The following is a 288358-nucleotide window of genomic DNA, read 5'->3' on the forward strand; positions in this document are numbered from 1 at the left end:
ATTTTACTGACTGGACCTTCAACGTACTCAGTTAGCATTTGTAATCACTAAATGTAATAAAAATTAGCAAATGCGAATCCCTCAAAGGTAATACAAAAATAAAGATGACCAACATTTTCATTCTTCAGTATTCAACAGTCATGCACACTAACCTTCTTTGTATTCAGGGTCGATTTGTTTCTTAATTTCCCCTTTCCATTTTGTCAGTTTGCTGGATGTGACAAAAAATGTTAACAAAGTTGCAAAAAAGCTGGTGTTGGCCATAGTCAGAATGAAGCCGACCAGCATTGCTGCAGAAAGAAAGATTAATTCAGTTATAATGACTATATAGTCAAATAATGAGCAGTACATTTACATTTATGCATTTGGCAGACGCTTTTATCCAAAGCGACTTACATTGCATTATCCTATACATTTATACATAGGTATGTGAACCCACAACCTTGCGTTGTTAACTACAGTAGTGAGTTGAGTTGAAAGACCGCAAAATATGCTTCTCACCTCCAACAGCACCACTATGATCCAGACTCTTCTTTTTAAAGGCTTGGAAGGTGATCATAAGAGGGATGAGCACTGAAAACAGCCATCGCCATGGTGAAACTGGTTGCAATGTACCTGCAAAATAGTGTTTAATAAAAAAATTAATGAAAACTGCTGTAACAGCTATACGTTTATCAGACACATTTCTACAAAAGATCTTACAAAAAGGGAATATCTGTCAGCTTTTTTGTTTTGGGGAACCTACAATGCAGTTATATCATATTATTTCTCTTAATCACTCAACCACTGGTTCATTAAGCAATGCCAGTTATTTGGCTAATAAATCACTCTAGCACCTTAAAAATGCACAATATGCTTGCATAATCACCATTTGCCGTAACAAAACTAAATAACACGAGCTGTTAGAAATGTCTCACCATAGTATGTGCTTGCAGTTATGGACAGAATCCAGAATGACAGTGAAATGGCCAGTGTAAAACACAGAACAATCATGTATGCCATTATCCGAATGTAATCTTTAATGAGTATTCCATCCTCAAAATGCATTATCCCTGGATGCAAATCTAAAAGAAAAAAACAGAAATCAAAATGTTCAAATCTTAACACTGCTCCCATCCCTTACAAATACTTACCGTGATAACGGTCCTTTTTCACAAGCCTGTGATGACACGTTAAATGGTCATCAGCATCGTAAATCTTTCAAAGGTTTTGTATATATATATGAATATATATATATTTTTTTTAAGTATGTACGTTTATAACACTATGCTTTGGATTATATTACCTTGCATCAGATTACAGAAAATAGTAATGCAGTTGATGTCGAAATGTTAAAATGAAGAACTATTGCTGAATATGACTATCGACGATGGTCACTGCATGCGAGAAACCCGGGAATGTTATTGCGTTTTTCTGAGTAGCCAGCATATTTCTATTTTAACACGTGAAAACAGGTTTCTGTTGATTTTTGATAGATATCTGTTTATTTTGCGCATGTAACCCAGTCAACACGATGATGTCACAGCAATCCCACAGTGATGTCACCATGAGTTTACAGAAAGCTTACGATGAGATCAAAATGTAGCTCTTGACTCTACATTGTTGGACTTCTTTTCCGCTGGTTGGTGTAACTGAGAGTTCACTATGGTAGAGCACATTTGTTATATCGAGTTATACCAAAGGAGTCTTGGATGATAATATAATAATTGGTAAATGTTGATGAGAAAACTGTCTGATATGTGTGTTTGTAGAGAGTGAGATTCTGCTGGTTTGAAATGATCAGATATTTCAAAGGTCTTTATGTGAGTAATTAGTTTAGAAGATCTTTATAATATATGCTTGTCTCAAAACAGCGGAATCTCACATTCCACAACACTTTGCTCTTCAACATTTACTATCATCAAAGACTCCTTTGGCATAAGTCAACATAACAAATGTTCACCATAAAGTTAACACACAGCTACAGCAGCCAGAGGAAATGAGGTCAAACACTTATGAGTCAAGATCTAAACTAAAGCAAACACTCATCAACATAATGGTGACAAAATGACAAACCAGTCACATCTTGACCTCTAAAATCACAGTTTGAGCACACAGTGAGTTTGCTGTGAGGTTACATTTTGACCTCATCATGAGCTTTCTATAAACTCATGGTGACATCACTGTGAGATTGCTGTGACATCATCGTGTTGACTGTGAAACGCACTCATTGTTTAAAGGGATCAGTGTTGTTCAATCTGAGGCTGATTGAATAATGACAGAATTGTAATTTTTGGGTAAACTATCCCTTTAAATACTGATGCAATATTATTTAATTTCTTCACAATTGTAAAAATATTTAGACAGTACTATGCGGTGACATGACGATTTTTTATATTTATAAGCTCCAAACAGCATTTTTGACAATGAAATACTAGCCTGAACAATGCTTGTTTTATTACAAATTAAATTGATCTTCGAAAATCTCATCAACAATAAATCATTTTTTTTCTTTCTATCTGAAAGAATTTAACTTAAATTTCAAATGACTTAATTTTGTATACTACACTTGTGTACCCTTTTCCTCTTCGTTCTAGTGGCATTTTGTGTTTTTTATACAACATTTTATGTTATACATGTGTTAAATCTGTTTTGTTTTATAGTATTAATAATTAAATATAAAAAAATCACCTGAAAGGATCTTCGCAAAAATGCTTGTCCCCCACATTTTCCATGTTTACTTAGCTTCAGCCACTTTAACAGTTTAGAACTTTAATAATAACGCAACCAGCTCACTACAGTTTCATCTACGGGTCAGCTTTACAACACTTCCTGTAATTCGACTGAGTCAGCGCAGCAGAGCTAGCCTATCAGGATGCTAAGCAAACACAGGACACTACAGCGACTGGATGAGGGTAACGCCATACTTTACCGTGATTGGTGGATATCTGCTGCTGCAAAGGAGTGATTGGTTTCTGTGCTGTCAGTCAAATTGAATGGAATGGATCTGCCCGTATCGTTGTTCTTCTCTGATTCAATGGCGCTGCTACAATGCGACTAGTGCCACCTAATGTGCTCTCGGGAACAGGGCTTATAGTTACTAAAACAACTCGCTGGAAAAAATAAGTAGTAAAGTTTCTTCAAGTAAAGTAGTAACTTACCGTAATTTTAAATACATAAAATACATAATATAATTACTCAATATTTGATACTCTTACATTTTACATACACTTATCTAGGCTATTAAAGAAACCGTTAAAATATTTTATTAACATTATTTGTTGTTGCTGTTATTATTACTTCTGTTTTGGTTTTATAAGGCTACTATTATCTTGTTCTACGTGAATGTGTCTCGATACTATGTTTTATATGACAATAACAAAACAACAATAACAACATCTTGTTAGAAAGGCAATCAGTTAGAAATAAACACCTACCCAAACAGACGAACACATTTATGACTGGTAGCCTACTGCAGTTGTATCAATGTGATAAAGCCTGTTAAACAGTAAAAAGCATCACATGCTATTTTTAAGGTCCCGGTTCTCTAAAATGCATTTAACGGCTAATTTTCACAGCTGCCATACATGTCTAAAGCTCAATGACTACATTCATCAGCACAACCAATCAGAGAATGTCTGAGAAGGAGAAGATCATAAAGTGTACAGAGAAACTCAAAAGAAAATCAAATACATACACATAAAAACACATTCTTATATATTTATGTTATACATATATGTCTTGTGCGCATTGTCCATTATTATTGTTGTCTGTCAAGTTTTTCAGTAGTATTGGTGCAAGTCTTTCAAAAGATACGCAAGTAACAACACTATATGCTGTGTTTAACATATTTTTTATAATCTATGCCTTTTTAGTATTTTGTAATGACAAAAGTTTGATGTATTTATTATAAAAATTAGACTATCCTTTTAAATAACACAACTTGTTGTCCCTTACTTTGACCTAGTTTAACCAGCTAACAAAAGTCACCATCATGGTGATCGGTATTTTTCTTGATTTGCGCTCTTGACCCTTGGCTTTTGTTTGTTGGTTGTGTTGTGACTGGGTTCTTTGAAAGTATATTTAATATGGCAACGCAATTGAGAACACATTCAAATAGTGTTGGTTGATGGATGTTGGAATTGTCATCACGTTTATACGTGATCTGCTGGTAACAATTGCACTACAACGATGTATTTATTTAGACAGTGAAAATGAAGTATAATGTAACAGTATATTCTAATAATGGTGAAATAACGTTTTGCGAAGCATTGAGGCTATACCCTCCAGTTACAATGGCGTCATCTTTTGGTCAAAGAGTGGAAAAGCTTTGATTGTGATTTTAAATATTTCATGTAATACGACATGACTTCGCATCATTAAAAATAACCTGTTTTACTTGTGTTAATGTATCACTTAGGCCTAAACTATACATATTGTATGAATAATTGAGTGTATGACTGAATTTAAAAAGAAGTGTATTAAATAGAAACCATTTGGGGTTCTTCACATCGCCACACTGGCGGAACCCTCAGATGAACTCAATGTACCATTTCACTACAACATCATTTATATTTGAAAAAACTGATATATATTTTTTCTTTGGACAGACTTCAAGAATCAGCGTATGAATCTCAACAATAGTTCAATTCAATTTTCAATTCAAATTTATATATATAGCGCTTTTCACAATTGTCATTGTTCCAAAGCAGCTTTACATACATCATAATAAGAAATTTAATAAAAATAATACTAGGGGGAAAACGAAAGAGAATATACGGCATTAAGATACATGGTATTATTGCAAAATTTTCTATATCCAATGTACACTTATGTCAGTGGATTGTCAGAAACTATACATTATTTAATCAAAGTATATTTAATTTAGTTATATTATCAAAATATTGTTTTCAGGACTGGGAGCCTAAAATTTCAATATACCAGAACAATTTCCAATAATACCAAAGCATATGCGGAAATAATGTATTTGTTAAAACATTTTAACATCCATCTGTGTTGTTAAATGCAAGTTGTTTATATTTATGGATAAGACTACATCAGCAGTCTCCCAGTGAGTAACAGTGGCAAGGAGCCAAAACTCCACAATAGATGTGTATATGTGAATAAGAGTGGAGAAAAAAACTTTTGGAGAGGCCAGACAATGCTTTTCTGGACCAGCAACAACAATATCAAGACATTTCCCTGCATACTGTAACTCACTTGCATATTTAAGCACACACTACAACACCTCTACCTATGATTCTTCCATAATTCACACACAAACATGCCGGATTCACAAAACTGTTCTTAAGAGAAAATATAAGAACGTTCTTATAACAAATTATAGGACGTTTTTAAGAATCATCTTAAATGTAATTCTCAAATATTTTTTTAAAAACATTCATTTTCAACGTTCATTTTTCTAAGAATAAAAGGGCAGACTTTGTCAATGATTATGCTTTAAGAGTAATTTATCCATTTGTTAAAACTTAATTTGTTTGACAAGAACCTTGTGACTCATGTTCTTATGTGTGTAATGTTAAATGGCAAGATTGTAACATTTAGTAATGTATGAAATAACACTCTAGATTTAATAATATCAAAACACTGTTTTGTTCTCATTTCATTCAGGAGTCATATATACACTGGTGTATATATGAGTCCCTACCTACAGGTGTACAAATGTACACTGAAGCAAAGACTTTCTGGTGTGAAATGTCAATTTATTCATGCAGCTAAATAATTAATTGAGTTCACATTACAAGTGATGAATGATTATTAATGATGAACACCTGCTGTTAACAAACACAATCTCTGAAGAAAACATGAAAAAGAGAAGTAGATTTTGAGGTCACCATTATGGAGAACAATGACTCCTTGCCTTTGACTATAGATATATGTTAATTTTAATTATTTCAGTGTTATTGTCTTATTAACACTGATAAGTTGTTAAAAACAAAGTTTAGCTAAAGTTATACATGAGGCAAAATATGTATGTGGTTGATTGTGCAATATATCTGGAACTTTTGTGTTCTTTTCAGTTTGACTCTATTAATATAAAATGCTTTATATAACACATAAATAACCCTGCTGCTGTAGAAATATCACTTAAATCATTCTGGAGAAACAAGTAACGTTGATACATCTAGACATCAACACTCTTCATTCAAACCTCAATGATGGTGACAAGCTACAGAATTGTCACCATCATTGAGATGCATTCATAGATTCTTGAAGTCTGTGTTTAAAGGGTCATAAAAACTTAATATCATCAAAATCTTTAAAGTATAATGTTTTGGTTCTGTATCATACACCAAAATTACCACGTGGCCTTCTTGAACTTTGCTTTCACTGAAATAGAGACACAAATTAATGAGAATGTTACAACTGAAGAATTTTTTTATCATGGACAAACAAGGATCAAGAGACCAACTTAAGGAAACACTAAACACTATCAGGGTGACTTCTTATTGTTGATGTTTTCTTCAGTGATTGTGTTTGTTAACAGTACACAGCAAATTCAGCAGAGTTATAATTATGGTGTTGATGGAAAGTTTAAGAATTTAGAGTTAATTTAACACTATTTAAAGTTAACCCAACACTGTAAGTAGTTGAATCAAATGAAGAGTTGGTGTCTTTACAGATAGTGAAACTTAAAAAAAAAAAAATTCTACAGTGCTCCGTGACTGGCAGTTGTAAACTCTTAGAGCGTTAAATAAATCGGATTCACAGGCAGAAAGCCACGTTCAGACGTTGATGATATGTTTAAGTCGGAGATCATCTCAATAATATTTTAGCAATATAACTTGCCAGTCATGTTATGGTTGAGTTCAGCGTTAAGGTAAGCGTTTATTCGATCGCTATGACGGGTTGTTTTAAATTGCAGTCATAGTATCGATTTTACCGTTAACGTATAAGCATTGTCAGTTTCTTTAATGTCAGGTGACTTTACACCGATTAATTTAAGCGGTAATATAAATTTAATACAAATTTGTAAATAACTGTTATGTTTATAATTTGTGGGATTTTCTACTGTCTGATGATTATGTTGATGATGAAAAAAATGTATTATAGCTTTTTTAAAGAAACCCCGCACACAAGTGCTTAGCAAGAGGCATTGATTTAGTGCTGTTCTTTAAGAATATATGTTTTCTCTATAATACGTAACAGTTAAGTTGACGTTGATCAAGAATGTTTTTTGATCAACGACATTCAGTCGCTATGAGGTGTTGTTTTATATTGCAGTCAGTATCGTCTTTATGGTTAATGTTAGCGAATGAATGTTCCGTTGACTCCAGGTGTAAGTTAATTAATTGCAGCATAAACAATACATCTACGAATTTACTTCATACAGATTCGCAATGTAATACTTACTATGTGAGATACGGTAGTGTTTTGTGATTGTGCTATTGATCAAGTTTGTTTTATACCAATTCCTGCTTTGTGAAAGTTTTTTTTGAACCTGCTTTTGTCAACTCTTAGAGCGTTAAATAAGGAACCCCTCCCCCACCTCACTCGCAGGCATCCGCGTTGAGACACTAACGTTACTCATCAGGCCGAATATTCTCTTTCTCAGTAAAAGGTAACGTTAATGTTTTATTAATTACGTTTCTTGATCAATAACATTCAGTCGCTATGAGGGGTTGTTTTATATTGCAGTCAGTATCGTCTTTATCGTTAATGTTAGCGTATGAATGTTCCGTTACCTCCAGGTGTAAGTTAATTATTTGCAGCATAAACAATAACTCGAAGAATTTACTTCATAAAGATTCGCAATATACTGTAATACTTATATTATGTGAAATTACGAAAGTGTTTTGTGATTGTGCTATTGGTCACTTTTGTTTAATACCAACTCCTGCTTTGTGAAAGCATTTTTTTAACCTGCTGTTGTCAACTCTTAGAGCGTTAACTGAGGACCCCTCCACCACCTCTCTCACAGGGGGCTCTACAGATCAAGCCGAAGCTTCTCTTCTCGGACAGTCAGTTTCGACTTTACCGTTAAGGTAAGCTTTGTGTAACGTAATGTAAGCAGCGTTTCAATAAACAAAGTTAATGTAGCCTTGATACAATACTATGATAAGACTTTGCTTAAAGCATGTGTGTATAATGCATTATGGAGAGTTTTTAAAGGGTAAAATGCTTTATAATTCTTCATAATGTGTGTTGTAATGCATTTTATGTTGTTATAAAGTATTAAACAATATAAAATGTTTAGTGTAACAATGAATTGCCAAGTGTTATAAATAATTGTTTCTCCATTTAATACATTATGAGACACAAATGGATTAAAAGGTGCATTACAAAGCTTTAAAAATACTTTTAAAATGCATTATACATGCATGCCAAAAGGAAAGTGTTATCATACTTTCATTTTAGTATTTTTTTGTAAATATCATGGACATTTTAATTTCAGGATCCTTTTAATGCTAAAATTTGTTATTGTCTGTATATCAGTGCACAATGTGAGCCTAATTGAAATGTTAGTTAGACATTTGCCTCTATTCAGAGCTGTTGTTTTTGTCTTGGTTTAAAAAATACTTAAATGCATGCAGGAGGAGATGCTTGCTAAAGTGGAGTTCAGAGGAGTACACAAATATATAACAATACCTCAGACTGAGGAAAGGTTTGACTTCGACAGATTTCATCAAGAAAGTAAGTATTTTATGCAAAATGTTTTAGTAATTAAATGCACATATTTTCATTCTATTCTGTTTAGATTAATACTTTCTACATTTAAGTTTGTTTTTATTCAATGTGATATGCAGGGCATTCATGCTTTACAATTGATAAACGTGGGGGTCAAACCTATGACCTTTGCAGTGTACGAAGGGTTTTTGTGGTGGTATACTTGGATTGAAGTAGTTATTTAATGGAGCATTTTTTTGTGTTAGTAACAGAGAAATTTTGATTTTCACCTGAAAATCAGACTGAGGGTCATTTCACCTTAACTGATGAATCCGGAACAGAAGTAGATGGGGATGTTTTTGATGATCTTGTAAAGTCAGGTGTCCTGATCTTCAAGGTCTTGATTGGACACCCAGTAATAGGTAAGTATAATTGGGATTGATTGTTTTTCTATATTTTAAACATTCTGGAGTTGTTGTTGCTTTTGTTATCACCATATACCTTAAATTTTAATTTATAACAGGAAGACAGTCGTCACACCAAAGCTGTGATATGTATATTTCAAATATTTAAACCAGGTCCAACAGGAATATTTTTTTTAGCCTTAATTTAAAAATGAATAATGTTTTGGCAGTTAACAATAACAGCAAAGTGCCTATGATTTGCGGACATTGTCGTGTATTCCAGTCTTTGAACATATACTCTTTGTAGATACTATTGGATTGATTGTTGTATGTTACGCCCATTCAAAAACATACAACTAAATGCAATCTGCTCTGTTTTGTAGGCCTACACGTTGAACTGGTCACTGATGAATCTTCTTCATCGGTTGTGCCCAACATTTCGTCTCCACCGCTTGCACAATGTTCTTCTTCATGGCTTGTGCCCAACATTTTGTGAGGGTGAAAACTGTTTGCAATATAGAAGGTGGTGAAATTCTTCAACGAACTCTAAAGTTGGACTCATTTTCAGAAGTGTCAACTACCAGCTGGGTCAAAAGCTATGGTACAGAATACCAGATAAATCTGTTTGTCTGTACTGGAATGTGTAATGAGCTTCCTATTTTTAAAAAGATCTGTACTATTGTCATTCATGGACAGAGTGCTTTTTTTATTGCATGTGATGTGTGCACGCTGTACTTTGATGAACACCTAAATGCATACTACATTGAGGAGTGTACCCACTTTTCTGTCATAAATATGGATCAACTTAAATATTTTAAGCCCTTTGATAGTGTTTTACTATGGGGATGACCGAGAATTCTTGGTGCCTTACTGTTACATTTAAAAAAATGTTGTCTGAAAATTTAGCTATTTCTCCATTTTGTAATTTTCTTACTGAAAAAATGTTACATGTTTTTACATACTTAAAACTGTTGGCTGAAATTAGCACAATTAAAAAATATTTGCCCAAAGTAAAATATTATTGTCTTTGTTTACCATATTTAACACCACATGAAACACCGCAGGAGTTAAAAATTACACTGGGGTGAGCTTATTTGTAACAACCTACATCAATTATTTTACACTGGTTAGAGTTGGCTGTAGTTAGAGTTTTAACTCTATGCGGAGTACGTTTTTAACTATTTTAGAGTGTCAATGTGCCAACACTTTTAAAAGTGTTAAAATAACTCTATTGGGAGTGGACCCCATGGGACACTTTCGAAGTGTTAAAATTAACTCCTACAGACTTATTTTGACTTTCCATATTTTGCTGTGTAGGTGTTCATCATTATTGATCAATCATCACTTGTAATGTGAACTCAATTGATTAATTAACTGCATGAATAAATTAACATTTTACACCAGAAAGACTCTGCTTCAGTGTAAAAATGTACACCCATAGGTATGGACTCATATATACACCAGGGTGTACATTTAACACCAGGGAGTTTGCTGTGCATGCTTCCGACCGTAGCTGTATCCCTTCTAGCCACACAACATCTCTCGCTCAAGCACAAAGAGCATCTTGTCTTAAAAGTGTCAGGTCCCGGGGCTGATCATCTGCTTGTTTTGTCAGTATCTTCTCTGTGTTTAGATTTTGTCGAGAACATATGGCGTTGTATGAGCACAGACCTGCTTGTTATCCTCTCATCACCACACATCGGTTTCCACTCTGCTATCATCTGTCTCGCTATTTAACTCCCTGGGTTTTTCTGTCCTGTGTCAAACCATTAGTATTCTTTGCTAAGCCTGACTGCCTTGTCTAGATTTCAAATAATAAGTTTTACCTAGTATTTACTCTTGTCCTGTTTAGACTCCAGAGCTGTTAGTTTGTGCTAGCACTTTACGGGCACCCTGAAGGCTGTTACCGCAGGTTCCATGAGAATTTTCTCACAGGCAAAACTTTGGCCACTTAGCGCTGGCCCCACCTGGTCAGCCTTCACCTCATCCCCCAATGTTGATTTGTTGAAATGTTAGAAATGGTGATCACTTTTACACCTGCTATTTATGTTGAAATAGATTATTAATGATAATCTTAAACCTATAATTTACCTTAAGTTTATTTTCATTTTACTTTATTTAAAAGCCATGGGAGGGGCTGCTTTTTTTTACTTAATTTACTTTTTTCTTACTAATATTACATTTAGGAATTTATAGTCTGTTTACTATTTGAACAGTGTTTCTCTCACCCTTTTCTTAAACGGTGCTTAAAATGTTTTGGTTGTGGTCAATATGTTTTATGTACAGCTGCTTTGTAACAATGAAAATTGAAAAAAGCACTGTATAAACAAAGTTGATTTGACTTGCGATGTAGCATGAAGAGGGGTGCACGGTGGCTGAGTGGTTAGCACTTTCGCCTCACACCTCCAGCGTTGGGGGTTCGATTCCTGCTTCCGACTTGTGTGTGTGGAGTTTGCATGTTCTCCCCGTGCCTCGGGGCTTTCCTCCCCTGGTCCAAAGACATGCATGGTAGGTTGATTGGCATCTCTGGAAAAATTGTCTGTAGGGTGTGAGTGAATGAGTGAATGAGTGAGTGTGTGTGTGTGTTTGCCCTGCGATGGGTTGGCACTCCTTCCAGGGTGTATCCTGCCCGATGACTCCTGAGATAGGCGCAGGCTCCCCGTGACCCGAGGTAGTTCGGATAAGCGGTAGAAAATGGATGGATGGATGTAGCATGAAGCTTTATTTTGTTGGTTGTCACCATTGTTGAGATTCAGACACCAATTCTTCATGTCTAACTGATTCAGAAACGTAACTTAAGTTCTCCATAGCACTGCTTTAATCTTTTAAAATTATGTCATAACTCTGCACACATTAATAACATATCACAATCAAAAGTAATTTAAGGAATATAATTGTGATGATAGTTCTTTTTGCCACAACATATATGTTTTGGACACATGGAAAGCTAAAGAAAAATTAAGAGTCAGGAGCACAACTTAATCAAACACTGATCAAAATAATGGTTGTTTGATGAAGTGTCAACATTAATATCAAATGCAAAAGAGATCAACATTTCAACAAATCAAAAGTGGAGGATAAGTGAGAGCTAATCGTGCAGGGCCATCCAGGGGTATGTTTACCATTTTGGGGGCCCTAAGCAAAATCAAGACCTGATGCCTAAATAGCATGAACACAACTCAAAGTAAATATTATAGAAATTAATTTTATTAAAGAACCCTCAAGATTGCAGTGCTTGCTTTCTAGACTATGGTGAACTCACATTCAACTTATATTTAAACATTTTCAAGAAATATTTTAGTGTCAAATGTATTTTCCTCCTTAAAAAATAATACATTTAATTTAAGAAAATAGCTCTCAAAATGCAGTGTACGCAAAGCATGCTGGGAAATATAAGTCCTCTGCCCTATTATAACTATTTTATGTTAACACAACACAACTCCTTTATGTTGTCCCAACATGAATGGATTCAGTTAAATGACTAAACATAAAACAATCATGTTGTAACCATATTTTCCAAAAGTTGTGTTGCTTTAACTTAAGCAAGTTAAGTAAATTGAACAGACAGCAAACATTTTTTTTTTGAGTGAACTTAAGCAAAATGCATTAAAGACATACCTCATTAATAAACACTATGTACTGTATAGCAAGTAGATCAGAAACTATTATAAAGGCTGAACTTAAAGGAACAGTTTACCCCCAAAACGAAACTTCTGCCTATTTACCCTACCTTGAGTAACCTATGGTAGTCAATGGTGGCCAAATGTTTGGTTACAAGCATTCTTCCGAATATCTTTCTCTGTGTTCACTCTGAACAAAGGAATTTATACAGAATTTGAACAACCTGAGGGTGAACGAAGAAAGAATTTTCATTTTTGGGTGAACTGCTCTTTCAAGTGCATTATTCATTTCAGCGTTTTCCTGCAACAGAAAAACCTTTTACATTTACATTTATGCATTTGGCAGACGCTTTTATCCAAAGCGACGTACATTGCAGTATCCTATACATTTATACTTAGGCATATGCAATCCCCTGGGATCGAACCCAAAACCTTGCGTTATTAACGCAATGCTCATAAGTAGTAGATATGATACACCGTGTGTCAAAAATTGTGATTTATTACCCAAATTTATGGCCCCCTGCTGTGTTTTTATGATTATGACCTCGTTTGACCCCCTAATTTATGGCCCCCTGCTGTGTTTTATGATTATGACCCCCTTTGATCGTGCAACGTGTGTACATTTATGACCTTTGTTGATGATCATAAAAGATGTTTGTAATGTCCAGACCTCGCTGTCACACACCCCCCATTCACAGGATGTCATTGACCAAACATTGAACTCCTGTGAATGAGGGCAATAAAGAGTTAAGGATAACAAGCACTGATGTTGATATTTTCCAGATCTAGTTGTTTCACCTACCACCCCCTGATCATACTAGGGTATTTAAACAATGTTGAGAAAAGTTGTATTTTTTAAAGTCCCCACTCTACTGGTACAATGGCTGTTCCAAAGGCTCCTAAAACAGTCCGAAGGGTTATGTGTATTTCGCCGACAAGAGGATCTGTGGAAATGGATGAAAAGCTTACTTATGCATCTAAGAAAAGACAGAGAGTTAGTCTGACAAACTTTCTCCATGAAGACTATGATTTTGTAAAGCGTGATTTTTCTATGTCAGGCAATCGCGTGGGTCGGTATCTATTTGACAAGAAATCGCGCTGCGTCGAGCTCTATACAGGTGATATTGGAGGTGATTTCACATCACAGGACCCCTGTCTGATTTTTCCTGCCAAAGACTGGTCTATATTTTTTAATTTTGTTTGGAGAGATTTGAACGACTGCGGCGACCACCCTTTGTACACCGCTGAGTGGGATGGTGTTATTCCTGAAACAAGGTATCGAGTGGTCGGCGATCATAGTAAAAAGCTACCGGATGACAGTGTCTATATTTTTCGATGCAACAACAAGACAAAACTACGTGAATATGTCTATCCGATTACACAGTCTGAGCATCACATGCATTATGACTTGATATTTTTGTTTCAGTGGAAAGATCTCTGTATGCTTGACAACATTTTCTCATGCATTGATAAAATGTTTAAATGGTGTGATCACTATGAACGATACACTTCCGTTAAAGTTAAATTGTTCCAACCAGAGAGGTGTGTCGCCAACTCTAAGGACCGCCTCTTAACCCCACCCACTTACTACAGCCATTAATAGGGTTCCAGTTTGGTTCACTCGCTACAAACGGCTAACATGTCTCAAGAAACTCTGTCAACCACCATTCATGCCGTCAACCCCTGGACTGCTGCTCTCTCATTGCCTGACGACAATGCAACACCAATGGACAACGATTTGCCAGCTGACAACAGTTGGTTGGATAAATTTCGTACGGATCTGGGGTATCACAACCTGACTTTCATCACAACACCGTACGGCAACGCTGGTGCATTAGCAGGAGCCGCAGCTTTTGCGGGTATCGACGACACAGATGGATGTATTCGAGCTGATGGATTCAAGATTATAAAGGCAACTGTCGTGGTACTTCTGGAACATCTTATCAACAAAAAGATGAAAGAACTTTGCATCGGTTGCGAAGTCGACCATCCTAGCCAAATTAGACACAGCTGTCTGTTTGAACCTGATGCCTATTTTTTTGACACTAACTTTGAGGAGCTGTCACGTGGTATGATTAAACCAGAGCTTAAACATATCATAGCTCAAGCGCTTGCTCATTGTGGTTTAAGGATCCATCCCCTGAGGATTCAGGGGTCAGTTGACACAATTTTGCACGAACTGCGTGACGAGGCCTACATTTTGGAAAAGCTTCACCAAGTCAGAGAAAAACTTGTGGATACCAACAGTGAAAAGATTGTCTATGACGCTGTGGACAGTTGGAAAGGTTTTGTCCAAATTGACAGAGACTAACATCGTTATGGGGAATTCATGCTATGCAACGGGGATGGCTAAATGTCTACTTAAACGACGTTTAAGATGTGAAATGACCAACTTATTGTGTAAGATTGTTGATGACGGTGCTGGTTCATCTGTTATTGTTGTAAACAGATGTGGTGTTGATGTTAAACGATTTACAAAACTTAAGAATCTAATGTCTGTTGTACGAAGTGTGTCAAATGAGTGGACCGAATTGATGCATATATGCATTAATGCGGGTGAAACAATTGCTGTAACTATCAGAAAAATCTTTGATCTGATGACTGAATTTGGAAATTCTATTAGAATTATAGACTTGTTATGTATGTGTACGTATGTAACTGATTTATGTGTAATTACAAAATCAAGAAATTATCAGACTGATGTGTGTGAGATTATTGAATCACTTGTTGATTACATTCTTGAGAAAAACATTGTGGTGTGTATAAATTTCCTACACAGTCTGGATGACGTATGATGTATCTTCTTTTACTGTTTTCAAATAAAAACCATCAACACTAAAACTATCTCTGTTATTCTTTTGCTGATACTGGTGTGGCAATATGTCTGAAGAACAAATGAAAAACATTTATTACACACCTTCAAACCCCGGTTCTTTAGGTGGTAAAAAACGTTTAAAAGATGCTGTTTTTAAAGAAACGGGTGTTCGTTTAACTGATAAAGAGGTATCAGAATGGCTTTCCGAGCAGGATACTTACACACTGCACAAAACTGCTCCTCTAAAATACAAAAGGAATAGGGTTTTTGTCTACGGTATCGACATGCAGTTCCAGGCTGATCTAGTGGACATGGCGGCATATGCAAAAGAAAATGACAACAACCACTTTCTGTTGACATGCATAGATCTTTTTAGTAAATATGCTTGGACTCGTGTGTTAAAAAACAAAACTGGTGTAGAAGTTGCTAAAGCCTTTGAATCCATACTGCAAGAACGAATTCCAGTTAGGTTACAGACCGATAGGGGGAAGGAGTTCTTTAACAAACACTTTCAAAAACTCACAAAAAAGTATAACATTACACATTTCGCAACAGCCTCTGAATTAAAGTCATGTGTTATTGAGCGGTTTAACAGAACCTTAAAAGGTAGGATGTGGAGGTATTTAACAGCGACAAATTCAAAACGCTATATTGACATACTTCGAGACATAACGCAGGGGTACAACGCCTCCTATCATAGGAGTATCAAGATGAGGCCGATTGATGTAAACAAAGAAAATGAATCTGTGGTGCTACAAAATCTATATGGCGATAGCGGATCTAGCCGTGTCAAACCCTTATTTAAGTATAAAGTCGGCGATATTGTGAGAATTTCTAAAGTAAGAGGTCCATTTACCAAAGGCTATGAGGAAAACTACACGCAAGAGTTTTTCACCATAACCACATGTATACCAAGAGAGCCGCCTGTCTACAGATTGAGTGATTACGATGGAGATGTTATTGAGGGTGCTTTTTATGAAAAAGAAATACAAAAAATTCTTGTAGGTAAAAACAGGAAATTTAAAGTGGAAAAAATTTTAGACAAGAAGAAGAGAGGTAAAAAGACATTATTGCTGGTACAATGGCTCGGGTGGCCTGCAAAATTTGCCTCATGGATTGATCAAAAAGAATTGGGGGATGTACAGACACCATAAGACAGAGTCACCTGTCTAGAATGTATACATTTGTGTAAAACCTGCCATGGCTGAGGCTGGCTTTTATGTTACACTCCCCTGTAATGCATCTTCATCTGTTTATCCGGAGAATAAAATATCTAATTTTACAGCCCTCTTAGCGAGAGCTATAAACCTAAAAGGAGAATGGGAAGTAGGGTTGATAGAATTTGAATATCCTACGTTGTGGTATACCTTTAATGAGGACGACGCTGCTTTCATTCTGGACCATTTGGGGACCAGGACAATATATAGCGATAACCCTCCTAAAGACAAAGAAATTGAGATTTTCATCAACAGAGATCCAAAGATATCAAACAAACTTTGCAGAATAAAGTATGGATATTATGACGACGTTGTTTTTTTGATCAGGGAGATCAATACACACCTGCCAGTGGGTGTGAGTATTGGATTCGACCATGTTAAAAATAAAGTGTTTCTGAAGGGGCCTCCGAATACTTCATTGACATTTTACGGCAAGCTGTCTATTATTTTAGGATTAAACCATGGGGTTGCTATAGAAACCGGAGACCAGACTGTTACGTATGCACCACATCAAGCAGACATAAATGGTGGTTTCTATACAATGTATATATACACCGATATAATAGAATATCAATCAGTTGGCGATTATCATGTCCCCCTATTAAGGTGTGTACATATAGAAGGTGAGAGTAACAAGGCTTGCTGTGTTAGATACGACCGACCTCATTACGTGTCGATTAATAAATCTACCATCACCGAGATAAGCATACAAGTAAAAGACGATCAAAATCAAGACATGCGTTTCAGTTACGGAAAGGTCTGCGCTAAATTACACTTTAGACCCGTAAAACACTACGTTTTTTAGGAAAATAAACTTGGAGAATGGTGTACTACAACAATCACAATGTAGACCCCATGCGTTACGTGGCATATTACCAGAATCAGGCAGGCAATGGCATCCCTGGCTATGCCGGGGGAGGGGTTATGTATGGAGCCGGTCTGGGTGGACTTTTTCGTGGTCTGTTACGTATGGCGGTACCCCTGCTAAGACGTGGATTTAACATAGCAAAGCCGCATCTCAAATCAGCAGCAAAAAACATACTAAGCGATGTTGTTAGCAGTACGGTATCGCACTCTTTTAATAACAACAACAACAGTCAAGATGGTTCGGGGTTGATGGTAATGACTCGCAAAAGAATGACTAGACCTCCAGGGACCCGGAGGAGTGGTCATACGCAGAAGAAAAGAAAACGACAGCCTAAGAAAACATCAGTTGTCAAACGTAAGCGCAAGGCTACAACAAGGAGTGCTGCTGCAAAAAGAGCAAAGAAATCTGTTAAAACAATATTTTAGATCATGGCATTACTACACAGCATGTCAGAAGAGTGTTTAAAAACCGAACTGGACCTGTTTACAGTACCGCTGACTCAAACCGCTATTGAGAAAAATACATATATTGAAGTACCCCCTTTATCTGCTATATCGGACTCAACACCTTTGGAATTTTTTATTGCAGGAACTGGTGAGGACTACGTGGATCTGAACAACACAATGTTGTTTTTACGCCTCAAAATCACAAATCCTGATGGCACAGATATTGCAGACGGAGCTCCCGTGGGGCTTATTAACTATCCAGGAGCAACAATATTTTCACAAGTTGATGTGTCGCTAGGGGATCGTCTCATATCACAGAGTTCAAGTACACATCCTTATCGTTGTATAATAGAACTGCTCACAAATTATGGCAAGGGTGCCCTGGAAACACTATTCTCTGCGGGGCTCTTTTACAAAGACACGGCTGGACATATGGATACTACCGACCCTGCAGGGGGTAATCATGGTCTGACAAAAAGAGCTGCCTTTACCAACGCCAGCAATGTGGTCCAGCTTCTTACACCCATACATAGCGATATATTCTTTCAAGAAAAACTGATGCTTAATGGAGTGGACATTAAAATAAGGATGACCAGAGGTAAAGACGAATTTTGCTTGATGAGGAGTGACAATATAGCCTATAAACTAAACATCCTCTCAGCATCGTTATTTGTGAAAAAAGTGTCAGTATCACCAGCTGTAAGGTTGGGCCATGCGCAGGCCCTGCTCTCAACCACCGCTAAATACCCAATGGACCGAGTATGTCTGAAATTTTTTTCCATACCAGTAGGTTCCAGGGTGAGCACTCAAGAAAACCTATTCTTAGGAACTCTACCAAAATCTATTGTACTAGCCATGGTTGATAATGATTCATTTGTAGGTTCATATGATAAAAACCCCTTCGCGTTTAAAAATTATGATTTAGAATTCTTAGCCATCTATGTTGATGGGCAACAACACCCTGCGAAGCCGCTACAGCCTGAATATGAAAATGGGTCTGCAATGAGGGAATTTTACCAGTTAGCATTGGCTTCTGGAAGACACCTTAAAAATCAGTCCCTATCTATTGACCGAGAAGAATTCTTATTTGGATACACAATTTATATGTTCAACCTAACACCAGATTCTGAATGCTCTCAGCATATATCACTAATCAAGAGTGGTAATATTAGACTGGAAGCACGTTTTAGACAACCTCTACCCCGCACAATAAATCTGCTACTTTATGCTACATTTGACAGTGTTCTTGAGGTTTCAAATCGTCGTCAGATACTGGTTGATTACTATTAATACACCAAAATGAATACTATACAGCTTACGGCCGTGATGGATAAGGTCTCCTGCAATATCAATTTTCTCGGTGTGCTACCGTACGACTATCTACCCAAAAATCAAATAAAAAAACTCCCCTTGATGGTTATATTGAACACACATCCTTCTGGAATGCCGGGACAACACTGGTTAGCCATTTACGTAAATGAGGATGGTGTAGGATGTTTTTTTGACAGTTTTGGTAATAAACCAGATTACCAAGGATTTCCACAAAATATCAAAAAAACATCCTACACCATCCTCATTTACGTAAATGGCTAACCAGTGTTGTCCCGGCATTCCAGAAGGATGTGTGTTCAATATAACCATCAAGGGGAGTTTTTTTATTTGATTTTTGGGTAGATAGTCGTACGGTAGCACACCGAGAAAATTGATATTGCAGGAGACCTTATCCATCACGGCCGTAAGCTGTATAGTATTCATTTTGGTGTATTAATAGTAATCAACCAGTATCTGACGACGATTTGAAACCTCAAGAACACTGTCAAATGTAGCATAAAGTAGCAGATTTATTGTGCGGGGTAGAGGTTGTCTAAAACGTGCTTCCAGTCTAATATTACCACTCTTGATTAGTGATATATGCTGAGAGCATTCAGAATCTGGTGTTAGGTTGAACATATAAATTGTGTATCCAAATAAGAATTCTTCTCGGTCAATAGATAGGGACTGATTTTTAAGGTGTCTTCCAGAAGCCAATGCTAACTTGTAAAATTCCCTCATTGCAGACCCATTTTCATATTCAGGCTGTAGCGGCTTCGCAGGGTGTTGTTGCCCATCAACATAGATGGCTAAGAATTCTAAATCATAATTTTTAAACGCGAAGGGGTTTTTATCATATGAACCTACAAATGAATCATTATCAACCATGGCTAGTACAATAGATTTTGGTAGAGTTCCTAAGAATAGGTTTTCTTGAGTGCTCACCCTGGAACCTACTGGTATGGAAAAAAATTTCAGACATACTCGGTCCATTGGGTATTTAGCGGTGGTTGAGAGCAGGGCCTGCGCATGGCCCAACCTTACAGCTGGTGATACTGACACTTTTTTCACAAATAACGATGCTGAGAGGATGTTTAGTTTATAGGCTATATTGTCACTCCTCATCAAGCAAAATTCGTCTTTACCTCTGGTCATCCTTATTTTAATGTCCACTCCATTAAGCATCAGTTTTTCTTGAAAGAATATATCGCTATGTATGGGTGTAAGAAGCTGGACCACATTGCTGGCGTTGGTAAAGGCAGCTCTTTTTGTCAGACCATGATTACCCCCTGCAGGGTCGGTAGTATCCATATGCCCAGCCGTGTCTTTGTAAAAGAGCCCCGCAGAGAATAGTGTTTCCAGGGCACCCTTGCCATAATTTGTGAGCAGTTCTATTATACAACGATAAGGATGTGTACTTGAACTCTGTGATATGAGACGATCCCCTAGCGACACATCAACTTGTGAAAATATTGTTGCTCCTGGATAGTTAATAAGCCCCACGGGAGCTCCGTCTGCAATATCTGTGCCATCAGGATTTGTGATTTTGAGGCGTAAAAACAACATTGTGTTGTTCAGATCCACGTAGTCCTCAACAGTTCCCGCAATAAAAAATTCCAAAGGTGTTGAGTCCGATATAGCAGATAAAGGGGGTACTTCAATATATGTATTTTTCTCAATAGCGGTTTGAGTCAGCGGTACTGTAAACAGGTCCAGTTCGGTTTTTAAACACTCTTCTGACATGCTGTGTAGTAATGCCATGATCTAAAATATTGTTTTAACAGATTTCTTTGCTCTTTTTGCAGCAGCACTCCTTGTTGTAGCCTTGCGCTTACGTTTGACAACTGATGTTTTCTTAGGCTGTCGTTTTCTTTTCTTCTGCGTATGACCACTCCTCCGGGTCCCTGGAGGTCTAGTCATTCTTTTGCGAGTCATTACCATCAACCCCGAACCATCTTGACTGTTGTTGTTGTTATTAAAAGAGTGCGATACCGTACTGCTAACAACATCGCTTAGTATGTTTTTTGCTGCTGATTTGAGATGCGGCTTTGCTATGTTAAATCCACGTCTTAGCAGGGGTACCGCCATACGTAACAGACCACGAAAAAGTCCACCCAGACCGGCTCCATACATAACCCCTCCCCCGGCATAGCCAGGGATGCCATTGCCTGCCTGATTCTGGTAATATGCCACGTAACGCATGGGGTCTACATTGTGATTGTTGTAGTACACCATTCTCCAAGTTTATTTTCCTAAAAAACGTAGTGTTTTACGGGTCTAAAGTGTAATTTAGCGCAGACCTTTCCGTAACTGAAACGCACGTCTTGATTTTGATCGTCTTTTACTTGTATGCTTATCTCGGTGATGGTAGATTTATTAATCGACACGTAATGAGGTCGGTCGTATCTAACACAGCAAGCCTTGTTACTCTCACCTTCTATATGTACACACCTTAATAGGGGGACATGATAATCGCCAACTGATTGATATTCTATTATATCGGTGTATATATACATTGTATAGAAACCACCATTTATGTCTGCTTGATGTGGTGCATACGTAACAGTCTGGTCTCCGGTTTCTATAGCAACCCCATGGTTTAATCCTAAAATAATAGACAGCTTGCCGTAAAATGTCAATGAAGTATTCGGAGGCCCCTTCAGAAACACTTTATTTTTAACATGGTCGAATCCAATACTCACACCCACTGGCAGGTGTGTATTGATCTCCCTTATCAAGAAAACAACGTCGTCATAATATCCATACTTTATTCTGCAAAGTTTGTTTGATATCTTTGGATCTCTGTTGATGAAAATCTCAATTTCTTTGTCTTTAGGAGGGTTATCGCTATATATTGTCCTGGTCCCCAAATGGTCCAGAATGAAAGCAGCGTCGTCCTCATTAAAGGTATACCACGACGTAGGATATTCAAATTCTATCAACCCTACTTCCCATTCTCCTTTTAGGTTTATAGCTCTCGCTAAGAGGGCTGTAAAATTAGATATTTTATTCTCCGGATAAACAGATGAAGATGCATTACAGGGGAGTGTAACATAAAAGCCAGCCTCAGCCATGGCAGGTTTTACACAAATGTATACATTCTAGACAGGTGACTCTGTCTTATGGTGTCTGTACATCCCCCAATTCTTTTTGATCAATCCATGAGGCAAATTTTGCAGGCCACCCGAGCCATTGTACCAGCAATAATGTCTTTTTACCTCTCTTCTTCTTGTCTAAAATTTTTTCCACTTTAAATTTCCTGTTTTTACCTACAAGAATTTTTTGTATTTCTTTTTCATAAAAAGCACCCTCAATAACATCTCCATCGTAATCACTCAATCTGTAGACAGGCGGCTCTCTTGGTATACATGTGGTTATGGTGAAAAACTCTTGCGTGTAGTTTTCCTCATAGCCTTTGGTAAATGGACCTCTTACTTTAGAAATTCTCACAATATCGCCGACTTTATACTTAAATAAGGGTTTGACACGGCTAGATCCGCTATCGCCATATAGATTTTGTAGCACCACAGATTCATTTTCTTTGTTTACATCAATCGGCCTCATCTTGATACTCCTATGATAGGAGGCGTTGTACCCCTGCGTTATGTCTCGAAGTATGTCAATATAGCGTTTTGAATTTGTCGCTGTTAAATACCTCCACATCCTACCTTTTAAGGTTCTGTTAAACCGCTCAATAACACATGACTTTAATTCAGAGGCTGTTGCGAAATGTGTAATGTTATACTTTTTTGTGAGTTTTTGAAAGTGTTTGTTAAAGAACTCCTTCCCCCTATCGGTCTGTAACCTAACTGGAATTCGTTCTTGCAGTATGGATTCAAAGGCTTTAGCAACTTCTACACCAGTTTTGTTTTTTAACACACGAGTCCAAGCATATTTACTAAAAAGATCTATGCATGTCAACAGAAAGTGGTTGTTGTCATTTTCTTTTGCATATGCCGCATGTCCACTAGATCAGCCTGGAACTGCATGTCGATACCGTAGACAAAAACCCTATTCCTTTTGTATTTTAGAGGAGCAGTTTTGTGCAGTGTGTAAGTATCCTGCTCGGAAAGCCATTCTGATACCTCTTTATCAGTTAAACGAACACCCGTTTCTTTAAAAACAGCATCTTTTAAACGTTTTTTACCACCTAAAGAACCGGGGTTTGAAGGTGTGTAATAAATGTTTTTCATTTGTTCTTCAGACATATTGCCACACCAGTATCAGCAAAAGAATAACAGAGATAGTTTTAGTGTTGATGGTTTTTATTTGAAAACAGTAAAAGAAGATACATCATACGTCATCCAGACTGTGTAGGAAATTTATACACACCACAATGTTTTTCTCAAGAATGTAATCAACAAGTGATTCAATAATCTCACACACATCAGTCTGATCATTTCTTGATTTTGTAATTACACATAAATCAGTTACATACGTACACATACATAACAAGTCTATAATTCTAATAGAATTTCCAAATTCAGTCATCAGATCAAAGATTTTTCTGATAGTTACAGCAATTGTTTCACCCGCATTAATGCATATATGCATCAATTCGGTCCACTCATTTGACACACTTCGTACAACAGACATTAGATTCTTAAGTTTTGTAAATCGTTTAACATCAACACCACATCTGTTTACAACAATAACAGATGAACCAGCACCGTCATCAACAATCTTACACAATAAGTTGGTCATTTCACATCTTAAACGTCGTTTAAGTAGACATTTAGCCATCCCCGTTGCATAGCATGAATTCCCCATAACGATGTTAGTCTCTGTCAATTTGGACAAAACCTTTCCAACTGTCCACAGCGTCATAGACAATCTTTTCACTGTTGGTATCCACAAGTTTTTCTCTGACTTGGTGAAGCTTTTCCAAAATGTAGGCCTCGTCACGCAGTTCGTGCAAAATTGTGTCAACTGACCCCTGAATCCTCAGGGGATGGATCCTTAAACCACAATGAGCAAGCGCTTGAGCTATGATATGTTTAAGCTCTGGTTTAATCATACCACGTGACAGCTCCTCAAAGTTAGTGTCAAAAAAATAGGCATCAGGTTCAAACAGACAGCTGTGTCTAATTTGGCTAGGATGGTCGACTTCGCAACCGATGCAAAGTTCTTTCATCTTTTTGTTGATAAGATGTTCCAGAAGTACCACGACAGTTGCCTTTATAATCTTGAATCCATCAGCTCGAATACATCCATCTGTGTCGTCGATACCCGCAAAAGCTGCGGCTCCTGCTAATGCACCAGCGTTGCCGTACGGTGTTGTGATGAAAGTCAGGTTGTGATACCCCAGATCCGTACAAAATTTATCCAACCAACTGTGGTCAGCTGGCAAATCGTTGTCCATTGGTGTTGCATTGTCGTCAGGCAATGAGAGAGCAGCAGTCCAGGGGTTGACGGCATGAATGGTGGTTGACAGAGTTTCTTGAGACATGTTAGCCGTTTGTAGCGAGTGAACCAAACTGGAACCCTATTAATGGCTGTAGTAAGTGGGTGGGGTTAAGAGGCGGTCCTTAGAGTTGGCGAAACACCTCTCTGGTTGGAACAATTTAACTTTAACGGAAGTGTATCGTTCATAGTGATCACACAATTTAAACATTTTATCAATGCATGAGAAAATGTTGTCAAGCATACGGAGATCTTTCCACTGAAACAAAAATATCAAGTCATAATGCATGTGATGCTCAGACTGTGTAATCGGATAGATATATTCACGTAGTTTTGTCTTGTTGTTGCATCGAAAAATATAGACACCGTCATCCGGTAGCTTTTTACTATGATCGCCGACCACTCGATACCTTGTTTCAGGAATAACACCATCCCACTCAGCGGTGTACAAAGGGTTGTCGCCGCAGTCGTTCAAATCTCTCCAAACAAAATTAAAAAATATAGACCAGTCTTTGGCAGGAAAAATCAGACAGGGGTCCTGTGATGTGAAATCATCTCCAATATCACCTGTATAGAGCTCGACGCAGCGCGATTTCTTGTCAAATAGATACCGACCCACGCGATTGCCTGACATAGAAAAATCACGCTTTACAAAATCATAGTCTTCATGGAGAAAGTTTGTCAGACTAACTCTCTGTCTTTTCTTAGATGCATAAGTAAGCTTTTCATCCATTTCCACAGATCCTCTTGTCGGCGAAATACACATAACCCTTCGGACTGTTTTAGGAGCCTTTGGAACAGCCATTGTACCAGTAGAGTGGGGACTTTAAAAAATACAACTTTTCTCAACATTGTTTAAATACCCTAGTATGATCAGGGGGTGGTAGGTGAAACAACTAGATCTGGAAAATATCAACATCAGTGCTTGTTATCCTTAACTCTTTATTGCCCTCATTCACAGGAGTTCAATGTTTGGTCAATGACATCCTGTGAAGGGGGGGTGTGTGACAGCGAGGTCTGGACATTACAAACATCTTTTATGATCATCAACAAAGGTCATAAATGTACACACGTTGCACGATCAAAGGGGGTCATAATCATAAAACACAGCAGGGGGCCATAAATTAGGGGGTCAAACGAGGTCATAATCATAAAAACACAGCAGGGGGCCATAAATTTGGGTAATAAATCACAATTTTTGACACACGGTGTATCATATCTACTACTCTCATACCACTAAGCTTCCATCATGGTACATAATTTGCAAACACCCATCTTTATGAAAAGAAACGTTAGCACAGAGCTTTTCGTCAGTAGCTATACTACTATTAATACAACTACTGATATACTAATATTAAAATTATTTCTACAACCCAGTCGCACAGAAGTTCATGACATAGGGACGAAATTTAAAATCTATTTATTTGTGTTCATAGACACGACTACCCCTTTTTCATGTCAGTCAGCACGACTTTCACTGTACAGACAGTGTGTGTATACATCAGGGAAAGTTGTGCATATTTTACGAGGTTGCAATGACAAAGGCCCCCTTAATCCTAACATCACAGTGGCAAAATTGCATTTTACGAAGGAGATGGAATGCACAACGCAAGTACATTTTTTATTACTTTTGCAACTGTAACCGGCTGGTACTTGTTGCTTATTACTACTCTGCGTTGTGTAACAGAATACGAAAAGAAACAACTGGAACTGTTGCTGATGGAGATTTTATTATGAGGCCTGGATGGATTAAAGAGAGTACAGTATGAATAGATGTTACGTCTGTAACTTTTCACCTAAACAGATTAAGAGCAGTTATTTTATCTGTTAGTCACAACATTCTGTTGACGCACACACACATACTCAAACCGCTGTACTCGGTAATAAAACCATTAATACAATCCATCCATTCACAAAACACTTTCTAATACATCCATAACACTGTGAACAACAATATTACTGCATGCCGTTGCCTTAATCAAACTTTTATAAACTTTTACAGACATGTGCTGAGAAAGCACCACTAATTGCTTACCTCTCCTCAGCATGCTCAAAGCGATCTGAGGACGCAGCGTGAGTTTACCCGAAATGACGTCATCACGCAAGGCAGATATAAAACCCTTTCCCAAAACAACAAAAATAAAATACAAAACTAAATTACAATGCTTTTTTGTGGACAAATTATTACAAAGTAAAAGAGTAAAAATTGAAAAGAAGGATTGTTAGTGAAATACATTAATATTAGTATATACAAGTATATACTCATTAACATCCGTCACATTTACCCCTCCTGAATTTCACTAATATCCTAACCATACAACAAAATCATTACAACAAGACCAGATTTTCAATGAATCTCATTCACAGTTCAACATAGTAAGCTACCCATTTTACAGGTTAAGAAAAATCCAAGATTGATCAAGTCTTCGACATTCTTAGAACAGTATGCTGCCTTGTACAGCACACCATAAACTAGTCTATTGTATACTTCAGGAAATTAACATATTGTAAACATTTCACTGTAAACACAATATTTTCATTCAATCAAAACCCCTTTTAAAATAAAGAAAGAAATGACCCCGATCTCCTTGCAACAGAAGACCCCACTCCCTGAACATAAAATGGTCTCTGTGCCATTGACTCAATTAAGCGACTAACCCTTTTAACAACCCTTCCTGCACGGGTCCTAACACCCTGTGTGTCAGTAGGAATTTGTACTTGTGTGTCAGGAATTCTGTTAGCATGAAAGTCATTCAAAGTTCCTATTTGTGGCTCAGAATTACTAGCGGAGGCTTCAATCTCTATGTTAGACACTTGATCAGTACCTCTAACAGCCTCGATTTCACTGGGATTTTGGTTACTGTCACTTCGACTGTAGAATGAACGATCAGATTCCAGAACATCATCCGCAAACTCTGCACCTTCAGTCTTTTCTTGACCATCAAGCAACCATGCCCTTGTTCTATCATCCGAACTCTGATCTTCCGATGAGTCCGCCAGTTCAGACACACAAGACTCACTCTCCATATTCTCAGCATCAAACTGCATGTCCTTGTCATCTTGAGATGATTCAACAGGTAGGAAACTGATGTCAAGAATCAAATTTCGATGCACCACTTTGGATTTGCCTTCCTCGTCAATCAGTTTGTATATGTTGGTCTGAAGGTTACAATCCTCTACAGTATAGACAGTTGGATCCCACTTATCAGCAAGCTTTTTCTTTCCTCTTTCACTCTTGTTTGCAAGAAGCACTCGGTCTCCGATGTTCAAACACGTGCCCTTTATCTTCCAAACATAAAACTTGGCTTGCTTTTCCTGTTGTATTTTAGCGTGTTTTTGAGCAATGTCCACTGCTTCGTGAAGGTAAGACATGAGTGTTTTCACATAGCTACCATGGTCAACAATCACAGGGTCATGCAACACTTGCTCAAACATGACATCAACGGGTAGTCTGGGAATGCGATCGAACATCAACTGAAATGGTGCGTAACCAGTAGTCTCATGTACTGTGGCATTATATGCAAATGTCAGCGTCTGTGTCTGCTCGGGCCATCTGCATTTCTCCTTGAGAGACAAAGAGCGAAGCATACCACCAAGAGTCCGAATAAACCGCTCTGTCCCACCATTTCCCATGGGGTGGTACGCTGTAGTGTGTGACTTTTCAACGCCTGCCAGCTTGAGCAGCTCTGCTATAAGAGTACTTTCAAAGTTGGCTCCTTGATCCGAATGATGCGTCTTGGGAAACCATAAACACAAAAGACATGATCCCACAACTTTTTTGCGATCTGCTTTGCTTTCTGGTTCACACACGGGAAGGCATGGGCCAACTTTGAGAAATGATCCGTCACAACTAGTACATCTACAGAACATTGCTTGCTATCCTCAGCACTCCAAAAATCCAGACACACTAACTCCATAGGGGCAGAAGTTTGAATGCTCTGAAGTGGGGCTCGTGCGGATGGCTCTGGTGTTTTGGCCAATATACATCTCTGGCAACATTTGACGTACTCCCTTATGTCACGTTCCATTCTAGGCCAGAAAAAGCACTGTCGGGATAACTGAAGTGTTCTTGGCTGTCCCTGATGTCCAGCAAGATTGTGCACACCAGTTAAGGCTTTAGTCTTGAGACTAGAAGGAAGTACAAGCTGGAACCTCTTGTGATGGCTTAAAGGATCCTTGGAGACACGGTAGACTACTCCATCCTGAATCTTCAGCCGATCCCATTGCTTAAGAAGAATTAAAGCCTTGGCATCCATTCCAGCCCTCTCTCGCCTTGATGGTCGCTTTTTCTGACTCAGATAGGGCATAATCTTTGAGATTGCAGGATCTGACTCTTGGCCTTGCTGGATCTCCTCAAGAGGAATGGCTGCAATGTTGTCACATCCAGGCATGACTGCATTCTGAATAGACTGAACTGCCTGTATGGCCCTTAGCTCAGTTACAGTCTCCCACTGATTATGGAGGTCCAACTGAGATCCGACTGCTGTGTGATCACAGGACAATGCAGAATTTAACTGTAACGACACATGAAGATTGTTGACTTGCAACCGGAAAGCATCTTGAATTCCATTTTCATTAACACCTTCAGCCTCCGTGAGTAAACTACCATACCGCTCTGTAATAAGCCTCTGACTGACTGTTTTTGTGAAAGGATCCCGGCTCAAAGCATCAGCTACAATGTTCTTCCTTCCAGCAATGTGCTTCAGATCAAAGGAGTAAGCAGCAAGCTTAGACACCCAGCGCTGTTCGCAAGCATCGAGCTTGGCCTTAGTTAGAATATAAGTGAGCGGGTTATTGTCTGTCCATACAGTAAACGTGTGACCCTTTAGCCAATGACTGAATTTCTCACACACACTCCACTTTAAGGCCAAAAACAAAACTTTAAGTTTGTGTGCTGGATACCGTTTCTGAGAGTTGCTTAAGGATTTGCTCGCAAACGCAATGGGACGAGCTTTCTCCTCGCCAGCTGGTATCTGCGACAACACAGCTCCAAGTCCATCCAAGGAAGCATCAATTGACAAAATTAGAGGGAGAGAAAAGTCCGGGTGCGCTAGCACCACACAATGCAGTAAGCTCTCTTTCAAGCTAGAAAGGGCATCATCACACTCCATAGTCCAGTCGGCTGGCTTGAGCTTCCTGTATGTGCCTGCCTTAGCCTCGGTTTTGACTTTAGCTCTTCTTTTCTGCCCAGCAGTCAGGGAAAAAAAGGGTTTGGCCACGGAAGAACAATTTGGAACGAAGTGCTGGTAATAGAGGATCATTCCCAGAACAGACTTAATCCTCCGTACAGACGGGGTACACCCATCTTCTTCCATGAGGTCAGTTTTTGACAGCCTGGATATGGCTTCAACCTTCGACGGATCAACAGAAACACCATTCCCATCAATGATATGTCCTAAAAACTTGACGGACGCCCGCATCAAATGGCACTTTTTGGGACTCAACTTGAGGTTGTGGTCCCTCAACCGTTGGAATACTACCTCTAACCGCTCCAGAGCCACATTTTCGTCAGGTGCAAAAACCAGTAGATCGTCTAGGTAACACAGCAGACTACTAAAATTCAGGTCTCCAAAGATACTCAACATCATACGCATAAAAGATGCTGGGCTATTGCACAACCCTTGAGGCATTCTGTTGTACTCATGGAGTCCTACTGGAGTCGTAAAAGCTGTGTACTTCTTATCCTCTTCAGCCATGGGGACATTATAGAAGCCTGATGTTAAATCCATAGTACTGAAGAGAGTGTTTCCACCCAAGGCCACCAGACAGTCAGATTGGTGTGGGAGCGGGTGTGCATCCTTAACAGTTCTGGCATTCAGCCACCTGAAGTCCGTACAAATCCTCAAGCCTCCATCTTTCTTCCATACTAGAACCAAGGGTGAAGCATACTCGCTCACTGATTTTCGAATTATTCCCTGCTCCTCCATGTCGGAGAGAACTTGACGCACTTCTGATAGTGAGCGGGTGGTATTCTTCGGTATGGCAGTCGGAACGGACGCTCATCAACTAAGCGGATGCGATGAACGAAACCCCTGACCTCCCCGCAATCCAGAGCATGTTTGGAGAAAACATCATTGTAGTTCTCGAGCAACTGGACCAGCTTTTCTTTGACTGTATCCTTGACAGAACATAAATCAATATTGATGTCGTTAAGGCCTGCGGCATTTAATCTCTCTTTAAGATCAGCTGCAGCACCTTCTTGAGAAGACCTCTCAGATGTCGTCGCTTGAACATGACTGAAACCTTGTAACAAATCAAAATCCTCAACAGCCAGGCACGGGGATACGTCTGCAAGCTTACGATTCCTCTTGAGGGTGACTGGTTTGTCCGAAAGGTTGGTAACTTTTAGAGGAACCCATCGATCTCCCCACAACGGTGTAACAAGACGACCAATGAGGATGTCCCGTGGCATGGATCTAGAACAAGTTGCCTCCACGATTACGGTACTTCCCGGTGACATGACAGCATTACTCGGTAGCCTTCCCCAGACAAGGTGCTCTTGTCTGGCCATAAGAGTAACTGACCGCTGAAGCTTAACAGTCCCAACTCTGTCGGGTGGGTCTCCTCCTCTCCAGCGACAAGTATTTGCCATCACATCCAAGAATTGTTCACACGGTGAACATGGCTCTGAGAAACTGTTAGACAGAATCCTCCAGTAATCGTCACTGATCTTCATCCTTTGCATGAGGAACTTAATCACATTGGTACCAATTATCAAATCATCCCTTTGTCCTGGTACAACTAGAACAGGTACCAAACATCTCTCGCCATATACCTTCAGCTCAACTTCGTACATGCATTTGGGTTTAGTTGCTTTACCTCCACATCCTATCAACATTATTTCCTGTGGCAATGGCGTGGGTTTTGGCAATGCATCTTCGCTCACCATCCTGCTCTCTACCGCTTCACTCAAAGTACATGCCATAGATCCTGAGACCAACATTCCCGTCATCTGAAATTTGTCATTGATACAGACAGGCGCATAAAACAATTCGGCAAACACTTCAAGAGTTTGTGTGTTCTGTGCAATCACTTTGACTTCTGCTGGAGCTTGTGCACATGCATTTTCATAAACATCCTTGATATCTGCATTTCCAAGGGTTTGTTCCACTTTACCCACACGTCCCCTCTCCAAGCGTGGGCCATCTAATTTAAAACTTAGAACTTTGAGGCATCTGTGTTGACTGATTGCCATTGCTGGGTCGGATTTTTGTACAATCTCTCTGTAAGTGACCAGGTTGGTAACAGGCAAGGCAGAGTCGATGGCGTCGGCAGTGTGCCAAAGTCGAATGCTCAAGGGAACGACACACCTTACATGCCCTCATAGGTGGTTGGCCCGACTGAGGGCGCCTCATCTCTGCCTGACTATTCTGAGAAAGAGAGCGGTCAAGCAGACCGATAAGCGCCTTCATGCAATTATCGTCATTTTGTGAATATGATGGGGTGCTAGGATTAGTATCATCAGATGGCACAGCAGGGAAAACACTGGTTGCGGCCTCACCTTCCATAGTTGACGGAGAGTGAGCTGCAGCATTACTCATAACAAAGTTACGCTTGGATTTTACCGCAAACTTTTCCTTTTGTTCAGTCTGATACCTGTCAAGATGCGCTTGTACCTCACTCGCTGTCCATTTATCAGGTGCTTTTAAGCGGAAAATGGCTGACAAGGCTGGATCCGGGCAATACTTGACAAACATCATGGCTGCCTCTTGGCATGGATTATCCATCTTTCGCCCCAGTCTAGTCAAAGCCTCCTCCGCAACATCGACAGATTTATTTAGACGGACCCAATAGTCAACTGGATTTTCTCCCGAGACAGGCACTGTGCCGTAGAAATCAGCTAACGCCATGTACGAATACCTGACCTCGCTGAAGTGCTGTTTCAGAATATCAAATATCGCTTTGGGGTTTTCAGAGGGTCTCAGGGAAGTGTTACTACGAACAGTAATTCAAACAATGTCCTTCGCTTTACCCATCAGTCTTGAAAGGATTTCGTTATGGTGCTCCACCACTGGTATGCCTCTTTTGCGTAGGTATGTATCCATCAAATCTTCCCACTCATGCACACTGAATTTATCTGTCCCATCTCCTCGGAAGACAGGAGGCTCTTTTACGTCGGACTGCATGACTAATTTAACTCCCGTCAAATTAAGAGAGGGTGTCTCTGAGAATGACTGACCTGCACCTGAACTTCGACTCTGTGCATTGCTAGATTCCCTTTCCCCATGCGCTCCCCCACTTTGAGCAGAAATTATAGTCTGTCCTACTTCCTGAGCAATGTGCGTTATAAGATCAACCCAAGCTGGATCACTTAAGTCTGGACAGGCTGATATCGGATTACATCGTAATTGACTAGGTGTTTGTTCAGTTACACGAGTGGAACAAAATTCAGGCGGAGTTTGTGCTACATTACCCCTCCCTGTAACTGGTGTAAAGGTACGGTCACTGAAAAGTCTACCTCTACCGAAACTTGAGTCCGACATTTTCCCTTCAGCATTAAAATTGTCCATATTGTAACCATGTGCCATCCCTTCTCATTAGCATACAATTCCCCAAACAATGGTTAACGTATATCTCAAATGACAAAAAAAAACTCTAAACTATAAACACACTAGAGAATACAAGTGGGGGGAAAGTAAAAGTAGTGGCACTAATCATGTAGTGAAATCTCTGGTTCAGTGAATATACATTACTTTATGTTAATGTCCATTGAAACCTTGACTGAAGTGCAGCGCCCACCGGCGACCAAACGACATTGATCCATGGACGAAGATCCGAAGTGAGCTGATCTTCATCCGGGTCACGGCACCACTGTAACCGGCTGGTACTTGTTGCTTATTACTACTCTGCGTTGTGTAACAGAATACGAAAAGAAACAACTGGAACTGTTGCTGATGGAGATTTTATTATGAGGCCTGGATGGATTAAAGAGAGTACAGTATGAATAGATGTTACGTCTGTAACTTTTCACCTCTCCTCAGCATGCTCAAAGCGATCTCAGTACACATCACAAGGATAAATCAAAACAAAATGCCAAAAACACATTACAAAGCGCGTAACGCGCACAATGAATTGTTTCAAACACTTATCTAAACATGCAATATAATCTCCTGCAGCTAGTTTTAAATCAATCACGAAAGTTTAACAATCGAAACAAAATGGATGTAATAAGAAACAAAACAGATTTAATCATACCTGGATGGATTAAAGAGAGTACAGTATGAATAGATGTTACGTCTGTAACTTTTCACCTAAACAGATTAAGAGCAGTTATTTTATCTGTTAGTCACAACATTCTGTTGACATTCTGTTACTCGGTAATAAAACCATTAATACAATATTACTGCATGCCGTTGCCTTAATCAAACTTTTATAAACTTTTACAGACATGTGCTGAGAAAGCACCGCTAATTGCTTACCTCTCCTCAGCATGCTCAAAGCGATCTGAGGACGCAGCGTGAGTTTACCCGAAATGACGTCATCACGCAAGGCAGATATAAAACCCTTTCCCAAAACAACAAAAATAAAATACAAAACTAAATTACAATGCTTTTTTGTGGACAAATTATTACAAAGTAAAAGAGTAAAAATTGAAAAGAAGGATGTTGGATGACGCTCTGATTGGTTTATTTCACGTTACGCCCAAACCACATCTATGAATAATGAAGCTACTTCAGACCAAATATGCATAAATCTAGCTTACAAATTATTCAGGCTAATTGTAGTAATTAAGGATCAGACCTGTTTGCCCAATAGTGGCAATAAGACATATATGTATATAAGGACATCTGACAAATTGGTTTGTCCGTCAAGAACCAGGAAAAAAAATCGACTGAAAAACTGAAAAAACTGAAAGACTGAAAAAAAAGACTGTGAAATCACCTTTACCATAATGTAAGTACATTAAAAACCTTAGTCTTCAACTTACCAGTTAAGTTGAGCGTGCTCATATTTTTGCGCCTGGTAAATACGCCATAATAATAGCAATCCATAATGGAACTTGCGCACCTGCTTTTAAAGGGTATGTTGGATGACGCTCTGATTGGTTTATTTCACGTTACGCCCAAACCACATCTATGAATAATGAAGCTACTTCAGACCAACCCATTTTAGATTTGCGCCGGGCGCAAGAGCCATTTATCCCGCCGGGAAAATAGCAACAGCGCCGAGACCCGCCCACAAAGTTACTTGCCCTTCGCGCTTTGACACTTGCGTTTCAGATCGTTAAAATAGGGTCCTTTATCTCATTGCGTCTTTCCTTTATGCTTTATTATAATGATGTAAAGAAAAAAATGGCTGACAGAAATGACACTGGTTTGAATGTTGTGAGCAGTATATGGATGAGCTTTCAGTGCGGATGGGCAGCACATGAAAAAAATGCTTAAAAACACTAGCGTGGACAAAGACTGACAAAAACTTTGGCTAAAATGTCTGGCTCACCAATAACGTTCTGGTTGTGGGAATATGCCTACGTGAATGCTGCAATCACAGGTAACTTCCTTCTAACGTAGAGAGCCACCGTGGATGCTTCATCTTTCACATGGTCTGTCAAGTGCCATAGACGACATTGGGGCAGCCATTAGTCTATCCATAGTGGAGAACATGCAAAGGAATTTTGGGTTATTTTAACCCATCATTGGGTCAAAAAAGGACAAAAAACAACCCAACATTTTGGGTTGAAACAAGTTCATTTGTAACCCTCAAATTGGGTTTGTCATTTTCACCCAACACTGGGTTGAAATAACCCAACATTTTTGAGTGTATTAAAATCACCAAGGCAACATATACACATGTTACAATTTGGTCAGTCCAAAAAAACCCAGAAAGATATAGTTACCAAAGTTTCAATAAATGCAGGCCAATATGTGATCCTGGACAACAAAACCAGTCATGTGGGTCAATTTTTTGAAACTGAGACTTATACATCACCCATTTATGCATGATTTGTTAGGATAGGACACTGGGTCTAATTCAATAAGCATGAGTACGCACAAGTTTGTGCGTGAAACCTTCGTACAAACGTTTTCAAGAACAAATCTTTATTCACAAAAACTGACGTACTGAAATGTATTCTAAACATATGAGAAAAGATAGGAACAGTTGAGAAAATGTGTAAAAATCTCTTTATTTCCTTCTCTCTCTCTCTCTCTCTCTCTCTCTCGAAGTATGAATGTATGTTTCATCTTAGGATAATAGTTATATTCTTTAAATACTTGTATTTAATAAATATTTATTTAATTACATCTAGATGTATACATATATTTATTTATTATTTTATAATATACAGTGAAAGAGTAAGAAAAGCTGCGTTAGACTAAAGCTCGAGCTGCAATGTTTCTGAGTAACAGTGCTTTTACAGCCGGCTAACGAGAACTCTTTAAACTGCGTGTCTATATAAAAAGTGTTTTAATGTGTATGAACTGACTTTGAGGACTGAGCACTTGGAATTACTTGCGAGAGTGCGTCTGTAGACTGCGTCACATGGGGTTGCCTGGAGTATCTTAAGTGAGGACAGGTGGTAAAGGAAAAGTAAGGCAGTAAGTCGTAATATGGAGATGGTCTGGGGGCATTTTATTCAAATGACTAAACTCGTGCATTCGGCTGCTCATTTAGAATACTCCAAACTCACTAACATTAGGACGAGGTTAAGAACAAATTCACGTGTTTACGCACGCGTGTTGTGAATTAGGCGAAAGGTGTGTGATGTTCAAATGTACATGTAACTAAGACACAATATTTGGCTGAGATACAACTATGAAAATCTGGAATCTGAGGTTGCAAAAAATGTTTAATATCGAGAAAACTGCATCAAAGTTGTCCATCACAGGCACTGTAGCAGTTTTGTTACTAAGAAGAACTAGGTTTGTTTTAAACTATCTGTTGGCTTACAGCTGTAATGAACGTGTGGTGAGTAGATGAACCCAAAAGCTAAAATTCTAAGCTTTACATAGATACTATAGATAAATATCTTGAATGGGTTATTTTCAAATAGCGGGCAGCAGTGAGTGAAGTTTGTTGGCATGTTTCCGGCCATTTTTATTAACGGTTTTGCTGGATTTTTTTTACGCTAGGAAATGTACAGAATATCTTCATGGAACATGATCTTTACTTAATATCCTAATAATTTTTTAGTATTGAAGAAAAATCAATAATTTTGATCCATACAATGTATTGTTGGCTATTGCTATAAATACTGTATACTTGTGCTGCCTTTCTGCGGTCCAGGGTCCCATATTTTGTTTCGTTTTCACCATACAGACAAATATTGTAATATTTTTTAGGACCTAATCCAGGCTCATATGTCATACAGACAAATATGGTCACAATTAACGGTCTACTGCGTGTGACAGTAATGTAAAAGACTATAAATCTATTTTCATTAAAATATAGCATACAAGTAAATACATTTAATTTAATTTCTTGGGGCAATTACATTTGATTTTCATTTATCTTATCAATATTTTTTTTGTTTTTGTTTTGTTCATTACAATGGAAAGAATATATTTTAGATAGTAGTTTATTTTAGCCTATATTACACATTGCATCATGGTGGTCTAGTGTAGTGCATTTCCAAATACCTAAAACAATAATAATACACAATAATTATTATTATAGGATGGAAGAGACAGATGAGGCCTCTTGAACCGACACAGTTTCCGTACTGTCTGTGTCGGCATTTACATGGCTGGGGTCTGCAGGCAAGTTCTCTGGCTTTCCCTCAATATCTTTAGTAGGCAGTTCTTCCTGAGGGAGATTTTCATTGGAGGGTTCCATAGTCTTCTCAGTTTGGGAAATGTCCTGAGGAGTCTTTGATGAAGGACTTGAAGTTTCTTCAGAAGCGGCCAATGCAAAACCTTCCTCCTTCACACCAGGAAACGTCCGGTTTGGATAGAGTAGTTTCAACTGTTCCTCAAAGAAACTCTCTAGATTAGTACCCACGCTGGCCATCTCAGTATCTTCCTGAAGAAAATGAATACACATCATCAGTATGACATTTTGACTACTTGAAACCAAGCGCTATGAAAAAGCCAAACGTCTATGAAAGCTGTTTCGCAGCTATTGTGTTGATAGATCGCCTGTGCAAAACATTACAAAGCAGTTTACAGTCAACTCTGTGCACTCATTAGCAAGGTTACAGGGAGTGATGGATGACATGACAGACAACTAGTTGTCCAATACAGTTTCTTTCACACGATAGGGCTTCTCTGTAAATGCAGTGATTGTGGTCGTTTGGTTGTAACATTGTAACATAAGCCATTATAAAAAGGCTCTACAAATAGTATAAGGATATGTTAAGAAAAAAATATACCATTTTGGTATATGTGGGTTTAATATGTGCCTTAATTTTATGTTCATCATTATCATTTCCTGGCAAGTTTTCTTGAGTTGAAATTTCATATTTTGTTTATTGATTATTTTGGGATAATTCATATTATTATACATATTCTACAGATATTAATTTGGTAGAAAGTAGATTACTTTTATTTAGAAAATGATTACACCTGAGTAGAGGAAGGCCTGTTGAGAAAATCTGAAGTGAGGTTAGGTGTAGATTTTTTCTTTTATTGCATATTTGTCACATTTACATGATTCAGATCACCAAACAAATTATACTATTAAACCAAGATAACCTGAATTTTACAATGATTATCTCATGTAATAAAGGAAAAAAGCTGTTCAAACCTACTTGGCCCTATGTGAAAAAGTTCTTGCCTTTCAAAAATATTGATAAGGGCTGGGAAAGTTAACGTATTATTATGGCGGTTTATTAACTCACTCCCCGCCAGCCTTTTTTTTAAAAGTTGCCAGCCTACGCCAGCTTTTTTTAACATATATGGATAAACAATATGTCACATGAAAGAACAGAGTCTCAGCTTTTAAACAAAAGAAACCGTATTCTTCTATCTTCATGTGTGCTTCTTTAATCACTCCGTACATGTTGGTAGGTTCTTAAAAAATGCATCACTTTGATTAAACATCTGAGATAATTAACGTTTTTGTCAAAAATTCCGCCTAGATTACACTCAGAACAATCCTTAAAAACCGACATGCTTACATCAACCAGGAACACCAGAACTCTGTCAGTTTAAATCTAGACTAAAGATGCATCTTTTTAATCTTGCATACACTACACTTCCATCATATAAATGCTCTCAGGGTTTAGGCTGCATTAGTTAGATCAACCAGAACCAGGAAGACTTCCAACAACAACTGATGTACTTGTTGCATCAAAGAGTGCAGAACAGTACTCTACTCTCAGCCAGTCATTGATTGCTTATATCTGATTTGCTTGTAGTCAATAGGTGTCACGAAACGTGTGGTGATAGAACCCAAATGCAGGCAGCGGTATGGGGTAACAAAAGATTTTAATAAACAAAACAAAAACCCACAATGGGGTAAAATACAGGGGATAAACAAAGACAGCCAAACAGGAACGTAAAACTCACGGAGGGAAAACCAACTGCAACAAAATCAACAAGGATCACAAAACAGGAACAGGACGCTGGAAATAAACGCTGGGACACAGCGTATGGATAACTCCTTGGAACCAGAGTTCAGACAGGCAAACGGACATCAAAGTTTACAAGTATGTACAAGAACAAACGAGCACAGGACAGAGAATACAAGGGCATTAAATAGGGAGACGAACAAAGGATACTTAACAATAGGCAGGTGTGGGTAATGAAACACTCAAGGGAAGCTAACGAGGAGACGAGAGGGGCGGGGCCATAGACGAGACACGAGAAGGAGCATGACAGCCAATATCTAAGCCATGCCATGTCCTTCTCACACAAAACCCTAGACTTAGTCATGACTCCGCTGCAAGAATAAGAATAAACATGACATGATAGCGGAATCATGACATAAGCCCCCCCTCAAATGAACACCTCCAGGTGTTCACCAAGGGGTAACTAACAAGACAAGACAGACTGGGTAACAGACAAAAACCAACAGAACATTGTAAACATGATTAAGGGCAGACAGGCAAATATGACTCTAGGGTTAGGATGGCATAATAAAAATAACAGACATGGGAGGGGTGGTGGGGCAAAACAAGAGTTCCCAGGGGGCAGTCCAACAGGGTATGGGTAGGGTGGGACAGTCTTAGGGGGAGTCACGGTCCGGGGTGGCGCTCTGGAGCGTGAAGCCCCAGGGGGATTGACTGGGGAAGTCCAGTGGGGAACAGGGGCAGGCTTGACTTCCGGGTGTAAGGCTGGCTGGGCGGGGGTTGACACCGGCTGGAAGACCGGCAGGAACACTGACTGGATTGCCGGCTGGGCAGCGCTCTCTGGCTGGAGAGGCCCGGGAGTGCCGGACGGGACCGGCTGGAGAGGCCCGGGAGTGCCGGACGGCACCGGCTGGAGAGGCCCGGGAGTGCCGGACGGGACCGGCTGGAGAGGCCCGGGAGTGCCGGACGGGACCGGCTGGAGAGGCCCGGGAGTGCCGGACGGGACCGGCTGGAGAGGCCCGGAAGTGCCGGACGGCACCGGCTGGAGAGGCCCGGGAGTGCCGGACGGCACCGGCTGGAGAGGCCCGGGAGTGCCGGACGGCACCGGCTGGAGAGGCCCGGGAGTGCCGGACGGCACCGGCTGGAGAGGCCCGGGAGTGCCGGACGGGACCGGCTGGAGAGGCCCGGGAGTGCCGGACGGGACCGGCTGGAGAGGCCCGGGAGTGCCGGACGGGACCGGCTGGAGAGGCCCGGGAGTGCCGGACGGGACCGGCTGGAGAGGCCCGGGAGTGCCGGACGGGACCGGCTGGAGAGGCCCGGACGGGACCGGCTGGAGAGGCCCGGGAGTGCCGGACGGGACCGGCTGGAGAGGCCCGGGAGTGCCGGACGGGACCGGCTGGAATGGCGGCTGGGCAGCGCTCTCCGGTGGCTGGGCAGCACTTGGTGCCGGCTGCTGGACCGGCTTGAAAGCCAGCCTCGGGAACACCGGATGCTGGGCAGTACTGAAACGATCTCCCCTCTTGGGCTTCCTCTTCCGGGAGCGGCCCACAGGGACTGCGGTCGACAGAAGAGAGGCGGTGGGAGGCACGGCTAGCTCCGTGCAGGAGGAGTCGGATGGGGATGTGTTCGTGGACTCCGCACGAGCCGCGGCGGCTAGCCACACGGCTTCGAAGTCCAACGGCCTCATCGCTCTCATCTCTGATCGGGAGAGTGGGTCTCTGAGACCGGTGTTGAACTGCACCGCCAGCTCCTCCTCCCCGAAGACGCCTTGCCCGGCGATGTCGAGGAACCTCTCCCCAAACTCATGCACCGTCTCCCTCCCCTGGCGAAGGCTGCAGAGGCGACGGGCAACACCACAACGGCCAGTGTTCATGGCTGCTTGCTGGGTTCAGTAATGGCTCGTTTGTTCTGTCACGAAACGTGTGGTGATAGAACCCAAATGCAGGCAGCGGTATGGGGTAACAAAAGATTTTAATAAACAAAACAAAAACCCACAATGGGGTAAAATACAGGGGATAAACAAAGACAGCCAAACAGGAACGTAAAACTCACGGAGGGAAAACCAACTGCATCAAAATCAACAAGGATCACAAAACAGGAACAGGACGCTGGAAATAAACGCTGGGACACAGCGTATGGATAACTCCTTGGAACCAGAGTTCAGACAGGCAAACGGACATCAAAGTTTACAAGTATGTACAAGAACAAACGAGCACAGGACAGAGAATACAAGGGCATTAAATAGGGAGACGAACAAAGGATACTTAACAATAGGCAGGTGTGGGTAATGAAACACTCAAGGGAAGCTAACGAGGAGACGAGAGGGGCGGGGCCATAGACGAGACACGAGAAGGAGCATGACAGCCAATATCTAAGCCATGCCATGTCCTTCTCACACAAAACCCTAGACTTAGTCATGACTCCGCTGCAAGAATAAGAATAAACATGACATGATAGCGGAATCATGACAATAGGTCTCATGTACAGCTGCTTTGTAACAATGAAAATTGTAAAAAGCGCTATATATATATATATATATATAAAGTTGAGTTGAGAACTGAATGGATAGGTACCGAACTCTTACATGGACATTTTGTTTTTAAATCTATTCCTAACAGTGGAGTTGATCTACTCCATTTCGTCTCCCATCCTTTAGCCATGTGCTTATCTGTGAATAGCCTGCAGAATACAAAAAACAGGGACGATAACAAATTTTGTTGCGTGTATTGTATGCAGTGTGAGGCTAATGCAGAAAACATGTTTAAACATGCGTGCCTATCTAGAGTCAGAGCTTGAACTACAAAACAGAGTTCTCTTTCATGTCTTCTTCCTCTGAAACCGACAAAGAAACACAAAAATACGTCAAAATTCTGTATAGAGCTCTCTTAAAGTGGAGTTGAACCATTCAATCAAAGGTACATTATTTAGTAAACTTATTTTCACTTAAATAAAAAAACATAACAGATGCGAAACATGTAACCTTTTAAGAAAAAACATGATGATTTGTTATGGCTTTTGGAGCAAGGGCGCCACCATCTTGCAGCACCACGGCATGTGACATCACCGGTTTGGTTGCGAAATTATCCCAAACAAACATTGATTTCATAACGTAAGACGAAACGTGATGTAAACGCTTCACACAATAAGAGTTTTCATACATATGTGCATTACATTGTGTTACTAGTTCATAGCTACGTAACATATTTTATATTATTGACCGGTGTTACATGATTTTTTTTTGTTACAATTTTTTTCAAGATGAGCATACTTGGGGGACAAAAGACTGGAGGCTGTTGTGTGACGGGTAACCTTTAACATATTCCTGATTACAGAATTGAAAATTTAAACTGGAATTCCTAGACCTGTAACAAACATGGAGTCTGATTTAATTTGACCAGTTTGCTAAAAGGCCCTGTTTTAATAAACATTGACTTTAAAAATTGCTCGTTCATGTATGTGGGCCGTCATTTGGGTATGGCAGGGGCTGGCGGATGTCTGGTCAATTTAAAGTAATATTTTACTGCAGTATTTACTGCGAAAAAGAACGAAAAATATGGGTGGCTCCTGCCTCACAAAAATAACATCGCTTTAGGAGCAGCTAATGTGGCTTAGTGCAATAGACTCACAACCAATGATTTTGACTCTGCCATGAAGTAGGTTCGTATCCGCCTTATTATGTAATGTTTTCATCAATAGATTATTTAAAGCGTGTTGTGCTTTGTAATTATATGTGATGATGGCTGCTGCAGTGGCAGAATGCATGATAGGGTCAGGAATTAATAAATATAATTGAGGCAATCATGTCCAGGCAGTATTAAGATTGGATGAGCTCACGAGAGTCTGCCATACATTGGCTTTAGGTTAATTGTATGATCTGTAGGATCTGGTCCTTTTCATGAACTTTTATGAGTTTTTGTAATGGCAACATTTTATTGCATGTCGTTAATATTTATCGAAGCATAAAATGCAAGAATTGATGTAATATACAGTGGTGTGAAAAAGTGTTTTCCCCTTCTTGATTTTGTATTTTTTTTTTTCATGTTTATTATAAAGGGAAAACAAAATCCAAAACTACAATGGACCTGTGTGAAAAAGTGTTTGCCCCCCATGTTAAAACATAACTTAACTGTGGTTTATCACACCCGAGTTCAATTTCTCTAGCCACCCGCAGACCTGATTACTGCCACACCTGTACGCAATCAAGAAATCCCTTAAATAGGTCCTATCTGACAAAGTGAAGGAGGCCAAAAGATCATCAAAAGCTTGACAATATTGAGATCTATCAGTCTGGAGAAGGTTATAAAGCCGTTTCTTAAGCTTTGGGACTCCAGCTAACCCCAGTGAGAGCCATTATCAACAAATGGTGAAAACATGGAAAAGGGGAGAACCTTCCCAGGAGTGGCCGACCGACCAAAATTACCCCAACAGCGCAGCGAAGACATCCAAGAGGTCACAAAAGAACCCACAACAGCATCCGAAGTACTACAGGCCTCACTTGCCTCAGTTAAGGTCAGTGTTCATGACTCCACCGTAAGAAAGAGACTGGGCAAAAATGGTCTGTATGGCAGTGTTCCGAGACGAAAATCGCTGCTGAGCCAAAAGAACATAAGGGCTCTTCTCAGTTTTGATGATTGATGATCCCCAAGACTTTTGGGAAAATACTCTGTGGACTGACGATACAAAAGTTGAACTTTTTGGAAGGTGTTGGTCCCATCAGGTCTGGTGTCAAAGTAATACCGCATTTCAGAAAAAGAACATCAAACCAACAGTAAAATATGGTGGTGGTAGTGTGATGGTCTGGGGCTCTCTTGCTGCTTCTGGACCTGAAAGACTTTCTGTGATAAATTGAACCATGAATTTAGCTGTCTACCCAAAAATCCTGAAGAAGAATGTTCGTGACCTCAAGCTGAAGCAAACTTGGGTTCTGCAGCAGGACAATGATCGAAAAACACACCAGCAAGTCCACCTCTGAATGGCTAAAGAAAAACAAAATGAAGACTTTGGATTGGCCTAGTCAAAGTCCTGACCTGAATCCTATCGAGATGCTGTGGCATGGCGTAAAAAGGGCGGTTCATGCTCGAAAACCCTCCAATGGTGCTGAATTACAACAAATCTGCAAAGATAAGTGGACCAAAATTCCTCCAGAGCGCTGTAACACACTCATTGCAAGTTATCGCAAACGTTTGATTGCAGTTGTTATTAGGTGTAGGGGGCAAACACTTTTTCACACCAGTCCATGAAGTTTAGGATTTAGTTTTACCTTAATAATAAAAAAACACTGCATGTTGTGTTTACTTTTGTGACATTTGTCTAATATTTAAATTTGTTTGATGATCTGAAACATTGAAGTGTGACAAATATGCAAAAGACTTAGAAATCTGGAAGGGGACATACACTTTTTCACACCACTGTAAATTTGTTATGTGAAATGAATTAGCTAACATTTGTCAATAAACACTTGCAAAACACATCTTAACAAGACAATGTTTCATAAACAGGACAGGGTAAGTTAACACATGCCTTTTCACACTTCACATCTGTATAAAATAAGCAGGCCTACATTTAATAATAACAAATAATCTAATTTAAATACATTAATAAAACAATGCAATTCATAATAATAAAACAATACATTTAAATGACATGACAAATTGATGTGTTTGCCACATATATTCTGAACGCATTGGCCTATCTCAGAATCCATGTAATGTTCAAATGTGGTAACAGGTCAAGAAAGAAGTGATCACTGACACAGAAAAATTAAATAGTTTCCAAAAGTTTTTTAGGCCATCAACACATGCGTCACGGTTATTTATGTTAGATCTTGATGATAATTAATCCAGGATAAAAGATTAACGTTACTGTTATAAAGCCTCCATGAATGAAAACGCAAAAGGGAAAGTTACAGAAAAGTACTTAAACTACGGCCAATATCTTATGTTTTCTCTTTCATATTATACGTTAGTTTACAAACTAAAAGCCTAAACGTTCAGTTATACAGCAAAATGCACTGACTAATCATTACAAACTAGAAAATGTAAATTATTTTGTTAACACTTGTGTTTATGCTTGTCTTTGTTAGTTAAAACTAATTAACTCTTTCCCCGCCAGCCGTTTTAAAAAGAGTTGCCAGCGCCAGTGTTTTTTTAACATTTTTACTAGATTTTGATGGCTCACGGTACATTTTCTGTAAATAATTCATGGACAAACAATATATCAAATGAAAGAACAGAGTCTCAGCTTTCAAACAAAAAAACTGTATTCCTCCATCTAAATTTGTTCTTTTTTTTATCACCCCTTAGATGTGGGTAGGTTTCTTAAAAAATGCATCAATTTGATTAAACAGTTGAGATCATTCAAAAAATTTGGTCAAAGACTCGACCCAGATTACACTCAGAACAATCATTAAAAACAGATTAAACATATACGTTCAAGATTCAGTTTCTGTACTTTTTCCAAAGGTGTGTAACAACTACCTGCTGTATAACAGTTCAAACACCGATTGCCGTAATAACTTGCTTTGGCAGAGAATGTTTTTTTTTAAATGACGAGATAACTCGTCAATGGCGGGGAAAGAGTTAACTTCTCGAAACAATCCATTAAATGTGCTGCACGTGCAGAAACTGAAGTCTGGCATTTTTTGTTACACGGTTCCCACGCATGCTCATGAAGCTCATGAATATTCATGATATTGAATATATTCACACCCAGTGAAACCGAAAATCTTAAAAAACTAAAATCTTGTAACACCAGCGATGACAGTTGCTTACCTGCTGATAATAGGGCCTTCCAGTGTTTCCGCTCAGACATCGTTATGAGATAGTATTGTCACGTCCAACACGTCCACCTCGAATCATAATATAGTAAATGTACGCATCATGGTGATGCAGAAATAGCCAAGCAGTGTACGGTCCAAATCAGCCTCCTGACAGCAGATAGACTCTAACACTGTAGGCATCGACACACACAATCCACCTGACACCAGGTAGTGTTTCCGACCCGCTCTTCACCTTATAATGTGCTCATCAGCTCGTTCTAGTTCGTCTCCATCCATTTTAAAACACGTGTGCATTCAAAAAGTAAAGAAATACTTGTATTTCTTCACTGCTCAATGTAGGGTATTGCAATCGGATAATATTGCAATGTCGCAAACCAACCCGGTGATGTCACGTGCCGTGGCTCTGCAAGATGGCGGCACACTTGCTCCAAAAGCCATAACAAAACATCAAGTTTCTTCTTAAATGGTTAAATTGTTATATGTTTTTTTATTTAAGTGAAAATAAGTTTACTAAATAATGTACATTTGATCGAATGGTTCATTTTCCGCATTAAAGATCTCTGTTTATAATGTTCATCATACAACAAAGGACGGGCCAAAAACAATCACTTATATTAAAGGAATTGTGTTCACCCTATATGAATTGTTAAGATAAAGAAAAAAGTAGCAAACAGTAATTTAGTTTAAAAAGGTGCTTTAAAAACAGTACACTTTCCACTTTATGTTGAAAGAGTGTTGAAAGAGAGTTTATGCATAAGCAAAATAATCAATAATCCTTATTACTTGTTTTCTATATCAAACTAGATAGAATGTTAATGCCCTTTCAGTAGCAGATAGCTTTGGTTTTAGATTTGATTTGATTACATTAATGTTTAAGTTGACAAGATATATTTTATGTTACAATTGATAATACTACTATGTAAAGGAAATGCTGTTTGCAAACCAAATCTTACTGTACTTTTGTTCAAATAGCAGTACTTTTAAAATAAAAGAGCACAATACACTAAGCGTAAAATTAAATATTGAATTCAAAAGTTATGTGATTTATGGCGATTAATCACAGAAAGTAATGCGATTATAATTTGTAATCTGTGCCCAGAACTAATATTATATATCCTTTTTTTGTTTAGATTGGTTTATGTATTAGATCATCACAAGAGCAGGCAAGTGATAGACTTAATCTTTCACAATTAGATTTTGTTGTTTTGAGACTGTGCGTACCTGTCATTTGTAATCCAGTCTTTCTGTTGTGAACATTTACATTTACTATTAGCAAACTGTTATTTTTAAAATATATGCAGGTTTTCATAAATCTAAATTGTGTTTACAAAACATTACTGTTTAAAATGAAAAGCTTATTGTCAGATTGCTGTCTAAATACTTTTCAGTTTTGCCCATTACTAATGGTAAAAAGGTAGTTTCTGAAATGAATGATAGCCCCAATGAGGCATAAAACAAAAAAAGAAACATTTCTTCAATGTTTATGAAACCTGTGGTTCCGGTAGGCTATCCACAGATCTCATCACGTCCTGTTTAATACCATGGCATATATTTCACAACATGCTTTCATATGGTAAACTGTATCAACGGTTTCATTTTTAATGTTTTGATATGTTTTGACAGACCACGCTTTCACAACAATACAATTCGTAAAAGGGGCTTGTCTCTGAACGCGCACTTGATGTGGCTGCCACATTTAAAAGAACTTTAAAAGCCTGACATTATGAAAAGCCGTGAGACATCGCTGAGACATTTCTTGATTTATGACAACATATCCCACATGTATGTGAATGTACCAATATGTATACGTGAATTTTTATAATTTATCCTGGGTTAACATCGATGAAACGCAGCTGTGTTTGCATTGGTATTATTGGGGATAGATGCTGGTAATCCAACGATATTATTGAGCACATTCGGTTTAAAGCTAAGGAAATAAAGCTAAATCATGTTAGAGTTGGGTTTTGCCATTTTTTATGAATGACGTTCATCGGAATACACGCGACCAAACACAGCACAGGCACTCTGATCTCACTCGCTGTATTTCTCAATTTGCACAATACACAGAGCGAATGCAAACATTAATAACTGAAAAGATCAACAACTGTATCTACACTTTTTATATATTGAAAATGAATCAAACCAAATAAATCATTGATTGAATGCATGGAGCAAATTTAAAATGTAAACCCTTGAAATTATGTATTTATGACTAGTATTAAATACAATTATTAGTGCCTGTGGATTTAAGTTCTTGTAACTTTGATTTTGTAGACAACGATTTGCCAATTTTTTTTAACAGCATTTCATAAAAAGAACATCAACCCAACAGTCTGGGGCTGGTCTGCATCTTAAGGACCAGGACAACGTGCCATAATTGTGGAACCATGAATACTGTGCGCTACCAGAAAATCCCTAAGGTTAATTTCCAGCTGTCAGTTTTTGACCACAAGCGCACTTGAGTTATGTAGCAGGACAATGATCTGAAACATGGCACCAAGTCCACCTCTGATTAGCAAAAAAAAAAGGTTTTGGAGTGGCCTCCTGAAAGTTGGGACATAAATTCAATTAGGACGCTGTGGCATGGCCCTAAACAGTTTGGTCATGATTTAAGGCCTTTCAATGTGGCTGAATTAAAAAGAATAAACCAACATTCTTCGAGAGCATTGTACAAAAAAATGACATTTCATTTGAAGACCTTTCAATGTGGTTGAATTAAAGCCTCATGGTCTATCTACAACTCATTGCCGGTTGTTGATTGCAGTTGTTGCCGCCATGAATATCACAACTAGTTATAAGGTTTGGGTGCAATTACTCTTTCACATGGGGCGAGGTAGGTTTGGATAGCTTTTTCTTATAATAAATGAAATCATCGTTTAAAATCTGCATGTTTTATTTACTCATGTTATCTTTGTCTATTATTAAAATGTGTTAGATGATCGGAAACATTTTAGTTTAATGAATATGCAAAAAAAAAGATCCAGAAGAGGCCAAATACTTAATCTCAGCACTGTATTCAAGGGACCCTCCCAGTCAATGATCTGATCTGTGCTCCAACCTACTCCCACAAATACGCAAATAGCATTGAAACGAACAATGGTGAGTTAATGAAACTCACACATTAGATGGCTGAATAGTTGTGTTTAATGTTGAGATAGTAAGAGCAGATAGCCTAGAGGGCAGTGCTCCGACATGTGGCGCAGTTACGCATCGGGCGACCCGAGTTCGATTCCAGTCTCGTGGTCCTTTCCCGAACCCACCTCCTTCTCTCTCCCACTTCGCTTCCTGTCCTCTCTTAAAACTGAGCTTTAAAATTAAAGGCAAAAAAAATAAAACGCACAAAAAAAATGTTGAAAAAGATGTTGTTTGCATAAGATTTTTTAAAATTAGTGAACAGTGTCGCTGAAAAATGGTATGATCATATTTGAGCAGGTAAGTGACAAAGTGTTTTTTTTAGACATACGCCTGATCCGTCTAGTAAGCCATACTTTTACTTACAATGCATTATAAAGTAGGTTAACAATATTTATAAGTGCATTGAATGTTGCCACAGGTTTGTATACCATTATACAGTGATCAAGTGGGAAATCCTTGAAGCTATTTTTCACTTATTACATATTTGCAATTTATATGTCAGTAGATCTGCACTTCCCCGTTACGGTTTTGAGTGTGGTTTTGAGTTCCTAAATAAAAGGAAAAAGTGCCTAAATGAATATTCTATGAAGTTTATATATGTTTTCTGTATTTATTTATATTTTATATATGTGCCTCATATTTTAAATATATGGCCATTTCCCCCCAAAACTTTATAGACCATTGACTTTTCATTATCAAAATGTTTGTTTTTCTTTCAAGTCACAAAAGTATTGTGATAACCTCCAATAACACACCAGGCTTGACATTTTCAATGTCTAAGTATTTCAATGTGTGCCCTATAAAGGGTTAAATCTGTTGTTAAATCACACCTTTTCTTGTGATAGTATTTTTTAGGTTTCATTTATTCTTGTAACCATATTCTGATCAATTTTACTATTTTCTCAAAATATTATTACGAGATTATGTAATGATGTTTTATAACTAAATGTTAGGACTTTATTCATAACAATATAAATAATTCATATTGGAATTTAACCTTCCACTAAAAGGTGTGTTTTATAAATGTAATACAGAAGGGAAATGTTAAATGTTTAGTCATCATACCTTGTGGAAAGTTGCACAGTTTTTAAAAATCAGCCTGACATCTGCAACAAAGTTATCTGTGCTCTTATAATGCATCTTCTCCAGTTGGCTTCTGATGACAGACAGGTCCATTGGTGTCTTTATGATCTCGCTGTACTCCGGCATTGACTACAATTTAAAGAGTAAGACAGGGTAAGTGCACAAGAGAGAAAACACCAATATTTTTAGACTGTCTGGCAGCAAAGGCAATTGCCAGTTAAGTTATTTTAAGAAAAACATCCCATAAAGACGTTTTCAATGGCAAACTGATAACTAACATTTTAAACATTTTCAAGCTTATATTTGGATTAAGAAGGTTGGTCAACACAAACAAACTTATAATACATAAAATATCATTTACAGAATAGAAAGCTTTTTGTGGAAAGTGACAGGTTCATGTTTAAAGAAAATATAAATAACAGAAACATTTTGTAATGCATATTTAGGGATTTTCTCCTGTGTGCTGATAATCTAATGTTTTAGAATTCTTTTCAGATGATGGGTTTTTTAAATTTGCAATTAATTCGCAAACATTTAGATATAATTGCAAGCTCTTTTTCTTGTGTTTCTCAATGGGAAGCAATATATTCTATTGATCTGCTGTGTGTGATGGATCGTCTTACTGATGGAGTAACTGGTTCCTGGAAGTCCATGCTGAGCTCATTGCAGTAAAGTCGCAGCAGCAATCGGTCACATTTCTACATCAACAAAGAAATGTATGAAAAAAACATCAACACTATTTAGCAAGAATTCCGCTAAAAATGAAACTTCTGCCATGACTTGGTCGTGTCAGTTCCATTGCTGAGTTGCGTTGCTGTCTATGGGCAGGAGTCAGAAAGCTCCCGAACTTCATCAAAATGATCATAATTTGCGTTCAGAAGATGAACAGAAGTCCAGGGCTTGTCGAACAATTTAAGGGTAATTCATGGCATAATTTTTATTTTTCGCTGGAGTTACCCTTCAACAAAGCTTTTCAAAACATTAAAAGTAAAGCAATCGTACTCGTCTATCCACAGGTGTAAATGCCTCTGAATCTGGATCCTGCTTTACATTGTCAGAGTCTCCACAGGCAGCAATGCTGTACTCCATTTCAGGCGAGTTTAGGTCACGGCAGAATGTGCAAAACCATTCACCACTGCAGGTAGAACAAACACAAGAGCACTGATATTGTGGGCGGTATGAACAAAAATATATCACGGTTAGGATAAACTTATTGCACTACAGTGATTTTTTTCAACTATATTCAGCTATTAGTTGTCTTATATTTTTAAACCTTGAAGTGATGACTATTTTTATATAATCCAGTAAATTAAAAAAATTCAACAATGAAATATTTTAATGTAAAAAAAAATTAAAAGCAGAATATGATTATTGATAACAAAGAAATTAGTTCATATATTAAAGCTGTAACCTGTAACCTTTGCCCCTTTATCAACATATTTGTTATAAAGTTATTTTTATATCAAGGACTACTGATATGAAAAAAGTATATATAGTTGGAGACAAAAAATATGAGCCCCTTTGTAAATATGAGCAAGGAATGCTGTGAAAATAAATCAACTTTATTTCAAATTTCAACTTTTGAGCTTTCATTATTGTTTTTTTTAAAATCCAATGTTTCGTTAAAATAAAACAATTGAAAGTGGGGGGAATCTTCATTATGATTTTATTTTTTTCTAATACACTTCGGCCACAATTATTAGAACCCCCTCCATTTGCAAGAAAAATAGAAGAGTCTGATCTTTTTATGTCTGATGAGGTTGAAGAATACATGACAAGTGATCTTAAGACTTTTCTCCAAATGTTGGTGCTCCCTCTTCAGTTCATCCCACTTATCATCTATAACGTTCAGGCCAGGGAACTGGCAATGCAGGACCTTGATTTTGTGCTCAGCGAGTCATTTTTTATGTGTGTTTTGAACCAATATGCTGATGGAGGAACTAATCACAACCTTATAATATTACTAGCAGAGCAAGTCAAGTTAAAAAAAAAATCTGTTGGTTTTGATATAATCCATGATGCCATGTACTTGAACAAGATGTCCAGAACCTCCAGCGGTATATTTAACTATGGGCCACTATGGGAAAACACTCTTTTTATTTCATATGGCCAAAGAACCCAGTACTGGGTGAAGTTTCAGTATGGTAAATGAATATGCTAAATGAAGACTTTGTTTTAGAATTAGAGCAAAAAAAAATTTCTTGAACAGTGTTCCAAACAACTTGTGGTGATGGAGGTGCAGATTTCCTTTATTATTTTAAAATGCTTTCTGACCTTCAATACAACCGATTCTGTGATACTTGAAGAGTATTTGGCCACTCAAATTATTCTCCTCACTGTGCATTAAGACAATATAGACACACATTCTTTTTCAGGCAGATTTGCATCATCTCCAGGCGATTAAAACTTATTGATCTTGCCCTGATGTTGGAATTGAGATTTTTATTGTTTTAACTATATAATAATTGAAACCAGAATGTATAAAAGAAAAAAGGTTTATGACAATGTTATATTTTCACCAACTTCCAGTTGCTTTTCTTCAATGTAACATTGAAAACACAAAATTTTTGTGTTAAAAAAAAATCAAAAGTAGAAAACTCATTTTCACAACATATTTTGCTCATATTTATCCATGGGGGCTAATATTTTTGTCCCCAATAGTACACAGGTTTAGAACTATGAACAGAAATTTCCGACAACTAATTTATGAAACTTCAGTTAAGTTTCATCAAATTACATACTATTGATAGTATAATGTATTATAATACCATGTATTGTGTCATCTTCGTATTACATAGTCATTTTTTATATATCTCTTTACTACAGAAACTACATAAATGTATGTAAAGCTACTTTGTGACAGTGCAAAACTCAGAAAAGTGCTATATAAATACAATTGAATTAAACTGAATTAATCTTGAGATTAGCTTCACAGAACATGCTGCCAGAACCACCCAGCCATCTAATTTTAAGCATCTGTTAAACTTTGTTGTGTTTCCTTCTATCAATGTTGATGACTTAATGCCCAGTCCATTCGAATCTGTAATTTTGAAAGTATGATTTATATTTTTTACCTTGGTGATGCAGTGAGGGTAGGGATATGACAGCTAAGATGGAAGACTTTAGGACATTTATCACAGCAGAGCAGCTCCCCTCCATTCTGGCATACAGCACACCAGTCATCATTGGGGTCTTCATCCATTTCTGGGGTCATCTCTGACTGCTGCTCACCCTGCTGTGGGGTCTGGGACTGAACGCCCGTGCTGTCTGGAAGACTGGCTTTAGCACTCGTCTTCACCTGAAATACACCAATGGACATACACATGCATGAATGCTTAATACTTTAATACTTTTCAAAACCTGAAGGTATAGATTATTTCCTTAAAGTACGACTTTGTTATTGTTTTATGTTTCAAAACTAATTCAAGATTTCTATCTGGCTTTATTACATTCACATTTGTGCATTTGGCAGATGCTTTTAACCAGATCGACTTACATTGCATTCTATTATACATTTGTTTCTGACTATTTGTAATCCCCTTGGATCGAACCCATGAACTTGGTTGGCATTGCTAGTACCATGCTCTAAACACTGAGCTTGAAGAAAAGTCTGAATATTCTCAGCATTTCACATGTAGGACTTACAGCTATACTATCCTATACTTTACGTTGACATTTCATTTCTGCTTCTTTCTCTTTCGGGAAAAAGAACTAAAAACATTAATGACATCATCTTGCACTCAAAGTTGGATGCAAATTTAAAGGAGTCAGTCTTTTGCTGTTTTTGAGGCTTTGATTATGTTTTTCGGGTGTTAAACAATGGATGTTCATGTTTCTTGTATTTAACATATTTTTCTGTCGTGATTTGTTCCCCGCTTAAGAGTGTGTGAAGATGTCCCACCCAAACCATAGCAACGAGCTTTCGCTTCACAGGCTGTTGTGATTGGTCGGTGCCCCTGCACGTGTATTCATTAACTTTTAGCAAATAAACAGTAACAATAGCCTCAACTTCACTTTATCAGTTAAAAACATGCGGATCGATCAAAGTTTAAAGGAGGTCTGCTAGTGCATTTACAAACGTTAATCTTTGTTAGAGATCACAAATTTCTTTCCTTCTGTGGCGAGGGAAATGACACCGGACCGAATGGCATCAGACCGGTTTTATTAATTAACACAAATAACAGAAGATTTAGTTTTGCCTTTTTATATTGGACCCAAGTTGAATAATAAATCAAGCAGATTGACTAGGAGACATTTGAAAGCAAGACTTCATAGAAGTGCTTTTACAGGTGAGCTAAGCGCACGCGCACGTGCACGCAAATGCTCAAACACACATACACAATATCAGTCTATTACACAGAACAGCTTTCACAGCCAATGTTAAAGTCATGGAAGCTGTTATTTTACCGACAGTTATCTTAGAATGTGTGTAGCGGAATTGTTATTACCAGCTGTAGCTATGTAGTGAAAGTGAAAGTTTAAAAAAATAATAAAAAAAAAATCTCTGTTAACCAAACACTTCTCCAGCGGCTCCTTCTCTTCTCTAAGGAAGGCCACGCCCCTCTTTGGTGTATTCCTTTGGGCAGAGGTTATTAATTACTCGGGTTATTACTTAGGTTATTATTACTCGGAATAGTGACATCATGTGCCAGGAAAGTTAAATTGTTTAGTCCGATTCCAGCCGTTCTCTGTAGTCATTGAAAAGCAAATTCTGTTAAAGACAATATCTTGCTTGACACTGAACTTTGAGCTTTATCTTTTTACAGGTATACAACATCAAATCACTTTTATCTTTACATCAGTACAGCACAAGTGCCTTGGTGAGTGAAATTCTTGAGAGCGTGCTCCAGAAAGTGCTGAAACAATTTACATATGGACAGTACTATTTACATACAGGGTTATACAGATGACAGTGTGTAATATACACATAAATATACTCAGTTCACACAGTGTACTATTAGACATATTTACAGTTATCAGTACACATTATATACCATATGTACACATTCTGCATTATGTACACATATATACACACAATAATACGCAAAGGTGAAACAAATTGTACAAAAACTGGATAGGTTAATGTCATGGATGTGCATTTGATGGTATCCAGCCGTAGCAGATAGATTGTTGTATTAGTGCAGTGTATTCATGTAGTCCAGTTTGAACTGTGTTAGAGTTAAGGTGCAGTGTGTGGCATACCGAAAAGTGGGAGTATCCTGTAGTATGCATTATTTATGACTTTTCATTAGGCTGATAGCCTGAGGGAAAAATCCCCGGCTAGTGTGGGATCGGATGCTGCCGAAACGTCTTCCTGAGGGTAGCAGAAAGAGCAGTCTGTTGGATGGGTTGCTGAAGTCACTGAAGATCCTCCGGGCTTTCCTAATACAACGCCTGGTGTAGATGTCCTGGAGTGAGGGAAGCGCACCTCCCACAATGTGGCGATCAGATCACACAATCCTTTGCAGAGCTTTGCGGTTGCCAGCGGTGCTGTTTCCAAACCAGGCGGTGATGCAGCTGGTCAGGATGCTCTCCACAGTGTAGGTGTAGAATGTTCTGAGGATGCTGTGGGTCATTCCAAACATCCCTAGCCGTCTCAGGAAGAAGAGGCGTTGATGTGTTTTCTTAAGCACTTCTTCTGTGTGAGCGGACCATGTGAGATCTTCAGTAATGTGAACGGAGAGGAACTTAGGGCTGTTTACCCTCTCCACGGGTGTCTTGTCGATGGTGATGGGTGTGTGTTCTCAGCTCTGTCTCCTGAAATCCGTCCACCAGCTCCTTGGTCTTATCGATGTTGAGTGAGAGGTGGTTCTCCTGACACCATTTAGTAAGGGTACTCGCCTCCTCCCTGTAGGCAATCTCATCATTGTCAGTGATCAGGCCTATCACCCTTGTTTTGTCAGGAAATTTGACAAGTTGTTGGAGCTGTGTTTGGCTGCACAGTCACACAGGGAGTACAGGAGTGGGCTAACAACGCAAGCCTGAGGAGCACCTGTGGTGAGGGTCAGTGGGGATGAAGTTTCGTTGCCCATTCTGACCACCTGACTTCTGCCTGTCAGGAAGTCCAGGATACAGCTGCGCAGAGATCTGTTTAGTCCCAGAGTCAGGAGCTTCGCAAACAGTGTGGCAGGCACGATGGTATTAAATGCGGAGCTGTAGTCCATAAACGGCATTCTCACATAAGTGTTCTTCTTTTCCAGGTGGGAGAGAGCAGTGTGGAGGGTGAAGGCAATAGCATCGTCTGTGGAATGGTTGCTGAGATATGCAAGTTGTAGCGGATCCAGTGAGGCAGGCAGGACAGACCAGATGTAGTCTCTGATGAGTTTCTCCAAACACTTGCTGAAGATGGGTGTTAGAGCAACGGGCCTCAAGTCATTCAACTGTGTTATTTAATTTTTCTTTGGTATGGGCACAATGCTGGATTTTTTTAATCGTGAGGGAACCTCAGACTGAGAAAGGGAGTGGTTGAAAATGTCTGTGTCAACCCCGGTTAGTTGGAATAAGCATGCTCGGAGCACACGTCCTGGGATGCCATCGGGACGCTCAGCCTTGCGTATATTTACCCGTCGAAAGGATCGGTTACATCCGCGACAGAAATGGAGAGTGCACTCACCTCTTCTGCAACAGCCACTGGAGCAATCTCTGTTTGGGTGGTGTTGTGAGCCTCGAAGCGATCATAAAACTTATTAAGCTCATACGTGGTTTCCTACTCACTTATATTCCCATACAGTTCCTTCAGTGCCTGGTCTGTGTTGGCTTGAGGGGGAATGTAAACAGCTGTGATTATGATCGCTGTGGATTCCCTCTGTAGCCAGAATGGTCGACACAGAAGCATATGAAATTCCAGATGAGGGGAGCAGAAGGATTTAATAGATTGTAGGTTCCTTTCATCACACCACGAATTGTTGATAAAGAAACAAAAGCCCCCACCTCTGCTTTTTCCAGTGAGCTCTTTCATTCTGTCCGAGCGGTGCACGGAGAACCCCGTAAGCTCAATGGCTGAGTCTGGAACCATTGCAGACATCCAGGTTTCTGTGCGGCAAATAATGCAGCAGTCCCTTGTTTCTCATTGGTATGAGATGCGCGCCCCCAGTTCACATAGTTTGTTGTCCAGTGACTGAACGTTAGCCAGTAAAATGGTTGGGAGAGGATGTCGGAGGGGACGGCATCTGAGTCTGACAAGGACGCCGGCTCTTTTCCCCCTTTTCACAAACAAATAAAACATACAATAAACTGATTTTTCTCAGAGCTCGCAACACGGCTGCCATTCTCGGCAGCATCTTGTTTATGCAACATTGTGCAACATAACAAACTTAAGGTTGAAAAATAAGATCACAGGGAATGGGATCTTATTCAATTTAATAAAATAGGGCTGGGCCTTCTTCCCAAAAAACAAAGCAAGATCTTCATAACAAAGAATCTCGAACCACCATCTGAATTGCACATAGCACTGGAGCTACAGAGGTTTAAAGTTATGTAGCACAGGCCAAACAGTTGTACAGGTTGCACAAGAACAAAACGTCTGTTATCATCTTTAAAAAAAAAAAAAATGCACAGATCATCACATAAATAGACTGGTTAACAACAAAGGAAATTAAAATTATATACAAATGGATCAATAAGGGACATATCATTTTTAGTTGACCCATTTCTAATTGTTCTGTGTTGTCCATTTTTTACCATACAATAGCAATATATTTATCCACATAAAATTCTGTAGTAGCCTATACTATAGAATTTACTAGGCCTAGAGTAAACTGCAGTATTATTCCTAGATAATATAGTGTGTTTGAACCTTACTATAGTAAAATTAAAGTATACTACTATTACTATAGTTGATCAATTTACAACAAGAATACCACAATTTTCTATATCAATACTTTACTGCCCTACAAAGGCAAAGTGCAGTAACTACACATTTGGTCAAAATTAATATAAGGTTTGAAATGGGCTTCGTAACATCTCCTGGTTCAATTTTCTCCCGTTTCAAAGAAACAAGAGTGTCAAAATTGCAGTAACTGGCTGCAATGACTGGCTGGTGTGAAAACTTCATAGGCTTTTTCTCAGTTTCAGAGTTTGTGTAGTTTCTATACTTTGCCTTTGTAGGGCAGTATAGAACACTACAGTATTTTTCATTTGAGCGTTTAGGATAACCTGTGTTTTATTTTGAAAGGTCTTCATGAAGACACTTCCACAATAGACACTTGAGTTTAGTGTGTGTAATTCAGTGATGATAGTTTTTCTCAAACAGTGATAACAGTTAAATGCACCTGAAATAAACTTTCAGGGCAACTCTGGACATGATTGTAGTAGAGTAGGCGGGGGGAGATCGAGGTTCGAGTCCGGTGAGTAATTGTGAATGAGCGCCAGCTGTGCGCACACCGGGCTCGAATCACGTAGGAGAAAGGGAGCATTTAAAAGGAATGAGCGACCGGACCATTGAGGAGAGAGGACCGGGCCAGAACTTGTGTTATGGTTGTATTTGTATTTATGTTTATGTTTTGTTCGCCGGCGGTCGTCCGTGAGGGGCCACCGGCTGTTATATTACTTTATTAAATGTTTAAAATGTCTTCCGGTTCCCGACTCCTTCCTTCCCTTTTATGGAGAATTATTACATTGGTGCCGAAACCCGGGAGGAAGGAGAGACATGCTGTCGGAGATTCCTCGCTGCCGACTGGCCTCGCGGTGCCGGAGGCAGTGCGGACGAAGGGCGTCCAGTGGCCAGTGCCTGCCCGAAGCGGTGGCTCTGGGGAAACGGAAGTGCACAGTGCCGCCACCGTCAAAGCTTCGGTGGAACGGCGACCTTTGCTGCCGCGCCCCTGGGTCGAGGTGTGGTGGCTTTCGTCCAAGCGGGAGCGTGGGAGTTGCCGCCGTCCGCCAGAGGCCGGAGCCTGCGTCCGTCCGCCCGAGGGGGAGGAAAAGGGGACTGGGAACCCGCCCCGACTCCCAGATAAAGGAGAAGCCACCGCCGGCCGTCAGGGGGCGGACGGTCGAGCCGTCCACTGAAGCCCCAGTGCCACCGCAAGGCACTGCGAAAGAGTACTCCGGCTGGTTGAGGAACGAGCGGCAGCATGTCAGGGAACCGGACTATCATTTTTTTTTTTCCTCTCTCCCCTCTCTCTTTCCGGTCGCTCCGAGGGCTCCCGTCTCCGTTGTCTCGTCTCGTCACTGCATACCGCGAGGCCACTCGGCAGCGAGGAATCTCCGACAGCATGCCCCCCGAGGGAGAGGGAGGGAGCTTGCACAGTCGCGGGGTACCCCCTGGCCTGTGAGGGGTGATGGGGGTATGTAGTAGAGTAGGCGGGGAGAGACCGTGGTTCGAGTCCGGTGAGTAATTGTGAATGAGCGCCAGCTGTGGGCACACCGGGCTCGAATCACGTAGGAGAAAGGGAGCATTTAAAAGGAACGAGCGACCTGACCATTGAGGAGAGAGGACCGGGCCTGACCGTGTGTTATGGTTGTATTTGTATTTATGTTTAAGTTCTGTTATATTACTTTATTAAATGTTTAAAATGTCTTCCGGTTCCCGACTCCTTCCCTTTTATGGAGAATTATTACAATGATGTTCATGTGTTTATGTCTATAAAGTGATGATTATACAGTGAGACACATACAAATCCATGAGCAGTTAAAGCACATGTGTCACAATCAGAACCACCAGAAGACAGATTTAAAGGATTCAGGATTCCATATCCGCACCACGGAAATCATGGGGCTCTAGATATAGGCTATATGAACTCAATGCAGCCGGGAAAAGAGTTTCAATCGCAAAATAGACTAAAACTTAGTGAATTAGCAGGGCGCCTTCGATTAACGTCACACACAAACAAGCCGCTCTGTCCAATCCACTTGCCAAACTGTATCACATGCGTGAGACCTCCAAGCATGGCGAGAGTGATCCGAAAGCATACTGAGCTCTCTGCTCTCGCGGTGCTTGCTTCAATGTCATAAGTTACCCCTATGCGTCTGTGCAGCGCTTAATAATGTCGAATACACCTCTTGTTTCAGAGGACAGACAAGATCTCGATCCTCACGATTCCATTGAAAAGTGGATTGAGGACGCCTTCAAGATCCCACCCCTATTTTAAAACTATATCGAAGAAATCACAGGCTATCAACACAGAAAAGAACGCCCGTTGCCAAACCATCTCCTGTGGCATTTAAGAATAATAGCTACTAGTGAGCAAATGAAGATAAAAAACAGCTTTGATGAGTTGTTAAGGTTAAATGAACTTACAAAACGAACTTCATCATCGTCCTCTGGTTCATCCTTGATGATGATAACCGGCCCTGGAGATGCCCTCCGCCTTCTCTTAGTGGTTTGTTTCGACAGGCCACTCTGAGGGTTCTCCACACGCTTCAAGGGGCAGGACCTTAAAGGGAAAAAATCTCATAAAGAAGAAAATGGACTAATACAGCATCATAAATGGGTCACACTTGGCCAGAAAATTATTTCAGATAAAATTTTCTGATTATTTACCTGGTCTTTGGTTCTGATGACGTAACAGGCACAAGAGAAAACTGTCTTCCTTGTGCTGAAAGTCAATTAAAGTATTGTAAACGTTCAGAAATGCCAGTTTTAACATTACTTCAAAATTTCTATAATAAAAAAAAGTTTATTGCATTGATCCACACAACAAATGAAAAAGGATTAACTGTGCTACTTCTTCTTATAATACATTTTATTATTTTCATCAAGAATTGTAAGTTTTAAACTCATCATAAGATAAAGTAATTTGTATAGTGAAATTTAACATAGGTCAAAACTTCAGGTAAAAACAAAGAATGAAGTGTTAGGTTATATTCATAAAACGTTGTATACCCGCTTGGCCTGGTGGTGTGGATAGTTGACTGGCTGGATAACTGTGCCTCTGAGCAGGCAGAAGCACATTAGGTTCACACCTCCTGTTCAGGTACGATGTTACTGGATTGTTTTGCTGAAAAAGTAAATAACATAGAAAAATGTTTGCATATCAAGGTTATTTTAGTTTAATAAAATTAAACCTTTTTGTTTAATAAAATATTGGCCTAAAAGTATTAGGAAAAAGTAAACTAACCAAAAGTTGAAAAGTTGCCTCAGAAATAAACTGAAATAAATTTAAAGCACTAAAACTAACTAATCTTATATAGCCACACAAAAACATAAACAAATCAATAAAAAGGACAAAAGCATATAACAAAGACTATAAAACTAAATAAGTACACAAACTTACAAAACAATTATTAGTTTATTAATAGTGAAATTCTGTAGTTCTCACAGGGAAAAATTGTTGTCCAAAAATTTCCGTGAACAGTTAACAGTGGAAGTCCATAGTTTTTATTACATAAAACCTGCTAGACATTGTAAAAATTGTCTGTGAAATGTAATAGTTTTTATTAAATAAAACCTGCCAGAAATTGTAAAAATTGTCTGTGAAATTAATCATAAAATATCCTAGTTTTTACGGAAAACGAACCCTACATATTGTAAAAACTGTTAGTCAAATTAATAGTAAAATCCATAGCTTTTAGAGAAGTTTTCTGGCAACAATTTGTTTTTGTAAAAACTCACTATTAAATAACACCACAAACACCATTACCAACATAACTTATCACGACACCATTTTCACTTTATTTCTCATGTATGTCTGCAAAGTTCTTATTGACAATTAACACAAGTGTACAATGCCGGTGCAGAAGAAGTTCCTGTTCGAGTTTCTTCACACTCCATACAGGTTTAAATAAAATACAACCAACAAAACATTCAAAAACAAAATCGAAATGTTAAAACAAATATTTTTAAGATTTAATTATATAAGCAGGACTAAGGGAAAAAAGCTTAAACCTGAAGTGCTTCTTGACCAGTGTTTACATATTGCAAAGTGTGATTCAATGAGACAAATGAGCAATGCACAGTAAAACATATTTCACACACAAAAAAACTGAATGTTGTTTTGGAATGGATATAAGTTGGAATCTCTGTTTTGTTCATTGGCCAATAAGGCACAGCTAAAGATGCCAATTTGGTGAATGGAAAGTTCTCCAAAATAATAACAATTATTTTATCACTTATTCACCCTCATGTCATTCTAAAGCTATGACCCTTGCTCTTCTGCTGAAAAGATATTTTGAAGGATTTGGGACATATTTGACTTCCATTGTATGAACATAAAATCAGACTTTTCTCAAAATATCTTCCACAGAAGAAAGAGACATGGGTAAGTAAATGAAATTATGTTTATTTATTTAATGCATTAGCATAATTTGAAAGAAAAACACATTGTGTACTTTCAACTCTTATTTTTCAAACTCTTATATAAATTTCAAGCCGATAATTAGCATTACATATGGATGCTTGAACCAATTTAACAGTATTCTCAGAGAAGTGGGAATATCAGTTACCCACACTTACCTGATGGAGCACATGCGGAGAGGAAAGCATACCTCCGCCGGAGTAGGCTGTGTTGTGCGGATAACGACCAGTTCTTGGCACACCCTCTAGTGGTTTAGGGGGGTAAATGGGGTTGTTCATCATGCCCCTCATGGTCTAAAAGCAAAAAAGAATTACACAATTGTTTCTTTATAGAAAACACCCATTTTTATACTATGTCCAAATGTGAATCTCTAATTGAATCACGCTGCACCTCGGTTAAGTTAATTCATCATAAAATATTTGGAAACACTTCCTGTAATACTGAACCACCTTCACCTGCGGAGGCATGATGGAGCTCTGGAGAACAGGCAGGGGGCTCCTCGCGTTATACCTCCGCCCGTGTTGAGGCATACCGGGTAAGGTCTGAGATGGTGACCCCCCCTGCATGGGTCTATTCGGGGTCGGCCCGGGTAAGCGCATGCCGTGGTACCACGGCCACTGATTGGGTGCTTGGTGGCGCGTGGTGTGCTGCGTGAGTTTCTCCACCTGCATCTGAAGCTGGGCCAGCGTGCTCTGCCTCTGCTGCTGAGGATGCGAGCTCGGGAACCCCGTATGAAGACCCTCTGGTCTGGGGCCTGGATTCATCGGCTGGAAAGACATCTGCTGTGGACCGTTTGGATGTGGACTGCTCGGATGACGGGCCGGAGATTTCTCCACAACTAGGGAACCTGAGACAGGAAAAATGTCAAAGTCAAACCAAACCATAAATTATTAAAGAGCCGATTCTGAAATGTCTTACCAAGATCCACATTCGAAGCCCAAAAAGAAGATCGGCACTGGAAGCGAACCGAGCTCTGAGGAACATACGTGATGTTGCACTTTGCCCGCATTAGGTACTGGATTTGACATGTGATCTGATTGAAAAGAGGAAGGTGAGAGACCCATCAGCACACCATTTAAATTTTTATAATTTCAGGTTGCTCAATGTGGCACAGGGTGTCTCCAACATGACGTTCAACATGCTTTAAGACCTCCCGGCTTCTTCAAAACACAAATAAAGATATTTTAGGTGACATCCTAGTGATTTCCAGGCCTAATCATAGACATCATGGTTAAACTGTCCAAAGTGACTACACATTTGGTCAAAATTAAAATAAGGTTTAAAATGGGCTTTGTAACGTCGGTTCTGTCTTTTGACCAGTCTCCTGGTTCAATTTTGTCCCGTTTCACAGAAACAAGAGTGTCAAAATTGCAGTAACTGGCTGCAATGACTGGATGGTGTGAAAACTTTGAAGGCATTTCTCAGTTTTAGTGATTGTGTAGTTACTGCACTTTGCCTTTGTAGGGCGGTATAGTTGTTGTCAAGGTCCAGAAAAGTACTAAAGACATCATTTAATTGGTTCATCCGCTCATAGTCCCTCAATTGTTTTTATATATTCTACTCTCTCTTGTCAGTCTATGGTGTGCGACCACGAGAGCACTTCGACGCATCTGCATTTGGTTGGTCAAAAAAGTGAAAACTCTATCGAAATATCGAAATCGTCAAAGATTTTGCAAAGACCAGCTTATATACATCGTGCGTCTGCTTGTAAACACAGAGTTCGGCTTGATGATATGATCCACCATGATATCTATGAGGAGGCCTGGAAATCTCTTGAATGTCACCTAAAATATCTTTATTTGTGTTCAGAAGATGCCGGGAGGGCTTAAAACATTAAAAATTTTGAGATAGTGTTTGTAGCCAATCAGAACACATCACAATTTTAACAAACAGCTATGTGGAGCAAGAATTAGAACACTGCTTCACCTGTCTTCACCACCTGATGCCCAAGGAGCACTTACCAGTCGCTTGCAGTACAGGAGAGCTGTGCCACTGTTACTGGCTGTGGCCCATTTTGTGAAGTTGATCACATGATCCAGATGTGTGGAGAGTGACATCACATCCTGCTGTTGCTTTTTAAGCAGCGTCTCGTGGTCTTTCGTGATAGCCTACAAAATAGTTTGTAACATTACAGTGTGCATAACAAAATATATGATGTCGAAGATGATAAAACAATAAACGGTACCTCAAGTTGATTCATTAATATCTTCCCTTTCCTGTTGATCTCCATTATGAGATTGCTAATGGATTTTTTTATTTCAGTAGCCACAGCATTGCGGTTTTCATCCACTTGCACAAGACTGAAAATAACAGACAGAAATATAATATGGGTATTGGCTTTAAATAACAAAAGAATAATGCGTATATATAACCGCATAATAATATTACAATATTCCTGAATCTTAACATTATTGCAATTTTATAGTATTTATAATATTCTTATAGTATAGATGGTATGCATTGACATCACTTTCCCACGTGATCATGTCGGGACACGCTCCCCTGGGTGGCAAAACACACATCAAAATGGCTGAGGAGAATAGGAGAAACAAAGAAACCATGACTAAAACACACAATTATTTGCTGAAATTACAATCAGCTGGACTCGACAGTGATCCCAATGACTTCTCTACAGCATACAAAGGAATCAGGTATTCCTGGGCACTGAAGTGTTTTGCCACCCAGGAGGTATTTTGCCAGCCGGCTTCGGCTTGCTCAAATGGTAAAGTGAGAGACGTCCATACTATTTATAGTATGTAAAGTAACTTTATATTATTTCTATTCATTATTATAGTTTTAAGAAATATTTTATTTTAAGCTTTAATTAGAGTTCATTTCCATACCTACCACCATTGAAAAATCCCTTTTTTAAACAGTCTTGCACCCCTACTTAAGATATTTACCCATTGTTAATAGTATTAGTCACGTCTTCAATCACTTTCTTCTTTTCTTGAAGCTGGCAAGTCATACTTTCCAAGTGTTCCTTATGGTTTTTATATGCATCTTCTAGAAACTGGTAACTGAAATGTAAAACCGTCTGTTAGATACATTTACATGATATTTAATAATTCTATGTAGAACATCAGCAGACATCAACATTATGTTAACATAAATTAACGCAATACACGTTGCCTGTGTCATCTATTAACATCATTAAAAACGGGATAAATGTCGGCCATACTTATGGTCTTTGTGTTTGAGGAGCTGGCAGTCTCTGCATGTGAGGCGATCACAGGTTTCACAGAAGAGCTTTAAAGGCTCCTGCTTATGTACATCGCAAAATACTGGCTTCTGTGTGGAAGCGCCCATTGCCTCTGTGAACAAAAATGAACTAATAAGTATCAAAATTACATATAAATCTATTTTATATAAATGAATATAATGATTTACAAATGTTTACCTGAAGACATTTCTGTAATTTGTCGGACTGTGTGGTCTCTGGTGAACTTCACACGCTGATGAGCATCGATGCAAGTGACACACAGAAACTCCACACACTCCACGCAGAAACCGCTCGCCTCTGTGTTATCATCGCAACTCATGCACAGCTGAAAGCAGAAGATGTTACATCAACCGACAGATTTTTTAAGAGACATCATGAAAGTATGGCTATTTTACAAACTTAGACATATATTTCCATAAGTGTAACTTAGGTTTTTTCTATTAACAAATGAAGAGAAATGAAAATTCTCAATGTCATTCCAAACCTGTTACTTTCTACTCCAGAACACAAAAGATGTTTAGAAGAACATTGGTAACCAAAGAACACTGGACTCCATTGACTTCCAATTTACAGACACAAAACCACTGAGGTATTTCTCAAAATATCTTTTGATGTCAAGTACAGGTTTTGAACAAGATGAGTGTGAATAAATGATGACAAAATGTTAACTGTTTTCATTAAATTTAACAAAACGTTTAGTACAAAGTAATATGTTATAACCAAAATGTATTTATGCCTTATTTTTTTTATTTGTCTTGGCTTTATTTGTTGGGCATTTGAAATTGAATAAAACAATAACCAACGTACAGTTTAGTGTTTGTTGTTCTGTGCAACTAGTAATAAAAAAACACTGAAATGTCTCGATTTAACCAGCTTTTCATTTCCAACTTGGGCTGGACAATAATTCAAATTAATTAATTTCGATTACAGTGATATGATTTTTGAACACATATTTCAAAAAACATCACACGACTCCGGGTCTGAGCCCTTGCAATGTAAATTTTGAGGACATAATGACAAATTTCATCCATTTTTTATAGCTCAGATAATAAAGCATAAGACACTGAAATTTATTTAAATGGTTATTTCTGTCAACAGAACAAATCTTGTTTAAAGTTTTGAAAAAAAAAATGGAAATAAAGTCATGCATAAACTTCAGTGGGCGTAAATAATTGAGATTACTAATTTATGATTACTGATGAATATGTCAAAACTGGCTTTTTAAGACAAAAGTGTCAAGTAATGGGAGGCCGGTGCCCCCGTAGAACTTTGAAGATGCTTTAAAGCACATTTTGAAGTTATGGAATTTTGAAGCACCCTTAGAGAAGTTATTCTGTCTTTTATTGGTAACATGATTCTATTATTTGCTACTTACACAAATTAAGGGCACAGTCCTACAAAAGTTTACACGCCCCTTGCAGAATCTGGAAAAAGCTTAAACTTTTGTAAAAATAAGAGGATTTTTTAAAATGAAGGTTTATTTTTTATTCAGTCCTGCCCAACTGTATACAAAAAGATTCTTATCATATGTAGCTTTGCACACTGCTGGCATCTAAAATGATTTTGATCAGCATTTTATTGTTCATATCAGAGAGCTCTCTCAACTTATATCTTACATTTTGCTTTTTGTAATATTGTTCATATCATTATAGGAATTATATCGTATCGTCCGAAATGAAGAAATATATTTCAATAACAATTTTGGCTATATCGTGCAGCCCTATTTCCGACCCTTTTAGACATTGATGCATAAAACAAACATGCACCTGACTGCTTTTCTCCATTGTGCTGCTCGGCACTTCCATGGAATCCTTGACGAAAAAGTTATCCAAGACCTCGACTTCCATACACTCCTGCTGACAAACTGGACAGCGGATCATGTTCACTGATGTACACAAGAAAAAAAGAACAACATTTGTGCATAAAACGAAAACAACACATGCAACTTGTCTCAGCTTATTTAAAAATAAAGATAATAAGTTTTTCAATTAGAATGTTAAGCAATGTAAAATACAAATATTTAGTTATCTCTCTGCCTATGAGTGTCAAACAAATCTGGGGCAAGTGTCAAACCACACAGAAAAAAATACCTAATACATGATGTTAGGTATATTGTTGTCAGCATTAGCATTTAAAGGGACCCTGAAAATTCTTCCAGGAATTATTCACCCACAAGTCGTTCGTCAACCCTTGGACCACCGTTTATCTTCAAAACGCAAATTACATTTACATTTAGTCATTTGACAGACGCTTTTATCCAAAGCAATTTACAGTGCACTTATTACAGGGACAATCCCCCTGGCGCAGCATGGAGTAAATAAAGTGTCTTGCTCAAGGACACACTGGTGGTGGCTGCTGGGATCGAACCAGCAACCTCCTTCATATACTGCAATGCAACCTAACTTCAAAGCGCTGAAAGACATTGTTGAAACAGTCCATGTCACTCCAGTGGTTCGGCTTCAATTATATAAAGCAACGAGGATACGTTTTGTGTGCAAACGAAAAAAAATACCCACTATTTTCAACAATTTCCTGCCTACCGTGCAAGTTTCCCACGAGCAATCACGAGAGAATCCAGGCTCAACACTACGTGACGCGTCCGCATGATGCATATCAGTTTATATGAGTTTAGTTCACAGACAGGCACCGGACTCACTGACATAGTTTATAAAGGCTAAAAAAAAAACTAACCATTCTAAAGGCTTATTAACCGTGTTTTCTGTCTTTTTCTGTAGGATTTATTGGTCTTCTGTTGGTTCCCATCCCCCAGATAACATCCACAAATAAGATTTTTTAAATTGTCATTAAAACAAATACTATTCTTATTAATCCATTGACATTTCTGTGATGGTTTCTATTATATATTTTATGTTTCAGCCACTCTCTGCTTAGGAGCAGATAATCATAAGGTGGTCACTATATTTGTATGGTTTGTATCGCTAGTGTCTTACTTTGTTTAGCAGGGTTTGCTGTGCTGACAGTCCTGTTGTGTGCAGGTAAGCATCTCTTGCAGAAGGAATGCAGGCAGGGCATCAACTTGGGTTCTCTGTTGGTAAAACTGAGCTTACACACGGGACACATGTCCATCAGACCCATCATCATCTTCACAGCGCTCCGATCCCCGACATCAGACTCCTGCACCGGCTTGCTCTCAGCTTCATTCTCCACGATGATCACCAGATCTTCCGACTCGACCTTTTCTGCGCTTTCATCCATCCTTCCCTAGCGTCCACTTAATGAAACGGAAAGAAATCCAGATACTATCGAGTATAACATCGTATATAATTCATTTTAACCCGATCCGATGCATAGCGCCTAATTATTTCATAACTCGCACATTAAGATGTTTTCCACCAAAATGCGACCTAAACAGGCAGCCTACATGTACCACGATAAACGGGTTAATGGCGTGTTATTAATTATAATAACGAGATGGTGTTTAATTGTGATATCCATCGGCCGGTTGTTCCAGACATATTTGTTGATGGTGGTCAGAGGCCCAGTTATGACGCGGTACTACGGAAGCTGTGAGAGGACAAACAAAACCAGTTGTGCGTTGGTTTTATTTAAAAGAGCGGGTAAGCTGAAACAAATATAAACTTTTATTAATTTTCCAAGTCATGGGCTGAATCCAAAATCACATACTGTCAACTATATAGTAAGCAAAAAACAGTAGGCGAACGAATAGTATGTCCAAAATCTCGGACTTCACAAAACAGTAGGAGAGAAATTCCCGGCTTGAGGCACTATTTCTCGCGAGATTTGGACGTGTGTATACTAATAGGCTCGTTTGAGAGGCAACTTGCCGAGGAGTAGGCGGCTGCAGTAAGGGGAGGAGTCAAAAAAGTGCATGCAAGCCGGACACTCCCCGAATCTCGTTTTTTTGTGTTACTGTAAACGTGAGGAATTGATAACATCAAATTATTCAAATTATTAAAAGTTGCTTTTAAGGCACAGTGGTCCCAATAACAAATGTTTGTCATTAGCTAGGAATGTCCTTAGAATTTGTCATTTTGTTGAAGTAATGGTCAATTTGTACAGTCCTTCTGGCTTTCAAAGTCATTTTAGACTTTCTAAAAGGCATGTGGAGGTATGTAGCTTACATGGTGTATGAAGCAAGCAACGCATCATGTTAAAATGCTGTACAGTTTAATATAATATAATCATATATGAGCATGTGGCATTTGTTTTGATGGACTGGCTTATTTATTTCATGGAATAATGTTATTGAATAAAAATGTACACCAACATAAAATACAACAAAGTAAAAAAGAAAACAAATAGGACTTAAACAAGTAAAAATTAAAAAGAATCAAATCAAATAAAGCACATGCCATAATTAGGCTGCTTATTGAAAACATTCCTTTATAGTATACGATTATACCTAGGTGTTTTCATTATCACATATTAAAAAATATATATATAAAAACCACTATAAATTGTGAACTTCTTAAAAACCAGCGGACATTCTTAGCCAATGAGCATTAAGCTGTGTCGTAAGGAAGTCGTTTCCCATCATGCTTTTGATCAGCGCAGTAGGTGAAGAGCAACTGCGCCCGACTGAAGAATCCGTTAGCCAGAGTTTTTTGACACACGTCACCTTGACATCAGAGCAAGCCGGACTGTCGCTACCCGATCCGTCCCGGAAACACGATTTGTTCCGCGCATGCGCGAAAGTGCGTCTACTTCCGGTAATTCCCATTTTCACGACAGTGTCGCTACCCGATCCGTCCCGGAAACACGATTTGTTCCGCGCATGCGTGAAAGTGCGTCTACTTCCGGTAATTCCCATTTTCACGACAGTCGACTCGATGCGTTCTAATTGGCGCCACTTCCTGTTATCTTAGATGTTTTACGACAGTCTGTTAGTGGCGATGTTGGAGAGTACAAAAATGGTTGACAGCGCTATGGATTCGTTTGTGTTTTATGAAAGACTTCAGAAATTTCTCTAGTCAGTCCTTCAGAGCGTCGTTAGGTTGACTGAGTGAGTGGGTGGGTGGGGTTTGGGTGGTTGTTTGGAATAACCAAATGTGTAAATAAATGTAATAAATACATAAATAACTTTTTCTGTGTGTTTCTTAAATGCAGACATTTGTTAAAATATTAGAAAAGTAAGGTCAATGCCCTGTTCCTTAATCAGCAATTTAAGTAAATGAATAGATGTTTGATTGTGTGACTGAGAGAGGCTGGGTGGGAGGTTGAGATTTAGTGAATGACTAAAGAAAATAAGGAACAAATGTAAAAATAAATTGGATGAATTCTGAAAATCCTGCTTGTCAAGGGCAACCATGTAAGGATTTCAATAATCTAATTAGGTTATCAATTTGTGCCACATATTAACCTTGACATATTTTGCCAAAAAAAGGTTTTAAGAGAATCACTAATAAACATATTCATTTTAAGTTTTATAGTTTTTCTATAAATAAAGCAGTATTTTTATATATAAAAATCAGTTTCTCACTCCTGACATTTAATATTTTGTCATATTGTATTTTCTTGGAATCAAAAAATATAATAAAAAGAAACATAAAGATTATTAGAGTAAAACTACTTTTCACTCTTTACAGGATTCCTTGTGTATCCCTCCGTACGTTTCACCAAACCATTATCATTTGTAATATGTTTGATGTCTTTTGATGTTAATTGCTCTTTTTTTATATAGAGTTTATTATAAAAAGGCCTGTCGCTACCCGATCCGTCCCGGAAACACGATTTGTTCCGCGCATGCGCGAAACAAATCCTGTCGCTACCCGATCCGTCCCGGAAACACGATTTGTTCCGCGCATGCGCGAAAGTGCGTCTACTTCCGGCCGAAATAATTTACGGCAAACACGATTTGTTCCGCGCATGCGTGAAACTCCGTCTACTTCTGTTCGAAACAATTTACGGCAGTTTTAATTAAAAAGTTGTTTGTCCATACCGGAAATATTTTTTATAATAAACTCTATATAAAAAAAGAGCAATTAACATCAAAAGACATCAAACATATTACAAATGATAATGGTTTGGTGAAACGTACGGAGGGATACACAAGGAATCCTGTAAAGAGTGAAAAGTAGTTTTACTCTAATAATCTTTATGTTTCTTTTTATTATATTTTTTGATTCCAAGAAAATACAATATGACAAAATATTAAATGTCAGGAGTGAGAAACTGATTTTTATATATAAAAATACTGCTTTATTTATAGAAAAACTATAAAACTTAAAATGAATATGTTTATTAGTGATTCTCTTAAAACCTTTTTTTGGCAAAATATGTCAAGGTTAATATGTGGCACAAATTGATAACCTAATTAGATTATTGAAATCCTTACATGGTTGCCCTTGACAAGCAGGATTTTCAGAATTCATCCAATTTATTTTTACATTTGTTCCTTATTTTCTTTAGTCATTCACTAAATCTCAACCTCCCACCCAGCCTCTCTCAGTCACACAATCAAACATCTATTCATTTACTTAAATTGCTGATTAAGGAACAGGGCATTGACCTTACTTTTCTAATATTTTAACAAATGTCTGCATTTAAGAAACACACAGAAAAAGTTATTTATGTATTTATTACATTTATTTACACATTTGGTTATTCCAAACAACCACCCAAACCCCACCCACCCACTCACTCAGTCAACCTAACGACGCTCTGAAGGACTGACTAGAGAAATTTCTGAAGTCTTTCATAAAACACAAACGAATCCATAGCGCTGTCAACCATTTTTGTACTCTCCAACATCGCCACTAACAGACTGTCGTAAAACATCTAAGATAACAGGAAGTGGCGCCAATTAGAACGCATCGAGTCGACTGTCGTGAAAATGGGAATTACCGGAAGTAGACGCACTTTCACGCATGCGCGGAACAAATCGTGTTTCCGGGACGGATCGGGTAGCGACACAGTCGACTCGATGCGTTCTAATTGGCGCCACTTCCTGTTATCTTAGATGTTTTACGACAGTCTGTTAGTGGCGATGTTGGAGAGTACAAAAATGGTTGACAGCGCTATGGATTCGTTTGTGTTTTATGAACGACTTCAGAAATTTCTCTAGTCAGTCCTTCAGAGCGTCGTTAGGTTGACTGAGTGGGTGGGGTTTGGGTGGTTGTTTGGAATAACCAAATGTGTAAATAAATGTAATAAATACATAAATAACTTTTTCTGTGTGTTTCTTAAATGCAGACATTTGTTAAAATATTAGAAAAGTAAGGTCAATGCCCTGTTCCTTAATCAGCAATTTAAGTAAATGAATAGATGTTTGATTGTGTGACTGAGAGAGGCTGGGTGGGAGGTTGAGATTTAGTGAATGACTAAAGAAAATAAGGAACAAATGTAAAAATAAATTGGATGAATTCTGAAAATCCTGCTTGTCAAGGGCAACCATGTAAGGATTTCAATAATCTAATTAGGTTATCAATTTGTGCCACATATTAACCTTGACATATTTTGCCAAAAAAAGGTTTTAAGAGAATCACTAATAAACATATTCATTTTAAGTTTTATAGTTTTTCTATAAATAAAGAAGTATTTTTATATATAAAAATCAGTTTCTCACTCCTGACATATAATATTTTGTCATATTGTATTTTCTTGGAATCAAAAAATATAATAAAAAGAAACATAAAGATTATTAGAGAAAAACTACTTTTCACTCTTTACAGGATTCCTTGTGTTTTTTTTTAAATAATTTTGTTACTTTTTTATTTTATTTTTTAATACTAATGACAGGAGTGTCAGGAGTGAGAATTTTTATTTATTTATAAAAATAAAGCTTGAGACTAGATGGTTAGTCTCATGAGTACGCTCAAATATTGTAAGCAGTACCTTAATGGAATGCAAGACTGGCATTACAGTCTTGATGGGGTCATTCACCTAAAAGTAACAAACAAAAAAAGTTCTAGGTTTGCGAGGACAATAAACTAAAAATAACTTCTAAATCAAGAAGGTACCTAACTACGGAGCCCGGGAGGGGACATGCGCGTTTCACTTAGTTTTGTCGTGGCCATGAGATATTAACTCGTGGGAACGTGATAATATGATGAGACCACGACATATTATCTCGAGGGAACGTGATATTATGTTGTCGCCACGACATCGGCTTGTTGAGGTAACGCCATCCTTATGTTGTGGCCACGCGATGTTAAGTCGTTCCCTCAAGATCCTATAATGTGGGAACGACATCCGTGTCTCGTGCCCACGACTTCTTATGTTGAGGGAACAACATCAGTATCTCGTGGCCACGACTTCGCATTTTGAGGGAACGACATTCTTAAATGTAAACCATGTATGACTGTTACCGCCTCACATACGGCACAGCAGTCATACAATGGATATGACAGATGAAATAACTTTTTTCTTCAATTTAGGAATGTCATATATGGACATAGTGCGGTCTCTGGCATTGGTACATGGGAAGGTTATAAGTGAGAGGACCCTAAAGCGCCTCCTAAAGAGTAATGGGCTGTGCCGTCGAAGATATGCTGACTTAAATGAAATAATCGGATTCATCATTGACCAGCTAAACGGACCCGGACGGCTCCACGGATACCGTTGGATGCATACAAAATGCCTGGAACATGGTATACGTGCGCGAAAAGAGGATGTTCGGATAATTTTAAAAGAGCTTGATCCAGAAAGTTCATTACTGCGTCGTCGACGACGACTTCATCGTCGGCGATATTTTTCTCAAGGACCTAATTATATTTGGCATGTAGATTCATATGATAAACTTAAACCATATGGAATCTGCATTAACGGATGCATAGATGGATTTTCCCGTAGAATTATCTGGCTCAAGGCAGCACACACTAACAGCAACCCCCAAGTCATCGCTGGTTATTTCGTTGAGAGTGTGATGAATTCTATGGGATGTCCACGAGTTATAAGATGTGACCTAGGAACAGAGAATGTGATCATGCGTGACATCCAGATGTTTTTCAGACGAAACAATGATGAACGCGCAGGTCCCCGCAGCTGCATCGTCGGTGTAAGTACAGCAAATCAAAGAATTGAAAGTTTGTGGGGGCAGATGCGCAAAGAAGGAATTGAATACTGGATACAGTTTTTTGGAGAGTTAAAAGACGAGGGACTGTTTGCTGGAGATTTTCTGGATAAGGCATTGTTCTAGCTGTGTTTTCGAAACATTATTCAGGTAAGCCAAATGTTATTTTGCCAACCTTCTGTAGAACCACATTTGCCACCCTCTTTAGGATAATTACAATAAATGACTATATTTAAAACTAATGTATTGTAAGAATCATGACTCTTCCCCTACGCTGCCTTTTGCAGTCTCAGCAGTGAGACTTTAGTGTCATGAACTCTGGTGTGAGACATGGCGTGAGAACCCAAGTGCAGGCAGACGACAAGGCGGATGAAGGGGTTATGTATTTATTTAACAAAGACAAAAAGGCAAAACAAAACCCACTATGGGGAAAACAAGACTGGGTAAACTAAAACAACACAAGAACACGGACTAACTCAACTAAGAAAACAAAGACTTGACACAATAAACTAACACTTACTAAGACACGTTGGAAACAGGAAACAGGAACAACAACTTGGCATAACATTAACAGGAACGAGTACAAGAACATGTACCTCAAACAATGCACGAGCAACGAGACAAAGAAACATGAGGACTCTTTATAGGGAAGGTAATTAACACAAACTAGGAAACAGGAGGGTTGGGCAATGACGCGACTTGAGGAGAGTATGGAAGACCGCAAGGGTCAAAAATATCTCTCCTCACATGAAACAGGGGATTCTGTATGATTCCACCTCTAAACCAAGAAATACCTGACAAGGAGAGGTGGAACCATGACAGAACCCCCGCCTTAAGGAGCAGCACCCTGATGCTCCTCAAAGGCACGAACAAGACAAGGCAGACTGGGACAAAGACAAGACCAAACAAAACATGGAGAACAAGACTAGGGGCAGACAGGCAAGAACAATCAGGGGATTAGGGTGACTCAGTAAAAATAACAGACATGGGAGGGGGGGGCGGGGGCAAACAAGAATACACAGGGGACTGTCCAGAAGGGGTAGGGCTGGGTGGGGAAGTTCCAGCCCTTGGGGACGCACCAGAGCGCGGAGCCCCAGGGGACTTGACATGGGAAGTCCTGGGGGGAACTGTTCTTGTCCCCTGCAGGACTGCTGGGCTGGACGGCGGCTTGAATGCCGGGCTTGACGGCGGCGGCGGCTGGGCAGCCGGGCTTGACGGCGGCGGCGGCTGGGCAGCCGGGCTTGACGGCGGCGGCGGCTTGGCAGACGGGCTTGACGGCGGCGGCGGCTGGGCAGCCGGGCTTGACGGCGGCGGCGGCTGGGCAGCCGGGCTTGACGGCGGCTGGGCAGCCGGGCTTGACGGCGGCTGGGCAGCCGGGCTTGACGGCGGCTGGGCAGCCGGGCTTGACGGCGGCTGGGCAGCCGGGCTTGACGGCGGCTGGGCAGCCGGGCTTGACGGCGGCTGGGCAGCCGGGCTTGAAGGCGGCGGCGGCTGGGCAGCCGGGCTTGACGGCGGCGGCGGCTGGGCAGCCGGGCTTGACGGCGGCGGCGGCTGGGCAGCCGGGCTTGACGGCGGCGGCGGCTGGGCAGCCGGGCTTGACGGCGGCTGGGCAGCCGGGCTTGAAGGCGGCGGCGGCTGGGCAGCCGGGCTTGACGGCGGCGGCGGCTGGGCAGCCGGGCTTGACGGCGGCGGCGGCTGGGCAGCCGGGCTTGACGGCGGCGGCGGCTGGGCAGCCGGGCTTGACGGCGGCGGCGGCTGGGCAGCCGGGCTTGGTTCCGGCTCCTGGACCGGGCTTGATTCCGGCTCCTGGACCGGGCTTGGTTCCGGCCCCTGGGAGGAATCTGCGGCCGGGCTGGACGCTCGGACCGTCACCTCCCCACGGCGCCTCTCCAAAAAAATGTGGGACTCAGGACCACCGGACTCGGGACCACCGGACTCAGGACCACCGGACTCAGGACCACCGGACTCGGAGCTGCCCTCCGTTGTCTCTTCTTCCTCAGCCGAGCCACCCGCCTGGTGGTTGGCTGAAGGAAGGAGGTGAAGGGCTCGACTGGTTCAGGGTTGGAGGCCTCCGAGGAAGACCCCGAAGAAGATCTCCTCCCCCACTTGCCACGGAGACCAGTCGGTGGTGGTGAAGAGACTGCAGAGGATGGGGAGAGGCCCATGACCCCGATTTCTAGGGAATGACCCTCGGGGATGGCGGCCAGCGGAGAAGGAGAGCAGGACTCAACTGAGACCCTGGGCTTCGGCCGATTCATGGCGTACCTGATCAGTTCGGTGAAGCCCAGCGGTCTCAGCATCTGCATCTCCTCCCGCATCAGAGGATGGTTGAGGCCGCCATTGAACAGGACCATCTGTTCCTGCTCATCATGGACCATCTCCCCTGCAGTCTCAAAGAAGCGATCCGCGAAGCCAAGCACGTCGCCGTATCCCTGACGAACAGTACACAGGCGACGTGCCTGACTTGTGCGTCTCGCCTCCATGCCTGCTGGGTTCAATCTTGGCTCGTGCATTCTGTCATGAACTCTGGTGTGAGACATGGCGTGAGAACCCAAGTGCAGGCAGACGACAAGGCGGATGAAGGGGTTATGTATTTATTTAACAAAGACAAAAAGGCAAAACAAAACCCACTATGGGGAAAACAAGACTGGGTAAACTAAAACAACACAAGAACACGGACTAACTCAACTAAGAAAACAAAGACTTGACACAATAAACTAACACTTACTAAGACACGTTGGAAACAGGAAACAGGAAACAGGAAACAGGAAACAGGAAACAGGAAACAGGAACAACAACTTGGCATAACATTAACAGGAACGAGTACAAGAACATGTACCTCAAACAATGCACGAGCAACGAGACAAAGAAACATGAGGACTCTTTATAGGGAAGGTAATTAACACAAACTAGGAAACAGGAGGGTTGGGCAATGACGCGACTTGAGGAGAGTATGGAAGACCGCAAGGGTCAAAAATATCTCTCCTCACATGAAACAGGGGATTCTGTATGATTCCACCTCTAAACCAAGAAATACCTGACAAGGAGAGGTGGAACCATGACATTTAGCCTACAATTACTTCGTTACAGTGGTGGTTTTTAGTAAGGTCTTGAGTAATTGAATGCTATTATTTAAGATTCCTTTTTTATTCGTTTATTGTACTTGCTTTTTTGTATTTTATTATTGCCAATTTTTATATGTTTTAATTTGAATCAAATAATGAATAAAAAGCAGCAAGTGATCCTAAACTTGTAGGCCCGGTTTCATAAACAAGGCTTAGCCTTAACCAGGACTATCCCTTAGTTAATTTAGGCTATAGTCGCTTTTATTAAAATGCCATAGAAAAAAACATTACGATTTGCATCCTGTGACAAAACAATGGCACTAACATATTGTAAGATACATCACGGCAAGTTATTTTTAGTTAGGAAAGCTCAATATTAAATTTAGTCTGGGAGTACTCATAAGCCTTGACTGTGAAAACGGAGCATATATATATTTTACACGGCATAAGAATTTCGTTAAGTCTATTTTTAGTTGATTTATTTTTTCGGAAGAAAACAGAACAGTGCAGTGCACATGGGTCCACATGGATTCGAAAAAATGAAATAGTCAAAACTAAAGGATCTAAGATTAAATTGACTATCGATTAAGCTTATCGATCTATTTTTTCACTCCACTGGTCACAATCAAAAGCCATATTACCATGTGTATCGGCAGGCAATGATATAGGCTATAGTAAATAAATGCGGTTTCCCAGTCGATGCATGTTTCCCGTTCGAAAAAATGCTTTTTTTTACTAAATATTTTTTTTTTTTATATTTTGCAAAAAGTATGTATGCTTCAATAATGCTATTGTTTACCTGCTTTAATATTCGTATACTTTTAATTGCAGGAGGAATTGGATGAGATCGCGTGTGTTTGGAATGCGCACCGGATTCGACCTTCAACGAACTGCAATGTTCCTTGCGGGATCCCAAACATCATGTTCATGGCACCTCAACTATGGGGAACCGAGGACTTTATTGTGCAGCAGGATAGTGATCATCTACAAATCGCGCAAGAGGCTTGCATGTTTCTGTCAGCAATACCTTGTGATGAGGAGGTGTTTGATCTATGTACAATTCTCATGGAGGAGCGGAATTTAAGATTCCCCAGTGACAGAAGAGAGGCATTTGAGCTATATGTAGAACTTCGGGATGCAATCTGTTCCCAGATTACAGAATAATATAAACTGACTGGACAGTTATTGCAGCGAGATTTCCAACAGTGTCATTAAACAGTGTTACATGACTTCTCTTTCAACAAAACTATATCTAGATCTGGATTTAAACTTTCATCAGTGGTTACAGGAAACTGTAATTAACATAAGTACTTCTATGTGTCAAAGCCAAAGAAGCTGTATGAGCTTAAATGCACAAATACCTTTGTGTAAATAATCTTAATCTCCACACATGTTGTTGGATTCTGCATATTTACAGTCAATTACTGACACAGCAATGTCTATTAATTTGATTAGAAAAAACTTCAAAATTTAAATATTTCACAATGTACATATGCCAGCATGTAAATGAAAAAGTCAATAAAAGACGTTTGAACTCTGAATACTTATTTATTGAACATTTAAAAGCAACAGATGGAACTCTGAAAGGATTTAAACATTTCTTATTAAACATATTTTCCACTTGTTCTAGGAAATTAAAGTGCCATGAGCTTTCTGAAATAGTTAACAAAAATGGACGAAGGTTTTGAGAAAACAATTAAATGAACACAAATTTACAAATTCTGTTTACAGGAAATGGCAAGATTATAAAGACATAATTTGCCAAGATTAGACCAACTTTAAATGACAAGAAACACATTAAACTCCCTCAATATAAAGAAAATGTTGCCAAACTTACAAAAACTCTGCGTTTTGAGAAAAAGGTTGACATGAACACTGTCAGTGATTTTTGTAGAAAAATTATGTTTACATGAAATGCCGAGATTCAACTGTAAAACTTTAAAACATATATTTTTTTGCTATTCAAAACCTCAGTAGGCCTATAATTTGGTTCTTAAATGCATTTTTTCCACAAGACACTAGGAGCAACAGCCCAACTGTTTGGTTTAAATTATCTGTGTTGTCTATTATAAGAGAGTTAACAAAAATATATTTTTCCAAGAATCACAACCCTGTAACTTCTCTAGTTTTCAGAATTATAAGAATACATTTTGACAAGATTAGACTGAATCTTTATAAAAAAAGAAAACATAAGAAACATGTTAAGCACATACAAATCCCTCTGTTCTCAGTTTAAGTACACCATGGTTTATGTGGACCATTCCAAAATTGCTGAGGCAATGACTTGGGACATTACTGCAAAACAAATCACCTGAAAAAGCAATAATTGATACACTGGTTAAAAAATGACCCAAAGTTTGTATTTACTTATATTTAACATGCATTGATATTGATATTTACTTTATCAATTCTTCATTTAATTAATATTTGAATTACTTAATTAAGATTTATTAGAATACTTACCAGTACAGTGCTTATACAATATCCATCACCCAAACTGAACTGTTAAGAACAGCATTGAAGTCGCTGCGAAGGTCTGGATAGTTCTGGTAGTTTAAAGGCAACATAAGATAGCAACCACATGTGTGAGCTTGTGGACGACACTGAAAATCACTTGTTTCAATGAAATTCACCGTGATGCGGTTACCAGTAAGCAAATCAGCCCCTGTGCAAAAGCGCAAGAAGTTTTTTAAGGTGGTGTCATCCAATTCCATAATGTATTTCTTCAAAAGTCTAGATACAAAACTCTGCTGGGCTGTCATCACTTCAGGAAAAACAAGAATTTCCCTCACACTCTTAGGTGTTGGTTTTTGCTCTTGCAAAATTTTTGCTAATTTCTGTGGGGGCAAAGTATTAGCAAGATCCTTAAGTATAGGTCTCCAGGACTCAATCACAAACATAGGGGTTTGGATGAGAGCTTTGTGGCCTAACTGAGCCAAAAGTTCTGGAAGATTTTCTTCTGTAGGCCTGTGATGACAATCATTCGAATCTAGAACATCAAGTAGCGACTCATGATCAACTGAGCTGAAGTTTGTCATTGCCTCTTCAAAAACATCACGCTCATGTTTTGCCACATAGTGCATAAAGGAATCTTAAACACTGCTATATGTAGTACCGTATAGAGCTTCTTCAAGAAATGGGAGGGAAAGACGTATAGGGAAATACTTGACAGCATCCCACCCTTTAGCCAATATTCTCCCAACAGCTTGCCATTCATTACTCTGAAATTCGTGTCTTAGAAATGGGACCTTGACATCGGTGCCCAAAGCACACCTAGAATAGAATTCATCCCAGAATTCAGACAAGCAGTCACGAAAAACACCTGGTCCAACACCTTCTTCAATCTGTCCATTAGGGAGTTTCATTCGAATACTGATCTCTTTGTCCATTAATGCTGGGTCACTGAAAGCTTGCATCAAATCACATAGAGCTTGTCCTCTTCGCACCAAAATAATTGTTTTTGGAGGATCCTCAAGTGGAATTGTATCCTCCAAATTCCCAACATCACTTAAACCTTCTCCAATTGTGACCACATTGTCAAATGAGTCCTCAAATGGCGACTCTTCCACATCAGTTGCAATCCTTACGTTCTGTGCTGGGGTATTGGTGTTGAAAGCCTCTTGACTCCATACTTCTTGCACTGTGTTCACATTTTCAGAAGTTTCCTGAATCAGTGCTGCCATTTGCTCTTGCATTATATCATCACTGTTTTCTGTCTCCATGTAATCGAACACCGTCTCAGTCTGCATGACTGATATTTGCTGGTCCATGATATAAAGTGGACTGTGTAACATAAAACTAGTCTCCTCTGACTCTTCTAAAGTTGTGAGGTCAATTGTTTCACATTCTTTGATGCCAGAGCTGCTAGATGATTGACCATCATCTTGGGCGCCCTCGGTGAACATGACATCTGCTTCAGGGTTCGTGTCAGAATTCTCTGCAGTACTTTCTCTATTGTTGGTTTTGGTAAAAAGATAAAGTCTGAGAATTTTTACCTTTGTTTCTTCATACAAATCTTCAATGGTAAATTCTGATTCAACCATTCTGTGGGAGAAATCTCGAATGCTGCAGTCAAGACTTTTCAGTTCTAGATGTTTGGATTTACCATTTGGAAAAAAGAGCCCCTCTGCTATTTTCTGTACATCTCTAACTGTTGACTTCACATCCATAGAAACATGCCTGGTTCCTCCACCTTTAGCAGACCGAACTTGTTTGAAGTCATTTTCTCTTGCACTGAAGTTCATCCAGCCCAGTTCCACACGCTTAGATTTCTTCTTGGCATTTGAGTTTCCAACATATCGTTTTGAAATATGTTGTCGATGTTCTTCTTTGGTACTTGTGGTGCATACTCGTTTCCTTAACCTCTCAAACAAGTTACTTTTTCTGTCTGTATTTGAAATGGAATCTTGCGTTTTTCGACAAAAGGCCACTACTGCCACTCTGTCCCCATAACAGGGAATGTACTTGGCTAGCTCTCTCTCTGACATCAATGGTATTACAGATACATCAATCTGTTGAATGAAACAAGTGATTACAATTATTGCTTAAAACTTGTGCATTTCTAATTCACTACATTCAGGGTGAAAATTATGAAATGTAATCAATAGCTCAATTTCTTTTGTTATAATTTAAAATCTGAACACAACAATTCACAACTGTACACTAAACAGATGTCCTCTATCTTAGTATCTTTAGATTTTGAAATAATGAAATGTTTGTTTTTATAAAATTTATGACTTAAACTTTTAATAATTGTTGTTTAATTGTATACGTTTCATGTTTTTAGACACGCTTTTCGCTTGACAAAAAATAATTAACCTCTTAAGAAGAATTCTGAATAGTTAAATAATTTCACGCCAGAATACACGCAGAGAAAAACGGAATCTGGAAATAAAACAGACGCCATATATGGTTCTGCTGGTATTGTTTCTTTAATCCGTGTTCATCAAATTCATGTGGCAAATAGTTTTAAACGATTCTTTTTATTATCATTTCAAAAAGTGAGAGGGCACAGTTTACTAAAGTGGCCGGGCCATGGCCAACACTGCATCTTAAGCTAAATATAAATTGTCAAACGAAAATAAAAGTAAAATACAACTTATATAGGCTAATATATTTAGTTAAAATTTAGCCAATATTTGTGCAGCGATAGCTACACACAACATACAAGTATTAGTAAATGGCATTTTTATTAATAAATTATTTGAACATATAGCTGATAATAGGGCTAAGCTATATTCACAACTAATTTACATGATATCCCGAGATTACTGGAGTTAAAGGGTGAAGAACAAAAGCATTTTTAGCACACGAACAAAAACAATAATAAAGCAGACTGCCCACAAAAAAAACCCCTAGAGAACATGCATAAACACTCGAGCTAGTTGGCGATTATCAGGTTAATATTGTTTCACGTGCTTTGTCGTGTAAAACCAGTCATCAGGCTGGCTGCAAAGCCTAGCCTTTTGTCCAAGAGGTTCCTAAGCGATTACGTTTATTAAAACGGTTTGTAATTTCGTGTTGATTTTTGGTTCAAAATAATTTTCCACTTCTAAGATGCATTTTTAGGCAGCTAGGCGACGCCATTCTCTCATCTCAGTTTAAGTATAGGTGTTCTATATGCATTAAATATGGAAAATACAATTACATTGCTAAATTAAATACATTGAATAATTTTTTACTTCTCGAAATTTGAAAGAAAGTACTCTTCACTCCTGTTTTCATTACCAATTTATTGAATCCTTATTGAGCATGCATTAAGTCTAAAACAAAAAGCGCATTTCGGTAAAAAAGATTTTGCGTAAAGAATTTTTTATTCAAGAATATTGTTCAAGATTAAATCAGTATGAAAACAGTTTAGGTGAGTGTAATATGTTCAGTGTATTTTGTTTGACTGAAAACACATTGGTTTAATATAAAGTATGTACGTTTGATTTGAATAACAAATACATTAGGCCGTATATAGCCAAGTTTGACTTAATCATATTAGTTCAGTGATTGTGATAGTTCCAACAAAAAAAGTTTGATTTCATCCAAAAACATTATTAGAAAAAATATCAATGCAACCATTTTATGTGGAAATTTGCCACATAATTGAATAACATTCAAATGATGAGGCATGTTTTGCGTGCAGATAGGCTACTGCCAAGCACTTTTAATGGTTGTGATAGCAGTTTTTGTATTATAGTGGACTCCTTAAGATTTATAGCCTCATTGTTTCCTCGATTTTGTAATTTACTTTGCAATGAAAGCGTCTGCTAAATTCCTTAATGTAAATGTTACGGACAAAACGAGGATATATAACGCCAATCACCGGTAGAAAGAAAATGTGCGTTCCCGAGAAAGAAGACAATCAAAAATACCTTGTTTGTATCCATTTGACAAACTTTATGAATTCAATTGAAATCAATGAGTCAATTCTGATAATTATTGCAGCCCAAAAAACATTTATAAATACGAGGAGAGCTTGCAATATAATCCTTTATTGCTAGATGTTCTGCCAGCTTCCACTTTTTCCGCCACGATGTGGCATGAGGGCATAAAAATAAAGCGCGGAATGTCACGGAAATTTGGGATTAAACACTTATTCTCCTCTAACTCATTTACAAATGCCAGTTCTGTGTAATGCATGGTTTCATTGCATATGAACGTAATATGCTTGTTCAACACAATTTTAGGGTAATTTGAACGAAGGTGGCTAGTTCGTATGAATTTTGCACGATCTTGTTTACGGGCATCATAAAGTGCGAACGAATTTCCTTAAAACACATACGTGTCTATCTACATGCCCAACGTCTCAACGCACTAGTTATTTTTCCATGTTATTTAAAGACTTTGTCCACACTAGCTGCAGCAGCAATACAGCACAAGCTGAATTCTTTATTTGAAAAGAATCGCGTGGCGTACATGTGGTGTGAACACGATATGACACACATAAACACATTTAAAAACTGGCCTCTTACATATTTATAAGCAAATAAATGTCCCATCACCTTGTCTTGTTCGATTTGGGCTATGTTTTCCTCCTCAATGTTGCGTTGCCTTAAAAAATCGTGCTGATCCATGTTGATTCTCTGTTGATCAACGTGCCATAAGAAGTCGTGGCCACGAGATACTGATGTTGTTCCCTCAACATAAGAAGTCGTGGGCACGAGATACGGATGTCGTTCCCACATTATAGGATCTTGAGGGAACGACTTAACATCGCGTGGCCACAACATAAGGATGGCGTTACCTCAACATGCTGATGTCGTGGCGACAACATAATATCACTTTCCCTCGAGATAATATGTCGTGGTCTCGTCATATTATCACGTTCCCACGAGTTAATATCTCGTGGCCACGACAAAACTAAGTGAAACGCGCATGTCCCCTCCCGGGCTCCGTACCTAACAAACTGAGGTGGCAAAAGTATAAGTTAAAAGTATAGAACAACCTCTAGGTGTACCCATTCTTTGAAGTTGTTGATTATTGTGGACCAACAGTAGCCAGCGATAACCCTGTTTCATGTTCCTCTGACACCCCTGTGATTGACAGGTCCAGGATTATTGTGGCACTCTGCAAGAACGGATGTTTTCTCTTCCTCTGACAGGACAACTAGCCGAATGTTCTGCCTGTTAGGGCCGGTGTAGAAGAGTCTGTCATCTGTTTCAAGAGGAAAGGTTGCACTATGATCACTAATGACATAGTATATGCCGGTTCGATTCTCAAAGCCGGCGGGTAATGACTGAGGTGCCCTTGAGCAATGCACCTTACCCAGTGTTGGGTAAGTTACTCTGAAAAAGTAATTAATTACTAGTTACTCATTACATATTCAATAGTGTAATTAGATTACTGTCCAAATTACTCTGTCCAAAAAGTATTTAGTTACTCATTACTAATTACTTTCTATATCCTACATCAACCTTGATTAGTTAAGTGATTCAAGGATAGACATGAAACGGCTTATTTAATTCATTCAAATAAATAATATTATTAAATGACCAAAGTATTACAAATGTGAGAATTATACATTAAAGCACAGATTTCAAAGTAAGACTTTGAATTTTGATGTCAATTACACTATTGCACACGCATATATTTCACAAAGTATTTAGTTTAATTACATCTAAAGTAACTGTAATTAAATTACAGAAAACATTTGTGTAATCCCTTACTTTACTTTTTCAAGGGAAAAGTAATTGGATTACAGTAACTAATTACTTAGTAACTAGTTACACCCAACACTGACCTTACCCCTACTTGCTCCCTGGGCTCTGCAGTGACAGCTACCCACTGCTCCGGGTGTCTGTGTGTTCACAACTTGACTTCACTTCACTAGTCTCTGGATGGGTTGAATGCAGAGGTCACATTTCGGGTATGGGTCACCATATCTGACAATTGGATCACTTTCACTTTACTTATATATGTTTTAATACCCTGCTGAACAAAATAAACAACCCCTATCTCATTTACACACATTTACAAGTCAGCACAAAGAAGCATTGACTGTGGCCACCATCTCTTCCAAAGCGGTAAGTGAAAAGTAAGTGCTTGAAAGAAAAAACTTACTCTGCATACAACAGTTTAAAATTAAATGCTGGATTTAACATATTAGTTATGTGTGAATAATTCCTGTTGTTTCTAATGATCATATATTTGTGTTTTATCAGAGGGACCAGCTGAGATAATGTTTCTCCAGGACCACAATTACTCAATGTTTAAGTGAATAGTTAACATTTGTTAGACACCATTTAGTAAAGTGTGGGTTTTATTTTTAGGTTATGCTGTACATATTTTAGAGTACTTTAACAAATGTCTGTATTTAAGAAACACAAAGAATTTTCTGAATTCATTCAATTTATTTATCTTATACATTTGCTCCTTCTCTTCTTAAGTCATCCATTCACTCACTACCTCACTCCATCCCTGCCTCCCTTAGTCACACACTCACTCATCTATTCATATACTTAAATTGCAGATTGATGAAAATGGCATTGACCTTTAGGCCTTGTTTATCAATACAGTATTAAACAAATTGCAATTTGTAATGGTGTGGAGAAATGTACTAAACAAGGGATAGGCTACACTACCCTTCTAAGAGCGTCTTTTTAAATTAATTTTGTTACTTTTTTATTTAATTTTTTATACAAATGAAATACATTTTAAAAAAATGATATGCATCAGGAGGAATGAGAAATATTTTTTTATTTATATAAAATATATATATATATATTGAAAACGAATATACAATACGTTTTCTTAGTGATTCTCATTTTTTGGCAAAATATGTCAGGTTAATGTGGCACAAATTGTTACCCCAATTGAATATATATATTTTTAAATCGAACATAATAGTTTACATTTGTTAGACACCATTTAGTAAAGTCTGTGTTTTATTTTTAATATTTTAGCGTACTTTAACAAATGTCTGTATTTAAAAACACACAGAATTTTCTAAATTCATTAAATTTATGTATTTTATACATTTGCTCCTTCTCTTCTTTAATCATTCATTCACTCACTACCTCCCTCCATCCCTGCCTCCCTTAGTCACTCACTCACTCACTGAACTCAATCATCTATTCACATACTTAAATTGCTCATTGATGAGAGTGGCATTGACCTTTAGGCCTTGTTTATCAATACAGTATGCCAAAAAATGTTTCCTTGTCTTCTTGATACTGAAATACCAACAAAAAGTATCCTTCGCCTTGGAGAATTGATCCCTGAGGATCTTTCAGAGGACATTTTGTTGATCGTCCCCGTGCATCCGCAAAAATACAGGCTCTGTCACCTCACCACGGAATAAGTCTCTGTGACTTTGTACTCAGTACCATGCTTAATGTAGGTTTCTGCAACACCTGGTAAAGTAAAGACACAAATTTGTATTCATTTATGTATATGTTAATGCATGAATGTAGGCACATATTCAGCATGCAAGCAACTGCTTCATATATGACCACATTTAGTCATTTAGCAGACGCTTTTATCCAAAGCGACTTACAGGTGGTTAGCAATGGAAGCAATTGGGACAGCATAAGGAACACAAAAAGCATAAGTGCAATCAAAAAAGACTTGTCTCATTTTACGTAACATAGTATACAGAGCAATGTTAGATTTTTTTTCTTTTCTTTTAACCATGTGTGATGGGGAAGCAACGACACGTACTCGTGGACAGGTTTTTTTAAGACCCCGAAGGGGTTCCTTTAATTCAACAGATGTCAATGAATAAAAGTAAGTCCAACCTAAATACGCCACGCATGTATATTCCAGCAGCGTGGGGGAGAAGGGCGTCCTTCCTGCTTTCCTGTCACAGGGGTTTTCGCCGTCTTGCTATCTGGGGTTTCTTCCAGTACTTCCGGGTTGTGGGTGAGCGGTCCTGTCGGTCGTTACTCGTCTGAGCCTGGGAAGAGGTAAGAAAACAGCCTTTAGGATAAGCATGTCCGAAGGAGATCTTGCTCACCTTGCGTTCTTAGGCAGACTCTTTTATAGCTGCAGAGTCGGTCTTAATTGGTAACGACCGGCAGGTGTGCCACTCTGATCCGCTTGGTTTCCATGGCGACACTGATTGCGCCAGGGGTGACTCGTCACACTCCCCCCCCCCAAAGTGTCGACCTGGTCCTGTGGAGAGACGAAAAAGAGTAATGGTAGGGAGGGGAAGTGTCACCTGACCGAGTTGTCCATCCTGACCAGATCGTAGACAGACCATCTGCGTTGCCATGGGAAACTCCGGCCCGATGTATCACCTTGAAGTGGTAGTCCTGGAGCGCTAGGAACCACCTCGTGACCCTGGTGTTGGAATTTTTTGCCTTGCTCATCCACTGTAGTGGCGCATGGTCCGTCACCAAGTCGAACTTACGTCCCAGAAGGTAATACCGCAGCTCCAGGACTGCCCACTTTATGGCCAGAGCCTCCCTCTCCACCGTGGCGTATCGGGTTTCCGCTGGGGTGAGCTTACGGCTTATGTACACTACCGGATGTTCTGATCCGTTCCTGTTCTGTGACAGTACAGCTCCCAGTCCAGTATCCGATGCGTCTGTCTGGAGTATGAAGGGGCAGCCAAAATCTGGAGCATGTAGGATCGGGGATGTTGTCAGTGCTTCCTTCAGCATCTGGAAGGCTCGTTCCGCCTCAGGGTTCCACTTTACCTTGTCCGGCTGCCCCTTCCTGGTCAGGTCGGTCAGGGGACTGGCTATGGACGAAAAGTTGGGGATAAAGCACCTATAATAACCCGCTAGCCCCAGGAAGGCACGTACCTGGGACTTGTTTTGAGGTTGGGGGGCGTTTCGTACGGCTTCTACTTTCTTCGGTTGGGGCTGGATCAAACCCCCACCTACCCTGTATCCCAGGTACTGGGCTTCGGCAAGTCCGAGATGACACTTCTTTGGGTTTGCCGTCAAGCCGGCCTTCCTGAGGTCCATGAGCACTCTCCGCAATCTGTCCAGATGGTCGTCCCAGGACCCCGAGTGGATGACAAGATCGTCGATGTATGCCGCGGCGTATGCCTGATGGGGTCGTAGAAGGATGTCCATCATTCGTTGGAAAGTAGCAGGTGCCCCATGTAGGCCGAACGGCAGCACTGTATACTGCCAGTGTCCTGACGGGCTACTGAACGCCGTCTTCTCTTTGGAGTCGGGAGCTAGGGGCACCTGCCAGTATCCCTTCGTTAGATCGAGCGTGGAAATAAACCGGGCTTTCCCTAACCGGTCCAGAAGTTCATCCACTCGGGGCATTGGATATCCGTCAAAGGTGGATACTTCATTCACTCGCCGGAAATCATTGCAGAAGCGGAGAGTGCCGTCTGGTTTGGGGACCATGACGATGGGACTGGACCATGGGCTGCGGGAGGGCTCTATCACTCCAAGTCTTTTCATCCGGCTGGTCTCCTCCTCTATAGCCAGTCGACGAGCCTCTGGAACCCGGTAGGGCCGTTGCCTTACGATAACTCCTGGAGACGTCCGGATCTCATGATGTGTTATCCTAGTCTGCCCGGTTTTCCGAAAATACATCCCGGAACTGACTGACCAGGGACTGGAGATCTTTCTTCTGGACGGGGGACAGCTGTTCCCCCATCTGAACCAATGTTGGTTCATCCGCGGCGAAGGCTGCCATCTGGGTTGGCGGGGGTATTCACTTCTTCAGTAGGTTTATGTGATACAGCTGAACCTCCCGTCGTCGACCCGGCTGGCGGAGACGGTAGTTGACCGGACCCACCCTCTCTACAACGGTGTATGGTCCTTTCCATGATGCTAGGAACTTCGACGTGGTGGTGGGGGTCAATACCAATACACGGTCACCTGGTTGGAACTCCCTGGGTTGGGCGGGCCGGTCATACCACTGTTGTTGGGCGCGCTGGGCCTCGACTAGATGTTCCTTTACCATAGGCATCACTCGGTCTATCCTGGCTCGTATCTGCTGTATGTGCTCGATTACACTGCGGTGCGGTGCTGGTTGTTGTACCCACGCATCTCTGGCGACATCCAGGAGTCCTCTGGGTTGACGGCCAAACAGCAGCTCGAATGGAGTGAAGCCTGTAGATGCCTGAGGAACTTCCCGGATCCAGAAGAGCACATAGGGTAATAGGAGGTCCCAGTCGCGCCCATCCTCTGCCACCACACGACGGAGCATCTGCTTCAGGGTTTGATTAAATCGCTCCACCAACCCATCCGTCTGAGGGTGATAAACTGACGTCCTGAGCTGTTTGACCTGGAGCAGGTGGCAGAGGTCCGCCATTAGCCGGGACATGAATGGAGTTCCCTGGTCAGTCAGGACTTCGGTGGGAATACCGACGCGGCTGAAGAACAAAAAGAATTCCTTGGCTATGGCCTTGGCTGTAGCCTTCCTCAGGGGTAGCGCCTCTGGGTACCTCGTCGCGTAGTCCACGATGACCAGGATGTATTCGTATCCCCGGGCAGACTTCGGCAACGGTCCTACCAGGTCCATCCCTATGCGCTCGAAGGGTACCTCAATCACTCGTAATGGAATCAGTGGGCTGGGGGGAGGACGCTGGGGAGACTTCTGTTGGCAGGTAGGGCAGCTTTGACAAAATCTCTTGGCCTCCCCTTCGAGGCCGGGCCAGTGGAACCGGTCCCTGACGCGCTGAATGGTGTTTGCCGCTGCCAGGTGTCCCGCCATTGGGTGGGTATGTGCCAACTCGAGTACCGCCTCCGTCTTGGTCTTCGGTACCACCAAAATAAGTTTTTCCTCCCCCCTTCTCGAGGCCGCATAGTACAACAGACCCTTGTTGATTACGAAGTGTGGGAGGGGGTGGGGACCCGGCACGCGGTCTTCCCCATCGACGATTCTGACCTGGCTCCAACAATTCTGTACACGGGGGTCCTCTCGTTGCTCCTTTCCAAAGGAGCCCCCTCCCGTCACCTGCTGAAAAAGGTCAGCATATACATTAGTATTGGGCCACTCACCCTCCCGTTCGGTGTCCGTAGCCACCAGGGCGGGTCGTGGTCTCCGGTCTCTTTGGGGCTTAGGCTTCCAAGGATGTCCCCCGTGGTTAGCCGACTGCACGGTGGCTGTTAACAGTTGCTCAAACCCGGGCCAATCTCGGCCCAATAACATTGATACCGGCAGATCTTCCACCACCCCGATCTCCAGTACCCACGATCCTGGGTCGGCCGATACGGTCACCCGTCGGGCCGGTACGCTTCGGGTATCTCCGTGGAAACAAGTGATCGGGATGGTGGCCTTACCTGCGGTGTAGGACCGGATTACCCCGGGCTGAACCAGAGTGATTGAGCTGCCGGAGTCCAAAGTGGCCGTCACTGGGCGCCCATTCACCCTTACGGCGCGCCGTGGAGCCCCGGAGGGCACCGCCTGATGTACCGTGCATCCCGCCAACCACGCAGGGGGCCCGGTGGAGCCTGGTTCGGTGGGCATCGGTTCATCCTGAGGAGGTAAGTTCTCGGGTCTGGCCTTGAGGTACCCTCCGCAGGTCGCCATCCAGTTGGTAGCCTCCGATGTACAATCGCCACTCTCTCTCCCACGTCCCGGGCTGCCGTGGCTTCGGCGAGCTCCACTGCTTCCACAACCTCGCGGATATTGGTGGGGCCCCTCATGCTCACCGTGGTCCGGAACCTGCGCGGGAGAGCCCGCAAAAGTCGGTCCACCACTACCCTTTCAGCTACTTGGAGGGCTGAAGGTTCCTCCGTCAGTAGCCACAGGTGTCCCAGTCGCGTCAATTGGGCAGCTTGTGGCCTGACCGGCTGCTGCTCGTCGTAGACCCACTGCTGGAATTGCTGGGCGGCGCTGACTGGCGAGAGACCGATCCGGGCAAGAATTTCCCTCTTGAGGAGGTCATAATTTTCACTGGCGGGGGTGGGTAAGGCATAATAGGCCCGTTGGGCTTCACCGGTAAGGAAAGGCGCCAGAATCTTCGCCCACTCGGCTCTATCCCATGACTCCCGTGACGCGATGACCTCAAATGTATGAAGGGTAAGCCTCTATGTCGTCTTGCGCGGTAAGCTTGGTTAAAAGTTGGTGGGCGGTGGTTCTCGCATCCGGCAGAAGGGATCGCGTAGCACCTGCTTCCCTTAGAAGTCCCAGGGCCGCTCTCATCCGCTTGGTTTCCATGCCGACACTGATTGCGCCAGGGGTGACTCGTCACACCATGATAGACTGACTTCACTCCACTTCCGTGTTGAAATCGAACTGGAAGGACCAATAGACATTTTTGGCATACTGTACACTTTAAAAAATGCCCGTGAAATTAACGGTGAAATTCTGTAGTTTTCATAGAGAAAACTGTTGTCAAAAAACGTCCGTAAAAATACGGAAAACACTGTCAATTCTCTCGGAAATGAACAGTGAAATTCCGTAGTTTTCAAATCCACAAACACTATTATCACTTTCACTTACAGACACCACTGTCACTTTATTTCTGTTGCACGTCTACAAAAGTTTTAACTGACAATTAACACAAGTTTACATGTTGATGGTTTGTTGAGTCACCATTATGGTGATGAGTGTTTGCTTTAGTTGGTATCTTGACCCTGTGCTTTCCCTAGTTTTAATATTTATTAGAGTTTAGGTAGTGATTTAAAGTGTTTTTTGTTATCCTCAATTATGATATTGTATTGAATTAAATTAAACAATATACTGAAGGTCTATAACAGCACATTAAAATGTTCTAGCAGACATCAAGAATAAAACAGTTTGTCTCAACAATGGTGACAACCAAAAAAACTTAAATTACAATTTAAACAACTTAGAAATTATTCAAATTAGAAATTAAACATCATCAGAGAAAAAGCTTGTAAAATAATCTTATCATATTTTCCTTAGATGTTATTTTCTACAAAATTATGTTTTATATAAAAAACTGTCACAGCCGTCCAAAGAAATTAAGGAATGAAGAATGAAAGAGCCCAACTAAAGCAAACACTGATCACAATAACGATGACTTTAAACAACAATAAAACATCAAGTCATGGATGTTATGCTGCAGTATTTGTGAAGCACAAGTGGTATTTTGACATATTTCCAAGATGAATAGTGGGTGTGGCTCATGCTTTCACTGTGATTTGATAGGATGAATAAAAACAGGATGTTCCTGTAATTTTACAGTAGTTTGTCTGTCAGTCATCTTTAATGACTGAGGTCATTCTACACGTTTCTTTGTTTAAAAGTGACTTTGATGTTTTTAATAATGAATTAACAAGGCCTAAAGGTCAATGTTATTCTCATCAATAAGCAATTTAAGTATATGAATAGATGAGTGAGTGAGTGACAGAGTGTGTGACTAAGGGAGGCAGGGATGGAGGGAGGTAATGACTTGTGAAGAGAAGGATTTTTTTTAATAAAATAAATAAATTGAATGAATTCAAAAGAATTGTGTGTGTTTCTTAAATACAGACATTTGTTAAAGTATGATAAAATATACAGAATAACTTAAAAATAAAACACACACTTTACTAAATGGTGTTATTAAGGTAATAATAACTTACCTATTAAGTTAGATTTTTTTGTATTTATTCAATTGGAGTAACAATTTGTGCCACATATTAACTGACATATTTTGCAAAAAAAAGAGAATAATAAAAATTATTGTATATTCGTTTTTTATATATAAAAAAGTATTTTATAAATAAAAAATATTTCTCATTCATGACACATCATTTTTTTAATTGTATTTCCATTGTTATTAAAAAATAAAATGAAAAAGTATCAAAAATAATAAAAAAGACCTTTAAAATGGTAGTGTAGCCTATGTACATTTCTCCAAACCATTACAAATTGTACTTTTTTAATGTCTTTTGATGTTAAGTGCAATTTTCAATAAAGAGTTTATGAAAAAAAGATTTCCGGTATAGAACGAGTTGTGTAAAACAAGTTTTTTTTTAAACTGCCGTAAATTGTTTCGGCCGGAAGTAGACGCACTTTCGCGCATGCGCGGAACAAATTGGTTTCCGGGACGGATCGGGTAGCGACATGACCCAACTCGGACATATTTCTTACCAGCATGCATCTCACGCTCACCGGTGATCGGTTCTGCGCAGAATTTGGCCATGTCAAACGAGCCTAATGTTGCGTCCATCTTTTTATAATACAATGTAAAAAATGTTCCGTAATTTTTACGGATACATACCGGCATCTGTGGTTGCCAGTAAAATTCTGTAAAAAATACAGGAAAAGAACGTAAACAGCTTTGTAGTTTAAAACTTCAGGGCTCAAACTTCAAGCTGTGTATGAACTTAATACATTTGAGTCTTTTATATTAACAGAATTTCTTTATATAAAATGAAAACTTAATTTATTTCTTTGTAATTCATTATTTAAAACTTCAAAGTCACTTTTAAACAAAGCAGAACGCAGCATGACATCAACATCTCATTGCCTGACCTTGACTTAAACACAGACTCCACTCTTCAGCATAGTGGTGACCCACAAAACATTTACTATCAGAAAAGAAAAGAGAAAATACAAATTCCGTAGTTTTTACAGAAAAATACCGGCAGCTGTGGTTGCCAGCAAACTACCATTAAATTACGGGAACATCCTGTTTTTATTCATCCAATCAATTCACAGTGAAAAACATGAGCGACACCCATTATTCATCTTGGAAATATGTCAGAATACTGAAGACGATCGCCACTTCTGCTTCACAGGGACTGCAGCATAACATCCATGACTTGATGTTTTATTGTTGTTTAAAGTCACCCCTATTGTGATCAGTGTTTGCTTTAGTTAGGCTCTTTCATCCTTCAGATGAAAAATCCAGTTTTCTTTGGGCTGTTATGACATTGTTTTATATAAAACAACATAAGAAAATGTCCAGAGACAACTACAAATTTACAATAAATCATGGCTTATTATCTTAAGTAAGATAATGCACCACATTCAAAGTTTTTATTTTTGAATAGCTGGCTTAAAAGAAATAAGCAATAATGTTAATAAGTAACTAATTAATATATACATATAGAATGAAAGACTGTGGTGTTCCCAGGCTGTTATTCAGCGAACACAGCCACTAGCACCATAAATACATTGCACAATGCACAGTGTTAATTTAGTTACACAACAGGCTTGCTCGGCCTCCAGTGTCGTGCAAAATGCACTTGAATGAAAACATGATCTTGGCACATTTTTTGGGCAGTCTGGTAAGCTTAAAGACAAAAGTTTAAAGCCATTGTAGCAGCTGAAGGGGAAGGGCCATCCCTGTCCATCAGGCCTTTATGCCCCACTAGGTGGTCAGTACGCTCACCTCCTATCTGTGCTGTTCTCAGCCAATATGGGATGGTTCTAAATGCACTATATGAGATGGCTGCAAGTAAGGCAGAATCTGCAAGCCGGGCGGAGGGCTTATGTGTTTGACCGTGAAAGGGTATATGGTGTACTGGGACTTCTACTTGCTTTAGATGTGATCAGTGAACTTGATATTCTCTCTATGCATCTCCACAGAAAAACACTCTGTTGACAGTGGAGGGCATGCTCTCTGCAGTCTCTCTTGTCCAAGACAGCTTGAAATCCAAAAGAAACACTGAACACTTTAAGGAATCTTTAAGGAGCCAGTAGACAGGTGTGACAATCTGTCTCTAGAGCCCATTGTGCCACCACGAACATATAAGATATATTCTGGGCAGGCTCCTGCATACACATCGGGATCAGCTGTGGATTTTTACAGACTAGAGTAATACAGTGTCCTTGACAAAGTAGATGCACAAATTAATGGGAGGTTTATGCAACCAGGCATTCAGGCTTTAAAAGAACAGGAAAACTCACTCTTGACTCCCATTCCACGCAGCAGCAAGAACATATCCTGAACTGAATGAGGAAGCAATGTTGAAAAACAAGTACAAGTTCAGCACAACTGCAGATGCTGTGCATGCTCTGAAAGAAATGCCCCCTGACAAGAAATTGCCCACCAGTATGTTCAGGGTAATGAAAGGAGAAGAGATGTTTTGGGTCCTTCTTTGAGTAAATTTGTGTGGATGCACTAGAGGGAATTTCTAATACTTAGTATACTTATTTTTATATATGTAAATATGTTGTTGAAGTTGAATTTTATTATTATTATTTATTTTTTTGCACATAGGATCTTTGCTTTTTTTGTTGATGAGACAATGTGTATGCTGAGATCAGCAGATGTTTAAATAAAACATATTTTGCAGAAGGCATGAAGTTTTGGTGGGTGATTGGCATGCTAGAAAAATAACAGTTTGATCATGCATTGAGTGTTGATGTAGGTCTTTGTTCATTGTTGTTTATCAATGATTTCAAATAAGAATCCTTCAATGTTTTTTTAGTGCACACCATTAGCACAAATGATGAAAGTAACAATTGAGGACTAGTTAAAGCACAAATTATCCAAAATAACTAACTTAGTTGAAATCATTTGCTGACAGCTTGGTCCACCAGCTAAAAACTCCCAGCTGTGCCCCTGCTAGAAATATCAGCCAACCTGCACAATTTTTACTTGAAATATACATATATGTACATTCATTTTGATAGAAGCGTTAGCTTAAGGGCACATTTATTTTGGTGCATTGTATTAAAAAGCGACTTGCAAAATAACTGGCTTTTTTTTTTAAGACGGACATAGCATAGATTTATTTTTTCCATAACACAAATCAAAAATAACCAATGATTATAGTAGACAAAGGGGAAGGGTAACTATAGACGTTTTTATTTAAAGGCACAGTAGGCTCACAGCTGCACCTCAGTGTTTACAGGTGATGTGTTGTGGAAACTATTAGTAGTTTAAAAAAACATCCAAATGTTCAGGGCTTGGGGAAAAACTATTAACATTCATTGTAAAAATGGCAGTTAAAAAAAACACAAATTCAGTAAATGTGTGTTTAACAGAGCATATATTCATTATACATTCATGCAAAATGAATATTGAACACTTTTTTTGACACGTGTTGCGCTGAAAGTACACATCATCTGAGTAATTTTTAATTTTGCAAGCAAACAAGATAAGATTTTTATTTCAAATCTTGACGGTAAATCAGCCTGTAAGATAAGACAAAATCTACAAGGAGGATGTTTTTTAGTTCTTCTTTAAAGATCGAAAGAGAACCTGAACAACAGAAAAAGGAGACGTAATGACACAAGCATATGGATAACTAGAAGAACAGAGGTCTTTGGAAGTGAAGATGTCTGATATAACTTGTAAATAAGTTATTAAATAATATTGTTCCATGGACGTAAAATATAATGAAGCCTTTAAAGATTCTACATGCACAACACAATGCCAAAAGAAAAGGAGCTAATGTATCGGACAGCTAGGGAAATCAGTTGGCCGTTTGGTACCTATTTATATTAATTTGAATATTAGTCATTATCATCAGTTTAGATCAATCTGGCATTTTACATCCTCAAACACTGGAGTGCCCTGGGAGCCAGTGGCGTTTTAATCAACCGTTTCGATAAAAGACAGTGTTAAAGAAATGATTTGATAGAGCTGTAGAGTAGTAGCAGATGGGTGTAGCTATGTGGAGCGGCAGTTATCACGCAAAATGGAGTTTTCAGTCCCGGTTATGGTGGAAGTGATTAGCCGGAAGAACAGCAGCCTCCAGCGGAAGTGGCGGTCTGGGGTTCGTCATCGACAATCTGTACGCCTCTTCGCGCTGTGCTTGTGTGGCTCGTGCCATTACCACGCGATCTCTCATCCGCTTGAGCGCTCTCCATCATGCCTACGGATGCCAATGAGGTAGACAAACACTTATATATACATAGGACAATTCAAAACAAACACTGGTTGCATGGGTAGCTCTATTTGTTTATTTGTATTATGCACTGTTACTTTTTGTTCAACCCTGTTGTGCTGTTATTATACACCTTGCTTTCAGACATCATATTTGAAGGAGTGACATCATGAAACGTCTTTACTATTTACAGTTTATTAGGAAATTCAGTTGATTTGGAAAATGATGTCAACAATTGAATGTGACATATATATAATGTTGTTTTCTCACCAGATCTAAACATTGATCATGTGTTGAATTTTATATTTGGTGTCTATAGCCTATGCCCGTACCCCATAACACATTGTCACATGACCCATCATGAGACACGTGCAGCGTTTCCCATACAATGCATTTACTTGGGTGGTCCACCCAGGTATATTTATGGCCACCCAAGTATATTTGGCGTCACATTTTTTTATCCATCTGTGCTAATGACTGTATCTGTGATCGAATAACGAGTTGACAAACAGCGCTTATTTCTCTCTCTCCTGACTTGTTTGGGATGAGTGAGAGCGTGTGAGCGGAGCATTAATATTTCTCTGCGAGTGGAGAGCGCCTTCTGAAAATTCCGCTCTGCTCGCTCAGCCCTCTTCGTGATATACTCTTTTCCTGCTGGATTATTGTCCTATGTACACGGCATGAGCCTGAAGCCTAAATAAAAGCACAACGGCATGCTTATCAACTACAAACGCCTCATCCATTTGCGGAGGTGCGCGGACGACAAGAGGTTGGAAACAGGCTCATTTCAATTTAAAAACATTATAAAATTTATATTTAATACTCTAAAGAAGACATTTTGTCACTTACCAATGTAACAGTTGCTTTTTTGAAATAAAACCTGAATAAACCTTGATGTCATATCTGGCCTATGCCGACAAATGTGCTCTACGCAGGAGGCATGCAGCCTTCAAAGATTTAGCTACTTTGTCCAAGTTTCTTAAAGTGCATTCTAAAATGCTGTAACGATAGACCTATTTCACAGCGTGACGTGTACAAACTGGAAGTAGGGTAAACACTTGTCTGGTCAATGCTCTGGCTCCGTTCACTACACAGAACAGTTGCGGAGACCAGAAAAAGTTAGGCATGTAGCGCTTATGCTGATTCGTCTAACATGTATCAGACCTTGATGAAAGAAAGAAAAAAGAATCACTCAAAAACAGTGTTTGTTTTCCCTATTTTTACATCTTGTAAACCATGAATAAATCGGACAACATAGCCATCATTCAGTGATTTTTGTGTGATGATGTTGTATTATAAATCAGGATTTTAGCAGCGGTTAAAGTGACTGCATCCCGTTGTAAAATACAGTATAATGTGACAGATAAGTGAGTATAAGAAAAACAGATAAGTGCTAACACGTGATGACGTCACAATGCTATGCTAAAATGCTATGATTATATGCATTTACCAGTTTTTTTATTAATACTAATGGTTTTATTTTGTCTGAAGTAGAACTATTTGATATGTACACAGTATACACACAGTATACATATAGTAGTATATGAAAAAATAGTATATAGTGTGACATTCAGTGCAAAGCCTTTGAAAGAGACCTCCTAGAGAAGGACTTGACTGTCTACTGTGGTATTATAGAAAGTTGAAAGTATATAAAAGGAACATACGTTTACACAGGTCCAGAAACAGCTCCTCTATTCCTTTGTTTAATTTGGCTGATGTGTGATAGTGTTTTGCACCAACAGACTCGGCATACCTAGAAAAGGCAAAAAAGAATGAAAAGTTTCAGAATCCTGCACCATGTTTTACATTTTGGATTGCTAAGATTTGTTGTACTGAAGGTGATTGAGAAAAGTGGGCAAAACATCTTCTTTATTATCTTATCTAGTATTTTTAATACAATAAGCAAGATGATATGTAATATTTCTAGTCATTCCTGCACTATTGTAACAATAGAAATTTCCAATCACAGCTTATATTTTGTCTTGAATGAACTATTGTTTAAAAAAGCTGTAAGGGCTACAACAATAATATGCACACATACTGTATATCTCGTGTGGATTGATGTTCACATGTGATTTGTCTATCATGTGACCAGCCCATCTATGCAACATGTGATCATCATTCTAGTCAATAATACACACACGATCACACACACAGATACTGAGCTGCTCACTGTGTTAAGAGATGTAAGGGTGTGAAAATTTCAGATCATGGTTATAGTGAACAACATTATGGGTGCGTTTATATTTGGCATTAAAGGCGGGGTGTCCGATTTCTGAATTAGGCTTGTTAAGACAAAGCCGGGCAGAGTACCAAAAAAACCTTGTAGCCAATCAGCAGTAAGGTGCATAGTGCACAGGACAAACATTAGTCGAGCGCTGACGAAAGAAACACACCCCTACCCCCAGGGCTCTAGAGCAGTGGTTCCCAAAGTGGGGGTCGCGTAGTGGGGGGCGGGGGGTCGCGAGATGATTTACAGAAACTTAATAAAAAATAAAAAATTGTATATGTTAAAAAAGGTAGTAATGATGCGAGTATAAATTTAGGATAATTAAAATAAACTGGAAATAAAACTTCCCGACCAATATGACTGGATAAGGTCACCATTTAATGTAACCACGGAAAATAATCTGGCGTCAGATATGGAAGATGCGCTGATAGAACTGTTCGAGTTCTGGGTTTCTGTTGCGCTGGAATATCCACAGTCGTCGGAAGCCGCGTTGGATGTACTCATGCAATTTGGCTCAACGTATTTATGCGAAAAGACATTCTCCGGGCTGACATTAAGAATAAACACAGTTCACGGTTTAACGTGGAATATGATCTGCGGGTGGCGATCTGCTTTGCTCCGCGCACAGCGCCCATCCATCACATTAGGCGTATTTTTCTGAATACAAAGTTATTGTTGTATGCGTGTTACAGGCAGCTTGTTCGTATTCTGTCTTTATTTCACAGTTATGGGATGTATTTGTTTTTGTCCGTAATTTGTTAATAAAATAGCCTGGCTTAGAGATTGTGTTCCTTTTTGTTTTAGCTCTGTCAGTATGTAACCAAATCGCAAATCCTTACAAGCTGTCGGAGGAAAACACAAAGATGAGAAAGGAGGGGGAGGAGGGGAGGGTCGCGGGTCGTCAGCAGTCTAATATTGGGGGTCGTGGTCTGAAAAATTTGGGAACCCCTGCTCTAGAGTGTGACCAATATGGTCGCAAATGCGACCTTATTTTTCCAATGGTGCGACCAGCCGTTCGAGGGAAAAAATGTCTCTGCATCCCTGTGATTCAACAAACAGACACACATTAGGCCCATATCGTGGTCTACTCTAAACCAATCAGAGATAGTGAAGAGTGACCCCCCTCTGATTGGACGTGGACCAGGAATTCCTGTACGTGTTAGTACCAGAGGTCCCGTTAACCGAAAAAAAATTCTAACAGTGACGGGAAAATCTGAAGGACATCCGTCAATTTGGTGGTTCATAATGAGGGCAATTTGTAATTTCCCGTTTCCCTTCAGCGTGATATGCTCGCAAAGCGACCTGAGTGTTTTCACCTGTAATGGTTACTGACTAGACATATGCGATGCGATCTGGGAAACCCGTCGGATGTCGCGCTGGGACACGGGAAAGACAGTTCACCTATCAAAGTAAACCACATAACATGAAGAATGAAGGAGTATCAATGCACATTTCCCGCCAGTCCTGTGTAAACTATGGCATGCAAAGTTTTTTTATACAATGTTTTCGTGAGATGACAGAGCTCCCAGTCTGCAGCGCCGGAGATATTACCGCTCCGCTGCTCATGCGAGCCGGACCGCGATCGCGAAACATACAAGGGATGATCAAAAGTCCAGACACTATGCACATGATAAACAACGTAAAGCTTGCTTCACTGCTTATTTGTTGTTGTCTGTAATGTTTGTTACTTTCCTTGTGTAGTCATAATGGCAGAGCTCTCGTTCTTTAAGTGTGCCCTGCACCATTTTCCCTACTTCCGTTTTATTCAAACGGTTTTGTACAGTATTTTCGGACGTCACAAACATACTAATTACCACCTAACGCCACCTTGCACCATAGTGACGGGTAATAATAGATTATGAGGGATTTTTTATGAGCCTGTCAGTCAAAAGTAGGGACAATAAAAAAAGTATAGCGCAACCTCTGGTGTGTACGTTTGAAAATGCGTGTGCTGCAGTCAGAAAGAGAGAGGTGAGGAGCCGTCAGATAAACAGAGTGGATGTAGCAGGGGACGATGAGGGAAGATGAAATGAACAATTGACAAATTTTTCCTGAATAATGTTAAATTAAGGCCCGATCCGTCTGAATATCATAAGCAATGCTCTGACACAGAGCCGTCAAGCCCTGGTCCATTTATCTTGAGATCTTTTAAGTCTAAATTTCAGTTCACTGAAGCACTTTAACCACCAACACTTTTTCAGTAAGTTACCTTTCTTGTAGATTTGTGCTTCAAATAAATGACTTATAAACTTTATGTTGATCAGATTGTTAGTTAATCATTTACAAGTAAATTTTGCCTATATGGACATTAAAAAAAAGTGAACTGGTAAAACCAGTTAAAATGTTAAATGTGTTAAATGCGATGCAGTCTAAAATTTGGGTGCACTTAACTTTTGTGCTGGTGCACCTAAGAAAAAGTTAGGCGCACCAGTGCGACCAGTGCAAAAGTCTAAACGTTAGTCTAGAGTCCTGCCCCCATCTTTTTGTTTTGGAGATTTGAACATCAACAATGGCTAAGAGAAATCGCGCCTTTAACATGCAACCTGTATCTGGATGTTGTCCACATACACATTGAAAAGCCAAGTGTAAACACACTTCTGATCGGAATGCTATCAGATAAGCGTGTCCTGATCAAGAGGTAGTCAAGGACGCATTGTGCTCGGATCTCAATGTAATGTAAACGCAATCCAGCCAGTTTTTCTACATTTACCTGCACAACTTCACAGAAAACCCCGCCCGCTATCATTAATCTCTCGTCTGACCGAAGCCTGTCAGACTGCGGAGCAGATGACAAATACAGCGGAAAGTTTACTCTTGCACAGTCGTTAATTTTCCCACAAAATCATTGTGGATACTTGATTATAGTGTATCATTATTTGCAACCTACAGAGGATGCATATCAAATCACACAACATGTTTTACTTGACCACTTCAGCTTCATCATCACATAGGCTATTTGTGACTGCCATGAACGGGTTTTACTCGCACACACAGCTCCAGTTGTGTAGGTGAAACGCATCATTTGTCTATTTTCATGTCACAGACAAGAATAGCAACACTATACCAGCTGTTTCCAACATAGGCTACTTTTGTGTGTGTGTATATTTAGGTCACAGCAAAAACCGTGGGTAACCTTATTGTTGCATCCCTAATATCAAAATATCCACAAATGTGCACATTTTTTGATTAAAGTCCTAATAAGTAAAGCACTCTCATCACAAACTCACAGGAGCAGATTTGAATAAATAGGTGTGTCTCGAGTTATTTTGTTCCGAATGTCAATACTCCAGATTTACTTACATTATATTCTTGATAACTTTGTTTGATGCTGGACAGGCTTTTTTTAAATATGATGCGATAATACTTCCTGTTAGATGGTATCATGGTAAACCATTAAGTCTGTGTTAAGAATTTATTTCACACTTATCACTCAACCAAGTTGTTGTTGAAAAACATCACATTCTATAAGAGATAAAAGATAAACATACCCCTCAGCTTCCTCTACTGAAACATGCCTTTCCTTTTCCAGGTCAATTTTATTTCCTATTTAGAAAAAAACAATGAACAAGAAATAAATATCAAGCTATAGTCATAATCAGATCAACACACAATCTTTCCAGCATTTTCAAGCCAACATAAATGGAAAAATGGATATCCAATGATATACTACACATTTAGGATTTTCTTTAGGATTTTATTAAAAGTGGTTATATTTTGTGTTGTTTACGTATTGAACTTTACCAAGGCTACAAAACACAATGGGCCTCATTCATGAAACATTCGTAAATATAGGAATAAATTCCGACTGATTTGCGTGTAAATAATAATACCTGGTGCTCTTCTGATTGGTTGCTGTTATTTAGAATATCCGAAAAAGTTAGCCTACTTGTGATTAGCAAGTTATTTTTACAGAATATTACTGAATATGAAGTGCAGTAATAATCTTCTCCACTTGTTTAAAAAGGACAGTGACGAGCTCTGCGTTTAACCAAAGTTAAAAAGTAAAAAATGATAAAAGACGGGCAAAATAACCTGTGAAATGTCCCTATGATACATAGTGCATCAAAATGCGGTATCATCAGTTTGTCTTAAATAATAAAGAACGTTACGTGCAGTCTTACACACTATTTTACACGTGGTATGGAGTACATCTTTTTCATATCAACTAACATTTTGAAAATACAAACATTTTCATGAATCCGAATATTTAAGACAAAAACGACTTAACAAACGATTTACACAAAAAAAATCTTTCTGCTCGTGCTTCATGAATGAGGCCTAATATATACAGGTCTAAGTATTTTTAGACCCATTTGTCAGGATTCTACACATTTTACGTCAAAATCCACACACAAATCTAGAAAAGTGTAAATGATCTTCAGATTGATTCCATTTGGGATACAAAAATATGATATAAAAACATGTTAATAAATGTTGAGTATAAATGTACTCACCTACTATACATAAACATATTTCATTCCCTAACATTTTTCTTAATTCTTTTACCCAGTTTTTCACCTGTAAAATAATGAGGTAGATTAATGGAGGCACAGAAAAGGAACCACATTAAACCAATATGACTTCAGGGGGTGATGTTGCATTCTATAAGACAATATAAAACATGAAAGTTGCTTTTACTCTGTCAACCTGAGATGAAAAAAATGTACCTTCTGAAACGAATCCTCATCTGTTACATCATAAACCAAAATGGCCCCATTGGAGTCTCTGTAGTAGATGGGGCCGAGTGCATGGAAACGCTCCTGACCAGCAGTATCCTGTGATCAAATAATAAAAAAAACGTTCACATAATGGGTATAGCTTTTTGAAGTTCTTGATTCTCAATATATTTTCGAGTCTGTGTACTGTACAAAATTATGAAGAAATACAATATCAAGCAGAACTTCAAATTAAGACTGTTTGTGTTCTAATGCAATTTATTATATAAAACATAATGTAAATATTGTGGTAGTGGAAGATACTTCATTTAAAACGCTTCTCTAAACACCAGTCTGCGTCTTTGTTTGTGTAAAGGTTGTTTGTAAAATAACATTGTAAAATATTGATAGAAAAATGTGACTCACCCATATGGCCAGATTGACTCTCTTTCCTGTGATGTTCAGCTTCTTTGTGAGAAATGAGGCCTGCAAATACAAAAACATACATATTACAGACAGGAAACAAAGCATAAAGCATAATCAGAGCCATTGAGAGTGAGAGTTCTTCCAACAGTAGTCCGAAACACTTGAGCGTCATGTGATTCATGCAACCTTCAGATAGTTCCAGGAAGTTATGTTTTCTCTTTAAATGCTTTATTTCATTAATTTTTCCAAATAAATGGCTTTCGTGTTTAAATGGGTTCGAAGTTTATCTCAGTTGGTCTGTTTAGACGCAGTTCTATGCGTTACAGGTAACTTCCGGGAACTTTTAAAACTGAGAAAAAACTGTTCCATTGGAGTCAACATAGAAGAAACGACTCTCCAGCTCAATGGCTCTGAGCATAACCTGTCTACACCAGATGCGATCGCAAAAATTGAGGCAATTTCTTGGCTGAGGTGTGATCATGATACACATTTTTGTTCTAAAACATGCAAAGAAACAGCGGAGAAAACCAATTTCATGACCACAACAAACCATAAAAAAGAGTGACTTGGAAAACATGGCTATAGTCAAAATCTTTAAGATCTTTAAGATGTTCATCAGATGTTTTCCAGATCTTTAGCAGATATCTTACAAATGTATCTATACTATCTGGAGAATAATTATGGATGCAACACTTACCAGTTTAATGGTTTACCGTGGTAATAACGTCCAACAGTTAGTATTACTGTGTCATATTTTAATATTTGAATTACTTTTATACCGTAACGTTACCAGTGTTACTGCTTGAAAAACCCGTTCACATTTTGCGTCTAAATCCGTGCGGAAAACGCGGAGCGCAGGCAGCACTCTAAAAAGTTTAACTATTTCCATCTTGATGCAGCGCCGATGCACCTACAAAAATGTGCACGCCGAACCGTTTTCGTGCCATGACTGCGTCGCTCCCTATTTGGGCGTGCCTACATTTAAAAAAAAAAGAATATGCACTTTTTTGACACATCCAGAACATCCTAAACCGCAATAATAATGATTACGCTGATAATTTTGATCACTATAAACATGATCTGAAATTTTCACACAGTTACATCTCTTTAGGTGATCTCCTTTATTATATACTTTTAAAAAGATGGCCTGTCTGTTCAATGTACTCATTTAGGTTGGATTAATTGTAAAAAAAATAAAAAATGAAATTCATGCAATTAATTGTGCCTCATGGCCCCTACATAAATTCTATAATATAAAAATATATTCTACTTTGAGACCAATATAGTTTGCTGTTAAACAATATTTATAAAACAGTTACAAAAACAGCACAGATATACATGTGATACAGCTGCAACAACAGATCAAGAAATATAGCCTAGATCATAACAAGTAACTTACACTGAAGACACGATATAGCCAATATTTTACATATTGTTGCTTTGCTTACAAAACAGTTAAAGAGGCAACTGCTGTGCAATATAGTGACTTGAATGACATTATCTTTAATATCTGTGACCGTGACAAACTAGGCTATGAGCAACCATGCTAATGGGTTAGTATGCAGAATGCAGGCAAACTTCTTATTAGGCACGAAGTGGCCTAAAAAGTTTCGAAGCCGGTAGATGTGCTTGGATGTCCCAGTCAGAACTGAACTGTTTACAATACAGCAACTGCTGGTAGTCTATGCTCAGCTGCAGATTTTGGTTGATCTTGCAAATTATTACGTTCAGTAACTTATTACTCTGATTCAAACTAAGAATTCCTACTGTTTTAGAGGCACATTAAATGCTTGGCTGCTTGTTAACATAAAGTCCAGTGAAAAGGGTTCACCCAAAAATGAAAAATAAATTATTTTGTTTACTCAATTCAATTCAGCCAAGTCATGCATTTCAAAACATTATTCTTCGAAACAGAGTTTGTTTTCTAATGAAAAAGCTTATGTTAGCACAATACTTATATCGTTAGATGTATAGGTTTGTAATAACATATGAAACAAATCAGTCAAATGACGTCAAACTTTCTGAACGGTATATAGACGGTTTCATTTTAACAACATAAACAAACGAGTGCCTGTAGATTATTTCTGATAGACCAGAAGAACCTTTACTTGTCTCTCCAATATTTGAGAGGGGGTTTTAACACTAGGTGGCATGGCATTTCACGCACTGAAGCCATTGGCACATGCCGTTAAGTTTAGTGTCACCTCCAGTGTCACATCCGGTTTTTAGTGGCATATGCCTATTCAAGGGCTCTGGCATGTGCCACTATTTAGTGACACCCCTTGTTTTTAGTGGTTATGGTGGACTATGAATAATTGTGTGAAGCGCAATAAAATGAATTATTGATGAAAGGGACATCAGGCCGTTCGCTTGGTACATTACCGCATACCCTAACCCTACCGGTGTTATGCTGAAAAATGCACCCCTGCCAGATTATGCACCCCCTCATCCCCACAATGGTTAGGGGTAGGCTTAGGTGTTAGGGGAGGGGTTAGGATTAGGTGTGGGGAGGGGAGTGGTTAGAATTAGCCAATCAGACAGCGTGTGTTTGAAGGGGGTGCTTAATCTGGCAGGGGTGCATTTTTCGGCACAACACCGGTCGCTTGGTACATCACCGCTTATCCATCCCCACCTGAACACATTGTGTCCGACATTTACGTCCGAATTTTACGCATGTTAAAAAATAAATACGACCTCGCGTTGTGTCAATCACATTTACACACTGCTTTCGATATTTTCGTCCGTCATAAAAAAGTTTGGACTGGGTTCGATTTTCAGATTTTTGCATCCATAGCAGGTTTTTTCAGAGGCGTTTTAAAAATTCAGAGACACTGTACAAACGAGCGCCAACTACAAAGAAATGCATACGAAAATTTCGGACTGTATGTGCAAAAGAACTTAACCCTAACATACCACTGAAAAAACCGGACATGCCACTAAACTGAGTGGCATATGGCTTCGACATTCAACAAATTGCTAATTTAATAAAATGAACATACAACAAAATTCAACAAATTTAATCAAAATAACTACAATTATTATACAGCAAAATAATAATACAAATTAATATAGTTCTATTATTAGCCACTAGCCAAACACAAACCGGGTAAAGACATCTTTTAAACGTATAACATTCATTTTTGCTCTGTAACCTAAAGTTATCGCTTTACATACAATTAACCTTATCACATCTGATATTCAAACCTCTAATCTGTGTTTCCTGTTGCTCTTAATGTGGAACACAGTAATATGACGAATGTGTAGGCGTGTCCAGGTAAATGTGTGTGAATGTGTTTATATTGGAAGTCGAGAACTTAGACCTCAAAGTTTTATATGACGGTTTACACAAAAGTTTAAATTAACCGTTTCTACTTATTTAATTATTTAAGTTTAAACGCATCGCACTGGACCAAAACTAAACACACCTTTAATACATTGCTAAGACGAATGACGTAAGGTTATTATATAAACAAACATAAAAACTCAACAAGCTAAACACCAACACGAGTTGTTTATTTTCACTATAAAGGCAACACTCCGAAACGCGTCGTTTTTTTACACATTATACACGAACTCAGACTAGATGCCTAAAGGTTGAGCAACCCATATAAGCACTGGAAGGTATCATTAAATCAACGTGTCTTATACATGCATGTGTTACCTGTAGAGTGGTGATGTGTTTGTCGTTGAATTTATTCTCGCAGTATCGCAGTACCAGCGATGTTTTGCCGACGCATCCCTCTCCAAGCAGCACCACCTTGAACGAGTACGTCTTCCCTCCGGCCGCAGCCGCCATGCTGACACAACAACAGAGCCTCAGGTCCGAGCCTCTACCCGATCACAGCGGCCATAGAGCCGCACGCGTGAATTAGATGCGCGGAAAGAACGGCCGAAACGCGTTTCCGAGCAACTTCACGCGCGGATTCCTCTGTTTAAAACCCAATTCACTTCCGATCAATCTCTGCGATCAGTCTAATGGCGTTTCGCTCTGTTACGTCACCGGACAACGATCATGTGATTTACGGGGAGAATGCTGCTGGCTGATCAGTGTCTAATATCGGACAAACTCTAGTTATTCCTGCAGGTGGCGCTCGGTGGCCCAACTCACAACTAGCTGAATAGCAATAAGTGACATTAACATATCATGAGGCAGTCTTTAATGCAAAGGAAATTTCTACAATGTTTATTGTTTTTAACTTATTCAGTAACCAGAAAAAACTCTGATTGGATAATTGTGAAAAGCGCTGAAAATGTAACGTACCACGTTAAGTGCCCAGCGAGCGATCTGCATAGTACATACTAAAAGTGATGGATTTTAATTTAAACGAATATAAAATGGTCAGTGATAGTCAAAACAGAATACTTATAAAAATAAAATTATGTAAATCAATTTGCCGGAATTTGGGGTCAATTTCCATAGAACCCAACATTTCCAATTTTCCTCTTGACCCTTCTACCAGATTATATTTCTGTTCAGTTCGTTCTGGTCACAAAATCATATGACTTTTTAAATCAGCAGACGCAATAAAATATGTCAAAACGTACATATTAAAATAAGGCATAAGGAATTTTTTTGGTGGACAAAATTTTTAAACAATCCAGCATCTTTGTCATTTTAATTTCCTATTGTGAATGAAGTTGAGACCCATCTTCACACACTAAGGACAATTGAGAGACTTATACACAACTACTACAAAAGATATGGACCTTCAGTGATGTATCCAACACAAAACATTAAGAGTGAAGTGTATGTAAAGTTTAAAAACAGTTATTATGGGGGCTTCCTACAGAAAATATATTTGTCTTGATAAACTCTGAACCCCAACTCAACTTTATTTATATAGCGCTTTTTATTAATTTCATTGTTACAAAGCAGCTGTACACGAACATTTTGAGTGTAGGCAAAACATTTAAAGTTATACAAGTAAAAACAAAAAAAGGTGAAAACACAGAAAACAGGCACACACACGAAGGTTCAAATAACCCCAAATACAAAACACGGACTCACAACTCCACTCACACAAAATACAGACGTACTAATAAACACAGACACACACACGGACAAACAAACACACACGGATGCGCAAACACACACATGCACAGACAAGACAGTATTCAAAAGGGGGCGAGCAACCCCAAAGTCCAATGGAGAGAAAAAAACTTGGGAGAACCCAGGCCCAACCATGGGTTTTCAGTTCCCCTCTGGCAAAGACTACAGCCTCTGCAGAAGCTCGACAGTGCTTGCACTACTAGGCTAAATAAAAATAAAAGAAACTAAGTAATAAAGTAGATTATAGCTTGAAGATCATCATTAATAATCTTGAAATTTTGAAGTGAACACCTGACAAGTCGCCGCTTTCTTCTTTATCCAGCTCTAATATCTCAGCTATCGCCACTTCCCATTCTGCGCTCTACCATCAGGTCTGGGCAAGAACTGCATCCTTCCTGCTGTGGTTACCTTGGAACAATGGGACAAGACTGGTTGGGAGTAAAGTACTGTTCTGCACTCTTTGATGCTACAAGTACATCAGTTGTTGTTGGAAGTGTTCCTGTACTTCTATTTTTATACTGACAGAGTTTGTCTGCCTCCCAAGTTTAGGCTCTAGACAGGAAGAGGATCTACCATCGGCACTTGACCGGACTGACACATTACAAACTGACCAGACCCCTGAGAGCATAGTGCATGTGAAGGATTGTAATACAAAAGGAGCTCACTCAGGAGCTAAACCATGAAGGGCTTTTTTGGTAATAAGCAAGGTTTTACATAATAGGGCCTGTTAATATATCTCTGTGTCAATGCATTAAAAATATATCAAAATATTGCTATTATCACAACTTAGTCAAAAACAACATGTACAACAACATCTCTCTCTCTCTCTCTCTCTCTCTCTCTCTCTCTCTCTCTCTCTCTCCCTCTCTCTCTCTCTCTCTCTCTCTCTCTCTCTCTCTCTCTCTCTCTCTCTCTCTCTCTTTCCATTATAAGCTATATATACAAATATCTATATATAAAAATATTTGACCAAAATAAGGTGACTGATAGCCCTAAATATCTCATCTATCAGCCAAATCATTTCGGCACTGATTCTTGTTTCTGCATGGCGAATGTCAGACATCAGGTTGCCATGGCAACAGCAGAGAGCTGCATGTTTGCCACAAGATGAAGCAGCAGTCTGACTTAGCACATTTTGTACTTCTCTCCCCGATATGACATAAGAATCTGACAAACATGAATGAAAAGTAATATGCTACAAAGAATTGGTTACATATTTTGCACACAGATAATTCTTATCTGTGTTCAAAATTAGCAGATGAACACCAAATCTGTTCAAATCTGAGCATCATGGCCATCAAAGAGAAGGTCTGGTGTGAATGATCATGCTGAAAAACATTATGAAGGTCAGTTAGACTATAAGCTTTGTATATTGAAAGTTTGATAATAGATTTGAAATTTAAAGGTTTCACAGACAAGAATTAAGACTAATCCCAGACTAAAATTAAGTTTGAGCTGTTTTATCTGAAAATCACTTCCCTGAGATATTTTGAAACATGTCAGTGTCATTGTTTTGTTTCAAGATGCCCATCAGTAATGTTTTTTTCTAGGGCATTTTAATAAAATGACTTCAATAGCCTAGATTAACTGAGGCATAGTCCTGGTTTAGTGTAAGCCTTGTCCATGAAACCGGGCCAAAGGGTTCGTAGACTTCTAGGTAGTGCCTAAAGGGTGTTTTAGTTGGTTTCTATAAACTGTGTTGCCAAATAGATTTGAACATTTTTAAACAGAGTAAAAAATAACAGAATATTGTATTGTAACTGTGTTTCTCTGATTGGCTGCAAAAGCTATTATACACAAAATATAACTTTTAATATATTTTAAAGTTATTTTAAAATATAAATTTGTACAATAACAATAAGGTGGCTTTAAGTCAGTAAGGTGATAACTGAGATTTGTAAATAGTTATGTAAGAATAGTGTTAGAATGATGGCTACAATATTTGAATGTTGTAGTATTGCCTAAAGCTTTATTTGTGTCTGCTCATGTTGACAAACAAGGGTTATTAATTTTTCATCTCATGTTTTCTCCTCCCACTCATTCTCTCTTCTGAGAACCAGTGATTCTTAGAATCAGCAAATAATTCTTTTGAACCTGAACTAATGATTCATTTGAAGTGGCTCGCAGGGGGTTGGTGAATCACTGTACTGTTTGTTATACAAGGAGACCACTGGGTGGGTCACATGTGTGATTCATAAACAAATCAGCACTATATGCTATAAGGAAGGAAACGTATAGTATACTAACTCTTTTTTATATTCTTATTTGTGAATGTTGTTAAAACAAAAAAATGCACTGAATGTGCTCCGGTTTGGACATTCGAGAAAAAAACTGAATCAGAAATGTTGACTCTGCAAACTGAAGCGAGTAATATGGACGATTCTGTTCTCTGAATTGAATCTTCTCAGCGCTACAGAGACATCAGGGTGTGTGATGCTAAGATCCTCAAAATTATTGAATTAACGCACACAGTGCTGCAGTGTCTCAACGGTAGACACATTATAGCCTTTGCTGATCTTCATAAAGCAATGCCACTTTAACACAAGACGGATCTTTTGAACATGTGGTGGAAAACGGCATTTGTCGTTTTTTCTTCATGGCTTGGCTTATCGTTACACGTCACAGGTGAGGGTGAAAAACAATCCATATACATATGCATGCAGCTTTGCGACCTTTCATATATACACACTTAAAAAATAATATTGTGTACATTAACAACGCGTGGCAGTTCTACACTATGTTATTGTCATGTGTGGACGTTTTATTGACGAATGCATGTTGTATTTATTTAACAATAAACATTGGATTGTTTAGTGTCAGGATTACACATATAAAAAATATTACACGAAGTGTTTATTTCAATAAGGCTTGTTTAGGAATATTTTTAATCTTATGCTGTAATGACTCATCCATACATGTCAAGGTAACTAATGGTGTTGTCTCATGTTTATGTGTATGCTCAAAAAGTATTGCTGTCATTTGTTTATGGTCTCTGGTTATCCTCTACAGTTTACTGTATAACAGGCTATACAGCACCCAAATGTGCATTCGATTATCAAAAATCTAAATGTGAAATTATTTAGCTGTAAATTAATTTGGTGTATTGTAAAAGCAGAGATGGATAGGTTGCACACCACAAACATTTTCTTCATGAAAACCTTGAGCAAATATAAGCAAGCCTTATACAGGTTATACAGGATATAAACCGCAAAAGTGAATCCTGTCTGTCCTTCTTTTAGGGGCAATCTCATCAGACAATGAAGTTGATCTAATACCCCAACAGCACATCTCTGCTGGGCTAACTGGTCCCCTGTACCAGCATGCGGGCATCCTTGATCAGGAAAAGTCTTCAGAATTGAATGCAGAAGTATTTCATGGCCAGTCCCGCACGAGAGTAGCCAAGGTGATGCCAAGCTTGTTTCTGGAGTCCCACTTTCCAAAAGTTCAGAAGAAGCTGTCAAAAATCTTCTTTCTACCGAGATACAGTCGTGTGGTGAACAAGCCCGTGTCTGCCCATCGTACGGTCACAATGGTGAGTGCCCTAATGATAATTGAAGCTTTGAAATAGATTACACACATATTAAAACAGATGTTTATAGATGTGTTTATAACAGTGAAACAATGTTCAACAAACAAGAGCGGAAATAAACAATGTCTACCTAAGCAGTATAATATGTAGCAGTTGCATCATCAGAATGAATTACTTCTTCTTTAAGGGACACTTCAGGCTTGAATCAAAATTTCCCCATGTTTTACTCAGCCTCAAGACATCCTTTGGAAGTAAAAGTTTACGTGCACTCAAAAAAATAATATGTTGGACTAACTTAACTTTTTTATGTCAACTGGTAACGTGCACGTAACTGGATTACATTGAAATTAAATAACATTTTTTATTTCAGTAAATGTAAGTTAATTGCTTAAGGTAAAAGCAATGTTGTTTAGTTGAATCAATTTAACAGGCTTTGTTTTGTTTTAAACTATTGAGTTAATTAACTTCACTTATCCTAAAATGTATATTTTTACGTTCAACCAAAACAAATTCTACAGTTTCATTCAGTTCCTGTTTATTCAATGAATTTATTCAATAATTTCAATAACTTTTACAACATTTTCCACCAAGAATAACTTGTGCAATCTCTAAAGACTACCTTTACTTTTTAATATCTAAGGCATGTACATTAAAACATTTTTCCAGCAAGAATAACTTGTACAAACTCTGTAATTTCTAAAGACTGCCACGCTAACCAAAGGCAACACTTTTCTGAACAAGGGTAACCACCAAACTCAAAAATATAACTAACTCTTTAAAACTTTTAAGATAAATGAACATTAAACACTAACAAGTGTTTATTTTTACTGAAAAATGCACGATATAAAACACTTATTTAAGAAAATAGCTCTCAAAATGCACTGTACACAAAGCATGCTGGGAAATATAAGTCCTCTGCCCTATTATAACTATTTTATGTTAACACAACACAACTCCTTTATGTTGTCCCAACATGAATGGATTCAGTTATATGACTTAACATAAAACAATCATGTTGTAACCATATTTTCTAAAAGTTGTGTTGCTTTAACTTAAGCAAGTTAAGTAAATTGAACAGACAGCAAACATATTTTTTTTGAGTGTGGTATTATAATTCTGATTGCATTATTCTTCAAGAATAAAGTCACATTAATTTAGGGTGCCTTGAGGGTAAGTAAAACATGGGGAAATTTTGATTCTAGCTTGAAGTCTCCCTTTAATTCTAATTCCTGGCCTCACTGGGATGCTAAGCCCCTCTGATAATATTTGGCAACATACATTTTTTACAACGCTTCATAGTCACTCGAGGAAGCATCATAATGACTGGAGCATTGTTGCCATATCTCCCCAACCATTTCCTCCATGGCATAATTCCACCTTGCTGCACTAATGCAATCATCTCTCAAGTTTTGTCATGTTTAAAAGCTGTGTACAGGAGAGCTGCTGTATTCCTGTTGCTAGTCTTTGAGTCAGGATTATGAAGCATTATGGTGTGGTATCGGTTGTGATATATAACACACTATACAGGACAAAACAGTCATGTCATGAATCCTGACACCTATTGTCAGGTGTCTACAGTTTATATTGACAAGTGGATTGTGCCAAAATCGAGTTGAATTTGTGTTATCTTTAATGGGCATAAATGGGAAGTGACCTCTAGTGGGCATAAAAATAAGTTACATTTTGAAATAATACAGGTTGTATTTTATGCAGTTAAAATGATGTTTGTGACTATTTTACACAAATTTTCGTCACAAAATGAAACATTGGCTTTCAAGTGTCGTAGAATTGTGGGGTGAATGTATTTTACGGTAGACTCCATTGAACTCTCTCTCCCTCAGAGCCAACAACACTAATGCACCTGATGCAAGACCTTCATTAACTTATCCGCTCGTACAAGGTGTCCAAAAAAAAAAATCATGGCACTTATATATCACTGCTTTGGCACAGCGCTGCCTGTGAGAGGTGTACATTTAAATATTTATTTGTGTTAATGCCAGCCAAGCTTAAATTGGGATGTGTTAAGTACACAAAGGTCATTGCATTTTGCCTGTCACAATTAATGCACCTTTGAGAGCTACTTTGGTGTAGGTAGTAATTTAAAGTAAAAATTAATCTTGTTTGCTTTTTCAGCACGTGTTCCTGGTCTTATCGTGTGTGATTCATCAGTCACAGGCAAATTGCAGGAAAAAAACTAAACATGCTGTTTTTGTACACTTGCAATGAAATTTCAGAGTTGAAAAAAATCATTACTTAACATGTTATCTTGAATTAACAAATTCAGAAACTTCAAGCTTTACAACAATAACTTGCCATCAAAATGGCTACACCAAAATGTATCTGTAATATGGGAATGGTTAGGTGTTGAGAAAACAGATACTAAACAAACATTAAAAAAGTTAAAAAAGCAAATGTTTTTTGAATATTTCCGGTTTCATGGTAAACCAAGTTACTGTGATACTGTTACAATTAAAGTTATCTTTAAGTGTACATGATAACAATGTACTTAAATTGTGAAAAAAATTGAAAACTTTGCTTTACGCTGCATTACACATCCCAGGCCAGTTGTTGGCGATGTCACTTTGTTAAAAAAAATGTATACGCACGACTCCAACACAATCTTACAGGAATTCGTAACTATATTACGAGGTGGCTAATTTGTATGAATTCATTGCCTATGAATTCTTTCAATGTTTTAGCACAATATTTGCTTATGCACCAGTGATGTCATGTTAAGGGGTGTTGTTAAGGGAGTGGCTTTAGAATCCGATTTTTTCTGATATTCATTCATTTTTGTACTATTTATATTGTGCAAATTTGTACAAATAAGCCACCTTGTAAAATCGTTTGGTATTAAGATCAGGTTGAACTCTGTTCGGCTTCCACTATCTTGCACCAACCAAAGTTAGCAACATTTACGCCTGACTCATATCATGCAACATGATTACACACAGTCAACAATCGGTAGTCATTAACATTTTGTTCCATATTAAATGTCTAGACTGAGTCACATACAAATCCGCTAAGATATTTGTATGCACAGAAATGTCCATATAATAATAAATTATCGTATTGTTCTACCAGTAGTTTTCAGTGTAAACACATTCGTTTAACCAAACTGAATTGCAGAAATATTGAATTGTTTGCCATTGTTCGAGCCAGAAGTTAAAATCTGCAACTTATTGCTTATTCATAATTTACTCTGTAGGGAGGAAGATATTTTAACATCCAGAAAATAACATATAGGCCTAGTAGAAGTTTAGGCAGTAAAGTTAAACTGAATATCTAAACATTCCAGTTAAAGTTGTTATATATTTTACTTTATTGTTTTCATTTTTTTGTTTTTTTATAATGTTGTACAGGTATTGTAATTGTGACATGTTATTTTTGTTAATATTTTTAGGAGGAAAAGAATGACATCGAGCTGTATGTGTCATCTGTAGGAGTCTCAGAACCCATGTCCAATAGTGAAATGATCCAACTGCTCAACATCAACTCTGTACTGTCTGGCACCACTGAAGCACCTACTGAGGTTTGCGTGTGTGTTTTTAATGTGAAACCAGTGGTGGAAAGTGGATTTGTAAGAAAATGTTTCGATTGTCAAGCCTATTGAACAGCCCTGTATTTAACTCTTTCCCGCCATTGACGAGTTCGTCATTTTAAAAAAAAGATTTCCCGTCAAAGGCGAGTTATTACGGCAATCAGTGTTTGTACTGTTATACATTAGGCGGCGCTGTTACACACCTTTGGATAACGTACAGAAGCTCTAAACCTTGAACGTATATGTTTTATCTGTTTTTAATGATTGTTCAGAGTGTAATCTGGGTGGATAATTTTTTATTATCTCAGCTGTTTAATCAAAGTGATGCATTTTTGAAGAAACCTACCCACATCTATGGGGTGATGAAGATAGAACAAAGAATAGACTTTATTTTGTTTGAAAGCTCTTTCATTTGATATATTGTTTGTCCATAAATTCATTACAGTAAATGTACTGTGAGCCATTAAAATTTTGTGAAAATGTTAAAAACGGTGGCGCTGGCTGGCAAGTTTTTAAAGGCTGACGGGAAAAGATTTAAGCATTACAGGCAGGATTATTTCCAGGGTAGCTGTGAAACATCAGTTGTAACTCAGACAAAACAGCACATAGTTTGTATTTCCTTCATTTCATGCTTCATTAGAAAGTCATTTGACCTTTCTTACATGGTTTAGATTTCTGCCCCTGTTTTACTGAGGTTAAGGGGAATTATTACGCAAGAATCACATGCATACTCACCTCATAGTGTATGTGAATGCATTCACTGTCTGTATTAAAGTGCTTCTAAGAGCAGAGAAGCAGTAATGTGTTTCTAATTTGATTTTCATTTTAACCTTCACTTGCATTTTAAAGGTAGATGTTCAATACAGTTGTTTAATTGTTTTAGAGATATTTGGGAGCTTGTATGTATGTGTGTGTTATATGATTTTATTATGATCACATCCTGTATAGCATTATATGACTGAAGTGCAATATAATATTCATAACTATGTATTCTGAAACGTGTAAAGATGGTAAATATGAATCGTTATGTTTCATTACCTTAAACAAAGCTATCTGTATCTACATACACCCTTACATACACTGAAAAACATCATTCTTGAGGGTTAGTAAAAACCACCCATGCAAATCGGTTACATTTTACTTAAAAATATATATATATTAGGTAACAAAGTAAACCATATGCAAACTTATTGAGAAGTATTGGTTAGACTCATAGCTGATAAATGTAGGTATACTGTATAGCACTGGTGATAATTACTCATTAAACTGTGGAAAATCAAATAAATCATATCAAAATACATTAAAAGCAACATCTCAGAGTAATCTCCATAAATTTATGGAAAAAGTAATTTTATTAAACTTTTCTGTCAATCTACACACTAATTTAAAATGTACATTATAATAACTAAGAAACTACTAATAATAACCAAATAGAGTAAGTGTGTTGTGTTTATTCTTAGACTGAAACCACCAAAATGTACATCTCTGTTATAACAGTGTTTATAGGATGCAGCAAAAATCAAATAGAACAAAAGATTTTGTTGTCAAGAATTGGCTTATGAATCTCAACTATGGTCGCAAAAGTAAAGTTGAGTTGTATCTTTACTTCCTGCAGCAATGCATGCTGGGAGTCATGGATGAGTTCTCTTCATTGCTGTTACCCAAAACAGATTGCAGCTCTAAGCTTCCTTTTGTTCAGTGTCACCACTGTTGAGTTTAATGAGATGATTCTTGGTGTGTGAGTTATTAATTTGTGTTTGTATTTATTGGTGAAAAAACAATTTCCATCATAAAATGTGATATCACATAGAGAGGCACAATATAGAGTCAGACAAAGAGAAAACACATCTACACTTATCTAAAAGTCCCCCACTGTGCCTATTACTACCATAAAAAGGACCGAACTATCCCGTCTTTTGTCAGGCTGTTATAAATGTGCTTCAGAATCACATTATTATCACTAACAAAATTCGAACCATAATAAGTCAAGGGGAAAAGCTCAACTAAAGGAAATTCTCAACACTATTATAGTCACTATTATTGGTGTTGTTTTCTTTTGTGATTGTGTTTGTTAACATCAGGTGTTCATCAATAATGACTCAATCTTCACTTCATTATCTCATTAACTTGTTCATGTGTTCCATTGGAAAACATCTAAAGTATTCTGTCAGGGGGTCCTGAGGACTGGAGTTGGGAACCACTTTTGTAGACATTGATGAGCTTGTTCATATTTGTTTGATTTGGGCTGGAGCTAAACAGTGTGGCTTTTGATATTGTCTTCTTTTCTGTTCTTCTTCATGTTTTCTTCAATGATTGTGTTTATGTTCATTAATTCATAATCTCGTTTACAGCAAGCAAACTGTAGATAAACAGCTTCATGCAAGAGCAGGTGCTGACAGTAGTTTACTGTAAAATTACAACAATGTAACCAATGTGCTGAGGACTACGACATGACATCAGCATCTCATTGCTGACCTTGAGTTTAACTCACACTCCACTCTTCAGCATAGTGGTGTCCCACAAAACATTTAATATCAGAAAAGAAAAGAGAAAATACAAATTCTGTAGTTTTTTACGGAAAAATACGGGCAGCTGTGGTTGCCAGCAAACTAGCGTAAAATTACGGGAACATCCTGTTTTTATTCATCCAATCAATTCACAGTAGAAAACATGAGCCACACCCACTAAATTGGAACCGTTAAAAAGCTTGCGTTTGGTCTTTGACTCATAAATCAAGAATCAGAATATGAATCTTAACAGTGGTGACTAACAAATGAAAAGCTTACAGACGCAATTCATGCTGGGAGTCAGTGATGAGTTTTGTGCTTTGATGATACCCAGAATGCATTGCGTTTGTCTTAAGTGTTTTTTTCTGTTGTGGAGACAAACTGTTATATTCTTGATGTCTGCTAGAACATTTCTCATGTATCAGATTTACCTTTGAAGATATTCAGTAAATTATTTTATCTCATAAAATATCATAGCTGTGGACAACAAATAACATTAAAGCACTACTTAAACTCTCAAATCAATCTAAAGAAGGTAATGCATTAGCTTTATCTGATCTTTTCACCCTGCTGTTTCGGTGTCTGTTTCCCCACACAGATATCAAAACTGGGCAAAGACTTCTTCTCGTGAAGAGCAAAGGGTCAAGACCACAACTAAAGCAAACACACATCACCATAATGGTGACTCAACAAAACCATCGACATGTAAACTTGTGTTAATTTTCAATTAGAACTTTTGTAGACGTGCAACAGAAATAAAGTGACAGTGGTGTCGTAAGTGAAAGTGATAATAGTGTTTGTGGAGTTGAAAAAAAACTCCTTGTGAAAACTTTGGAAGTTCACTGTTCATTTCCCAGAGAATTTGACAATGTTTTCAGTATTTTCTCTCTGAAAACTACAGAATTTCGGCATTCACGGCATTTTTTACAGGGTTTTTCCGTAAAAACAATGGAATTTTTGCTGTTAATTTTACAGACAATTTTACAGTTTTTCTCTGTATTTTATACGGACACTTTCTGATAACAGGTTTTTTGTGTGAAAACAACAGTATTTTACTGTTAATTTCACAGGCATTTTTTATAGTGGGCAAGTGTTTAAGGGTTTGTTGATCTATAGTTTTGGTTATAAAATAACTGTGTTGTTGTTGATCTAATGTTAATATATGGTAATATGTGTTATTGTAAGTTAATGATGCTTTTTGTGAAGCTTCAGCTTAAGTGGTGTTCTAAATGTTTAGTTTGTTGTTCAAGATGTATTTGCAGGTTCATTTTGTGTCTGAGAAACGTTTTAGTGGTATCAAATTAAAAACACTCACTAAACTAACACCAAATTTACATTAATTAATTTGGCAGACGCTTGTAAATGATAATACACATTAACATTTTAAAATTGAATGGAAACAAAAGGATCTTGAAATCACAGTTTCCAGTAATATACTTCAATTTAACAGGTACATGTTTAATACAGTATCACACTGTAATTCTAAATGAAGGAAAGAACTGTGGAAAAAAAATCCTATCAGGTGAAGCTGTTGCCTGTAAATAACTGCAAATTTACAGCGAAAAAGTTAAAGTCATCAATCTTCACTGTAAAATGTAATTAGTTGATCTTACTTAAAAAAGCATGAAAAAACGATTGCCTTAAAAACTAAGTAAAGTGAAATGGTATTGTTGAGTTCAAGTAACTAAAAAAATTAGTTCAGATGTACTCTTGACTTAGTGCGGAGTACTCAGAATTAACTATTATTACCAACTTAAGAATTTCCATTGGATTCATTGCACTGTAAACCCGGACAAGTTTGCAATACTTAATTTTGATTACTTTCAACTAAATTTAATTTTACTGCAGTTTAAATATTTAATTTAGCCATCATTGGAGTTTTAAGTTCACTAAATCAAATTCTTTATTTCACATAAATGTTATCCTAAAATGCATAAATCAAACACCTTGACTTGTGGAACACAAAATGAGCAAGAGAAGACGGATCTCAGAACTGTATGCACAGACTATGCACAACGGGAAAACCATACGAGCTTCGCAGACCAAAATCACATGCACCTATCTTCTAAACAGTGGTAACCACAAAACTGAAAAATATGTCAAACTCTTTGTAATATCTAAGATAAGTGAACATTAAACTCTATCAAGTCTTTAACTTTACTAAAAACATATAAATTATCATATTTTTAAAAATGTACTCTCCTAATGCAGTCTGGCGCAAAGCATGCTGGGAATCTTTTCGCCGTACATGAAGGATCTGCTCTCCACTGCCACTCGCTGGTGTAGTAAAGTAATTGCTTCGCTTGCCGCTACTTACATTTACATTTAGACATTTGGCAGACACTTTTATCCAAAGGGACTTACATTGCTTTATCCTATACATTTTACATAGGTATTTGAAATTCCCTGGGATCGAACCCACAACCTTGCATTGTTAACGCAATGCTCTTACCACTGAGCTACAGGAAAGCTAAGTTTACTTGCCTGATTTAAGTAAAATATACTAAAGGCGAAAAGTAAATGGTTTTATTTCCCCTGCAAGTAATAGTAACTTAATATAAACTAGTAAAATGTATACATTTTGACAACTGAGTAAACAAATAATTTGTAAGTAAGGACAACAATTAGATTTTACAGTGTTGTAGCAAAATAATATATAATAGGAATTATTACTTATTCTCAAAATATGTTGTATAGTGCCTTGTTACACATGATAACATGTATTTACTATAGTATTTACTATAAATTATGCATAGTTAAATGTGACGAAACCTTATTATTTAGTAATAATAATAACAATGTATAATTACACTGTAACACAGGCACTGTAAAACAAAGTGTAACCTTTTTTTATTACATAAAAAATCCGTAAAATAACAGGCATTTTCTGTTTGAAAGGGAAAATTCTGTAAAATAATACAGAGCATTATCTGTGAAATAAAAAAATATTCTAACAGTTGAATAAAATGTTTGCTTATGTGTGTGTATGTGTGTGTAAGGATGTTTAATTTTAGTGTGTGTGTGGGCAGGTTTTGAGGCGGAGTCTGTTCTGTAAAGCGCAATGTCAATGTCTTCCTTAAGATCGCACTTGTTGATCTTGTCTGACTTTAGCTCAACCACAACGGAAGCTTTGTGACGGGGCTCTCTTGAGATTTACATAGCACAACTATGAGCTTTTAATGATATTCTGCTCTGTCTGTGTCCGAACAGAAGAATATTTTTAAAGACCATCATGAGAAGAACAACGTGTGGGACAAAGAGGGCTTCTATGTGCTTGTCATCTGCCTCCCAATATTCATCATCATCTTTACCTGTTTAATGGTACGTATCTTATCTTATCTCTTCCATTCTAATAAAAAATATAATTCAATGTAAGTAATGTATAGGCTGTTGTGATATATGAGAGAGTTTGTGAATGAAATGTTGGACCTTCAGAGGGAAATTTGTATTCTAGTTTTTTATGTACTTCTCGGTTTTTCAATCATTATCATTCTTGGTGTTAGATGCTTCTCCTAAAATGTAAAGAGAAATGTAAATGGACACAAATTAGTCAGATGTTGTCATACCTTAAAAGCCTAATAAAAAATATATATATGTTCTGGCCCATTAAAGAATTCTTTGAAACTTTGTTGAGATGTCTTGTGGTTCTAGAGAACACATGTCTGACTTTTCTGGATTCTTTTTTCATGAGAAATATCTTAGAAACAATAGACTTTTATTTTATTTTATTTAATATCATTGTCGTTTAGGAGAAATACTTGGTATATTAAAACACATTTCCAATGGGTTTGCTTAAAAACACTGAATATTAGTTCTTATACTTCCTGTTTTCATCCGAAACACTTCATCTTAAACACTAACAATCATTAACATTAATACTTTAACTATTCAAACTGATACACATTGAAGACTTTCGTTTATAATGGAAATTTACGATAGAGCAACAAGGTGTTATATATTAAGAGAAAGAGAGACATTGCAAAACGGATGTACTGTAGCAGAGGAAATTGCATGGCTTCCTCTTGGTGGTTCAGCACTTTTAAGGGATCATCTTGGTCACGCCTGACTCTGCCCTTTGATTGGTTGATCTTGGCTCTTAACGTTTTAAGTCCGTCTTAAGCCTCTCGATGACATAATAGAGTGTACTCGAGCACCTGGCTCTCTGTCACCCTAACTGACTGAAGATCTTAAGGAATAATTACCCCTGTAAGCTGCAGCTGATCACACGGAAGCATTCATCAGGACTACTAATATCAATAGCACAAATAAAACAAACAAATAATATTGTATAATATATATTTAAAACTGTATAGTGTGACTTAAAAATATATACTGTATAAGGAAGCAAGATGGTGTAGAATTTAATAAATAAACATAAACACAATAATAAACACCATTACACATTTAAACTGGAAGTTATTCACACTGTTGTCAATGTCACAAAACCAGTCAAAGGGTATTTTTTGACATTTAACATTTATGCTTTCCATTGATGTATGGTTTGTTACTCAGTCAACACGATGATGTCACAGCAATCTCACAGAGATATCATCATGAGTTTACAAAATACTCACAATGAGGTCAAAATGTAACCTAACAGTAAACTCACTTTGTGCTCAAACTGTGATCTTACTGGTTTAGATGTGACTGGTTTGTCATTTGAAGTCACCATTATGTTGATGAGTGTTTGCTTTAGTTGATCTCTGTATATGGCTTCTCTTTGTCTGGCGCTGTTACTGTGTGTTGGTAAATGTTCTGTTGATAAGAAGTTTGTGTGATCATTGAGAGTGAGATTCTGCTGGTTTGAGATGATGAACGTATTATGCACACATTTTTTTTTTACTTATTAGAAGTCACATTTTGGTGATTTTGTGGGTAGAAAAGTGATATTGATTCAATTCCATTATCATTTAAGACTTGTAACTTGATTTGGACTCGCTTCTATTGCCTTGGGACTTGATTGGGACTTGAGATGACTTGAGGACATGAGACTTGAATGCGAAGACTTGAGAATTACTTGTGACTTGAAAACAATGACTTGGTCCCACCTCTGATCGCTAGTTATTTTGAGTAACTGTAAATCATAAATAAACATTAATTTAAATCAAAATATATATTTAGTGTTCATCTTAATTTAATGCAACTCAAAGTTTTGAGTACTGATAACTTTAATGAGTCTGCAACATTATTTAAGCAGCTGAAAAGTTAAAGTGAAGTGACGTCTGGCAATACCCAGATCGCAAGCATCCATTGAATCAATGTTGAAAATTTTTTGATTTGTCAATGTAAATTGCATTAAATCAATATCATTTCTGCACCCACAATTTATGTTGAAAAAACGTTGACCGTTCAATAAATCACCATTATTGTGATCAGTGTTTGCTTTAGTTGTGCTTTTTACTTTTGAGTTTTAATGTTATGTTTTCTTTACCTTTAGATGTGTGTTAAAACTAGTGGTGGGCCGTTAACGCTGTTAACGCCGTTAACGCAGTGAGACTTTTATCGCGCGATAAAAAAAATGTCGCCGTTAATCTATTCTCAAAGTTGGGTTGGGAGCTGGGTCTATACTACGCAAGCTATGATGACTTTCACCTTGATATTTTAGCGCGGATGTATACCAGCTTAACTGCACTGTACGGGGCGAGAACGAGATTTTTCAACTCGCGTGATTCGCGTCATTCGCGGAAGCAGAAGCCGCCTCATCATCTCATAACCAGGGCTTCATTCGCGCGATTCGCGCAGCAAGTAGGTCTGTTGGCTCTTTGCATTAACATATAAATCACTCGCGCTTGACACGCCATTCGCGTTTGGTCTGAACACAACATAACGTTACTGTGAAATTACCGCTTCAAACGTGACGTGCTAACATGGATGCAGCTATGAAGCCGCCGGGTTTGCTTCAGGGAATATTAATTTTTAAGAAGCTTCCCAATGGAAACATCGACAAGACTAAGGTTGTTTGCACCTTGTGCAATGCGGAATTGGTTTTAAAAAACACCTTCTCTCAACAGGTAGTGGTCTAGCTTTAGTTGAAACCAGTAACTTTGTATTGAGATCTAATGTATTATGGCTCCTGTATGACATTTCGCTTGTTGCTCCCTAACTCTTTGTAAGTCGCTTTGGATAAAAGCGTCTGCTAAATGACTAAATGTAAATGTACTGTAGGAGCTCTTCCAGTCTCAAGTACCACCTAAACCAAATCATCCCTTAGCTAATGCGGAAGTAAACACAAGTTCATCTTTCCATTCCATTCCATTTTCTACCGCTTATCCGAACTACCTCGGGTCACGGGGAGCCTGCGCCTATCTCAGGAGTCATCGGGCATCAAGGCAGGATACACCCTGGATGGAGTGCCAACCCATCGCAGGGCACACACACTCACTCATTCACTCACACACTCACACCCTACGGACAATTTTTCCAGAGATGCCAATCAACCTACCATGCATGTCTTTGGACCAGGGGAGGAAACCGGAGTACCCGGAGGAAACCCCTGAGGCACGGGGAGAACATGCAAACTCCACACACACAAGTCGGAAGCGGGAATCGAACCTCCAACCCTGGAGGTGTGAGGCGAACGTGCTAACCACTAAGCCACCGTGCCCCCCCAAGTTCATCTTATTGAACATAATTTAATTTTCATCACCAATTATCATAGTAGAACAGTTTTCTCAAGCAATTTGAGATGCATTTTGGAAACAGGAGATGAGCCCCTGGTCTAATGCGCCACCTGGCTTTAGACACCCGTTCTCAAAGACTTACTTTTAGTCATTATTTGGGTAGCACACATATTCTGAATGCCTTCGGCAGAATTCAAATGAGCCATTTTAATCTAGATTAATCTAGATTAATTCCAAGATTAATCTAGATTAATCTAGATTAAAAAAATTAATCTATGCCCACCACTAGTTAAAACCCATCGGTTGCGGCGAAGAGAATTATGAACCAGTGGGGGCAGAATAGTTAATTCATCACTATGCAGTTCTTTAAAGGAATTTTGAGAGTGAAGTGATATTAAGATGTAAATACATAGTAATGCTATAGTTTTATGAGATGAAAGCTGTGTTATGGTCAAATATTTTTGACAAACACAAATTGGAAACTGTAACATAAATATCGATAACGGTGTGCTCATGTGATCGAGATATCAAGGATCGATTTTTCTAAAGCGTCTAAATCGTTTTCAAACTTTTTCACAATTTATTGCACCTATCTCACGGAGTTATGTCATAAACATGGTAGTTTTTGCCTGAAGCATGCGTCAGAGTTGAGAAAGAAATGGGACGTAAATAAATGGAATAGCCTAATATTCCTGCTATTCTGTTTGGTTTAAAGGAATCAAACAAATGAAAAGAGAAGCACTCACTGCTGACTCCGTAACATTTGTAGCTTAAATAGGAATTTATATTGTTTTAGTTTCACAGTTTGTAGTATAAAATGTTCCAGTAGGAGTTTAAAAATTAATAATAAATCTGGCTCCGCTTATTATTATTAAAAATAAACAATCTCAAAACCACTTTCCCTTTTTTTATGCTAACCTGCTTTGACCAACTGTGATCGCATTACTATGTGTTGTTGATGTGACTTGTGCCATATCATCACCATTATTACCTGAAACCAATGATTAAATTACCACTACAGCACAAAATAGTTTAGTTGAGGACAAAATTCATCAGCTTTCAAAATGCCACCCTCAGGATGCCACCCATAGGACAAAAAAATGTTACTCTTATTTGGTATGTAAAGGTAAATTTTACATACCATAATTGCATAAAACTGGTTTTCTAAGTTATAATTATGCCCCACTTCTTACAAATCATTCTGTGATGCTAACACAGATGAAACAGCATCAAAGTTTAAGAAATGTCTGTCTGAGAAGTTCTAAAATGGCATGTTACTTGTTAGTTTTAATGGAAATAATGTATTTTTTTGTTAAACAAATAACCCTGCGTATGGGTCTACTCTCGCAACCCCGCAAAAAAAGTTCAGGCTCAGGATTTTTTTGCACCTGCCATTGTAATGAAACAGCTTAACGTACCAAAACAATGACCACGTAAACCACATTTCTATTAAACCTTAATTGTAAAGACTAGCTACAAAGCAAATTGGCCAGTGTCACATGAACACTGCTGGGTGTCTGTATGTGTCCACACTATAGGGTGTTAAAGTGACACTGAAGCAGTGTTGAAGATAACGAGATAAAATAATGAAGTGATTCATTAAGTGATGTTTGGTCATTATTGATGAACACCTGCTGTTAACCATACCTGCAAACTAGCACTTTTCGGAAAAAAACACAGTTTTGAATCAAAATTAGGTCATTTATGTGAATCGTGTAAATCCAAAGAGTTTTTATCTTTGGTGGGGGGATCTTAGGCATCTACTTTTGGTCCAGCACCTAGGTTCGTTTGGCCAACTAAAATCGAGATAACAGCTAATCGTGTTGTCTTTTGCGGTTCTTGGGCCAACCAGGATCATGTTCTAAACATCATGTTTGCGCCTGTGCTGAAAGGAACGACTGCGAAGTGTCTGTCAAAGAGAAAACAGCATTGATATTTATTATTCAGGTCACCCGTGTGATGGAAACAGCTATGTTATGAGCAGAGGTTGAAAGTCCAGGGGCCAAAGAGTAAAAGTCCTGCCATATTTTTTATTCCACCCATGATTTCCCCAGCGGAGGAACCAAGTCATTCCATTCAAGTCACAAACAAGTCTCAAGTCAAATCCCAAGTCTTTTAAGAGTTAAAGTTAATGAGGTAATTAAGTGACTAATTAAAAGATATTAGCATTAGTGATGGCCACCTGCTGTTATTGAGAATCACAGAAGATCAGATGTTAATGTTTTTTGGGTTAAAATGATGCCACCATCATGGAGATCAGTATTGGCTTTAGTTGGACTCTTGACCCTTGACATTCATATTATAATTTTCTCTGTGACAATGCATGTGCTGTTGTGAAGCAGAGAGATTAGTGTTGTGCAATAAGCAATTCTTCACTGTTTAACTATGATGAGATAAAACTGCGCAATCGATGGTTTCCCTGACTTCTTTTAGACATGATGTTAAAATATGAATGTGAAATATGAATAAGTAAAAAAATATGTTTGTATGTTGGGTGGTATAGTAGATTGGATTTATATATGTTTGGCTAAGACTGGCTGTTGGAAAGCAAATGTGATGTGCTTCCCGAGGCGTTATCTCTACATTCCAGGGACATCTTTGCCCTCTGAAAGGTTTTTTTTTAGCCGCGGGTCTAATTGTCAACAAGCTACAGACTGTCACCACAACACGTAAACATGCTACTTTATTTAATAAAAACTCCAAGCTTTGGATTGTGGTAGGCCTGCTATCTTCATTTGATGAAAAGATTTTCTGCTGGAAATAAACTATTTTCGTTTTGTCATAATTTGTTAATTATTTAAGTTTTTTTCTTGCCGGTTTATTTTATGCTTTGGATTTACATTATTTTAGTTTTTCTCCATTGTCGTTTATATGTCGTCAGGAGCCGCAGGGAGTGATCACTTTTGTATTGCTTGTTTCTGCTTTTTAACTTGCATCAATCAGGTCCTGCACTTTATCTCTCTTAATAACTCTCTTAACATCAGTCCTGCACTTTATTTTCTCAATCCTGCAAGTTTTAAAACCAAAACCCCAGACGCACAAACGCTTTGGTTCCAAAGGACACGCATCCAGTTTGTATGAGGAGAGGTGCACCTCTCAGAAAACATAAAGAAATGAAGATAATTTTAGATGTTTAATTATGACTTGGAACATTGGGATCGTGGGCAATGTACTTATCTTTTATGAAAATCTCAAATTCGAACAAATACATATTTTTCTTGTAGCTCAAAATGGTTTTCATGTGATTAGCTGCTTCTCCATTGGAGTCATGTTTTGCACTTAAAAAACTTGTGCAGGCTAAAAGCTTAAAGAAAATGAAAATACGAATGGCTGTTACCTTTTTCCGAGTTTGCAGGTATGTTAACAAGCAGAATCAATAAAGAAAACAAGAACAGTTTATTTTGAGTTGCTTCCTTAAAGGTAGCCTGTAAACTGTCACCCATTCCGTAAGACACCTAAGTTTGCGTCAATATTGTGCATGTAATTTCTAATCAAATCATTACAAACTATATATCATTGGAAAGGTCTGAGACGCTAGAATACAGATTTATAAGATATAATTTATGTAGGGTCTTAAGTTGTGGTCTAGTAGTTAGAGAGTTGGACTCGTAGCCAGAAGGTTGCTGGTTCAATTATCAGTGCCACCAGGAAACTGAAGTGAACTGACTGAAATGCCTTTGAGCAAGGCACCTTACCCCTGTTTGCTCTGCAGTGATAGCTGCCCACATAGGTGCCTACTTGTAAGTCTATTTGGAAAAAAGTGTCTGCCAAATGAATAAAAATGTAAAGATCATCAAAACTTCTTCAGGATAATGTTGCTGCTCTTTATCATTTACCAATATCACCATTTGGGTTCTTTTACTTTACTTTGCTTTCGCTGTAATAAAGACACCCATAAAGCACAATATTACAAATTTAGCCCAACTAAAGGAAACAATATCAGGGTGATAATGTTATTGTTACTTAATAACATGCTTTTATTCCAGGGATAAGCATTAGCTTGTTCTTCTTAGAAGTTCATTATAAAGAAACCATTATGTTGTTCAAGGCAGCGAGAAACTGAGAACAGGATAATAATAAGGATAACAGAAATTTGGGCTTACCTGGTCGTTGTTCAGGTAAACATAGGTACTTTGAGTTTGTGATAGTGAATTCCACTGTAGGAAATCACTTGCTGCCCTCCAGCTGCGCCTCGCACATCATAAACACTGTGTGATTGCAAACAACCTATTCTCAAAGAGCGAAGTTTGTAGGCCATTTTTGTTCACGATTTGATACATTTGATACATTTACAGCGAAAATTTACTAAATATGTTCACAGAACACAATCTTTACCTAAGTCCTTATGATTTTGGGGCAAAAATGAAAAACCCATCATTTTGACCCACACCATGTATTTTGGCTATTGCTAAATCAGCTGTTTTTGTAGTCCAAGGCCTGGTTGTATGAATCACCTTAAGTTTAATTTTCCCTTAGGTTTGCCCTAAAATATACCTTAACTTTTTTTACTAAAGTTATTCTCCTTTTGTCTTTGGTAAAGGGACACCACCTTTTACGTGTCACACTTAGGGGAAAAACCTAAGTTGCTTTATGCAACCTGACACAGGGTCACAAATATCATGAAATCCTTAAAAGTAGAGTGAGTTATTTTGTCAATAAACAAGACTGCCTTGCATTAAACATGTGTAATTCGGATTTGGTAAAGAAAGTATCCACTTTTACAAATCAATAAGAGTATGAAACTATAATTAAAATAATGTGAATATATGTATACATATATAAAAAAACGTATATACAAATATATATAAAATAAAAGTCATTGGCATCTCTGGAAAAATTGTCCGTAGGGTGTGAGTGCGTGAGTGAATGAGTGAGTGTGTGTGTGTGTGTGTGTGTGCCCTGCGATGGGTTGGCACTCCATCCAGGGTGTATCCTGCCTTGATGCCCGATGACTCCTGAGATAGGCGCAGGCTCCCCGTGACCCGAGGTAGTTCGGATAAGCGGTAGAAAATGGATGGATGGATAAAAGTCATTAAGGTTGAAGTAAGAACTTATAATGTGCATCACAAAATACAGTATCCCGTGTAGACAAAATTTAGATATCTGGTGGTAAACTTGGGAACTGCATGCACATTTTCTTTTGAGATAAGAGAGAATGTTTGCCTTATTGAAAAATGTATTAATGTAAATGTATTTAAGCATGTTAAAAAGTATTTTAAGTGTTTAAACAATACTTAAACACAATCTGGAGTGTAAGCTTTAGGTTTAAAATTATTTGTGTAAAATGTACGCTTCTTTCAGTTAAAATATGTCAAGTAGTGATTTTTGACTGTAAAATGTAAATTAACTTATGCAAATAATGCTTTGGTCTTACTTTTTTTTATTTATAGTTTTAGATGATATTTGAAATCAGGCCGGAATATTTGTGTCTGATTTGCCTTAAAATGATTGGATATACATTTTTTCTGTATAATGGTCTATTATAATATAATTATGTGGAGATGGTGGTCTAGTGGGTTAAACCACTGAACTTGTAAATCAAAAGGTTGCTGGTTCGATCCCAGCATCCACCACCAGTGTTGTCCTTGAGCAAGACACTTTACTCCATGTTGCTCCAGGGGGATTGCCCCTGTAATAAGTGCATTGTAAGTCGCTTTGGATAAAAGCGTCTGCAAAATGACTAAATGTAAATATTATAAAATCTTATTTCCTCAGCTGCTTTACAGACCAAAGGAGAAGGAATTCTTGGATCAGCAGGTTAAAGATCCGTCATCAGCCAACCGGGAACTGACACCAGTCCCTGTTCATGCTGCTCAGCCCCCTCTAATCCTCAAGAACAGTATGGTACAGGCCAACCAGACATCCACAACCAGTGCCACTTATACTACAAAGAGCAATAGCCGAAGTGCCCCATCCAACAACATCCATCAGACTCATTCCAGTCTGACCTCGGAGCCGCAGTGCCCACCTGCTCACACTGTCACTGAACTCAAGCCCTGTTGGTCTTCCACACATTCACCCTTTAGGATGAAACCTGTTGCAGGCCTCCAGGAACGGTATGAGCTTTTGTTGTTTTAGAGACTTTGATTATGTTTTTGGGGTTTTTGACAATGGATGTTTATGTTTTTAATAAAAAAAACACTTTATATTTCACATTTTTCAAGTCTATTGTTCATCGCTGTCCCACTTCTAACAAAACGACTGGATTTCTTCCGGTCTACTTCAGAATTGTCATGCGCGAACCAGTGGGCGGGGCTAGAGAAGTACTCTTTGATATTTTTCTGTGGAGGTGGTGTTCAACCTATCAATGTCATCATAGATAGGTGCATTCAAGAACCTGGCGTTCGCTGGGCCTGGTGTCAATAACAGATGTAATCTCAGTAACAAGGGCGTTTTCAGTTCTAACACTTACATGATGTTCGCGTATTTACGATTCCTTCTTATATAACAAAAGCTCGGGTTAAAATTGTGATTTTAATTCATCACTCCAGTCTCTGCCCCGTGCATACGGGTATAAATGGGATGGCGGCGCCCAATCATCTGGTTTTGCTGGGGAACCTAAGAGAGATCTCACGGTCACTGCAGCGGGCCGGCAAAGCGTTGTGGCCGGAAAACACAACCTCTCATTCCCTCCATCAGGGAACAAAGGTTACAGTCGAGACGGAGTCCTATACAACAATTGTTCTCAACTCCAGTCCTCAGGGCCCCCTGACAGAATACTTTAGATGTCTCCCTATTGAACACATGAACAAGTTAATGAGAAAATGACGTGATGATTGAGTCATTGATGATGAACACCTGATGTTTACAAACACAATCACTAAAGAAAACATCAACGATAAGAATAAAAACCATAATAGTGTTGAGTCCTTCCTTTAGTATGGCTCTTACCCTTGATTTATTATGTTACATTTTTTGCTAGCTGAAATAGTTTGTTTCTAAAGCATATTTATAAGAGAGACACGGTGGGACTCTAATTGCTAAATTCATGCTAAATTCTGTTTTGGAATAAAACGAAGACATTGCATCTGTGCTGACTTAGAATAATAATTAGATCAGACGCATTTGCGTGAGCACGCTTAAGTTACTAGTATCATTCTTAAACCCTTCATAGAGGAAACTGAGAACTTGGAAACCGACAACACTGCTCAAAGTGCCTCACTGGTTCTTCCGTGGAATTTGCCATACAACAAAAATGCCGTAGCTTGATGACGCTGTGAAGGAGCGTGGAATGATGGGATCTGTTGTCTTCAACTCCCCCGCTGATGGCCATCAATCAGACGGGAATGAGAAATCATGTTAGCAGATGAGGTCAAGTTTTATAATTGTTGCGAATAATTGTGGTCCTTAAATAAGTGACCACTCGTAACAAGTTAGTGGCTTGCTAGACGCTAGACACTACTTCCGCATTTGTCCATTACACTGTTGTCATGCGGTTTCTACATCAGTAAAGGCTGTAACAAGGCGGATATGAAGCCATTGACAGGCAATTGCACAGGCACGTGTCACTGTTTAGAATGGCGATTTTCTCACGATTTACAAGTTGGAAACATTTGAGATATTGTAAGTACTAAGCTGAACAAAATATATAACACTAGCCTAGTGGCTTTTGGATATTTTACTGCAAAATTGTTACAAACTGCACCTTTAACCACTGTACATCAGCCACAAAAGAACCATTGAAATTTGTGACACAGCTGAAAGAATTACAGTCAACAGACAGCACTTCACCACCTTTGGTTCACATTCTTTATAAAACATTAACCTTTCTGACCAAATCTGCAAAGTTTGAAAATGTTTGATTAAAGAGGGCGACAGGAGGTGATACAGGGAGTCAAGGAGATGATCAAAGATTTAAAGTTTGATACGCATGATGAGGATGTTAGAGATAGAATGAGAAGCTCAGTCACTCGGGAGGAGCTCAGAGTAGATCCGCTGCTCCTCCACATCGAGAGGGGCCAGTGAGGTGGCTCGGGCATCTTTTCCGGATGCCCCCTGGACGCCTTCCCGGTGAGGTGTTCCGGGCATGTCCCACCGGGAGAAGACCCCGGGGAAGACCTAGGACACGCTGGAGGGACTATGTCTCCCAGCTGGCCTGGGAACGCCTCGGTGTCCCCCCGGAAGAGCTGGAGGAAGTGGCTAGGGAGAGGGAAGTCTGGGCATCCCTGCTTAGACTGTTGCCCCCGCGACCCGGCCCCGGATAAGCGGTAGAAAATGGATGGATGGATGGATGAGGATGTTGAGCCAACACCTGCCAAAAGGCCTACTGTTCTCCGTACATTTTCATTGGGTGGATGATAAAGAATTATGTGGATCAAAATCCCTTGGTGTGCAGTTTCAGGAGTACAGGACCATGAAACTTGAACTATCAAGTCAACAATAAGTTTAGCAATGGGTGGGATGCACATCGTTCCCAGTTCCCTGACCTGAGCAACCTTGCAAGATATGTCCTCTGCATCCCGGCCAAGAGTGCACCTTCTGAGAGGGCACTCTGTCTTTGTGGCCGAATTGAAACCGTAAACATTCTTTTCTTGCATGGATATTTTAAATCATTTGGAAAATGGTGATTTTGCAAGTAAACGGTTTTGGTTCATTTCTTAATGGCTTAATTTGGGATGTCATTTAATTTATTATAAGTTATTATTGCTGTATTTATATAGGCATACTTTTATAGGAGAGACGTCGAAGTCGACAACGGGACATTATTTTGTTAAATTGTTAGGTTAAAAGGTGATTTTAATTTCCTATAGGGTTGACAGGTAAATGTTAAAAGCATCTTGACAAGACGAATATAAATAAAAAAAATTGTACAACCTACAGTTTGTTTGTCTTTCAGTAATGGAAATTGAAATGTGAGATTCTGGAAAAGATATTTAAATTTAGCGGGAATAGTGGGAACCGAAAGCCTAGCGGGCAGTGCTCATCCCAGATAGCAAATTTTTGCGGCCCAAATCTGGCCCACACCTTACTCCCCATACTTTACTCATCTGCCCCACATATGGCGTGGAATGATGGCACTTGTGCGGTCCGCTCCTGTTTGCCAGATTTGGGCCACAGGCATGCCAAAGCTATGCCACATGTCAAACATCAAAACAAATAAAGCAGAACTGAACCAAATATAAACAACAGTTCATTTCAATTCTGTCCCAGATTTATCCCAAAACCAACACCTTTCTCTGCTCCAGTTTGACAGAATTTGTATTGAGTTTCATTATTATTATTGTGATGATTGAGTTATTAGTGATGAACATCTGCTATTTAAAAGAAAAAAATATTTGCCCATAGGAATACAACAACTACAACCTGAAATACAACCCAGCTAACAAAAGTTTGTTATAAGAACGTTCCTTTTAAAATATTCAAAATGTCAGTTTCTTATGTTTTAAGATCATTTCCAGCTGACAAAAGTCACCATCATGTTGATCAGTGTTTCCTTGAGTTGGCCTCATGACCCTTGACATCTACTCTTGATCATAGAAGTACTTATAAAGTACATTTGTCAAAGAAATTGAAATGATGCTCTGAGCAATGGTATTGGTTGGTGGTCAGTGATATATCTACCATGTTTACATTTGAATAAATTACTGTCCTGCTGATCTTGCAGCTACATTAAAACATCTGGGAGTTTGATTACATTTTTTAGACTCCAAAGCTTTCTTGAGAAAAAAAATAATTCTGAATTTAGACACACAGACATGAAGAATCAGTTTATGAATCTCAACAATGGTGAGAATAAACAAAAGAAAACTTCATGCTGTGATGCATGCTGGGTAACATCATAGCACAAAACTAATTAATAATTCCCAGCATGCATTGCGTTTGATCCGCTTATGAAGTTAGTTGGTTGTTTCTCACCATTGCTGAGATTCATACATTGATTCTTGATATCTGTGTGATTCTAAAATGTTGTTTGATAAAAATACATCCGTTTTTCATAAATCTTTCTAGATATCTGAAAACAGTCAAATTTACTGATTTTACAATGTATTTTTAAGGTTCTTTAGCATAGCACTCAACCTAAATGAGTACTGAATCAAGCTATAACATCACAGAGGTTTCACCTATATCATTCGATTAGGTTCATATTTGCTCTGCCATGACAAGTGAATTTATTTATTAGCACCCAGTTTAAGCAGTTCAAACTTACCTTTGCTCAGGGGTCAAGAACCCAACCCAAGGAATCACTGATCACCATGATGGTAACATTCTTAAAACGCTTAAAACATTTTTTTACGTATTCAAACATGTGAAAAACCTCTAAGGAACGTTCTTATAACAAATTTTTGTTAGCTGGGTTGTATTTCAGGCTGTATATCAGGTTGTAGTTGTTATGTTTCTCTGGGTAAATACTTTTTTTGTAGTTTTTGTTGAACTTTTCTGCAGTGATGCTGTTTGTTAACAGCAGATGTTCATCACTAATAACTCAATCATCACAATAATAATAATGAAACTCAATACAAATTCTGTCAAACTGGAGCACAGAAAGGTGTTGGTTTTGGGATAAATCTGGGCCAGAATTGAAATGAACTGTTGTTTATATTTGGTTCAGTTCTGCTTTATTTGTTTTGATGTTTGACATGTGGCATAGCTTTGGCATGCCTGTGGCCCAAATCTGGCAAACAGGAGCGGACCGCACAAGTGCCATCATTCCACGGCATATGTGGGCCAGATGAGTAAAGTATGGGGAGTAAGGTGTGGGCCAGATTTGGGCCGCAAAAATTTGCTATCTGGGCAGACATGTGGCGTGGTTGCGCATCGGGCGACCGGAGTTCGATTCCCATCTCGTGGTCCTTTCCCGAACCCACTCTGTTCTCTCTCCCACTTAACATCCTGTCCAAAAAGATATATTTTTATTATTCTAAGCGGACAGCATGTAAACAAATAGTGGATACATAGCGGGTGCAGTATATAACATAACTGGAGCGGGACTAAAAAAATAGTCAAGCGCAGACCAGTTCCAGAGACACCCAATGACCTGAGAGTTGACTGGAGTTTGCGGTGGTTAACAGTGTCAGACGCAGCAGACAAATCCAGCAGGATCAGATCCTCAAAGACTGAGAGTAGGGCACGCTCAGTTGAGTGGCCGCTTTTGAAGCAAGACGATGTTGTCCGGCAGGTTGTTCTGTGTGAGAAAGGAGCGTTTGTTGAATAAGCTGCTAAATTGAGTCTTAAGTATATAAATAAATTAATCAATTGTGAATGAAAAAGATCATTTCAATACTCAATTTCATTCAAAACGTTCATGTTGTTATTTTTAAGATATAATGGATGGTAGAGAAGGGGATTAAATTGGATTTCGATTTTCGGATTATGAATATTTATGCAATTACACAGTAAAATTGTGGTGGTTTAAGATCTTAACAAACAAGAGTAGTGACAATTTCACTTCAAAAATGTTGATATGGTAAAGGTCAAATTTTTTGAGCTTCTTCTGTGTTTCTCTCTGTGTTTAATGCAGACGGGGTTCTAATGTCTCGCTGGTGCTTGACATGAGCTCCTTTGGTTCGGTGGAGCCTTTAAATTGTGGTGTCGTGACCCCGCGCGAGCGTGTTTCTCAGGAATACCTGCAGTCTGCGAGTCGTGCCCTCTCACGGCAACAGCTTCTTGAAGTCACACAGAACATCCAGATGTTGCATGCCGAGTTTGCTGTAAGTGACTTTTGTAGGAGCCATGATTTACTGTCAGTGTTTAAAGAATAGATTTAAGGTTGGATCAGCTATGAAGATAAACTATTTAGTAAATAATATACCATATATGTTTTACAATATTTGCATTGCGTTAATTGAAACTGACTTTCTCCCTACAGGAAATTCCCATGAATTTTGTGGATCAAAAGGAACTGGATATCCCAAATCATGGCTCAAAAAACAGATACAAGACCATTTTGCCAAGTTAGTACAGTTCCTGGCTACAATGTCACTGCATTTTTCAACTACACCACACTGTAAAAAATGTTCCGTAATTTTTACGGAAAAATACCGGCAGCTGTGGTTGCCAGTAAAATTCCGTAAAAAATACAGGAAAAGAACGTAAACAGCTTTGCAGTTTAAAACTTCAGGGCACAAACTTCAAACAGTGAATGAACTTAATACATTTGAGTCTTTTATATTAACAACATTTCTTTATATAAAATGAAAACTTGGTCCAAATGCATAAAAGTGATAACATTACATTTACTTAATTTATTTCTTTGTAATTCATTATTAAAGTCACTTTTAAACAAAGCAACATGCAAGCATGACATCAGAATATCTTTGCCTGACCGTGAGTTAAACACAGACTCAACTCTTCAGCTTAGTGGTGACCCACAAAACATTTAATATCAGAAAAGAAAAGAGAAAATACAAATTCCGTAGTTTTTACTGAAAAATACCGGCAGCTGTGGTTGCCAGCAAACTACCGTAAAATTACGGGAACATCCTGTTTTTATTCATCCAATCAATTCACAGTAGAAAACATGAGCCACACCCACTATTCATCTTGTAAATACGTCAGAATACTGAAGACGATCATCACTTCTGCTTCACAGGGACTGCAGCAAAACAGCCATGACTTGATGCTTTATTGGTTTATTTAAAGTCACCGTTTTTGTGATCAGTGTTTGCTTTAGTTGGCCTCTTTCAGCCGTCATAAATAAGTTTACAGTTTTCTTTGTGCTGTTATGACATTGTTTTATATAAAACATAGTTTTGTAGCAAATCACATCAATTGAAAGAGTGATTAGGTATTTACTCTTTATCTGGGATGTTGTTTAATTACTTATTGTATTTTTTGTCACAAACACCTCAATGAATCTACTTTTGAATTCACTTTTGAATGAATTCACTTTTCATGCAACAATCAATATAAAAAGTTTTTGAACAGTTAAAAAGTTTGCGTTTTGTCTTTGACTCAGACATCAAGAATCAGTGTATGAATCTCAACAGTGGTGACTAACAAATGAAAAGCTTACAGCCGCAATGCATGCTGGGAGTCATTGATGAGTTTTGTGCTTTGATGATACCCAGAATGCATTGCGTTTATCTTTAGAGGTTTTTTTCTGTTGTCACCATTGTTGAGACAAACTGTTATATTCTAGATATCTGCTAGAACATTTATCATGTGTTAAATGTGCTGTTAAAGACATTCAGTATATTATTTAATTTCATTCAACATCATAAATGAGGACAACAAGTAACTTTAAAGCACTACCTAAACTATCCAACATGTACTTACTCACCAACACAAATAATTTAATGCATTAGCTTTATCTGAGCTTTCCACCCACCTGAGTCAGTGTGTTTCAACTCATAGATGTCAATACTGGGGAAAGACTTCTGTACATGGAAAGCAATTGGTCAAGACCACAACTAAAGCAAACACTCTTCACCATAATGGTGACTCAACAAAACCATCACATTGTAATCTTGTGTTCATTTTCAATTAGAACTTTTGTAGACGTGCAAGAGAAATAAAGTGACAGTGGTGTCTGTAAGTGAAGGTTATAAAAGTGTTTGTGGAGTTGAAAAAAACTCCTTGTAAAAACTTTGGAATTTCACTGTTAATTTCCAAGAGAATTTGACAATGTTATCCGTATTTTATGGACGTTTTTTGACAACAGTTTTCTCTGTGAAAACTACAGAATTTCACTGTTAATTTCACAGAATTTTCTACAGGGTTTTTCCGTAAAAACTATGGATTTTTTGCTGTTAATTTTACAGACAATTTTAAAGTGTTTTTCTGTATTTTTTACGGACACTTTCTGATAACAGTTTTTTTGTGTGAAAAAAACAGGATTTTACCGTTAATTTCACAGGCATTTTTTACAGTGCAGTGACACAGAGGGACAACACAAAAAGCCTGTGAAATTAACAGTGAAATTCTGTTGTTTTCACTCCAAAAACCTTTAATCAGAAAGCGTCCATAAAAAATACGGAAAAACACTATTAAATTGTCTGTTCAAGTAACAGCAAAAATTCCATCGTTTTTACAGAAAAACCCTGTAAATTAACAGTTAAATTCCATAGTTTTCACAAGGAGTTCTTTTTTCCACTCCACAAACACTATTATCACCTTCACTTACAGACACCACTGTCACATTATTTCTGTTGCACGTATACAAAAGTTCTAATTGAGAATTAACGCAAGTTTACATGTTGATGGTTTTGTTTAGTCACCATTATGGTGATGAGTATTTACATTAGTTGGGATCCTGACCCTTTGCTACTTATGTTAAATCTTTCCCTGGTTTAAATATCTATATGTTGAAACAAACACTAAAACAGGTGGGAAAATAGCTCAGTTAAATTGCTCCAGTATCTTTTTTCGTTGGTAGTGTTAAAACATGTTTTAGAGTTTAGGTAGTGATTTCAACTTAATTGTTATCCTCATTTATTATATTGTAAGAATTAAATAATATATTGGAGAACTTTAAAAGCACGTTTGTCACATAAAAGTTTTCTAGCAGACATCAAGAATAAAACAGTTTGTCTCAACAATGGTGACAACCAAAAATCCTCTTAAGATAAACGCAATGCATTCTGGGTATCATCAAAGCACAAAACTCATCAATGACTCCCAGCATGCATTGCGACTGTAAGCTTTTCATTTGTTGGTCACCACTGTTGAGATTCATACACTGATTCTTGATGTCTGAGTCTATACCAATGCAGACCATTTAATGTATAAAAATCTATTTATATTGATAGTATCAGGAATTACAAATCTTAAATGTAAATTCACTCAGACTGTTGAAACAAAAACCCAATGAGAAATTAAACAACATCAAAGAAAGGCTTGTGAAACAATCTTATCAAATTGTCATTTGATGTTATTTGCTACAAAACTATGTTTTATATATAAAACACTGTCATAGCAGACCTAAGAAAACTTGAATTTTACATGAAAGAGCCCAACTAAAGCAAACCCTGACCACAGCTGCCGGTATTTTTTGGTAAAAATCACGGAACATTCTTTACAGTGAGCTCTAACCCAGAGTATCTTTAAGAATTTGCCTAAAGCACCTCAGTTTTGCTCAGGCTGAGTGCTTCAAGCTGTCACAATAAAAGATTAAAGATTATATAGCCCTGCTTGCACATGAATTGAAGGTACAGATAAAAAATCTTGCTTTCTTTTACCACATTTTACCCACCCATGAGTGCATTAGTGATAAATAAGAATAAATTCTGTTTCAGATCCACATTCCAGAGTTCTTTTAAAGGCCAAGAACAGGAACGACCCGCTCAGCAGTTACATCAATGCCAACTACATACGGGTGAGTGAATACTGACCTTTAATAATTCCAACTCATTGAATTTCTACTTTTGAGGTTATTTACTCTAACCTTGTATCATTAGCGTGATTGTAAATCCTGGTGGTGATTTTTGTTCAAGGGCTACCTTGGAGTTGAGAGGTCTTTCATTGCCACTCAGGGCCCAATGATCAACACGGTGAACGACTTCTGGCAGATGGCTTGGCAGGAGGACTGTCCCGTCATTATCATGATCACTAAACTAAAAGAGAAAAATGAAGTATATTTGTCATATTTATAATTCACCAAATATAAAATGATTTTGCTGTGAATGTGAGAACCAGTGACAGTGTTGTGTGGTTTCAGAAATGTGTGCTGTACTGGCCCGAGAAGCGAGGAATCTATGGGAAGGTGGAGGTTTTTATAAACAACGTGAAGGAGTGTGAGCAATATATAATTCGTACCCTTATACTGAAGGTATGTGCAATGCATTCTGTATTCTAATGGAATACATATTATACATTTTTGTGAATGATCTTTTTAACAGTAAGGATATATGGCTATAGGAACGCTAACTGATATGATTTTCATTTCGATAGTCTTAGTCACAAATCATCATTTACTTTCATTGCATCCTTTTCCATTCAATGCAGGTAAATGGTGACTGGGGCTAGTATTCAATCACATTTTGATAAACATCACCTTTTGTGCTCCACGGTAAAAGTACAAACGGTTTGGAATAATGTGCAGATGAAAACATGAAAGAGCTAACTTTAGGCTCTTGATCTTGAATGTATCTGATCTAATGCTTCTATCACCTCAGAATGGGGGTCAGACCCGCAAGGTGCAGCACTACTGGTTTACCTCATGGCCGGACCATAAGACCCCAGAGAGCGCCGGAACCTTGCTGCAGTTAGTGAATGATGTGGAGGAAGACAGAAGAGGTTCCTCATCGTCTGGACCAGTTATTGTACACTGCAGGTATAAGATCACAGAAATATGTTTTTATTGAAAAGGTGTAACATTAAATGCTGTAATATTTCAAAAACTGAGGCAATACATAAAGCATTGAGAATACTGATATTTCCTCGAGTTACATTTATATTACTATTGTAAATAATAATAGCTATTTGAGCCCACTTATGTAAATTAATGTGGTATCTATGTATATTATGTGCTGTATTTCTCCTTTAGATATCCCTTGCTAACAGTTGGTTAGAAAGTTACAATTATAATTGTAGACTTTCAGAGAATAATACTGTAGTGCAAAATAATGTTTTATCAAAAAATAGTACTCTACCGTTAAACTTACCTTGAAATTGTCTTTATTTTAAGTGCTGGAATCGGTCGAACAGGGTGTTTCATTGCCACAACAATCGGCTGCCGTCAGTTGCAGCTGGAGGGAACCGTGGATGTGCTGGGTATCGTGTGCCAACTCAGAATGGACAGGTATAATGAAAGTGCTTTGAATTTTTTGGAATCACAAAATACTTTTACAGATGAGATTTGTATAATCCATCCATTGTTTCTCATAGAAATAAATTAGATTAAATGGGTCAAATACTGACAATATTAGGCCGAAAGGATCCAAGAAAAATAACAAAACACTTCGTTTCCAGAACGTTCAGTTCCCAGAAGGATTTTTATGGTTTGTTTTCACTGAAATAAAACATATTTGTTTCTATAACGTTTGGGGAATGTTCTGTAAGGAAAACTTTTTTGGAAAAACAAACCTTAAAAAAAGAATGTTCCGTGAACCAAAAACTGGAAACAAAAAATTGTTAGCTTGGATAAATGTTTGCATGACTCTCATCTGTCCCAGAAATTAGAATATTTTTCTTATGGTTGAAAAAGCAGATATCTCCCATATATCTCCACTTAAATGTCTACATGTTGCAAAAAAAGTTTTCAATAAGTTACTCAATAACTTTCAACATTACTCATCAAGTTGTTCTAATTTAAATTAAACACAAAACAATGTAAAATGAGCTTTCTCTGAGCAATTAAGAAAAACATAACGTTTAAAACAAGTATACTATATGAGTTACTCATAATCTGCTTTTCACCATTTAAGCACATGATAAAGGATTATAATGAACCTTTCTATATAGTCAAGAGAAATAGAAACTAACATTCAACCAAATTATTAAAATGCTTTAAAAACATAGCAAACAGGAAATTGACAGAGAAACTGGAGCAAATCATTATTCATTTGCAACCTCTGGTGGTTGAAAGTATGAGTGACAGAGGGTTTCAGATCACTTTTTTCTTACTTTTTATTTAGGAACATCTGAACAAACCTGCACACTATCAATCTTGCAAAAGTATAATATTTAATATTATTCAAATCAAATTGATTACATACAACATTTCTGTCCATGACCTTCATTAGGTACCTTTAATAAATGTTGATGCGTTTGCAAGATTGATAATGTGCGGGTTTGTTCTGTTTATCCTGATTACCGAAATTTTTTGGTCTTTTTTCCGACGGACCTATTTGCTACAGGTGTGTGCGATTGATCACTGATTGATTGTTCTTACTTTTATTTAGAAATAACATTTTATATCAGTCAAATAAACGTATTGCAAACTTGCCTCTGATGTGGTGTTTCTCACAGGGGTGGTATGATCCAGACTGAAGAACAATATGAATTTGTGCATCATGCCTTGAGTCTCTATGAGAACCGCCTTGCCGAAGACCCTGTACAATGAGCTTTCAAGCCAGAGGGATTTCACATTTCTCACCAGGTTTACCTTGAAATAGTATTTCTCAAGGTTTCTGTTGTTGGCATGAGAGAAGAGAGCAAAATATTTTTTCTGATTTCAATCTTTATGGATTTGGGCAATGGCAATTTGGCATACGAATATAAAAGTTGTGAAAATCTCGCCTCTAATGCTGTTGTCTGAAGTCCGGTGTTGTCAGCAAATGGAACTGTTATCACATGTAATTCTTACCATTACCTTTCATTACCATTCTTTGTGAGTCATACTTTTTCTTGTCCTCAAATGGGTTTCAGCTTCACTAAGTATAGGTTTTTAATGCAGCATATACAGCATAGGGACCAATTGTGTATAAATGAGCTTTAATTCATTTAAACATTCATAGCATCAACTGGGCATTTCAAATACAAAATCAGGTATAAAGAAATTATAATAGTTAATTGGCCAGACAACAGACATTATACTAGTTCTTACTATAGCAGAATGATTTTTTATACTTTTTAGTTTTTGAACATGTGTACTGAATCTACAGCCCACGCTAAGAAAGTAAGTATTCATAAACCCATAAAAAAATATAAATATATTTTTTACTTTCTGGAATACTGCAGTGAGCTAATATCATTTTAGTAACTCAGAAATATGAAAATAATAATATGTTCCCCAATACGGTTGTAGTGAAATGTTTCATACAGTATAACTTGGGACCACACAGGTCTAGCTGCTAATTTTTCAACTATTTATGTTGTTGTATGAGGGTTAATATTTCTAGCACATTTGTTTTTCTATAGTATTTATTCTTATGATTATTTTTATTACTTGATACTTTTATAAACTATGGATATTGTCAGTGTGCACTGTTGTGCTATTATATATCTTCCACTATGTGGCTTTATGTTAGGCAGTCAGTGACTTGTTTTCGTATTTATGCTTAATGATTTTTCATGTGAATATTGTAAATAATAAACTGTTTCTCATGGCCACGTAAATAATATAATATTAGATAGAGATGGATGGATTCCAAAATCAGTTTAAAAAATACACTTTATGTAAAGATGGTAAGACCTGATAAATATAACCTCTAATAAGAATTCTGAAGGGGAAATAAAGAGTTTATAATATTGAGAGGGAGGTAGAAAAGGTATAACTTTCCTAATCTCAGCTATCCTTTGTAAATTCTTGTACTTACATTTAATAGACAGTGCTTATGACATTACTTGTTCTAATGTATAACAAATGTTAACCTACCCTAAGCCACAATATCATGTTAACATTTTTGGCCGTGCAAGTTCATCAATCTGCTTCTTCTGATATCGAAACCTGTCATGTGAAGTAGCGTGTTTTTAATAAAACATAATAATATGGGAAACTTTGCCCAGTTCACAAGGTACAGAAAAAAATGCTTGTGATATTTATGGTCATTACTGCCAATAAAGGAAGGAGTTCAAAAATAAAAGGTAAAGGTGTATTGATTATTGGTTATTTGAAGTGTGATACTGTGATACTCATCTGTACATTTTCAATCCCTTGACTGTCACAGCAAATATTACTGTGAGGGATGAAGTGGGAAATTTTCTAATTCAAAATGTTTTATTTTGTGGTTTATCTTTGTCCAGATAAGACCATCAATGATAAAGAAATTCAAATAATATTAAAGGTCATGGATTAATATTTACTATATAATCAATTAATTTCTAAAGAAAATTTTCACCATTTGAAGCATTTTCTGAATTTAAAGTCAAATGCCATTATCATCATTTTATTTTTATTGGAGATTGCTAGGTCTCTTAGTAGATTCTAATATAGGAATGATAACTCTCCAAAATTAGCTGCTTTATTTTACTAGATCCTCTATAAATAACTTAAGATCTCATGAACTGTGCTTGATTATTGTTTTACACTGTTGTATGTGGTCTAGTTATGACGTTCACGTGGTTTTTACATTCAAAAAGATCAAAATCAAAAAATATATCCTCCCTTGGTGAAAATATGTATATTTAATAGTTAAAATGAATCAAACATGTACTTTCAGAATTTGAAAAAGTCATCTTATCAAATTTAAATTTTCAGATGCAAAATACCTCAACTTTAAAAGCTACAGTATTTTCTAATATAATTTGTCCAAAGACTATCGCACAAAAGTTCTGCAGAAATTACAGGAGCTGGTTGAAAACCAACAGGACATTTTTGCAATGCAACGCACAACATTGGCTGCTCTGGCCCTAGTAACATTGCAGATGAGGACATCCTTGATGGACCCTGCAAAACATTTTAGGATTTCACACAGTTGGACAAAATGCTGGAAAACGGTGACAAAGGACAAAGATGGTAATAAAAACAGCATTAAATACATTTACTTTACAATTTGACAGCCTTCTAAATAAGTACAGTATTCTAAATATGTTCAGTATTGTAATATAAGATACATTGATTTCTGAGCAATGTAATCAATTCTACTGTTCAGTATTTTAAATAGTTATACTGTGCAAATTAATTATCACAGCATACAAGTCTGCCAAATGCACTGTAAAGTAAATGAACTGTAAATATATATGGCTTTTAAACAGTTGAAATTTGTTTACAATTACTTCATTAACGGATAGTCGTCATATTGAAATTATAAAGTCTGACATTTCCGTCACAATTGAGGTATTTACAAATTATTGGATTTTTATATAGCCCAAATTGTGTACATTTTGCGACTGTTAATCTTTTTTTTTTAAGAATATCTTTCTCGTAAGAAGACAATGACAAATGACATGGCCTACAAATTAGGCTAAGTGATCGAGAACTCCAGGGAATGGTAATTAAACATCAAAAATGTCCTCTATTTGTACTTTTTGTTGTGGTGCACCTTCCTAAATGTTTCCTAATTCAAAGGATACATGTCCAACAGAAGCAAAGGACTTTGTTTTTGGTTTCTCAAAAACTGATGCACCTGATTGGGAAGCGCTTCATTTTGACTGTTCAAATTCGTTAGTGGAGTTGTCAGCCACATTGAAGGTAATTGCTTTATAACTTTATTTTTACTTTCTTAACGTAAGTCTGTAGGATATTATTAGCCTGTCGATTTGAACAGTTTAACAAAAACTATGAGACGTAGTACCTGCTCGACTTACTTAAACAAATGTCACTTTTTTAAAAGATGATTAGATGATCAAAAAATGATTTAAAACTTGTCAACTTATTCTAGTCGACATAGTCAATGTGGCTGACAACTCCACTTACGTATTTGAACAGTCAAAATGAAGCGCATCCCAATCAGGTGCATCAGTTTTTGGGGTCCCCCGGAAACACTTTCGTTGTCGTTCGTGCAGCTTGCAGCGCGTTTCTGTGTTTGTTTGTGTTGCGAGAATTTGCAGCTTGTTTCTGTGTTGGTTTGTGTTGCGAGTATTTGCAGTGCAGGGCATGTGTCGCCAAACTAATGAAGATGCTTTCTGAATTTGCTTGTGTTTGCATGTGTTTGCATCTGTTTTCTTCTGTTGCAGTGCAGTGACACCTAACGGCCACCGTAGATAACGGTGGTGGCAGACATTCGATTTCCAGAGTTGACACCGACAAAGAGTTCAAGTTAATCCGAGGATCGTATTTATAGCTCTATAGTTAAATATACTAATGTTTTTGGCATGCAGTATTTTCGCACGTATTGATTAAATTATGTTGTTTATTTAGAATTAAATTATATAATATAGTGCATTATATTATATCATAAATGTGATATACCTCGTTTCTATAACTTCTGATTCTGTTTTAAGAAATACTATTGTCTTCCATTAAAGAATGTATTAAAAATGAGGGGTTACATAAGGTAACTTAGTTCTATGAATAAGGTCAACACGCCACAGTATGGGTCAGCCTAGCGAAGGATGAGCTGTCAGAAGATGGTATATCATGGTATACCCGCTTGCAACCCTGGCTATAAATACGGGTGTGAACCACCACCCATTCTCTTTTGCTGAGTAGCGAGAGTACTCCCCGAGTGACCACGCTGTGTGGCGTGTTGACAGTATTCATAGAACTAGGTTACCTTGTAACCTCTCATTCTATTTCATTTTAGTCAACATGCCACAGTCTGGGTCAACTGTATACCAGATAAGGTCAGGAGGGGAGAAAACCCAAGCAGGGCTATAACTCAAGGAAACATTCTAATGCTGAATAGAACATTATTAGTTAACTTGTTGTGTACACAGGTAAGCAGAGGGCGTCAGGACCTCGACAATTTTTACATGTACACAGTCAATCAGAGGGCGGTCAGCACCTCGACAAAATTTACATGTACACGGTTAAATTAGAGGGTGTTTAGCACCCAGATAGTATTTACATGTACACAGTGAAATCAGAGGGTGTTCTGCACCTGTACATCACTTAAACAAGTCCGATCAGGCAGTCCTGCCGTCTGCAGGACAATTGATGAGAGCGTCGTAGCCACTTCGAGACAATTAAATCTAGCAAATGTCAGCGAGGATGACCATTCTGCTCCTGTGCACACATCTTCCATAGGAGCCCCACTAAACAATGCCCAGGAGGCAGCCACTCCTCTTGTAGAGTGGGCCACTACTCCCTGAAGGGGGAGGCATCCCAGCGCTGTGATAGGCGAGCTCAACCTGACAATCCATTTCGACAGCCTCTCCTTGGACACTGCCTGCCCTTGTACCAAGTAACCATATCACACAAAAAGCTGATCTGTTGTGTGTGAGGAGGTGGATGGAATGGTTCTAGCACCAAAGGGATGGAACAAAAGAACAGCAGAACTTTCAGCAGAAATGAAGGGTTTTGAAGAAGTGACATGGATGAGCCTTCTCCCAATTCTCAAAAATCCAGAATGCAAAGATAAGGCATGAATTTCACTCACCCTCTTGACTAAAGAGATAGACAAGATATGCCGTCCTTAATGTCAGAAATTCCAACCATAGCTCATGTAGAGGTTCAAAAGGAGGTACTGCCAGAGCTTTTAAGACAACATCCATTAGGGAATTAGCCGAGTTTGAGATGGGCACAGTCTGCGAGCCCCCTGTCTGAAAAGACGTTGAGACTGTGCAACCTCCATAACCCTCATGACGGTCAGATTTAGCCACCACATAGCCCCTCAAGGTTGATTCCGTTAATCCAGTCTCCAGTACGAACTGGAGAAATGACAGGATAGAATCCACTTCTCATGACAATGGGTCTATCTACACTGAATGACACCATCTAGAATACAGCTCCCATCTAGGGGCATAAAAGCCGCCTTGTGGATGGGGCTTTGGCTGCCTGCAATGTGGAAAAAACTGCTGTTCCTAGAATACTGGCTGACTCCTGTATAGTGGTCAGACATGTAACCTGAACTTTCCTGGAGTCGTGTGGGAGATCTGACACTGGGTCTGGGACAGCATATCGTTTGTGATTGGGAGACACAAAGGTGTTTCTATCAACAATGTGATCAAATCGGCCATCCATGGCTGTTGAGGCCAATCCAGTGCCACCAGGAGGAGTCTGGGCTGCAGAGCTCTCACCTTGGCCAGGACGGCAGGCAGTAGTGGGAAAGGAGGAAATGCATACATGAGCACTGGGGTCAATCATTCGCCAGAGCATCCACCCCGGTGGAGGTCTCTGAGGCCCATCATCGAAAACCACAGGAGACAGTAGGTGTTTTCCTGTGTGGCGAAAAGGTCTATAAATTGGCCTTCCCGAAACGAAGCCAAATGGCCTCTATCACTGTGGTGTGAAGTTGCCATTCTCCTGGCTTGGGACCCCCCTTTGACATTGCCTCTCCAGCCTGTCTGTCAAGCATCTGTCATTATGGTCTCCCTTTGAATATAACGGGCCCTGCTTGAGTCGAGAGCCATCATTTGACCTATGTAAGACAATCCTGGTCTCTATGAATCAGTCGCCATCCATTCTGTATGGACTTACTTTACGAAGAAAAATGTTGCAATGGCCGCATATGAAGCAACCCCAACAACCCACCTGACTGGATGCTAGTCCAAGCCGTCTCTGACCAGTCTTCACAATAACTTGATTTGATGAACTCGGATAGGCGGTCCTTCATAAATGACTGTCTCTGTCTCTGTAGATTCAGAGATGCTCATCACCATCGAATTCAAACCCAGGAATGTCACAACTCTCCTGGGAGTGAGACAACTGTTCTTGGTGCTCAGAGTAAGCCCCAATTTCCGCAAGTGGACTAAGGCCATGCTTGTGTCACTCCTGGCCTGTACCTCTGTAGGGGAACAGATTATCCAATCGTCCATGTAATTGGCACAGAGACCTTGGCGACGAAATGGAGTGACATACACTTGGTGAAGGTGCGGGGGCCAATGAAAGACCGAAGGGGAGAACCCACAAGGTGGCTTTTGTTTCCAGAAACAAAGAGGCCTCTGTGACTGAATAGCTGTAGTCCTGAACAGGTCTCCACAACTCTGTAGCTTTCACCCTCACGGGAGAAGAGGCTCTTCTCTGGCAGTGTTAAACAAGCGACTGTGAAAACACAACTTATATTTTACCAAACGTAACAACACACAAAGACTAGCGGTAGCATTCCCCTTCATGGGAGAAGAGGCATCCCTCTGTCATTTATAATCAAGTGACCATGAAAAAGACAGTTTATGATTTACCAAACTTTAACACAAAGACTAGCGGTAGCATACAAGAGGCGCCAATAATCTCACAATATGTATGTTTACTAAACAAAACACGAGCGCAGGTGTGGTCGTTCAAATCTTTATAATCAAAGATATTCATGACTGTTAAATACCATGAAGAACAAGCAGAAAATCTTGCCATGAACAGCTTACCTCGATAGCTAGGAGGCAAAAAAGAGAATGGGTCGTGGTTTACACCCGTATTTATAGCCGGGGTTGCAAGCGGGGCGTGGCTAATTTGATATAGCGTCTCTTGACAGCTCATCCCTAACCAAAAACGAATGTTCGGGGAACGTTCTGGGAACCAAAAATTGTTAGCTGGGTAGCTCCACCGAATGTGTGTGACTATTTATTTTTGTCTGAACTTCAAAAAAAATTTGTGTACCTTATGTCTGTGTTTAGCTAATGCATATAACGCTTACGTTATTTCTAACGTTCAACAACTTTTAATAAAAAACTAAACTAACCACAAAACGAAAGTAAAATCCCGGCAGCTCCCGCACGGTCGATTGCCGGATGCGATACTCGTGCAACAATGAGTGTCAATGAGCTGACACTCATTATCATCACTCGCTCTCGTCCCACTTGCTCGTTTCAAACGCGTTTGACCAATCACAGCAGACTACACCATCTGACCAATCACATGACACTTGGCAAACAGATAGGAGGGGATTGGACGGATGAATCGCGGAACGAATCATTTGAGAGTCGGTCAAGAAGTAAGGTAAGAATAATTACCTATTATTACGACATAATAGTGTTTTTACACCTTCTATGTACATACAATTGTTGTTGGACAATTCATAAACCAAAGTAGGATCTTAAAATAAATATGCTACTTTCTCTTTAAGTATTTTGTATTTTAAATACATCCCCTGGTTCTAGATATGTTCCACAATCATCCACATATATATTTAGCCACATATATAATTATTAATTAGCAGCTTAAAAAACACTGCATGTGTGCAAGACATTATTCCCACTAGGTCCTTGCTTCAGGTTTCTGATGCTGTTGGGCAGAAGCCCAATGCTGAAGTATTTTTACTACAACTAAAGTGAACACTGCTCATAATAATGGTGACATCGAATGACTCTTGTGTTCGTTGTCAAAAAGGGGTCTTGTAAATGTTTATTATTTTTCAAAAAATGCAATTGATGCAATCTGTTGTTTCTGACCGTTATTAGTTCAATTCAAGCTTCTCTGAATAAGTCATATTTAGTGTTTAATTATTCAATATTTATCTTTCATAATAAGCAGATGAACTGTTGTCGGTTATATTAACTAATATTACTCCATTTTTAAAAGTAATTATTATTGAGAAATATTAGGTAGACTTTATCTAATTTCTTTTAGTGTGTCATGACCCTTGTCTGCACCTACAAACAAGCCAGATTTCTGGCTCTCACAGACCTGTAAATTCTACTTTAAGAGGCTCCTCTGACCTCCACTCGTTACCTGTATTAATGGCATCTGTTTGAACTCGTTATCAGTATAAAAGACACCTGTCCACAACCTCAAACAGTCACACTGCAAACTCCACTATGGCCAAGACCAAAGACCTGTCAAAGGATACAAGAAACAAAATTGTAGAACTGCACCAGGCTGGGAAGACTGAATCTGTAATAGGTAAGCAGCTTGGTGTGCAGAAATTGTAAATTGTGTAAAGAAACCTTACTCCCCATACTTTACTCATCTGGCCCACATATGGCGTGGAATGATGGCACTTGTGCGGTCCGCTCCTGTTTGCCAGATTTGGGCCACAGGCATAACAAAGCTATGCCACATGTCAAACATCAAAACAAATAAAGCAGAACTGAACCAAATATAAACAACAGTTCATTTCAATTCTGGCCCAGATTTATCCCAAAACCATCACCTTTCTGTGCTCCAGTTTGACAGAATTTGTAATGAGTTTCAATATTATTATAGTGATGATTGAGTTATTAGTGATGAACATCTGCTTTTTAAAAGAAAAAAATATTTGCCCAGAGGAATACAACAACTAAGATACAACCCAGCTAACAAAAGTTTGTTATAAGAACGTTCCTTTTGAAATTTTCAAAATGTCAGTTTTTTATGTTTTAAGATCATTCCCAGCTGACAAAAGTCACCATCATGGTGATCATGGTGAAAACGGATGTATTTTTATCAAACAACATTATAGAATCACACAGATATCAAGAATCAATGTATGAATCTCAACAATGGTGATAATAAACAAAAGAAAACTTCATGCTGTGATGCATGCTGGGTAACATCATAGCACAAATCTAATTAATAATTCCCAGCATACATTGCGGTTGATCCGCTTATGAAGTTAGTTGGTTGTTTCTCACCATTGCTGAGATTCATACATTGATTCTTGATATCTGTTTGATTCTAAAATGTTGTTTGATAAAAATACATCCGTTTGTCACAAATCTTTCTAGATATCTAAAAACAGTCAAATTTACAGATTTTACAATGTATTTTTAAGGTTCTTTAGCATAGCACTCACCCTAAATGAGTACTGAATCAAGCTTTAACATCACAGAGGTTTCACCTATATCATTCGGTTAGGTTCATATTTGCTCTGCCATGACAAGTGAACGTTATTAGCACCAGTTCAAACATACCTTTGCTCAGGGGTCAAGATCCCAACCCAAGGAAACACTGATCACCATGATGGTAACATTCTTAAAACGCTTAAAACATTTTTTTACGTATTTAAACATGTGAAAAACCTCTAAGGAACGTTCTTATAACAAATTTTTGTTAGCTGGGTTGTATTTCAGGCTGTATATCAGGTTGTAGTTGTTATGTTTCTCTGGGTAAATACTTTTTTTGTAGTTTTTGTTGAACTTTTCTGCAGTGATGCTGTTTGTTAACAGCAGATGTTCATCACTAATAACTCAATCATCACAATAATAATAATGAAACTCAATACACAGAAAGGTATTGGTTTTGGGATAAATCTGGGCCAGAATTGAAATGAACTGTTGTTTATATTTGGTTCAGTTCTGCTTTATTTGTTTTGATGTTTGACATGTGGCATAGCTTTGGCATGCCTGTGGCCCAAATCTGGCAAACAGGAGCGGACCGCACAAGTGTCATCATTCCACGCCATATGTGGGCCAGATGAGTAAAGTATGGGGAGTAAGGTGTGGGCCAGATTTGGGCCGCAAAAATTTGCTATCTGGGAATCTCCCTCGATCTAGGTCTCCACGCAAGATCTCACCCCGTGGGGTCAAAATGATCACAAGAACTGTGAGGAAAAATCCCAGAACCACATGGGGGGGCCTAGTGAATGACCTGCAGAGAGCTGGGACCAAAGTAACAAAGGCTACCATCAGTAACACACTGCGCCGCCAGGGACTCAAATCCTGCAGTGCCAGACGTGTCCCCCTGCTTCAGCCAGTACATATCCAGGCCCGTCTGAAGTTTGCTAGAGAGCATTTGGATGATCCAGAAGAGAATTGGGAGAATGTCATATGGTCAGATGAAACAAAAAATATAACTTTTTGGGAAAAACTCAACTTGTCGTGTTTGGGGGAGTAAGAATGCCGAGTTGCATCCAAAGAACACCATACCTACTGTGAAACATGGGGGTGGAAACATCCGTGTAAAGGATAGAATGGGGCCATATATTGTGACATTTTGAGTGAAAACCTCCTTCCATCAGCAAGGGCATTGAAGATGGAACATGGCTGGGTCTTTCAGCATGATCCCAAACATACCGCCTGGGCAACGAAGGAGTGGATTTGTAAGAAGCATTTCAAGGTCCTGGAGTGGCCTAGCCAGTCTCTAGATCTCAACCCCATAGAAAACCTTTGTAGGGAGTTGAAAGTCCGTGTTGCCCAGCGACAGCCCGAAAACATCGCTGCTATAGAGGACATCTACATGGAGGAATGGGCCAAAATACCAGCAACAGTGTGTGAAAACCTTGTGAAGTCTTACAGAAAACGTTTGACCTCTGCCATTGCCAACAAAGGGTATATTACAAAGAATTGAGATGAAATTTTATTTAATGACCAAAACTTATTTTCCACCATAATTTGCAAATAGATTGATTAAAAATTCTACAATGTGATTTTCTGTGTTTTTCTTATTTTGTCTCTCATAGTTGAGGTATATCTATGATGAAAATTACAGGCCTCTCTCATCTTTTTAAGTGGGAGAATTTGCACAATTGGTGATTGACTAAATACTTATTTGACCCACAGTAACTATATACATATATAAATACAACTACAAGCAACTGACCAAAGAATATATGACCAACAACCTCTCATTTAAAAGAACCAAAAGTGCTCTTTCTGCCCTCCTTACAAACAGCAAAGTCCAGATTGTAAATCTTTTCCTGCCTCTTTCTTTTCTGCATCTTAATGATACTGCGTGACAAAAAGACAGTAGTAAGCCTGATAGTGACATGGGTCTGACAGGACTGTGACTGAGGCTGCTAAATTTTGCTCACTTGCGCCTTGAAAATGGGAGATATAAAAAAAAGTCCACACAAAGCTTTTTCTGTGGTGCTATAAATAATGTAACAATTTACTGTTTCAAACATTAGAATAATACACACTTTTCTTTCATAGTTCTTCAACAGGTATGCAAACAATGACATAATTACTCACTTTTTTCTCCCCAACAAGTACAAACAAACATGACAGGTAAGTATCCACAAAAGTATTCACCTAATCAACAAACAGTGCTCAAAATATAAAAATCAATTGCACTGGCAATAAACCCATAAATACACTGCTTAACTACGACAATTTGTCCCTCCTCCTCGTCAATTTCCTGCCTTCTTCATCACAGTTACTTTATACATGGCATGCCACATACATAACCGAATTTAATTAGCTGCTGAACAATATCCCAATTAGCATTAGTCTAAAAAACGAAATATAATACAGAAAACACTCGACATGTCAACAAAACATAAACAGAACATCTTCCCAAACACATATCAAGCTTATTTAAAAACCTCGAAAGCATAAACAAAGTACATGGAAAGGGAGATGTAAATAACCATAACAATAAGCTCCCGCCTCCTCAGCATGAGCTGACTAATAAATTTGATACATACCAACAGAGGCGGGACATAAGGCAGAACAGCCAATCATCAGCCGGTCACACTCAAAGCCGGTGTCATGTTTGAGAGGGAGTGCAGACACAGAGCCTTCAGAGAAACGGAGGAGAGACTGCTGTAAAGCGTTTGTGCAAAACTGCGGAAAAACTGCAGAAAAAGTGCAGGTGTTGAACCCTCTCACCGGGAAAAGTGTGGGTGTTAAAACACTCACATCACCCATGGGTGCAACGCCCCTGCATGTCTGATAAATTTAGGTACTCTTTACATAAGAACAGAGAATAAAATCTACTCAATCTAATTGAGTGCAAATTGTTCCCTTAATTCCCTTTATTGAGTAGATTCATTAACTTTGCATATAGTTTACTTTGGTACCTAATATATGTGAGTAAAATCTAACTGATTTGCATGGGTAATATTTACTAACCCTCAAGAATCCTTTTTTTTCATTGCATGTACTGTTTTGAGTCATGATGTTTTGTCCTTTACATTCAATTTGTTTTTTCCAGATATTTCCTTGTGGCAATAAAATACAGTTTTCCGTGCACCCTTAAAGGTAACCCAGTCTACACGATAATGTCACAGCAATCTCACAGTGATGTCACCATGAGCTTGCAGAAAGCTCACAATGGGGTCAAAATGTAACCTCACAGCAAACTCACTGTGTGCTCAAACTGTGATCTTAGAGGTCAAGAGGTGTGTTTACTTTATGGTGCACATTTGTTATGTTGAATAATGCCAAAGGAGTCTTTGATAATTGTATAAACATGGGTAAATGTCAATGAGAACAATGTTGTGCTGCTGAATGTGTGTTAATAGAGAGTGAGATTTAGCTGTTTTGAGACAACCATATATTATAAAGGTCTTCTAAACGAACACACACAAATATTGCAACAATTTATAAATAAGACTCAAATACATCAAAACTCTGTGTATGAACCTCATCAATGGTACGCATAAACTGAGAAGCTTCATACTGCAATGCATGCTGGGAGTCATGAATAAGTTTTGAACTATGATGTTCCCCAGCATGCATTGTAGAGTGAAGTTTTCATTCTGCTGATGGTTACCATTGTTGAGTTTAATATGCTGATTCTTGATGTTCTTGTGTTGTAATTCTTTTGTTGCAAAATATGTGTGCTTAATACATTTAAAAGACCTTTGAAATATCTGGTCATCTCATAGCAGAATCTTGTTCTCTACTATCATTGAAACTGACAGTTTTCTCATCACCATTTACAACTTATTATATTATCATCAAAGACTCCTTTGGTATAACTTGATATATCAAATGTGCTCTATTTCCTGTTAGAGGAACTTTAATTCCTGTCAGTACGAAAAGCCCTTCAAAAATGCGTTGGTACTGCTGTCAGGCAACATTCTTTCAGAATGTAAGTAAAAAATCTGTTGAATTTTCGTTCCAAGTATTAAACGACAAATGAGAAATTAAAACATGTCTTACTTTGGAGAAACTATCGGTACTCCTGTTGGACGCAGCTCTGCTGGGCACGCGCTGTTCTAAACTTCAAAACGTTATTTTTCAAAATGGCTATTATCTTAATGTGAGACATGGAACGTTGTGGAAAGTGGGTTTTCTGTAAATCGAGGGGTTCAAAAGTTATAGCTATTTGAAAAGTGATTTTTTTTAACTGCTGGTGGCGCTATAGAGTGAGTGCTAGAGACTATAATTAGTCAGATGGTTATTGAGGGCCACCACTACGAGTGTTACTACGAACCCATTGGTTCAAAAGAAAAAGAAGAAGAATACCGACAGAAGCTTTGGGGCATGCCCCTTAATAACCAGCAACATTGTCTCCCTGAGAAATCTTGAAACAATGTTTCATTCTTTCTTGTAGGTGTTTTGTGGATAGGTTCAAGGGATATCTTCAATGAGTACAGTTATACATGCTTAAAACAACATAAAAGAAAACTTAAGTGTATAATTGATATTAAATGACTATATCTTACCATGTATATTTTAATTGTTTGGTCTGTTCAGTTTGATCACAGGATCGTTCAGCTTCATCATTGGCCACACAGGACTTTATGTGTGCTGTCAGAATGACTTACGTGTAAGTGATTCCATGTATTTCACAAAATGTAGCATTGTACCAGAAATAGGTGGTAATAAGTGGTGATAAGGAAAGTAGAATTTTTTGTCTAAAAAGTGCATAACCTTCTGTTTCTGTTAATTACATGATGATCTGCTCCTTCAGCTGTGCACACAGAAAATACAAAAATGCAAAACTTGAATGTAAGGTTCAGACTTCACCCTAGACATCACTATAAAGTATTATTTTTTCGTCAAAACATATTTAAACACATCCTTCTGTGGGAGCACTGAGCACACAGGAAGGAAAGAGGCTGGACTGCAGAGTGTTTGTGGAGAACAAAGTCACTGGCATATATTTTCCCAGTGAAAGTTCCAATTCACTTGCATTTATGACATATTGTACAGTATGTTGCAGGAAATATTTTTTCAACGTTTTAAATATTGGAGAAAATGTGGAGTTTAATAGATGACAACAAATGCTAGAAAGACTGTACTACATATCTGCGCCTGGCTACTGAAAACTTTTTAGCAGACCTTTTAATTAAGGATATCCTTTGGAGACACGAATGTTTTTCCTTCAAACGTTCCTGATTGCTGAAACTGATGAGTGAAAGTGAGGAGTTCCCACAGAGGTTCTCTCATACTTGATGTGGATTGTTCACCAAAGAAGGATCCACCTTTTGCAGCAAGATTTCAATGAACCTACCATTACCACCTAAAAGCCAAAAATAACCATGCTGACGAATAAAGCCATGCATGTAGCTGTGTGGGTAGCATGTGGAATCTTGGTAAGTTTTAACAAACATTTTAAAAAGTTTACTTCTGAAAAGTCAAACGTTTTCTAATGTTTTAACTATATTTTTGTAAAAAATATATTTAATTAATATGTTGTTAATGAAGAGAAATTGCTGTATTATTTATCCACATTATCAACTATAATAATATAAACTGAACTAAATAAAAAATATTAAAATTATTTAAAACAACAATTTAATTTGTCAGGGTGCATATCATATCTCAACTGCTGTACAACATCTGTACTTTTTTATGTCCAGATATAAATCTTTTATCTGTTTGCCAGCCAGTGAGGATTGTTTTCTTTTTTTTCTCAGAGTAACATGGTGGTATGTACACACCAATGTAACATCAAAGTTGTCAAGACTGTCTCCACCAGAAACTCTATAATCATCACATTAAATAACAAAGATGGTATATGCCAGTACAGTGTTTTTATCAGGGAACAACGCAAAGACTCAAACAAATGTCAACCGTCCCGGGAACATCTCTCACATGTTGAATGCAAAATTGAGAATTTGGATCCTGGAACCTGGTACCACCTGAACATCACATCAAGGATGGATGAAAAGCAACAAATGCAACAGACTCTGTCTCTGCCAACTAGTAAGGAATCCATGATCGATTTAAAAATTTTTTACTTTACTTTCTATTTAAAGGATATTATTAAGACAAATTTAAAAATGGCATTCAGTTGTTTAAAGGAAGTTTATTAAAAATGAAAGTCACCCTCATGATAATCATTTAAAGTGTTTTGGATAAATATTTATAATAAAGAAATAAAGAAATGAAAATAAACATTATATAATAGTTAATATTTTTATATAAACAATATTTTTTATTATTAAGCGCACTGAAAAAAATGATTCTTGAGGATTAGTAAATATTACCCATGCAAATCAGTTAAATTGTACTTTCATATACTATGTAGAAAAGTAAACTACATGCAAACTTCCTGAATCTACTCAATAAAATCAAGGCAATAATTTCAACTCAAAAGTAAAGAGTACCTAAATTTATCAGCTATGAGTCATGACACACTAAAATAAATTAGATAAATATGTTTCTTTATATTAATTACTTATAAAAATTTAGTTATATTAGTTTATATAAACAGCAACAGTTCATCTACTTGTGAATGATAAATATTGCATAATTAAACAATAAATATGACTTATTCAGAGAAGCTTGAACTGACCTACAAATGGTCAGAAACAGGAGATTACACCAATTGCATTCATCAATGAGATAACATGTAGAGATTATGCGTTTAGATTACATTTAGTAATCAACATTAATCATACACACCTCAACAATGGTGACAATCATCAAACTAATTTTTGAGTAATTTAGTGTATTATTTAATTTAATGTTTATACATTTGTTTACATTAAAATGTGTTAGAAGTACATTGCAATATTTACTGTAAGTACTAAAGTACACTCCTTGCATTGTGCACTTTAACTATTTATTTTCTGTATTTGGTCCTGTTGCTCCTGCTCATGCTAATGCCCAGACTTGAGTTTTGTTTGATGTTTGATACTCGAAGAAGAGCAGGAAAAATGTAAGTTTCAATTCATATATCTGACAGCTTGTATTTATTGACAAACATGTGAACTAGTAAAATGGAAATTTGAGACGTCAATGCATCGTCAATGCATCGTGATATCGAATTGATGACATGATAATCGTAATCGAACCGAACCGTGACACCAGTGTAGGTTCACACCTCTATGATTCAGCAGCTTTAAACTTCTCAAAATCACTTATAATTTATGTGGCAGGACTAAAGCTATTAAACAAATATAAAATCGACTCCACTCATGGTCATGGGCTCAATCCCAAGGGAGTGCACATACTCAGATACAATGCTTAGTATATATAGTGTGCTATGACTAATAGCTGATAAATATAGGTACTCTTTACTTAAAAACATCACAATGGAAATCCTTGCCTCAATTTTATTGAGTAGATTCAGGAAGTTTGCATGTAGTTTACTTTGCTACCTAGTATATGTAAGTAAAATTTAACTGATTTGCATGGGTAATATTTACTAACCCTCAAGAATCATTTTTCTTAGTGCAGGAACACAACCCTGATTCAAGAGAGACCAAAAACATTGGTCACACATTAACACACATTGAAAACTTTACAAATCTCATTGATTCTTTGTAACTCGCTGTACAGTGGCTCCATGTTTAGCACTGTTGCCTTACAGCAAGACGGTTCCTGGTTTAAGGGGAAAGGGAAACATTTTGCTTTTTGGAGAACAGAGTTTTCGTGTTCTCCCTGTGTCAGCTTGGGTTTACTCGGGGTGCTGGGGTTTCCTCTCACAGCACAAATACATTCAGGTGAGGTTGATTGTCCACCCCAATTTCTGTATTGAACAAACTGGTGACTGGATTGACTGGTTCTCACCATGAATATAGCCTATGGTGGTATGAAATTAAGAATGTTTTGTTACTAAATATTATGACATCTATATAGAAACATTCAAAACTACAAAATGCAAAAACATCAGGGATGGCATGAGGGTGAGAATATTATAGAATTTTTATGGGAAAGTTGTTACTCTTAAGAGGAAGGTATAGTTATTTTTGTTGTCTAAAAATTGTAATATATATATAAAAGACTGAATTAAACTTCCCTATCAGAACCACTCAGATCTTTATAACAATGACCTAGTAAGCACCCACAACACCCTATGCACAATGCACAGAAACATTCAAAACACTTAGAACTGCATAACAACAGATTATATAAAACCAGACTTGTATGGACTAGGCAATTGCAAATGGCTGAGAGTCATAATGTTAAATTAAATGTGAGGAAAGTTTGGTCTGTGCTGATAATGTGCTGTAAGTATATATACGTGTCTGGGCTGGAATCCAAACCAGAAGCTTGACTGTGGATCAGTCCTCCCCCTCCCTTCCTGCTCATTGTTCTTTTGTTCCAACATGTACAAAGACTTCTTACCCTCATTAGAGGGTCAATCTGATTATAGGGAGACTTATATAACATGTACAGTGGCACCCAAATATATTTGGATGGTTATAAATCACATTTGACATCTATTAAAAGGATCTCAGACAGCAAGCAACAATTGAATCAATGTAAAAAATGGCTGATTTCTCAATGTGAAGTGCATTGAATCAATATCACTTTTGCGCCCATAGTTGACGGTTTTTTTTTACTTCAACAATTCACAATTATTGTTATCAGTGTTTCATTTAGTTGGGCTGTTGACTCTGTAATGTTGCTGTTAGAGTATAAACAATATCTGCAAAATGAAGTTCAATGTTTAGTGAGATATTGTCTGTAACAGAGACAGCTCTTCACAGACAACAGCCCTCTACTTCTGGGGTAAATGATGTCACATTTTTCAAAATTTTGAAAAGCTTCTGCCCAAGGGAATAGACCAAAAAAGGGGCGAGGCCATCAGTAGAGAAGTGGACTATGGTGAAAGTGAAAATAATTAAACTGAGCTTAATCCCTTTCACTTACATCACAGTCCTACACCTGGTAATAAGAATTCAGATACACACATTCTAATGTAACCAACGGTCAGATAACAGCTTCCATGACTTTAACATCGGCTGTGAAAGCTGTCCTGCGTAATACCTCTCAAACACTTCTATGAAATGTCCTTTGAAGTCCGGCTTCAATTGTCTCCTACACTGTAAAAAATGTTCGGTAATTTTTACGGAAAAATACCGGCAGCTGTGGTTGCCAGTAAAATTCCGTAAAAAATACAGGAAAAGAATGCAAACAGCTTTGCTGTTTAAAACTTCAGGGCACAAACTTCAAGCTGTGAATGAACTTAATACATTTGAGTATTTTATATCGACAACATTTCTTTATAGAAAATGTAAACTTGGTCCAAATGCATAAAAGTGAAAACATAACATTTACTTAATTTATTTCTTTGTAATTCATTATTAAAGTCACTTTTAAACAAAGCAACATGCAAGCATGACATCAGAACATCTTTGCCTGACCTTGAGTTAAACACAGACTCCACTCTTCAGCATAGTGATGACCCACAAAACATTTAATATCAGAAAAGAAATGATGAAATACAAATTCCGTAGTTTTTACGGAAAAATACCGGCAGCTGTGGTTGCCAGCAAACTACCGTAAAATTACGGGAACATCCTGTTTTTATTCATCCAATCAATTCACAGTAGAAAACATGAGCCACACCCACTATTCATCTGTAAATACGTCAGAATACTGAAGACGATCATCACTTCTGGTTCACAGGGACTGCAGCATAACAGCAATGACTTGATGCTTTATTGGTGTATTCAAAGTCACCGTTTTTGTGATCAGGGTTTGCTTTAGTTGGCCTCATTCAGCCGTCATACATAAGTTTCCAGTTTTCTTTGTGCTGCTATGACATAGTTGTGTAGCAAATCAAATGAAAGTGTGATTAGGTATTTACTCTTTATCTGGGACGGTTTTTAATTACTTATTGTATTTTTTGTTACAAATGCCTCAATGAATCTACTTTTAAAATTCAAATTTCATGCAACAATCACCGTTAAAACCGTTAAAAAGCTTGCATTTTGTCTTTGACTCAGACATCAAGAATCAGTGTATGAATCTCAACAGTGTGGTGACTAACAAATGAAAAGCTTACAGCCTCAATGCATGCTGGGAGTCATTGAAGAGTTTTGTGCTTTGATGATACCCAGAATGCATTGCGTTTATCTTTAGAGGGTTTTTTCTGTTGTCACCATTGTTGAGACAAACTGTTATATTCTAGATATATGCTAGAACATTTATCTTGTGTTAGATGTGCTGTTAAAGACATTCAGTATATTAATTAATTTCATTCAATATCATAAATGACAACAATTAACTTTAAAACACTATATAGTGACAGTGGTGTTTGTAAGTGAAGGTGATAAAAGTGTTTGTGGAGTTGAAAAAAACTCCTTGTGAAAACTTTGGAATTTCACTGTTAATTTCCCAGAGAATTTGACAGTGGACGTTTTTTGACAACAGTTTTCTCTGTGAAAACTACAGAATTTCACTGTTAATTTCACAGCATTTTTTACAGGGTTTTTCCGTAAAAACAATGGAATTTTTGCTGTTAATTTTACAGACAATTTTACAGTGTTTTTCTGTATTTTTTACGGACACTTTCTGATAACAGGTTTTTTTGTGTGAAAACAACAGGATTTTACCGTTAATTTCACAGGCATTTTTTACAGTGTAAAAAATAGTCAATAGTCAATCTGAATGTTTTCTTATCCAGTTTAGGTCCAATATAAAAATTCAAAACAACCGCTTCTGTTATTAGTGTTTGTTAATTAATATTACCGGTCTGACCCAGTCGGTCCGGTGTCATTTCCCTCGCCATAGTAAAACAAAAACAAAAACATTGCGATCTCTAATAAAGATTGACATTTGCACCAGTACCCCGTTACAGTTCGATTGATTTGCATGTTTTTAACGTAAGTGAAGTTGACGCCATTTTAACTGCTAATTGCTAAGAACCAAAGCTTATGAATACACTTGCACGGAGAGGGGCACAGACCAATCAAAATAGCCTGAAAAGCGAAAGCTTGCTGATATGGTATGGGTGGGACATCATCAGACACACACTCTAAGTGGGGAACCAATCACGACAGACCTGGTCAGCTTTACCAATCAGAGCGTTTCGGAAGGAATAACTTTATATAGAGAGGAAGAATTCCAGTCGTTTAGTTAGATGAGGGACAGCAGTGAACATTAGACTTGAAATATGTTAAATATGAAGCTTATTTTGAAACTAGAAACATGAACATCCATTGTTAAACACTAAAAACACATAATCAAATCTTCAAAAACAGCAGAAGAATGGTTCACTTAAATTTTATTGTCTCTGTGGTGAATCAGTGAAAGTGGTAGGAGTTGCCTTAAAGAAAGTCCAGAGTGAAAGCCCAAATAAAGCAAACACTGATCACAATAATGATAATATGTTGAAATTTCAAAAGATTTTCAACATTAATTAATGTGCGAAAGTGATATTGATTCAATGCAATTACCATTGACAAATCAACTATTTTTTACATTGATTCAATGGTTGCTTGCTGGGATAGTTCACTCAAAAAAATGAAAAAAAAATGAAAAAATTACTTTGTTCTAATGAACACAGAGAAAGATATTTGGAAGAATTTTAGAAATTTTTAGGTCTTGGAAATCATTGACTTCCATAGTAGAAAGAATTAAATGGTAGTCAAAGGTGCTCAAAAACTCTTTGTTTTCCTAAATACTTCTAAATATCTCATTGTTTATTCAACAGAACAAAAAAAACGACATATTTTTGAAAATTGTTAATTTTGTTATTTTGTTCTTTAAAATATCATTCTCTGTGTTCATTGGAACAAAGACATTTATAAGGGGCTGAGAAAATTATGACAGATTTTTCCTGTTAAAACAATGACAAACAATCAACAGAGGACATGTATTTTTTAGATGGGATTGGTGATAAAAAACCTATATATAAATAAATATATGTTAGTGAGTGCAAACTCAGCATTTACCCATGGTTATACTATGATCAAAGACTCCATTAGCATTACTCAACATAACAACTGTATACCATAAATGAAACACACAGTTACAGCAGACAGAGGAAGAGAACACAAACATTCTTTAGTCAATAGCTCAACCAAAGCAAACACTCAATCAACATAATGGTAACTTTAAATGACAAGTTAGTCACATTTAAACCTCTTTGAGCACACAGTGTGTTTGCTGTGAGGCTACATTTTGACCTCATCGTGAGTATACTGTAAACTCATGGTGACATCTTCATCATCGTGTTGCCTGGGATGGCTAAATAGTTGATGTACTCTTAAGCTGCGTCCAAATATCCCCACTTGGGGCCTTGTCCACTGGAGAGCATGTGCACGCAACAGGAAGTTATAGCCCAAGTCTGTCCAATGTCTTAAAAACGGCAAAGTGCAGTTCCCTAAATGCACACTAAACTCACTCTTTCTCAAATACCGCTTCCGAGCGGTATTTAGGCATACGTGTATCCCATCATGCATCATATTCTGGATATGAATCACAAGTTTTTTTGTCCCGGGTCTCGCGAGATTTAGCAGAAAGTATGTTTGTACTTCTATTTTTTTAAGGTTAGATCTTTATTTATTTTATGTTTGGCTAACATGTGTTTTTCTATTGTTTTAGTTTTTTGGGGAACAGCTGCTTTAATACAATACAAATAAAGCGCTATAAAAATAAATCTGAAGTGACTCCAGAGTTATGTATTTTGTAAAAACTACTTTTCATCAAATAATAAGAAACACCAGATTAATCACCTGTTTGCACTTGCTAAGTGTGTCTCATTGGGTCAGAAATACTATATGCTCACTTGGGATCTTCACGCCCACTAGAACACTAGGGCCAAAAACAGCAATTACGTCAGGAAAGTAGCCAAGTGGTCAAGTGCAAAGACCGCAAGTGAAGGTATTTAGACGCAGCCATAGTTATTCAAAATGATTTTTCTCCTAAAATGGCTGAAGAATTTACAGTAAATAGCTGGCAAAAAGGTTGTCAATAAAGTCCTGTAAAAATTCCTGTTAATTGTTGTAAAATTATTTGCAATACTAAACTGTACAGCAATTTACAGTTAATTGTTGTTAGTTAATGATGAACGGCATGAGGTTTAGGTTGAGTATTTGATTTTTATTAATTAAAAAAGTATATATTTTTTAAATTACAGTTTACCATTACATGCAACAATCAATCTAAAAAGATTTTGAACCGTTAAAAAGCTTGCATTTTGTCTTTGACTCAGACATCAAGAATCAGTGTATGAATCTCAACAGGGGTGACTAACAAATGAAACGCTTACAGCCGCAATGCATGCTGGGAGTCATTGATGAGTTTTGTGCTTTGATGATACCCAAAATGCATTGCGTTTATCTTTAGAGGGCATTTAGAATGCAATATTTTACTTTGAAACCCATGGTAAAATCTCAAGAAGACCTGGCAATTTCTTAATCATTACACCGTGTTTAGAGATTATTCAAGATGTTTAATAATAATAGTGAAATATACTTGGTCTTAATGATTGTGAGTTAAATCATAATATAAAAACAATAGCATAGGTTGTGTAATGCAAGTAGTGTTCACATCAAAGGAACGTGATTTCACATTGCACTAAAGAAACAGATTTTTTTTACACAAATTGTTTTATGATATCAGCCATTTAATTATCTGTGACTGATGATGTCATTTCTTTGTTTCATAGGGCCATCAGGAGTGGAAAATCTCCAATTCCTAGCTAATTCAAACTGTTTGAACATTTCCTGGCATCCTGGCCCAGGCAAAACAGAGCGGATTTGGATTGTGCTAATGGACGCCAGGACCACACTTTTAACCTGGAATTCAACGCTTGCTAGTACAGCAACCTCGTATGTTGTAGAAAAACTCATTCCTGGACGGCTCTATAACGTAAGTGTTGTAACAGAGGTTGGGGAGATACAGAATTCAGTGTGTGGCCAAGCACAAACAGGTATTTACATTTACATAAATTAAATATTCGATGGACATTACACATCTTTGTTTCCTCTCCTAACTGTGTGTGTGTGGGTGCGTGTGGGGGGGGGGGTCTAGCAGTATTACATCCTCTGCAGTATTTTAAGCATGTTACACCCTTTCCTGTTTTCAGAACTGAAAGGTCACATTTTCTCCTTGCGTTATGCCACTTTGCTTCATTTCACTGTTACACAAACACCTGTGTTCATTAATTTCTAATTTACTCTAGTCTGCAATTCGTTATGACTGACTTATCGCTTTAACTTTGCCGTTAGCATAATAATCCTTAAAAGGTTAAGAACACACCTACAGCTGTTAATGTTGGTTGATTTTAATTACAGCTTTAGTCCTGTGTCGATGTGAAAAATATATAAAAAATGTCTACACTATAAAAAATGCTCCGTAATTTTTACGGAAAAATACCAGCAGCTGTGGTTGCCAGTAAAATTCTCTAAAAATACAGTAAAAGAACGTAAACATCTTTGCAGTTTAAAAGTTCAGGGCACAAACTTCAAGCTGTGTATGATGTACTTAATACATTTGAGTCTTTTATATAAACAGCATTTCTTTATATAAAGTGAAAACTTGGTCTAAATGCATAAAAGTGAAAACATTACATTCACTTAATTTATTTATTTCTAATTCATTATTAAAGACATCAAAGCCACTTTTAAACAAAGCAACATGCAGCATGACATCAGCATTTCACTGCCTGACCTTGACTTAAACACAGACTCCACTCTTCACCATAGTGGTGACCCACAAAACATTTAATGTCAGAAAAGAGAAAATACAAATTCCGTAGTTTTTACTGAAAAATACCGGCAGATTTAGTTGCCAGCAAACTACCGTTAAATTACGGATAACATCGTGTTTTTATTCATCCAATCAATTCATAGTGGAAAACATGAGCCACACCCACTATTCATCTTGGAAATATGTCAGAATACTGATGACGATCACCACTTCTGCTTCACAGGGACCGCAGCATAACATCCATGACTTCATGCTTTATTGTTGTTTAAAGTCATCGTTATAGTGATCACTGTTTACTTTAGTTGTACATTTTCATCCGACATATGTAAAGCGCCAGTTTTCTTTGGGCTACTATGACAATGTTTTATATTAAACATATTTGGGAGATATTAACATCAAAATAAATGTGATAAGATTCTATCACAAGCTTTTCTCTGATATTGTTTAATTTCTCATAGGGTTTATGTTGCAACAGTCTGAGTGAACTTACATTTAAGATTCACATTTCCTTCAACAATAAATATAATTATTGAGATTTTGAACTGTGAAAATACTGTTCACTTGGTCTTTGACATCAAGAATCAGTGTATGAATCTCAACAGTGGTGACCAACAAATGGAAAGCTTTCAGCCACAAGCATGCTAGTAGTCATGGATGAGTTTTATGCTTTTTTTTTTCTTTGCCACAATTGTTGAGACAAACTGTTTTATTCTTGATGTCTGCTAGAACATGTGTCAAGTGACTGATATGCTGTTAAAGACTCTCAGTATTATAACCAACAGAAACAATGTGACAGTGGTGTATGTAAGTAAAGGTGATAATAGTGTTTGTACAGTTGAAAAAAACTGTGTGAAAACTATGGAATTTCACAGTTTATTTCCCAGAGAATTTGAAGGTGTTTTCCATATATTTATGGATGTTTTTTGTCAATAGTTTTCTCTGTGAAAACTACAGAATGTCACTGTTAATTTCGCGGGCCTTTTTTACAGGGTTTTTCCGTAAAAACAATAGAAGTTTTGCTGTTAATTTAACAGACAATTTTACAGTGTTTTTCTGTATTTTTCACGGATGCTTTCTGATAACAGGTTTTTTGTGTGAAAACAACATAATTTCACCGTTAATTTCACACGCATATTTTACAGTGTAGGACAGTTCTCAAACCCCAGTTTGAGAACCACTGGCCAAGGATAATTCTAGGAAACCAATAAGAATGAGAATTCACCAGTGACATCTCTTTAATATCTCTCTCAGTACAAAATTGATGCGTGACAATAAAGCACATCATGGAAATATACTTAAATAAAGGGGTACCCAGTGCACTTTTTTTGAACCTGGGTTATTTCTGCTGAGGAGCAAACCCAGAAATCTTACCAATTTCTGCATTGGTTTCATGGGATCCTTCAATGATCGCATAGAAGCAACTAACTAGTCACAAACTAAGATCAGATTCAGCATTGCCAGATATCGCAGATGGTTTCCAGCCCAAATCCTGCCCTGCTGCAATGCACAAAAAACGCCCAAAACGTTGAATCAATATTTAGTTAAGTATTTTAACATCTAGGCTTCCCTGCAAACAAAGGCAAGTCCAAAAGACTTATTTTCAACGCCGTTGATGATGTTGCATAGATGTCCCCTATTGTCGTCCAGGTGATTTCTAAAATTTTATTGGACTGACATCACTTTTGAACCTGCAATTAATGTTGAAATTCAATGAATCCACCATTTTTGTGATCAGTGTTTGCTTTAGCTGTGCTCTTGGCTCTTATTCATTACAAATAAGTTGGATGAACTTTGCCATTACAAATGTGTCTTAACACACTGTTTTAATGGCCAAAGAAAACTAAATTATAATGAAATCCAATGTGATAATTTTCTTTTAGAAAAGAATATGCTTTCTAATCATGAGTGTGTTGCATAGTTGTGCATGTATTGCAATTGATGTAATTATCTTAAGTTTTTGTTAATTCTCACCATTATTGAGGTTTGTATGATGAGTGTTTATGTCTAAATGTGTCAAAGCATTGTAGATTATTTTAATTCAATTTTGCCTTTTTTTGCAACAGCACTCACATGTGATCTAGTTTTATCTAAACAGACTTCAATAATTTAATATGTTTTTGTAAATAATACAAAATCAGCTCTTACTTCTCTTGACCATTTCTTTCTTTATTGACAAACAACTGTTATTACTAAAACTCTATTGTCTGAAAGAGAATTCATGGAGTAAAGGTCAAGTATTAAGAGACCAACTAAAGCAAACACTGATCACAATAATGCTGGAATGATTCAATTTCAACATTAATTGCAGGTGCAAAAGTGATATCAGTCCAATACAATTCTAGAGATCACCTGGACAACAATAGCACACGTTCAGAAGACGTTTTTTACGTCAAAAAAAAAGGTTGTAAAAACTAACATTCTGAATCCTAAGGGGACGTCCATGCAACGCCATCAACGACATTGAAAAGACGTCTTTTGGACTTGCTTTTGTTTGCAGGGTTAGTACTACCATAAACCAGAGGTTGTAAACCCACTGTGGGAACTCAGATCATGCATCAGTTTGATTTAAAGAGCCAGTTATGTTGTATTTATTAAGTGTCCTAATATTGTTTTGGAGTCCCCAACCACAGGATTGAATATAAGGTAAAAAAAACTTTTTCATTTTCTTAAAATAAGTATTTAATAGCACCTAATTTTTCAAAGATCTCTCAATGGTACATTCAAAGCAGTTCGAAGATTTGAGCTGTTTCTCAATATGCGTTCTTCAGCGGTCTTGTGTCCTCGTGTTCTCCGTCTACGTCAAAAATAATCATCAAAGACTGTTCTAATACTCAAGAACACAAGAACAGAGAATGCATGAAAGTATTCTGATGTGTTCTTAATATCAAGGATGCATCAAATGCAGCCTTGGGCACGTACGGGACCCGCTTGAAGTCCATCCAAGTTCGTTCTTCAGAGGCTGTCTCTTTTTGCGTTCTTAGTATTGAGAAACTCAGTTTCACTAAGCCCCTCCCCTTTCCACAAGCCTGCTTTGCTCTGATTGGTCGGCCACTCCAGTCTGTTTTAGTCTGTCTGCATAGACTGCACAGATGCACAACAACATTTCAGCTCCGGAGACTTATTAACTTACACAAACAAGATAACTAGTACACAGAGATACTGTAAGGTTACAAAATGGCATTGATTTGTGTTATAAAGATATTGATACTTATGTTGCAAACAGACCCACAGCTACACAGTAAAGACAGCACAGCACAACAACGTTAAACAGAATCCTTCACTTAAAAATTTTAATCTGTAGTTCCAAAAGATATTTGGAACAATGCTTCCCAGTCAACACGATGATGGCACAGCAATCTCACAGTGATGTCACCATGAGTTTACAGAATCTGCTCAAACTGTGTTCTTAGCGGTTTAGATGTGACTGGTTTGTCACCATTATGTTGATGAGTGTTTGCTTTAGTTGAGGTATTGACTCTATAGTATTTGACTTCTCTTCCTCTGGCTGCTGTAACTGTGTGTTTACTTTATGGTGCACAGTTGTAATGTTGAGTATTCCCAAAGGAGTCTTTGATGATAGTATAGGCATGGGTAAATGTTGATGTGAACAGTGTTGTGCTGCTGAATGTGTAATAGTAGAAAGTGAGATTCAGTTGTTATGAGACAACCGTATATTGTAAAGGACTTCTAAATGAATCACACATGTAAACATTTTAACAATATATAATTAAGACTCAAATACATCAAGACATAGTGTATGAACCTCAATAACAGTAAGAATAAACTGAGAAGCTTCATGCTGCAATGCATGCTGGAGTTTTGAACTATGATGTTAACCAGCATGCGTTGCAGTGTGAAGTTTTCATTCTGCTGACTGTCACCATTGTTGAGTATAATATGCTGATTCTTGATCTATTTATGTATAAATATTTTGTTGCAAATATGTGCACATAATTAATTTAAAAGATCTGAGAAATATCTGATCACCTCAATATCTGATCACCCAGCACAACCTCAAACTATACCATCAAACAAAACTGCGAGTAATCTCATCAACATTTACCAATTATAACATTATCATCAAAGACATCATCCGTGAACAACGTAGTACACTCAGGGCTGCTGAAAGGAAATGGTGCAAGACCAAGAACCCTGCTGACCTAGGGGACTACCAGTCACTACTCTCCTCTTTCTCTGCTAGTGTTACCACAGCAAAAATGTCTTTCTATACCACCAAGGTAAGCAATGCATCTAACACTCGACAGCTTTTCGAGACATTTAACTCTCTTCTTTGCCCCAATCCTCCCCCGCCCACTTCATCATTGACTGCGGAAGACTTTGCTGTATTTTTCACTGACAAAACATCATCCATCAGCAAACAATTCTCGGTACCTCAGACCTTGGGAAACAACTCCCACACTTCAACCATCGAACTCTCCTCTTTCACCCCACTTAAGGACACTGAAGTCACCAGGCTTCTCTCCAGCCACCCCACCACCTGTCCCATTGACCCTATCCCCTCCGATCTCCTTCAGGACATATCCAGCTCGCTCACACCTGCACTCACACACATCATCAACACCTCCCTGCTCACCGGCACTTTTCCATCCACATTCAAACAGGCCCAGGTCACGCCCCTACTGAAGAAACCAACATTGGCCCCTTCTACTCCCGACAGTTACAGACCTGTCTCTCTCCTCCCATTTATAGCAAAAACACTTGAAAGGGCAGCTTTCAACCAGGTGTCTTCCTACCTGTTCCAGAATAAACTACTGGATGACAAGCAGTCTGGCTTCAAAACAAACCACTCCACTGAGACGGCATTGCTATCGGTCACAGAAGCACTGCGGCTAGCCAAGGCGGAATCTAAATCCTCTGTCCTGATTCTGCTAGACCTATGTGCAGCGTTTGACACTGTCAATCACCAGATACTTCTAGCAACCCTGTCATCACTAGGAATCACAGGCTCTACCCTCTGCTGGTTCAAATCCTACCTCTCCGACAGATCCTTCAGGGTGTCATGGAGGGGCTCGCTGTCCACGGCTCACCACATGATCACTGGGGTCCCTCAGGGGTCGGTGCTTGGACCGCTGCTTTTTTCCATCTACACGACATCACTGGGACCAATCATACAGGCACATGGCTTCTCATATCACTGTTATGCCGACGACACCCAGATCTACATCTCGTTTCACCCAGACGATACCACTGCAGCAGCTAGCATTACAGCCTGCCTCGAGGACATCTCAGCTTGGATGAAAGACCATCACCTCCAGCTGAACCCTGCCAAGACCGAACTACTCGTGTTTTCGGCACACCCTACGGTCCAACACGATTTCAACATCCATCTTGGCAATACCACAATCACCCATTCCAAAACAGCCAGGAACCCCGGAGTCATATTTGATGAACAGCTGTCCTTCAATGATCACATTGCAAAGACAACACGGTCATGCCGATATGCCTTATTCAACATTAGAAAGATCAGACCATATCTCACGGAGCATGCGGCACAACTCCTTGTCCATGCCCTGGTAATCTCAAGGTTGGACTACTGCAATGCTCTCCTTGCTGGTCTTCCTGCAAAGGCTATCAAACCACTTCAGCTGGTTCAGAACGCAGCAGCACGCCTCGTCTTCCAACAGCCCAAAAGGGCTCACGTGACACCCCTTTTCATCTCTCTTCACTTGCTACCGGTTGCAGCCCGTATCAGATTCAAGTCACTAATGCTTGCCTACAGTACTATCACTGGATCTGCACCGGCTTACTTCCACTCTCTCCTGCACTCCTACACCCCATCAAGATCCCTGCATTCAGAAAACCAGCGGCGGCTTGTATTGCCTTCCCATAAGGGCAAGTTAAATCGCTTTCCCTCTCTTTCTCATTCACAACTCCTTCCTGGTGGAACATTCTTCCTATCTGTCCGTTCAACCATATCTCTCACAACATTTAAAAAACTACTTAAAACCCATCTCTTCTGTGAATACTTGACAAACAAATGAGAAAAAAAAAAGAAAAAAAATACACTAACCCTTTCTCTCAACAGGTAGTGGTCTAGCTTTTGTTGAAACCAGTAACTTTGTATTGGCACCTAATGTATTATGGCTCCTGTATGAACTATCGCTTATTGCTCCTAAACTCTTTGTAAGTCGCTTTGGATAAAAGCGTCTGCTCAATGTCTAAATGTAAATGTAAATGTAAAGAGTCCTTTGGTATAACTTGATATATCAAATGTGCTCCACCAAAGTGAACACACAGTTAAAACAAGCCACTGTAGAGTCAAGAGTTCAACTAAAGCAAACGCTGATCAACATAATGGTTACTTAAAATGAAAAACCAGTCACATCTAAACCTCTACGCTCGCAGCACAATAGTAAGATCACAGTTTGAGCAGACAGCGAGTTTGTGGTGAGGTTACATTTTGACCTGAATATCTTATTGATCGTATCTGTATTGATACAGAATATCGTGAGTATTCTTTGAACTCATGGGATACATCACTTTGAGATCACTGCGACATCATCGAGTTGACTGGGTTATAATCAGACAAATTTTGCCCCCATTGACTACCATAGTAGGCAAAAATACAATAGTACAGATGCAATGTAAAAATGCCTGTGAAATTAACTGTGAAAAACTGTCGTTTTCACGTAAAATAATGAAACATAAACAGGTGGATAAAGCTAAGCATAAGTGATTTCATGTGATATTTGTTGTGCGTCTTAGAGTTTAGGCACTTATCTAAAGTGATTTTGTTCAAGTGGATTAGCAAACGTCAACAATAAACCAGTTTGACTCAACTACGGTCACAACTAAATAAACTCTTAAAGGCACGGTGTCTGATTTCTCATAACTGTTGTTGATGTTCTAATCAAAAAAACAGACACACTCCTACCCCCTTCATTCGCTTTTGTCAGCGATCGGCTCGACTAATGTCCATTCTCTGGACTGTGCACCTTACTGCTGATGTTACTCGGCCCAACTTTGTCTAAACAAGCATAATTTGGAAATCGGACACCCCGCCTTTAAGATAAACGCAATGCATTCAGGTACTCGCTTTCAGACTGTTAAATCGAATAATAGTTTTATTACAACTTTGTCATAGCAGCTAAAAGAAAAATGCTGTTTAGCAAATGAAGAATGAAGAATTACTGACATATTTCCAAGATGAAAGTGGGTGTGGCTCATGTTTACCGCTGTGAACTGATTGGACGAATAAAAACAGGATGCTTCCTCTATTAATTTTCTCAATTAGATTGAGTAGATTTTATTCTATGTTTTTAAGTAAAGAGTACCTCAATTTATCAGATATGAGTCATGACACACTAAAATATATTAGATAAATTCTACCTAATATTGCTTAATATTAACTACTTATAAAAATGGTTTTCATGCGCCATGCATTTGTGTTAATATCAAAAAAGCTTGCTAAGTATATAAGTATAAGTTATTGGATTTTTTAGTATTTGAGTATTATTTAAAGAGTCTTTGAGAAGACTATAATGAAACATGAAAACAAAGTTACCACAATATCTGCCATCTAGAAACTAACAGATTACACTTAGATATCAACAGTCATCATACACACCTCAACAAGGGTGACATTCATCAAATTAATTCAGGTAAACTGCAATGCATGCTCGGAGTCTTGAATGAGTTTTGTAGTATGATAGTTAACCCAGCATGCATTGCAGCATGAAGCTTTCTTTTCTTGATTGTCACCAATGTTGAGTTTCATACACTGATTCTTCATGTATCTGGGCATCTGAGTAAATCCTCAGCTCTATACTTTCCAAAACTCTTATTATTCACATGGCAGGACTAAGGGTCTTGTAAGAACAAAGCTATTGACATTAATCATATTGTAAATTGACTCAACTCAGTCAAGCTCAGAAATTCACAACTCAACGGCTACTCTATTGGCACTTTCAACTGACTGTCATTTGCCACAGCAAACAAGTTTTCAGTAAAACAAGTGGACGTTTGTTATTTTGTTAACCAAAGCAATTTATGTGATCTCCTGTTTCTGACCATTTTTAGGTCAATTCAAGCTTCTCTAAATAAGTCATATTTAGAGTTTAATCATTCAACATTTATCATTCATAATTGGTAGACGAATTGTTGTCGGTTATATTAACTAATACTACTCAAATTTTATAGGTAATTAAAATTGAGCAATATAAGGTAGCCTTTATCTTATATATTTTTGTGGGTCATGACTCATATCTAAAATAAATTTAGGTACTCTTTACTTAAAAACATAGAATAAAATCTACTCAATCTTATTGAGTGCAAATTCTTGCCTTAATTTTATTAAGTAGATTCAGTAAGTTTAGTTTACTTTGCTACCTAATATATGTAAGTAAAATCTGACTGATTTGCATGGGTAATATTTATTAGCCCTCAAGAATAATTTTTTCAGTGTAGATTTGTGGTGTTGTGGTTACATGATGCGTTTCAGGCAAGTCTGGGTGAGCATTCACTTTTAGATAGAATGCATCTTCTGATCTGACACTTACATTTTTGCAATCTCACATGTGTAATACATGCATGGGCAACTTATAACTAACTTAAGACAGAAAAACATGTACTCGCGCCATATGACCCTATTAAGTACATGCACTTGGGTTTTGTTCACCAAAATTACCTTACAAAATATAAAGCCTAAAAATAACCCAATCTGGCAACCTCAATCAGAAATCAGCAAACAAAAGTCAATAATATTGAAAATTCAAACAATTCTCATCAGTCACCCAATCCAGTTAGTTTTACCTATACAATTCAGATACATTTTACACCTATACTCATGCACGTTAACGTTTAAGAAAACATGAAGAATGTAAATACAGTATGGTGACTTTAAACATTGCTAATTTAAGTGATTGACCTCCTCCTGTCGGTTTAGTGCCTGCAGCTGTTTCTCATCTCAGAGTGGAGAACAACGGCAGCCAAAACAGCCTCAAGGTTTTCTGGGATAAAGCCTCTGGTGACGTGGACAGTTACATTGTCAGTCTGACTTCACCTGGTTCAACTCCCATTAAGAGAAAACTGTCTTCAGAAACTACAAATGTCATGTTTGACAGCTTAAGCCCTGGAAAGTCCTACCAGGTGTTGGTCAACACAACGAGTGGACATCTGTCTAATCAGAATTGGTCCACAGGAAAAACGGGTAAGGGTAGACTTATTACTTTACACTTGAGACTAGTGTTACATTTTACACTTTATACTAGTTTTGTCTTTTAGTATTTTTAATTGGTTTTGCTCCAAGACCCAGATTTTATATTAGACATGAAGCTGTGACATGAATAAAAAATGCAAATGTATGCCCAAAAATGTAGGTAAAATATTAAAAACTAAATTTGCCGTGTTAATCTAATTGATGTTTACATTCTATTTGATTTGACAGTTAAAAAAATTTTTTTGACAAAAAAAACTTTTTGGGGTCAGTACAAGCAAAAAATAATCTAAAATATCCTTTTAAAGATGAGTTGGCATTTTTACAATGTGTTTGTAAACAATTTTACACATAAACCTAAGCCTTCTTTCTACACATAAATATTAAAGGGGTCATATGACACGGCTAAAACGAATATTTTGGTTTGTTTTAGATGTAATGTAATGTAATGTGTATACACGATTTAAGGTTAAAAACACTGTATTTTCCACACCCCGTCGATGTTTGTATCTCTTCTTTGCCCCGCCTTTCTGAAATACGCTGATTTCTTACAAAGCTCGTCGCTCTTAAAAGCGTGGTGTAAAAATAAATAACGCAAGCTCTTTTAGCCTTCTTGATCAACCAGTGTTACTCAACAAAGACATAACCCTATTATAATTTTAGACATTTGTTGCCTCTTGTTGGAACATTAATACTGATTATATATGAATAGTGACCAAAACAGCCCATCCCAAATACAATACAGCTGAGGTGGGACCAAATCATTGTTTTCAAGTCACAATCAATAATAATTGTGTATGAGAAAGAACTCTTGTGTATTAAAACTGTCAAACGCAAAAGCATATTAGTTTCATTTATAATTATTGTCACAGGATGTTGTATTAATATTAAGAGATTGATGACTGAAGGGAGTACTGTGATTTGTAAATAAACAGGAAGTTAGATGAAACATAAAGGTAATATTTTTTTTGCACATCAACACTCATCATACAATCCTCAACAATGGTGACTATCATCAAACTAAATCAGACAGAAAGATCAAATGCAATGCATGCATGCTGGGAGTCATGAATGAGGGTTGTACTCTGATGTTACCCAGCATTCATTGCGGCTTGAAATTTTATTTTGTTGATTGTCACAATTGTTGAGAGTCAAACACAGAATCTTCATGGCTGTGTGTCTAAATTCTGTTTCTTTTAAAACAAATCTTTGAAGACTGTAAACTGCAATCAAACTCCCAGATTTTATAATGTTCTTTCAGGATCAGCAGCACAGCAATTTATTCAAATGTAAACATGGTAGTTATCTCACTCTCCACCAACCAACACCAATGAACTGTTGGTTATATTTGGGTCAGCTATGCTTTATTTGTTTTGATCTTAACATGTGGCATAGCTTTGCCATGCCTGTGGTCCAAATCTGGCAAACAGGAGCGGACCGCCAAAGTGCCATCATTCCATGCGGTATGTGGGCCAGATGAGGTCGTATGGGGAGTAAGGTGTGGGCCAGATTTGGGAGAAAAAATTGCTCTTTGGTTGCTTTGTGGGTTGAGACTTGAATGCAAAGACTTGAGACTTACTTGTGATTAGAAAACAATGACTTGGTCCCATCTCTGCTATACAGTTTTAACAGTTTATGTGTTATGGTTTTGTAACATTCACTCATCATTTTACAGTATCTCACAGAAGTGTACAAGCCCCAAAGATTATTTTGGGCATATCAGACCACAGGACATGGTTCCAGTAATCCATGTTCTTAGTCTCCCTGTCTTAATCAAACTGTTTGCGGGCTTTCTTGTGCATCATCTTTAGAAGAGGCTTCCTCCTGGGACGACACCCATGCAGACCAATTTCATGCAGTGTGCAGCGTTTGGTATGCACTGACAGGCTGACCCCCCCACCACTTCAACCACTGCAGCAATGTTGGCAGCACTTATACGTCTATTTCCCAAAGACAACCTTTGGATGTAACTCTGAGCACATACACTTAACTTCTTTGGTCGACCATGGCGAGGCCTGTTCTGACTGGAACCAGTCCTGTTAAACCGCCATGTTGCCATGTTGAACTTCCAGTGACCAGTATGAGAGATTGAGCGCGATAACACCAAATTTAACACACCTGCTCCCGATTCACACCTAATACCTTGTAACACTAACACATCACATGATGCAAGGGAGGGAAAATGGCAAAATGGGCCCAATTTGGACATTTTCATTTTGTTGTCAGCGGTTTAGACGAAACTATGTGTGTTGAGTTATTTTGAGGGGCCAGCAAATTTACAATGTTATACAAGCTGTACACTCGCTCCTTTACATTGTAGAAAAAATTGAGCCGTGTACTCACTTATGTGAGATAATATATAATATTAGCATATTTGGTCATGTATGTTTGAAATACTTTACACAATTAATATTGCAGCTCCAGGGAAGGTGTCAGATGTTTTCATGGAGAACATGGCTGAGCATGGCCTGCTGAAGATCACCTGGACGCCCCCTTCAGGAGAATGGGATCAAATCCGTGTGGTGCTTTCAAATGGAAGTGAGATCCTAGCTAACCAAACAGTAAATGGAACAGCAAGAAAAATTATGTTGTCAGGTTTAAATCTGCAGTCAGGAAGATTATACAGCGCTGCGCTCAGTGTGAAGAGTGGAGGCCTGGCTTCTACGGTTTATTACCAAGAGGAAATAGGTAAAACCAGCATGTCAACTATAAACGTGTGCTTTAGTGAGATTATACCAAACTGATCTTTCTAGAACCTGATTTTTCTCATATTTTATGAGGTGGCTAATTTTTATGAATTTGTACAATTTGAAAACGCGATACTGAAGTTCCTCACTTAGCTTACCCCCAAACCTAACATCACTGTCGTAAAAGCAGATTGTACTAAAATGTATGAATAACATTGTACGAATTATGTTTTCCGTAGGTTTTCCACCAGTGTCACAATTACACATTCGTCACTCAGATGAAACGTCCATTAGTGCTCTGTGGAGTCACGCTTCTGGTTCAGCATCACGGGATGGCTACATAGTACAGCTTTTCGAAGGCAACAATTCAACAGTTACTCAGACACGAACCTTAACTCGTGACATGAGAGAGTGCACCTTCAACGTTCTCACACCTGGACGACTTTACCGCCTCATTGTAACAACCACCAGACAGAATCTTCGCAGTTCTGTGACACTGGAAGGAAGAACAGGTGAGAATATATGTAAAATTGAACATATTTCATTTTACACTACAAAAACTGTTATATACTATTGTAATATACAGTACACTGTAAAAAAAATTGGTGTTCTGTCAAACAATTTTTCCTTCCCATATAGCAAATTTTTGCGGCCCAAATCTGTCCCACACCTTACTCCCCATACTTAACTCATCTGGCCCACATATGGCGTGGAATGATGGCACTTGTGCGGTCCGCTCCTGTTTGCCAGATTTGGGCCACAGGCATGCCAAAGCTATGCCACATGTCAAACATCAAAACAAATAAAGCAGAACTGAACCAAATATAAACAACAGTTCATTTCAATTCCGGCCCAGATTTATCCCAAAACCAACACCTTTCTGTGCTCCAGTTTGACAGAATTTGTATTGAGTTTCATTATTATTATTGTGATGATTGAGTTATTAGTGATGAACATCTGCTGTTAACAAACAGCATCACTGCAGAAAAGTTCAACAAAAACTACAAAAAAAGTATTTACCCAGAGAAACATAACAACTACAACCTGATATACAGCCTGACATACAACCCAGCTAACAAAAATTTGTTATAAGAACGTTCCTTAGAGGTTTTTCACATGAATACGTAAAAAAATGTTGTTTTAAGCGTTTTAAGAATGTTACCATCATGGTGATCAGTGTTTCCTTGGGTTGGGTTCTTGACCCCTGAGCAAATGTATGTTTGAACTGCTGAAACTGGGTGCTAATAAAGTTCACTTTTCATGGCAGAGCAAATATGAACCTAACCGAATGATATAGGTGAAACCTCTGTGATGTTATAGCTTGATTCAGTACTCATTTAGGTTGAGTGCTATGCTAAAGAACCTTGACTAAATTTGTAAATTTGACTGTTTATAGATATCTAGAAAGATTTGTGAAAAACCGCTGTATTTTTATCAAACAACATTTTAGAATCACACAGATATCAAGAATCAATGTATGAATCTCAGCAATGGTGAGAAAAAAACAACTATATAAGCGGATCAACCGCAATGCATGCTGGGAATTATTAATTAGTTTTGTGCTATGATGTTACCCAGCATGCATCACAGCATGAAGTTTTCTTTCTCCCAGATGTTTTAATGTAATTTCAAGATCAGCAGGACAGTAATTTATTCAAATGTAAACATGGTAGATATATCACTGACCACCAACCAACACCATTGCTCAGAGCATCACTTCAATTTCTTTAACAAATGTACTTTATAAGTACTTCTATGATCAAGAGTAGATGTCAAGGGTCACGAGCCCAACTCAAGGAAACACTGATCACCATGATGGTGACTTTTGTCAGCTGGAAATGATCTTAAAACATAAAAAACTGACATTTTGAATATTTTAAAAGGAACGTTCTTATAACAAACTTTTGTTAGCTGGGTTGTATTTCAGGTTGTAGTTGTTGTATTCCTCTGGGCAAATATTTTTTTTCTTTTAAAAAGCAGATGTTCATCACTAATAACTCAATCATCACTATAATAATATTGAAACTCATTACAAATTCTGTCAAACTGGAGCACAGAAAGGTGATGGTTTTGGGATAAATCTGGCCCAGAACTGAAATGAACTGTTGTATATATTTGGTTCAGTTCTGCTTTATTTGTTTTGATGTTTGACATGTGGCATAGCTTTGGCATGCTGTGGCCCAAATCTGGCAAACAGGAGCGGACCGCACAAGTGCCATCATTCCACGCCATATGTGGGCCAGATGAGTAAAGTATGGGGAGTAAGGTGTGGGCCAGATTTGGGCCGCAAAAATTTGCTATCTGGGATGTATCCTTGAATTATGGTAAAAACGTTCAATTCACAGACATAGACTGCACATTTAAAAGTTGAGTGAAAGCTAACATAAAGACACAGTTTTTGTAACAGTTATAACAAAAAGTTTACAACAACTTTTTTTACAAACATTGTGTTACCAGTGCCTTTGATAGTGAATCATTTGAAACTCTGCAACAATGGGAATACAGACAGGCTGAAGGCCAGCTGGGAGAGACCACATGGCGATCTGGATTTCTACCATCTGCAGCTCTTCTGTCACAAGCAGGCGGTCTTCAACATTTCTGTTCTAACGAACACCACATCGATTGTACTGCCCTTCCAGAGACCTGGCACTTTATACAAGCTACTGGTAACTAGTGTTAGTGGAACACAGATGTCCAAATACGCAGAAGCTGAATGTCGCACAGGTATATAAAGATATAATAAATACTATATATTTGATTTGCTATATTCTATAGTATATTATATATACTATACAATATACATATTGTACCGGCCACATGAATTTTTATAAGATTGAAAATCTATGCATATTATATAGCAGATATGTCTTGTTTATCACTGACTGAATATAATATAATATTAGGGATAAACCGAAACCATTTTTTGTACGAGTACCGATATTTTTTTCTGGTACTCGCCGATACCATTGCCTGTACCTTTTCACAACCCAGTGAGACTGATAAAAAATTGTAAGAATTATCATGATCTTTGATCCCAATTATAAGTAATATATTCTCCAGCCTTTGTAAGGGTGTGGTGGTGTGTGTGTGTGTGTGGTGGTGTGTGTGTGTGTGTGTGTGTGTGTGTGGTGGTGTGTGTGTGAAGATAGCACTGGTGTTCAAATTTTCATTTGCGTCTCATTGATTTCAAATTAATTTATTGTTTCTATGGAGAAACACTTTGCATGAATACTGTGTTGTTACAGGGTTGATTATACAGACTTGTGACTTGAAAGGAATGACTTGGTTTCTCCGCTGGTGAAATCAAGCTGCAGAGTTCATGGGTGAAAATAAATAAATTATGAACGATAGATATTGAATAATTTAACACTAAAATAACTTATTCAGAGAGGCTTGAATTTATTTACAAATGGTCAGAAACAGGAGATAGCATCGATTACTTTCATTGTCCACATAACAAACATCTACAAAACCCATTTTGGACAATGAACACAAGATTCATTTGACGTCATCATTATTGTGATCAGTGTTCACTGTGGTAGAACTCTTGACTTATTCACATGACTATTCGATTGTTGCACTGAAAACACAATTGCTCAAAATTAAAGTATTAAGAGATTATTACCATTTTTAATTTGTGAGCATGACTGTGTTAAGTGGAATTTAAGCTTGATTAAAGTCTTTAACATCAGACCCACCACGTAATTTAAAAATTATGTGAAGTTCAAGACGCCAAAACATACAGATGCCCAGACACATCAATAATCAGTGTAAGAATCTCAACAATGGTGACAATCAACAAAAGAAAGTTTCATGCTGCATTGCATACTGGGTAACATCATGATATAAAACTCATTAATGACTCCCAGCTTGCATTTGCAGTTTACCTCAATTAATTTGATGATTGTCACCATTGTTGAGGTGTGTATGATTAATGTTGATGTCTGAGCGCACAACTTTCCTCATGGCAAATGTTCTAGCAACTTTATTTTGACGTTTCGTTGTGAAATGTTTCGCAAACCCGTATACACTGATGTACATAACACTTAAAAATAGAAAATGCATTAACTAATATTATGTACTATTTAGGTACTCATTTCTTACAAACGTAGAATAAAATCTATTCAATCAAATTGAGTGCAAATTGTTACCTCAATTTTATTTATAAAATAAATTTTATCTATAAGTTTACCAGCAAGTTATAATGTTATTTCCCCAGACATTTAATTCACGAGCTGTGCACAACAATACCTCGTTCCAATCCAAATAGGATTTGAAGAATTTCATGAAGTGCTATATAAAAGCAGCAGGCTATATTTAACGCATGGTTTGTTAAAATGCATTTTATCCAATTCAATTCACTGTTTAATGGACTCTTGTGAAGTGGCTCAAACAATACGGGGCAGTTTAGGGCACTCTAAAAGAGTTTTGTTTTAGTAAGACTTTAACATTTAATTATTTCATTTTAATTTAATAAAATGCAATTAGTTGCAGTTTAAATACACAGCAAAAAGCACAGCCTTTAATACTGGCCAATTTGCCGTGTACTAGGCTGGCAATTTATTTGATTATTGTTACCATTGTTGAGATTCCTTTTCTGATTCATCATGTCTGTGTGCATTCAAAATGTTTTGAAGATGATTGTAGCAGGATGTGGTTGACTGATTATGGATGCTCCCCTCTAGGAGGTGCGAATGGGTGATTAAAGGCTGAGGCCCGTAAGCGACTAGCTGGTTATTAATTATTAAAATCAGTGAGCTGATAATATTGTGGAATCATAGCTATTCCGATCCACCAGCGGATGGTCGAGATTGCATCTAGGGGATTCGTGTAGTGTGGGTCATTGTCTGCTTATCTCTCGTTTACTTGGCCATGATATTTAGCTTTTTTATTGATTCAGTTATTTTGACCGTGAACCAAATGAGCAATTTGAAACTCATGAAGGGTTTTCAATGTCTTGACATGATGTCGATTGTGTTCTATTTAAAGATGTGATAAATCAAACTGTTTTGTATTTAAAAGCGAACTGCAAGCATTACATGGGCCGCAATCACATATCATAAAGCTGTTGTATTGTCAGCTGGCCATTAATCTGATAAGCTTAATAACGTTACTAAAGAGCATGTGCTAAAGGGGCCTTTTTACATTTTTAAACACACGCTCTTTGTTTTGTTAAAAAGACGATATATGGAAGAAATACCTTCTGTACACAAAGCATATGAGAAACATAGTCCAAGTCCAGATCACATGATATGATATATTCCAACAGATTCTGACAACAAAATAGTTCCACTGGATGTCGTTTAAGCAACACCCTAGCATAAGGGTTAACTATTTTTTTGTAATTTGATGAAAAGTTAATATAATAAAAAGTATAGTGTTATAAACGTACACACATTTTAAAATGAAAATGTAAAATACTTTTAAGGACTGCTTAAAAGGACTGCGGATGATTGTTGAATGTGTCACCACAGGTGTATGAAAAGGTCAATGTATTTATCGTTTATCTTTTTAAACTGGATTTTAAAATTGTTAATGCTTCTTGATAAAGGTGGTTGCTAACAATTTGATAAGTCATGTTTAATAACTTAAGAATAGTGCAAAATTGGAGAAAGATAAAAAAACATTAATTTGTTTAGTTTAGGTGTTATCAGGAAACATGTTTTGTTGTGCTGTTACAGTACAAAAATACGTCAACCCTACAGCACTCAATAGCAAATAATAATGTACAGTATACTAATAATACAAAAAGATAAAATAATATTAAAAAGTTTACTGAATACATATTAAAAGGAGAGAATACATGAATATATGTGCACCTCTATCATCATGGCTGTGATTTAGGCTGTAAATTAAACAGTATATAAAAATATAAAAACTTACACTACAGAGAGTAAAAAAGCACTAAATCAAGTTTTGTTCATGTTTTTTGAAACTTTGTTTTTCAGTGCCTGCTGCTGTTTCTGTTGTCACGGTAACAAATAACACTCCAGACTCTCTGAATGTGTCATGGAAGCCTGCTGAGGGAGATGTGGACAGTTACATGGTGATGCTGAAAGACCAGGAGAAAATAGTACACACTCTTGCTGTGTCTAAAGCCTCAAAAGATTGTGCATTCGGCAGTCTTGTTTCCGGTCGGCTGTACACAATATTCATCACTACACACAGCGGCAGCTTTAGGAACCAAACTGTTTTACAGGGGAGAACAAGTATGAAATTCTTTGTATGAGATACTTTAAGAATAATTAATTTAGATTTATTGGGATTTTCTTGTTATACTTAATTGCAAACCTTTTCAAATTAATTTATTTAGATTTTACAGTAAATAGTCATTTTTAGTTAAGAATGGATGTGTGGCTTCTTAAAATTGTTGATGTTCAGGATTTTCTTTCCAAACATTCTGAATATGATATCAGCCTTACTGATGTTATATGACTTCTTTATCAAGAACCATCCACAGTGCAGAATCCCACAGCCATCCACTCGGCGAGAGATGACTTCCTAAAGGTTTACTGGAATCAAGCATCAGGAGATTATGACCATTATGAAGTGATGATCGAGTATAACAGCACACTTCTTCAAAGCCAGAACCTCAGTAGGACTCAGAGCGAATGTGTGTTCAGTGATCTTGTTCCAGGACGACTCTACACAGTGACTATCGCCACGTGGAGTGGATTTTATAACGCTTCTGTTTCTATACATGGCCGAACATGTGAGTGAGTTTTAATAACATCATCTTGATATATTAAACCATTCAGAACGGTATTATTTAAAAATCTTATCAAATTAATTTGATAATATTTTTGCTTCGCCAAACAATGTGGTTCCTTAACATAAACAATAGCGGAACAGCGATACTTTATGTATCTTTTGGTGGATTTCACACACTGATTTGTTTTTACATTAATTCAATTAAAAAATAATATATTTTATAACTTGAGCTAATAAAAACAAATAACTTGCCCTAAAGAATATTTTCGTATGTCTATTTTATAAAACCTGATACAAAGAATATTTTTCTTTTTGAAAAATGTAATTAATTTTAATTCTATTTTTGATCTAAACAAACAGATTAAGATTGAATTAAAACTAAATTTTTTATTTAAGAAATAATATTAGTTCATGCGCATCAAACTGAAAGTTCGACCAATGGCACCCCTCTCAGAATGTTTTAGATGTCTATCTCTATGTAAAACACCTGATTTAACTCATCAGTGTCCCTTATAACGTTTGAAAAAATGTCTCCCTAATGAACACACTAACAAGCTGTTGAGTTGAATCAGGTGTCAGAATAAAGAACCAAAACTAACCGTCTTAGAATAAATAACAAGTATTCCCAAATTGCTAATTGATTTTAATTGCAATACATTGGAATTTTCTTCATCTATGGTTAAAAAATGAAAAAATTACCCTAACTAGAGAATCTCATCCATGTAGCACTGTTTACATTAAAAACGCTGATCATTGTATGTAAACACACCTACTGGTGATATACAATAAAATTTTAAGGGTAAAAAAAAGTTTTGTGATTTCCTCACCCTTATGTGATTTTAAACTTGTATGACTAATATTTTAAAGGATATTGGTTTCCAACATTGGCCTCTGTTTACCTAAATTGTAAAGAAATTCAATTTTAAATCATACAGATTGTGGTCATACAGATTGTGTCCGACATTCTTGTGAACAAATAATGGCAGAATATAATTTTTTTGGTTGCATTTTTGTGTTAACTAAGTGTTTTGTTCAAAACACTGTATTCGTAGCTATTTAACAATTTTAAAAAATCACCACTAGGGGTGCTGTTATCAAACTATGTTCGGTTTATTTACTTGTATATTGCAGTTCCTGGTGCGGTGGATAATTTGTCCTTGATGGATAGTGGAACTACGTTTCTGAGGGTGACTTGGTCTCCTGCTCCAGGTGATGTTGAGAACTATGAGGTCCAGATCTTCTTCAATGACACACAAGTGTTACCGGCTGTGAATCTGAGCAGCACAGTTAGGGAACACATGTTCTCTGAGCTCACACCTGGTCGGCTTTACAAGATTGTGTTATCCACTCACAGCGGCCCATTCCAGCGTGCTGAGATCACCAAAGGACGTACAGGTGATGGAAAGCCCTTATGGTAGAAAACAGCGCACAATTTAACTGGAATAATATTTTCTTGTCTTTTTCCTCTCATGCCACACAGTTCCCAGTCAGGTTCAAAATATTAATCTCACTGTTGGGCCTGGGGATGGTCTCACAGCATCCTGGTACTCTGTCGAAGGAGACTTGGACTTCTATTCAGTGTCTCTTTCTCAGGGGACACATGTACAGGACATCAGAAATGTTCCTAAACATATCACACAGACAGAGTTCCACAACCTGTTACCTGGTCAGCTATACTCAGTGACCGTGCAGTCGGTAAGCGGGCAACTGACAAACAACCATACAACAAACCGACGAACGGGTGAGAAACAACCACCTCTCAATTATTATTTTATGAAAACAATATGGCTTTCATTAAAATTAATTGTAAGCATATATCACAAAGCTTCTCTTAGGCTTTTAACACATGACACTGTGAATGTCTAGTCATCATTATCATTTTAAACATTTACAGTGTTGTGTTTTGTGCATGTGTGTTTATGTGTTTCAGACCCCTCCGCTGTGACAGCCCTGCAGGTGGATAATGAACTCAGCACCCACAGTCTCCGGGTGAGCTGGAGGCCAGCTGTGGGGATTTATGACGGATACAAACTGCAGTTACTGGATGAGAGCGAGAGAGTGATGGGCAACACGAATATGCCCGCTGATACCAGCCGGCACCTGTTCAGCGGATTAATTCCAGGTAGCTGGTACAAAGTGAGCGTACAGACCCTCAGCAGTACTTCTAAAAGCAAAGAGGTCACAGCAGAAGGACAGACTGGTAAGATTTGAACATTATATCAAAGTTTATTTCTAATTTGTGGGTATAGCTTTGAAGTCATAGAGCTCACCTATGCAATTTTCATCTCAATTTAATTTTATTTTTACGTCATTAAAATCCATTTGTGGAAGGAACACAAAGATTTTGCGATGTGAAGGATTACCTATAAATAATAGCACAGAACAGTTTACAGATAATTCAGTATTGATCTCACTTCCTCAGCTCCAGCAACAGTGTCTGGACTGCATATGTGCTCCAACACGAGCAGCAATCTAACATTCTGCTGGGCTGCACCAGAGGGCAGGATCGATGGGTTCGATCTGTATCTGTATGATCAAAGCGACACCCTGCAGTCCAGCAAGACGCTAGCGGAGGAGACATTGAGCTGGAGCTTTACGCACCTGCTGCCAGGGACGCTGTACAAGATGCTTATCAATAGCAGAAGAGGAAAGCTGAAAAGTCATGCCCCTATATGGGCACGTACAGGTGAATACGTTTTTTGAAATGAAGTTTTATACAGTGTTTCCTACAGGATTTTGTCTGAGGCAAGGTGGCTTCAGGTGCAAATTAGCATATTCGTGACGTCATTGCATCATAGTTGTGTTTAACTCTCTATACTGTTATGTTCACTACGGTACTTTAGTATCTTAATGCCTAATAAAGCTGTTGTAGTTTACATACAGTATTTATATATGAAGTCGTTAACATATTTGATGTTTCTTTTGTCATACATAAAATAATAATTACAGACTAATGTTCGTATTTAAATGTCCACTTAGTAACTCAACAGGTGCTTGTTTTGTATTCATTCATTCACTCACTCACAAGTAAGCTGGGGGTTGTAATGTGCTGGTTCTCTCTGCCGCTCATTGAATAACGGAGCAGACACCAACTAAAAGAGACAAGTCAGGAAAGCGAGATCTCACGCTATAGCAGGGCAGTACCGCCGACATTCTTCCCAAAATGTTGAGATGCGATTTTTCTGAATTAAAAAAAGTCGGTAAATACTGCAACGCTAGTTCACGCACACCTGTGTGTATGCTTGTGTGCATCGCGGGGGTCCGGTGACTGTGTGATGCATGCATGCTTTACTGCATTAGAAAAAAGCACCAAAAAATTGCAAAACAGAGATCGCTCTTATTATGAAAAGTGTAACAGCGTGTCTACACAGGATAGGACGGCTTGTTCTAATGGGAGTGTCGCTTCTCAGTGTGGATTTATTTAAAAACGACAAAGGGTTCTAATGTGTCTATTGTCTCTTTTCGCGTCGCATCGCTTCAGGTGTAACATGGCGTTACACGTTTTCTCTATTTTGCATTGTTTTGGTGCGTTGCTTCTAAAGAAACTATGGCAGAAAAATTTGACTGTGGCTATCCCTAATCCTAACCTACTCTCATTTTCTTCTTTTGGTGGCATTTTTAAAACAAGCCCTTGTCTTCTGTCCGTTTCCTCTTTATTTTTTAAATGTATACAAAAATGTATACAAATAATAAATAAATAAATAAACAATAGTATTTTACTTAAATTTGTTAATTTAAAAATTAAAGGATCAGTTAAATATTTTGAAAGTATAATAAAATATATAAAAAATATTTGGTAACACTTTAGTATAGGGACCAATTCTCACTATTGACAAGTTGCTAATTAGCATGCATATGCAAATTATGAGAATATTGGTTTAATAGTATTTATAAAGCACATATTCTGCATGGGCATATTCTACATCCCGAATCCTACCCAATACCTAACCCTAACAACTAATATACTAACTATTAATGAGCACCAAATTTGGAGTTTATTGGGGCAAAAGTCGAAGTTAATGGTTTGTTAATACAGAGAATTTGACCTTTAAATAAAGTGTGACCAAATATTTTTTATATTAAGTTTATTTTACAATATAATGACCCATAAGTGAACAAAAAAATTCTGAACATTGCTTTACACAAACAGGGAAAACTGCTAAAATGGACTTTAATCCAAGTACCCAACCAAATAAAACACTGATCTACCCTAATGGTGAATTTAAATGACTTTTTCAATAAAACAACATCAGCAACACTAAATACAACTAAAGCTCTACTAATCATATTCAAAGAAGTCAAAAGTTTAATTTAAGTAAATGTAAATATGTATTTTATTAGCATATTTGATTGTGTATTTATATGACATGAATCTGGGTGGCTACGGTCTTATTTTTCTCGTTCTTGTTCAGTTCTTCAGTGGCATTAACAGCAGGTGTCATCAGGGATCAATCATCACTTGTAAACTGACCTCAATGAATTAATTACTGCACAAATAAATTAACTTTTCACACCCTAAAGACTCTGCTTCAGTGTTAATTTGTACACCTGTAGATACGGACTCATAAATACACCAGAGGGTGTACATTTTACACCAGGGACTTTGCTGTGATGGCTCATTGGTTTAACAGGATTCAATCATGGACAGTGGTTCCACATGTTTAAGTTATGTTTTTTCAACAGGAAAATAAATTAAGCATAGCTGCTGTATGACATATCGATTATTGCTCCCTTAACTCAACCCTAAGTTGCTTTGGATAAAAGCGTCTGCTAAATGACTAAATGTAAGCAAGTAACCACAACACGAAATTAACATGTAAACATAAATCACCATTATGGTAAACAGTGTTTGCTTTAGGAGGGCTTCGATTCATCTTTAAAAGTTCAAATTTCTTTCCATTGAAATCATCTTTTTATACATGTGTTGCGGCAAAGACAATGAGGGTTCAGCAGGATCAGGCATAGTCGTCACGAGGTTACTGGGGTTGATTTGTTGTTCATTAGATTATTATGGATGCTATGGAGGAAAATGATATAGTTGAAGCAATTACACATCGACCATGGTGACAATAAAAAAAATAATGCTTCCTTCTGCAATATAACAAAGCTGCAATGCATGCTGGGAGTCATGAATAAGTTTTGTAATGCGATGTTACGCAGCATGCATTGCAGCTTTTTTATTTAAGTGCAAGTTCAAATTAAATCAAATCCCTTTATTGTCACTCAACCATATACCCAGGTGCAACAAGGTGAAAAACTTGAGTTTCCAATCAACATGGCAGTAAGACAGACATTTCTTGTACACATTTACACAGTAAACATTTCTGTACAAGTTTTACACCAGAATACAACAAATGACACGTATTATACATAATAATCATACACAGCAGCAAATGTACATAATGTGCGTAGTGTACACAGGATAATGACACAGAATTTACAAGTTTGAGCTAGAACCCTATAAAATTGTGTAAAATGAAAGTGGTTTGTTCACAGTTAAGTTAACAGCAGCAAAAAATCGAGTGTAAATGGAGTGTATTTTCAATAAATTAAATGATATTCTTTTAATAATTTTAATAAGAACACTTTAAAATCCCTGACACCCATTAAAGAAATTATTACTAATTACATTTAACAAGTAACATTAAATTAGGCTATTGCATTTACTTATGAATTTACCAGTGCTCTGAAAACAAAGCATATTTACTCGTTTATACTCAGTATTTTTGGTCAATTTTCAATGGAATGTTCTTTTTTCTAGCTCCTGCCTCAGTCATAGACCTCAAGGTTGAGCATCAGGGTGAGGCTGAAAGTCTTCTTCTGAGCTGGACACGAGGTCCTGGCAGTCTTACTGGATATTCAGTTTCTTTAAATGGGCTCGAGCAGAAGTTGGGTCCAGAGAGCACTCAGGTTGTCTTTCGAGGTCTGGTGGCAGGTCGCCTTTATACTGCAGTGGTTCAGAGCTGCAGTGAAGATCTTACAAACACTGTGACAGCTGTAGGGCGCACAGGTTTGTGCTACTTTCAACCATAAAGCCCTGAAGCATATCATATGTAACAATCAAAGCAATGTCCAGTATATCAGTATAACAGCAATAGTAGCACACCACAGTTATAGGCCCCATGTAATCAAAACAGGACTTTGCTGACAGTAAACTTTAAGGTCATATATTCTCCCTGAAATGTTCAGACTTCTTTCAAATTCATATATTTTAAATAAATAGTCCTGTTTATTTTTAGGGCCTTTTTTTGAGCTTTGTAGTTTCCTATTATAAATGAGTGTTTAAATTTGAATGGGTTGTGATTGGCTGTCAATATCATATTGTTCATCAGTTGGAAAAAATCAGTGTTGTTATTTTTATAGTTGTTGTATGCTCTGCTATTGTCATATATGAAGAACAAAGTTTACAACCTTTCATGAATAATAAAACAGAGTTTTGTTTAAGCTAAACCATTCCTATTGTACCATCGCAGTTCCTGCATCACCATCATCAGTGTCTGTCAGCGGTTCTTCTGGCTCACTAGAGATAACATGGAACGTTCCAGCAACTGGAGATTATGATGATTTTGAAGTGACGTGGTTTCCTCCGGACACAGTTAATATTTCTAGGCATTATCCCACCCATCGCATCCTGAAAGGACTTTATCCTGGACGGCTCTATAATGTCAGCATTTACACTGTCAGTGGTAAGACACGTGGTTTTATGACCTACAGTGCTCCAGTGTACCACACAATCAGAACACGTAAGTACTGAATACTTACCCTCCCTTAAACTTTTACCACTTCTAAATCCTGAAAAAGACATTTTGGTCCAAAGCATCATGAAACCGTAGAAAAAAGTTTTTTCTTTCTAGCTCCACTCCAAACCCCAAGCATTCACTGTTACCCCAGAAGTCCCACCTCTTTATCTTGCTTCTGGACGCCTCCAGAATCTGATTTTAATGGCTACATAGTGGAATGTCATAAGCAAAGCAGCAAGACTCCAGTGTACAGCTACAAACTGGGACACAGTGCTCTCTCACAGCAGTTTGACCGATTGGAACCCTTTAGAAACTACACTATCTCAATAATGGTGATCGCTGGGGACAAGCAGAGTTTAACAGCACAGAACAGCGCTATCACCATGATCGACCGTAAGTAGCAATATAACAGAATTAAAATAAATACTTTATCCTTAACCTAGCTACAGTTTGCGTGACATGGGACAGTATTGCAAAACTGCTTGCAAGGAGAGTTTGGAAACATGTGGAAAGTCACGTCGCCGACACATGTTATTTTGGACCAAAGTTAATGGTCAACTAGTGGTGTAGCTAACATTCAATTAGTCAGAATTTTATCATTGCTCAGTATTTGATAGAAACAATTCATTATTCTATGATGAATTTCATACAGTGCACTGAAATCTTGTAGCATGTAATTATTATTATTAAAATAAAGTCAAATTTTGGAAATTCAGGCAATTGACTAATCCGTGTTGTTAGCACTAATTTAAAGGCAAGTGCACCCTCTGGAGTTCCGAAGAGGAAGCTGCTGTTTCAGACATCACTGAGAAAATCTAATATTTAGTTGCTTCATAGAAACATGTTGATGGTCATGTTCAAGGCAAGACAAAGAAAGAAACCGCAACCAACAACAAATAGTCAGATAGGGCTCTGAGGTATGATTCGTTTTTTATGATTGTAAATCATAAAAACCCAAGAACATCTAGCCTAATCTACACTGTAAACCCAAATGTTCAAAATAATCAAATAGATTGAGTAATGTAAACGCAATTTTAATAAAACGTTCTACTTACAAATATTTTAAGTTCCTGAAACACTTTTTACTTTTGAGTTAAGTATAATGATTATTTTTGATTAACTAGGAAAAAAAATTGAATTTACTCCTTGTTCAATTAACATAATTTAAACAGTTAATTCAACACAATTGGTCAAGAAGGATTTCTCCTGCATGAGGAGATTAAATTAAAACAAATATGATTTATTTACATGATTTAGTAAAGTTAAAGACTTGTCAGTGTTTAATGTTCACTTCTCTTAGATATTTAGAAGAGTTAGACATATTTTTCAGTTTTGTAGTTACCATTGTTTAGAAGATTGGTGCATGTGATTAGGGTCTGTGAAGCTACATTTAACCTATATAAAGGCTTATGTTACCAGTGAGCAGGAACTGTGCTAATGTCAATTATGAGATCAGTCTCTTCTTGCTCATTTTGGAATGGATAAGTTGAAGTGTTTTCTTTATGCTAATAAGACTAAGAAATATGTTTAATAAAATATGCTGAATTAGTTTAGGTTAATTTAGATATGCAATTTTGATGTAGTTATTAAAAAAATTTCTACTTAATTTCATAAAAAGGATCTATTGAATACTTAGGTTGCACTTGCTAAATTTGCTAAGAACTTTAACATAACAGTTAACAAAATTTGAAAGTTATGCTTGCTTAAACCAAGGACGATTTAACAATTTTTAATTACAAAAGAGTTATTTATTGCTTGGAGCTATTCTCACATGGAAGTAATTATTTTTCCAAATCTTTTATTAATGATCTTATTTCGTGTTTCTGTTTTCTTGGATGGCTTCATGAGACCATCATTATAACTTCTAGTCTATGTTTGTTGATCGGTCTGGCTAGTGGCTAATAATATAACTTTTCATATTTATTTAATTTATATTAATATTAATTTATGTCAATATTTTATTGTATGATAAATGTACTTTGGCGCATTTAAGTTTAGCCAATTAACGGATCTTCTACTGGTTATTCAAATTAATACATACTTTTAAATTGCTAGCTATTGTAATTTTTGTTTTGCTTGTTATCAAAAATAATCTGGAAGGACTATTCTTTAAGGTTGTGTTGCCGAAATTACGTTCAGGCCATAAAAGCATGCAGGCGCAACAACGTTTGTTATAAACTGTTATTTTTAAGTTATAAATATTTGCCTTAAACAAAGATCAAGTGAAATTAACAAAAGCATAATCTCAATTTTTTAGGGCCACCCACACCACCAATGGCGGTGCGAGTCAGCGAGCCAACAGCGATTATCACACATTCCACCATTCTGTTTAAATTCAACTGCAGCTGGTTCAGCGATGTAAATGGTGCCGTTCGTTTCTTTACAGTCATCGTTGCAGAGTCAAATGGTACAACTGCCCATTTTTCTTTTTCTAATTTTGGATTTAGAGCAACATTATAATCAGTTGAACTGTTTTTAATTAAAGTAACAGAAGAAAAAAAAATCTATCATCATTTACTCACATTCGTGTTCAAAACCGTCTTCATTTGTGGAATGCAAAATGAGATGTTGAGGAAGGTACAGCCTCTGTAACCACTTAAAACCAAACACAATAGTCTTTTTTAACATGTATACTCTAATCTTCCAAAGAAAAACGCTGTACCGGTTTGGAACAACATGAAGTGCCTTAATTCTCTTGGGTCTATTATCTTAAATGCTGTTATCTCAGAAACAAACCTAGTCTCGCTTATTCTCATTTACAGAGGTTGATTATGTACTACCAGAGCAGAGACATCCACTCCCCTCTTACCTGGACTACAGACACAACCGATCCATCAAGGCCTACCAGACCGGATACTTTCACAGTTTGTGTGCCGAGGTCTCTGACAGCAAGATCCGTGTCTTTGAGATAAACCTGGGAGCTGGGATGAAGCGTTTAGGGGGAGTTTGTAAATGGGATCCTGAATCAATCCAGCATGGAACACATCTTTGTGATGGACCACTCAGACCAAGAACCGCATATAGGTAATACTAGAGCATTTGTTTTAGCATGTAATGTTTTTGGTAACATTATGCAGAAACTAATGCAGAGCAAATGGTTAGTGCTGCATTGACACTGTAGTCATTACTGATAACTAATAAGGGAAAAAAATTAACTAATCAGCAAGTAACAGCATCCAGATGTTTCAAGGAAGTAACAATTTGTTACTTATTACTTATTTAAAAGTCATTAATAACCACTGAATGCTCTGAGTCTCATGCAGAATCGTAGAATAACTTAGGATCATTTCAAATAATTATCTATTAACTACTCATTAACAGCTGCTTTAAATACTTATGTCAATAAACTAGTTATATATGATCTTGAAAAATAAGAAAAAAACAAATTTAACAAATTTTGATTTTCAGTAAACTTAATTATTTTGGTCACACTATATTTTAACATCCAATTCTCTGAATTAATAAGCCAATAACTATGACTTGTGCCTCAGTACGCTACGGATTTGTTGCTTATTAATAGTAAGTAAGGTAGTTGTTAGGTTTAGGTATTAGGTAAGATTAGAGAAGTAGAAGAATAAACAGCCAATATGCTAAAAATAGGCATCTAATTAGCAACTAGTTCATAGTGAGAATTGGCCCCTATACTAAACTGTTACCATTATTAAAAAATTTAACTATTATCTAATATTTTCCCATTTAGTATATTTGTATTGCCAATGCAAGTAAAAATCTGATCAAATGGTGTTGGTTGGTGAAGAAGCTGTCATAATGTTTGCTTAACATGTAACTTCTTGAAAGAACATAATATTAGTATTATTTTGATGTCAAGAAAATTTTGTATGCAAATACAAATTTATGCCACAGCTTGTCAAAATCACACAGACATGAAGAATCTAATTTTTAAAACGAGTCTAAGCTATTGTGTAGTCCTGCAGGAGACATACAGCATTTAATTGTATTAACAACTATTATAAGTAATAAGTAATTGTTACTTATTTTAAACATCAGTATGCTGTTACCTAGTGATAAGTTCATATTTCTTCCTTATTATTCATTAGTAATGACAAGTTAGTGCAGCACTAACCATTTGTTCTGCATTAGTTTCTGTATACCTACCTATTAATTATGAAACAGTATTATAAAGTGTTACCAAGTTTACTATTCAAAATTTAGGCTTTATTCAACTCAAAGTCCAATAAGAAATATGCACTCATAATTCACTCACTCTTGTGCCAAGTTTATGGGACTTTCTTTAGTTGAATAACATTTACATTTACGCATTTGGCAGACGCGACTTGCATTACTTTATCCTTTACATTTTACATAGGTATTTGCAATCCCCTGGGATCGGACCCACATCCTTGCGTTGTTAACGCAATGCTCTTACCACTGAGCTACAGGAAAGCTGTAGAATAAGTTATATTCTGACCTCTAGCTTTGCAATGCATGGGGCCCAGGATATATGATGCTACGAAAAGTGCATCTATCCATCATAAAAATTAGTCAATATGACTTTTGAAGAAAAATGATACGTTTGTGGGAGATTATTCAAAGTTTATTTAGTGATCATAGTGTAGCACAATAATGTAAATATAGACCGACATGCAATATGGATAAAAGCAAGTAATCCTGCTGTTTTGTTTGGTCTAGATTAAGTGTGCGTGCCTTCACTCAGCTGTTTGATGGCGAGAACAGAGAATTTGCTCAAGCACTTTACACAGACACCTACTTCTCCCTCCCTTTGTTAACTCAATCAGGTAAGCAATTGTTAGATTACTGTAACTATGGGCTTTATTACTTTACTAACAGGGCATTTAAGAGTGTGTTTGTGTTTTTGCTGTAAAGTATTGTTGTCAAGATGACCTGTCCTGTCCCAGATAGCACATGTACATCTGTTAGATGTCTGCTAAAGATCTGGAAAACATCTGCTGTGAAAATCATCCGAATAACAACTTAGAAAAGGCAGTTGTACATACAGATGTTGTCCTTATGTCTATGACTCTACACCCTTAACTTTAAGATACTTGTTTTACCCTGCCTGCTGTCATTTCTGCTTTATGAATCACAATTGTTATGGCAAAGATTGTTATTTATTCACTCTGAGAATAATGACTCGCCAGTGATAAGGATCACTAATCTCATGTTGAATTATTTTTAAATAATGAGATTTATTTAAGGATATCTTAAACAAGTATTTGCTCTAAAATCTCTGAAGTGTGTTGCAAAACACACAGACATCAAGACTCAGCAGATTAGACTTGTCATTTTTTTTAGACGGTGACAGTCATCAGAAAAAACTTGATGCTGCAATGCATGCTGGGTAACATCATAGTTCAAAACTCATCCATGACTCCCAGCATGCATTGCAGCTCAGTTTATTCTTACCATTGTTGAGGTTAATACAATGAGTCTTAATTTATTTTCTGTCTAAATTATTAATTGTTGCAATTTCTGTTTGCGCGCTGTAAATCCTTTTGGAGATCTTTATAATATCTGTTTGACTCAAAACAGCTGGATATCAATCTCTTCTTTAACTTGACAATGGTCTCAACGTTCACCCATGATAATATTACCATGCAAGACTCTTTCAGCATTACACAATAAAACAAATGTGCACTATATAGCAACAAGAGGAAGAGAAGTCAAACACTGTAGAGTCATGAGCTCAACTAAAGCAAACACTGATCAACATAATGTTGACTTCAAATGACAAACCAGTACCGTCTAAACCTCTAAGATCACAATACAAGAGAAAGATCACAGTTTGAGCACACTCTGAGTTTGCTTTGAGTTTGCTGTGAGGTTACATTTTGACCTCATAGTGAGTATTCTGAAAGCTCACTGTGACATCCCTGTGAGATCACTGTGACATCATCGTGTTGACTGGGTACAGCTCTGCACACTTGAGTCTTTCTCTTATCAACATGACATATTTAAAATGTTGCCATGTATTAGATTTACACTTTCTGGATTTTAATATCTGCTCCAACTCATTAAGAGAAAAAAAACAATTGCAAGTAATATACATTCTTTATATTTTTTTGAAAATGTATCTCACAGTGCCTTTATTCAAAGATATTTATTGAAAAAACAAACTCTAGTTAATTGTTTGCTGTATATTTTTTTGAATGTCACTGTTTAATTTCTCATCATAATGGTTTCTGCCACTCAGCCCCACGGGATGGAGTCATGGGGGTTATCACAGCTGCAACATTTCTGATTACCATTGTGATCGCTGTGATGGCATTACTGATATACAGGAAGAGAGCTCACAAAATGTGAGTGTGTGCACTATATACTACTTGCATTAACACACTGTGTTATCGCTGAAGCTTAACACTTTTAAAACACACTTGGTTCCAGAATTGCTTCAAATTTATGTCTGTGCTTATGTGTATTTTGTTTACTCTGTATGTGTTTAAGAGCCGTACAGGAGAGTCCAGTAATGAAGATGTGTATGTGGAAAGAGTTGCCCACCTCACAAATGCGCTCAGCAATACGGAGGTACTTAATCATTACTTTTCTTGTTCCCACCATTATATCAGTAGCGAACCCTCAGGGCCATTTAGACCATATGTGAACAATTGTTAAAAATAATACTTAAAAACTTTAAAATATTATTTTCAATAGAAGTCAAGTGATTTTCCCTGTTAGATATGTATATTTGACTATCTGGATCGATGCGGAAAGTGCACTTTTGACAAAAGACAATATATGACAAGAGCAACAGAGTCACAATGTATATTGTTTGTACAGATTTGCTATATACTTTACACTTTGCAGAAGTTTGTTTTAAGACCGTTCCTTATAAATGAAACCGTTATTTTTTGTGTTTAGACCGTTCCCAGCTAACAAAAGTTACCATCATGGTGATCAGTGTTTTCTTGAGTTGGTCCCTTGTCCCTTGTCTCTCATTTGTTCATGTTTAGGTGTGTTGTAATATTATTTTGGCAATGCAATAAGAATTTGAGGGATTATGGATCAAATGGATTTTGACGGTGGGCATAAACAGTGCAATCATGTTGTAGTTTGCTTTGTTGAACTCATATTAGTTGTGAATTGTGTTCTGGATCCTGTTAGAACATTATGTTTTGTTAAAAGAGGATGTAAAAGAATTACAACAGAATTTAGAGAATCACAGGTATTGTCAACAATGATGACAATAATCAAACTAATTCTGATAAACAGATAAACATGCTGGGTGTCATGAATGAAAATATGAACAGAACAGACAAACACTACAACCACAACTGACAGTCACGCAGCTTTAGATGAACATCAAGTGTAAATAACAGATGAACACTTGAAATCTGTCAAGATCTCACCAGGGAATTAAATATAAACACCATTAACATTACAAATTATTACAAATACCAGATGTGACAGGTTTGTCATTTGAAGTCACCAATATGTTGATGAAACTGCTGTAACTAAATGGTGACTTCAAATGACAAATCAGTCACATCTAAATCTCTAAGATCACAGTACAAGAGTAAGATCAAGTTTTTTTTTTAAGGTTATCAATTTCACCCAGTGTTGTCAAATATCGAAATGTATAAATACATAAATAAATAAAACTAGTAAATCTTCCTTTGGATGAAATCAATAAATCATGGTCATCTTCAAATCAATTTGACATCTATGTGACATAGATTTGCATTAATATTGTCTGCCAGAACAACTGAGATTTACAAACACACAGTTTGTATATTAGTGGACTGCATTAGCCTGTAAGAGCCCAGTGTCCAACAAATTACTTCATCAATCTACATAATGGTGACTGCAAACTAAACATTCATTCTACGGAAGAGCTTTTGTGGATATATGAAAGAAACTGGTCTGTTTGGTTTCTGTTTCTGTCTTTCTACTGTTCTTTATATTCTTGTTCATGTTTTTTTTATTCTGCTTGGTAACAGCAGGTGTTAAATCACTGTTAGCTGCATGTTAAAGTACTGATGAGCTTAGGTCACCAAATATGATTCTCCACCAGATCTATTAAGATCACATCCATGAAATAAGTTATTTAAAACATCAATTTCAGTCAATTGGAATTGTTTTAGCTCAAAGGAAAATACGTATAATAATCCTTATTAAATATACATATTTTACAGTCTCTGATTAGTAATTTAGAGTATAACAATATTTGTATGCATTCGTCCAGCGAATGCATCAATGATATTATACACTTTACGTTACCTTCTGGCCATAAGTAATGTGACTTTACCAAACAGGATTTAGAGCAAAGGCAGCATAAATCAAACAAAGTTAAAGGGACCAAGTATGTGAGTGTGATCACAGAAAACCCATCACAAATGAACGTGTGGTTGTTTATTAAACTCTACTCAACATGTTAAAAAACAAAATGATGATGTTTTAGTTTAAGATAATGAAGTGATAACAAGCAGAATCACTGATGAACAAAGAAACAACAAGAACAGAAAGAAATAAAACAACAACTACAACTGACTTCAGCCACAATCCCACATACACCATTAACATCTTTACTTATTGATATTTTTAAGAATAAAGAGAGTTTTTTCTGTTAAGGGTTTTACAGATTCTTATTCTTATGTGAAGGTGAATTTTCTTAACTTATGGAAGGCTTTCATGTGATACTACTTTGATTTATTATCGTAGAAAAGATCCAACACAACTTCAATCAGAATATTTCAGTTATAAAAACTTTGACCACTTTCATATCTTGCAAGGACAGATCACACACAAATATCAAGATTCATGGAATGGATCTCAACAATGGTAACGTGTTTAATGCTGTAAAGCATCAACCTCATTCACGACTCCCAGAATACATTGCAGCATGAAGCATTTCACCATTGTTGATGTCTGTGTGTGGGCAAGTTTTAAAAGATTCCAATGCACTTGGTCTACTTTAAAATCGTTAAATTTTCTCTAATGAAGCTTTTTTTCTAAGTTATTTGTAGAACTGATATAATAGTCACTCACAAGATCAATAACTTAACCCATGTAATTATTACTGTTCACTCGTTATGCAATCAACAAAATGAAATATAATATTCTCCTGAGTTTCTCTTTCATCATTACAAACTTAACTACATCAGTCCAAAAGAAACTAAAACTTTAAAAATCAAGAGTCAAACCACCTGACTAAAACAAACACTGATCACCCTAACGGTGACATCAAACCATCTATTTTAAGTAAAACATTAACAGAAAAAAACAGTTTATTCTCAATAATATAAATAAGTAAAGATGTTAATGGTGTTCCTGAGATTGTAACTGAAGTCAGTTGTACTTTTTGTGTTTTAATTCTTTCTGTTCTTGTTGTTTCCGTGTTTATCAGTGATTCTGCTTGTTATCACTTCATTATGTCAACAACATTCAGTGTCACATTTAGCAGCCTGTAGTATGCACACTAAGCAGTGTTCATTTCATCTGGGCTAACCCATGTGGGGCCTACATGGAACCCGCAGACAAAACCAGCTGAGGCCCATAAGATGGCCCACATCAAACCCATCTGGACCCCATGTGTCTTTGCTGGCTGGGGAGGTTCTATGTCCATGCAAAAGCTAATTTGCATGTTCATAGCAATTTAACAAAATACCACTCCAAATTATAACATAATGAGTATAGAATGTTCTATGGTCACACAATATATAAAAACAATGAGGAATTGTAAAGGCAAACATTTAGATATTAAATATGCTATGAGTGAATTGGATCAAGTCATGATTTATTCGGATGTACGAATACAAACAAAGCCTGTTTAACAGTTAAGGTTATTTAAAATGGCAAGAGCAAGAAAATATAACCTAGATATTTAGATATATTCACAGAAAAGGACATTTTTATCACACAAGTTCCTATTTGTCAGAGAAGTTTCTCTGGATAGCCTCAGATGTTCCAGGTAAGACAAAACAAAGAGACTTCTCACCTCAGCTTAGAAGTTTAGGAGTCGTAAATATCCCTCGGAGTAATAAAAGGGTTATCAACACTTTCAGGAGAAGAACCAAGTGGCTCTGGTCTTTAGATGATGGTATCTAGAAACCAGGACAAAAGGAGTGGAGGGGGTTTATGGCTCTTCTTTCAATGATTGCGACCATGTGGCTTATGCTTAAATCTTTACTTCACCAACGACTCTATCGTCACTTATCTCATTAATCACAACCCTGCTTTAATGTCATTCTGCACAGTTTGTAGTGTGCACTAGACACTCAGGGCCCGGTTTTTCAAAAGGTTTAATCCGGATAAAATTGATCCGGATTTAGTAATCCTTTTTTTGCGATCCGTGATCACGTTATCCAGCTTACTTTTGGAGCCAGTTTTTTAAAGCAACATCGGATTGGATCAATCAATCCGGATAGGAACTTTTCAGGATGACCAAATCTGGATAACCAGTGCTGGATAACCAGTGCTCAAACAGGATAGGAAATCGCAATGTAGAACTATAGATATGTAAAGAGCAACAAGTAGAATAGCCAGTGTGGGGTCAATATAAGTTTAATTTTATTTGAAATGAAAACACACACATTAAAAAAAAAAAAAAAAAAGAAAACCCCCACCCCATCTTCTTCCAGCAGTCCGCTCATCTGAGACCTACAACACAAACAATTGAGCAATTGAGCGTTTAAATGGAGTTCTGAGAGTGGAACCACAGAAAGCAAGCATGCAACATAACCCTTGCCTGTATTGTCCTGCACAACATCGCTACTAAGCGCAATGTCCCTATCTCTGCTGACAATGATGCACCTGAGCCCCTTGGAGACCCTAACCAACCTCCTGCATTCTGCCAGAACGAGCAAACAAGACGTGCAACAAGGGACAATATAGTTAGACACTATTTCTGATTTGGATTTGTTTTGGATTTCAAAAATCAGTGATTGCCATTCTTTGCATTTTTTTGGTTATTCTGAAATCATTGCATGCATCACTAATACATATTCTAAAAACAAAAATATTTTCGATTGTGATGAATATATATATCAATTAGTGACAGAATAAAATGTATTGTTTTTGGTCAATTTTGACAGCTGTTTGGAGGATTATTTTATGAGGCCAAACTCTTTCTACTTTGCTGTAGGCCTATACTGAAAGGCTGAATACGTTAAATCTTACCTGAAAAACCGGGCCCTTATGTTAGCTGGGTTTCAGATTGTAGTTGTTGTGTTTCTCTGGGTAGATTGATTTATTTCCGTTTTTGTTGATCTTTACTGCAGTGAGGCTGTTTGTTAACAGCAGATGTTCATCACTAATGACTCAATCATCACTATAATAATAATGAAACTCAATACAAATTCTGTCAAACTGGAGCACAGAAAGGTGTTGGTTTTGGGGATAAATCTGGGCCAGAATTGAGATGAACTGTTGTTTATATTTGGGCCAGCTCTGCTTTATTTGTTTAGTTTTTTTACATGTGGCATAGCTTTGGCATGCCTGCGGCCCGATTCTGGCAAACAGGAGTGGACCACCCAAGAGCCATCATTCCATGCGGTATGTGGGCTAGATGAGGTTGTATGGGGAGTAAGGTTTTGGCCAGAATCGGGCCGCAACAATTTTCTGGTTTGGTTGCTATCTGAGGCATAAATGACCAATCATCACTTAATGAATCATTTTGTTATCTCATTATCTTCAACACTACTTCAGTGTTACTTTAACAACCTATAGTGTGGACACATATAGACACCCAGCGGCGTTCATTTAACACTGGCAAATTTGCTATGTAGTGTTAATCCCTGTCTGGGAAACCAGTCCAAGGTGGCAAGTTCATAAAACTTCTGGGCCCGATTTTTCAAAAGTAATCCACTAGGATTTTGGATAACGGATTGGATCAAATCTTGAAAATGTGTTTTTCAAAAGCAAAAACAGATTACATAATCGGATCAGATCACGTAATCCAATCTTGGTTTTGATCCGGATCAAACCTTTAGTTTGGGTTTTTCAGAACTTTTTTGTAGGATTTGGATCACTTTGATTAAAAAAATCTGGATTAAACTGATCCCATCAGAAGGGTGGATTCAGCGTGGAATCAATGCCCAAAATGGAATGAAAACTTTAAAAATGTATAAAATAATACTATATTTGGATCATGCAGTATCTTACAAGATATCATATTTATTCATAAGGTTTTAATTTTATTTGTTCATCCGTCAGGCTACAGTGATTAGGTAAGATTTAACGTATTCAGCCTTTCAGTATAGGCCTACAGCAAAGTAGAAAGAGTTTGGCCTCATAAAATAATCCTCCAAACAGCTGTCAAAATTGACCAAAAACAATACATTTTATTCTGTCACTAATTGATATATATATTCATCACAATCGAAAATATTTTTGTTTTTAGAATATGTATTAGTGATGCATGCAATGATTTCAGAATAACCAAAAAAATGCAAAGAATGGCAATCACTGATTTTTGAAATCCAAAACAAATCCAAATCAGAAATAGTGTCTAACTATTTTGTCCCTTGTTGCACGTCCTGTTTGCTCGTTCTGGCAGAATGCAGGAGGTTGGTTAGGGTCTCCAAGGGGCTCAGGTGCATCATTGTCAGCAGAGAGAGGGACATTGCGCTTAGTAGCGATGTTGTGCAGGACAATACAGGCAATTGTTATGTTGCATGCTTGCTTTCTGTGGTTCCACTCTCAGAACTCCATTTAAACGCTCAATTGCTCAATTGTTTGTGTTGTAGGTCTCAGATGAGCGGACTGCTGGAAGAAGATGGGGTGGGGGTTTTCTTTTTTTTTTTTTTTTTAAATGTGTGTGTTTTCATTTCAAATAAAATTAAACTTATATTGACCCCACACTGGCTATTCTACTTGTTGCTCTTTACATATCTATAGTTCTACATTGCGATTTCCTATCCTGTTTGAGCACTGGTTATCCAGCACTGGTTATCCAGATTTGGTCATCCTGAAAAGTTCCTATCCGGATCGATTGATCCAATCCGATGTTGCTTTAAAAAACTGGCTCCAAAAGTAAGCTGGATAACGTGATCACGGATCGCAAAAAAAGGATTACTAAATCCGGATCAATTTTATCCGGATTAAACCTTTTGAAAAACCGGGCCCAGTTTGTTATAAAAAACGTTCCTTTCACGTTTTTAAAATATTCAAAATGTCAAAACTGGTGATCAGTGTTCCCTTTCGAGGGAACTCAACACTGCGTCATGGAATGACTCTTTGGGGAACGCCATTAGCGTGACTTGTCTGAATCTCGTGTGAAACTAACTTTCGCTTTATAGTCGCATGATGATGACGTCACTGAAGACGTCATGACCACCGTGACTATCGGAAGGCATAAAAAGGAAGCGGAAGCAGTGCAAACCAGCTTCTGCCATTCAGCAAAGCGTCTGTTTGTGTGTGTGAAGGTTTCTAGTTTATCTTAAGTTATCTTAGATAGATTAGCAATATGAAACGTATGTCAAAGAAGGCATTTAAGCAATGTGTTCCTCCCTGCCCCCGTTTTATTACGGATAGGGATTCACATGAGCTTTGTGTGAAATGTTTGGGAATGGAACATGCTAAGGCAGCTCTTGAGGGAGCTGCCTGTGAACATTGCTTGTGGCTACCGCTAAGATCTCTTCTCTCACGTTTAGCACTGTTTGATGAGTCAGGCAGTATTCGCAAGCCTCATGGTTCAGGTCCCGCTTCTGCCGAGGCAGTGCGGGGTCTGCAGTCATGGGGTTCGCAGATGGATATTTTGGAGGGTGAGACGACTTCGGTCCTTTCTCATCCCTCAAATCCCATTGCTTCCGGAAAGGGTTTGGGAGCCCGCATGGCGGCTTCTCCCGCCCCATCTGGAAGCTCTATGCACTGCTCTAGCTCTGAGGAGTTAGAGAGTGTTAGTGTGCAAGCAGTAGAAACTGAAGATCATGAAACTCCACTTTCCCAGGTATATGAGGAGCTATTAGAGGTTGTTACACGGGCAGTAGCCAAGCTTAGTGTTGATTGGCCCCAAGATCAACAACAACTTACACCTATAAGTAAATTAGATGAAAGATACTTAAAAAAAACGGGTACAACCTCAACGTCGGGGGTTGCCATTCTTTCCAGATTTACATACTGAGGTTTCTAAATCATGGAAAAAGCCATTTTCTTCCAGAATTTCCACCACTGCCACTAGTTTCTCCTCAGTTATAGGAGCTAGAGAGAAAGGCTATGGCATGATGCCCAAGGTGGAAGAGTCTTTGGCCACCTACCTTTCACCTGAAGCGGCATCATCATTGAAACCTCCGACATTGCCCACCAAGCCATGCCGGATTACGTCAAATTTGGTGGGTAAAGCATATATGGCGGCAGGTCGGGCTGGCTCATGTCTGCACACTATGGGTCTTTTACAGGCATACCAGGCCGACCTGCTGGGGGACATAAAAGAGAGCGAGGTTATTGATATAGACCTGCTTAATGAACTGAAGACAGCAGCAGATCTTACTCTCCGAGCTACCAAGGAGACAGCCCAAGCTATTGGGCGCTCCATGGGGGCCCTGGTAGCTACAGAGAGACATTTATGGTTAAATTTGTCTGGTATTAAGGAGAAGGACAAGTCTGTGCTGCTTGATGCACCATTGTCTGACCAAGGTCTCTTTGGGAATGCGGTCGACACTGTGGTCGATCGTTTTCAGGAGGCAAAGCGTCAAGCAACAGCTTTCCAAAATTTTTTACCTCGCCGTTCTTACCCTCAGGGTCCTGCAGCTCAAAGGCAGCCCCAGCCATCTACTACTAGTGCTCTACATAGGCAGCAGCAAAAACAGAGTGTTGGTACTCGTACTCCCCCTCAGAGAGCTTGGGGGTCGAGACCGCAATCCCAGAAGTTCTCAAGGCAAATCAAGCCAGATTTGAGGACAGTTGTTATCTCCAATCGGAAGGCTGCTGCCAAGAGGTCCTGACGGTACCTCAGCACTTCAAATAGCACCCATTCTGGGGGGGTGGACAAGTCCGGTTCCCCCAAGAGTGCCTCAGGAGGCCACTACGTTAACCCCGCCGCCCAGTGCGCTTCGGGGCACGTCAGTTTCCCTAGTACGGGGTCAACAGAATCTACCCATGGTAGACCCTGTAAACATGCTAATAGTTCCACTATCCCCTGCAGGTCAATTACTTCAAGACATCGATCCGCATGCACCCGAAGCCGATGTCATCACGCTGACTCCCTTACTGCACTTCCTCCACGAGTGGAGAAAGTTGCCGAATCTGACTCCATGGCTTCTCCGCACCATAGAGAAGGGGTACAGAATTCAGTTTGCTGTCAGCCCTCCAAAGTTCAAAGGGGTGTTTTGCACCGAAGTGAGTTCCGATCGGGCTCGGGTGTTAGAACAGGAAGTACAATCTCTCTTGATGAAGGGGGCCATAGAATATGTTTCCCCTCACGAGAGTCAGACAGGTTTTTACAGTCGGTACTTTATAGTTCCGAAAAAGGATGGAGGGCTCAGGCCTATTCTGGATCTGAGATATCTCAACAAATCTCTGAGGAGGTACAAGTTCAAGATGCTTACGATTCCTGTTATTGTGGCTGGAATCAGAAAAGGCGACTGGTTCACCACAACAGACCTGAAGGATGCATATTTCCACATATCCATCCTTCCTCAACACCGGAAGTTTCTCAGATTTGCTTTCGGAGGCAGAGCCTACCAATATCGAGTTCTTCCATTCGGCCTTGCTCTTTCCCCTCGCACTTTCACGAAATGCATGGATTCTGCCCTTGCTCCACTGAGACTTCAGGGGATTCGCATATTAAACTACATAGACGACTGGTTAGTGCTAGCTCAGTCTCAAGAAATGGCGGTTCGACATCGAGATGTCGTCCTCGACCATATGAAGCTTTTGGGACTGAGGCTCAATGCCAAGAAGAGCAATCTAACTCCTCAGCAGAGCATTACATTTCTTGGGGTAGTGTGGAACTCAGTCATGATGCAGGCACAGTTGTCTCCTGCACGTGTCGAGTCCATCCTGACAACAATATCCAGAATCAAGATGGGTCAGGCATACACTGTCAAGCATTTTCAGAAAATATTAGGTCTAATGGCAGCAGCGTCCAACGTGATTCCTTTTGGCCTTCTGCATATGAGACCTTTACAATGGTGGCTAAAGAACAAAGGGTTTTCCCCGAGGGGCAACCCGTTTCGTATAATCAGGGTTACGCGCAGATGCCTTCGTTCCCTGGCTATATGGAAAAAGACACAGTTTCTAAATCAAGGTCGAAAATTGGGAGCTCAATGTCACAGGATGACAGTGACGACGGATGCATCCCTCACAGGCTGGGGGGCAATAGTAGAAGGTCGCTCAGCCAGTGGGCTATGGACAGAGCAGCATCTCCATTGGCACATAAATTGCCTGGAGATGTTAGCTGTCATAAGAGCTTTGAAGTACTTCCTCCCAGTCCTCAGGGACCATCATGTTCTAATAAGAACAGACAATACAGCCGTGGTCTCTTATATCAATCATCAAGGGGGCCTGAGGTCGCGCCCTCTCTGCAAGCTGGCGCACCAGGTTCTCCTATGGTCCCAGGAGAAGTTTCTATCTATCAGGGCGACTTACATTCCTGGAGTTCAAAATGTGGGAGCAGACATGTTGTCGAGACAAGGACTGAGGCCAGGAGAATGGAGACTTCACCCCGAAGTGGTGAAACAGATTTGGGAAAGATTTGGTCAGGCCGAAATCGACCTCTTTGCATCTCAGGAGACATCTCATTGCCCCCTGTGGTTTTCAATATTTCTTCCAGCCCCATTGGTACTGGACGCCCTGGTACAGACATGGCCGAGGCGGCGTCTGTATGCTTTTCCCCCAATCGCTTTGCTCCCGCAGGTCCTAGAGAGAGTTCGACAGGAAGGGATCAGACTCTTGTTAATAGCCCCTTATTGGCCTGCACGAGTCTGGTTCTCGGACCTTCTAATGCTCTTAGAAGGCCAGCCATGGGAGATTCCCCTCAGGCAGGACCTCCTGACCCAAGCCAGGGGCACGATATGCCATCCCAGCCCAGAACTATGGAAGTTGTGGGCCTGGCCGCTGAATGGAGTGGCTTGTTGAATCTAGGTCTGTCAACTGAGGTTGTTGAAACCATTCTTAATTCAAGAGCTCCATCCACCAGAAAACTTTATGCTCTAAAGTGGAGGTTATTCACCTTGTGGTGTAATAACAGACATTTAGATCCAGTTAACTGCCCAGTGGCTTCAGTACTGGAGTTTCTGCAAGAGCGGTTTTCGGCAGGTCTTGCACCTTCTACGGTGAAAGTTTATGTGGCAGCTATTGCAGCCTTTCACTCCCCTCTGCCTGGGAGCACCTTGGGGAGACACCCCTTGGTTTCCCGGTTTTTGCGTGGTACCTTGAGGATCAGACCGCCTCCTCCGGCTAGAGTTCCAGCATGGGACCTCGCTGTGGTTTTGGAAGGGGCTTCCCAAGCTCCTTATGAACCTATTGAGTGTAGCTCAGACAAGTATTTGTCCCTCAAATTAGCCTTTTTACTCGCTATTACCTCTCTGAGGAGGGTAGGCGACCTTCAGGCTCTATCAGTCTCTCCACCATGTCTGGAGTTCTCTCCAGGTAATATAAAAGCAATTCTGCACCCTAGACCAGGGTATGTACCTAAGGTGCCAAGCAATGTGGCCAGAACATTAGTTTTACAAGCCTTTCATGCTCCACCTCATGAGTCAGCAGAGGATCAGAGACTACACTTGTTATGCCCAGTCAGGGCACTGGGAGAGTATGTTAGAAGATCTTCCATATGGAGGAAATCGGACCAACTGTTGGTTTGTTTTGGACCTCATAGTAGAGGTCAGCCGGCCTCTAAGCACACCATTAGTAGATGGATTGTGGAGGCCATTTCCTTGGCTTATGAGGTGCGTGGACTACCTTCACCTCTGAGAATCAAGGCACATTCAACAAGGAGTATGGCCTCTTCGCAGGCCCTTATGTCAGGTGCGTCTATGCAGGATGTTTGTGATGCAGCGGGCTGGTCTTCCACGCACACATTCATAAGATATTACAATCTTGATCTTTCTTCCTTACCTGGTTCTCAGGTACTTATGTCTTAGGATGTGCATAACACCTTCACACTTAGACAGCCACAACTCGTATGGCGTAGCGGGTATTTCGTTCCCCAAAGAGTCATTCCATGACGCAGTGTTGAGTTCCCTCGAAAGGGAACGTCTCAGGTTACGACTGTAACCATTGTTCCCTGAGATAGGGAACGAGACACTGCGTCTCTTTGCCATACTCCTTATGACTGGAGCATTTGCTTCATTTTTTACAGAAGCTGGTTTGCACTGCTTCCGCTTCCTTTTTATGCCTTCCGATAGTCACGGTGGTCATGACGTCTTCAGTGACGTCATCATCATGCGACTATAAAGCGAAAGTTAGTTTCACACGCGATTCAGACAAGTCACGCTAATGGCGTTCCCCAAAGAGTCATTCCATGACGCAGTGTCTCGTTCCCTATCTCAGGGAACAATGGTTACAGTCGTAACCTGAGACGTTTCCTTGAGTTGAGCTCTTCAACCTTGAAATTTACTATTTTTATATGCAGTAACTATGTGCTTTTAAAGTTCATTTATTTTGGAAATGAATAAGCATATCTAATGAGATGGTGTTGGTGGTCATTGACAATACTATCATGTTTAAATTTGATTCTGTGATCTCATCTGGTTTGATTGTTGTGCTGTTTATCCTGAAAGAACATAATAAGATCCGGGAGTTTGATACATTAAATTTTTTTGAAAGATTTGTGAAAACAGAAACAGATCCAGGAAAACTGCAGCAAATTCCTTATGAATCATATGTGATTACCGTAATACATACATGTCATTGTCTACTTTTAGAAGCAATTCAAATTTTTGGGTAAAGGTGCAGTGTGTCCAATTCCTTTCCAGTTCCAGCAGGTGTTCCTCGAGGGGGGGGACTTCTATCCCCTCTGCTTTTTGTCATCTGTATAAACAGCTTGGATTCACATCTGCCTCCCTTTGTAATTCCTGTGAAATATGCTGATGATCTGACAATCACTGAGTTTCTAAATGGATCCCTACCTGGAATCACTCAGAAGGCTTTGGATTCTGTAGGTGAATGGGGACAGGAATTTACATTGGCACTGAATGGAGCACAGACTGTGGAGATGGTAATTAGTAGAGTTGAGCCGGATACTCGGCTGAAACGAGTATCCGGTACGGATAAAGCACTTTTGCTGAGAACGAGTATCATACGAGTAATATGAGTCAATATCTGTGCTCGGATTGAATAAAAATCCTCATTGGGTAGCTGACTGTGTCTGCGTTCTGTGATAGGCTACTCACAGAGCCCCTCCCCTACAGACATACAGTTGTATTATATTGCTGACTGTGTCCGCAGCTCTCTGTCTCTCCCTCAGTCACTCAGGCTCGCGGGTCTTTTCCGTTAACGTTTAGGGTTTCTTCAGCTTCAGGTTTGTTTTTTACTCCGGTTTGTAGTTACTTATTAACCAGTAGAGTTTTGGTAATCGTGGGGTTTGTTCAGAGGTGGTGCTTGGTAGAATGCGCCTGTCTCTGCCTGTCTGAGTTCTTTTTTTTTTTTTTAAACCGTCTGCTGGTTCGAAGTAGTGGTATAAAAAACTATATTACAAATTAATTAGCTACACGCACACACACACACACCTGGTGTGAAAAAAAAATAACCCCAAAAAATCACACTGATCATAAAAAAATGAAAAGTTAAAAAAAGAAAGTTATTTTGAGCTGAAAACTCTTGTTCATTACATTTTACTTCATAATTGCAACCGCATGTATTGTATTCATTTTTGCAAAACTTGTTCTGTAAATAGTTTGTTTGTTATCATGATCAAAACCATTGATCTGAAGTTCAATGCTGATGCTGTCATGTAAATAGTTTCTAATCAGCAATAAATATAAAAATTTCTGATCAACCTATAACAATTGCATGCTTAAAATAACATACCAGTTAAAGCCCTGCCCATCTCAAGACAACCCGACCCACTTCCCGGTTAAATCCCGCCCACTTCCGGGATAGGCCCCGCCCCACCCAGTCCGAGTACAGATACAGATAATTCATATGGTTAACAGATACAGATAATGCTGTACTCGCTCATCCCTAGTAATTAGTGCCAGAAGACAGGATAACATTCCCTCCTTCTTTTGTTGTATCAGGAAACTCAATTAGAAGAGTTCCTACCTTTAAATGGCTTGGAGTTCAAATATCCTTTGATTTGTCTTGGGACACCCATATTATGTACATGATTTCGAAGGTGCACCCCAGAATTTACTATCTTTGTGCCGAAAAAAAAGTAGGTCTTCCTTGCGATGTTTTAGTGCAAATGTATTTGACTTTTGTACGGTCAGTTCTCGAGTATGCAAGCCCAGTGTGGGGTGGACTACCTAAAGGTCTCTCTGAGGAGCTAGAGAATTTAAAAGCGATGCTGTCATATCATAGGCATTCCGACTTCAACTTTTCCAACATTGAGTAAGAGGCTTGATGAAGCCACCATATGTACTTTTACTAAAATACTCAGGGACAGTTCATCACCGCTGCATTGTTTTCTCCCATTGGCCCCGACACCTACCTATTCTCAGACATTTGCTGTATCCAGGAGTAAAACTAAACGACATGAACTCTCCATTATTCCCCATGCTCTAAAACTGTTGTATAAATAACTCACAGGTGTCTGGTTGTAAAATGTTTCTCCCTTGTGTCTTTGTATTAATATTTATGTATTTTTAGTTTACATTTTACTATTGCTTAAATATAAATTTATTTTTTATATTTTTACTTTGTGTACATTTTGGGACTTTTACGAAACAAAAATGTTTTATCTACAAAGTCAAATGGAATGCAAAAACTTTGAAGCTCACTATCTTTAAACTGTATCGATCATATTAATAGACTTGAACCTAAGACAAGTTTATGATTCCAACGTCGTTTTATATTCCTAAACAATGTACTGTTAAAGTTCATTGTTGAGATCAAAAGACAAATTTAAAGTGTATTTTCTCTATTTGCTGTACTAGCCCTGTCAGAGCAGCAAACTTTGAGAACCATCTCCAAAAACTTCAAGCTGATTCTAGTTACTTTCTCTCCGAAGAGTTTGAGGTAAAGCACATCAAATAGCAAAGTCTAACAAACCAATGATAGTAAAATAACAGTATACATACATCTTCCTTTCCACATTTCTTCCAAAATATTACAAAGAACCTAAAGGATGTGGGACGAAGCCAAACCCAAAACGCTGCACGCTTACCTGGGAACCGAAGCAAAAACCGATACAACAATATACTCCCTTGTAAGTAGAGCCCTAATATTATTATCAATCAATCAATTATGCGTCTAATAAATATGTGGGTATTGTAGTTGCTTTAATCTTGTTGCATGGGTTTATCCTTGTTTTGTGATTTTGCATCAAACTGATAATTTCTGGCTCTTCTGTAACAGCAGCATTGTGTCCAATTATGGGGTTACACTACCATCTAATGGTCATTTGTAGATTCACAATAGATCACTGAATATCTGCAGATGATTCAACGCGTGTGAGATTGTCTTGCATGAATGGCGAGCCCTGCTCAAACTTCATCAACGCCAACTACATGCCTGTGAGTTGAGTAGATATTACTTATTTCAGCTACTTGTCCGTTGACTCAAAGCATGGACAAATAAATTATTGGCTGGTGACTGTGTGATTTCCAATTTCCACATACTAAGATCCATTTTTCAATTGTATTTTGTACCACGGGTGGTACGGTGCAACGCTTATAAATTATTTAGATTTTTTTAACCCAGGTTTAAGTAAGAACAGTGTGATGCATGAACCTTGATAGCCTAAGATAAGAAACTATCCTGGTTTTATGAACAAAAATATTTATATTTGCTGCTTTAACAGGGAAACAATTTCAAATGGGAATATATTGCCACACAAGGGCCTCTTCCAGGTACCAAGGAGGATTTCTGGCAGATGGTGTGGGAACAAAATGCACACAGCATTGTTATGGTGACCCAGTGTGTTGAAAGGGGAATGGTGAGTGAAATGTCTTCTATATTATGTTTTTAAGGGTAATGAGGAAACTCCATTACTGAGATTAGATGCACACTGTATAGTTTTGGCCATGATTTTGCAATTTTAGTCAAAGTTTAGGGATCTTTCATATTGTAGGGTACAATTTCAGCATCTCATGTGTATGATTTAGGTAAAGTGTGACCGATACTGGCCGCCTGACAGTGAGCCTTTGTGTTACGGTGATGTTGTGGTGCAGATGATCTCCGAGAAGATCCTTCCAGAATGGACAATTCGTGACTTTAAGATTTTATGTGTAAGTGTAATAAAATTATGAATGCATTTCTATAGTGTTTTATTGTGTATTGCTGAACCCCCAAAGCGCCTTACAATCATATTAACATCTCTGGTTAACTAATAATGTATTATTAAATCCACATTTATGGTACTTTCAAATGTCCTACACTGTTAGACCTTCCCAACCAGTTCTACAGTAGTATATTGGCAACAATGTTGCCATGTAATCATTCTAAAACATAAACGTACATTAAATATTCCTTTAGGGTGATCAGTGTTTCTTTTAGTGTATGAATCTCAACAATGACGACAATCAGCTGAACTGCTTCATGCTGCAGTGCATGTTGGGTACATAATGAAATATTCATCCATGATTGTTTTTAACAATTGATGAGATTGGTTTGTCAATAATAGCAATAATAGTGGTTATTTCTCAACATCTGCATGCAAACATAATATTGAGTAAATGACATTAACATTGTCAAATAATTTGTTAACAAATGAGCACCATAAAGTAAACACACAGTTACATCAGCTAGAGGAAGAGAAGTCAAACACTGTAGAGTCAAGAGGTCAACTAAAGAAAACACTCATCCACATAATGGTGACTTCAAATGACAAACCAGTCACATCTAAACCTCTAAGATCACACTTTGAGCACACAGTGAGTGTGCTGTGAGATTATATTTTGACCTCATCGTGAGCTTTCTGCAAACTCATGGTGACATCATTCTGTTGACTTGGTAAGTATTCTTTAGTGACTAGTTCCATATCGTTTTTAAGTCAATAATTTTTCTTACAGTGTACAAGATAGTGATTTTGAAAAAAAAATACTGTTGTTTGGAAGGTTTCTAAACAGCTTTTTGTTTTCTTCAGGATGGTCAGCTGAGATACCCCAGGATGGTCCGTCAGTTCCATTACACCATTTGGCCGGATCATGGTGTACCTGAGACAACCCAGTCACTGGTTAAGTTTGTGCGAACAGTCAGAGGCTACATTAACAGGACGTCCAGTACTGGAGTCAGTGTAGTACACTGCAGGTATGTGCTTGGAGAGCAAAAGCAGCAGAAATTGCTACTGAACGCTTCTATAAAATTCTTCTGTCGAACACAGAAGATATTTTGAGGAACATTTCAGTGGTTTTGTGTTCGTACAGCAGAAGACAATGGGGTCCAATGTTGTCATTAACTTACTTCAAAATATCTTATTTTGTGTCCTGCACGAGAAAGAAAGTCATACATAATTAGAGTTATCAAATTATAGCAACTACATGATGAAAGAATTTTCAACTTAGGGGTGAACTACTATTTTTGTAATATCACTCTCATAAGTTGTTTAAACACTAATATCGGTCTGTAGTATAAGACTATAATAGTAAAATCCACTTGCTATTTTCATTAAATCATCAGAAGTTGTCTCTTCCAACGAGTGGTTTTAGATTCTCTCCTACGGTGACGTCATCATAGGGAAAACTCCTCCCATAACAAGCAACGACCTGCCCTATTAGATAAGACTCAACTCAGAATTAGAAACGCATGGGTTTGCCCATTGCTGTATCTTTGTTAGCGTTTGTATGAATGTACAATGTCTCTGCCAAAGAGGCATTACAAATGTAGTCTTTTGGGATGTACCAATGCTCATAACAGTCTCCGTAGATTGACATCTGACATCATGGTTAAATTTTATATTTGAAGGAAATTGTATTTCTGCTGTGAAAGCTGTTCTGTGTAATACACTGATACAGAGCTTTAAAAACGTATATTATCCATTAGTACCATTTTCGCAGAGGTGGGACCAAGTCATGTCTCCAGTCAAATCAAGTCAGTGGTTTTCCTCAAGGGTTCTCAATCATGATCCTCAGGAACCCCCTGACAGAATGTTTGGGGGCAGAATGTTTGGGAGCAGGTCAATGACTTGACCTGCTCCCACCTCTGTAATTTTGTGCAACCGGTTTTACTTACAAACACTTTATGTTACGTCCCTCGCTATTGTAAACTGCGCACAGCAAGTTCGCCATGAAAGTTTAAAAACCCGAACATTACATTTAAAATAAAGCTTTTTAATTGAAGCTTAAAAGCTTAATTTTTTTGTTAAACTAATGAGGTAAAACAGACGCCATTCTTTTTGTCTGTTGTTAAGAGTTAAAGCTCACGGTTTAACACCCAAATCGCGCTAATACCAGATAATTTGTTTTCCTCTCTCATCAGTGCTGGTGTGGGCAGAACTGGCACATTTATTGTGCTAGATCGTGTTTTACGGCAACTGGACAGTAACTGTACTGTGGATATTTATGGCTGTGTGTTTGATCTTCGCCTGCATCGGCCGTGTATGGTGCAAACTGAGGTGGGCCTCTGCATGTTTCTACAGCGGCAACATTTGTACTTACAGTATGTCAAAGTAGAACTTCTTTATGAAATCTGCGGATTTTTGTAAACTGAGCACATTGTAGCAACAGTATTAACCACCTACAGAAGCATTTCGCTAGTAGGTTATGAAATACTTTTCAATTATAGATGCCAACTATATGTCTTCTCTGTTCCAGTGTCAGTATGCATATATTCACCGGTGTGTGCGTGATGTTCTAAGGGCCGGCAAACTTGGTTTTGAACGACATAACCCTCTTTTCCCCATCTATAACAACATATAAGAGTAAGTGTGTAGCATGTTTAGTTCTATAACAACATCTGTTAAATATGTCAAATAAAAAAACATGTAAAAAATACGTGAACAATACTGCATGAGAATGTGATGTTAATTATGGGTAAAATGTTTTAAATACAGTATGGTCAGTTATAATCTATGTTTTTGCTCTTCCAACAAACAGCTCCAAAAGGAAGCCGAAACGTTTCGTTATTCTACACATCAGCTATCAAAACAGCGGAGTGAAAGAGCAAAGTTTCCCAGTCCTGTTATAATAAAGATCAGCACTCTCGGGAAAAAGCTAATCAAACTGTCTTTACAGATTTTGTGTATACAGATGTTCAAAACCTGTATAACATCTGCTATAGAATAGCTAAGTATATATTTGTAAAACAATTTAAATGATAATGCAGTAATAAAACAGTTCTTTATATTTCTTATTTTTTTCTTCCTTGACATGTGTCCTACTTTTAAAAATAATTTATGTTTTTTGCTATTCTTACAGGAATGCATTTAGTCTATTGGCACTTACAGGAGCGTCTGATACTTTTTATCTCGTAATTGATTGTTTGACCACTACAAAATAAAAAAGGGAAATTTGAATTCTAAAAAATGTTATTATTAAATGTTATAAAAAATATATATATATATATATACACACACGCATACGCATGTACATATTATATGGTAATGTTAATATTTTGTTGCAGAGAAATCATAGTCATATATCATGTATATATCTAGAGCCTGCAGTTGCTACGGTTTCCTGAGTAAAGACTGAGTCATTGTGGCTTGTTGTAGCATTAATATTTACTATTCAGTATGTCATTATAGATGTCTCACAGTCTTTTGTTGAGAACTCTTTAAAACTAAACATGACAAAATCCTTTATCATGTGTAAAATTAGAACTGACTTTTTTTGGATGCACACAGACATCAAGAATATGTGTATCTCAACAACGATGACACTAAACAGAACGTTTCATTCTGCAATGCATGCTGTTGACAACCAGAATCACTGAAGTTGGGCTCTTGACTCTTTGCCTTTTGAGGTAAAGACTTTCCTTGTTGAAACAGAATCAGGTGCTTAAAGTTAATAACTACAATTGACATCCAAACACGACATTAGACGAAATCAAATGAAGATAAAAAGACATTAAATCTCTCTAGATCGAATTAAACAACTCTACGTACAGCATTACCAGCTGATTTTACTACTAACCAGATTATTCATGTCAGACGTCATTATTGAGAATTAATATTAATGTTTCATTGGTCAAAAAATGCTGACACCATTATGGTGGTCATTGTTTGCTTCAGCTGTGCTCTTAGGACATTTACATTTTATACCAAAGATTTAATCAAATGTAGTAGTGTTTGCAGCTGGTGGTGCTATTACACGTCTTTGGGAAAAAGTACAGAATCCCAGAATCTAGAATGTTAATTTCTTATCGGTTTTTAATGATTGTTCTGAGTGTAATCTGGGGGAAATCTTTGACAAATTTTTTTTAATTACCTCAGCTGTTTAATCAAAGTGATGCATTTTTGAAGAAAACTACCAACAACTAAGGAGTGATAAAAAAGAACAAAAGATACAATACAGTTTCTTTTTTTAAAAGCAGAGACTCTGTTCTTTTATTGGACATTTTGTTTGTCCATATATTCTTTACAGAAAATGTACTGTGAGTTTGGTGAAAATGTTAAAAAGCACTGGCTGGCAACTTAAAAAAAATGGCGGGGAATGAATAGTGCTAAATCATCCCTTAATTAATCACTTAATTGCCTCCCCAGTCAACATGATGATGTCACAGTGATCTCACATGGATGTCACCATGAGCTGTGAGATCAAACTGTGATCCTAGAGGTTTAGATGTTACTGGTTTGTCATTTGAAGTCACCTTTATGTTGATCAATGTTTGCTTTAGTTGATCTCTTGACTCTACAGTGTTTGACTTCTCTTCCTGCTGTAACTGTGTGTTTACTTTATGGTGCACATTTGTTATGTTGTGTGATGCCACAAGAGTCTTTGATGATAATATAATCATGGGTAAATTTTGATGTGACGGTATTGTGGAATTGCAGAATGTGTGATAGTAGAAAGTGAGAAATCTCATAAATGTCTTCTAAATGAATTACACACATAAACATGGCAATTTATAATTAAGATACATATAACTCAAGACTCCTCAACAATGGTAAGAATAAAATGAGAAGCTTCATCTGCATGAAGAGTTATGCATGCTGGGATAACTCCCTGCAATGCATGCTGGGAGTTATGAATGAGTTTTGAACTATGATGTTACACAGCATGCATTGCAGCGTGAAGTTTTCATTCTGCTGATTGTCACCATTATTGAGTTTAATATGGTGATTCTTGATGTACTTGTGTGTAAACCATTTGCTTTAAAATATGTGTGCATAATTCACGAGAAGACCTTAGAATTATCTGATCATCTCAAACAGCAGAATCTCACTCTCTACAATCGCACAACCTGCCAGTTTTCTCTTCAACATTTACCAATTATTATATTATCATCCAAGACACCTTTGGTATAGCTCGATGTAACAAATGTGCTCCAACACAGATACAGTATCGAGAGGAAGATATGTCAAACACTGTAGAGTCAAGAGCTCAACTAAAGCAAACACTCATCAACATAATGGTGACTTCAAATGACAAACCAGTCACATCTAAACCTCTAAGATCACAGTTTGAACACACAGTGAGTTTGTTGTGAGGTTACATTTTGACTTCATCGTGAGCTTTCTGTTAACTCATGGTGACATCATCGTGTTGACTGGGTGACATTGTATGTGTGTCTGCGCATACCTCTGTCTAAAACACTTCAATGAAACGTAATGTGAAGTCCTGCTTGCAGTCTCCTAATCAATCTGCTTGCTTTATTATCCAACTCTGTCATTCGTGATAACCGGCCTGACGCCATTCGGTCCAGTGTCATTTCCCTCGCCATAGTAGAAAAAAATGTGATCTCTAACAAAGATTGAAGTTTGCGTATGCACTAGCAGACCTTGCTTACACTTCGATCAATCCGCATGTTTTCAACTGATGAAGTGAAGTTGACTCCATTGTTACTGTTTATTGCTAAAGCCAAAGCTATGAATTCACATTCACGGAGAGAGGGACCGACTTATCACAACAGCTTGAGGAGCGGAACTCGCTAATATAGTATGGGTAGGACATCTTCACACACACACTCTCAGCGGGGAACCAATCACGACAGACCTGGTCATTTTTACTAATCAGAGCATATTGGAATTGTTGGCTCTAGTTGGAACATTATTACATTATTATTACGCAAACTCATACTCATACTTCATACTTGTATTCAATGTGTCTCATGTACAGCTGCTTTGTAACAATGGAAATTGTAAAAAGTGCTATATAAATAAAGTTGAGTTGAGTTGAGCAAACTGTGCAGTGATTCTGCTGCTGAGAAAGGCCATACTGGGTCTGCGAAAGCCTCACAAAAACTTTCTGGAGTTGTGCAAGATAAGATTCCATCACAGAAAATCTAATGGTTTCCTATAAAACATTATAATGAACCATTAGCATTAGCCTTTTCATTAAAACCATTACAAATTTTGTATTGTTATTTGGGCATTATTCCAGTAGGATTTAACATACAATTTAACCAATACAATTTCCATTATAACTTTTAAATTATCTTTTTTTCAGCAGGGATAACATAATTAAACTCTCATTTATATTCATACCTACTTCAATTTCAACCAGTTTAAAATAAACAATCAATGATCGGTTTGATGTTTAATTGTTTTGATGTTTTTGTAGTCATATTATCTCTATGCTCACTTGTCATTAACCATACCTCCAAAATGGCGCCTGGGTGATGTCACACATAATAAACCCACTTGAATAGACGGATGTTCTGAAACCTTCCCAACTGCAAAACTTCTGTTGATCACCAGGTGGCCACAGATTGAACATCCCTGATACCGTAGACATTTTCTTGGATGCTAAATACGTTTTTTTTTTAACAAGGCAATAAGCAGACATTATTCCATTTTCTACCGCTTATCCGAACTACCTCGGGTCACTGGGAGCCTGTGCCTATCTCAGGAGTCATCGGGCATCAAGGCAGGATACACCCTGGATGGAGTGCCAACCCATCGCAGGGCACACACACTCACTCATTCACTCACGTACTCACACCCTACGGACAATTTTTTCCAGAGATGCCAATCAACCTACCATGCATGTCTTTGGACCAGGGGACGAAACCGGAGTACCCGGAGGAAACCCCTGAGGCACGGGGAGAACATGCAAACTCCACACACACAAGTCGGAAGCAGGAATTGAACCCCCAACCCTGGAGGTGTGAGGCGAACGTGCTAACCACTAAGCCACCGTGCATGACGTCACTAAGCAGACATTATACCAGATATAATAATGACTGTTGTCTTTTGCTGGACAGATAATTTATGCATTTGTTTATTTATTTATATAGTATAGTTTATTTACTTAGTTCACTGTTAGGTGAATATATATATATATTTATATAATAATTAGGGCTGTCAAAATAATCGCGTTAATAACGCGTTAACGCAAATTCATTTTAACGCCACTATTTTTTTTTAACGTGCGATTAAGGCAGCGCACATTTTCTGTTCGACCCTTGGCCTTGCCCGTAGTTTGGGAAATGGACATGCAGCAACAAACAGAAATGGAGAAAGAAAAAGATGTTCTGAACGAAAAATTCATATATAAAACGATGTCTGAGGGTTCTGTCGACAAGATAAACGTTATCTGCATTAGTTGTCGATGTGAATTAAGTTATCACCGCAGCACGTCGAGTTTAAAATATCACTTGATGGCGAAGCATACAACTGATGCAGAGAGCTCTCCGCCCCCTTGCCAAAGTCAGACAACACTCGATTGTTTTCAGCGGAGACTGATGGACAACTCCACAAGCTAAAGTCAATGAGGCATTAAGACAGACAAACACGGTTGCACTCACCGGAGATTACTGGACTTCCCTCAGTAACCATAGCTACCTGGGGGTCACGACTCATTATTTTGACACACACTGGAAACTTCGGTCGCACTCTTTGACCGTTATGAAGACAGACGAGAGGCACTATGCTAACGTTTGCGCTGAGCACTTTCTGCAGGTAGCCAGACAGTGTAATATTTTATACTCAAAATTAGCACACTGACTACCGATAGTGCACGCAACATGACTGCAGCGGACAGACCGCTCCCTTTCGAGCAGGTGCCTTGCATTGCACATAGCCTCTACGAAGCTATCACAGTTTCGCTCCAGTACAGCTGGTTTGACAGCGCCTTGGCAAAATGTAGGAAAGTAGTGGGCCATTTCAAGCATAGCCCAGTGCCCTGTTGTGCGAAAATGTAAACAGGCTTGTGTAAGTAAATAGCTGCAAAGAAAGAAGTAATGGAAACCTGTTGTTTTTCTATCTTCTATGAACTTTGAAACATGTCTTCATACTTCCCAGCTAGCAAAAAGTGTGTTCCATAGACCACTCCAATCAACGTGCATTCCCACCCTGAATGTTTTGAATGTCTCTCTAAATAACACATGAAAAAGTTAATGAGTTAAATCGGGTTGAGTTAAGGCATCAACTGTCACTTCATTACCTCATTAATGATGAAATAACCACAATCAGTGAAATAAACCAGAAATAATAAGAAGTCACCATAATGGTGTTTAGTGTTTCCTTTAGTCGGGGTCTCCCCCTTGACTCATTATGGAAAGTTTGTTGATAGTTGTAATAGTTTGTTTCTGAAGCAATAGAGGAATTGATAGTTAAATGTAGATGTGTTTTGTTATTGTATGACTCAGTGAGGTGAAATTTTTTGTGAAAGAAAATATTTTTTACTATTACAGTAGTAGAAAAATCACCTGAACAATTTAGACATCAAGAACAGTGTTGGGTAAGTTACTCTGAAAAAGTTATTAATTACTAGTTACTCATAACATATTCAATAGTGTAATTAGATTACTGTCCAAATTACTCTGTCCAAAAAGTATGTAGTTACTCATTACTAATTACTTTCTATATCCTACATCAACTTTGATTAGTTAAGTGATTCAAGAATATACATGAAACGGAATTATACATAATTCAAATAATATTATTAACTGACCAAAGTATTACAAATGTGAGAATTATACATTAAAGCACAGATTTTAAAGTAAGACTTTGAATTTTTAAGTCAATTACGCTATTGCACACGCATATATTTAACAAAGTATTTAGTTTAATTGCATCAAAAATAACTGTATTTAAATTACAGAAAACATATGAGTAATCCCTTAGTTTACTTTTTCAAGGGAAAAGTAATTAAATTACAGTTAATAATTACTTAGTTACTAGTTACAACCAACACTGATCAAGAATCAGCTCATGAAACTCAACAAAAGAAAGCTTCATGCGTCTATGCATTGTGGGTAACAGCCTAGAACAGAACTCCTCCATGACTCCCAGCATGCATTGCTGCATGAAGAAAAGATGCAACTCAACTTTGTCACCATTGTTGAGATTCATAAGCTGATTCTTGATGTCTGGAAGTTTAAACTGTAGAAATTCCCAGTGGTAATGCACGTGGACTGGAGTGGTCTAATGAACATCTAAGGAACACATTGTTGCTTGCTGGGTTATGTCCAGCATAGTTTAACTAATAAAAAAACACCATACATTTGCATAAGCATCATTATCGCCCATGCCCATGTTGAATAGAGTATTAAAATCTTAAAAAGTAATAATTTAAGGTTAATTTAGTACGGATAAAAATGTGCGATTAATCACGAGTTAACTCATGACAATCATGCGATTAATCGCAATTAATTATTTTATTCGATTGACAGCCCTAATAATAATACAAATATTTCTTTCTTTCAGGAATAAATGCTCTTGGCAAAAGGGTTGTTTTGACTGTGGATGTGCCTGCAGTTCCTATATCAAATCAGCACACTTTTTCAATATAACCCTAAAACATTACTTTCTAATCGTATGCATGTTAATAAGAAATGGTTCACTTTGTGACAAAAGACTTGCAAACTCAAACCAAATACTACACAAGATTTTTAATGGTTGTTATTCTGAACAGGATAAGACGCACCACCGGGAGATTAAGGTTTCTCTCTTTAGATGTTCTGTAAGATGAGATGATTATCTCATAAGAATCAAATGACATCCTCTTTTTTGCTCTTTGCTGTGAAACTTCATTCACCTACCCCCATACAAAGCAGGGAAAGGGGAAGTTTTTACCCTCAGTGTTAAAATAAAGCTGAAGATAAAGATATACTGACAGAACTTGCACACAGGCCACATCGACTCAATTCATGTTTTGGTGAACGACGGAGAAAGAACAGACCGGGTGTTGTGTAAAGTAAGTAAATACACAAAGTGAGTCAATTTTACATTAATTATTGTTTTTAAACCTCATCTGATGTTTTTTTGTGTTTTGCTTTCTTCACAGAAATGGGTTCTGATCACTGTAATGCAGGAAGAGCATCAAACACTCATCCCCTGGCTTTTAGCTTGTCTTTGAACCACCAGTATCCATTGAATCACCAGGAACCAGTCTGTGGCCAGCAATACATAAGATGCTTTTCCTATCTTTACGGCCACTTTGGCGTACATGACTATTCGTTCGAACCCGCGTTCATCCACAAACGCAACGAGCGAGAGCGGCAGAGAGTTAGGTGCGTCAATGACGGATATGCGAGACTCCGTGAACATTTGCCACGGGAATTTGAGGAGAAAAGACTCAGCAAGGTAGAGACGCTACGGGCGGCCATAAGCTACATCAAACACCTGCAGAACCTTCTGGAGGTCAGTTTACCCGAGGAAATGTGGAGGCTGTCATCTGAGCATTGAAAAGGAACACAAGAACTGGGATGACAATGTGGATAAGATTTAGTATATCTGTCACTAAATGGATAATTCTGTCATCATTTACTCACTCCAAACTTGAATGACTTTATTTTTTTTTAGCAGAATACAAAATAAGATATTTCAAAGAATCCACATTTCTCAATATTTTTCCTTTTGTTTTACACACAAGTCATACAGTACATATAGGACATGAGGTTGAGTAAATGATGGCAGAATTTTCTTCCAGTTAAGACTGGGTACTGGTTGGAGTTCACTGATAATTGTCACTGAAAAAACTGCCTCAAGATTTAAAGGTCTGCATTTAATTAATAAAGTACAATATATAAATATGTCTGAGGAGAGATCTATTCACAAACAATGCATTCAACTTCATTTCTTTGAAGCCTGTTGTGATGTTTCAGTCATCCTACCTGAACCTGCTTTATTATTATTATAAGGCAATATATTTGTTAACGAAATGTGCTTTAGGGACTGAATGCAGTGACAGTTTTCTAAGTATAAAGTATAAATGCTCTGATACTTTTTATCTTAAAATGCATGATAATCCAAATATTATAGAAGAATGCTGGGTTAACTTCTTAATGGTGCCAAAATCATGAGTGGGATGATTTACTGGATCTTATTTGATTTATTGGATCTTTGAATTTTAAGAAACATGTCTGTATACTTTTTTGACAGCATGTTCTGCTAAATAATAAATAACCCTAAATCCTTAAGAACGAACCTGTCTGGTACACTTATTGTTCCCTAAATATTGCCTATACTGACTTGGGGTCAGTAAACACTATCTTCTTTTTTCTTGCTATTAATTAAAAGACTGTTTCTTACATGGATCCAGTTTTTCATTGTTATATGTTATAAATATCCTGACTATACATTTTAATTGTACTACAACAGCAAAATCTGTATGCATATTCAGTAATGGCCAACTGAAATCTATGCTCTATATTAATTTTTGATTGTAGATGCATTCAAAGAGTTTAAAGCATGTTAGATTGGTGTTTATGAAAAATAAGCTAAAGCTACAAGACAGGATCAACAAATTTGTGACCCTGCCTGTGAAAATCCAGCTATAGTCAATGTTTGTGATGTACCGTTTTCTACATAAAATCATCCTACATAATGTAAAGAATATTCTGTAAATATAACATTCTTATGTTAAATATTGAATGAGTGAGGCCGTGTCAAATATTGAAATCATAGTGAAACTAATGTTTGAAACTTTGCTGGTTATTTCAATAGATAATGATAATTTGGCGGTCTATACTTTTTTGTAGAATATTTTAAACTGTAACACGCTATGTCCTATTTCCTATGTGAGATTAATGTGCTCATGCGCTGACTACGGTGCTCATAGCGTTTTAGCCTTATGAACCTTCATGACCCACTGTCCTCAGTGGGCTGAATGGGGCCAAGTAGGACTTTCACCACCATGGACCATTAATTCTTCATTATTACCAGATAGCAAATTTTTGCGGCCCAAATCTGGCCCACACCTTACTCCCACATACTTTATGGCCCACATACTTTACTCATCTGCCCCACATATGGCGTGGAATGATGGCACTTGTGCGGTCCGCTCCTGTTTGCCAGATTTGGGCCACAGGCATGCCAAAGCTATGCCACATGTCAAACATCAAAACAAATAAAGCAGAACTGAACCAAATATAAACAACAGTTCATTTCAATTCTGGCCCAGATTTATCCCAAAACCAACACCTTTCTGTGCTCCAGTTTGACAGAATTTGTATTGAGTTTCATTATTATTATTGTGATGATTGAGTTATTAGTGATGAACATCTGCTTTTTAAAAGAAAAAAATATTTGCCCATAGGAATACAACAACTACAGCCTGAAATACAACCCAGCTAACAAAAGTTTGTTATAAGAACGTTCCTTTTAAAATATTCAAAATGTCAGTTTCTTATGTTTTAAGATCATTTCCAGCTGACAAAAGTCACCATCATGTTGATCAGTGTTTCCTTGAGTTGGGCTCGTGACCCTTGACATCTACTCTTGATCATAGAAGTACTTATAAAGTACATTTGTCAAAGAAATTGAAATGATGCTCTGAGCAATGGTATTGGTTGGTGGTCAGTGATATATCTACCATGTTTACATTTGAATAAATTACTGTCCTGCTGATCTTGCAGCTACATTAAAACATCTGGGAGTTTGATTACATTTTTTAGACTCCAAAGCTTTCTTGAGAAAAAAAAAATTCTGAATTTAGACACACAGACATGAAGAATCAGTTTATGAATCTCAACAATGGTGAGAATAAACAAAAGAAAACTTCATGCTGTGATGCATGCTGGGTAACATCATAGCACAAAACTAATTCATAATTCCCAGCATGCATTGCGTTTGATCCGCTTATGAAGTTAGTTGGTTGTTTCTCACCATTGCTGAGATTCATACATTGATTCTTGATATCTGTGTGATTCTAAAATGTTGTTTGATAAAAATACATCCGTTTTTCATAAATCTTTCTAGATATCTGAAAACAGTCAAATTTACTGATTTTACAATGTATTTTTAAGGTTCTTTAGCATAGCACTCAACCTAAATGAGTACTGAATCAAGCTATAACATCACAGAGGTTTCACCTATATCATTCGATTAGGTTCATATTTGCTCTGCAATGACAAGTGAATTTATTTATTAGCACCCAGTTTAAGCAGTTCAAACTTACCTTTGCTCAGGGGTCAAGAAACCAACCCAAGGAATCACTGATCACCATGATGGTAACATTCTTAAAACGCTTAAAACATTTTTTTACGTATTCAAACATGTGAAAAACCTCTAAGGAACGTTCTTATAACAAATTTTTGTTAGCTGGGTTGTATTTCAGGCTGTATATCAGGTTGTAGTTGTTATGTTTCTCTGGGTAAATACTTTTTTTGTAGTTTTTGTTGAACTTTTCTGCAGTGATGCTGTTTGTTAACAGCAGATGTTCATCACTAATAACTCAATCATCACAATAATAATAATGAAACTCAATACAAATTCTGTCAAACTGGAGCACAGAAAGGTGTTGGTTTTGGGATAAATCTGGGCCAGAATTGAAATGAACTGTTGTTTATATTTGGTTCAGTTCTGCTTTATTTGTTTTGATGTTTGACATGTGGCATAGCTTTGGCATGCCTGTGGCCCAAATCTGGCAAACAGGAGCGGACCGCACAAGTGCCATCATTCCACGCCATATGTGGGCCAGATGAGTAAAGTATGGGGAGTAAGGTGTGGGCCAGATTTGGGCCGCAAAAATTTGCTATCTGGGTTATATTTTGTGTAAACAGTCGCCTCAACCTACAGTAAGTGCCGCTAAGAGATTTAACACCCACAGTTTCTGAAGACATGCAATGCCCTCTAAATGATGTTTTGGAATGTATTCTTTGCCTTCAAAAAGGAAATGAAGGAAAAACAGACCACATCAAACAACCAAAAAATGCCCCACTCAGCTCTGTTTGTCCTTCATGCTTTAGCTAAACTACAGGAAAGTGGCACGCACACCCATTCCTTGCTAACGTACCAACACAAAACTGACTGGGAATCAGTGTGAAAGCGAAGACCAGCAGGGCGTAAAACCTATGAACTGTAGAAGGTGGAAAAACGCTCTGTCAAGAGCAATGACGGCAACCACAAAAGACCTTCATGGCAAGCGTGTGAATAGGAGCCGGTAATTAACAGTGTTGCTGGTACCCTGACTGGGACGGTTCAGTGGTAGGCTGTGAGGAGGGAGGAAGTTTAACACAACAGATTAATACCAAAACACTTTCCACCGAGATCAAAATCACCCGTCTCTAAAATGGTGAAAAAAATTTGTTACTGCATTTTGTTGCACAGATTTGTGGAAGGGCTTGAGTCAGAGAGCTCTATCAGATGAAACGTGACCCAGGTGTCAACAAACTCTTATAAAACATCCTGCATGCTTAAGTTGCTGTTGATGTTGAACACAGCATGCAGAGGTCAAAGTGTTTGTTAACAGTACTGCCTACTAAATATTGTAATACTGTAACTATAAAAATATTGCATTACACTTTGATAAAATTTAAATTACAATGTCAAAAGACAAAATTCATATGTTGTCTCTACAATTAAATGTATTATGACATGTTTTGTTCTGGTTTATATCTGCCCATGGACAAAAATAGTGCTATTCCGGCAGCTCAGGCATTTTTTTAACAATACTGTGAAATATTTTTTGTTAATTACAATTGCATGTGTTTCATGTTATTTACATACAATTATTTTCTGTAATTTGACTTTTTTACAGTGTTTCAAAAATATGTGAAAACTCTGATACCAATATATCAGGAAACCGGGGTTACGTGAGTAACATTATCATTCTCTTTCAATACGATTCACTTTGCATTAGGTATTGCAAACACTCTTGGATTCATATCCCATCACGCCATGCTACAACGGACTTGAAGAATGCGTGCAAACCGGAGACTTGAAACTTGTAAGGGCCTTTTAAATCCCAGCAGCGGGAGCTCAGGCTCATCGGAGCTATCCATATGTGCACACAGTAGCATAACCGAATAAGATGAGCACATATCTTTCTATCAAAAGTCTCTCTGCTGTAACGTATCTCCATAGATATCTATGAGTATCTCTGTTAAAAGCCTTAGTACTGCAGGTCATAACGCATCTACAGTTGAAAGAAAAAGTATGCGAACCCTTTGGGCTTACTTGGATTTCTTCATAAATTGGTCATAAAATGTGTTCTGATCTTCATCTAAGTCACAACAATAGAGAAACACAGTCTGCTTAAACTAATACCGCACAAACATTATACGTTTTCATGTTTTTATTGAACACAACATGTAAACATTCATAGTGCAGGGTGGAAAAAGTATGTGAACCTTTGGGTTTAATAACTGGTTGACCCTCCTTTGGTAGCAATAACCTCAACCAAACGTTTCCTATAGTTGCAGATCAGACCTGCACAACGGTCAGGAGAAATTTTGGACCATTCCTCTTTACAAAAGTGTTTCAGTTCAGCAATATTCTTGGGATGTCTGATGTGAATCGCTCTCTTGAGGTCATGCCACAGCATCTCAATCGGGTTGAGGTCAGGACTCTGACTGGGCCACTCTAGAAGGCGTATTTTCTTCTGTTGAAGCCATTCTGTTGTTGATTAACTTCTATCCTTTGGGTCGTTGTCCTGTTGCATCGTCCATCCTCTGTTAAGCTTCAATTGGCAGACAGATGGTCTTAAGTTTTCCTGCAAAATGTCTTGATAAACTTTGGAATTAATTTTTCCATCGATGACAGTAATCCGTCCAGGGCCTGAGGCAGCAAAGCAGCCCCAAACCATGATGCCCCCTCCACCATATTTCACAGTTGGGGTGAGGTTTTGATGTTGGTGTGCTGCCTTTTGTTCTCCTCACATAGCGTTGTGTGTTCTTTCCAAACAACTCAATTTTGGTTTCATCTGTCCACAGAATGTTTTGCCAGTAGTGCTGTGGAACATCCAGGTGCTCTTTGGCAAACTTCAAACGTGCTGCAATGTTTTTTTTGGACAGCAGTGGCTTCCTCCGTGGTGTCCTCCCATGAAGTCCATTCTTGTTTAATGTTTTCCTTGTTGTAGATTTGTCAACAAAAATGTTAGCATGTGCCAGAGATTTCTGTAAGTGTTTAGCTGACACTCTAGGATTTTTCTTCACCTCATTGAGCATTCTGCGCTGTGCTCTTGCAGTCATCTTTACAGGACGACCACTCCTAGGGAGTGTAGCAACAGTGCTGAACTTTCTCCATTTGTAGACAATCTGTTTTACCGTGGACACATGGACATCAAGGCTTTTAGATATACTTTTGTAGCCCTTTCCAGCTTTATGTAAGTCAACAATTCTTGATCGTAGGTCTTCTGAGAGCTCTTTTGTGCGAGGCATGGTTCACATCAGACAACGCTTCTTCAGAACAGCAAACTCAAAACTGGTGTGTGTTTTTTATTGGACAGGCCAGCTTTAATCAACACATCCAATCTCATCACATTGATTGGACCCCAGGTTGGCTGACTCCTGGCTCCAATTAGCTCTTGGAGAAGTCATTAGCCTAGGGTTTCACATACTTTTTCCACCCTGCACTATGAATGTTTACATGTTGTGTTCAATAAAAACATGAAAACGTATAATGTTTGTGCGGTATTAGTTTAAGCAGACTGTGTTTCTCTATTGTTGTGACTTAGATGAAGATCAGAACACATTTTATGACCAATTTATGAAGAAATCCAAGTAAGCCTAAAGGGTTCACATACTTTTTCTTTCAACTGTATGCTGGAAAGTCATTATAATATTAACACAGGTCCTAGCTCCTGCCTGACTTTCATCCTTGTTTTTATACTTAAAATCCACAGTACTTTTATTTAATGTAATAAATAAGACATCGCTCTTTCTATAGTGTTTCTAATGCCCGCCTATTCTCTTCCCTGCGACAACATGAGAGAAATTAGAGATAAACCTGTAATGGAAGGTAAGGGTCAAGATCAGGTCCTTTGAATAGCATGTTAAAAACTGTCTGAAAATACTCTGTAATCAACACCAGCTATTTAATATAACTAAAATGGTGGAACTAACTGTGTCTAAAACCCCGTGGTGGAAAGTAACGAATTACAAATACTAAAATTATTGTAAATGAGTAGTTTTTTTCAGGATGTACTTTTTTAAGTAGTTTCAAAGCAATGCACACTGTAAAAATTAAACGGTTGGATCAACTTAAAAAAAATGATTCCAAATCGTAACACCTAAAAAAGTTAAGTTGTTTCAGGAAAAATTTCCCAGCTATCAAAAGTTTAAAAAAATGATCAGTTGGATCAACTGTGTGGAGCATTTGTATGTCTGTCTTTTGTTGTTTTCACCTTTTTCTTGTTTTTACAGGAATATGCCTTTAGTTGTTTTTCTTGTATTTAATGTGTCTCATGTACAGCTGCTTTGTAACAATGAAAATTGTAAAAAGCGCTATATAAATAAATAAAGTTGAGTTGAGTTTATTGACAACAGAACAGAGTGTATTGAGAACGTGGGTACAAAGTAATGGCGACCGGTAGATTATTATTATGCGTCAGGCCCGGTACCATTTAGCCACCACTTAGGTTAATGTACATAGCAGAAACCCGGATTAATCCTTAGATTAACCGATTTTTGTTGCCTATATGGAGAGTGAGGGGGGCGGATCGGAATCTGAGGGGGTCAGGTCCTATCCCCAGTGCCATCTGCGCGCCTGGGTTCTGGGTCTAAATAAACAGGATTAGTCAGTGTGACGGCCCCTGCTTTTTCGTTGCTCTAAATAACGGATTGTTCCCGGATGGGTTTATTGAGGACACCTGCTGCTGAGTTCCGGTCATGCCTTTAAAAAGGGCAATTTGCCATTGACCGGGAGCGCGGCCCTTTTGGACATGGTTTCCTTTGTTTTGATTTCAGTTACTTTATACATTTAACATTTACATCATTACACTTTCATTCATATACCTACTTCACACCACTGATTCCTCACTCTTTCATGCGCTATTGATTTTTCTTATGTATAGTGCTATTTCGTTAATAAATCATTTACATTGTTTGCTTTTCTTGTGTCCCCGTTTTTGTTGCGTCCTTTTCGAGCCATGGGGCGTAACAGTCAGTGAAGTCCTCTCTTAAATATTTTGTAATTGCCCTTCTGGCGGTACGGTTACAAGCTGCAGGCCATTACCGATCACTAGGGACCGTTCCTTGACACTCTTGTTTGGTTTCCTGGGTCTGTGCATTATGCCAGGGTGCTGAAGAACAGCCCTGTTTTACCTGCAGAAACATGCATCCTGGGAGATGTTCTAGTGCGCTGATTGCCTTCTTATCCACGTTGATGTTTAAAAAAAGGGTATTTACCTACAGTCTAATAATTCTCATACAACATATATTTTTTAAGATATTCCTGCATTTCCTAATAAACAGCTAAAAAAATTTTAAAATCAGTGTGCACACTTTAAAAAAAATTATGTGGCACTTTTTAAGCACTCTACAACTGACAAAATCTGCTCGAAATCCCTGGAAATTAATTTTATAGCTAATAAAACTTGTTAGAACAGCATGAAATAAAAACATTCTAAACAAACAGAAATAGATTATTTTGTTTTTATTAGTTTTCTTTATTATTTGTTTACTTGAATTTAATGCTACACTCTAAGAATTGCTGGGTTAAAAAATAATCAAACCTTAACCCAGATGCTGGGTGACTATGGGACAGAACACTATGGGGTCAGATTTGTTTCATTATTCTGAATAAATAAACTACGATTCGCAAATAAATATAGAGAGTTTCACAAACATTTTTTAAATCCACATATGCACAAATAGCGAACCATAAATATATGTTAGACGTTCTACAAAAATAAATGGAATTCACAAATAAATACAACGAGATTTGCAAATAAAAATTATTTACAAATGTATTTTATTGATATATATTTGTAGATCGCTTTCTTCACATTTGTGGATCGCTTTCTGTGCATTTGTGAATCGCTGCACGCATTTGTGGATCAGTGCACGCATTTGTGGATTGCTCTCTGTGCATTTGTGGATTTTGAAACATTCCTAACGTCAAGGCGTGCGCACAATCCACAAATAGGTGGACTCCGCCCACTATCTACTCAAGGCAATCGGACAGCGGTCTCACGGCGCTGACCAATCGCGGCACGTTTTCCCTACGACCAATCACGTTTTGATTTACAATGCAGGGCGGGAACTCAAGCTGAAGCCGTCTCGCAATCACATAGCTGCTCTAAACTATATGGGGAGTCCGCAGACCTGGAGCATGCAGTTTTGCGCCCCCGGGCAGTTTTACGCCCGGCAGTTTTACGCCCCTGCTGTTCCTTATTTCTTCAGTAGGGGGAGTATGCAGTTTTACGCCCCTGCTGTATAATTAATACAAGTTCAGTGAGATTTATTTTTCTAAAACTTTTTGAAATAACAAGACAGTACAACTGGATGATCATTTAATGTTTTTTTTATTATTTCCAAGTATTATTACAAACGAGATCAATGATGAACATAAGCCTAATTAGCCAGCCAACAACTAAGAAAACAAGATACACGAGTATTAATTGTATTGTCTTTGAGCTTAAACTACACTCACCAATATCTATATTATATATATATATGTTAAGATGTTTAAATTAATTCATAACAATATAAATTAATCGACAAAAAACAATGCATGTTGGACCATTTCTTAGTAAGAAAAACGATGATTTACCATACCTCTAACTCGCGACTGACGACAAAGTTATCTGTTAGTTCTGTTCTGGTGGTTCATAATGAACAGCGAACCCCTAGTGGAGAAATAAGGAACCACAGGGTCCTAAAACTGCATGGGGCGTAAAACTGCCTGGGGCGCAAAACTGCATGCTCCAGGTCTGCAGACTCCCCCTTCTCGCTCAAAATGGCGGAGCGGGAACAATCACGACAGGTGAGTCTTGTTAGTCATTTAACAACAGAATTGTAACAGTATCCAAAATATAACAAACACCAGTATTGGCTGTGATTTTATATCTAGTGACAGTAAGTAAGTATTTCGCAAAAAGATTTGCTCTGCGACTGGTCCATACATTGATGTAAGACATAGAAGTAGCGATGGGTAATACCCTTGAGGTGTAAATGTATAGTTGGTAATGTTTGTTTGAGATTGCTGTACCGTTACAAAATTAAAATAAACTTGCGTTAACTATTAACTTAAGGCAACATTTCTACAAGTTTGTTTCAAGTGGGGGTTATTAAAGCCTGTTGGTTTTATAGCACATTACATGAGAGTCAAGTGACTAAAGTTTATAAAAACGACACCATGCACTTGATCGTCCTTGATACTGTCTCTTATTAGTTGTGCTTATATCTTATTTTGATCATACCATGTTATATTTTTATAACGGTTCTTTTTATGTAAATGCATTGTAGAACAAGTTCTTCAAAGATTACTTTCAAGAGTGACTTATGCACTGGAACACCCACCGCTGGACATTGAATATTTGCGATTTGTTTGTCATCAAGAAATGCCCTTAATTACTGTCATGTCAGCAAACATTGGAATTTCACAGGACTTAGTCAGAGGTTTGATGAACTTGGATTCTCTTATTCAGCAGCACAAAGAAGCCCAGCAGGTGGCAACTGTAGTGGAGATTGAAAGACCAGATGGATGTGGACGTCCAAGAATGCATATATCAGAGGACAGATTAGTTTACTTTCTCAAGCTTGGAATACCTCAGGAAAGCATCAGTAAAATTTTAGGTGTCTCTCGTACAACACTCTATCGGCGGATGAGTGAATGACTCTTGACAGTTTCATTGCTCTACAGTAGTTGTACGGATGAAGACCTAGATTCCTTGGTGTCTGAAGTCAAGAGTACTATGCCAAACATAGGGTACAGGGTTGTCAGAGGAGCCCTCATTGCTAATGGATTCCGAGTGCAGTGGGACAGAATATATTCATCCATGCGTCGTGTTGATGGTCTTGGTGTTCTTTCACGAATGTCCCAGTTTGGTTGTGTTGCCCGATGAACTTATTCTGTTCCATGTCCCAAGTATCTATATCATATAGACACAAACCATAAGCTCATAAGGAAATGCCAACTTCAACTGTAGAACACATGTATTTATGTGTAAAATGTGATGCTTAGGCTGCATTTTATTTTCATATGATATTGTAGTTATTTTCTAACTTGCCTTGATATTTCCCCCTTTGATTTAGATACAACATGGTTATCTTTGGGGGTTTAGATGGATATTCAAGAAAGGTAAGACATCTCAACCTTAGAACTGTGTTCTAAATATGTGACCGTGGACAAAAAAAAACAGTCTTATGGGTCAATTTTCCAAAATTTTTGGTAATCTGAAAGCTGAATAAATAAGCTCTCTATTGATGTATGAGGTGTTATAATAGGATAATACCTGGCTTAGATACAACCGGGTAAAACTCAGGAATTTGAGAGTGCAAATAAATCTAATCAAAATATGAATAAAATCGCCTTTGAAGTTGATAATTAGAAGCACTGTGGCAGGCCGTCTACTCACAATAATAAAGTTTTAATATATTTAAGGTAGGAAATTTACAAAATGTCTTCAGGGAACATGGTCTTTACTTAATATCCTAATGATTTTTGACATAAAAGAAAAATTGATAAGTTTGACCAATATACAATGTATTTTTGTCTTTTAATAAAAATGTTACCGTGCTACTTAAGACTGGTTTTGTGATCCAGGGTCACATATGCATTCTATAATTTGTGCTGGAAACCAGTCACTGTACACCGTCAGGAAAAATGAAACTAATATGACAATGGGCTGGTACCCTTTAAAAAGTCCTAACCGTACAAATAACATGCAGATATGCATACATTTTTTACAAATATTTACCGGTACTAATGTGCACCCTTTAGGCGCAAAGGTGTACTTGAAGGCTTTTGTGCCTTTTTCTCTTTAAGGTGTACACATTTTTTTTCTTCCACTTTTCAGATCATGTTCTTACGCATTGCAGAAAACAATCGCTCTGAAACAATGCTTGGATTTTTCAATGAGGCAGTTGAAGAGTTGGGGTATCCCCTGAGGTAAGGTTTAATCAACAAGTTTCACAGACACTTAATGACACGACAGATTTGCTTCTTAAACCAGTAGTGCTTTTGATACTTATAAAAAACACAAATATTAGTGCTTGAGGAATGTCACTATTATAACTTGCAGGAATTAAAAAAATACACCAATTTGTTAATGGTATTAGATATGTTATCTAATCTGTTTATCTATCTGATTTAGAATTTTGAAACAACATTTTAATTTTTCAGAGTACGAGGAGATCACAGTGGTAGGTGTGGCGCGGCTGATGTTTTCAACACGAGGAACAGAAAATGCAAGCTTTATTGTTGGCAAAAGTGTGCACAATCAGCGGTAATTGTACCACTCCCCTACTCACCATATAGTTCTGAGACACTAGTCATTCAATTTTTACAGACCATGTGAATTATCATTATTATACTGCGTTTTAGCAGGATTGAGCACCTTTGGCGGGACGTTCGGATGTGTCACTGGAGTGTATTATGACATTCTACATCGGCTTGAGGACGGTGGATATCTTTGAAATAAGCAACTTCACCCACCTTTTTTGCAGTCATTATGTTTTTTTACCACGCACTTCATACCCGGTGAGTTATGGCTTCTATTCCTATTGTTGTTACTTGCACATCATGTCATATGTTTAGCTTAGCCTTCTCTGTCAGCGGCGAGGGTTTTACATGTGATAAATGCAGGGAAGTAGTTAGGCTGATGGAGAAGATCTTAGAATTAGAGTCTCGCATCCAATCTTTATTTGAGGATAGTAAGAGTGTTAGGACTGTAGAAAACACTTCGGATGCGAGCAATGTTAGCGCACACAGCTCGGTTCCGGTTGAAAATCCCCTGCAGCTGGGAAACTTTGTGACGGTGAGACGGCATAGTCGCAGGACAAAACATCACTCAACCGTTCCGATTAAAGTCTCGAACACGTTTGCCCCGCTCAGTGACGCACCGACTGAGAAACCTGCTGAAAGTGCCCTAGTGATCGGTGATTCTATTGTCCGGAACATTAACATAGAGACACCAGCCACCATAGTCAAATGTTTACCGGGAGCCAGAGCGCCTGACATCAAGTCAAATTTAAATGTGCTGGCTAAGACTAATCGTAAATTCAGTAAGATTGTTATTCACGTCGGCACAAATGATGTTAGACTCCGTCAATCGGAGATCACTAAAGATAATATTAAAGAGGTGTGTGAGCTCGCAAAAACGATGTCAGACACTGTAATATTCTCTGCCCCCCTTACTGCTTACCGTGGTGATGAGATTTATAGCAGATTATCATCACTAAATGGCTGGTTGTCTGAGTGGTGCCTGCAGAATAATATAGATTTTATAAATAACTGGAAGAGTTTTGAGGGCAGACGGATCATTATCTGATATTATGTTTGCTTCAATGGCCTACGGCTGCAAATCTAACTCCTTGTTACAAATATGGTAGAACGATTACTTCAACTACCAAAGTTGCGTTTCACGATAATCTGCCTGAATTGTCTAAAATATCTAGCATGAGTAAAAGCATTGACGATTTTGACATTACTATTGAAAATTTTAACTCTACTCTCTCGGAAATATTAGACACAGTTGCTCCTCTGCGTTTAAAGAAAATTAAAAATAGCAGCCCAACACCGTGGTATAATGAACACACTCAGACTCTAAAAAAAGCGTCCCGGAAAATGGAGCGCAACTTTAAGAAAACTAATTTAGAGGTATTTTGTATAGCATGGAAGGAGAGTACTCGAGATTACAGGAATGCCATAAAAACGTCTAGATCCGCCTACTTTTCAACACTAATAGAGGAAAACCATCACAACCCTAGGTTTTTATTTAACACCGTGGCTAAATTAATAAAAAATAAGTCGTCATCGACGTCAGATTCTGATTATCAGCATAACAGTGATGAATTTATGAACTACTTCACGAGGAAAATCCAAGATATAAGAGAAAAAAATATAACAATGCAACCTGTAGTGAAATCCGTTGAACAAACTAGCTACAGCACCCCTAAGGAGAAATTGCAATTATTTTCTACAGTAGATCACGATGAACTGTCTAAAATCATTAGATCATCTAAATCAACAACATGCATGCTAAACCCTATACCGACTAAACTACTGAAAGAAATGCTCCTAGAAATTATAGATCCTCTTCTCAGTATTATTAACTCATTTCTGACATTAGGACATGTGCCTAAAGCATTTAAGGTGGCTGTTATAAGGCCTCTTTAAAAAAAAAAACTCGACCCTAAAGAACTAGGGAATTACAGGCCTATATCGAATTTACCTTTTATATCTAAAGTTATGGAAAAAGTAGTTTCAACTCAATTATGCTCCTTCCTCCAAAGGAATGACATTAATGATGAATTCCAGTCTAGATTTCGAGCATGTCACAGTACAGAGACTGCTTTGATCAGAGTTACAAATTATCTGCTTTTAGCGTCGGACCATGGCTGTATTTCATTATTGGTGCTGCTAGACCTCAGTGCTGCATTTGACACCATTGACCACAGCATACTTCTACATAGACTCGAAAATTACGTCGGCATTAACGAAATAGCATTGAAATGATTTAAGTCTTATTTATCCGACCGTTTTCAATTTGTAGCAATAAACAATGAGGTGTCCCGCAAATCAAAAGTCCAGTACGGTGTACCACAGGGCTCAGTCTTGGGGCCTCTGCTCTTCGCATTATGCATGCTACCTCTAGGAGATATAATAAAGAGACACGGAATTAGCTTTCACTGTTATGCTGATGATACTCAACTTTATATTTCCTCGAAGCCTCATGAAACCCAGCAGTTCCATCGAATAAAGGATTGCATAGTTGACTTAAAAATGTGGATGAGTAACAATTTTTTACTACTAAACTCGGACAAAACAGAAGTGTTACTTACTGGACTGAAAACTGCTATGCGTAACAACCAAGAATACTGCTTAACGATTGACAGATGCCCCATAAAATCCTCGTCATCAGCTAAGAATCTTGGCGTTGTATTCGACAGTACTCTGTCATTTGAAAGCCATGTCGCCAACACCTGTAAAATTGCATTTTTCCATTTTAAGAATATATCCAAATTACGTCATATGCTGTCACTGTCAGATGCAGAGAAATTAATTCATGCATTCATGACATCAAGACTAGATTACTGTAATGCACTTCTAGGCGGTTGCCCTGCAGGCCTATTACAAAAACTGCAACTGGTTCAAAACGCGGCAGCTCGAGTTCTTACACGTACACGTACATGTACCTTTACTTTGGAATATTCTTCCCTGCACGGTCCGGGAAGCAGACACACTCTGTCAGTTTAAATCTAGACTAAAGACTCATCTTTTTAATCTTGCATACACTACACCTCCATAATATTAATCCTCAGAGGATTTAGTCTGCATTATCTAGATCAACCGGAACCAGGAACACATCCAACAACAAATGATGTACTTGTTGCATCAAAGAGTGCAGAACACTACTCTACTCTCAGCCAGTCTTGTCTCTTTGTTCCAAGGTTACCGCAGGATGCAGTTCATGCCCAGACCTGATTGCAGAGCTGAGAATGGGAAGCGGTGACCTGACAAGAGCTAAGAGGATAGAGCTGGATAAAGGACGCGACAACTTTGATTTTCCTACAACATTTCAAATGCCTTTAGATTGTTAATGATAATCTTAAATCCTTAATAGTTATATTTTTATTAAGCCTTGTTGTGCAAGCACTGTTGAGCTTGTGCAGAGGCAGCAGCTTTTGCCAGAGGGGAACTGGAATCCCCTGGTTGGGCCTGGGTTCCCCTGAGGTTTTTTTTCTCGATGGGAGTTTTGGGATCCTCACCACCGTTTGCATATTGTTTTGCACTATCTGCCTGGCCGGGGGGCTGCTTTAGAATTCATACTTGTATTCAATGTGTACAGCTGCTTTGTAACAATGAAAATTGTAAAAAGCGCTATATAAATAAAGTTGAGTTGAGTTGAGTTGATATAAATACATTTGACTAATAGATTTGCAACATCCAATAAAAATAGTGTAATTTACTTTTAATTTCAGGCAATTCAACTAATGGATTCATTGGATTCAACAGCTGAAGGCAGGCAATCATAGAAGAGAGACTAACTGAAATGTTTAAGGTCTTTTGTTCAAAAACAGCTTGCACTGACATACCTTAAAATATATAAGTGCGATTGTTTTGTCTCAAGATGCACAACATTAAGGTTTTTTGTGAAAAATGTTTTGAACAACTCAAATATCCTAATTTAACTAAGGACTAGTCCTGGTTTAGGATAATTCCTGTCTGCGAAACCTCCCCGATATGTTTTTTACTAAGTTTCACACTTTTTTTCTCTCAATTCAACGGCTGTAATCAGTGCTTTTAACTCACAACTTAAAGAAATAACACAATGCTATGATAGTTTTTGCATTTCTGGGTGAATTATTCTTGTAATGAACGGAGTCACGCAATTATAACTTTGTATAGATATCAGTTTCTTTTACTAAGGCCCTCACAAAAAAGACAGTGACACACATGGTTGATGCTCTAAAGGAGGACTTGATGGAAAAAAAAGAACCTGATCAGCCCCACCACTTTATGACTCCGATCTTTATGATCTGCACTGAAAAAAATGATATGTTGTCTTTACTTAATTTTTTTATGTCAAGGGGTTGCACGAAATAAATTTATCTAAACCCAGATATATTTTTTTAATTGAGTGTATTTATATTTTATAGGTGGATTATACTTATGTTTTATAAATGGATTGTACTTATATTTTATATGTGGATTGTACTTATATTTTATAAGTGGATTGTATTTATATTTTAGAAATTGGTTTTACTAATCTCTATTTTGAGTAGAACTTGTTTGTTTTGTGTTCCGTACACTAAAATTGTGCAACCAGATCAATTTAATGGTTTAATATCTACATACTAAAATCAAATTTAATCCAATAGTTTTTTAATCTCTTATTGTATTTTAACTTTCATTAATATTCAAACACATAAATAAAACCCAATATTTTCAACTCCAACTTTATTTTTCTGATCTAAGAGATAGATTTTTGCTCTCCCCAACAAGAGTGGCTGTTTACATATATGTATATACAGGAGAACTTTAAAGGAATGCCTTTTATCACCCATTTTCAAGAGCACGACATATACAAATAACAAAATACACCAGTACTACATTAACTAAATATAAACTACATTTATGTGGAGGGTGTAGTGCAGTGGTTCTCAAGCGTTCAGGTGTTCAATTTAATGCGGCGCTGCGCAAATCTATCAGCGTATGAGATTTAAGTACCGTCTCCTTGGCGCCTTCAGAACAAAATATGTCTGCACATGCGCAGACCGGATAGTATATGGAAATTAAATTAAACGTATTGTTTTCTAATTACTTTTAATTGAATGAAATTAACTTGTTTTAAAAAAGGGCAGTGAATTTGAAAATTAATAATGCAAAATAAGTAGGATTAAATAACACATTAAAATCAGTGAAATTAGCCAGATAAAACACTAATACATGTTACATTTACAAGGGGTCAGAATCATTTTTTTCAGTGTGATATAACAGCCATTGATGAAGAATCATCTCCGCTTAAGGAACCTCTAAGAAATGTAAGTATTACTAAAAAATAAATATAATAGAAGTATTAATGTAATAATAAAGCAAATTCTAAAAACTTGTTTTGTATCTTGACTCGGAAAGTGAGGATGATATCTCATCACAGTGTCCGCAAAAATACCCTAAGCTTGATGATGAAATTACCAGTGCATTAAAAGGTATGTAAAATGAAGTGTACTTTTTATAGCTGATGAAGCTAGATCAACACTAATACAATGTTTACCATGTTTGTATTACCAGAGTTGCCAGCCATTGTGAAAACGTTAAAAGACATAGTTGCAACCTTAAATAAGCCTTCAGCCTCTTCTATTCTAGTGCAACAAACCGAAGTGGCACCACCACCAGCAGAAATGGTATGGATATGCATAGATAAATATTCTAACGTTAACATAAAGTATAAGCAAACTATTACATTCATTTGCAATGTTGTGCACAAGACATAACCTTAGTCAAAAAAAAGAAAGTCATCTTTTTAAAAGTCTTTGTTCAAGTGTTCGGAGTTAGTACAATGGTCTATTTAGTGTTCCAAGATATTACAGTTTTTGCCCATTGCTTACACATTAAAACCAAATGCTTACACCAAAGCCTCAAAACCCTAACTTCTTGTAGCATAATTTAAACACAGTGTAACCATAGCTTAAACACATTGTCAACTTTATACTTTGTTTGCAATTCTGTAACACACTTACTGCGGAACACTTCACACGTTTTCTTAGATTAGACACTTTGTTCAAAAACGAAATCAACTGTTTTCATTGGGAAAACACTCTGTTAAAAATGCACAACTCCTCTAGTAATCGTAGGCACTTACATACATACCTGAAAGCACTTGCACAGAAAACAGAACACCAATCAGTCTGAGCCTTAGCACTACAAATAGGCCTCAGATAAGCCATTTGGAGATCTTTGTAATCATGGAGGCAATGAGAGTCCAAATAAGAGTAGGACAGAGACAGAGGGTAGTTGGACGTGGACGAGGACAAAGAGGAGGACCAGTCCGGAGACTTGTATCAGATGACATCAGGGCTACTTTGGTGGACCATGTGATAAATCATGGCCTGTCCATGAGGGAGGCTGGACAAAGAGTCCACCCTAACCTCAGTCGCTACACAGTAGCATCGGTTATAAGAACATTCTGACTGGAGAACAGGTATATCCTCAAGTTTCCACCTACTGTATGTATAGCATGATGATTTGAATTATAGGATTACTGTACTTTTCAAAAATAGGTACTGATATGAAGTATATATAAAGGCATACCATTGTGATGTTACAGTGGTGTTCACAGTTTGAAAGTACATTTTGTGAAAAAAGAACCTAATGACATCTTGTGGTGGCATTTTCTACAGAATGGTTGGACAACCTCCTCAAGGTGGAAGGGCACGGCTCTTCACTCAACAACAAGAGCTTGCAATCATTGAAATGGTGCGAGAAAATAATGCAATACGACTTCGTGAGTTGCAACAATGCATAGTTGCAAATAGAGAAGTATTCAACAATATCAACAGGGTCAGCATTTCTACACTAAGTCGCATCCTACAGAAACATTATGTGCAGGTGTTCCACTTTACTTTACATACTATATATTGTGATGTTGGAATAAGGGTTTATGTTGCCACCTGACCTGTCTATAGCTTGTAGTTTTTGTCTATAGTGACCCAGCCCAGCCCCTACATACCCGGCCTGTGACAATATAGACATTGTAGTTACTGTATGTGTTTTCAGTAACACTATTCAATCTTTTTCTGTTACAGACAATTACAGACAAAAGGCAATATTGTCCCCGATGCCTAGCACGTGAGGACATTGCCTGTGATGTAGATGATGTCTTGTGGCCAGAGCTGAACAGAAGGCTGGATCCATAACACAAAACACACAAATGAGTAGAGTTGAGCCGGATACTCGGCTGAAACGAGTATCCGGTACGGATAAAGCACTTTTGCCGAGTACGAGTATCATACGAGTAATACGAGTCAATATCTGTGCTCGGATTGAATAAAAATCCTCATTGTGTTGCTGACTGTGTCCCGCTCTGCTCACTCACACACAGAACACTGAGAAGAGAACAGCGCTCTGTCTATCTGTCTCTCCCTCAGTCACTCAGGTTTGCGGGTCTTTTCCGTTAACGTTTAGGGATCCTTCAGCGTCAGGTTTGTTTTTCATTTCGGTTTGTAGTACTTACTTATTAACGAGAAGAGTTTGGTAAACGTGGGGTTTGTTCAGACGTGGTGCTTGGTAGAATGCGCCTCGCCTTGCGTCTCCGCCTGTCGGAGTTTATTTTTCTTTTTTAAACCGTCAGCTGGCTCTAACCAGTTTTTAATTAAAAGTTAAAAAAATAAAGTTATGTTGAGATGAAAACTCTTGTTCATTACATTTTACTTCATAATTGCAACCGCATGTGTTGTATTCATTGTTGCCAAACTTGTTCTGAATATAGTTTGTTTGTTATCGTGATCAAAACCATTGATCTGAAGCTCAATGCTGATACTGTCATGTAAATAGTTTTATAATCAGCAATAAATATAACAATTTCTGATCAACCCATATCAATTGCATGCTTAAAATAACATACCGGTTAAAGCCCCGCCCATATCAAGACAACCCGACCCACTTCCGGGTTAAATCCCGCCCATTTCCTGGTTAGGCCCCGCCCAGTCCGAGTACAGAAACGAATACAGATAATTCATATGGTTGACAGATACAGATACGGATACAGATAATGCTGTACTCGCTCATCCCTGAAAAATGAGTTGCTTTTTCCCAATAGCAATTTATTCAGTTATTTTGTTTTTTACTTTGGTTTTGTTACTAAATTAGATTTTTGATTCTTTTTTGTAAGAATGTTTGTTTTTTGTAAAAACATCTGAAAATGACAATTAAATATTAGAGACCCAAAGACTGCAGTGCTTTAAATAAAGCCCATCAGTGTGTTGCTGGTGATATGAAAGAAAAATTCAAATGGTTCTTATGTGTATGGTTTTTATTCAAGAATATCATTTTTAGAAAGGAGTGTTAAGCTTTGATTGCAGTGTTTTATTTTGGCATAGATGTGAGTTGTTAATCTCGATGTGCTATGTCCAATTTGATTGGGTGTAAAGTTTTGACATAATGAGCCAATTTCTGCAAAAAGTGTGTAAGCAATGGACAAAAACTGTATTAAGGGTGTCACAAACTGGATGAAAAAAAGTATAGTATTGAAAGTTGTTTTTGGTCTTTTAAGATAGGCCTTGTATGAGTTGTTTAAAATTTGGATAGCCATGGCCTTTTAGCAAACAAAGAAAATAAATATATATATTCTAAGTTTATTTTATATATATACAGTGTTTATGTACAGTCTTCATCCTTAAATGCGAAATAATTACTATGCTGGTTAGTATACTGAAAGGCATTATGCAAGTTTTTCGAAATTATGACAACTTAAGCTGTTTCTATAAATTAAAAAGTCTCCATTAACATGATAAAGCAGATACAAAACAATGTCACTTTTAACAAAACCATATAAAGGTAGATTTTTTTAAAGAAACATAGGCTACAGAGAAGGCAAAAATTGAGGTTAAATCAGCCTACACAATTGTCAATGTAATCAAACATTTTTATGTATAATTACGGCACTGGCATTGATTCACACTCACAATTCTGATATCATTTTTTTTCTCCTGTGGTCAAAATAGATCTCCCTGGGTGGAAGCATAAAAATCCCTAAAAGGACATTTGACCGATTGTCAAGGTCCAAAATGTCTGTGTTTGCACAGGAGCTGGCGGTTTTTATTTTTGGACGTGAGCCTTTGGCCACGTCCAGTCTAATAGGGAAGAAAACAAACAAAACACCACGGGACTCCATCAAAGTCAATTCACTCATTGGTATGTATGCTGTTTTCATCATGTGCTACACTGGAAGGGTTGGTAAAAATTTGGTTCATGTGGTTGTTTGTGAATCAATTAATTTTATTCAGTAGGTTATAAAACAGATTTTGTTGTCCACCGAACTTTCCTGCCACCCAGAATATTTTGTCAAATGATTATTTGCAAAAACAAGATATGAACAATGAACATAAAGGTCAGAGCCTCTTCCTTCAATGCCAATCTGTTAGTGGTGGGGAACGTGTCAACGTAGCAGACTCAACCAAAATAAATTATGCCACATCAAAAAAACAAGGTTAGGATCTGATAAAAAGTAGCTCTTCAACATAACTGCTGGTTACCAATTTTTACAGAGTAGTAAAAAAGTTTAACCACTGTGGTTAAAGGGAGAAATCAATGTTACACTAAGTATTTCCACCATTTTTATATACAGAAACAGGTACGGCTATTTCTAACTTTTTTGTCTGACTTCCAGTGTAATTAACATACAGTTTTTCTTTACATGTACAAAATCAGTCCTTTATGTTGTTTTCTAACGTATAGTTTTAATTGTTGATAATATTATTTGAATGTCATTATCACAAACAATAACAAAGTTTGCACATAGTTTTATTGTATACAGCACTGTTATTCTTCTTACAGGCGATATATGAATCAAAAGTATTGCAAATTCAATAAAAACCAGCATAGTTCCGCGTTCCAACATTTGAGTTGCATGTTTTCAAGTCTCTTTAATTTACAAATATATGTCCTAGATAACTGGTGTCAAACTCATTTCCTGGATGGCCACAGCTCTACAATGTTTTGTTCCACCAACAATTAAAAACACCTTATCATGCTATCCAGTTCTTCCAAGTTCTAAGCAGGTAAGATTGGGAACTGTTTGTAGCTAAACTGTGCAGAGCAATGACCCTCCAAGACTTGAATTTGAGATCACTGGCCCAAGGTAGTAGCACCTTAAATCTGATAAAAATGATTATCATATAATAATAAAAATATTTTTTGTTCACAGATGCAGTGATTGATCGATTTCAAGGGACCACTCCATCCCAAGTCAGGGCTGTGCTTCGCCAAAAGTGTAACAATGAAAGTTATGCTAAAAAAATCATGAAAGTGGAGTGATTAAAGGTGACGACAGGAATTAAGTTACCTTTATGCAATAGACTTGTCTGAAGGTAGTTAAAAGGGATTGTTCACCCAAATATTTCTGTCATCATTTCCTCACCCTCAAACATTCCTCCAAATGCCTTACTTTGTGTTGAGTAGAACGAGGAAAGAAATGTATACAGGTTTGAGGTTGAGTTAATGATGACAGCATTTTCATTTGGGTGAACTATCACTTGAATTTATAGTTTATGCGGTTCTTAATTTGTTATTTGTAGTGTTGGTAGTTCTGGAATGTAAAAATCTACTCCCTGTTAACTTTTTATTTTACATTTGGAGGAATGTTTGAGGGTGAGGAAATGATGACAGAAGTGGAGCAGCATGTGAGATTTTTATTTCAACAACAGCCAGTAAAAAGCCATGAAAATTACAAGAGATCACAATGTGGTGAAATGGCTGTTTTCTTCATATTATGTGGAGTGATCTATCCAATGTGAGGTTCATGTTTTTTTATTTCATCTTTGGAAAATGTATAGTCTTGGTATTTGTGTTTCTTAAAATAAGTTTATTTAAAGTTACCTTTTATTCATTCAATTTTTAAATATTAGAATCCATGAAAATATTTTTTTCACACATACTGACTGCAAATAAGCAAGCCATTTCAATACTTATTGTAAAGTGTAACTCTTTTATTTCATTTTTGTTTTAATAAACCCATCTACAGGTTTGATGTTAAATACTAGAGTCGAGCCGGATACTCGGCTGAAACGAGTATCCGGTACGGATAAAGCACTTTTGCCGAGTACGAGTATTATACGAGTCAATATCTGTGCTCGGATTGAATAAAAATCCTCATTGGGTAGCTGACTGTGTCTGCGTTCTGTGATAGTCACAGCGCCCCTCCCCTACAGACATACAGTTGTATTATATTGCTGACTGTGTCTGCGTTCTGTGATAGTCACAGCGCCCCTCCCCTACACACATGCAGATGTATTGTGTTGCTGACTGTGTTCGCAGCTCTCTCTCCGTTTCTCCCTCAGTCACTCAGGTTCGCGGGTCTTTCCCGTTAACATTTAGGGTCTCTTCAGCATTAGGTTTGTTTTTTATTTCGGTTTGTAGTACTTACTTATTAACCACTAGAGTTTGGTAAACGTGGGGTTTGTTCAGACGTGGTGCTTGGTAGAATGCGACTCGCGTTGCGTCTCTGGCTGTCTTTTTTAAACCGTCAGCTGGCTCTAACCAGTTTTTAATTAAAAGTTAAAAAAAGAAAGTTATGTTGATATGAAAACTCTTGTTCATTACATGTAACTTCATAATTGCAACCGCATGTGTTGTATTCAATTGTTGCAAAACTTATTCTGTATAAAGTTCGTTTGTCATCGTGATCAAAACCATTGATCTGAAGCTCAATGCTGATGCTGTCATGTAAATATTTTTCTAATCAGCATTAAATATAACAATTTCCGATCAACCCATATCAATTGCATGCTTAAAATAACATACCGATTAAAGCCCCGCCCATCTCAAGACAACCCGACCCAATTTCCGGGTTAAATCCCGCCCACTTCCTGGTTAGGCCCCGCCCAGTCCGAGTACAGATACGGATACAGATAATTCATATGGTTAACAGATACAGATAATGCTGTACTCGCTCATCCCTATTAAATACTATATATACATCCTGAGTCTCATGACAAAAGCCCTTAACTAGGATTTGTGTTTAATCCATCACCGCATAGCAAGTAGCCACATGAATTTGTGACAAAAGAGCCATATTTAGTCTAAACTGTAGATAAGCAAAAAAGACAAACGTTTGGTATGAATGCACAATGAGTTTATCAGATAACTATTATCAGCAGCTAGACATTTAGTGTGAGACCACCAGGGAACCAACAGTAACATGTTGTGACGGAGGCTTTATAAACGCATCCAGCAATAATGAGGGTGCATCCACAAATGAAACATGTGCTGGTACCATTTCAGTTATTTGTTGAATTCAAAATTTGGCCTGACTATTTGTCTCCTGATACCATGCAATAATGCATTGTATTTAAATAGCCTTTTTCACAAATTCGGATAGTTGCAAAGCAGGTGTATAGTGAGTACAGGAAATACAGGAAAGTTTTAACAATGTACATATTATTGTTTTTAACAAGATGAAACAAAGTAACTTGTGAATAAATAGCAATAATCTGTTAGTTTGTATTTGGACCATGGTGAATTATATGTTTCATAACATGTATACTATATATTTGCAACTTTGAAAAAAATTGCCTGTCCCCAAATTTTTTTTACATGTATATCAAATGTACCATTCTCTCACTATAATAATAAAATGTATTTATTTATTTTTACAAACATTTCAACTAACCTTCATTTGAAAACAGAAATAGCTCAGAGGCAATCTGAACCTCCCCTGTGATTGTCAGGACTGGGAAATATCAGTCAGAGAGTCATCCAGTATAAACCCAAAACGTTTTTAAGTCATTCTTTCATCTTTTTTCTCAACACAGCTGTCATAACCTGTCTGTCTTTCTTTCTGGCCATCCACATTTGTTTTACTCTAATAAACATGTTGTAGCAAATGTCTTTAAAAATGTGACATACAACCAAAATGAATCAAAGTATAATTTTACCTGAATATACGTAGATCAATGTCATGTGCACATTAAAGTAGTTTTCTTCATTAAAGTAGTTTTCTTCATTTTTCTTCTTTATTGCATAATATAGATCAAGTGTGGACAAGCCAAGGCTTACCTTTTCCAGAAGTAAGAGAAAGAAAAAGTAAATACTGATAAAAGAGGGAAATAATTTACATTACATCGTAATATGACGGTCAAATTTTAATGCAGCAGTTGTCAGGTCTTAAAACATGTTGGGGATGAAGCCCAATAGGCTTACTGCTTGTCTATATCACTTGGTTTAAATGAGATTCTGCTGCCTTCTGCTGGACACTTCATGGTTCAGAACATGTTTCCCATTTGGTTTTAATAACTGCATTGAGTTGAAAATAGTCAAGTCACGTTAGATTGTTTTCACATTTACCATATTGCGTTCTATTTCTATACTAACATTTGCATTCTCAGCTGTTAATTTTAACTTTGGGGATATTTCAGCACCTGGCACAATATCATCTGTTGTTCAGTAACCTTTAATCTCTTATGAATATATATGCTGGAACAATACCTGTGTGCATAAAACATATGCGTAGATCGCCTGAACAGAGTTAGTTTTCTGCTCTGGAGGGGATCATTTGCGGTAAGAAAGCAATGTGACCTAATAGATAAATGAACTAGGCTGTATACAATAGGCATGACATTTATGTGTGAAAACGCAGAAAGTTTACAGTGTTTGTGGAGCGTCTCAAAAAGATGGGCTTAAATTGTTCTGTGGAACAGTGCAGGGCTCAAAATGATCAAATACTATTAAGACAGCAACAAAGAAGGCTTTATTAAGCTTGCACGGCTGTTTCTAGGCATCCGGATGGATGATCGCTGCGAGCAAGATTCAGGAAGTAAGGGGGTGCTCTGACCAATGAGAGGACAGTGTTTTTTCCAAATATTAATATTTGGTCCATTTTGAAATGGTGCCATTTGAAAGCGAACCAAACCAAGAAGAAAATACAACAGTGTTACAATTGTACTTGGTTCTGTAGAAAACCCCTTTACGGTTGTGACACACCGGACGAGATGTAAAGTAGAAAGCACCATGCCATGTTTATAAAAACAGCACATTTACTGTATATAAAAAAGTCCTTGTAGGCTACATAATTGATTCTAGCATAGAAATAACAGATGCAATAAAACAATAAAACTTTTACCTATGTGACACAGAGCGTATTTATAGATGAATGTTTAAAAAACACCTATTGTTCAATAAAACTTGTATGAAAATGGGCTAAAACTCGCCCATCTTGCATCATGAAAAAACTTTGGGCATGAGCTTGTGCACACAGATTGTGCACGCCTGGTGTGGGATACCGGCGAGCAGAGGTGGGGACAAGTCACATATGGTCAAGTCCGAGCTAAACCATCTTAACCAAGGTCTTAACCATCAAGTCTCGAGTCAAATCTGGAGTCACAGTTTAGACAAATCAAGCAAGGGTTTGTTGTTATTGTGAGTGTACACAAAAAATGTGTGAAATGATGAAATGGTTCTTGTCAGTATGACTGAAAACGTTTTAAAGAGTTTTTTTAGGTACAAGTGATCTCACCGGCGCGTCCATCAGCCTGTCATGCAGTATAAGCGAGCTGCTATTCGGCTTCCACACCCACTTGAAAATGCGCACATATAATATAGACATTAGCCTTCATGTAATACAGAAAAGTCCCTTCCTTTTAAAATGCCCCCCAACATTAAAATTAGGGCTACGCCACTGTTATAGCCAAATTCCCCAACACATCTAATTGTGAGATGAGACGTAGGCTTATCAGTGACGATCAATGACCACATTTCTAATACTAATAAAAATACAACAAAGGGCATATTATGAAAAACAGAAACGATTAATTCATTACACTAGTTATCGTTTTATCACTAAATTGAAGAAATTACTTTCTTACCTTTCCTTGTGATTCTTGAAATGCCTGATTAAATTTGACGTTGTGGATGTCATGTCATATATTCTTGCATTGCATACTCTGCATCTGGCAAATCTTTTTTTATTGGCACGGTCCAGTTCAAAGTCCTTATAGCCGAACCTGACTATTTGTGGAGCTCAACTGTTGTCTGCCATGTTTGGCGCGGTTTAAGTTGTGCAGCGTTTATGGCACAGACGCTGATTATAGTGCCTCTGAGTCGCAATAATTATTTGTAAAAATGAATTGGATTACTTTATTTTACTTTATTAAAAAGCTCAAGTCATTGTCGAGACTTCCACTTTAAGTCAAGTCAAGTCTCAAGTCACTTGCGCTCAAGTCAAGGTCAAGTTTATTCATTTTCTACTTCCACCAAGCAAGTCACTAGTCCTGAAAATTGTGACTTGAGTCAGACCCGAGTCAAGTCATGTGACTTGAGTCAGACCTGAGTCAAGTCATGTGACTCGAGTGCCCCACCTCTGCTGGTGAGTTGTCAAGCGCAAGCGCTTCACTGCCAGTGTGCGACCCCCTTAATTACTGTCAATCATTACTGTACAAGGAAATCAGAGTAACTCTTTTTAAATTCCGTGTCCATCATATACAACAAGATTTTCAAATCCGTCAACTCCACATTCATAACAGAAACTTGATGGGAAAGGAGCCATACAGTCTTATCCATCTAAATGAACAACAGACTGCACGGTGCAACAGATCTTCAATTCATTGAAAATTTCTTGGTAGATATTACATGTAAAATTATAATTTCATTCTGTGCTTTGATTGATCCCCTGTTGCAATTAAAATTGAAGGAATGTGTCACACAGATGTGCTTGAAGACACTAGTTGCTGAAGTCGTGCTTTCTCTAGCTCCAACATGGAAATCTGTAGATTTTGTTTTATCACCTCCTGCGTGAAAGCACACAATGTTTGTTACACTGTTAATAAATAGGACTGGACAATAATTCATGCAGTAGACATCTGACCTTGACCAGTGTGGTGTTGGTCCATCGGAGAGCCCAATCTGAACCTCCTGTTTCCTCTGGAGCTTGATGACTCCTTAAACTAGTGTCGCTCATCAATGTACCCAGACTCCCATTGACACGCTGCAAACATGACCGCAAAGCACAAGAACATCTGCCCTATAATGGTACAAGTGCATAATTTACAAAGACTTCGTTCTGACAATATTAAATTAGATGAAACTTCTATTTGGAAAAGTGCGACTAGTACAATTCTAAGTTTAACAAAAATGTATAATGTACTGTACATACACGTGGTGACACCAAGAGAGAAGTGCAGGGTTTAACATAAATATTCACTTTTCAGGGAACCATAACATTGACATGATATCAAGAGACATTCTAAAACCACTCATTGCATATTTTTACCTCTCTCTCCGAATATCCTGTGCTTGAGCTACTTTGGCTTTGTGAGTTTAGCTTCAGTCGGCTCTGATACCACAGCTGTGCCTGTTCCAGAGCCTGCAGTCCAGCCCACAGGCTGTCCTTTTCTCTTTCCAAATCTTGCCGTCTCTTGAGCTGGCAGACAAAGGTGAACTGTAAGTGTGACATCTTTAAGTAGCCTAACTGATTAGTAACTGACTCAAAATAATCTACTTGTGAAATAATTCTTTGTATTCTGCGCAGAGGTTGAATTGTAAAGAAAAACAAAGGGGATGTTGGGATCCGGTTTGGTGATTTTTCAGTTTTATACAGTAGGTGGTGCTGTTATTCATTCAATTCAATTCAAGTTTATTTATATAGCGCTTTTCACAATGTGTATTGTTTCAAAGCAGCTTTACAGGGGCAAACAGGAAAAACAGAAAAGTTAAAACACAGCACAGTGCATGGTATTTATACAACGAGTAAGATTCCATTCCATTCCATTTTCTACCGCTTATCCGAACTACCTCGGGTCACGGGTAGCCTGTGCCTATCTCAGGAGTCATCGGGCATCAAGGCAGGATACACCCTGGATGGAGTGCCAACCCATCGCAGGACGAGTAAGATCATTCTGATAAATAATATCTAATTTCTAATTAAATAAATAAATGAATGAATGCAGTCTCCCGGTGAGAAGGGCAACACTGCCCTGCGGTGGCGTGGAACCCAAACTCCAATGATTGATTAATGGAGAAAAAAACCTCGGGAGAAACCAGGCTCAACTGGGAGGGCCAGATCCCCTCTGACGTGTCATAGCTGCACTCAAACTGGTGACATGTGATTTTAGTTTAGCATTTAATACCAAATATTGTAACTTCAGCATTAATAAGACAAATAGTCCGTCTTTGCTCTTGGTTGGGGATGTAGTGGTCTGAGCTGGGATGGTCTGATGGTCATATTTCTCTTGGCTGGTGGTGGAATTGCCTTAGATGGAGCTGGGATGGTCAGTCAGTCTGCAGCTGTAGCTGGCGTAATCTCAAATTGGGGATGGGCATCTGTCGGTCTTTCTTCTTCTTTCTTTCTTCTGAAAGAGTGAAGCGTTTCAGATCCAAGACCAGAAAAATGCTCCTGATCATCTTTCTAAATCCGATCTGGCCGAAGCCCTTGACCAAAACACAATTTCATCCGCTTTTTTGTTACATTTTTGAACTGACACACATTCGGTATCAGGTAAAAAAGAACAAATGAAGATATAATAAGGGTATTTCTGTTATACATTATAAACAAAAGTGAAGGCTCTGTTCCCTTTCTATCGGTCTCTCGACATTGTGTCGAGACGACAGATGGGGTTCGCCCTTGAGAACCAATCAACTCTGACTACTATAGAAAAGGCCAATGAAATCTGGCGAATGAAATATGCATGCCGGTCTCTGCCCCCGGATATCTGGTATAAGAGGAAGCCGCATTCATTTACCTTTTGTTCTTCAGAGCCATCGCTCATGAGTACAACTAAGAATTCAATTACTACTGCATTGCCGGATCTACGACGTGGAGCACCGGATCGTCCCTATCTGCAGCGACCTTCCCCTGGGGACCTTCCCATAAACGACAGCTGCCACCACTCTCAAACTGACAGTGCGTGCAGCTGTCTCACCAGGCAGTTAAGAAGGCGGAGCCGTGGCGTCAACGGCAGCTAACACAACTTGCCCGACGTCTCCGACGCTGTACCTTAGTCTGTTATCAAAAAAAAATTGCTCCTCCATGTCGTTGTACATCAAGAGACACACAAGAGTTGTTTTAAAGGTTGCTAAGCGATCAGGTTAATTTAAGTGCTCTACCATTGTAATTTTGTGTTGATCAAGCAAGTAATTTAAAACTTGCATTTAGAGGCAACATATTCTCTGTCAGTTTCAGTTTACATGCTCGAGAAACATACAAACACTCGAGACCTCCGAAGACTACAGCGGATAGTTCGGACTGCTGAGCGGATACTACCCCTTCCCACTCCATAGTTGTACTCATCGAGAGTGAGCAGAAGGGCTCGCAAAATCTCTCTGGACCCCTCACACCCAGCACACATTCTATTTAAACTATTTCCGTCTGGTTGGCGCTACAGAGTACTGAGCAACAGCCAGACATAGAAAAAAATTCTTCCCTCAGGCCACATGAACAGTTATATGTTCTCCCCACTGTGCAATAAATATGTGCAATACTCAACTACTCACTTATACTCAAATGTATTTTTATACATATTTAACTGATTTAATGTATCATATAGCTATCCCATTCCCTTAGAAAATTTGTATATGTACCTTAAAACTTGTATATATATATATATATATATACATATATATATATATATACATATATATATATATATACACACATATATACATATATATATATATATATATATATACAGGAGGTACTCAACCAGAATGAGCCTTCCGCCGTCTGAGCGGCGTTACTTCTTTAGTGTGTGTAGACTCTTGTTTACCCTTTTCTATTCACTGATCTTCACTCAGCGCGAATTGACGCGTCAAACTCATTCCATCACTCAGCAGACGGGCACGATTTAAGACGTTTAGGTGTAAAAGACAAACGTTGTCTACAATATCAAAGTTACAAGAACTTAAATCGACAGGCACTTATAATTATATTTAATACTAGTCATAAATACATCGTTTCATTTAACAAGGGTTTACATTTTAAATTTGCTCCGTATATTCAATCAATGCTTTATTCGGTTAGAATCATTTCAATATATAAGGAGTGAAAAAAATGTCCCAGTAAATTTACAGTAAAGAACTGGCAGCAGTGGTTCCAGCCATTTACTGTAATTTTACAGGATTGCAACTGTTTTTTCATTTCAGCATGTATCCCTTTTATAGAATAAATACCACAACAAACACAGCTAGTTTCTCCGATGTTAACCCACGATTAAGTAGACTGCGTTCACATACATTGGGGATATGTTGTCAAAAATCAAGAAATGTCCCCGCAGTAGGCTTTTCAAAACAGCAGGCTTTTCAAAGATCTTTTAAATGTTGCAGCCATACCAAGTGCGCGTTCAGATACAAGCCCCGTTTACAAATTTTAGTGTCCTGAAAAAGCATTTCAAAACATCGAAAAGGAAACTGTTGATCCAGTTTACCAAATGAAAGCATGTTGTGAAATATATGCATTAAACAGGGCGTGATGAGATCTTTGGATCCGGGGTTACATAAACATTGAAGAAACATTTTTCCTTTCTTCTTCGTTTGACGCCTCATGGTTCTTATCATTCGTTTCAGAAACAACCATTTTACCATAAGAAATTAGGAACTGATCATAATATTAAATTTACCAAGCAAAATTTGTTTAGTGCAATGTGAGGCAAGAAACTTGCAAAGTTGCGACTTATGCCGGTTTCTTTCTTTATGAATATTTTTCTCATCGTCAGCCAAAATATCAGAAATATCGGTCTATTTGTTTTGTAGCTTAATTTCTGACAAGTTAAACATCTTATCTGGGACACATTTTAAAATTGCTACATGCAAAATCATTCGGTTCTTGAATGACTTACAAGGCTTAATGTGAGGCGGCGCTCTTGCAATTCGCATGAAGCAGCATTTAAAGGTTCTGTGTGTAAGTTTCAGAGGCCACTATTGGCGATGTAGGAAATTGCAACCTACAGCTCCGATACCCCCCCTCTCCCTCCCATTAGAGAAGCTACGGTTGGCGTCACAGGACAAAAGGGTTCTGTAAATGATAGCGGCCATTATCTGTGATGTTGATAATTGCAATCTACGTCTCACAGGCGAACAACAGACCGAAGCTACGACACAGGACAGAGATGTCGTCGTCTGAGACAGCAGAGAGTAACCTTTGCAAGTCAAGTGACAAGGTTTATTTACAAACAAAAATAAATAAATTAAATTGACTTAATTCATTATTTACTCTAATCGTTATAGTGAATATTATTGTTACTTGTTTAGCATTGTGTCAGTGATGTATTCGCTTATTTTGCATAGCATTTTTTGGCATGGTAACTTGGTTCGTAACTTACTGCCTATTGAAACCACTTGCTAATGCTAAAGGCGTGTAATCTAAAAGCGAAAGTCTTAGCAGACGTTTGGCATCACCCCAATTGATCAATTGTATCTTCTCAAATCTTCGTTGACACTGTCTTGCTGATAAACTATGCAACTTGGAAGTTTGGATTTTATTCTATCAATTATTAAATTACACATTTGTATGCACAGAGGCTAAGCAGTATTATAATATAATTTAAACCCGATTTATGCAAATTATGATATGTAAAAATTATTTCTTACTTGATTTGGAGACGGCCATGCAAAAAGGAATTATAGTACAATTACAAAGTGCTTAAAACAAGGAAAAACTCACTTGATGCTCATGCTTATCTATAGCTAAAGCTATCAAACAAACAGCTCACTTATATAGCGGATATATAGCACTTATACAGTTGTGTTCAAAATTATTCAACCCCCACTGAAATTGATGTTTTGGTCGGTTTGACATTGATTATGATCATTCAGTCATCCTGCTTACAATTAAATCAAAGAGGCACATGTAGGTCAGACAAATATAACATAACATTTATAATGAAATAACCACAAATGTCTTTTCTGAGCTCACATCATTATCAGTTTTATTCAACCCCCAAGTGACATTCAATCTTAGTACTTAGTATAACATCCTTTTACAGTTATAACAGCTTTTAAACGTGAAGCATAGCTTGACACAAGTGTCTTGCAGCGATCTACGGGTATCTTCGCCCATTCATCATGGGCAAAAGCCTCCAGTTCAGTCACATTCTTAGGCTTGCGCACTGCAACTGCTTTCTTTTAGTCCCACCAGAGGTTCTCAATCGGATTTAAGTCTGGTGACTGCGATGGAAACTTCAAAATGTTCCAGCCTTTAATCTGCAACCATGCTCTAGTGGACTTGGAGGTATGCTTGGGATCATTGTCCTGTTGAAAGGTCCAACGTCTTCCAAGCCTCAGGTTTGTGACGGACTGCATCACATTGTCATCCAATATCTCCTGGTACTGAAGAGAATTCATGGTACCTTGCACACGCTGAAGCTTCCCAGTACCTGCAGAAGCAAAACAGCCCCAAAGCATGATTGACCCCCGCCATGCTTCACAGTAGGCAAGGTGTTCTTTTCTTCATAGGCCTTGTTCTTCCTCCTCCAAACATAGCGTTGATCCATGGGCCCAAACAGTTCTAATTTTGTTTCATCAGTCCACAGAACACTATCCCAAAACTTCTGTGGTTTGTCCACATGACTTTTGGCATACTGCAGTCGACTCTTCTTATTCTTTGGGGACAGCAAGCGGGTGCGCCTGGGAGTTCTGGCATGGAGGCCTTCATTACGCAGGGTGCGCCATATAGTCTGAGCAGAAACTTCACTACCCACATCTGACAAATCTTTTCTCAGTTCCTCAGCAGTCACACGGGGACTTTTCTCCACTCTACGCTTCAGGTAGCGCACAGCAGTCGAAGTCAGCATCTTCTTTCTGCCACGACCAGGTAGCGTTTCAACAGTGCCCTTTGCCTTGAATTTGCGAATGATGCTTCCTATGGTGTCTCTTGGTATGTTTAACATCTTTGCAATCTTCTTATAGCCATTGCCCTTCCTGTGAAGAGTAATCACCTGTTCTCTTGTCTTCCTGGGCCATTCTCTTGACCTCACCATGTTTGTAACCACACCAGTAAATGTCTAGAAGGAGCTGAGTATCACAGTCATTTTAAAGCTGCCTAATTGGTGCTTATTAGGCTTTATTGCTGCTCCCTGATATCCACAGGTGTTTTCAATACCTGATTGAAAACACTTCATTGAACCTCTGTTCTTCAGAGTGGTAGTCTTTAAGGGGTGAATAATTATGTCAATGAAGAATTCACAAAAGAAACATTTACTACTGTATTACAAAACTAATTGATGTCATTTTAGTTGCATATGGTTCTTTAAGAAGTCCTTGTAGGATTTCATTCTGAATACAATTACAAATGTACACTAAATTCCCTAAAACCATTTACAGCATTGGAGGTTGAATAATTTTGAACACAACTGTATATTAGACAAACTTACCAGTCCAGCAGAAAGCTGGCAACTTCGGCGTCGCTTAGCAAACCCTTGTCCTTGTTCAGTGTGCCCCATTTGGGAAAAGCCACGGCGATTTTTATTCGGGTTTTCTGCCGTTTTTTGTCTCGACTTCGCCTTGCTACATCGTATTTTCTATTTTTTAGAACGAACAGATTAACGCTCTATTGGCTCTTGTGCAGAGTATGTGTGGTCCGCCATTATCGCAAATTTTGCTTCTTACTGCAACAAAAAACCGTTTATATTTCTAATAAAGAACACGACAAGTAAATGCTGTTATTGTTCTTCCTCTTCTTCTGCTAATCCTTCTATGTAGTCGCTTTGCAAGCTGCCTCAAAACACAGCCGAAGAAGAAGAACTAGTCCCGTGCATCCTTCGTTTTACGAAACACGCTTAGTTTGTCCGTGTAGTGATACTATAGAAACATGGCTGTGCACATTGATAAACTACATGTAAGGGTGTGCCCGCGGTGTATATACATAAAATGGCTCCTTGTAAGGTAATATAACATTTCGGTTCATTTTGTTAGGTATTTCTTCACCACTCACAACATAGTTTTGTATTATATATTACATTTTGGTGAATAAATCATTCAAAATCCTACACACTGTACCTTTAAGAGGGAATTTCTAGCGCAGTTTAAGCTTAGGAAACTATTTGTTTGCTGTAATTGATATCAGGTTTAATTAATGATCGGAAATATGTTGTTTAAGTGTGACTTTAGAAGTGAATGTTGCCAGGGTATACTTTCCAGTTATCTGAATCCTGCACTTTAAATGCCCTTTTAAGGTTCAGCTCTTGAAGCAGCATTTTAAAGAGGATTTCTAGCACAGTTTAAGCTTAGTAAACTATTTGTTTGCTATAATTGATATCAGGTTTAATTAATGATCAGAAATATGTTGTTTAAGTGTGATTATAGAAGTGAATGTTGCCAGGGTATACTTTCCAGTGATCTGAACCCTGCACTTTAAATACCCTTTTAATATTCAGCTCTTCGTTACTGCTCACAAAACCTCCATCAACCCCGACCTCCTATAACACAGGGGCTCCCAAGGTGGCGGTCGCAAGGCCGTGTGGGCGGGGTCGCAAGATGATTTCCAGATTTTTTTTTTATTAAATAGCAAACGTAATCAATAAGTGTAACATAATATAAAATATTGGTTAAATATAAGTAAAAAAATAAAACCAGGCAAATAAAAAGCCACCAGCCTTCGGAATTTCCTCCCCCTCGATCATGGCGACTACGTCACATTAACAATATTAGCAACAGCATTAGGTTAGTCACAGCAGTCTATATACAGCACCATGTAAAACAGTCTCGTGTCTCGCAGATTATTTTCCAGCCTTAACTTTAGGATATTCTTATTTGTCGAAATGAAACGTTGGTTAATATCAATCAAAGACAACGAGCGAAGCCAGCGGAGAAGGCCGGAGAAGCGCCGCAGTCAGAGAAGCCATCGTCCTCAGGTAGCCTACAAAAAGAGGCACATCCATCAGCACTGGAATCAGTTTCACGAAATTCAACCATCGGTTTGAATAGTTCATATTTTACGCATATGCATAATAAGTAATGAATAAATAACTATAAAATAATATTATGTTTAGACTTAGGGTGAACACCCGTCCCACTTCTTTGCATATTGAGAAAACATTTTTAGTATTCACATCAAGAAATTCGTTCTTTAACTTGTTTGCGCAAATGTTTATTTAACTATTTATTTACGGCTATTTTAAATCCAGTGCACACCACACTCATACAAACGCAACAATTTTTTAAGGCCTTAATTGTACTCAATGTATTAGAACTAGGCAGTGATTTCAGTCAAAGGGGTTGTGACGTCTATCAGTGGATCGGCAGGCGATCCTCCCATGTCAACTTGCCGAATGAAAACTCACTAAAACACAGTGAATTGAGTTGCTTTGAAACTTTGTTGAACCTATAGCTTGTGGTAAGTTTACTAAAATAAAAAATATTTGAAAATCATTAAATGTATTATTTAACAATCATACATATTAAAAGAGAAACTCTTATTCATCATTTGTTTGTTTCTTATTCCTTTAGTTTTCTCTTTATGAGAAGATTTTCAAACTTTACAAAATTATAACTCCACATCTATTCTGTTCTCAAAATGTTTAAGGACGGTACACCTTAAAAAATGATGTTGTACAACATTTAATCTATGCCTTAATTATGTTGCAGTTGGAATAATAACAAATTATTTTTATAAACTATAAAGAATATACAAACGTTTTTATTCCATTATAATATCGGAGTTCCGTGCTACCTTTCAATGGTGTCCCACATTGTCCCACATAAACGGATTACCTATCCCACATTTGGTTTGTTGGGTAGCGGTCAGTCACCCTAGTTAGACTGTGCTCTTTTGTGTTGTCATTATGGATGTTTGGGTTGAAAAGGTGCATGTGCCCATTTGCAGGCAACATTTGTATAATTTAACCACTTTTGAGGATAGTAGGGGTCTCGAGTCACTTTCACTGTTATTTTGGGGGTCACGGGGTGAAAAGTTTGGGAACCCCTGCTATAACACTTCAGCAAAAACTCAAAAGAGGTGTCTATTGAGAAATTGCATATTTAAAAAAAAAATGAAATGTAAACAGGGATTTTTACCTTAATTACTTTATAAAGTGCTGTATTGATCAAGAAGGTATGAAAACATTTCATTGTCATTTAAACGAGAGGTCATTACAGTAGGTATGATGACAGTAACCACCCGCGGCGAACATTCTGTCTCAAAAATGAGTTCCAAATCGTGTAGTTCTAAAATGTGTATGTCATTCAATTTCTACCCCTGGGCGCCTGGTGGGAGTGTGTTTTTTCTGAATACGACGGCAACTACATCGAGTGAAAGCCCCTGAAACGTTGGACACTTTGGGATATCAGCCCTAATGTGATTTCAGGTCACCGCGCCTTTCAGAAAATTTGCATTGCGTTCAACCGGTCGATGGGCGTCATCGAAGCTTTGGACACTACTGAAAGGTAGGTGGACCTAAATACATAGCTTTTATCTTGTTATTGACGAAAATCCATCGAAATCCATAGTGGAGAAAGTATTTAACTAAATCACGGAAATAGGTAGTAACATTTGTGGCAGGTAGATTAGCGAATGTAGTGCAGGCGCCGTTCTAAAAAAAAACATAGTCTTTATTTAACTCCTTCTGACTGTGTTTTTCTTGACATTATTACTGATGCTATGTAGTTTAATATGTATATCATGTTTTTTTCTGACATACGTGTCAAAATGGTTACATAGTTTACATCACTTCGAGTTAGATTACTGATGACTAGCCTTTAACTCTGTCATATCCACATTGCACTTGCCCAGGCCTACTATCATATCAAGTGTTCTCAGCCTATTAATTTAGACAAAGTAAACAAGCATAATATTATTTAGGTATTTTTTGCATTTTTTCATGTAACCTCTAGCTGAATATAGCAAATCTATGCACGTAATTTAAAAGTGGCATTGGATGAATGTGATCAAAAAGTTATGCTTGTTGTGTTTATTTTGTTTACTCTTTTATCCAAAGTATCCTGCACACTTAAACCATGTTGATTAGAACATTTTATGTCCAATTTACTTTAATCATGTAGATTATGTAGATTTACGTAGATTATGTAAAATGATTCTCCATGTTTATTAGGCTTCTGGTGCTGCTTATGTTAGAGAAATCCAGTGTTAATCAATGTATGTACAGTTGAGGGGCCTAATAATTGATGTTATGTCTTTACAGCTAATTATGAAAAGTAGAACGGGGCCCAACACACAGCTAGATCTAGCCAGACAGCACCTCCTGGAGAGAATGAATATTTGTTGTGTACTTGTATGAATATGAATTAACAAATAATATTGATGTGTTTTTTTGTCGTTTTCTCTTGTATTCTGAAAATAAATGTTTATGAATATGAATGAACGCTTATTAATTATAATATTTTCAGTGAGGTTCCATGGATCTGATGCTCATTCCACCTAAAACAGTAAATTTTCATGATTTAATTTGAAAGAATGAACAAAATTCTACCTTCTTTTCAAATGTCATGCAAAGATCTGATAAAATAAGGAAGTTACAAGCAAAAACGTGTGAATAATATGCATTGTCGGTCACACGACTTCAATTGTAGTTAATGTTAACTATTTTACTATATTCCTCGGTATTATAAATATCATAACTTTCGCAATCCTCAACTGATTTTCACAATTCAGGTGTCGTCGTAAAGGAAATTTTCAGCTCTGTCTAGTCATGTGATCAATTTTGAGCTTAGGGGTGTTTGGAAATTTTGTCATCATACCTAATTACAGCGTTGTAATATGTAAAATCTAATATTAAAATCATTGAATATGTTATGTAAATTAGGAGCATTACGATTGTAAAAAGCATATTTTGGCAAAGATGTTTCGTTTATGTTTGGATTTAAGTTTCTTACCAGTGTTACGGCGTCTTACGTTTATTTGTCACCCTGCAGGTAAGACATTAATTCTTAACATTTGAGACGAAAAAATGTTATCGATTCTATTGGTGGAGTGTTTTTTTTTTACCTTTTAACATGATTTATTGAGACTTTATTGCACTTTATATGTATATGCTGTTTGTTCGTTGTGTGTTTTGTTTTATGTAGTGACCTGTATATTGCTTGTGAGGTGACCTTGGGTGTTCTGAAAGGTGCCATGAAATAAAATGCATTATTATTATTATTTATCTGGCTGATTGCATACAATTTTAATAGTTTTCTTGTAAAAAGCCAATTGTTCATAATGGTAATTTAATGGAAAGCATTAGTTTTCAAAATATATATAGGGGGAGGCAGATCTTTAAAGGTGTTTACAGGAGGGCGCAACCAAAGGTTGAGAACCACTGCTTTAAGTAATGTCCACCTCTGATAGCACACCGTCATCATGAGCACATTGAGATAACTAAACAACTTTCCCTATTGTATTGTAGCTTATTGCGTTTATGTGTCATCTGTCTTTGTGCCTAGAAACTAGAAATATTTTAGAACAAAATGAAACTACTTTTACTGTGGATCTTGATGTCCCCAAGGGGGCAAGAATTCTTATCTCATCGATAAAAATATCCAATTTTGTTCACCTTTGTGGACAATCTGGTCCACTGAATTATAACCACTAAAATAGCCAAGTGAACACATATTCATGGCTGATCTTGGGTCTTTCATTCCACGTTGGTCCATTAAATGTAGGCAAAACCTGAAACCCTCTTGCTCTTACCCAGAGGAAGCAGTGCAGAGCATCAGGACTGTAAATGCTGTTCTGCAGAGGAATGATGAGGACTGCATATGAGCTGTCAAATGCCATGTGTTCAAACACCAGCTGATATACAAACACACTAGAAAAGCAAGAAACAAACTATGACATAAAACGACTTGCAACAGAAAGAGAGCAAAGTCAGATGCTGTTATAATTTCAGATAACTATGATGTTACTGCAAAACCAAGACAATGAACATACTCACCCCGAAATAAGGCACAAGTCGACGAAACGTGCAAATGTTTCTTCCCTGTTCTTCCTTGTGCGGCTGTCAGCTAAAAACAACCCCTGATCCTAGCTCTCTTCAATCGGCCTTTGTCTGTTCCAACACGTTATGGAATGTGACCAAGCCAGGATTGAAATAATACCAGGCGTGACGGTTGTTCAAATTAGGAGTACCTTCACACACACATGAAGGAGATGACTCGCAAAAATTGTTCATTTTAGGTTTGCAGTCCTTTCAAGCAGTACATGGCAGTGAACCAGAAACAAAAATTGAATAAAATGAGGAACAGCATGTGATTTAGGATCCAGATGTGCTAAATTGTATACTACAGCAAACCTTCGGATGGACAACCAAAGAAGAATTTCTGTAAGTTTTAACATGACAGCTGGGCTTCAGCTGCACACCATCACATAAGCTCCTCCTTTTTAAATATAGGATCACCACATACAAATTGTCTATCCTAAAACTGGGCTCCTTTTGTTGACAACTCTACATTGTTATGATGGAATTATGTCCAGAGGGAATAAAAAGACAGAAAATTTGCTTTAATTATAAAAACAAAGTTAATTTTGTACTCTTTGTATTACTTTAAATTCAGAGGAAGCTAATTGTATTGTTTTGATTTTACCAGCAGAGGGCAGCAAATTACATAACAAAAAATGTCTGCACAATTTTCAAGCAAAAAAGGCTTATTACAGATTTTTTACTATTTCTTACACACTAAAGTTAAAAATAGCACACAGTTAGTGAAACCTGACACTAAAAGATCAAAACTTCAGCCCAAACTTTAACAACCTAAAACTTGTTGCAGAACACGGCACACATTCTTTTGCAAAACACTTAACACACTGCTCTACATTCGACACAGAAATCTAACATGATGTCACATCTTTGACATTTTAAGACTCTGCTTTCCCAAACTCTACACTTATAACTAATTGTTCAAACGAGGCCTTCGGGTGTATGCAGACAATTAGGTGCTTAATTGTAAACTCAGCAATCAGGAAGATTTTTGTTTTCAACAAAAATGGAAGGCGACATCAGAGTAAGTGGAAGAGTGGAGGAAGAGGGCTACAATGAAAAAATCGAGTGTTAGTAAATAATACCCATGCAAATCTACCGTGGCCGCTAGGTGTCACTGCGCTGAAACAGAAGAAAATGCATGCAAACACAAAAAAACACAAGCAAATTCAGAAAGCATCTTCATTAGTTTGGCGACACTTGCCCTGCAAATACTCGAAACACAAACAAATACAGAAATACGTACGTCCGTAGGATATTATTAGCCTGTCGATTTGAACAGTTTAACAAAAGAAAGTTTAAGGCTTTGCTTACATTATGTTAGCTTAAGTTACTTCCAGGTATTGTCAAGTAAAATTATAGCCAGCTTTTGCTGCCATGTCTGAGAAATTTATTTAAGAATTTTTTTTAGTTAACAATTAAATTGTTAATAATTAATTAGGGCTGATCTTTAAGGTAATCTCTGAGGGACTACTAACACAAGTTAGATAACTTTGTTAATGGGTGAATGTAAGGGTGTAAAAAAGGTGATGTTAAAGAGATGTATATCGAAACAAACATTTACTTGTTATCTTTTAGCAGTCACATTGTTTCTCTTACCCAGGTCATGTACTGTCCATATTGTGCATGCTTTAGTGAAAAGAAAGCTAAAAAATGCAGGCCTAACTAGGAAAACAGACTTTACTCCCTTTGCAACTGTGCATGCAGCAATTATACATGAACTGAGAGGATGTATCGATGGATTTTCAAGAAAAGTGATGTGGCTCTGCAGTGGCAGCTCTAATAATGACCCAGGAATAATTGCTCAATATTATGTGAAGTGTGTCTCTGACTTTGGGCTTCCAGCACGGCTTCGCACAGACTGTGGAACAGAAAATGGCACTATGGCAGCCATTCACTGTGTATTACAGTTTTTTCCAACTGCTTACACACAAAATGTTTTCATGTCACATGCTTTTTGAAACCTCTCACTCAAAGTGCAAAACTACACACCAAATCTCCAAAACCATAAGCTATTTCTCAGCCTTTGACTCAGTGTTCATTGCATAATACACTTTTTTCAAAACACTACACACAATTCTCTACCTAAAACACAAAAATCTAACAGGAAGTGACTTGCTTGCCTTTTCCAAACACAACCAATCAAAATTCTACACGTATTCACCAGGTCACACACACACTCCTCACATGTGGAAACACTAATTGCTTAACTGATCACTATCCAATCACTGCTTGATGGTAGTATTGGCCTATAAATAGATCGAAGGTCAGATTACCTGTTTTGAACAATGGATGCCAACAATGGACAGAGAGCAAGAGGAGTAGGAGGAGTTGGAGAAGTAGGAGGAGTAGGAGGAGTAGGAGGAGTAGGAGGAAGAGGAGGAAGAGGAGGAAGAGGAAGAGGAGGAAGAGAAGGAAGAGGAAGAGGAGGAAAAAATGGAAGAGGAAGAGGAGGAAGAGGGCGAGGGCAAAGAAGAGAAGGAAGGAGAGCAATCTCTGATGAGATTAGGGCAACACTTGTTGATCATGTGATCAACCACGGTTTGACCATGAGAGAGGCTGGAATGATAGTCCAGCCCAACTTGAGTCGATTTACAGTGGCGTCAATCATTCGAACCTTCGGAAATGAGAACAGGTGTGGAACTATCTAATGACTATTTTAGCTATAAAGTAATGTACAGGAAAAATACCTATGACTACATAGTATTGCGTAAACATTTGTAATTCTAAACCATCCATTCACTGCACTGCATTGAATGAATGAGGTTTGTTATCATGCTGTACTACAGTTTGTTTTGTAAGTTGTTTGAAGTTCCTATGCTGAACACATACTGTGTTTCAATTCTGTACAGAGTGGAAAGGCAAAGATATCATGAGGACGAAGACGCTTGTTTACAGATGTTTATGGTTTTGTTGAATTCTACTGTATAAAACAGTAATCTTTGGCCTAATAAATATTTTCTGTTGGTACATTGCACTTGTGTTTACAGTGTACTTGTTACCACTCTCAGCGGATTACTTTCACTGTAGAACATTGTATTGAAATATAGATATAAACCCATGAAAGACCAAAGACCTTTAAATTAAGAACAACAGTGTTTACATGGTATATCGAAACTATTCAGTATTATGAAAGAAGTGTTTGCCATTTGATGCAAATGCTTCATTCTGACATGTGTTTATGGTATTTTGAATGCAGTGTTACATTTTGAAGGAGATGTGAGGCATTTTGCATTTTGTGTGTTCATTTTTGGGAATTGTGTTTAGAGTTTTGAGAAAAGGTGACATAGTTTTGAAAACGTGTGTAAGCCATAAGAAAAAACTGTAAGAGCAGAGCATACAGATGACTTTGCAGGAGCTCAGAGTCACATGTATGGCACCTCAACTGCAAATCAACGTATCGAGAGTTGGTGGTCCTTTTTCAGAAAGCAAAGGTACAAGTGATTTAAGATAAATTCCAAGAAAACATATCATGCTACTTTGTTTATAGTGTTGTATTGTCATAACAGAGTTCTTGAGCACATTTGTAACACATTTTAGTCTAGTGTAATTCTTATATGTAATGCAAGTGTTGTTTTTGGATGCTATGAGGCTCCGGCCTGAATCTCTACTTTTTTATGTGGATGTATTCAGCATTTGTTGTAAGTAATACAATGTGTTTACTGTTATTTCCTCATTAGGACTCAGTTTTGGATTGAGCTCTTCAGCGACTTGAGAGAGAGACACCTTTTCAATGGTAGCCATGAACATAAGTGCCTTCTGCGATAAGTCTTCTTGGGCATCTTGCAGAAAGACTTTGATGACTACAGAAAACTTTGGAATAACCACACCATCCAAACAGTTCGGCAGTCGCTTTGTCCTTCTGGTAAACCAGAAGCTATGTATCACCTGCCTCACAGGTTTGTTTCATCCAAAAAATGATGACCATGTTCACAAGCTCAAAGTGCATTGTACAATAGTAGAAGCAAACTTGTGAACATGCCTGTGAAATCCAGGCTCAAGTCTCAATCTCATTATGAGCATCTGCATTTTATTTCCAACATTAATATCAATTTGATATCTTTGACCTGACCTTACTCATTCAGTATTAAAAATATAAAGATTTTATTTTCACAGAATGTTCTTTGGGATGATTTTATGTAGAAAACCATAAATCACACACTTTTTTCACAGGCAGGGTCACAACAATGACAATATTTATAAAACAGATGTTGTCAACATTGTAGGCCTCATAGTCAACCTTTGGCTGCTTATATTCCTCTACCTTGGGACGTTAAAATGTTGAATATTGTTAGTTAACTCAATGTTTTGATTTCTTACTGGCCTTAGGTTTAATGCAAGGGAGTGTGGATTCCCGGTGTCCGAGGAAATCCTAAGAGAGTTTGAGGACATTTTGCCAGCCCGGCGCAGCCTGTGTGGTGATGATAATCTCCATCTTTATTTTGAGAATTCACAGAGACTGGGTGGGTTGATTCCACCAGTAAACTGGACAGATCCTGTTGATAATTAAATAATCTTAAAAAGTATGTGTGGACTTAAAAATAATCAGTTTCTGAACTAGTAATGGTTATCATGCATGTGTTGCCCATTCCTTTAAACAAGAAGTCATTTTGTGATCTACTGGGTAGGCATGATGTGGTTTTTAAATGGAACAGTCAATGCGGGAGTTCTGTGAATGCCCAATGGACTAAAAACCAAATTCATACATTTCAATGTATTTAATTATTATTTCTTTACAAACAGGTTAATTAACAGCTGTGATTTTGTAAACCGTTAAAGAGGAGTGTAACAGTCTTGACGTTTTGTGTTAAAGTTCAAGAACAATATTAACTTTACAAGAAGAATCACTTATCAAAATAAAACCTACACGGTAACCAAAAAAGTTACTGTGTAATTATTATATTAGCCTAACATCTTCAATCGCATAAACATTAACCTGAGTGCTACTTCATAAGGAAGTGCTACATTAAGGAAGCCCAAACCCAGGGGAGTTTTGGATGCCGTAATCCATGGCTTCTTGAAACTCCTCGTAACTTTGTAAGATTGGGATTTTAATTGTGTTGGCACACACACTTGCTACAGGAAAGCGTGACGTCTTCTGAAAAACTAACTCTGGCTGTGGCTGTATTTCTCCAGCAGGAACTTCCTTTAGCCCTGTTCCAAGCATAAGGACATCCTTCAAAGTTGGACTAGCTTCTTTTTCTGCAGGACAAAAAATATAAGATTTGAAGTTTTTTTAATTAATTGTGGCCATTTTGTTTCTTTCTGGTTGCTTTCTTCAAATCAATGTAATCATCACCGCATAAACTAAAAGGGTTTGAGCACATAACACAGAATTACTATTTCTGCTAAACCACAGATGGTACAACAATTGATTATTTTGGGAAACATTCTATTGAGGGGTTTTTATCTTAACATAAATATCTTGTTATATCTCACATTTTGATGCAGAGATAATTCTGTACCTTTTATTATCTGCTTTATGTGGAAGGTATATCTATATAATACCTTCCACATAAAGCAGATAATCTCGCCAGTAGCTCAGCACCCTGGCCTCTTCATAGCGGTCATTGCTTCCAGGTTGACTCAGATGCACATGGAAGATTTTCCACAGCAGCAGCTGTGAGCTTGTTCTCAGTGTAGCACATGAATGAGAAGAAAAGTGAAGGATGCTGTTCCAAAGCGTTGAAAAAATCAGGGCAAACCTGTTCGAGACTTTAATCGGAACGGTTGAGTGACGTTTTGTCCTGCGACTATGCCGTCTCACCGTCACAAAGTTTCCCAGCTGCAGGGGATTTTCAACCGGAACCGAGCTGTGTGCGCTAACATTGCTCGCATCCGAAGTGTTTTCTACAGTCCTGACACTCAAATATAGATTGGATGCGAGACACTAATTCTAAGATCTTCTCCGTCAGCCTAACTACTTCCCTGCATTTATCACATGTAAAACCCTCGCCGCTGACAGAGAAGGCTAAGCTAAACATATGACATGATGTGCAAGTAACAACAATAGGAATAGAAGCCATAACTCACCGGGTATGAAGTGCAATCCTAACTTACCAAGGTTGCTTGATAAGTCTTAGTATATACACTTAAAAAGAGAAACAGTTAGCACACAAGACAAATAGGGGGAGATGATATTCCACACTGTAGACAGAAGGCAAGCTAACACGCTAATATGCTAGCGGCGTTGCGCTTCAATTAATATAAATTTAGAAAATAAAGTTCTAAATAATTCGCCAACGACAATGATAGGTAATTATAGTAAAATACACTAATATTAAGACCAGGAACAAATGTGAGGTGAAGCAAGTGTCAGAGGATACAAACTAGCCGCCGGCAGCGATGCAACGCGAACTTCTCCACACACCACTCCAATCAGGTACCAATCAATTACCATTACGGTTAAGGAATAAGTTTGGGGAAAGACAACACAGCCCTGGACCTCCATGGACAATAGACACAGCGATCATTCTTCCAATGTGGAAACATTATAAAAAGTATTTCCTTTACTGTTAAATGAAATATATTTTGCATTGTCATTGCCTTCAAAAACTCTCCTTGTCTTTATGGCATCCATTAACAGGGTTAAAAATTCACGAGTAGGCCCCCCAGTATCCAGAGCCTCCTCCATCAGCCCAATGTCGTCAGTGAATTTCACCATCATGCTGCAGGTTGGGTCAAATGAGGAACGCCTAAAACCTCTAAAAGCACTATCCCAGACATTTGCCCGGTTAATGTTAAATCTGTTACAGGACGTTCTGTTAAGATGATGTGCTAGATTTGATACTATGTCCCCAGCTGTAAGTCCATCTTGTCCATCACTGTTAAATAAGCAAACAATAAGCATAACTTCAAGCTGTTTCTCTTTAGTTTAAAACTATTTTTTACCAGTGAAGGCAAATAAAAATGTATTTAAGTTTAAGACAAATATTGTATCTGGGGGCAGAAACAAGTACAGTCAACAGTAAACACACAATTGTTGAATTGTTGTGTATCACTTATGTGATAGTACCAGTCTTTTTCTTGTGGTTTCTCTTCATCTTCAAGATCTGAAGAACTGCTGTCAATAATAACAGGGGCATAGATATTGGTATATGTACTGTGGAAAGGAAGTACAAGAACAATGAAACAGTTCATCCAGAATGTATTGTGAAACCAAGATGTTTTGTTGTTGCAGCAGTCCAGTACTTTAAGTTATTTTAAAACCAGTGTATAGGAGCACACAGTGTCTGACAAATGGATATGCCTGTGTTCACACGCACTCATGCCACACATCTAATTACTCACACAAATAAAATATGATCGTGAGGCGAGACTTGTTAGTTCCTTTTAAACTCCCCGACGGTAGATGACGCTGATGGCTGGCTGGACCCCGAAGTTCACCATATACCCGAATCAGAAGCCATGCATTTTACCAATTCTGACCCTCGACGCATGTGGCAGGGCATCCAGGCCATTAGTGACTACAAACCCAACCACTCCATCCCCATAGCCACAGATGCTGCCTTTCTGAACAAGCTTAATGACTTTTATGCACGCTTTGAGAGAGACAATAAGGAACCTGCCACCAGGCTCACACCTTAACCTTCTATTGACCACCCAATCATCACACTAAACTCCACAGATGTTTACACTGCACTAAGCCGGATAAACGCACGCAAGGCTGCTGGTCCTGATGGCATCCCTGGTCGCGTACTCAGGGCATGTGCGGAGCAGCTCGCTGGGGTCTTCACGGATATCTTCAACATGTCCCTCGCCCAAGCAGTGGTTCCAGCATGTTTCAAATCCACCTCCATTGTGCCCATTCCAAAACATTCCAGCCCGACATGCCTGAATGACTACCGCCCTGTAGCAATCACACCCATTGTTATGAAGTGCTTTGAGCGGCTGGTCCTGTCACAACTAAAAGACTCTTTACCATCCACACTGGACCCATACCAATTTGCCTACCGTAGCAACAGGAGCACAGATGATGTGGTGTCCATGGCGCTGCACTCGGTGCTCACACATCTGGATAATAAGGACACTTATGCATGCACGCTGTTTGTAGACTTCAGCTCTGCATTCAATACCGTTATCCCTTCCAAGCTAATCATCAAACTTGGAAACCTAGGCATTAACAATTCAACCTGCAACTGGATTATGGACTTCCTGACGAACAGGCCTCAGCTTGTTAGGTTAGGCCACATCTGCTCCACCACCATCACCCTCAACACTGGTGTACCACAGGGATGCGTACTGAGCCCCTTTCTCTACTCCCTTTTCACACTCGACTGCAGACCTGTGAATGGACCTAACTCCTTCATCAAGTTCGCAGACGATACAACAGTGATTGTATCGTGATTGCTTACAGGGAGGAAGTACGGCACCTGGCCACATGGTGCTCAAACAACAACCTGCTCCTTAATACCTCCAAGACAAAGGAGATCATTGTGGACTTCAGGAAGGCGAAAGGAGGCACACACGACCCCATCCACATCAACGGGACGGCTGTGGAACGTGTTTCCAGTTTTAAGTTCCTGGGGACCCATATTTCGGAGGACCTGTCCTGGACCACCAACACCTCATGCCTGGTCAAGAAGGCTCACCAGCGTCTCTTCTTTCTGAGGACACTGAAGAAGAACCAACTGTCTTCAACTATTCTGGTGAACTTCTATCGCTGCACGATAGAGAGCACCCTGACCAACTGTGTCACAGTCTGGTACAGGAACTGTTCTGTTGCTGAGGGCAAGGCACTGCAGCGGGTGGTGAAAACAGCGCAGCGCATCACAGGGACTACACTCTCTTCCATTGAGGACATCCAAAAGAAACACTGTCTGCGTCGAGCTCGCAGCATTCTCAAGGACTCCTCTCTCCCCGCTCATAGACTGTTTACTCTCCTGCCTTCCGGCAGGCGCTTCAGGTGCCTCCGGACAAGAACCAGCAGACTAGGAAACAGCTTTTTTCCCAGAGCTGTTTCCTTATTGAACTCTGCTCCCCACTGATTCCACTACCCCTCATAACTTTAATGCTGCTATTACATTGTTTACATTGCACTACAGGGCTGCCATGCATGACTGAACTGTACACACCAGTACTTCATGTATCTGCTCTATCGGACTATTTACACACACATAGCATCATTTGCACTCTATACTGCTCACTTGCACACCAGGAATATTACACTAAATGCTCATTTGCACTAATGCACTTCTCTCATAACTGCTTTACCTCATCTACTGCACTGTAACTTTCATAACTGCATTACCTCATCTACTGCACTGTAACTTTCATAACTGCATTACCTCATCTACTGCACTGTAACTTTCATAACTGCATTACCTCATCTACTGCACTGTAACTTCAATAACTGCACCAACTTCTCTACTGTACTGTAACTCATCTATTGCATTACTACATCTATTGCATAACTAACTCCATCCACTCATCTATTGCACTATAACTTCAATAACTGCATTAACTCATCTACTGCACTGTGACCTTAATAACCGCATGCTAATTGCACTTCTGGTTAGAGCTAAACTACATTTCGTTACACTGTACTTGTATATGTGTAATGACAATAAAATTGAATCTAATCTAATCTAATCTAATTTCCCATAAGAGACCTTTGCTAGGACAAAAACGAAACCTTTTATTTTATTTAAAAAACCAGCCAAGTGAGAAAAACACACTGGAAGAACAGCCAGAACGACTGATAGAAATGACAGGATAAACAGAGGAGCAACACACAAGACAGAGAGAGAAGGAGACAGGACAGAGAGAGCAACAGACAGGACAGACTGACAAACACAGAGGAGCCAAACACAGGACAGATAGAAGCATATGGAGAGGAGCAACAGACAGGACAGATAGAACAACCAACAGGGTAGATTGAAGAAGACACAGAGGGACAGACAGAAGAGACTCCCCCAATCCAACAGCAGAGCCAGAAGATTCGTGCTTTGGCTGGAGCAGCAAGATATAGATCCATTTTCAAAAATGAGTGGACCTCTTCATGGCCATTTATTACCAGAGGGTGCCTCAACACGCACTAATGAATTGAAAACTCATGTTGCCACCAGGGTGTGGCAGATGTAATGCGCCACATAAAAGCAAAGGCCACCAAGAAAAGCAACAGGCTCTACAGTCCACAGCCACAATATCCCAATATGCGAAAACCCGTTCGCTCTGTTGGGGGGGTGTCTGCACAAGAATGATATGTGTAATGGTTCTGTTAAGGTTCTGTCAAGAGTTTTGTGCTGTAGTTGATCAGTAGTTGTAGTTTTGACTAATTTGTGGTTTTTATGTCAGTGTAGTACAGTCCAGTTTTCTTAATTTGAGATCTTAGTTGCTGAATGTGTTTTTTACCTGTGCCCTATTATCGCAGGTGTCTATTTGAAATAAATCTTTTGGGAGGATTAATAATTAAAAAAAGTTACAAACAAGAAGGGCTGAGGTCAAAGTGACAGCTGGGCTGGTAGTTCGAAAAGTCCACCTGGTCTTTGCGGACCACCTGGGGCCTCTCCTAAAAGAATGTTTCGGTGTGTACACAGTACAGGTTGTGGCAGGACTAAGTCCTCCTGCATTACCAATGAAGCACTCTCACCATATTTCACACAGCAGCTTGCGAAGGAGATGAAAAAGCCCCGTATACCCTTGTTACGTATGGGTCGAATGACGCCGGTATTTCCCAAACTATTTGAGATTTTTCTCCTGTGCAAAGCATTTGCTTTGTGTATTTTTAAACATCTAACAACATGAACATCTTTATGATTCTAACTTGTCATTATTCTAGGAGTGCAAAAGATGAACCTGCTTACTATCCGGGTCTTCATGGGCAGCAAAGTTGTCCACCAGTTTTTAAGTATGTGCACAACAAGTGGGACAGCAAGTGCGATCTTCACCAAAATGAACTCCACCTTAGAGGAGCATGGTATCCCTTGGGAGAACTGCATTGGTCTCTCAGTCGACAATGCAGCTGTGAACATTGGATCACATAATTCCATTGCCTACAGGGTCCTCCAGATGCATATCTCGGTTCGTTGGCTAAGCCTTGAACGTTGTGTGACCAGGCTCCTGAGGACTACAAATCCAGCTACTACAAATCTGCTAGTATGGTAATCAGTTTTCAATTTCATTATGCAGCAACTACATGTACAATCAGGCCAGATTCAAGAGGCTTGTGCAGACATTCACTGACCCTATGACAGAAGTGTCCCTGCTCTTCTTCCAAGCCGTACCAACTTTCACTTCTTTCAACTTGCTTCTTCAGAGAGAGGAGTCGTCAATATTTTTGTTACATGATGAGGTGGTATTGGATTTAGCTGTTTTTTCCATTCCGTGTTTCTTACTGATATCTGCAGGGATCCTCTAAAACAGGTTTCACCTACTATTTTGTTACATGTCTGTTATAGATGGTAAAATTCGTACGTAGGCTATGTTCCAAGTTTATTGTTCCAGCATCTCTGCAGGGCCATGGGGAGCCTTGTGAAATTGCTTTAAAGAGAAGGCAAACCATTTACCAGGTTAGTGTTTGACTATTACTATGATCAAACACTGTTATATGTGATATTTAGCATTGTACCTAGTTTTTTGCCACTTCATGAGTAGAAACCTAGTAAGGTTTGTGGTAGTCCTTCCATTAACTGTGGGCTTCTGGTTGGATTTTTGCTCTATGTGTCTAGCCATATGATGCCGGATCAGCATGTTAAACCATTTACGTTAACCTGATATGCTATATCTGTGACAGGGAGAAAGTTGAACATTGGGTTCACAACCAGGGCTAAATTTAACAGATTACTTGACGAGGGTGACATCACACCACAGCAGGTGGATTATTCCATGAAGCTGTGTTGTGTTTTTCTGACAAGTGCTATGGACTATGCACTTAAGAAGCTGCCACTGGAAGAACCACTGAGCAGTCAACCGTGCCCCTCAGGCCACCTTGGGAAGGCAAGACCTTAGGCAGATCATCTCCTCTAAGAAGAGAATATCTTAAGACATGTGTGCCCGGGACTGTGGGGTTGTGCCCTCCTGGCGAGGGGTGCCCTGTGTTCCGAGAGAAATTAGAGGCTCCTCTTCGGTACCCTCAAAGGGCCGCTTTGCAATCTCCGCAGCTACCAGCGTTTCGGGGATTTGTGGACTCCTGCCACACTTCAGGATGCCGAATGTCTAGCATCCCCCCAACAAGACAAAGTGTCGACATTGATACCCGTTTCAGAGGAGCTGGCAGCGTGGAAACTACTGCCAGGTATCTCTCCATGGGTAGAAAGGACTGTAACCAAAGGCTACAGGATTCAATTTGCATATGGCCCTCCACGTTTAAACGGCGTGGTCTCCACTTCCGTGCAACCGGAGCGAGCGCATTTGTTGACACAAGAATTACAAGCTCTGCTGGACAAAAGACCCATAGAAAGTGTTCCCTATCAGACAAAGAGTCGAGCTATTAAAGCCGGTATTTCTAGTTCCAAAGAAGGATGGGGGGTTGTTTCCAATTCTAGATCTTCGCTCAAGTTCAAAATGAGTTCTCAAAGATGATACTTTTACATAGAGATCCTGCCACAACACAGAAGATTCCCAAGGTTTGCTTCGTGGGCGAAGCTTACCAGTATCGGTTTCTTCCATTCGGCCTAGCCTTGTCACCCCGCATGAAAACGAAATGCATGGATGCAGCTCTGGCTCAGCTGAGACTCCGGGGCATCCGGCTGAATTTAGCTCAGTCCCGAGAACTAGCGCTTCAAAATCGGGATGTCGTCCTAGCTCATCTTGAAGCTCTCAGGTTGAGACTCAACTTCCAAAAGAGCGTTCTTTCCCCTATGCAGAATACAACGTATCTCTGGGACATATGGGACTCGATCGAAATGCAGGCACAACTGTGTCCTGCACGTGTCGAATCCATCAAGGCTAGGCCAGAAAGTGATAAATCATCACTTTCAAAGAGTTCTAGGTCTTATGGCGGTGGTTTCCACGGTGATACCTATGGGCTTCCTGCATATGAGACCATTTCAGTTGTGGGCAGAGCCAGGGGGTCTCATCCAAGGGCTAACCCTCACAGGCATCTAAGGGTGACGCGCCAGGACTTCTCTCCCTTTCTTTGTGGTTCAGACCTCAGTTTCTGACTTTAGGTCCCACTCTTGGTCCGTGTTGTCGTCGCAAGATGCTAATGACAGACGCATCCCTCACGATTGGCACATCAATTGCCTCTATTTCGGGCCCTGAAATACTTCCTCTGTCAGTTAAGAGGCTACCATGTCCTAATGCGGGTGGACAACACTTCAGTAGTCTCGTATATAAATACCCAAGGCAGGCAGCGGTCGAGCCATCTGAACAATTTGGCCCAGCAGATCCTGCCCAGGGCAGAGGGCAAATTCCTGTCCCTCAAAGCGATCCTGGGGCATATGCATGTGGGAGCAGACCTGCTGTCCAGACAAGCTTTGACAAACGGGGAATGGAAGCTCCACCCCGAAATAGTCAAACAAATCTGGGAAAGCACAATGAAGGACACCAGCTGAGAGGTGCTGGACTTCCACCTGATGTAGTAGAGACTATTCTAAGTTCTAGGGCTCCCTCCACTAGGAGGAGCTACGCCCTTAAATGGAGCGTTTGGACAGATGTTGCATGGCACACCATGCAGAGCCAATTCAGATCGTTCAACGTTGGAGTTTCTGCAAGATAAACTGTCCTCATGGACAAGCCCCCATACTCTTAGGGTTTATGTGGCCGCCATTATGGCCTGCCATGCCCTGATTAATGGGGCTTTGGTGGAAAACACCTTTTAGTTACCTGCTTTATACGTGGAGCCCTCCATGGCACTTGGCGACAGTGCTCGAGGGTTTAGTTAGCGCCCCCTTTTAATCTATGAAGTCAGCGCCTGTCAGGCTTCTGCCCTTTAAAATGTTTTTTCTAATGGCAATCACCTCTCTTCAGAGAATCGGAGATTTGCAGGCGCTCTCGACCTAGCCTTCCCCGTATAACTTTTGCCCCTGGGATGGTGAAAGCTTTTCTGCATCCTCTCCCGGCTTATCTGCATAAAGTTCCGTTCTCCACCATGCATCCTGTTGTTCATGAGCCCTTCTACCCTCCGCCTTTCACGGTGTCAGAGCAGGATAGATTACACCTACTGTGTCCAGTATGTGCTCTTCAGACTTATGTTAACCGCGCTATCCAGTGGCATAAATCTGAACAGCTTTTCATATGCTAAGGCAGCCGCAACAAATGGGCGGCTGCCACCAAGCAAACAATGTCACATTGATTGAGGGATGCTTTTGCTCTGGCCTATGAGACGCGCGGTGAAGCTTCACCTCTATGAGTCAGAGCTCATTCAACAAGGGGGGTTTCATCTTCTATGGCCTAAGCAAGAGGTGTCCCATTTGCAGCAAGTGTATGATGCGGCGGGCTCGTCCTCTCCGCACACATTTGTCAGATTTTATAGTCTTAGTCCTGGAGTCCACATCCCAGAGTCCTATCTGAGACCTCCCACTCTCGGATTGTGCACACACGTCACACAAACTTGGGGGGTCCAGACACATCCTGTGCGGCGGCGTTGGTATTCTCGTTCCCATAGCGTTTAAAACGCAGCATGGTGTATGGCTTTTGAATGTCTGGTGTGACTTGGCTGTAACCCTGTTCCCTGAAAGAGCGGTAATGAGATGCTGTATTTATTTAAAGCCAAAATAATTTTTGGTGTGTTTGACTCACATGCTTCACAACCGGTCGAAAAAAGACTGTTCTCCTATAGCGTTTGAAACGCAGCATCCCCGTCCCGCTTTTTCAGGGAACCGGGTTACAGCCAAACCCGAGACGTTCTTATTAATAAATAATGAGATATGCATTGGTTTTAATATACAAATAATGTCCAACAAACTGGATGCATTTTCAATGTTGTCACCCCTTCCATCCCATCTCATTCACTCGTTCTTGTTTATGTTCACAAAACACACTACTTTTACAAGAATACTTTCTTATAAGGGAATTTTGACATAGTTGTATGTTTATATCAGGGCCGTCTCTAGGCATGCGCAGGGTTGGCTGAACCCACCTAAACGTCTGGTCCACCCAATAAGAATAAAAAAATAACACAAAAAAATTTAGTATTTTCTGTTGGCTGAAAGCAACGTCACTCTTCACTGCCCTGACTTTAGTTTGTAACAGAGAAGTTAAATGCAACAGGTGGAAGCAAAATACTGTGCGAAGGAATTTTTGACGCACTGCACATTTGTAAAATGAAGTATGTAAAATTAATTGTGGATTAAAATCAGATTCATTTATCCGTTTTTGCAGTCTTTTTTTGTGCAGTTAACAAACAGCTATTATTGGACCTATTGACTTTCAGTAATGACTGAAAGCTCCATCTTCCGAAGCTCTCGTTTCAGAAATAAATCTGTTTCTCTCCATCTCAAACACCCCAAATTCACACTGCAGGTGGTAGCGAAACAATGTGCAAAATAGTTTAGTTTAGGCACGCTCACGATACCACAAAAAAAGTTAATTGTGCAGTGTAATCAGATTAATTCATTAAACAAAATTAAACAGAGATCAGTGATTGTTCAGTGATGGGGAATGTTCTTACCCTGCTTTCTTTTGTAGGCTTCTATTTATGTCCAGTTTACATAACAGCTTTATTTAAGGTGTAAAACATCAATTACTATATTATTTATTTACAATTAATATATGAAAGGCAATAATCAACAATAATTTTTGTTGTTTCGCAGTCTTCTGTAATGAATCCCTGTTTTTTATATTTCATTTAAATCCTTCATGTGTTGCAGTCATATACTGCAGTGTTTGTTGAATTCCAACAAAAACAAACCTCAAGAGTGACTGAGATTATGATAATAAATTAATTAATTAAAAATAATACTTTTTCTTACGTGTACAAACATTAGTTTTACCAAAACACATCCTTATCAGAAAAAAAGGAAACTACTTTTTAAATGGACTCTTCATTTTGTCCGCAGTTACTGTCTGTGTGGATGGGGTATATGGCCACCCAGGATATCTGCTAGTCCACCCTTATGCACCAAGCAGGAACCGGGCTGGTTTATATGTCAATTTTTCAGTAAGATTTCAGTATAGTATTTTGCGCTCCTTCTGAGATGTGACTCGGTTTTTAGTGATATTTCTGCATGAAAGTTGAATTGATACATATGTTTTGACTTTTATTTATAGCAAATCATAGATAAAAAGTATTTAACATTATTTCTAAACACTATGGCATTAAAGTAGAGAGTTTTCTAGGCTATAAAGCTAAAAGCTAATAAATCGCAGTTGTTTCAGTCAGTCGTCTACATTGTTTGGTTGCCATTAGCCAATTTAGGTTTAAAATGAATGGTGCTATTTTACCGGCAATTTCAAGCTAATTGGGAACTTAAAAATAAACTAAAATAAACCAGCACAAATAGCAAATAAATGTAAGTATAATAATGTAAATGTAAGTCAAAGATATGAACTATCTGGTGTTTTGGGAGAAGTTGCATAACTTAAAAATGATCGGTTACATTTGTGAGAAAATCTGCATTGTGGTAACATTTTGAGAAAATCAAACTGAGAAAAACGTGAGACTTAAACTGTTTTTTAAAGGCTGGCGGGGAAGAGAAGCCAGCCGTAAGTGTAAGTGAAACTATGTTTGAATGACTGAGAAATCCTTTCCCCAGAAAGGTTTTATCGTGAGAACTTTCTCACAACGTCATTGCTGGTGCTGAATACATTCCCAGAATGTTCCGTTATGGTCACGATGTGGAGTTTTGAAAGGGTGTGGGGGTGTTATTTGGTGGACCTTAACAGAACATTCACATGGATTGGAGTGAAAAAAATTCTTCTGACTGAATTTCTCTTAAGGCCAAGTCATATTCCTTTAACCAACACTTTATTTAAACAGTCAAGACCAACAGTGTTTTAAGGGGAGATGTTTTAAATCACTTTCATATTCCCAGTTTGCGTATTTTAAGACCTATTTCTAATCTATGACAACATTGTACTTACCTTCAACCATCTACATAACTTCAGTGCATGTTTTTCAGGGCTTGACATTAAGCATTGTCATGTGATTTTCCTTCGGACATTTGTCAAATTACTTGTGTGACTGTGTGTGTTTGTGTGGATGGAATCACACTGAGAGCAGGTGGATGGTCTCTCAAGATCTCTTAACTGGAACCTGTTACAGACAAACTGGGACAAACATGACCAAAAGCTGGTTAAAGGACAGTGCATCAACGCATCAATGTTGCTCAAAGTAAGCAGCAAGAGATGTGAAACTCTGCTGAATATACATTGTTATAAAGAGATTGTGAACATATAGTGGAATAAAACTCGAAATAAAACATACATTAAAGAAATAAAATATAAAATCACTTTCTCTGTTCTCATTTCTCATCAAATCACATAAATGCAGAGAAATTATAAACTTAAGTAACCATCTTTTACATATTTTGTATAAGTGAAATACCAAAAGAGAAAAACGCACACCTAAAATGGCGCAGTTACACAGTTCAGCACGTGCGAGCACAATGGTAATACTCAACTCGGCTAATACATATTTTTTTACACAGAACATGACAAATCTGAATATAACACATACCTGGGACAAACATGACCAAAAGCTGGTGGACAGTGCATCAATGCATCAACGTTGCTCAAAGTCTTGAATGAAATAAACAGAGATACTGAGTTCATAAGCAGGTTAAACACACACACTTCATTTTGTCAATCGCAAATAACACATATTTGCCTCGACTGACAGAACTAGGAACTGACAGACATATGAAGTAAACTTGTGTGAAGTATAAAAGTCCAACATTTCACTTGAAATCAATCTAAACTCATTGTTTATTACGCAGCGCTTATTGATGCGACTTACCAGCAGTGAGAGATGTGAAACTCTGCTGGTGGTAACATAGCTCCGCCCTTAATATATTCATGCCAATGCAAGTGACGCAACAGCCAATGTCGAGTTCTCCCAATTAATGCATGAATTTAACAACATTATTTAAATTCCGTTACACTTGTACGAACATAAAAAATATAACTTTATATGAAGTGTCAGTTTAATTGTTTTGAATTCTGAGTACTCAAGTTTGCTTCTAAGCGTTTTACCTATAGTGTCTGAAGTTGGTTATACTCTCCGTGATTGGTATAGAACAATGGCAAGCGGTAAATATTATTAGTGGCAGCAGGGCTGTATGTTAACTTTACCATTCACAGCAAATAGGCCATTGTTAAATGAACACTGCTGGTGTCTATAAGTGTTCACTGTTTAAGAATTTATAGCCAAAATAATCCCTAATATGTATAATGTTATTCTAGCATTATGTGTTGAATTATACTATGTTATGTAGTTTTCTATGCCTGCATGTATGGAGGACGGAAGAGAGTTTGCATCTCACATGATTAAAATCAAATGTTGAAAATCAAATCAGGGTGCTATGGGATAGGACCCCATTCCGACATGTGTTTGTTACTAAATTGGATTATAAGAGAATATACCCCTTCTATTTACTTCCTCCCAGTCCCAAAAGGTTAGTTGCATTTGGTTGACAAGACGAGTATTTAAGTTAGGCTGGAAGAAGAGTTGTAAGTTGCACTGCAATACAACTTGGCTTTGTTTCAGCTTTCTGTAAATGAAGTCTAACTAACTTTTGGTTTCAAAACCTTAACTCAAGAGTCGTTCTTCAGAATTAAAGAAAGAAAAAACTAAAATTTCCGGCGACCCCGGCATGACACCATTGAAAGAGCATTGAAGTGGACCACGGCGGAAGGCGTCTCGACGAGCAACACAACACAATTGGCCACAGGTAAGCAGTTTTTGCTTATACTGTATAAGGTTGTGTTATTTGCCAGAGACAGCTCGTGGTGAGACACATTAAGTTCTTCTAAATTCATCAAACTAAATTTAATAGAAAAAAATCTAAAATGAAAGGGGTTTTGATTCCAAAAGAGTGCAATATGTGCATGCATTGATCTGTGTTTTCTGCTGAGTTGATCTTGAGGAGAACAGGGAATTCAGATTTCAAATATGTATATAACTGTAGAATTTATGATAAATTATATAAAAGAGAAGAATTTAAAGTATTAAAAGAGAAACGCTAAAAAGTCCAATAGGCCAAAGTTTTATTTAATTCAAGGGTTGCCTTTCATTGATTCAAAGGTGAATTAATGAAGACAGAGAGCAAACTTGTAACATAAAATACCCTATCCACATGATTGGTTGAACAATGTGTCAAATTTTGGATTGAAAAAAGTGGCTGATATTGCTGTTTTCTTATTTAGAAGAAAATTTGTATACTTTGAAGGACTGTGTTAAATTGAATAATAATAATAAAAAAATGGCAGCAACTCCTGTAGAACTGTTGGGATGAAAATATCCCTTGTGTAAAGAACTTCTAAATAAAATTGGTTTGGATTTGTGTGATGAAATCACAAAATAAAAAAATATTGGTAAAAGACAAAAAAGGACCGGAAAAAAGACCAAAAAAACAAGAATTGTAATCATATGACCTCTGAAGGTCAATTTGCATTACTCAAGGTGGTTTTAGAAGTGGCTGGTGACATGCAAGTGAAAGGCGACGTGGAATTAAGTGAAAAAGGAGAGCTTGGGCCAGTTGTAAGACAAAAAAACAAGACCAAGTCAAAGCGAACAACAAAGCTCGTATTAAGACTGTTATAAAAACGTACAAACAGCTTTAGAGTAAGTAAAATCAAATTACGATCAAAAAATACCAAATAAGAAAATGCTAAACAGAACAAAAAGATTAAAATCTGAAATTCAAAAGAAACAAGGCTATTAGAAGAAAAGCTAAATAAAAGAATGAAAGAAGCAGACAATTTATGGGTGATGCAAGTAGATTGGGTGAGGCTAGTGGATTGTGAGGCTTGTGGATTATTCAGTAAAAAAAGTGTAACACAAGAAAATAAAGGGGAGGAAGATGAGAAGGAGATCTCATCTGATGAAGGACTTTGGTCATGTGAAAAAGATAGCGGTCGGCTTAGGCCGCTGGAAGAACAACTTCCTATATTAATTAAAGGTGCAATGGAACATTATATCCCTTGGGCTTCACAAGACCTAGAGGGACTGGTCGCTCGCACTGGTAAGTATTCACAATCATTACTCAGGTAAAGGTATAGATACTAGGGTTTAAAAAGACTTCTGTAGAAGTTGAAGTATCAACTCAATCTTTTATCTCAAGTAAAAGTGTAAAAGTACTGGTTTCAAAACTACTTAAAGTATACAAGTAAAAGTAATGCAAGGAAAAAAATGCTATTTAGGACAAAAGCTTAGGCCTCTCCAAAGGGGCCTATTGTGCACTACCCCACCTCCTCAAAAAAGTGTTTTCCTAAAGGCCGTAATGACTATAATGTAGTATTAGAATGTTAGGTAACGCTTTAGAGTACGCCCCCCAATGTACCGCATAACTAAACAGAATTTACAGAGTAACTAATTGTAACAATAATGTACCTTTTCAGTACATATCTGTAGGTAACAGGGAACAATATGCAAAGTTTGGGGAATAAAAAAGTCAGGTATCTAAGTATTTAAAACTAAGGGGTAGTTATATTTAATTATTTTGAATCTAACATTACCTGTTTCAGCCGGATATATGCCCATTGAAAATGAACGCATTTTAGTACAACTCCTCGCTGGCGCTTGGTTGAGATATTTCGCTCGAGTTCTCTTCTCGAGTGTCTGCCACGGATATCTTTGTACTTGGCTACATACGTCTGTCCAGTGTGTTGGGGGTTACGAGTTACAAAGTTAGTATAGACTACTTATCACAACATTGTCAGTCGTGTTGTCAATCGTAAACGCTAATATATTCAAATGTCTCTCTAACGAACTACCTACTGTTGCTTAATTTGCAGGGATGAAGAGAAAGCACCAGTTTGATAAATGAGCCAGTAGTGGAGAAATATTAACTTTTAAGAAATAATAATTTTTGAGTAACGACCCCTACACTGGCTATGTCCTTGCTGGAGTGTGAACTGATTTGTGTCATGTCATGTGCAGGTGAGATGGATCGCATACAAACCATAAGTGTCGGAATGGTATATGTTTATACTTCTCATCCACCCACAATCAAATTCACTCTATCCGGATGGCGCAATTTGTATGGATAGGTTTTTTTGCAGGAGAGTTTGAAGAGAAAAAAGAGAGAAAAAAATGCCCCGTGACAGCGCGAAGGTGCAGGATATAACAGCCAAGATAGCACAAATGATCGCAATGAGTGACCTGCCATTTGCTTTTGTAGAGAACCCTAGATTTCTTACGCTTATGGAGCACGTAGAACCTCGATTTGAAATACTGTCTCACCACTATTTCACAGAGATAGCTCTGCCAGCCCTTTATAAGAAGATTTCTGACAAACTACGTGTCCTGTTATCAGATGTACCCCATGTTTCGTTCACCACAGACATCTGGAGTTCGTCCGTAGCTCCCTTGTCTCTACTAAGCCTTATCGCACAATGGATTGACTCCAGTTTTGTTTTACGCTCTGCGACCCTACATGTCCAGGAATTTCGCGGAGAGCATCCAGCAATCGTTGGAAAAGTTGCTAAACATCTGGGGAATTGACAAGCAACTGGTCCACGTAATTTTGCGTGACAACGCGGCAAATATGAAGAAAGCTATGAGGGATATGGGGGTGCCGAGTGCGGGCTGTGTCGCCCATTCCTGTCGACTCTGTGTGCATGAGGGGCTTCTGTCTCAGCGCAGCGTGACAGAGACCCTGGCCAACGCAAGGAAGATTGTAGGCCATTTTAAACACTCTCCGTTGGCCTACTCTCCACTAGAAGACATACAGATGAACCTAGATATGGATATCAAGCGCCTACAGCAAGATGTACAGGTAAGATTCCTTGTAACTTTCTTCAATGTATTTCTATTTTATTATTATTTCCCATAATCTTGATTTAGTAAGCCAGTAATACATTACGTGCTCTGCACCTAATTTGCACAAAAATAAAGTGAATCATGTTCTCTTATATGCAGACACGATGGAACAGCAGCCTCTACATGCTGCCGAGCCTACTGCAACAAAAATGTGCTCTGAGTGTTTTTGCAGCTGAGCACACTCTACCATCAACACTGACAGCTCACCAGTAGGAGCTGATGAATAACACTGGAGATGTGCTATCCCCCTTTGAAGAGCTGACAAGGGATGTGAGCAGGGAGACTGCAACTGCAGCTGATGTGATCCCTGCCATAACAGGTATTATGTATTTTAATTTATTACTTAATACTGAAACATTTAATGATGTTGTTTGAATCAATCTATAATCCCATGCATTCATTAAGTCATTCATTCACTCATTAGTCCTCAGACGTGTTCTGTCTCGGGAGTATGATGATGACCAGGGAGTAAAAACAATGAAGAGGACTCTACTGGAGGCAGTGAAGAAGCGCTTTGCCGATATTGAAACTGAGCCACTCTTCTACACCGCCA

General features: G+C 38.1%; 7 protein-coding genes and 2 long non-coding RNA genes across 12 annotated transcripts in view; 4 read left to right on the plus strand and 5 right to left on the minus strand.

The window, feature by feature from the left end:
• Positions 1-2807, minus strand: part of tmem19 (transmembrane protein 19) — an 18082-nt gene extending 15275 nt beyond the window's left edge. Inside the window, exons 1-4 of the mRNA XM_056749253.1 lie at positions 2671-2807; positions 918-1064; positions 502-615; positions 153-290 (exon numbers count right to left, since the gene is read on the minus strand). Of these exons, the coding sequence (XP_056605231.1) occupies positions 153-290; positions 502-615; positions 918-1064; positions 2671-2707 (436 nt within the window). The 5' untranslated portion in view covers positions 2708-2807. The remainder of the gene's footprint in view (positions 1-152; positions 291-501; positions 616-917; positions 1065-2670) is intronic.
• A 4653-nt stretch (positions 2808-7460) lies between these two features.
• On the plus strand, positions 7461-10018 carry LOC130421207 (uncharacterized). Its single transcript, XR_008906774.1, has 5 exons — positions 7461-7561; positions 7884-7985; positions 8535-8634; positions 8874-9029; positions 9395-10018. It is a non-coding gene; the product is annotated as an uncharacterized LOC130421207 (long non-coding RNA).
• A 27174-nt stretch (positions 10019-37192) lies between these two features.
• trim24 (tripartite motif containing 24) lies at positions 37193-69573 on the minus strand. The gene is made up of 18 exons (XM_056747952.1): positions 68544-69573; positions 67359-67477; positions 65770-65917; positions 65551-65683; positions 65273-65389; positions 64555-64669; positions 64331-64477; positions 63288-63402; positions 62825-63216; positions 62528-62662; positions 60959-61073; positions 60617-60671; positions 60374-60509; positions 53211-53434; positions 51139-51271; positions 50760-50834; positions 50119-50265; positions 37193-37651 (listed from the first exon to the last, which is right to left on the minus strand). Exons 1-18 carry the CDS (start codon positions 68806-68808, stop codon positions 37301-37303), a joined length of 2922 nt encoding a protein of 973 aa, XP_056603930.1. The 5' UTR covers positions 68809-69573; the 3' UTR covers positions 37193-37300.
• A 10623-nt stretch (positions 69574-80196) lies between these two features.
• On the minus strand, positions 80197-84666 carry LOC130421158 (uncharacterized). The gene is made up of 2 exons (XM_056748900.1): positions 84642-84666; positions 80197-82160 (listed from the first exon to the last, which is right to left on the minus strand). The coding sequence occupies exon 2, from the start codon at positions 82134-82136 to the stop codon at positions 80742-80744; it is 1395 nt and encodes a 464-aa protein (XP_056604878.1). The 5' UTR covers positions 82137-82160; positions 84642-84666; the 3' UTR covers positions 80197-80741.
• A 12079-nt stretch (positions 84667-96745) lies between these two features.
• On the minus strand, positions 96746-109119 carry rab21 (RAB21, member RAS oncogene family). Its single transcript, XM_056748691.1, has 7 exons — positions 108763-109119; positions 105102-105161; positions 104688-104795; positions 104475-104538; positions 103509-103563; positions 99455-99543; positions 96746-97778 (listed from the first exon to the last, which is right to left on the minus strand). The coding sequence occupies exons 1-7, from the start codon at positions 108895-108897 to the stop codon at positions 97636-97638; spliced, it is 654 nt and encodes a 217-aa protein (XP_056604669.1). The 5' UTR covers positions 108898-109119; the 3' UTR covers positions 96746-97635.
• Positions 109120-112562: 3443 nt separating this feature from the next.
• ptprr (protein tyrosine phosphatase receptor type R) lies at positions 112563-145757 on the plus strand. Its single transcript, XM_056749104.1, has 13 exons — positions 112563-112776; positions 113391-113683; positions 117084-117212; positions 122939-123049; positions 132064-132404; positions 137807-137996; positions 138155-138239; positions 141522-141601; positions 141720-141857; positions 141944-142054; positions 142401-142558; positions 142913-143026; positions 144196-145757. The coding sequence occupies exons 1-13, from the start codon at positions 112713-112715 to the stop codon at positions 144287-144289; spliced, it is 1908 nt and encodes a 635-aa protein (XP_056605082.1). The 5' UTR covers positions 112563-112712; the 3' UTR covers positions 144290-145757.
• Positions 145758-158413: 12656 nt separating this feature from the next.
• ptprb (protein tyrosine phosphatase receptor type b) lies at positions 158414-218742 on the plus strand. 3 transcript variants are annotated; one of them, XM_056747578.1, is made up of 30 exons: positions 158414-158825; positions 159150-159438; positions 167084-167347; positions 177032-177295; positions 179720-179989; positions 180228-180500; positions 182446-182712; positions 185937-186197; positions 186437-186700; positions 187831-188094; positions 188180-188440; positions 188630-188899; positions 189122-189385; positions 192461-192709; positions 193173-193442; positions 193554-193832; positions 195697-195846; positions 196202-196463; positions 198090-198196; positions 199612-199717; positions 199863-199943; positions 214391-214472; positions 214572-214662; positions 214893-214969; positions 215257-215391; positions 215561-215683; positions 216541-216704; positions 217872-218007; positions 218207-218313; positions 218489-218742. In XM_056747578.1, the coding sequence occupies exons 1-29, from the start codon at positions 158772-158774 to the stop codon at positions 218309-218311; spliced, it is 5682 nt and encodes a 1893-aa protein (XP_056603556.1). In that variant the 5' UTR covers positions 158414-158771; the 3' UTR covers positions 218312-218313; positions 218489-218742. The 3 variants fall into 3 exon arrangements, 1 of the variants encoding a protein (XP_056603556.1); XR_008906635.1 differs by lacking the exons at positions 215561-215683; positions 216541-216704; positions 217872-218007; positions 218207-218313; positions 218489-218742 and having other exon boundaries at positions 214812-214969; positions 215257-215328; XR_008906636.1 differs by lacking the exons at positions 215561-215683; positions 216541-216704; positions 217872-218007; positions 218207-218313; positions 218489-218742 and having other exon boundaries at positions 214864-214969; positions 215257-215297.
• Positions 218743-251768: 33026 nt separating this feature from the next.
• sapcd1 (suppressor APC domain containing 1) lies at positions 251769-266055 on the minus strand. 2 transcript variants are annotated; one of them, XM_056747470.1, is made up of 5 exons: positions 265899-266055; positions 265655-265772; positions 254309-254458; positions 253904-254023; positions 251769-253826 (listed from the first exon to the last, which is right to left on the minus strand). In XM_056747470.1, the coding sequence occupies exons 2-5, from the start codon at positions 265739-265741 to the stop codon at positions 253737-253739; spliced, it is 447 nt and encodes a 148-aa protein (XP_056603448.1). In that variant the 5' UTR covers positions 265742-265772; positions 265899-266055; the 3' UTR covers positions 251769-253736. The 2 variants fall into 2 exon arrangements, with proteins under 2 accessions (XP_056603448.1, XP_056603447.1); XM_056747469.1 differs by having other exon boundaries at positions 253904-254059; positions 265899-266053.
• Positions 266056-269177: 3122 nt separating this feature from the next.
• Positions 269178-270715, plus strand: LOC130421407 (uncharacterized). Its single transcript, XR_008906806.1, has 3 exons — positions 269178-269374; positions 269621-269839; positions 270270-270715. It is a non-coding gene; the product is annotated as an uncharacterized LOC130421407 (long non-coding RNA).
• Positions 270716-288358: the final 17643 nt, after the last annotated feature.

Source organism: Triplophysa dalaica, chromosome 5, assembly GCF_015846415.1.
Source record: "Triplophysa dalaica isolate WHDGS20190420 chromosome 5, ASM1584641v1, whole genome shotgun sequence".
Classification (NCBI taxonomy): Eukaryota; Metazoa; Chordata; class Actinopteri; order Cypriniformes; family Nemacheilidae; genus Triplophysa; species Triplophysa dalaica.

Bases quoted from the DNA above. Each gene is read 5' to 3' on its own strand.
- trim24 (XM_056747952.1), bottom strand. From the start codon at position 68,808: ATGGATGAAAGCGCAGAAAAGGTCGAGTCGGAAGATCTGGTGATCATC. The intron at 64,478-64,554 runs GTACCGTTTATT...ACTATTTTGTAG, and splicing joins TATTAATGAATCAACTTGAG to GCTATCACGAAAGACCACGA. The intron at 51,272-53,210 runs GTAAAAAATATA...TTCTACCTGCAG, and splicing joins ACCCTCACTGCATCACCAAG to TGGTGAATGGTTTTGCACAT.
- LOC130421158 (XM_056748900.1), bottom strand. From the start codon at position 82,136: ATGTCAGAGAGAGAGCTAGCCAAGTACATTCCCTGTTATGGGGACAGA.
- rab21 (XM_056748691.1), bottom strand. From the start codon at position 108,897: ATGGCGGCTGCGGCCGGAGGGAAGACGTACTCGTTCAAGGTGGTGCTG. The intron at 103,564-104,474 runs GTGAGTACATTT...TTTTCTAAATAG, and splicing joins AATATGTTTATGTATAGTAG to GAAATAAAATTGACCTGGAA. The intron at 97,779-99,454 runs GTATGTTCCTTT...TGGCATCCGTAG, and splicing joins GTTTCTGGACCTGTGTAAAC to GCATGATGGAGAGCGCTCAA.
- ptprr (XM_056749104.1), top strand. From the start codon at position 112,713: ATGTGGTGGAAAACGGCATTTGTCGTTTTTTCTTCATGGCTTGGCTTA. The intron at 132,405-137,806 runs GTATGAGCTTTT...TGTTTAATGCAG, and splicing joins GTTGCAGGCCTCCAGGAACG to ACGGGGTTCTAATGTCTCGC. The intron at 141,858-141,943 runs GTATATTTGTCA...GTGTGGTTTCAG, and splicing joins AACTAAAAGAGAAAAATGAA to AAATGTGTGCTGTACTGGCC.
- ptprb (XM_056747578.1), top strand. From the start codon at position 158,772: ATGCTGACGAATAAAGCCATGCATGTAGCTGTGTGGGTAGCATGTGGA. The intron at 199,944-214,390 runs GTACTTAATCAT...TTGCTGTACTAG, and splicing joins ATGCGCTCAGCAATACGGAG to CCCTGTCAGAGCAGCAAACT. The intron at 215,392-215,560 runs GTGAGTGAAATG...TGTATGATTTAG, and splicing joins AGTGTGTTGAAAGGGGAATG to GTAAAGTGTGACCGATACTG.
- sapcd1 (XM_056747469.1), bottom strand. From the start codon at position 265,741: ATGGCATTTGACAGCTCATATGCAGTCCTCATCATTCCTCTGCAGAAC. The intron at 254,459-265,654 runs GTAAGAGCAAGA...TTTGTCTGCCAG, and splicing joins CTCTGCACTGCTTCCTCTGG to CTCAAGAGACGGCAAGATTT. The intron at 254,060-254,308 runs GTAAAAATATGC...GTACCATTATAG, and splicing joins CAGGATATTCGGAGAGAGAG to GGCAGATGTTCTTGTGCTTT.